We start from the raw sequence: 288,358 nt of genomic DNA on the forward strand, positions 1-288,358 counted from the left end.
CTTTTCTGTAAAAGAAAATTGGTGGGGGGACGACAAGTTACTGGGGGTTGCATGCAGAATGGTGGGCATGTGTCACTCACACCTGCTATACACTAGTATCTTTCTCCATATTTTATGGTGCATTGTAAGATGAAAGCCAAATTAAGAACTATATGCCAAATTAAGAAAAGGGCCATCGCATTTGACTCGGGCTAAGAGTAGTTCCCTTACAGTCAGGGTGGCCAGGTGCCCTAATTTACAGAGAGTAGTCTTCCATTTTGGAGATCTGGCAGAGGACCATCCTCTATCTAAATGTGTCCTCTATTGGGAAAGGTGTCCAATCCAGGTCTGGTTTGGGTGATGCTGTTTCTTTTTTGGGGTGATGTTTATATGACCATTCTACTTGAAGTCCTTCATAGGGATGGGCAAACTCCCCTGAGTCCAATTCACACTCTGATTGCTGGACTCTTGTTGGTTGCTTGACCCCATTGTGCATGTGGGGCAAACCACCAGATAGTCTATTGGTGTGTGGCGAGAGCCCTTTTTTTTTTTTGTCCATGAGCTGTAATTCACATTTGGGACTATTTAAAAAATTGCAATTTGCACAAATTCGCAACCATAAATAACACAATTTGCATAAAAACGCAGGCATAAAGAACCAATTTGAACTGTTTAGGGCTGCAATTTTGCACAAATTGCAAGTTTCATAAATATTCCCAACTGCAAATTTGCTCAAATCACTATTTGCTAAAACAGCAGCAGCAGCAGCAACAACAACAATGGGAAACCACAAGCTTGCCCGATGGCGTTCATTGAGTCAAGCCAGCTCAGGGATCCATGAGCTGACAACCAGATTCCCCTGAAATCCCTAGTCCCACCCCACCACTAAACTGGGAACTGTGTGTTTCCAAAAGCTTACATAGATACACATGCTTTGGGGCTCGGTTGCTCTTTCTCCCATATTTGAATTTTTCAAATCACTAGTTATTTTCATTCTGTTTATAAAATCAGTATTCTGGCTCATGTGGAGAGCCTCCATGGGCTCTACAGATAGTTGCCCTCCATGAGTGTGGCTGGAGCTGTCCTTCTCCCATGAGTGGGGCTGATGGAGAGGATGTAGCTGGAGCTCTCCTTCTCCTCATGCATATGTCCTATACAGTTTCAGAACACCTGAATAGGGCTCCCATTTCACCCATAGCTATTATTCTCTTTTTCTGCTACGCTTAGAGCTAATTTCCAGCCTTTCCATGAAATACGGTCATAGCCAAAACTATTTAAAGGGATATTTGCTTGAGTTAATGAAAGCTACCATGGTGTCAGAAAAGAAATTTGATTCCTGCCTCCAAGAACAATTGCTTCTTACTATAACCAGGTATGTCTTAAACCATACACTGCCATTATTTCACTTAGGGCAAATAGTAACCTTAGACAACATTTTACTTTTTTCATATCTTAATCGTGAATCTTTATCCTCTTGCATAAGTTTAAAGAAATGAACCTACACTCTTGGTTAATTTGGGGAGTAATCCTCTCAGAGTATTTGATGATGTAGAGTTCCTGAAGAACCCCTGTTCATAGAATCATAGAATTGTGGAGTCTGAAGGTACCACAAGGACCATCTAGTCTAACCCTCTGCAATGTGCAGGAAAACCAAAACCATCGATGAGAGGTGGCTCTCCCGCGTCTTCTTAAAAAGCTCCAGAGATGAAGAGCCCACAAGCTATGTAGTAAAATTGGGGTAATGGATTACTGCCAATTATACAGGTTCCTTGGTTTCTGCTTCAATGTTACTTCCTTAATTAGATTCTCCAATATTCTGTGCATTGCTCTCCTGATACCCTCTGCAACCTTGACAAGTCAGAATTGCACACTGTCTTTATTGATCATGATGTACTTACATTGGCTTCGCCTGGCAAGGAGGAACATAGAGGAGATATATATGATACATTTTGTTTAAGCAGCTCTATCTGTTTCCAACATTTTTGCAGGCTTCTGAACCAATATACAAAGCTGCTGCTCTAAGCGTAGGCATGCAGAGCAAGAATTGAACACAATTGATGTACTCTTACATACTGAGATTTGTGCGTGGCTGGGGGAGGGGGGCTGGTATTCTGACCACATTTCAGACACAAAGTTTTAAACTGGAATCAGCTCAGCAAAAACGATAATCATGACTGAGGCCTTGTGCTCACAGAAGAAATAAGATGAGGTTTCATGGTTGTAGACTCCTCCATATAGAAATCTCCAGAGAGATCTAACACATCGGGGGTGGGGGGAAATAGGCTAGGATCCTTCTGCTGAACAGCTAGTTTTCCAAATGGAAGGAAAATCTTTGTGTGGATCAAATCATATGAGCCCCCAGACTGAAATCTAAAGTGATACAGACCACTCATAAGTTTACTACCTCCATGTTATCAATAGCATGCACATAGGACATAAATAAATTAAACTGAAACATGAATGTGACCTTTATCAAAATTACTTTCTAATGTATGCTTCATTGCTTACAATATATACCTATGATTTATGAACACATAAACATTTCCAATATCTAGTTCTTAAGACCAGAAAGTTTGGCCTCTATGATGAACAGTTTAAATGACCTTGGAGCATTTTTCCCAATCCCTCCCATGTACACAATCCTCCAGTTTATAATGCTACATACACTTCTTCTTCTAACCATTCTGTGCCAACCCAGAAAGTATCAATGACAAGTTCAAAATACTTCTCTCTCTCTCTCTCTCTCTCTCTCTCTTCTAGACTTTGGTATTTTATTCTTCTAGCTGTTACCTTGGGAGGGGGGGTACCTCCAGCTCTGGCTTTATTGTGATAGTATCTGTAATAACATCTTACAAAAACAATGTTATAAACTAGACTTACTCTGCAGAGGTTTCCAAGCTGAATTGGCATTCAGGTAACAAAGCAAAATTGTCTCTTGAGTTGTTTCCAGTAGGGTCCTTTTGTGTTGTTGAGACATTACTCTTCCTCTATCAGCTGGAATGGAATGAAGGTTATGGTACTTAACATAGTACTGTATTATGGAAGTGAGGCAGGTGGCTACTAGAAGGAGGGCTTTCTCCGCTGTGGAATGAGCTCCCCAGAGAGGTCCGCCTGGCGCCTACACTGTACTCCTTTCGTCGCCAGCTGAAGACCTTTTTATTCTCTCAGTATTTTAACACTTAATTTTAACTTAAATTTAAATCTTACTATTTTAACTCTGTATTTTAATCTTATATCAATTCTGCTGCATGGTTTTATCTTGGTTGTGCTTTTTATATTGTATTTTGTATTTGTGCTTTTAACCTGTTGTTTGTTTTATTATGGTTTTAATTTTTGTGAACCGCCCAGAGACCTTTGGCTATTGGGCGGTATAAAAATGTAATAAATAAATAAATAAATAAATAATCCACTCATGCTCATTTCCATGGCAAACACTTTTGGCAAACAGGGTTCTGCGCAAGGTTCCATCTTGTCCCCCCATGCTCTTTAACACCTACATGAAACCACTGGTGTGGGATATAATCATTATGTAAACGACATACAGTTCTACCTCTTATAATCCTGAAATAGGGGGCAGTGGAAGGTTTGAATCAGTGTTCAGAGGACATTTTGCAGTAGATGAACGTGAACAAAATAAAACTTAATCCAGATAAGAAGGAAGTACTGTTGGCTGATAGTTCTGATGACCTTCGAGGAGGTCTGCAGTCTTTTTGGATTGGGTTGTATCCCCTGAAGCAATAGTTCATACCACACATAGTTAAACCATGGAATTTATTTCCATAAAATATAGTGATGGCCAGCAATTTGCATAGCTTTAAAAGGGGATAAGACAAATTCATGGAGGATAAGGCTATCAATGGTTTCTAGTAACCATGACTATACACTACTTTCAGCATCAGAGGTGGTATGCCTATGTACACTGGTTACAGGGGAACATGGACGGGAGAGGCTGATGCACACATGTTCTGCTTGTGGGTTTCCCGTGGGCAGCTGATGGGCCACTGAACAGAATGCTGGACTAGATGAACCTTGGTTTGGTCCAGCATGGCTCTTCTTATGTTCTGTAATAGATTTAAAATTTGGGGAGCACTTGATCCGTCTTTGTTTCTAGATGGACAGGTAGTAGACAGGAGTGCTTTTGCTAATTTAATCTGGTATACAAACTGCACCTTTTCCTACAGAAGTCAAAGCGGGCCCTGGCCACCTCCAAGTTGAATAACCATAATGCACTCTATATACTCTGGAAGATAGTCCAGAAACTTCCTCTTTTAATTTTTTTAATCATTTTATCATGAGTTTTAACAAAATAAAAATAACTTAATAAGGGGCATATGTAACTACATACTTCAAACGTGTCAGTTTCAAATATCACAACATTCTAAATGAAACTTCCTTTGGTACAGAATGCTGGGGCCAGGTGATTGTCCAGAGGCATCAAGAATGATCTTTTTCCCCCCTTCTCCAGCGTCACTGGATACCGATTTGTTTCTAAGCTCAAGAGTTTTTTGTGTGTGTGTTTAAGCCCTAAATGATTTGAGACTGAGGCATCCCAGAAATCACATCTTTCCATCTGAACCTGCTTGAGAACTTTGCTCTGCTTCTGAGGCCCAGTCCATCCACTGACAGAGGTATGCCCGACAGGGAGGAGAGAAAGGCCCTTTTCAAGCATGACTCTCAGATATGGAATGACCTCCCCAGAAAGATGTTCTCGTCCCTTTCTTTGCCTATGTTGGAGCACGTGCTTAGATGGTTCTATATCACTGGCCTTTTCTTTCATGGTTTCTATTTTTACTGATTGTTTTGCTGCTTGTTTATTTTATTTGAATTGATTTTTTGTGCGTGTGCATGTGCGTGTTTAAATATTCTAAGCCTCCATCAATGTGCACTTTCATAGAAAGGCAGGGTATATGTTTTAGAATAATAAATGCAGCTGTTGTACAGTGGCACCTGATCATGGCAACTTAGGCCTTATCTAGATCTAAGGTTTATCCTGGGAACATCCCGGGGTCATCCCTGTTCATGTTAATGACACACAGGATATCCCTGGAGCAGGCAGGGACCACCCTGGGACGATCCCGGGATAAATCTTAGGTCTAGCTAAGGCCTATCATGTATTTCTAGGCATAACCTCTATAATAAAGCATTTGTATATGAGCTGTTGCACTAGGGATTTTTTCTTTTAGTTCCATTCCATGACTTTACTCTTCTGCAAACTATTATTAATATCTTCATCAACCTTGTCACGGTGTTGTCAGGATGAATTAATGTTTGAAACAGCTCTTTGAAGATGTCAAGTGCTAAATGAATACCTAGTGATCTTATTGTTGTCAGCTTCATCTTCTTTTTTCATATTAGGTGTGTGTGTTTAAAATAAAAATAAATCTATTTAAACCAATTCTTAAAAACCATTTTAATGAATATTATTTTATTATTTGTTAGATACCTTTTAAGTTAATATGCTAAATCGTCAATCCTGTGTTTTAAAAAAAGGCTGTGAAGGCTGTTTTCATTTTCTCTAGATTAACAATATATCCCAACCCTTGCAAATTCTTATTTATTTATTTAGTACAGTTTTATCCATCTTTCCAATTAATTGTCTAAGGTGGTCTACATTTATGTATACAAGCGTACACACACACACACACACACACACAGACACATCCAATAAACACTCATCTTTAAAGCAATCTAAAACACCATACAGGAAAATTGCAATAAAATCTGCAGCAGTAAAACTGAAGCAATAAAAACCAGCAGGAAGCTCAAACAGGGAGGGCATTTGAAAGCTGTGTTGACACATCTTGAAAATATCAATCTTCAGTGAATGCAGATAGATCAATCGATAGATAGATGATACCAGAGTGTACAGAAAAATATATACCAAATGTTGGATCCTATAAATTGCCAACTGTCAGCTATTGGAATTCTTGACTGCTAGAGTTCCTCAGAGGACTAGGGGATGCTGTAGAATGGCATTTTGTACACAACATGGAAGCCGTGGGATGGGAACAAGGAGGTTGCAGGAACTGGGGAGCTACTTGTGCAAGTGGAAGTGCCATTGGATCCAAGCCAGGAATTACCCTGATTCAGCCAGAGGGTTCTTCACTCCGAAGCAGCTGTCTGCATCCATTGCTGATGTCGATGCACGTCTGAAGATGCAGACATGTTGAGATGGTTATGCTCATGTGATCCCAATGAATCTGGCTGGCTGCATCTTTTAATGCAAATAGGGGGTGTTTTATTTATTTATTTGATTTTTGCCCCACCTTTTGTTGGGAATATAGTAAGTTTGTCTGCAAGTTACAGGAAGGGGGCAATGTTGCAGTTAGTTAATGCATGGGCATAGCTAGCCTTAAGATCTCTATAGCATACAGTTTCCTGTTCCTCCCCTTCCTCCCCCCTCCCACGTCCTGCATCTCTGACCTTCCTCCATTGCTGGGAGCACATGGCTTGCTCTTATGTTTCTGGCTGTGTAAAGGAACACACAATGGACTGAACAAGCTTCTTTTTGAAACCCTATGCTATGCCTGCATTTATATGTGCAAGAATACATGTGAGTTAAGATGTGTTCTTTTCCCTTCACTAAGGTAAGGGTGTGGTCATGGGGGACTGGTAAACACTCATTTGGTTCTGCCTTTTGTTTTTCTCTGTTAAACTGCCTTGTTAACAGGAGGCAGCAATGCCAAGTAATCCCATCAGTTTCTACCAAAAAAAAAAAAAAAAGCACTCAAGGTGGCTAAAAAAACAATTTAAAATAGATTGAAACAATAAAACACATTAAAATACAACAGAATTCTTATCAATTACAGAATAGAAACAGCACCCAACCCATAAACCCAGTTATAGGCCAAAGCCATCTTGAAAAAAGTGCTCTTTGCCTGCCAACAGAAGAACAGCAGAAAGGGAATGAACGTAGCCTCCCTCACAATACATTATAGTGTACTTTAACAAAACAAAAAAAAGACACCGCCCCGAAAAAAATAGTAGTATTAAAAAGTTTGAGTAATATCAGTCATTTCAATGAAAGTCAACTGCTTGGTCATTTGAATAAATTTACACTGATGCTTCTCAGACAATGCTTGCCTGGCAGCCTGTCATGCTACGGGAAAGAGCTGAACAGAATCCTGATTAATAATGAATACGACCATTTAGTAGCCCTGAACAATATGTTGCCTGCAGAAATGGAAGCAGAACAGACCAGCTTGTTGAGATCAATTCTTTGCTGAGCTAAAGACAGTTTCTGTCACTCTTTTAAATTGCCATATCAGGGATGGGAAACCTACAGCTTTCCAGGTGTTGGACTACAACTCCCATCATCCTTGGCCACTGCCCATGCCATCTGGGTCTGACAACATCGGGGGCGGGGGGGGGACACAGGTTCTCCATCCCTGCCTTAAATGTTCACATTCAAAGCAAAAAACGCTACCACCACAGTGAAAGTTTATGGCTAAGAAACCATCTCCTTCATTGTGTTTTAAAGTTGCAAAACTCCCACTTCCTTTCGCAAGATTTGAAATACTGTACTACACGTTCCTAGTAGCACGTAGAATTTCAGCTTCGATATACATGGCTTTCAACTTGCTATCAATGTTTTGTGTTTTCCTAACACTTTTAACTTATGTTCTACTCTGTTGGTGATAGGGATGTACAGGTTGTTGTTGTTTTGTCTTTTAAAAGTTCTGTCCTGTCTGTGTTTTGCAGATTATCAGGTGTCCTTCAGTCTGTCATTCTCTCATTGGTGGAACTGGATTTTCTTAGGGGCTTACAAGGATTTTGTTCCACTTGCCCAAATGCATTGGCCCACGCGCACATTAGCGCAAGTCAGAATTTGCTCAAATCCTCACCAGAAAGTAAAAAACCTGTCTGCAAGACTCAGGCCAGATCTACACCTTATGGCAAATCATTGGAATAAAAAGCATGAAATAACACCATGAAAGCGGCATATGGTGTGTGGATTGTGCCCTTACTTTTATCAGTGCACTTCAATACTGCTACAAAGCAGTAGCGTAGACCCAGCCTCGGAAGAAGCCTGTTCACTGTGGAATCCCCAGGTTGGATTCATGGAAATCCAAACTCATTTGAACCAGTTGTGGATTTCTCTGACCACCCTAGCTGATGGCTCAAGTAAGTAAATATTGCAACAAGTGTCCAGTCTTTATCCAAGCCTTTATGGTTAAATTGTATCAGAGATTTTCTACTTTAAGGCAGAAACAGCTTTTGGAAATAAAGTTGATAATCTTGTTCCTATATTCATGTGAAATGCCAAACAGCATCAATAGGTGGGCAATTATCAGTCACCTCTGTATTACCTTGAACCCATTTCTTCCAGCTGCTGTATGAAAAACAAATCCATTCTTTCATTCTCAGGTTTGTCAACATCCAGCTGTGAAGAAAACTCAATGTATAGACCTGTAATTTTTTAGGCCAGTGAGTAGCATTTGGGCCTGTTGTTCCCACACTGTTCACAATAGAAACCTTAGAACAAAGGCCAATGACACAAAACAAGTTTGCCTACCTGTAGGAATCATTCTAAAACTGTAAAATAGTCAGAGACAGAGAAGAAAGGTGAAAGTACAGACTATATATGGCATTACTCAAAACTGCCTATCACTTTAGAAAAGGCAACTCAAGATAGCTTCACCATTTTGGCATCACATCAGAAGTAACTTCCTCCACGCCTGGCTTGCCTCAGTGGGGTGAAGACACTGATGGTGGTGGAAGAGGTGAAGGCCTGGGTGAGGCCTGAGTATCCATGCAGGCAGCATTGCTGAGAAGAGGGGTTTACGAGACGATATTAGCCTGCATGGCCCCTCCCCTTAGCCTCTTTGACTCGCTGCTCCCTCTCTGTTTGCAGTGCGGACTTTGCTGGTTGCCTTTTATGGGGGAAGCTGAGTAGAAATTTTTGATTCATTGCCTGATTGACCTGGGTAATGAGTCTTTTCACCAATTCTACACTGTAAGCAGGGATGGTTTCGTTTGGCTCATAGGTTGATATGGTTTAATTTGATTGTTAGGTTGCAGGTATGTGTGGGGACCTTTAGTGGGGGCAAGGTTAGTGAGCATTCTGAGGCATCTTTATGGAGATAAATATTGCCTGAGGCTTCCCAGTTAGGGCTATGAGACCTAGTAAGGAGATAAGGATTGCCTTTGAGGCTCACCCACTTGGAGTTTTGTGGTTTCAGGAAGGGATGACATGGGGAGGCTTCCCAACCCCAAATAGTGAGATCTGGGGGGCAGGGCGGGTAGGTCTCCCCATTTGGAGAGATGCCAGTCAACGGGGATAGCATGGGATGAAAATAGGTGTCAGAAATCATCCTCCTTCCTTTTCCAGGTTTGGACCCATGTATTGACCTTCCCTTGTGTTCAGAACTGTGGTGCTGTCGATGGGGAAACCACACTGATGAAGATCTCATCATAGTAATAGTGATTAGCTTTTGACTGTTCTGGAATTTCTTGGAGCCTATAGCTACCGACTATCAGCTACATGATTCCTGAACTGTGTAACCATTAAGTTTGCCAGAATGTGTGCTTGCCTGAGGGACCAGGAAATGCGACAGTTTTGAATGAAAATAGTTCCTGTCTATATGTGTGCAAGGAGAATGGACTGGTGATAAATGACAGTATGAAAAAGGTTTTTGAATCCAGCTAGGGATGTCGGAGAAATCTTCAATAGAACCAAATGAGCTTGGATTTTCAGGAATCTGACCCACAGATTCAGCAGTGGAACAGCTTTCCCCATTAGGAGTTGTCCACGGATGTGCAGGCCATTTTTCTAACCTTTGGGGGGATTTTGTGCAAATTTCATCATGGAAAATACACATTTTTTTAAAAAAAAACCCAGCTAAAAATACACATTTCCCTGGTAGGCTAAAGCATGAAAATGCACATTTGGGGAGAATGTACACACTTTCACTTGTGCAAATTTGTGCAAATGAAAAAAAGTCTGAATCCATAGGTGGATGGATAACAGAATGAAACGCACCAGATAATCTGCAAAATACAGACGGAATGGTTTTTAGACAATTCCTACATCACTAAATCCAGCTATTCTATCCTTCATGAAAACCCAAGAGCTAAAGTGTTAAAACATGTGAAGCTGAGTTTACTATTTCACTGTAGATTAAACAGGAGAGCATGGGAGGTAATTAAGTGCTAACGATTCTAAGGCGGTGCTTCTGTTGTACATTACTTACTTAATGGAGTTAGCATCTAAGCAGTCAGCTTGGAAGCAAAAAAAACCCCCTCCATTAAGGTGTGTGTGTCGAGGGGGGGAGGGTGATGAATTCTCAGATTTTTGTCTCATTGTTTTAGTCAAGCCTTTCTGAACCTGGTGCCCTCCAGTGAGTTAAACTACAAGTCTTATCATCCCCAACCAGCTACTGATTGGAGAAGATGGATGTTATAATTAAGAACACAAGAAGAGCCATGCTGGAGCATACCAAGGTTCCATTTATCTGTATGCCACCCTGAGGTCTTAATGATACAGGGCGGGATACAAATGTTTTAAATAAATAAATTTAGTCCAGCACTCTCTTCACACAGTGGCCAACCAGCTATCAACCTGGGAGCCACAAGCAGGACATGGTGCAACTGCACCCTCCCACCCAAGTTACCCAGCAATCTGTGTATAAAAGCATACTGCCTCTGATACTGGAGGTAGCATATAGCCATCGGGACTAGTAGCTATTGATAGCCTTCTCCTCCAGGAATTTATCGAACCCCCTTTTAAAGACATCCAAATTGGTGGCCATCACTACATCTTGTGGTAGTGAGTTCTATAGTTTAACTATGTGCTGTGTGAAGAAGTACATCCTTTAATCTTGGCTGAAGGGTACAAGGTTAGGAAGGCTGTTTGAGACATCTGTCTGCAGACCCAACAAAACATCATTACTGAATTTTTGATGGTGAAGAAGCTAAGCAACATCCTTTGTAATATTCTTGAGATCACACTGCATGTGAGAAAAGTCCAAATCTAGTCATTTCCTCCAAGCCCAGGGCTTATATCATGCATGCTGACTACTTAAATGGTTCCCAGACAAATACTAAATGCCATGATTAGCCAATCACAGAATTCCATTCTAATCCTGAATTTGTTCTTGCAGCATTATGTAGGTTGCTTTATTTAACGACAAATATATATATATATGTGTGTGTGTGTCTCTGAGGTTGGGTTAATACCAAATCTCATAGTGTCAGGTGGAAGTTGAAGGAGGTGCAAAGGCGATAATAACATGCTATAGTGAAAACTCCTCAAGGTGTTGCCACTCTGGAAAGGACAGAAGTAATTAAGAGATAATTGTCAATAGAATAGAACTGTCTGACAGGAAGGTGGTTTCCTGCTGCTACAAGAATGCCTAGACAAGCCAGGGCATTTAATGGAAAATAAATGCCCTGACAAGGCCAAGACTTTTGCTTTCAGAGAACTGAACCTATGCCAGTGTTCTATTATCCTGAATCATCGGTGGCAATTAGATCATTTTGTATGAAGGATACTTGAGTGTCTGTGCTCATCATAAAAGTGATTGCTGCATGTTCAGGACCTTAACAAAAGACCAGCTCGCTTGACTTTTTTGTCTGCTTCTGAAATACCCACCAACATTTTTTTTATGTATTAGGGGCCCCAATCTAAAGAAACCAAAGAGGTAATCTAGTCATGACTAATTTAAAGCACCTTGATTTCAGTGAGACTTCAACAGTACTTAATTTTCTCTGGATTGAGGCATTTGTTGGTAGCTTCAGTTTCTTCAATTTTGGGGCAATGGAACCATTAAATGGAGGGAAGCTAGCTGAGTTTGGGGTTTTATGTAGCTTGAAAACCTGGTAAACCGCAATACAATGCTCTTGGCTCTTAGCTTTTCTACTAGAAGGCAAACCATTGAACTTAAAAGTCCACAACCCTGTTGCCCCATGGCAGAACACAGTTGTCCTGTAGGTTCAAAGGGTTAAGCATCAGCCCTGTGCATGTGGCCATGTAACAAAGTGGAAGCCCTCTCCCAGTCCTTATGACAAGCAACCAAACTCCTAGTGTGGGTCGGCAACCCTGCTGTAAAGGAACGAAGCAGTGGGTGCTTCACTGGTTATGAAGCTCTGTCTGGGGTCTGTTTCTATCTGTCCGTGCTAAATCCCATGATCAGGCACTGAGCAACTGGTCTCAAGGGAAGTGATAGAGTTCAGACAAGAACACCAACTTGGGGCAGATTCAGGATAGAACTTAAAGCAATCAGTAGCATGACAGGGGAGTAAATGGGACCACTCCAGAGATCTCTGGCTTCTTGATTCAATTTAGGCTGGCTAGTTAAGCATTACTAAAGTGATGCTCCTGTGGGACAATCAGGTGAAGATTTTTTTAAAGACAAAAGAGACCACAAGGGGAATGCAAATGGTATATTAACCTGCTGATCTGTCTTGAGGTGCAGATGTTTCGGTATTTGACAATATTTACCATGAAGGATTTAGATTGGCCAGTAGTGTGTCTCATGCCTCTTATATACCACTTTCATAATACAATATCCTCCATGGTGTAGATTAGGCCTAAATTACCCTAGTGGCTTATATAACTGGGACAGTGACTTGAAGATCAGGAAGGAATTTGCATTTACCCAGAGATCTTGTACTTTGCATATTATAGAAAGGCAACTCTTCTTAACTCACTTAGGGTAAAGGACATCCAGGTCATGAACCTCAATTACAATAAAGGCGGGTAGCATAGTATATTATCATCAGGATCATTTTGCTGCCAGCTACCATGAGCTGCCAGAACAAAAGATATATTAGACAAGTCGTTAGCGTGTTCCCAACAAAGTACAAGGGTACGAAAGCCACCATGGTTGAGCTTCACAGTAACGTCATCCTATGTATATCTAGCAGGAAGTAAACAACCAATTGGAAAGGGAAATGTTGACTCCAAAGGGACAATTAATCTGACATTATTTATTTAAAATGATGCTATTTATGTTTTTATTGGCCAATTTTTTTTTTTGCCTTTAATGAAGACAGTTTTGGGATTTTTGTTTGAATTTGGATGGCTGTTATAAGGAAAAGTGGTGTGACATGAGATTGATAGTGTAGTTCACATGGCAATAATTACATTGAGTTTAGAAGCATTATTAACATCAGTACAGTGACAATTTATAATTTAATCTTTAATTCACCTGGGACTGTAATCCGCAATCTGTGGTACTTGCAATTCTTATCCATGGTGAGTCAGTGAGATCTGTAAGCTCTAGGAGTCATCTGAAGCTCATAGACTTTACTGAGCAGAAGTTAAATTGCATGTAACATCTGAAATGACTCCCAGAGATTCCAATGGGACATAATAGGTAGTTGCTAAATTGTTAGGCCTTCTTAGTTCCATAAATACTTATGATTGGAGAGTGCTATCATGGAAACATGATAGCACTCTTCAAATACTTAAAAGGTTGTCACACAGAGGAGGGCCAGGATCTCTTCTCAATCCTCCCAGAGTGCAGGACATGGAATAACGGGCTCAAGTTAAAGGAAGCCAGATTCCAGCTGGACATCAGGAAAAACTTCCTGACTGTTAGAGCAGTACGACAATGGAATCAGTTACCTAGGGAGGTTGTGGGCTCTCCCACACTAGAGGCATTCAAGAGGCAGCTGGACAACCATCTGTCAGGGATGCTTTAGGGTGGATTCCTGCATTAAGCAGGGGGTTGGACTCAATGGCCTTGTAGGCCCCTTCCAACTCTGCTATTCTATGATTCTATGATTCTATGCTCAAAATACAGAGTACTCAACAATGAAAAGTAATGGAACTAGGATAGGTAGCCAACTGGGAGCCAGGATGGTGTAGTAGTTACAGTGTTGGACTAGGAGTGCAACAATCTAAGTTCAAATTCCCGCTCAGCCATCAAACCTACTGGGTGACACTGGGTCAGTCACTATCACTTAGCCTAGTCTACATTACAGAGTTGTTTCAAGGATAAAATCGGGGGAGGAGGAGGAGAGAAGAGAACAAAATACTCCATGTTGAGCTCCTTGACATAACTGTAGGATATAAATGTAATAAATGAATTGGACCTGGGGGGAAAATCCTTCTCAGGCCCTCCCTAAAGATGGCAATCAGCCTGACCCCAACCAGGAGTATGATGAAACTCCATTAATGAAGTTCCCACAACTTCCCAACTCTAGTTGAGAAGTATTTGAACATTTTATTTGCTAAAATGGCCCATGCGCTCAACCACATGTTAACCAGTTTCAATTTTCCTCCATGTGCATGGCTCTCTTATTAAGGGGGATGACCCTGTTCTCAATACCAGAGACCGAAAGCTCTGCTTTTTATATGTACTGGAGTCTATATTCAGCCTTTGAATTATAGCTTTCTATGATCTGTGGCCAATTCAAGTATAGCAAGTATCTTTACAAGCATCAGGAATCCCTGTCCATCAATGCTAGCTTGTCTGACAGTTTCGTATCCCATTATTTATGTTTACTGCAATTGTTTGGCCATCTGAGGTTGTCATGCTCCATCACAAATGACAGTGGCCCATAACTCCTCTTGGGGAATTTTAGCATTCTTGAAGAGTTGATGTATCTGAAATTTTGAAGCTATAGTTCATCATTTTGTAGCCAAGGGACAATCAATCTAAGGCCCTTATGCAGCTTCTTCTCCATTATCAAGCTGTTTGATATTCCAGCCTTGAAATAGCACTAGTTGCCAATTTTCAACATGGCATTTAACTACTGAGACAAATTGATGACTGAAACAATTCAAGCTGAATCCAGACAAGACTGAAATAATGATGACCAGCAGGTCTTGAGATTTGAGGTCTGTGTAAGTTAAATCGGGACACCTGTCCCTGAAGGAGCTCTGCCTCCTCTACTCACTCAAGCTCACAGCTATGGAGGACAATGTCTTGGATGCATCCCTGTATGCCATGTGAGCTGATATTTACCAGTTCCTTTAGGAGGAAGGAGCATAGCTCAATAATAAAGCACATGCCTTGCATCCAGAAGGTCTCTGGTTCAATCCCTGGCATCTCCAGGTAGGGTTGAAGAAACCCTGCAACCCTCGAAAGCCACTGCCCATCAGTGCTGACAAAACTGGTCTAGATGAACAATACTAGTTTGATTTACTGTAAGGCAGTTCCTGTGTTTCTGCTTTACAAGAGTTGACTACTGGAGGTGACAGTCTGAGCTTGGAATGATAGTAGCAGCTTACCCTACTGAATGTGCATTCAAACAACATATTCACGATGTGAAATGAATGTGGCAAACTTACTTTACCATGGTTTTGCATGTCAACAAGCTGTGAATCCACCCAAGCATTGCTTGCTTAAATGTACTTCCATACTTGGATTTTACAGCTGAGGGGAAGGCCTCCAACTTCGTCTTCTCCATGACACGTAAGGTTTCCATGGAGCGGGAGATTTTGACATGGGGCGATTCATTCATTCATTCATACCCAGAACTACGTATTTCAATTTTTTGCTTCGAAATGCCAAGCAGTTCCCTGGCTTACCTGAGCATTTACATCAGAATCTCCCTGTTGTTAAAACCATTTTAATAAACAGACATGATTATTTCTCTCCTGGGCCAATAGCAGCTATGGGAAGTAGATTTTCATCAGGATAGGGGCAGGGAGTATAAAAAGAGTTGATGTCACCCACCCCAAGTGCCACAGTTGCAATGAAAATTGCTGTCCCCGTTAACAGTTTGAAAGAAACATGTGATGGCAAGCCTTCCTGGAGACTTCTTCTCTACAAGACTGTTCAGCTCTCTTTTTATATTTGTCAAGAACTGATTGTCTTTTGCAACCTGCTTGCTACTTTTATTTGCAAATTGGGACTTCTTCAAATCCCACTACTTGCATTTCACTTTAGCTTCCTTAACTAATACTAGCGTATTATTATCATTGTAAATGGGTCTAGTTTCTAAAATGTCCCTTTACTTCTTACAGGCATCACTAAGCACAGATTGCCTACGATTCACAGGAGCATCTTCAAAAGAATTGCAGACGAAGTTTACAAGATAGATGCAGTGGAGTTGCAAGAATGCTCAATCCCCTTCTCAGATATCGGAGATGCCTGCAAAATGGGAGTGAACCGGGGAATTTCCTGTGTCAATTTACTGGGAAATAATCTGGTGTTTATAGGAGCATGTCAATGCCACTGGGATTGCACAAAACCAGCAATAATAACATCAACTGAAACTTCACCCGCAGACCTCTCATGTCAATCTCACTTTAATATTCTGCATTTTCAACTTGATTGATGGGAGCTTAACTTTCAGAACAAACATTTTTAATATGAACATTTCACACCAAAGCTAAGTACTGGCACAGAGAAAGAACACACACACACACACACATACTTTTCCACCCAAATTTTATTCAAGAGGAGAAATCGCATCAATGCATATGTTAAATCCAAGGGAATGGGATTGATGAATATTTTGTCACTTCCTTCTAAAACAAAAGCAATATTATAAAATCTGTCACATTTTCTTTCCTGCATGTAGAAAATGCAACCAGGGAATGAACATCCACCCATTCTTTTAATAGATGTACGTTTAAAAGTTAAGATGATCAAAACTCCTATTTCATCTATACAACATGCCATTCATTGATATCAGGAAGCTTTATACAAATGAATGAAGAATATTATTTCTACTTTATTGATTGGTAAACCGAGTCAAATAATGACTGAAATTGCATCCAACACATAGGGCTTTTCTGAACTTTTAACCTACACGAGCTTTTAACTTAGAAGTAAAGCTTCCAAATCACACGAGGTACTGGTTCCCCTCTATTTGGCACTAGTTAGGCCTCATCATGAGTACTGTGTCCAGTTCTGGGCATCACATTTCAAGAAGGATGCAGACAACCTTGAGGGGGTTCAGAGGAGGGAAATGAGGATGATCAGGGGTCTGGAAACAAAGCCCTGTGAGGAGACACTGAAAGAACTGGGCATGTTTAGCCTTGAGGAGAGCTGAGGGAGACATGATAGCACTCTTCAAGTACTTGAAAGGTTGTCACACAGAGGAGGCCAGGATCTCTTCTTGATCATCCTAGAGTGCAGGACACAGAATAATGGGCTCAAGTTACAGGAAGCCAGATTCTGGCTGGACATCAGGAAAAACTTGAGCAGTGCGACAATGAAACCAATTACCTAGGGAGGTCATGGGCTCTCCCACGCTAGAGGAATTCAAGATGCAGCTGGACAGCTGTCTGTCAGATATGCTTTAAGGTGGATTCCTGGATTGAGTAAGGGGTTGGACTCGATGGCCTTACAGGCTCCTTCCTATTCTACAATTCTGTGATTCTATGAACCTAGACCTTTACTGAGGCTTCTGTTTCTGGATTCTTTGCAGGATTAGGATTGGCTCCAATACATATGCTTTTTCCTAGGTGGGTTCTTTCTTTATTATTATTATTATTATTATTATTATTATTATTATTATTATTATTATTATTATTTATATAGCACCATCAATGTACATGGTGCTGTACAGATTACACAGTAAATAGCAAGACCCTGCCGCATAGGCTTACAATCTAATAAAGTTGTAGTAAACAATAAGGAGGGAAAGAGAATGCAAACAGGCACAGGGAAGTGTAAACAGGCACCGGGTAGGGTGAGGCTAACAGTATAGAGTCAGAACAAACTCAACATTTAAAAGCTATAGGGAAAAGAAAAGTTTTTAGCTGAGTTTTAAAAGCTGTGATTGAGTTGGTAGTTCTCAAGTGTTCTGGAAGAGCGTTCCAGGCGTAAGGGGCAGCAGAAGAAAAAGGACGAAGCCGAGTAAGGGAAGTGGAGGTCCTTGGGCAGGCGAGAAGCATGGCATCAGAGGAGCGGAGAGCACAAGCGGGGCAATAGTGTGAGATGAGAGAGGAGAGATAGACAGGAGCTAGACCGTGAAAAGCTTTGAAGGTCAGCAGGAGAAACCACTAGGTGTCACTGTGGTGTAATAGAATTGCACAAATACATGAGGCTTCTCTAGTGCCATTGAGAAAAATACCAAACTTTTTTCATTAGGAAATACAAAACCTGCGATAATGGTTGCAAAACACAGGAAAAGCTGCAGAGGAGAAGGAGGTCATGTAAAGGACCCACAAACTACCATGAGTGAGGAATCATGAGCGCGCAGTAAAAGCCTCATGTAGAAAGGCTCATATTGGTTGCATTCTAGAATGATAGGTTAATGCTTCCTTAGCCCAAAAGACCACTTTGGGAATGTATCATGAGCCAGATGGTCATCACTAATTCAGCCAGTTTAATGTACTGCTAATTAACATAGTTGATACACAAGTTGCATGGATGTTGATGTAAGTATGTACCTGGTGGACATGTATAACTTCTGTGATTCTGCCAATGGCTCCCAGTGCATCACACTTTCAAGGAAGAAGAATTCTCCGACAACTCCTCATCACCATCAGAATTTTCAAGCCTGTTCTGATAAATGAGAGCCTGGTCTTGGTGTCTCCAAATATCCTAAAATCATGAGAATTTTCCTAAGTCATAAAAGGAGCTGAACAATAACAAAAGTATAGTTATTGGTTTCAATGGGATAGTTAAACACATTTAATTCTCTCCCAATGAAACCAATGCTTCTTTAAAAATGCTTAATGTTGGCTGGATTGTATCCACAATAAATGTGTAAGCGGTTTTCTGTTGTATTTAAAACACACACAAAATCCATTGCCATAATTGAAATATGTTGGCATAGCCTCAGTTAGATACTCTAAAAACTACCAGCAGAGTTTTGGATATAGTAGTTATTTCACCATGGATTATTTCTCCCCTGCCCCCACCCCCACCCCAATGCAATAGGGTTAGGCTATGCACAAAATTAAGTTTGGAAGGTTTTTAGTTGGATGGACCTGACCTGACCTCATGTTAGCCTGTAATATTGACAGTACTGTATTAGTGATTAATATTGTGTTATAGAATATAGCAACAACAATCACACATCCAGTCTGGGAACCATTTCTCTGTGATGCAGTCCAGTGCCTCTGTGGTCGAGGGTGGAGGGCAGTCATCTGTTCCTCTTCTACCCAGGCCTTAGCTAGACCTAAGGTTTATCCTGGGGTCGTCCCTGCCTGCTCCTGGGATCCCTTGTGTGTCATTTACATGAACAGGGATGACCCCAGGACGATCCTGGGATAAAACTTAGGTCTAGCTAAGGCCCCAGTTGTGGTTCTCCCTCCTAATAGGGCAGCAATTGGGTAAGAAAGTACCCAGTAACTTTAACTAGGTGGTTCCAAAATTCACACATATCATGGTTAGGCTGACCATATGAAAAGGAGGACAGGGCTCCTGTATCTTTAACAGTTGCATAGAAAAGGGAGTTTCAGCAGGTGTCATTTGTATATATGGAGAACCTGATGAAATTCCCTCTTCACCACCACAGTTAAAGCTGCAGAAGCTATACTAGAGTGACCAGATTTAAAAGAGGGCAGGGCACCTGCAGATTTAACTAGTGTGATGAAGAGAACATTTCACCAGGTTTTCCATATATGCAAATGACACCGGCTGAACTTCCCTTTTCAATACAACTGTTAAAGATACAGGAGCTCTGTCCTTTTAATATGGTCACCTTAATCATGGTGGCAGGGGACTCTGCCACAGGGAAGCAGTTCTAGGACTGTTGTGGCCGAAGGAGTCCATGTTTTTCTCCCTAGGGACAGAGTCATGGATGAAGGCATGGGAGGGGGCAAGCCACTAGAGTAAATAAATCAGGAAGTTGCAATAAATAAAGCAACTGAAAAGTACTTCTATATCAGTCATCCCAACCACACATAATTAAACATCCAAGTAGCATGTCAATGGTTAATACATTTCTGAAATCACTGAGAAAAACAATAGAAGAGAAAGCTCAAAATGGGAGAAATGCTGTAGAATTTCAGAAGGTTTTTTTTTAAAAAGAGACTATTTAGAGACAAAGGGGAGAAAAGAGAAACACTGAGACCAACAGAACCTATGCTAGTGCCAGAACACGCAGGTGACCTGCCACAATCAGATGCCCTGTTGGTGCTCTTGAAAGGTCAAATAAAATTGTATTGAAAGCCACATGGAGATCATTTAAAGTAGTGATTTAAAGTAGCGGGGAACCTTCTGAAGGTAGTGCCCTGACAATGTTTCGCTGTGGTTTTTAATCAGCCATAATTTGTTTAATGCTAGTATTTGGAATGACGCAGCTTGGAAGTCTTAATAGTAACATTTTCTGCTATTCATAGCTTACTTTTGTTGTTGTTGTTGTTGTTGTTGTTGTTAGGACTAATTTCTTGTCAGTGATGTTAATAAATGGAGAAACTTTTACAGATTCAGGCTCTTCCTGGATCTGTAAATATATAGACAATTAGAGCTTGCTTGCTATGGACTGGGGTGGGTGGGGACTTTTAAGATAGAGATGTTCTCTACGTACTCCCAGAAGCAAATCCCACCACTGTAGATAGATATCCATCTGGCAAGATGTGCTTAAAAGAGAAGGTTTTCCAAGGTTATCAGCTTGGAAGACTGCCACGTTCAGCTTGACCTACAGTTAGCTAAATTTATAGGTTCCACCTACTACAGCAGAGGTCTCTACCTGTTCCCCTCCAAATGTTTTGGACAACTCTCAGCAGGCCAATCACTATAGCCAATGGCCAGTGATTATGGCAATTGTGCTCCAAAATGTCTGGAAGGCACCAGGTTGCCTACCTCTAGTCTAGGCTTCCATATTACTCTGACGCTATGGCAAGCTACATCACTGCAGTGGTTCTCGTGCCCTCAGGGCAAAGTGAATATTATGCCTACATATTGATCTTTCAGGTCTATTATATGGCAATCATCCAAAAATGAATTGGTGAATCTTTTTCACCCGGAGTCGTAGATGCTCATTTCAGAAGGCCTTGAAGCAAGGCTGTGCAGTGCTTGAATTACATAGAGGCACTCAGTATCCTTTGATTAGCTACCAGCAGATAAAAGTAGCACAGTAATGTTAAAGGCTGAGATTAGAAGCTTGACTACCCTTAAAGGTACAATTGATTTTTTTTCAAAAAAGTAGGTCCTTCAGAGGGACATTCTAATCTGTTCTGCTGAGTATTCAAAATGTTCCTTGGCTTTCACAAAGCGATATTTCAGGGGCACCATTATTAGCTGGGAAATTTAATTTATTCTGTGAAACAAATGTATTTCTCTTTTTTTTGCCTCAGAATTGTTTGTACTCTGAATGCAGACACCGGTGCCCTAGAATTCAGCATCAGTCAAGGAGAGTGTTCTGCTTAGTGACATACTTCTTAGGCCAATATAAGAGCTTGGGTGTTAAAAAGCAGAATGGTATAAGCTAAGCAAGAGCCTTGAACAAAGTGCTAACAATGATTCTCTTAGTAGTTCTGCATCATTTAAGTTTGTCAGCAGCCGGCATAAAGATTTAAAAGCAGTTCCATAGATACTTTTATTCAGTTCTGTCTATCATGATTCAGTCTATTCAGTTTGCTTTCTCTATATTTAAACATTATTGGTGCTCCCATATTGGGTCATACAGCTTTTGAGACCTCGGAGTTGGAGCTAGAGAAGTTTTCTGTGTGTAGGTTGTGAGGGAGAAGGGACAGGGAGCTCACATTCCTGGCTCCGAGGTCAGAGTGCTGACTCCAGCCTTGGATCCAGGAATCCAAACTATCTTATGGCTCCATCAGACTCTGTCTAGGGGCCATAGGATTACTCCCCACCCCAGTCTGAATTCATCCAATTTTGGCAGATCTGAAATCCTCCCCCCTCCACTTTAAAAAATAAAATAAATTTGTACTGAAGTTAGTTAAAGCATACATTCCATATTAATAACACCTTTATTTAAAATAAAATTCCATTCACAAAAGGTGGAATATACCATTCAAATTGGTCATAATGCAATTGCGAAGAGTTCTTTATAAAATTGACTATTGGTTTCCCATGCATTTGAAGATTTGCAGAATGTCATCGATTTAACTAATAAAAGAATATCCACGATTTCTCCAGCCATTCTTGTTTTGAATAGGGGTGTGCAAAGTGGGACTTCTCTGCTTTGAAATTCAATTTGGAGCTCCATAGAGGTGTTTCTCTGCCTTGGTTCTGGAGTGAGTCCCTCTTTCTGCCTCATTGAATTACCCATCGAAGAACCATTCAGTATTTGGGTTACCGGTATTAACAGAAATGCTTACAGCTCCCCCATTTTTAAAGATAAAGAGATAAACTTGGTACAGTGATAGCTCTTAAGGAGGGCTTTAGCCCTGCCAAGATTGAATCAGATCAGTTCATGGTTTGATTTGTAGAAATTTTTAACATGGAAATTAACAAAAATGCTTACATCTGCATACTTTTTATAGATAAAAAGATGGAACTAAGCAAGGTGATAGCTCTTAATGAGGGCTTTAGCCACGCCAAGTTTAAATCAGATCCATTCATGCTGTGATTTTGTAGGAATTTCTTTTTAAAAAATTCCCACTCCAGCCTTCTCCAACTTGGTGCCCCCCAGATCTATTGGACGGAGCCCTCCCCCCCATACTGGAAGCCCAGCCACTGAAATAAAGAGCCTGTCTTTACCTGACTCAGGTGTAGAAGCTTTCTCACTCACCATGCATGGATTCAACCCATGTATTTTTCTGCTTATGTTACAGTATTTTCCTGCCAAATATATTCCCACATGGAACATAAGAACATAAGAAGTGCCCTGCTGGATCAGAGCAAGGATCAATTTAGTCCAGCACTCTGTTCACACAGTGGCCAAGCAGCTGTCCCCCAGGGACCAACAATGGAGAATGTAATTGAAGACATGTTGACTATTTGGTTCTGTTGGCAGTAATGGATTGGATGAGGGCGAACAAATTGAAGTTCAATCCAGATAAAACAGAGGTGCTCTTGGTCAGTCAAAAGACAGATCAGGGAATAGGGATTCAGCTTGTGCTAGATGGGGTTACACTCTCCCTGAAGACACAGGTCCACAGCTTGGGTGTACTTCTGGATTCAGCCCTAAGCCTGGAAGCCCAGGTTTCGGCGGTGGCCAGGAGTGCATTTGCACCGTTAAAGCTAGTGCACCAGCTGCGCCCATTCCTAAAGATGTAGGACCTGGCCACGGTGACACATGCCTTAGTTACAACCCGTTTGGATTACTGTAATGCGCTCTATGTGGGGCTGCCTTTAAAGAGTGTTAGGAAACTCCATCTGGTTCAAAGAGCTGCAGCCAGATTGTTGACTGGGGCTGGTTACAGGGAGCATACAACTCCCCTGTTAAAACAGCTCCACTGGCTTCCAGTCTGTTTCTGGGCTCAATAGGGTTATGACCTATAAAGCCCTATATGGCTCGGGTCCAGGTTATCTGAAAGACTGAATTCTCCCTTATGAGCCTGTCTGTGCTTTGAGATCTTCTGGAGAAGCCCTTCTTTCAGTCCCACCATCTTCACAGGCGGCTTGGTGGAAACACAGGAGAGGGCCTTCAGTGCTTTGGAACTCTCTTCCCGGGAAGCTAGACTGGCTTGCTCCTTCACGTGCTTTCGGAATCAGACAAAAACTTGTTTGTTCTAGCAGGTCTTTGGAGAATTATCTGGTCCTCCATCTATGTTAAGGACTTGTAAAATTGTTGTGTATTTTAAATGTGTAATGTTTCAATATTGTAATTTATTTATTAATTTTTGTACATTTCTTTTCCTAGGTTTAAAATATGTTTTAAATTTTGTAAGGCCGCCTTGAGGCCCAGTATTGGGCAAAAGGCGGGATACAAATAAATATAATAATAATAATACTCCATGTAGAAGTGTGGTACATTTGGCAAGGTCATGACAGAATGTATGAACATGGATATCACAACATCCCACTTCTTAGTATTCATATAACTTCACTTGAGATGGGAATGGAGAGCAGCCAACCAGTCAAGAAAAGTCCATTTTTATTCAACATAGTTACCGGAATAGTTAGAATTAACATAAGAACATAAGAAGAGCCATGCTGCATCAGACCAAGAAGCTATCTAGTCCAGTGGCCAACCAGCTGTCCACAGAAACCCACAAGCAGGACATAATTTGGGAGTTAGTTGGTCATCCCTTTTTGACTGCCTTCCCATTGACCAATTCTATTGAAAAATACTGTACTAGAAAGCTTTTGACATGCAAATTTCACAAATAACAATGGTTTCGCTATAATTCAAAGATGGGAGTTTATTTCTGTCCATAAAGCTTCTTTTTTAAAAAAAGAATTAGGCTAACTGCCATAACAATGTACTATACAGTTTTATTTTTTATTTTTAATATAAAAAACGTGAAGTATAATTAAACAAACATAACTAAAAACCAAACATAAATAATTGCAAATTGAAGCAAAATAAAATATGAATACACACAAAATCTCTGTACAACTTTATAAACACAGGTGCAGGCCAAAGTACAATGATATGTCAGTTACATATGGCCTGTAAACAAATCATGAAGGGATTAAGAGGCACCTACAGTTAAAAGTAAACCAGTCAAAGTTTAGTTATTGCTCAGAAAGAAAGTCTCAAGCTGTTAAGTTTAACAAAATAACAGTTAAAAGTCTCTGTACAGTTTCCATTAGATTTGATTTTTTGCAGTGAACTGTGTTTGCAGGGAACAAACTGGTTATATATATAAGATTCTTTATTGTTGGCCTTAATGTTGTTTGTGATATGCTCTCAAAATACTTCTTACTGTCTGCTTTCATCGCCTGTGTGCAAGCTTGTGCTCACTTTTGTTTTCCTCATTTGGTCGAGACTTCCATTCTCTGAAGGAAGCCTTCTTTTCTGTAACAGCTACCCTGAAACTGCTTGTTAACCAATGCTGGTGACGTTTTGGACTTGGTAATACCTCTCTAGACCTGTGGTATAGATTTTAGCTGAACTTCTGTTATTGTGGTTTTGAGTAACTTCCAAGCATTTTGAAGGGGTTTAATCCTCTTGACTCCCCATTTAAACTTCCCTTTCACCAATTTCCTCATTTTAGAGCAGTTTCCTCTGTTGAAGTGAAATGTGACTGTATTGAACTTCCTGGGCAGAAACTTAATATTAATTAAATATGATAGCACTGTGTTCACTGTTTGCAATTCCATTTGAAAGGAAAAGGTGTCGATGTTATCATCCTCACCATAATGTGGTAAGCTAGAGTCCAATACATTAGTTTCTTTTGAAGAAAGTACTGCTCTGAAATTATACATATGTTTATGTGAATGTTTATGTGGGTTAGCATACTGTATAAGTATTCAATATATTTCTTTACAGTAAGGGTGTAAGATTCATTTCCACCAAGTGGGTATAGGTGTCTGTAGGAAAACATAAATAGGAAAACATGAAGCACTGCATGTCCAAGGTATTCGATATCTAAGGGCTCATCTACACCAAGCAGGATATAGTGGTATGAAAGCGGTATGTGGCATGTGTCAGTGGGCCCCAACAGTGGTCAGTGCACTTCAATACCGCTATAAAGCAGTAGTGTGGCTCCTGTCTTTTATATACCGCTTTCATAGTGGAATATCCTGCTTGGTGTAGATGAGCCCTTAATTATCTCCAAACATGGTGAAAGCTCACATTTAACAACAAAAAATGCTTTATGTTCATGTTGCAGTTAAGCCACGGAGGAATATTAACCATTCAGTATTGATTTTTTGTTCATACATCCAGGAGATTTTTTAAAGTAAAAATAAAATAGAATAGATATAATTAGACTATGAGACTCCACATGGAAATCAACATTAGAATCATTATAGACTCCAGCTTCCCACTCTGTATATTTTTATTTTTGTATTGTATACAATAAGCCACAAAATTTACATTTAATTGGATATAGAGTTGAACACATCTTAATATTTATTAAAAACTGGTGACATGACTGGTGTGTATTTGACCCCAATACCAGATTAGTGAAATGCTTTTCCAAAGTGTAAGAGGGTTAATGTTTATTCACAGGAAACATATGGTGGAATAGAAGCATGAAAGAAAAGCAGAGAAAAGGTCTGCTTTGCTAAAGCTTATACAGAAAGTTCTACGTGTGGGGGGAAAAAGATCCCTGTTGATGTGAGCCATTCCCAATTCCACAATGGACCTTATCCCACCAACTGGCAAACCTTTGATTTATTTCCATAAGAAGCTGTAGCTAGGAAGTAAAATCAACTAATTACAGGCTGTTCTGCAGACTGTGTTGGAATAGATCTGTGGATGGTTGGCATCAGAGGTCTACATAACCTTTTTCTCAATGAACCATAGCACCATCTTTCTAGTGGCAACTGTTAAAATGACCTGGTGCCAGCAAGTGTTTTATTTTGGTACCAAACTAAACAAAATTTGGGACTGATTACATTACACTTCCCCTTTGTCCATATTACCCACCTTTTTTGAGTGACCTTCTCTTTCTCCTTTTACTTTATGGTGATTGATCTCTGCTGTAAGCTGGTTTGTGATGCTCTGTATGAAAGGGACACACACACACACACAGAGCATTTTATTCTATCCAAGCATAATTTGCCTTGAAATTACACTCCAGCTATTTAAAAACAACAACTTCCAATGTTTAATGTGAACAGCAAGTCATTTGCGATCATAAATGCTAACAAAAAAGGGCAAGAGAATCATTTGCCATCGCAAATAAAATTCATGATGTTCTTTCAAAACACAATTTGCTTTCTTATCCTCCTGTTTGCCTGAAATAGTGTTTCGATGGATGATGTCTTTGCATAATACACAGGCTGCAGAAATTGTTTCATTTCTAAATATGGACTCAATTTGTGTTGCTTCTGGTAGGCAACATCACTGGGGAAAACAGAGAAAGAGAGAGTGAGAGAGGCAGGCGGGCTTGAAAATTAGCCTTTTCTTAAAATACTGAGGGTGCTGACTGGATGTGGACTCTTGCTGGTGTACAGAGATTATTGCTTTCCTCCTTGTAAATCTCAGGATGCCCAATTAAAGTAAATTTCCAACATGCAAACAGCCATCCTGCTAGATTTGCCCGAGATAAGATGCCACATCGTCAACCAATGTAACTTTGCACCAGGCAGCATAGAACTGTGACAAAACCTCTAATTATCTGATTAGGCTGCAAGAAAGGGAGCTCCTTTGCCATATTGAATTTTGCATGCAGCAGATGTAGTGCCTGGAAGATTGGCTGGCTTGTATTCCTCCCTCACTCTCATAAATGGGAGAGGGAAAACAGACTGGCAAGATACTGGATTTTCAATTATTAATATTCCCATCCCCCAATAATATTGATGCTTTCCTTATGGTACTCTAATTTAAAAACAACAACAGCACCATGCCCAAGATTGTAGGGCAGGGATGAACAATTTAGCCAGCATGCCCAATGGTGAGTGACCATCAGAGTTGTAGCCCAAAACATCTGGATGGCCACATGTTATCCACCCCCTACTGGACCTTCTGGGGTCTTCTTCTTTGCTCTGGTATTTTAATATACCTTGAAGTCTTAGCTCTTTTTTTAAAAAAAAATAAAGATCAGTGAAAGGACAGTTAAGGAAATTTATCCATGAACAACAGCACGTGGAAAGTACCTGAAAATGAATAAGCCTCCACCTGGGAATAGGAGATCTCTTCCAAAGAAATGTCGATCAAGCTAGGTGGTAATTGTGCATCTTGGACTCAGGGCAGCTTTAAGTAACAAGAATAGAATGACAGATTATTTTGCCCCAAAGTATACTTTTAGATATAATCATCCTTCTTTCCTGAGGGGTCAGAGTAGGTCACAAAATTTTAAAATATCAAAGCAAATTTTAGATATATAACGGCCAAAGCTAAATCACAATATTAAAATTCCAAATTAGGTTTGCCCCAACTATTAAGAGCCATGAGAAATATATGTGGTGATTCAACCCTATCTCTTGCTCTTCCTCAAGCCAATCTCATATTGATCCTGCTCAGACAACATGCTAAACCATGATTGTTAAATGTTAAATGTTTTGAGCTAACCATTATGGCTTAACGTGTCATGTGAACAATGACTTAGCATGTTGTGTGAACCATTTCTAACCACGGTGGCTACATAATCATGGTTTAACCACACTCACTAACGACTTGCTGCAAAAGGGTTAGCAGCCTAGCCATGGCTTAGTGTGTCAGCTGAACAGGGTCATCCTAGGGCATATCTGTACCTATGGGTTTTCTGAGACTTGTGGGGGGAGGATCTCAGGCTTTCTGGCTTCCATGATCCTCCCCCAACAACTATATACGAGCGGCTTTCTGGCTTCTGCGAGGAAAGAGGGACGTCTGACATGGTGGGTTTTTTTTTTTTTTTGGTTTTGGAAGGAGGAGCTGGTCATGCAATTGCGAAGCCCCGATCCCTGAAAAAGTAAGTTTTTTTTTTTAAAAAAAAAACTTTAAATGAAAGCGTCGGCAGCCATCCTGAGGATGGCAAAATTGCTCCCCCCGCTGATGGGCAGGGGATCACCCTGTGCAGCTCCATGCCCATTTAAAGAGCCCCGCTACTCAGAGGGAGACCTGAGAGCACTGGCCACATCGGCCATGATCCTTGGGGTTGTCCCAGGACTGTGGGAAAACTGGGAAAACCCCAGTTTCAATTGACCCCGGGATCCCCTGTGTGTCATTTAGAAGCACAAGGATGACCTAGAGATGACCCGGGGATAAATGGATGGTGTAGTCATGCCCCTAGTTTGTATCCTTCTTTCCCCAGGGGTCCTGCCTCACCTGATCCATCTCAAACATAGTCTTCTTACTGAGATTAACCAGAATTTGAGCATTGATCCTTGGAGGTGGTTTGGATGGTAATAAACGCCTGCCATCACGAAGCAGTGATTGAGAGCGATGTGTCCTTACTGAGAGCCGTCATTGGGAGGCAGAGCAGAAATCACTGGCCAAGCATGTTGCTGGCAAATGGCCAAGAACACACTGATGATATCGTCAACCATGCCTTGTAATGGTGGCCATTCATCAGTAGCATACTGGTGTGCTGCTGCTGTGAATGTGCTGGATTCCTCTTCCTCCTGTCCTCCCCATCCCTTGGTTGCTGCTCATACCTAATAGCAAAGTGGAACTTACCTTGGAAATTATGGCCTCATCTACACAAAGCAGGATATTGCACTATGAAAGCAGTATATAAAAGTCAAGAGCCACACTGAGCAGGATGTAGCAGGATGAAAGCAATATATAGTATGTGTCAATGGGCCTCAGCAGTTGTCAGTGCACTTCAATACCACTACAAAGCAGTGGTGTGGCTCCTGCATTTTATATACCGCTTTCATACCACTTCCATAGTGGAATATCCTGCTTGGTGTAGATGAGGCCCTAATCTCTCCTATAAGCCTAGTGGTAGGAATCACTGTTTCAGGTGTAATTCCCTAGTAAGAGGAGGGAAGAATGCTGCCAGGTGCACAGTCCAGCTCTTAGGTCTGCTGCTGGTTTTACGCGGTACTTTTAAACTTTTTAAAGCTTTAGATTGTGTTTGGATCTGCTGTATTTTAATTGTGAACTGCCAAGAGAACCTTGCTATTGAGCAGTGTAAAAATGTAATGAAATAAATAAATAAAGTCTTTCTAGGGGCAGGTGGCCTAATTTGCATATTGTGTAAATAATAATATTATTGGAAAGTAATAGTAATATAAAAATAATCTGCAAATAATTTGCACATTATGCAAATGCTAGTTGTGCAAAACATTGTTTTGTCAAATTATGAATATATAAATTAGGCATGCTGACTTAGCACATACCATATCTATCTACCTACCTCAGCAGGAGGTGAGTAGGAGGTATTTATCAGAAATGAAATATACAAAAAAAAAAAAAAAAAACCAAAAAACCTGACAGCCTAATTTTCTTTCTTCACTTGCTTAGAGTTAGAAAAAAGGGCCAGTCAATAATGCCGCCAGTCCATCTGGTACTATTCATGCAAAAGGCAATAATGGAAAAGCACTCTGTTTCTTGCCACAAACTGTAATAAAGCCAAAAATTAGAGACTTTGTCAATGGCAATTTCAGTGAGAGCTTTCCCTGATCGGGTCACTATAGTACTATGTATTTATCTCCACTGCAACAACAGCACAGTCAAGGTTCAGTGCAAATTCCCTCACAGCGAGAGGTGCCCCATCATTAAGCATAAATCCAGCCCTGAAGGGACCATGTCTTCCAGAAGGGAGAAGCAATTTAGTGTCAATAATATATCAGTCTCCAATTAGTGGAGCAGCCATCAATTGTGTTGAATTATGTATCGTATTGATGCAAAATGTTGACCATGAGGGAACAGGATGACATTAACAATCTCATTTCACCAAGGGCCTCAGGCCCAGCTCCTTCGTCAACAGACAACACCGAATCTTCTAGTTCCAAACCATCTGCTTCCAGAGTTCTCCACTACATACTTGCTATCAGGGGTATATATTTTGGCAAATTGCATTACTAAAAGCAAACAACATTCCGTTCATACATAAAAGTTTGTCAGATAATTATCAGCTTAAAAACAAAGCAATTTGTATGCAACTTCTAAATCTTCACTAATGGGAGTTCCTTAGTGAAGGGGTACCCATCCAATGTATTTCCAGGCAATTATGTCAGTAGATAGAACGACTATCCTAGTTTTACAGGATTGTTACTATACTGCAAATAGTTGTCTAACGTAGTGGAAGGCAACAAACACAGCATTCATTGTTAAATACAGGATGCTAAACCTTGTACAGGAAGCATTCAGGATGCAGCTGGACAGCCATCTGTCAGGGATGCTTTAAGGTGGATTCCTGCACTGAGCAGGGGGTTGGACTTGATGGCCTTATAAGCTGCTTCCAACTCAACTATTCTATGATTCCATGAACCCATGCTGCTGCTGCTGCTTCTTCTTCTTCTTCTTCTTCTTCTTCTTCTTCTTCTTCTTCTTCTTCTTCTTCTTCTTATTAATTGCTTTTTATACTGTATTTTGTATTTGTGCTTTTAACCTGTTGGTTGTTTTACTATGGTTTTAATTTTTGTGAACTGCCCAGAGAGCTTTGGCTAAAAACAACTATTCTGGAGTCAGTTAAAAACTCAGCATATGCTGTTAAATGCCTGGGAGAAGTTTCATGTCATTAATACTAAAGCAGTAGTTTATAATGGTCTTCCCCAACCTGGTGCCCTCCAAATATTTTGAACTTCAGCTCCCATCAGCCCCAGATGACATGGCCACTGGTCGGAATTGGTCATCCCAAACATTTTCACACAAAAGGTCCCAGTTCAATCCCTCACTCCTCCAACGTAGCGCTGACGATGACCTCCTGCTTGAAACCCTGGACAGCTGCTGCCAACCAATCTGTAGACTGGCATTCCCCATCCTGCACACTCTAGATGTTTTGGACTGCAACTCCAGCATTCCCAGCCATTAACCATGCAGGATGGGGCCGATGGGAGCTGTAGTCCAAAACATCAGGATGGCACCAAGTTGAAGAAGGCCGATGTAGTCAATACTGAGCTAGACGGTCCAATGGTCTGACCCAGGGTAAGGCAGCTTCCTATGTTCCTGTAGGAGTAGAACCACTGGAGCATAGTGACCACCAGCTCAGACAGTCCAGGACACCATGATCAATGGTATTGGAAAACCACTGAGAGGTCCGGGAGAATTAGCTTTGTCATAGTCCCGTCCCCCCACCCGCAGCCATCCCTGTTATTCCCCTTCCAGCAATGACTATCCATCAATGTGACCAATGCAGTTTCAATGCCGAAATCAGGCTTGAAGAAAGAGTGAAATGGATCTAGATAATCAGTTCTCATTCAAGGGGGTCTGAAATTGTGTGGCAACCAGCTGCCCAAATTGTTTTTAGATATAGAAGTGGGCTTCTGAAAACATGCTGTAGGTTAGCTATTCAGCAGAAACCCACTTCTCCGTGCTTTGGATGTGCTTCATCTTGCTGATTGGACAAGTTGCCCTGTGCACTTTATTTTCCATACACCTTTCTATTGTGTACAAACTGTATGTGCTCCCATGCCCTTGTTTATATTATAAGGCATATGTGCTTAGGAAATGCAACACTGTGGCCATTCTGTGCAAAATCTACTGCTGGAATTGTTGAAATGAATGGAAGCCGTGCAAGAGTATAATTTGCGCAGGAGAATTTCTTGCTCAACAATGACCTTTATATCTTTTTATTTTTAATTTTTTTTAGCGAAATACTCTTTAGCTAAGCACACTAGCACTGTTTGTTTCTCTTGCAGTCCTTTACTCTATCCTCTTCCATCCCAAATAATTAATGTCCTCAAACCAGAATGTATTTTTTGTTATCTGACCATTACTTTTGATTTATAGAGCAGGGAGGCAGCTGGATTTTTATAAGCTCACCCTGCAGTATTGAAGATAACAAATGTAATATAATAATCTAACTTCTCTAAGATAGCACTCTGAAGGGAGAGAGTCCTATAGATTTCTCTATCTATAGACACACACTGCACATTGAGGAATTTTATCTTCTGATGCAGGCAGGACTACAAGAATAATTTTCAAAAATTCTACTATTCATTAATCATACTCAGATGGGGGAAAGGATTTATTTATTTATTTTGCCTAAATACAATATGTGGTCTCTGTATCCGTGGGTAGAATACTATTGTTTAGTGACTTGAAGGTAGTTTCATTCAATCATATGAAACTATGCAAACATGAGTTATAATGGCATAATTTCATAAAAAAAATACAGCCTTGGCAAGAATATTAGATTTCAAGAAATTAAATTAAAAGTAATTAAAAACAAATCCGAGTGTCGAAGTGCCAGCACAGGAAAAGAAGAAAGTGCCTAATTGAAACATGAAATAATGCTGCATCTGAAAGAGTAAGCCCATAAATCAGTCGTATTAAAAAAAAACTGACACTTTTACATCTATAAATGGGCGTTCCGAGATTTGAGCCCTATAAAGCAAATATTTAGAAATGTATAGCAAGAAAAGTAGGGAAAACAAAAATATAGCCAGGCTTGGTGAGAAAAGATAAGAGTAGCACAAAAAAAAAAAAAAAAAGCACAATATGGAAATGAATATGTTTAGGGAGAGAGATGGCTTGTGCTTTTTCAAATGCGAAGATGGGGGGAGGGGGGGTTCTGAATATTTCATGACTGAAATTGTGTGCACAGTCTCCCTCCCTCCACCACTCCCCATTACCCACAGACACATCAGGGCTGGCCCAAAGCATTTGCTCCCTGAAGTGAAACAGCAAATTACACATCCCCCTCCCCTCCCCTGCAGTGCAAAGTCAAGGTGCATAAAACTCAAGGCTGGCCAGGTTGTTCTTGCACCTGAGACCCAAATCCCACAAAATGCCTCTCCCTGGAAGTACAAATAAACAACGATAAATTAAATAACTAACCATTTTCTGTCCTTTCGTGGCACGTTCTATGAGCGGAAGGGAGAACAGGCCAAATGGTGGGCGCCCACTCCTTTTTGCACTTCCCTTCCTGTGGCCTTTTCCACTGCCACAAGGTGGAAATCTTTTCTCCATTGCACAGCGTCTAGTAAACCAGGCTTAAATGTCTCTTCGGGTCTCAGGTATCTACTTTAGGTAATGTGGTGTTGGTTGTTAGGTGTGAAATGATTAACACCATCCTCCCCAAATAGAGATTGCAATGTATCAAATAACATTTACATTTATTAAAGAAAAATTATCTAAAGGGGAAAGTGTTAAAATCTGGATATACGCACACCATAAGAGCAATAGGATAATAAAACAATCAGAAATAAATTATAACCTAACTAGCCTGTGTCCCTGTTTCATCCAGGTCCCTTATGCAAGCAATAGCTTGCTGTTATTGATCCAACTCTTTCAATCAGTTCTCCAGTTCCAGCAGCTCTGACTTTTTCTTCCCTCTAGGACTTTCCTCTGGGCTTCTTTCTTTGTTATTTTCTTTCTTTTCTTCTTTCCTTCCTCCCCCACCCTCTCCCTTTCTCTCTCTCTCCTTTCTCTTGCTCCTCTGCCTCTTTGCCTAGACTTTTATCTCTTAACATTATTTTCTCTCCCCAACTCCAACCAATCAGGAGATTAGTTTCTTATTTATTGCTGGAAAATAAGTTTCTATTTCCTGGATTTAAAACTCCTCCTCTCTCTCTTCCTCTGACCTTCTGCTGAATCTCATAATCTCCTGGCATCCTGAGCAAAATTTCCTGAGCTCTACTTTCTAACTAAACATTTGACCTTGTAAGCTTTTGGCTGACTAACACATATACAAAAAGATTTAACTCCTTGATATCATAAAACCAAATAGATACAAAAATGGAGGACAGCTCCGTTCCTTCGTTACACTCAAAAGTAGCTGTCTGAGGCACCAGCTTCATTCTCCAGAAAGGTAGAGTTAAGGTTGACACAATAAAGGTGCTTGGGCCTCAGTGTCTGACTGCATGAGGCAAACCATGGACACCATAGCTAGGTTAGAGTTTGATTCTTGTTTTTTCATGGATCTATGGATCGCAGTAAAGTAGTATGGTATGGCTAGGTTAGAGGAAAGGAGGTTAGAGGAAAGTATGGTATGGCTAGGTTAGAGGAAAGGAGGTTAGAGGAAAGTATGGTATGACTAGGTTAGAGGAAAGGAGCTAGGTTTGGGGGGAAATCTGGGAAAACTCATAGTGAGCAAACAGGAAGGATGGAACAGGATCCATGCCATATAACAGGCTGAACACTAAGGGCCTTGCTAGACCAGAAAGGCCATCGAGTCCAACCCCCTGTTCACTCCAGAAATTCATCTTAACGCATACCTGACAGATGGCTGTCCAGCTGCCTCTTGAATGCCTCTAGTTTGGGAGAGCCCACAACCTCCCTAGGTAATTGCTTTCATGGTCGTACTGCTGTAATAGTCAGGATGTTTTTCCTGATGTCCAGACGGAATCTGGCTTCCTGTAAATTGAGTCCATTATTCTGTGTCCTGCACTTTGGGTTGATCGAGAAGAGATCCTGGCCCTCCTCTGTGTGACAGCCTTTCAAGTATTTGAAGTGCTATCATGTCTCCCCTCAGTCCTCCCAAGGCTAAACATGCCCAGTTCTTTCAGTCTCTTCTCATAGTGCTTTGTTTCCAGACCCCCGATCATCCTCGTTTTTGTATCATGCCAGTTCAGAAGGCTAACGTCTCTGACAGTGTACATTTCCAAGCCAAGTGTTCTCGTATTCCCACAGAGACTGCAGCCAATCCTAGAGATCATTGTTCTGGGGAAAATAAGAGAGGAACTCAAGCCTCAGAAGTGGAACTATACTTTCTGTGTAAGCTTTTCTGCAACTTTTCTTTGCTGAATCTACTTCTGGTTTCATCGCAGAATTGAGATTGTGAGCATCATCACACAGGAGAAAATCGTGTTCGCTTGCCATCACTTCTCCATTTGTCCCTCATTGCTTCCTCTTTTCAAAGAGGAAGTAAACAACATGCATGTGGCCCATTCAGTGGGCCGTTTTGATCCCACTGCTTCTTCTGTACACAGCAGGGGATAACGGCAACTTCAATCTTTAAAAATAAGTTGGACTTCCTGGGGTATTTATTTGTGGTGCGAAGAAGGCTAGAATGGGCAGGAGGCATGCGAAAGGCAGACATTGTGAGAGGGGCCTGTGAAATCCTTGAGTGCCCAGTAATGAACTTGCAATAAAACACTTGTCTGATGGAGCTCTGTATCTCTACCCAAAGAGCTTTTCCTTTCCTGCCTTTCTTTCTGCTACACAACCTCTAGGGGCATGCCTACACCAGCCTTTTTCCCCAGGGTCAACCCCAGATTGTCCCCTAGATAGGTCACATTAGATGGTGACCTATCAAAGCACAGCATTTAAAAGTAAAAAAACCCAAACAAATTTGTTACAAAACATCAAATAAAAAATCAAATACAAGACTGTTCTATAAATATAAATTCATTTTATGCAAGTACTGAACAAAACTCAAAATTTACAGGCTCAACCCCTGCCCCCCCCCCCATAAAGATAATCTACACTACAAATGCTGGTCTTACTAACTACACTCCAAGGGCCCACTGCAGCCTGGCCAAATACAATTCAGAATGGGAGGGGAGTTCTGACCAGACACAGCTGGCTTATTCATCTCTCCTCTGGAGGAGGCTGGTTTCAGTAAGAAGGAAAGAGCTGGGAGCAGCAATGAAGAAACATCTTCTTGCCCAAGTGCTCCAACTGTGAGAGCTAGTTTTAGAGTGCTCCAAGGGTCACAGTAGTGCAGCTAAAGAGAGCTCAAGCAGAATATGTTATATATGGGCTTCTCGCTGGAAGATAAGTGTGAATGAAATTAGGTATCTCACCAAGGTAATAGGAAGAACACTCATGGTGGGATACTTTGGCAGGAGCAACTTCTGACCAGAGAAGACTTTGGGCAAGCATTTACTGATTCTGATCAGACAAGAGGATATTAAGAATAAATGCGTATAGGTAGAGAAAAATCTGAATGGTACTTTTCCTAGGTAGTAAATTAATGACCATTCATGGTTTTTTGCACAGCAGGTCAACTACTCTCTACACAGGTGCTCTCGTTCTTACGCTGCTGGAGTGGCCATTAGAAATGCTTGGGCAGAATGCATGGTCAGCTCCCTGATGCCAATTATGTCTTCTCTAAAGTGGATGAAAATGGTGACTTAAATTGATGCTGTTCTTAATAGCATCCATAAATGTCCTCTGTGACACAATACATAAACTAGTGGTAGATAAAATTAATGTGTTTATTTGCACACACGCGCACGCGCGCACACACACACGAAGTTTGGAGAACTGAAAAGGGATCTGAATAAGGAACTGGAGAGGGAAATGGAATAACTGGGCTCCCAGTCTTTCAGAACAGATACAATTAGTTCTGGCAGTAAATGTCTTGACAATCTATCCACTATCTTCAGCAGATCAATGAAACAACTCAACATTCAAGATTAAATTTATCAAATTGAGGAATGAAAAGGCATTTCTCTCATGGGAATGCAACATACTTATTAGGTTTCTTGCTGAACTGAGAACTACAAAAATATATATGAAGGGATAAAAAATGAAATCCACCTGATTGTGAAGCTTTCCTCGCTTATTGCAGAACAACTTCCATTAACAAAGATATTGTTGGATTGAATATGAAGAGTGGCCCAATTCAAAGCAATTAGCTGACATAGGCAACGCTATTTTAGGCCACATGGGAGCATGTGGATAAAAAGGTGATGAAAACAGAGTAGGAGCACTGCTTTTTTTCCAGATTTGTCAGGATGTGGCTTTCACAAGGTTTCCCCATTTCCCCCAAGAATTCCATCTATGACTTAGCACTAATAGCACCAAGTAAAACTACTGAGCATGCAATGCTGACATGCTACTATCTGTTAACAGATTTTTATAAGAAAAGAAAATAAGAAAACCCACAACATCTAGAAAAAACAACTGTCTTACATTCTCAGTAGAAGAGCTAGCAATGTAGAAATCCCTGATGAATAAATAAACTGGATCTCAGAACAAGAGAGCAATAAAAATAACGGGAATAAAAATGCCTACATAAATAGGTGAGTGGGTGGAACAGAGAGAGAGGGAAACACAAACAAACCAAAATTAAGTCTTCACCCTCATTCTACTAACTTGAAGAAGTTGCAGTTACGCAAACAGTGGAGTAAGCCTCTGCCACTGCCACGGCATTGCCAACATTCTGACACCGAGTCCAAAAGAGGATGCAGCATTGGGATGTCACTACCCAGTTACACACAACCTCCTCTGGACTTTGCAAAAAGGCTGCCAGGATTCTCTAATACTGGAGGGTACTCAATATAGCCATTATCATTAGTAGGGCTTGGGCCGTAGCTAGACCTACCTGTTAGTCACCAACAGAGGGGTGAAGATCTCGCAATGGTTTTAGCGCGAAATCCCCCCTCTGTTTACAAGCGGCGCGTGACGACCTCAGAGGGAGAGGCGTCGCGCCCGGCGTTTAAAATTTTTCTTAAAGAGTCAGCAGCGCACAAGCGCTGGTGTGCAAAAGGGTTTAAAAAAACAAAAACATTTTCCCCGCTCACCCCGCCCCCATGGGCACAGTACTCCTGAGGAGCTCTGCACCCCGTGTGTGGGTCCCAGCTCCTCGTGAGTAACCATGAGGAGCCGGGACAAACCGTGGTGTCCGGCCACATGTTCTGCGGTCTCGGGCTTAGCACGAGACCGTGGAAAAACCAGGCCTAAAGGGGAGGGCGAGATCCTGGGGGCAAGGGAGGGATTATCCCTCCCTGATCCCAGGATCCCCTGTGCGTCATGTGAACGCACAGGTTGATCCCGGGGATTTCCCTGGGATTTCACCCTGTCTAGCTGTGGCTTTGGTAGTCTTACCCCCCAACCAATTTGCCTAATCTCCCTTTAAAGTCATCCAACTTGATGGCCATCCAAGTCATCCAAGTTCATCATCTAGTGAATTCCATGGTTTACTATGGAACTATGTTACTTCGTTTTATTTGACCTGACTCTCCCACTGTTCAGCTTCATTGATAGAGAATATTCATCTCCTGACTTAGTCCTAGTGGCGTCTGGTAAATGCCATTATAAGGCAGCCAGGTCAAGGCAGCTTCATGGTTTCCTCAGTGTGTGTGTGTGTATGTGTGTGTTTAAAATAAGTACCTGTTGCAATAAATGAGACCAAATCTTTTATTCATTCTCTTAATAAATAATAAAACAGCAATGCAGTGAAGGATCTGGATTTGTAAACACAGAAATCATACTATATTTGATGCATAATACTTTGGTACAGTACAAATGACTTACGGCACAATCCTATGCAGGGTTTAAAAATTTAAATTTACACAGAAAAAAAATCCTACAACTCCCAGCATTTCCCAGCCACCTTGAGGTGAGAGGAATCTGCACTTACCCAAAGTGATACAGAACTTCTAAAGCTTATTTAGTACCAAAACATGGAATTAGTTTAAATGTGAGTCTAGCACAACCTTCCCCAGCAGGGTGCAGTCCAGACGTGTTGGACTACAATTTTAATTGTGCACTGCCTAGAGAGCTTTGGCTGATGGGCAGCATAAAAATGTAATAAATAAATAAATATTAAATACGATTCCCAGAATCCCCAGTCATCTGGCTGGGAGATTCTAGGAGTTGTAATCCAACACATCTGGAAGGCTCCAGGTTGGGGAAGGCTGTTCAAGCAGCTACGGCCTAATCTACCCCATGAAAGCGGTATATAAAAGGCAGGAGCCACACTACTGCTTTATAGTGGTATTGGAGTGCACTGACAACTGTTGGGACCCATTGACACATACCATATACCACTTTCATAGTGCTATATCCTGCTTGGTATGGCTCCTGCCTTTTATATACTGCTTTCATGCTGATTTTATAGTGCAGTATTCTGCTTGGTGTAGATTAGGCCTACATCTTTTCTTTCCCATTTTTACTCTCAAATAGGCGCAGATCTCTTGATCCAGACTGGACCTCTATCATGGGGGTGGCTGAGTAGGAGGGTTTTTAATATCTATACTGGACCTCCTGTGCCTACTCTAGAGTAAAAATGAAAAGAACTCATAGCTGCTAGACACATATTTAAAATAATGCCTGTTTTGGCCCTCAGGATGTGTTTGAACAGTGGTCTGAAGAGTAGTCAAATCACATGCATTGGCAACCTCAGCCTGTAACTGTGTCATGCTCATGTACTTAATTGGGTGACTGGAGGATCAGCAAGAGAAATATTTCTGGCCTACTTGCTTTGTCTCCATTCTTGCTTTGTCTCATTGCCCATGTTTTCAGTATAGTGCGAAAGCATCAAACAGGGACAGTGGGAAGCAGTCCTGTGGATGTGTAGATACTTGTCTCGACTGCTCATCTGTTCCTGTTCTCACCTGACAAGTTTGACAATCAATAAAGAAAACCAGCATCAAATTTTCGAATGAGGTGGTGGGTTTATTTTTGCGGGGTGGGGGTGTTTACGTTCAAAGACGAGAACGCCTTTGGATCCTCACAGACCAGCCTCCTGCACAGGAGTAGATTCCATTTCAGATGTCTTTAATCAAAATACAACACTGAGGCACTGGAACCAAAACATGAAAATAATAACCTGAAGCAGCTGTCTTAAGTGCTTTCATTCACAATTAGAGCAGCTTGTCCTCCTCACCAACTGATGCAATCTCAACTTTAAATTAAACATATTTTAAAAATTTAAAGGCAACTATAAACCTTTTATAAAACAGGCTTGAGATAAAGCAAAACAAAGAAACTGAGCATGTGTGCATGTGTACAGAGCAGCTCAAGATGGAACATTTCTATGCCTCTTTTTAAGAGAGGCAGAGTTTGCTTCAAAGCGAAGCCCACATTGGCACAGTCTCTGCATCTCTTGATTGGTTTTCTCGTTCTTTCTCCAATATTCATTAACCATACTCCTTTGCAATGAAGCTGTATCTGATCTGTTTTGAGGCAATTGACAAGACACTAGTGTGGGATGGAATGGTGAGGAGGTTTATTTTTATTTATTACATTTCTAGAACGTTCAACAGCCAGAACTTTCTGGCTGGTTCACAACAGGTTGCAGATTCCCACCTTCCCTTCATGCCTCAGGTTTTTTTTAAAAAAAGACTGCCATTCTCCAGATGTTTTGGATAACAACTCTCATAATACCTGAACATTAGTGATACTCATTGAGGCTGATGGGAGGTGTAGTCCAACACATTTGGAAGGAACCAAGCCTTCAGCGTGGTAGCCCCCTTCATATGGAATTCCCTGCCTCTGGAAGTCAGGCAGGCATCAACTTTGTATTCCTTTCAGCATCTCCTGAAAACATCATTATTCCAGGAAGCCTTTCCTTAATGACCAGCTACGGTTCACTGTACATTTTGTTTCTTTTAAAATCTATTTTAAAGTGTTTTATTCTGTTTTTATTTTATCTTGTACACCGCTCTGAAATTTTCAATGGGGAGCGGTATATAAATATTATAAATAAATAAACCAACCAACCAACCAAGGATCTGCCATACTGGAAAACGGACCATAGCACTGAATAGTTCAGCTATTCATTTGTGGGCAAAGCTCAAAAGAATCAATACATCATTTTCTGGAAGATGAAAACAAAAACACTTATTTCTCCAGATGAGATGAAGGGAGTATTTTGGCAGAGAAAATGTTGGTGTTTTATCAAGCAGACCCTGTTGCTGCAGAACCTTCATTTATTTTAATGCATCTTGCTCAAGCCCCAAAGAAACAAATAGAACTTGCACAGTAGCAATATTTTGGCAGACTTTGCCCAATCCACTTGACCTAAACCAGAATTAGCCATGAATGGAAACAGTGCCCCATGGTGTTTACACTTAGTCATCCAAGGCTTATTTTCCTGGTTTGAAACCAACCTTAAGCCAGAATTCTCTTATTGGTAGTATGGCTTAATGCAAGCATTATCTTCTTGCCAAAGCTGGCACATGACAGGATGGAAGAGGAGTGTGCAGCTATGGCCTCATAAACCATAGTTTTACACCTTGGTCAATCAACTGAACATGAGCGGTGAGTGCACAGCCTAGCAGTGGAACAGGGAAAAGGGTGTCTCTCTGATCCACAGCAGGTCAGAGAGAAGTCCTTTCCCTTCTCTCAGCACTGGGGCAAAGGAAGAATTTTACCTCTGATCTGTTGTTGATCAAGAGATCAGTCATTTTCCTTATCCCGTGCTGAGGGAAACTCCCTCTCAGCACTGAGCAGGGAAAAGGGCTTATCTCTGATCAGCTGCTGATCAGAGATAAAACCTTTTGCCTGGTGATAGTGGGTGAGCCCTGGAAGAGAAGCTTGTGGGCCTGATGGGGAATTCCTGTAATGCTGTATGCAGTCTGCTTTACCCTATTTCTTTGATTCTCACTTTTTTCCCCATATAAACATCTCTAAAAATGGGGTGCGTCTTAGAATCGCGGGTGTGTCTTAGGTTTTTTTTTCTGTTGGTGGTACTGAAATTAGTGTGCGTCTTACAATCAATGTCATCTTACAATCGAAGAAATACGGTAGGTATGTCTGTAATCACAGCAGCTATACATAGCTTGGTGCTGTACTGTGCCTAGATATGGAGCAATATGATTTGCATAGGTTATCATAAAATCTTTAAAACTTTCAGCTAATTACTGTCTGCAGTAGCTTTGATTGATTTGAAAATGTCCCATCTAGATATTTGATGGCCTTGCTCATCTAGTTTTAAACTTTTGTGCCAGCATTTCTGCCTGTAAAGACAGCATCATGTTTTGGTTTGTGATGATGCAGCAGTCCTAAAAACTTAACTTTTTAAAATGATGGCCTTTATTTCAATGGGATGCTTTATAATGAGCTTATGTACCTTATTCTTTCAGTTTCGGGCGGGTTCATACATGCATGTTTATCACTTGATGACTGCTGAAAGAACTTGAATGTCATCTCATTTCTTTCCAGACACATTCTCCTGTCGGTTCATATTCTGTTGCCAGTCATTGAGTGTGCAAGTAACTACAGAGAAATCAAGTGATGTGCGTGCACGTCTGAATCCGGGCTGTATTTGCAACCTATTGGTGAATATGAGAGACACCTCAATAGAATTCCCTTCTACTATCATTGAGTTTTGTTAATTATAGTGATATAAGTATTTGGTTTTAATGTATTTATAAATGTTTTATAAAAAAGTTTTCTTAATATATTAAAATGTAAACTGCTTTGAGATATTTTTAGATATTGTCAACATCATATAAATCTATTTAAAAAAGTAAATAATTGACAAGATAGATGCAATGAGGTAACAGATTTTGGATAAAAACACCAACACCTTATCCCATAGTAGTGACAAGACCACCTGTTTGCTATTTACTATTTATTTATCTAACTTGATGAAATGAGGATCTACCAGGGGCTAAGCAATAAGAAAATACAGCCAGACATTAACACCTGTTCAAGCCTTACTTTGAATTGTCTGTATTTTCTAATCCAAGAAGTAGTCAGTTATCCCCTCAGTGAATTATGTGCAATCTCTACCTTTCTGTTCATAAAAGCTGGGATTTAATAATGTGAGATCGATACTGATCCATTCACAGTATCTTTAGGGGGTGTTTTTCTTATGTGTGCATTCCCACCCCCCCTAAAGAAGATACTGCTGTGTGACATTTTCCATTTAGTTGCTACTTAGAAAAGCATAAAATAAAAACAACCATTACCACAAGACACATTTCTGCATAAATTTACAGATGTTGGAAATGCACCACAACTTGATCGGTTTACAGAGAGATCTGTCACCTGACTGTATGATTTGCATTTGTAAATCTAGCTTCTCTCATCAATATGACTCTGTTCCCTTGCCCCTGTGCAATACTGCTTTCATTCTTTCATTTTAAACTGTGCTCCCATCTTACTTCATATCTCACTTATATCTCAACAGCCTTTTTCTTAACGTTCGGCTATAACATTCACTTGGAATTAAATCCTGCTGAAATCATTGAAACTTTCTTCTGAGTAAATGTTTTTGTGCTTGCAGTGTTCGGATCTAATTGTTTTTAAAAAAGGAAGAAGGAAGCTTTGCATTCTAGATACATAGACTTCGTGATTAATTGTTACAAATGTAATACGACTAAATGAGGAGGACTTTGACGGATCCATTAGAGCTGAGAAACAAATAAGTGAATAAAAAGCCCTATTAAGAAAAACACATTTTCTCTTGTAATTCTGAATGGAAGAGAAACTAGTGAAATTAAGTTCTATTAAATCCACAAGTTCTATTAATTTAGCTGACAGATTTGGAGAGCAGGAGAGAAAATGTTCCTCTGATAATCATAACAAATTAAAATGAAGTCATACAACAATTCCCAAATCTTTTACACCAACTATTATTCCTATTTCTCTAAGTTAGCCCATGCCCAGATTTCAGAATTCTGTACTCAGATATACCAATGGAGCCTTCTTGAGTTTTCAGTTTCCTCCTTCAGTGGAATCCTCTCTCTATGGAGGTCTCTAAACAGGCTTTACATTTCAGCTGCTAGGAAAAATGTGCTTTTGCACAGCTCCAATTCATTCCAATTGGCCTTATGGAAGAGGTCTGGCCTAATCTTCACATGACGGTAACCATAGCTCAGTGTCCCATTGGCTTTGAGATGGGCACACATGCACATGTGTGTATACTTGCTTCCCACCTCACCTCAAAGATGGGGAAAACTGTTTGAAAATTTGTTATGTATAGAAATGCCTCCTTCACTGTAGTATATAAAACTGTGCTTGTTGGTATCAGACCTCTTTGTACTGATTGGTGTCCTCACACCAATATACCATGTTCTGGAACACAGGGAGCTGCCTTATACCGAGTCAGACCATTGGTCAATGTAGCCCAGTATTGTCGACACTGACTGGCAGCTGCTCTCCAGGGCTTCAGGAAGGATTTTGTCCAGCCTTACTGGGAGATGCCATGGATTGAACCTGGGACCTTCTACGTGCAAAGCAGGTGCTCCACCATCAAGCCATGGCCCCTCCCCATGGGACACTATAACGAGAACGTATGATGGATTATTTTTATTTATCTGAATGAAATCTTAACACTTCCTTGTTAGTGTTGTTTTTAATTTCAGTTCAGGCTGTCCAAGTGGAAAGAAGTTCAATCCAGTCACGAGATCCAAAATTAGCATTTTATTCAGAACATTGGGGTCAGGGGTGTATCATTTATATTCTGGTACATAATACAGAGGCAAAGCTGTTGTCAGATGTCTCTCTGGTTTAAAAGCTCTTTTTAACATACTGTGTAATTACTTGAGCCATCAGTATTAGGCTAACTCTTGAGTTTTTTCTCTCTCTCTCTCTTTCTCTCTCTCTGTCGCTCTCCATTTTGTTTGTTTTTGGTACAAATTATGTAAAACATTTGTGCTAAGAACTTTTCTCCCTCCCCAAACAAATAATAATAATAAAAAAATTAAAAAAACCCAAACCTTGAGTACTCTAACTACAGCTCAACAATTGAATCAATGTCACTTGTTTGCAATCTGTTTGTAAATACTTTATCCATAACGAAAGATATAAACATGCAAAAACCTGAATCCATAGTCCAAATAATACATACACATGTTTGGAAGTCTCTGTACTCCTCCATAGACTATGCCAATAAAACATTATGTACACATACCATTTTTTACAGTGAAGTGGGAAAAAAAGTACTGGAAAATGCTTTTAAAAAAATGTGTATATGGATTAAGACCAAAATGTGTCTAACATTCTATAATAAGAAAAGAAAATCAGTTCTGCTACAAACTGGTGATATGAAAACTCCCTTTATTTGCAACCAGCTGCATAAGTTTTAGAATTTTAGTGAAAAACCCTAGCATCTAAAACTAGAAGTATTGTACATTTTTTTCTTCTTTTCATGGCCTTCTTCCCGCCCCCACCCCCAAATAACAAAATTTCCCCTTGAGGTTTTTTTTTTCTTTTCAATTTCCTTATTTTAATAAAAGCAATGCAATGTAACAAAAGCATGTTGAAGCATATTGGTGATTGATCTTTCTCCCCACCCCAATGTGGTTTGTCTCATCTTTTCATAAATCAGTACCATTTAAAGCCTTAAACATAAAACTAATTCCAATCTGAAAAAGGTACAAAAAGGCACATAAAATCCCAGTGCTTCTGTACTGTAAAATTCAAGTGTAACTGAGCTCAATTGTTTGTTTTCCTTTTTCCAAACAGCATTGGATGACTGATATTCCCAGTGAAACCAAATAGGTTTGCAGCCTACGCCAAAGCCTTCAGCAAGCACTTGTGCTAGTAGACTACAAAGTTAAAGCCTAGCTTCTGTATGCTTGTTGGGAATACCAGTGGAAAGGTTTGTACTTGTCCAAATGCACCGTCGGCCACCTTGGCATTCAGTCATCACCGCCTCCGTACATATCAGCAAGTTTCTTGAAACGTGGGCCCCAGTCATTTAGGTAGTCATAGTCTTGCTCGCCACCACTACTTGAAGAGTTGAGAGAGCTCAAAGATCCAGCGGTGGAACCGCTCCCCTCGTAGTCAAAGACTAGGAGGGAGTCATAAGGAGGGGCTGTAGGGTCATTGTCTGCTGCTTTAAGTCCCTGTCACAAAAGAGAGAAGGGAATAACACGATGAAGAGGAAAGTGGAACAACTAGCCCCAAGACACTTTGACCACTGGAACAGCATCTGGGGAAACACAGCAAAGAACCTTGGAGTATCAAATCCCTGAACTTGATTCCCTCTCAAATTAGCAGACAAGCGAGCAAAGCTATATGAAATGTGTGAGCATTAGGAATAATCCTTGCCATATATATATATATATATATATATATATATATATATATATATATATACATACATATATACACTTTGCTTTTCATATTGTAAACATCCCACTAATATGCAGGCCTACATCAGTAATAAAAGTACAAACCTCACATCTCTCAATTGCAGGCGATGCAAACAGCCTGAATCGAGAGATCAAAATCCCATCACATATTGCAAGCTTGGCATACAAAGATCCTATGGTCACTTTCTAAGTGAAAGAGTCCATTGAACAGCAACCTGACTAGTACACTCAGGCCTAAGCTACACCTACAGCCCTTTCGCAAGGGAGGAAGGGTGGTTACGAGTTTTCCCACTTCTGGGATCAGCACTCACGGGGCATTTTCAGGAGTGCCGTTGTGGGAGGACATGTGCCTTGTCACGATGCTGCCGCATGTGGATTGGGAGAAGTGGGCAGGGATAGGCATATTACGCAGCTACGGGGATAATTTTTTTAATGACTTGTCAGATGCGCATGAACGCAAATGCACAGCTACACATGGTACGGATAGGGAGTCCATCGAATGTGCGATGCTGCACAGATGTGTGTTGGTGTTTTTTTAAAAAAGAAACTTGGTGATGAAACACCATGCACATGCCCCCACAGGTCATTGAACTCACGGCGAACAGCAACAACCTCGCAAAGGGGGGGGACACACCGGTCGCGGACTTTGGGATTGAGCAAAAGAGGAGGGAAAACTGAGATGAAATCAGTCAGCAAAATCCCGGAATAACTGAGTGGTGGAGCCAAGATCACAGCTGGATCAGCTGTGCGTCATGTGGCCCGGTAGGGACAACTTTGACATTATTCTGTAATAAACGGCTGGAGTAGACACAGCTTCAGACATTCAAAAGAAATTACCAAATGACATGCGCATTAGTCAAATTCTGATGGGCTGATGCTCGTATATGGATTCAGCACCAGCAGCAGATGTGTGATGATCTCATGGCAAAGTACGCTTGGTCAGCAGCAGGTTAGGAGTGACCAAAGTGTAGGAAGCGCTGCAGGCATTTGCTTGCCTTCCTGCCTATTATCATTTGTATTTATGCAAAACACATGCAAAAGAGATGGAAGACAATTTCCATCTGCACAAGTAGGGGCAGGCATGAACTTTGCATGGGAATAAATCAAGAAATTCTGAAAAAGCACTACATTTGTGTAAAAGAATATGAATGGCATCAACTCAAAGCATTTCCTAGTTCTAATACATTCGTTTAAGTTGTTTAACATGGAGCTAATTATTAACAGATGGTAAGAATTTTTTCATTGTGCTATTAAATGGTAGTTCTGGCATTTATTTCCAACCCCCCCCCCCCCAACAGTTAAAACAAGGTCAAACAAGCGAGAACTCCATTTGGAAGGCACACTCTTGAGAATAGGGAGACTTCATCTGGCCAAACCCCCTCCCACATCTGTTTTTGAAACAAAACCACAAATTTATGTTTCATATTTGGTTTGCTGAGTAGAAAAGAAAAGAATAAAGGAAAGGAAAGACATATCCCTGCCGCCCCAAGATATTGCCTGCAAAGAATTCTAGGAAACTTTATAGCAACCTTGTAAATATATGCTAGCCTAGATTGCAAGCTGCCGTTTCAATCCTGCTTTCATGGCTATCGGCAAGACTAGCTTGTGTACTAGGCTCTGGGATGGCAGTTTAAGGCTCCCGTAACAAATGTATATTTTCTAAGGCAGCAAAAGTGTTCTTGTAAGTCAACTATCTACATCAAGAATGGACTGGGCACTCGTCCTCTTTAAGTCTTTTCAAGCTGGGAGTTAGATTCTCTTAGTTCAGCATCCACTGTTGGCAGTAGATGATATAAAACTGCTGGTGCTACTGAGTTTATAGGATAAAACTGCAATGAAAAATTCAATGTTCCAGAGGCTGCACTTAATGTGCAAACTGTTTGCTAGAGAAGAGGCCCTGAAAGGCAGTTTTACAGAGACACGATGCACCGCTTAAAGTTGCCTCAAAAAATTGCATTTACAACAAAACTAAGTGTTTGTGCATTTCATATTCTAAACAGCTTAATTTGGGACCCAAATTTAACAATGGAGCACTGAAAAGGGACAGCTTAATTTTTCATAGATTTTATTGATAAAATATGAAACAACTTCTGAAAAAGGTATTAGCTGCAAAACAAGCTCTTTTACTTTGCTGTAATCAACACAACCTTCAACGTGCAGCATAAACGCATTACATTTTATGCTCAGATGCAAAAGCTGCATTTTGGAAAGTAATGACAATTTAGAGCACAATCCTGTACGTGTTTACTCAGAAGTAAGTCCCACTGAGTTCAATGGGGCTTAGTCAGGTAGTTGAGCAGGGGTTTGCATCATTAATTGGCTTGGTTTATCATGTCTAATCAGGTCTTGCCCTTTGGGTAGCAGATAGAAAGCTGCTTTATACCAGGTCAGATTTGTACAACTAGCTGAGGACTGTCTACTCTAGCCTTCACCAACTTGGTGCCGTCCAGATGTTTGGGATGACATTCTTAACCATTGGTCATGCTGGTTGAGGTTGTCCAAAACATCTGGAAGGCACCAAGCTGGGGGAGACTGGTCTACTCTGAATGGCTGCAGCTCTGGTTTCACACAGAGCAGTGTCTTTCACATCACCTGCTACCTGATCTTTTTTAGCTGGAGATGGCAGCAATTGAACCTGGGGCCTTCTGCTCTACCACTAAGGTATTCAGACCAAGAAGAGTGAAGGTAGTTAGGTAGGAATAGAGAACAGGTGGACTAGAGACAAAGAAGGAAAGGTCAATCCACCCTCTTCAGAACCTCTGTGATGTGCCCTGCCTAGCTCCATGTAAAAGCCACTCAGCTTCCCCCAACCTGGCTGGTCATTTTGTTTGTTGAAAGGTTTCACAACCTACCCTCAGTCCTCCTTAGTTTCTAGAATATCTGACATAAACACAATTTCAGATAGAAGCATAATTTAAATAACTGAAATGAGCAGAGCACTATCTATGACCACTCCACAGTTTTATGTTTTCATTTGTATTCATATTTCTTCTTCTGTTCAATATTATAATTTCCGAAGTGGTATATACAAAGAAGAGATCAAAGCCTAGCTTTTTAATTCCCATTAGACTAGGCATTTACACACACCATAAAATTTGGTCAATGGTAAAAATAACATAAAAAAGGAAGAGAAACACTGGTAATTCTACATAGCGCCTATATAGACATATTTCTTGGGCGTGTTTTAGTGCACAAAAGCTCTACTTAAAGCCCTACAGCAAGACAAGTATTTAAAGCGTTTACAGAACATTAATTTTGCTGCCCTCTCTCTAATCTTATTTGATGGAACTCTTGGTCTTATTAGAGGTATCGAATTTCTGCAATTCTTGGAATTCAAAGGGTTATGTGTGAGGAAAATCAAAATGAACCTTTATTATGAGTTAGGAATTAATACATAAATTTAGGCTAAACTATCACTTTGTTAAACTATTTATTATGTTGAACCCAGAGAATAATCCCTCTTGGAGATATTGTGGTTAAGACTGATAACATATTATGGATGTAATTAATACCAATGCACAAAAGTTAATTGATGCATTTCTCTTTTTCTGTTTGAATGATTTAATTAAATTTCCCTCTGCTTAAAAATCCATATTTATGTCTATCAACCCAGATAATTTTAATTGTATAAGCACCTAAAAAAACACTATTTGGCTGTAAAAGCTATTCATTATCTGCACCAATGGTGTCTAATAGTTGCTAAAACGAATCTTGTTTTTCCTCCTCCACCTCCCATTTTACCTCATTAATGAAGTCTCCAATGTCCCCAGGATGAGGAGCTGCTGATCTGACCGGATACTGAGGTTCTGCATGGATAGGCCTTTCATCAAGTCGTCTTATTCCAGCAGGTTTGATGGTATCTGGTTCTATAGTGTCTGGCTGCTGGAGTTGACTTAAGTCATAGTCCTGTAAGTAATACACAATCAAAATGTTTGAAGATGTTAACAATGACGAAGGAAAAGCTGCCACTCCTGTAAAAGAAGACACATATTGAGAACTATAAAAGCGATTCAGAATGTTTCCTGAATGATCTTGCATCTCATTTAGAGTGAAATAGAATGTTTATTGCTTCCATAGGGTCCCTGTCTCAGTTTACAATGTCATTCCAGTTGGCTGCTTCCTTCGTGGTACACCTCATCTATTTTCCACTGTGAAACAGATTCAGAAGTAGCATTCATCTGTGACTAAACAATTTGCCTACTAAAGTACTGATTTACAATATGCAAAAAGTTGCCAATATTGAGTCCTTTGTTTTCTAAACACAAATAAAATCCCAGACATTATCATTGTAGATATAAACAAGGACAAAGCTCCATACACTTTGGCAATATCATTAAAGGACAATAAACTCCAGTGTTTGCAAGGGTGAAAGATTTAAAACAACTTGAATCCTTGAATAGGTCCTGATCCTAAGCTCCCCAGGGGCTGAGCTCAGGCACTTCTGCAGCAAAATATCCTCAAAGCCAATGATTCCGGTGGGACTTAACCCATGGAGAGTCATGTGATGTACCCAGGTTGAGTGACTTTTGTACTCAGCTCAACATGGGATAAATTATTCGACACAAATATATGAATATTAATTGTGTGGTAAACGGAAACATCACCAAATGAACTGGCACTAATACAGATTTAGGCGACACCACAGGGCTGTTCTCCTGATTATGGGTTGAGAAGATAGCCTTATACTTTACTCTGTTCCTGAGACCACGTGCCTTTGTGGCAAGAATCACAATGCTGCTTCCCTACCTACTCAGATTATAACTGAACAACAGGTCCCAGTTATTCCTGGCCTGTACAACTTCTTGCTGTAGCTGGAGAATGGCAGGTTGGGAATATTTTTCTGAGAGAACATTGAAACACATCTATGTTATCTCTAGCATGTCAGGTGAAAGGCTAGTTTTACATACATCCTATGAGATGCACCCTCATTGTATGGAAGCCTCTGATGTCAGGGGCTTCTGAGTATCCAATGTTCTGCTCAGCTGTTGCCAGCAAAGCAGGAGGAGTGACGGAGGCAATTTTCGCCTCTCTGACCTGTTTTCCTACATTTTCCTCTAGGACGGCCTTTTAAAAAATAGCTAGACTCTAAGCCACTAGCCTGATTCGAGATCTCTCTCTCTCTCTCTCTCTCTCTCTCTCTCTCTCTCTCAATTCTCTCTCTCCTACCCACCGGCACCCACCCACCCACCCCACTCATAAAGGAAGCGGAATGAAACAGAAGGACCCCCCTCTCCCCTGGTACAGCAGTTGGCGTTGGATATCCTGAAGGGCCACACTTTTCAGAAACAAATGGTTGGGCCTGATTGGCTCTAGAACGAATCTGGGACGTATTTGGAAATCCTTCAAATCTTCCCGGGTGCTTTACCTGCTGCCTTAGAAATTCATGAGAATTTGGACAGTTTCGTAATCACAAAAAGAAAGCAGAGATTGAGCTGGGAGGAGAGACACCAGACTGGGAACCAGCACTGCACTGAGTAACTGACTTGGGGCCTTGCTAAACCTACCTGAAAGTCTGGTTGGGAGGAGGGACGAGCCCGCGCTGCAGCTAGCGCGGGCTGTCACCCCGGTCTACACATCGATGTGACAGGGTAAAGGAAAGCCCCGTCACGTTGGCCATTTTGTTTTCTTTCTTAAAGGGGCCATGTGTGCAGGAGCGCACCAACGATGAAGGTAGGTTCTTTTTTTCTTTTTTTTAAAAAAAGGTTTCCCCACTCCCCCCGATTTCCCCCCACCCGCAATGTCTGATGCCCGCCCGCAATGTCCGATTCCCTGCCCGCCCCCCACCCGCGATGTCCAATCCCCCCGCCCGCCCACAATGTCCAATGCCCGCCCGATGTCCCCTGGGCCGCGATTCCCCCTGATCTCCCCTGGCCTCCATTTCCCGCCCCCTCATGTCCCGTAGGCTGTGATTCCCGTCCCTCATGTCCCCACCGAAGCCCTGATGGCCGCAGAGCTCCTGTGGAGCGCTGCGGCCCATCTGCCGCGTTTCCAGGCTACTCGGGAGTAAATGTGGTAGCTAGGAAAAGCGGCGGACCTGGCTACACGCCTGTGATCTCAGGCTCAGCCCGAGACCGCAGGAAAAACCGGGCCAGAAGCGGTGCCGGTTACCCCAGGCCCAGGGAGGGTTCACCCCTGCCTGAGCCCGGGATACCCTGTGCGTCATCTGGATGCACAGGGGTGAGTCCGGGGCTCGCTCCTGGCTAAAGCCCCGTCTAGCAAGGCCTTTGGTCTTCTCCGGGGGAAGAGAGATATTCTGCTGGCTTGTCACTGCCCCCCATGCCTTTAATAAGAAATCATCCCTCAAGTAGAGGAGCTGTCAACACCAAACTGCGTGGCATTCCAAAGGTATTCTTTCTACAATATGACCACAAAGCAGGACCAACCCAAGACATCCTGCTAACTGAGGTAAAGGACAAGAGAGTGCCCCCTGCCTATTTCATGTACAGAAGACAAACAACCTTACTTCTACAATGGCAGCATCCTCCACTGTACTTGGGGGCAGGCCAGCTTAGAGGATGCAGGGAAAGCTACACGGTATGTACAGTTCTTGTTCACCAATATCTTGCAACTGTTCTCCACCCCCCAGCATCCACTGCCTGAGGCAATCAGTTCTCTGTGCCTAATGGTGGAGTTGGCCCTGTCACAAATCTTCAGAGAAAAGTGCCCATCTAGATGGGGTCTTGGTCTGCTCCAGCAAGGCTCTTAAAATGATGCTCAACATTATTATTATTATTATTATTATTATTATTATTATTATTATTAAAGATACTGTGTTGGATCCAGATCTAGTCGCACTTAGAGTATACACATTAAAGTCAATGGGAATTAAATTAGTCATGAATAATTTAAGACCCATTGATTTCAATGGGTTTATTCAAAGTCTGGACCCAAGCCATAGTTCTTGAAATCCTAAGTGCTATGTACAAATCAGGCTATGCTGAGGAACCAAATTAAAGGACATGTTCTAGATCTAATCCAGTTACCTTTCTTAGGTGAACTTTGCAACTAAGATTGTAGTGCCTGAATTTGCTTTCCTTTCCGCCCTCCTCCTCCCTCCCAATCCCTTTTTCTTTTTGTGTCATGTCTTTTAGATTGTAAGCCTGTGGGCAGGGACTGTCAAGAAATACTTTTGTAAGCCGCCGTGAAAGCCTTTTTGGCTGAATGGCGGCATAAAAATGCTTAAATAAATAAATAAATAAACATAGGGTAATGATTAAGAAAAACACTACCTTGGTGTTTTCTACATTAATAGGGCAATTCTACTCATGTTTAGTCATAAAAAAAATGACCTACAACTCATGCTGGCTGGGGAACACTGGGAATTGTAGGATTTCCTTTCTGACTAAATGTTTTATTTATTATTTAATTTATTTAAAACATTTCTTGGCTGCCTTTCAGGGCAAAAGCCCTCACAAGGTGGCTTACAACAATGAAATGCATAAAAACAGGTAAAATATTAAAAGCAATACAAATATAAACACAATAAAATAGCAATGAAAACAACAATAAATGCCAACAACAGCAATAGCAGCAACAACAGTAATCATATCACAACAAGGCCAGAGTAAAATAATGTTTTCAAGGCCTTCTAAAAAGTCAGCAAGGATGGTGTATGGTGGACCTCTGATGGGAGCTTGTTCCAAAATTGTGGGGCCACTACAAAGAACGCCCTCTCACCTGTGATCACCCACCTAACTGCTCTCAGGGGTGGGCAAATGAGAAAGTCCTCATTTTCTGACCTTAAAGTGTGGGCAGGCTGATATGGGTGAAGGTGGTCCTTCAAGTAACTTGGTCCCAAATCATTTAAGACTTTAAAGGCCAAAAACCAGTACTTTGAATTGGGTTTGGAAACACACTGGCAACCAGTGCAGCTGGCGCAGTATAGGCATTATGGGAGCAAATTGCCTCACCCCCTCAATAGTACAGGCATTCTGCACCAGCTGAAGTTTCTGAACCGTCTTCAAAGACAGGCCATAGCTAGACCTAAGGTTTATCCTGGGATCATCCAGGGTTCGCTCCTGCCTGAGCCCTGGATCCCCTGTGTGTCACCTAGATGAACAGGTTTGAACCCTGGACGATCCAGGGATAAACCTTAGGTCTAGCTATGGCCACAGCCTCACATACCAAGGGGGAGGGACTTTTCGGTGGTGGCCCCCCGACTGTGGAATGATCTCCCCGATGAGGCTCATCTGATGCCAACACAGTTATCTTCTCCCAGGCATTTAACAACGCTAAATTTGTTTTTTAACGGACCCCAGAACTGTTGTTTTTAAATGGATACTGTTGTTTTTCTATTTCTGTTTTTATGTTTCTGATGGTTTTTAAATTTTGAATACTTTTTAATGTTTACTGTTTTTAACTTTTGTATACCGCCCAGAGAGCTTTGGCTATGGGGCGGTATATAAATGTAATAAATAAATAAAAAAAATACCACACATTACAGTAGTCCAGCCTGGATGTAACTAGTGTGTGGATAACTGAGGCAAGGCCTGTTCTCTCCAGCTAGGGCCACAGCTGGGGTACTAACCTAAGCTGTTAGAAAGCACTCCTGGACACTGCAGCTACCTGGGCTTCCCTAGTTAGCTCAGGGTTCAGGAGGACTCCCAGACTGCAAACTTGGATCTTTTAAGGGGAGTGCAACCCCATCTAAGACCAGTTGAAATCTCCATCCAAGCCACAGTACCTCCATCTTGTCTGGATTAAATTCCAGCTTGTTCACTCTCATCCACCCCAAAACAGCCTCTAGACATGGGTTCAAGAATTCCACAGCCTCCCTGGGATGTGCAGATGGAAATGAGAAGTAGCTGAGTATCATCTGCATACTGTTGACATCTCAGCCTAAACCTCCTGATATGCCCTAAATGTACCTGATTAATTGACCTCAAGCAAAACTGCACATAAAAGTAGGATGATGTAAATATATTTCTTCCCCCCCCCCTCCATTAAACCCAGGGAAGCAAAAGAGGGTGTTTATCAATTGCCACATCCTTCTCAGTTGTCAAAAGAGAAAAGCCAGGGCAGACCTTATTATGGGGCATGGGTACTTGGATTATGTCACCATATTTAGTTTTCATACAGCATGCTGACCCCATTTCCCCCCCACAATAGATCACTGTAACAAATGGGTCAGTGTGGAGTCAATACTACTAGAAATGTTTTCCAGTGTTAACAATGTATTAATTAAGTTGGTGAAGTCAAATCTGTCATCCTAGGTTAATCAATATCTGGTATTGCTTGTTTGCTGTGATAAAAGTAATTGGAGTTACAGATGTAGCAAAGGAAGATCCGATGTACAGTAAGTTCATCAACTCTGATGTTATGTAAAAACTGGGAGTAATACCCATATAGGAAATGCAGTATACCTGAAGTGGACTAGAAGCTGGGATTTGAACCGATGACACTGCTCCAGAGTAAACGCTCTTATCCATTGGACTATATTGTATTATTTATTTACAACATTTATATACCACTCAGTTAACTAACACAGATTCCAGAGTGGTGAACATAAATATAAACAGTAAAAGAAAGAAGATTAAAAAAGGAAATTAAAATTATTCAATTTAAAAACAAAGGAGCCAGAAAAAAGCAGCTAGTCGGTTGGGGAAGGCTTCTCGAAAGAGAGATGTTTTCAGGAGGTGCCGGAAGCAGCCTAGTGTTGGTGCCTTCCTGACCGCCAGGGAAAGAGAGTTCCACAGAGAAGGGGGCCACTACACTAAAGGCTCTTCTCGAATAGGATAATATATTTCTAATCGTCTTGCATTCTTTTTATGGAGCATTTTCCCCAAGGGCTGAACATCATTCCTTTTCATGATCAGCATATAGAGACAACCCAGAAAAAGCCAATTTCAGTAGATATTGTTGCGACATTTATGGAGATTAAGTCCAGTTCTGAACTATGTCCAAACATTCACTAACTTCAATATGAGCCAGAATATAAATAGCAAGCCCAGACGAATTAAGAAAAGTTAGTTTATTCACATTAATAACGTCTTATGATTGATCTTAATTAATATAAAGCTTAAAATGAAAACAATCAGATAGTCCTGCCTATGTCATCTTACTGCTAGATGGTTTTTGAAAATCTGATAGAGTGGCCTCATATTGGATTAGGAACGGCACAGCCCAGGTTAAAACCCCACACAGCCATTAAGCTTACTGGGTTACCTTGGATCAGGTCACATGATTGCCACAGTCCACTGTGGCTTATTTAAACCACTGTGGATTGTGATGCATGCTGGCAACGCCAGTGAGGGTGGCCTGTTGCCATGATTAACAAACCACCCATAACCCATGGGATCTTTAGGGTTTGGACATCATGGTACACTGTGGCAATTGCCCGCCATGGCTTGAGTATTTGCAATGGATGCCACTGTGGGCTGCGGCATTCATGTGAACCATGCTACTGTCTCTCAGCCCAATTTACCTTACAGGGCTGTTGTAAGGATAAAATGGAGGTTGGAGAGAGAGAGGCCATGCATGCTATCTTGACCTCCTTGGAAGAATGGTGAACTAAAACAAAACAAACAAAGAAACAAACAGCTTAATGTGAGAGATGAACGCCCACTGTGATATGCCCCAGAAAAATGCCAGCTGCAGGGAGCACTGTCATTAGTACTAGTTTCCACTCCCAATTTAAGGTGTTGGCATTAACTTATGAAGCCCTAAACAGCTTGGGGGCAGGTTAATTGAAGGATTGCCTATTCCTATATATCTTCCCAATTCTTAAGTCCTTTACCAGAGGTCCTTCTCCAGGCCTGCCCCACTTCCTTGCTTAATTAGGTGAGTCAGCCACTAGGGAGAGGACGTGGTCTGTGGTGGAATGCCTTCCCCAAAGAGCCTCACCAGGCACCTGGAAAGGTCTTTTTGGTGTCACGTGAACAACTTTATTTTCCCAGACCTTTTAATTTTTAGTGCATTTTAGATCTTGACACTATCTTTCCCCTTGCTGGCTTTGTACTAGTTTTTTTCCCCACCCTTGTCCTGGTTTTAGGCTGATCTTGGGCTTGTTTATGTTGGTTTGTGATGTTGACAGTGTTAAACTGATTTTTATGTTATTATATTTTGTATTTTATGGTTTTGCAATGTTTTGTTGTCATAAAATAACAACATTTACCTAAATCAGGCATTTTAGATTTAGGTATTTTGATAGAGACTGCACTTTTAACTTTTTCACATATTTCTGTCTGACACGTAAGAAATGGGAAAGTTGAGCTGAATACATCCTTGCCTAAGGCCTGGGCTGCAGTTGAAGCTGCTGCCCAGACCACGATGGAGCCAGGTAAGTGGAAGGGGGGCTTATTCAGGCCCCATTTTGTACCCCCATCCCCACTTACCTGCCTCCGCCATCCACCGCTGAGGCAAGAAGGGGGGAAGGGGGGGCAAAATGGGGCCTGAATATCAATCTGGACCTCCGGATCTCGCTCCGGATCCAGAGCGGATCGAAGGAGGTCCAGATCGACCTGAAACGGTTCGGGCCCGATTTGGAAGGCCCGGATCGGGATCTGAATCGTTTCGGGGAGAGGGTGCACAGCCCTACTAAACATAGGATCTGGCTACAAACGTTTTTGAAAATCATGACATAGCTGCTCAAGATACCATGAAATTTCAATGGATTTTAAAGAACTGATCTACTTTTAAGCAGGAGAAAAAGAGTTTGGGATCATGTTAAGCTGTTAAAACACACAGTAATATGGGAGCTCTGAAGATATAACCTTATTCTGCCATAAAAGATACAGGTTTTGTTGGAGTGTGTGTGATTTTCTTCTTCTTTAATGCTATATAATATATGGTGTCTTTAGTACAACTTCATGCTTGGTCATTCCTGACATTTTTGGAAGAATGCACTAGTGAAAGTTCATATGGATAAAATGAATTTTCTCTAACATTCACTTATATGTGCAGCATTACATAATGAGAGGTTAAACCAGAGTAAATAGAAATATTTCCATTTAGTGCTCAGTAAACCCTTTCGCAAAAAGAGAAAAAAGGCATCTTTAAGGTTTTTGTTGTAATGCTTGGAAAACAACAAGATGAAATCACTATTATAAAACCACATGTTCTATAGCACTGTATTTAACTCTATCCAACAGGGCACTTACGTCCCCGCTGATTCTGTTGCATTCTGCTAATTTAATTCTTCTGGGGACAACTGCAAATGAGCGAAAACACTCATTTCTGGAATGGGGCAGGTCAGTGGAATTTGCCCAAGGAGCTCCACTAACCTGTCCTGATCCAGAAATAAGCATCTTTGTTCATTTCTTCCTCATTTTGGGGCATCAAATCTCCATTGCGGGACCTACCACTCGCGCAACAGAATCACTGGGAGTATAAGTGCCCCGTTGGATACTGCCCAATATATATACACATAAAATTTCCTGGAGTAAATAGGTTGTTGGTTTTTGTTAGCAACATGCAAATAAAGAGCTTTTAGTAATTTCAATTTGTAATTCGAACTATACCTTTGCTATGGTAATAGTTCGCTTTCTTTTAAGAACTATTGTTATTTGCAGGCTTGCTATTTCAGGGGCTTACAAACACATTTCAGAAATATTTTCTAAAAGAACTAATTAACTTATTATCCCTTTAATCACAAGGGGAAATCTGTAGAGATCAAAGGGTATGATTGGCTTTAAAAAGATATAGATTTTAATGCCATGTTTTTCTTACTCTGTGCAATATTCCAGTGCTTAGAGCTGGTACACTTACTGTACAAATCTAAACTGAATACTTGCTTTCAACACAGAACCTGAAACGTGACTTTGATAAGGTCATACACCAAACACCATGCATTTAGATGTCCACCAGCCTCTATTAACTGTTACAGAACTATTATTTGTTACAGATGCTCAATGGAAGAGAAGGACAGGGAAGGAAAAGCTGCCGTGACTCATTTTTGGATTCTTCATTCAATACATGCATTATGCTAAGTGCTGGTAAAAGCCTCAATTTGAAGGCAAAATGCATTATTCCTCCTAGTGACCGTCTTCCCATGTGGCTTTCATGGCTCTGTACCATCCTTGAAAACAAGCACCTTTGCCTGTGATTATGCTAGTGAAGGATATAAGGTGGAGTGAACTTATTATCCCCATTTAGTACTCCCAAGTGTTCTGCAGCCAACTTTAATTGTTATTTAATGATTATGCCTGCCTCCAAACAGATCAAACGATGTATGCAAGGAGGTTGGGAAAAGCTAGTGCAAGCAATCAATAGCCCTGTCCTTTTCCTTCCAGAGGAAAGCATTATGCTCTTTTGATGCACTGAATTGCAATTTCTAAGCACATGTAATTGTGGCAAAATAAGACATGTGATTTTCACACATGCCAGTGTGCATGTCTTGTAGAGTTTTTTCTCTAAATTTTATTATCTATTTATTTTCAGGATTTTGGCCCTACTTTTCCTGCAAAAAAACCCATTCCCAGAGCAGGTAAAAGAAATGGGTAAAGAAAGAAAGAAAAAGGTCATATGTAAGGCAGTCTTGAAATAACCTTTGCATTTTTGAAATTGTTAAGTTAATAAGGAGTTGGATTATTTTAAAACATGAAAGTAACACTTTTCTGGATTTCCTCCACTCTTTGCAGCTGTTTGTTCAGTATACATTATGCATTTCTCACCTGGTCTTCTTCTCCACCACCTTCTTCATCATACTTCAGAATATTGTCTCTTACATCATCTTCGGGGTCAATAAGCAACTGTTTGGCCTGACGTTCCTTATCACGACGTTTCATCCAAACCACAAACATGAGAACTAGAACTGGGATGAAGGAGAACAAAGGCAGAAAATATTAGCTCCTCCTTACATTATTGCTTGTTGTAAAAGATGCATGAAATCAGAACACTAAATACTAATTCTGGTTTGGCCATTACTTTCCCCTTTTTGAATCTTAAAGAACCAAGCAGCGAAATGAGAAGACAACTGCTGTAGACATTATTGTAATGTCTAAATGGTTAAATGCAAATGGGATGTACAAAACCTACAGAATTTTGAGTCTGAAGATAACATTCAAAAAGAGGTCATAAATTGAAACTCTACCATGGGATGATCAACCACTCAGAATTTCTTCACCACAAAAGTTACTGTAAAGTGCCCATAAACTAATTCGGAAGCTACAGCAGATGTAGAATGCAACCAGCTAGCTGTCCACTATTAATGGGCACATATTAACGTCCATCACACTTCAGTTATACTGGGCTTTCTATTTATTTTTATTCAATTAGTTAACTTATATCCTGCACCTTTAGCACATAAGCACTCTCGGGTGTCTCACTGTTTAAAAATAAAAATAATACAACAAAACATTAAATATATAATACAATAGAAAACAGATAATAATAATAGCAAATAAAAATCAGAAAGGCAGATAAAGCAATATAGAACTCCAAACTTGATTTGCTTCCAAACTCATAGGAACATTGGGTGCTGCCTTTTACTGAATCAGACCACTGGTCCATCTAGTTCAGTATTGTTGATACTGACTGGCAGCAGCTCTCCAGGGTTCCAGGCAGGATTCCTTCCTAGCCTTACCTGGAAATGCCAGGAACTGAACCTGGAATCATCTACCTGCAAAGCATGTATTAAAAATAGGAACATGAGAAGAGCTGTGCTGGATTAAACCAAGGTTCATCTAGTTCAGCATTCTACTCCGTGGCCAACTAGCTGCCCACAGGAAACCCACAAGCAGGGCATGAGTGCAAAAGCACCCTTCCACCCATGTTCCCCAGCAACTTACGTACATAGGCATACTGCCTCTGATGCTGGAGGTAGCATATAGCCATCCAGGACTATTTATTTATTTATTTATTTATTTATTTATTTATTTATTAAACTTATATACCACTCCCATAGCCAGGGCTCTCTGGGCGGTTTACAGAAATTCTAAAATTGAGGTAAAAACAAGTATACAAAATTTAAAACTCTAAAACACAGAACATACACACACGAAGCATTAAAAACCGATTAAAAACTAAACATGTGGGCAATTAGGATGTGCCGCCATATGCCTGGGCAAAGAGGAAAGTCTTAACCGGGCACCGGAAGGGTAGCAGCGTTGGCGCCAGGCGAGCCTCATCAGGGAGATCATTCCATTCCACAGTCTGGGGGCCACCACTGAAAAGGCCCAATAGACTAGTAACTATTGATAACTTTATCCTCCATGAATTTGTCCAATGCCCTTTTAAAGCCATCCAAAGTGGTGGCCATCATTACAACTTGTGGAAGTGAATTCCATAGTTTTACTGTGTGCTGTGTGAAAAAGTAGTTCCTTTTATCTGTCCTGAATCCCCCACTGAGCTATTGCTCTTGAATGAATGAACTCAATTCGTGGTGCTGTTTATATCACAAAGAAAACCCTGAACAGCTTGGGGCCAGATAAGTTAGGCAACACCTGTCCCACATGAACTCTCTTCTTAAGTTGTCCTCAAGAAGCTCTGCTTAGGATTTAACATTTATGGAAGATTCAGCGGGTGTGTTTTGAGAGCATGGCTTTCTCTCCTGCAATGCCAGTTATGGAGCTCACGTCCCAACAATGCTGGACTAGGTGGACCCTTGGTCTGATCCAGCATGGCCAGGCTGTGTCCCTTTCTGGATTGAAATGTTTAATTAAGATCTTCTTTTTTCACCAGGTTTTTCTATAAGTGCTGGTTGATGTTAATATTTGGAGGAGGAACGTTATGAGACTGTTGTTTTGGGATTTTAAAGCTAGGTATGCGTTCCTTTGCTGTTGGTTTATTGTTTCAACTCTTTTTTTAATTGTTGTCTACCATTTGTGATGAAAAACCTTATATAATACCACCCACCATGCTTGCTTGGAAATGCCAAACACCTAAATAGCAGTTCATAAGAGGGAAAGAAGGCAAAGAAAAGACTCCATCAACATATGCTGTTAAGAAGTGGGTCACAAGCTTTAGTGGGCCAGTGGAGACCATAGCATACTGTATTATCCCCAAACAATCTATTGTTGGTGGCCACCCATAGAGAAAGCTACAGCCTATCCTTTGGCAAGCATATCAGCTGCTAGGGAAGTCTTTTGGGAGCATATTTCAAGGACATACCACAAATCACTGTTAAAATGGCCAGATGACTTACTGAGTAATATGATGATGCAGAGGAGAATTGCAATGATGGCACCTGTGCCCAGCCCTGCACCTACAATCCTGTCTGATTCTGTACATTCTCCATTTAAATCACACTGGCAAACCTTCACTTTCAGAATAGATGTGCTGGACTTGGGAGGATTTCCAGAATCTGTTATTATTATTGGAACATCGTAGAGTCCGGCTTCAAGGAACTTAATCTTCAAAGCTAGTTGGGCACGGTCACCTGAAAAAGAAAACTTGGCTTACATGGGCATGAAGTGACTGGAAAAGTGTCTATTCTAGTACCACATTCAGAACAGCATCTCAAGTTACTTGAGGGTGCACTTTTGTCACAACATGAGAAAAGCCTCTTGGCTTTCCACTAAGTTATAGGCATGTAAAGAACCTAACGGATGTCAATTCCAATCCCTTGAGCCAGACTGTCTGATGTAACAAACAGACTATCTCATATTGTTCAGATTATTTATTTATTTATTGCATATCTATACCGCCCAATAGCTGGAGCTCTCTGAGCGGTTCACAAAAATTAAAAACGTTCAAAGTATAAAACAACAGTATAAAACCATAATATAAAATACAATATAAAAGCTCAATCAGATAAAAACAGCAGCAATGGAAAATTACAAATTTAAAACACCAGTTAAAATTTATTTATAGACTGTTAAATTGCTGGGAGAATAAAAAGGTCTTCACCTGGCGTCTAAAGGCATATAATGTAGGTGCCAAGTGAACCTCCTTAGGGAGCTCATTCCACAGATTACAAAAGCCCATGAGAAAGGAGCGAGCTTGAGGAAGGCCGAACCATGCTCAATTATTATATTTGATTCAATTCAACATTTCATAGTCACATTCACTTAAAAATATTAGATACAGCAGATGGGGAACTGCTGTATCTAATATTTTGTAGCTATTGAGAAAAATAGCTACAAAAAAGATGCAAATATTTGTTCTAAAAAGATATGCACATTACCACTGATACGAATAATAGTCCAGTTTCTCTTAACGCTGGGAGGAGTATTTGGCAATTCAAAGGCAAATGGTCCGGCATTTGGATCAATGTCATTATCTATCGCTGTGATGTTTGCTGCATTGGGCTGTAGTGTTTCACAGGTTATAGCTTCTTGGGGATCCACTCGGGGAGCATTATCATTGATGTCAAGCAGATATATCTGAAACGTGCCAGTCCCACTCATGGGAGGGATTCCTTAAAGGACAAAGAAAAGTAACATAAACCTGCTTCCTATTAAAAAGGGATTGCAGTAGTTAATGAATGTACACAAACACACTAATTACAAGTGAATATAGCTCTAGATAATATGAACTAAATACCAAATATTTATTTCTGACTGCAAAGGCTAACTAAAGCAATTTGCTATGCAAAATTAGGGCTAAGCTGAAACTGGGAACGGGTGGGTAGGGGGGGTCCTTGAAAAAGGCTTCACCAACTGCAAAGAAGTGGTCAATTTCCCCCCCAGAGTGAGGGCAAATGTGTGTATCCTTTCAGAGTGAGGGCAGAAAGCATCACCTTCACTCTGAACTGGCTTTGTGAAGTCATCAATGTAACCAAATCAGATTGCCCTTCAGAGCCTGGGCAGGGACTTCTGCCCCTTTTTTAAATTGACTTTTGCTCACTAAGCAAAATTTGATCGCCTACATGATCCCTGGGATTACTGCACAGAGTCAACTGACTTTCTTAAAAAGATGGAGAAGCAGCTGCCAATTGGGATAGCAAATAGCAGTGAACAGGCCCCAAACAGGTAAATATTTAGATGACTTAGAGATAACAGAACTTCCCAAATGCCTCCATTTTGCACTAAAAAATGTTCATCTGTCAAAATGTGATGCTGCCCTATTAAAATATATATCAATTCAGAAATGGAACAAGTAACAAAGTATGTTCATGAATAAATATTCATGAATACAATTATGCATATTAAACAATCTTGACCTCTTTCAGGAACACTTTTTGCTTCACTCTAAAGTAGCATTTTTTAACTAAGAGAGCAGGACAGTGTAAGTGCCAGATAGTTTCATTGCTTACGTGCCTAAGAAGATTATGCCTAAGAACTTAAACACTTTTTTCAGAACTTTGCAAAACTGGTTGCTGGATCTGATATGGCATTTAGTGTTTTGTTGGTGTTTTTTTAAATAGCCCTGGTCAAGAGCACTTGAAAAAACATTTCTTTTTCAGTCCTTAAGCTTAAACCAATGAAAGCAAATGGGTAAGCCAACAACTGGCTATGAACACAAGAGATAGGAAAACAGTTCAGATTGCTGTATCCCAGATGGGTGGGATATAGATTGTAATGGTGACATTCCATATAGGACAGGAAACTCAGGAGGTCTGCACCTCTTAAGCATGACAAAAATACGACGCTTTGGTGAAAAACATGGCAATGGAAAAAAGCAAATGGCAAACCTTTGAAATTAGATACATACCATTGTCTGAAGCAAGGAAAGTAGCATTATACATGTTATTTTTCACATGTGGTGACTCCCTGTCCAGAACACCAATTGTTGTTATCTGAGCAGTAGAAGGATCAATCTTCAACCAATTGGCAGGATCTGAGAGTTTTGAGTATCTGCAAAAAATTAACATAAAATAGTGTATTTATTTCCAATATGGTTTTATAAAAATGAAGTACAACATCAACATGCTGGCACAAAAAACTAAAATGCATACATCTCAAGATGGACAGAGTTTCAGAATTTTTCACAATATTCTGCTGATCTGAGTCTGCCGTTTTCTGTATTCTTAGGCACATGTACTGGGTGAATGCTGTAGAATATTTAGAAGCCCTGCCATATTATTATTATTATTATTTATTTATTTATTTATTTATTTATTTATTTAGCACCATCAGTGTACATGGTGCTGTACAGAGTAAAACAGTAAATAGCAAGACCCTGCCGCATAGGCTTACATTCTAATGTAGGCATTATGTAACTATTTTACATAAATGTTACATCACTGCCTTAAAAATAAGGCTCATGAATTATTAAGATCCATAATTTTCTGTAGTCATATATTTGGTTGCTATATGAATGCATACTTCACTGTGTTTCAATAGCAATACTACCGGTTTTAGTGAACCCTAAGACCATTAAATCCAGAGCCTAAAATTACCTAGCTGCACCATTGGTTTTAAGCACGTTAAGACCAAACTATCTAACCTTGACTTCTGTTAGCCCTTGCTTCTCTAATGCTCCTGCCTTACACTCCCTCCAGATCCAAGCTTCACCTCTTCTTGCCAGGATTGTGGCCATCAACTTCTTTGGGCTGGTTTTCAGTTTGGTTTAATCTAGATTGAACATATTTCTGTGGTGCAAGGTGTTGAGTACCATTATGGAGCGCCCCCAAGTACTGCTGAGTCCAGGGGAAACCGCTTGTTATCTCTGATCAAAGATTGGAGCTAACATAGGGACTCCTCTTCCCTGCCTCAAGGGCAGGGCTTGGGGAGGGGCCTGCGGAAGGTGCCCATCACTCCATGGGCTGGACTGGGAACCACCACAGGCTGGATTAGGCCTGCAGGCGAAAGGTTGGCCTCCCCGGGCTTAAAGCATTCTTTCTTATAATTATAGCAAGTGAACATGTTTTGCCTATTCCAATCCATGTTTAGGAGAATGCATGCGCTCATACATTCTTATCCCGTCGTTTATTTGCTGCACTATCAAAATGTTGCATTACAGTCTGATAAGAACACACAAGTGTGGGCATAGGAATCGCATCACCTATGCAAGGGAACAACTGCTGCCACTGTGCCACGTCTCTGCCCCAAGCAGCCACAGGGGCTGCTCTTGGCCCCCTAACTTAGCCAAAGAATAGAAGTGTCTCACAAGGGTTACTTCCTTGGTAGGGACATTCTCTCTAGCCCCTTGTACAGCTCTGTCTGTTCAGCTGCACAGACTAAGCAGCTGTTAGGGATGGCTGGAGATAATGAGGACATTCACGTATCTGTCCTAGAATTTCAACTCAGTTAGATATTAGGTATTTAAGCGTAATGTAAACAGAAGGCAGGCTAATTAGCAGGATGCCTCAACTGTTTAAAGTCAATCCATTTTGAGGCTTGCTATGCTACCAAGACCAAAGATAATGCAGGGGCTCCTTCAGTAAGCCAACAAAGAGGACACCATTCTAAGTATTGGAAGTATCAGGCCATGCTGTTCCCAATTGCCCCATTTTCTTCAATTCCATCCAGGGGTTGGGATGGATGGGAAGGCAGGCATGACTTGTCTTTTAACTTCCTGATTTCTGCCCTGCTGTGATGTTAGGGAACCAAAGGAGAGAACCATCAAAGGCTCTCATTTATAGACAAGCAGAAGAATGAGGCAGATATATGCCCTACCGTACCTTAGAGTAGTCTGTTGCATGAAACGATCTGGGTCTTGAGCAGTGAAAGTCGCTAAGAAATTACCAGCAGGCAGCCCTTCCTCCTGACGCACAGTCTTCGTGGCTGGGACAAAAGCTGGGCTCTCATTCACATCAATAACTGTAATGGATACAGTTGCAGTTGATTGAGGAGGATGCTGAATTCCTTTAGCCAAAGGCACTTGGTTTTCTGCAGCTACTGTCAGTATAAACACACTATTGGTCTCGAAATCAATAGGCTGGCAAAAGCAAAATGAGAAATACATGAGTAGTTGCATTAGTCATGGGCTACAGAATTTTTCAACATTTCAAGCACGCTACCCTTCTCGTATATCAGAGATGTTGGGATAACCCCATTTATTTCTAGCGTAAGAGGAAAAAACTTATTTACAGCTTCTTGAAGCAATCACCATCTTTAGGGAATTGTAACTGAAAGGAGAAGCTATTTGCACTGGGCATGACATTAACAACCTCTTCCACTGGGCCTTCTTTGGGGCTGCTACTTCCCTGCAAATGTGCTTACCCTTATCTGGGGTCATTCTGACTGACCCTGGGTAGTAAATTTTCCACTGTACCTAAGGGTGGACCAAATTGGGAGTATCTGTTCCACTTTTGTTTGTGGTTTATGTGTCACAATTCAGCCCCTGAAATGGTTTTGGGGGAGCGGGCTGGTTTCCTTCCCAGAAGCACTTTAGGAAACGAGAATGGTAGCCAAAACTCCTCTGCTGCTGTCTCTGAAGCCACTGGAAAAGCCACTGGCTTTAAAACCCCCCCCCCCCAAAAAAAAACACCAAAAAGACAAGACGCCCCCTGGTGGTAATTGTAAACCCTCTCCTCTCTCACCCCAAACCATATTGCTTCCTCTCCTGTTTTGTCCTCAAAATGTCCCCCCCCCCAAATGAAAACACGAGTCCTAACTGGGCCCGACTTGTTTTAGGGATTCTCACAGCATGCTGTCCTGTACTTAGATCAAACTCCAACTGCCCCTTAGAGTTTGGCCTGGTTCACACAGGATTGTTTTGGAAGGAGAAATAGTAATGTTTGGACTTAGGCCTTAGCTAGACCTAAGGATTATCCCAGGCAAATGGAGGGGTCGTCCCTGCTTGTTCCCGGGATCCCCTGTGTGTCATTTGGATGCACAGGGATGATCCTGGAACAATCCCAAGTTATAAGCCTGGTCTAGCCATGGCCTCTGTTTCAAGCCTGACATACAATATGGAGATGTGGAAGAGATCAATGGGGATTGGATACCTGCTTTTACCTTTCCTCCCCTCCCAGCTGAGCAGTACAGCTCCTACCTGGAAGTATAGGCTAACGTTGCCTGAACAATCTCTTGCTACTCAGGAATAGGCTTAATTGTCCATTTTCTTTACCGAATTCTGGAGTAGGGAAGGACAAGTTTTATGGAATTTCTTTTAGATCATGACTAGATAGTGGTTCCTTGAGTTGAAGAATTGCTGAAAATGCTCCCCTGCCCCCGCACTGCTTATTCTGCTAACTTCAGACACATTTTTTATAGAGAATGGTGAAGGATTGCTTACCAAATACAATACAACTCCTTCAGGAATCATTAAACTGGATTAGAGCTAATAAGGGCTTACTGCTTCTCTGGGGAGTTTCCACCACATTTAATTTATTTACCTAGTTTTACCTTTTTTGCCTTTATTCTGACAGTTTTAAAATAAAGAATTTAATTTGAAACAAACTGAGCTGCTTCAAGCAGATTATACTCTTGAGGCCTTAATTTGCTTTTCTTTATAGAGGTTTGGTTTAATTTCAGCATCTCTGTTTTGTTTTCCATTTCAGAGCATTCTAGTTTGCAACCGTGAGTAGGTCATTTGTGCATGAATTCAAAGCACATGATCATGTGCTTCCTTTTGGCAGAACTTCATACAATTGGTACCTTTGGAAATTTGCAGCCACAGAGCCTGGAAACATGTAGAATGACAGTGTCTCTCTCGTAGGGCATAATTCACATTCCACTGAAACAAGTGGGGTGATTTCCCTTTGATTTCGGTGGTTTGGAAGTTTATATTCACAGATTGTATTGAAAGTTGGTAAAAGGTACATAATACCCCAATTATCTGTAATTTACCAAACTAGAATGTTGGCATGAGCAACAAATTTCATGTTGCAATGTTCTTTCTGGTGAATGGCAATACAAAAGGATCAGGGAAGATGACCTCTCACCCCATCATCCCAGGACATGCAGGGTTTGCATCAGCAACAAAAACACTGCAAAGCAATTGTGGCGCTACATTTTGCCTACTGTTTTTTTTTAGCTTCCAAGATGTATTTGTAGAAATGCAAATGCAGTAATCATGGATATGGTGTACCAGTTTAACCACATGGCTCCAACTAAGGCTCCGCCTGCATGTGACAATGACAAACCTGTTTGTTTAAACCTGGGTCCCCAATCATACTTAAATTGGTGAGTCTGATTTTAAGAGCAAAAGGAGCATGCAAGCAGGAGGCAGGGGGAGGAGTTTGCCTTCTCCCTGCCTCCCTCACACTATCACACTTTTGATAGGGGAAGTGAGCCCAGCTAGGCAAAAATGAAACATGTGGGAGGGGTGGCTGAGTTTAGAGACCTCCCTCCCTCCATTTTGCTCTGAAAACCAACTATCCTTTTTATGTCATTGGGGCACACTTGGGTTTGAATAAGCAGGTCGACTGTCACATGTAGTTTGAACCTAAGTAGTATATCTGGGCATTAATGTCAAGCAAGTGCAGAATGCTGTCAAGTCAAAGAAACGTAAGTCTAGAAATACATCAATCCTGTATCTTTGTCTTAGGATCTGGCCATATCAACCTCATATAAATGAAACCTTTATAAGATCACCAAACCATAGTTAGTTGCTAGTACAGAGCAGGAGCAAAGAAAGTGCATCACACTATGCCCATGGTCTCTTAAGTGTGTTTGAGATAGCTCGGTTAGACCTCTTTCATGCAGGGAACAACACTAAAATACCTTACTGAATTAGAGATGCAAAACAGACAAAACAAGATTGTGGAGTGCTCTCCCCAGTGAGGTCCACCAGATGCCAACTTCATCATCTTTCCTGTACTCCCAGGCATTTAATGGCATATGATGGGGCTTTTTACTGTTAGAGTTTTAATGGGACCTGGTAGTTTTATTACTAATTGTTTTAAACTGTTTTAAACTATTTTAAAATTTTGATATTATGTTTTATCATTGCTCTGAGAGCTTTGGCTGTTGGGTGGTACAGAAATGCAATGAATGAGTGAATATCTTTATTTGGGCTTAGATTGTGCTAAGGTGTATAGATATTTTTTTTTTTAGTTCAATGAAATTCTGCCTGAAAATATTATTATCATAATCATAATAATTATATCCCGACTTTTTCCCCAATACTGAGATTTTACAAATTAAAACATGTACAGTTAAATACAAATAGAGATACACAAAAAATAAAAAATAAAGTTCAACATGGTACAATATTAAAATATTTTAAACATTTAAAAATAATTTAAATATGTTTTTTTTTTTAAAAAAAAAATCCAATACATCAACAACACATCAACAGAGGTCCAAACTACCCCCCAAAGGCCCACAGAAAAAGGAAAGTTTTAGCCTGCCTCTGAAAGCACTTCAGTCTAGCTTCCCTGGGAAGGGAGTTCCAGAGCCCTGGGGCAGGGACAGCTACCGAGAAGGCCCTCTCCCATGTTCTCACCAGGCGTGCCTGTGATGATGGTGGGACCAAAAGAAGGGCCTCCGCTGAAGATCTCAGGGACGAGCAGGCTTGTAAGAGAGAATACGGTCTTTCAGATAACCTGGACCCAAGCCATATAGGGCTTTGTAGGTCATAACCAGTTCTGCACCACCTTCTGGGTCCGCCCCTCTAGGAAGATTTGGAGCCACTGTAAAACAGTGCCTCCAAGTCCTATTCCAGCGAGGCAGCTCAGAACGATACCATGGTCGATGGTATTGAACGCTGCTGAGAGGTCCAGCAGAACCAACAGGGACACACACTCCCCCTGTCCAGTTCCTGGCGTAGGTCATCCACCAAGGTGACCAAAGCTGTTTCTGTCCCATAACCAGATCTGAAGCCAGATTGAAATGGATCTACATAATCCGTCTCATCCAGGAATCCCTGGAGTTGGGAGGCCACCACGTGCTCCAATACCTTGCCAGAAATGGGATATTAGCGACTGACTGTAATACATTGGGGTTCAAGGAGGCCTTTTTCAACACAGGTCATACTACTGCCTCCTTCAGGCAGGGTGGAACCCTGCCTTGGTGGAGGGAGGCATTAACCACTCCACTCACCCACTCGGCCAGTCCCTCTCTGACTGCTTTTATGAGCCAGGAAGGGCAAAGATCTAGCATACATGTGGTGGCTCTTACCTCTCCAAGGACCCGGTCCACATCCTCAGGCTGTACAAATTGAAAAATGTCCAATAACACTGGACAAGCAGGTTACATTCACTGGGTCTGTATTAGCTATAGCATCCAAGTCAGAGCAAGTCTGAGCAATTTTGTTTGCAAAGTGCTGGGCAAGTTGATCACAGTGGGCTGCTGACAGGTATGAATTCTCCTTTTGTGAGCCAGTATGTAAAAGGCCCCTGACCACTCGAAATAGCTCTGCTGGACGGCTCTTTGCAGATGCAATAGTGGCAGAGAAAAATAGTTATTTTTGCTGCCTGTATTGCCACAAAGTAGGCCTTCAAATAGGCTCTAGCCCATGTTTGATTGGATTCGCTCTGAGTTTTCCGCCAACTAGTTGCCACCTCACTCATTTCATCGCCGCCAGCTCCCTAGAAAACCAGGGAGCTGGTGTGGCTCCACTTCATGAGAGAGGACACTCAGGAGTGATCATGTCCACCGCCCTAGTCATTTCTCCATTTCAGAGATTGAACAGGGCTTCGACAGAATCGCCTGCCAAGGCAACAGGAAAATCCCCAAGAGCCGTCTGGAAACCATTTGGATCCATCAGTCTCCTGGAGCAGACCAACTTAATGGTCCTCCAGCCCTACAGAGGTTCTGAGTACTAGCAAGTCTAAACCCTAGTAACAAAACTCCAAAACAACCCTATTTCTGTAAACCGCCCAGAGAGCCCTGGCTATGGGAGCGGTATATAAGTGTAATAAAATAAATAAATAAATAAATAAATAAATATTACTACCCCAACTGAGGTAGATCCAGTAAGAGATTATTTTACTCTATATCTCCAGTTCTTTAGGGCCATTGATGGTAACCACTACATATTGGACTTTCTGTGTTAGGCGTGAGGACTGGAGCAGCTTAAAAAGTTTTGGGCTCCTGAAAATAGAAATAGATCATATGTTCCTTTGAACAGCCTAGCCAGGTTCTTAAAAATGCATAATCTAGAATGGCACTACGGGCACATGTAGGGAAGCTTCCAAAAGATGAATGTCACCCTTTCAAAAGAGGCAGGATATACATATATTTTAGTATCTACTCCTAATCTGCCTCACAGATTTAACAGCAGGAGCTGTTTAATATTCAGCGCTCTACCATTTATCTGCTTTTGCTTTATTTGGCGAATTGTATCACTTACCTTTACAACAGTTACCAACCCATCATTGCTGTTTGGATCAGTGAGAATGGTAAACCGGCCTGTGGGATCCCCACTAGTCATTCGGTACTTGGCGTTCCAGGCAGGAGTGTGGGGCTGATCCTTATCTGTCACAGTCAGATTAGCTACTATAACATCCACTCTATTTTCAGGGACTTCACCATAGAACTGAAATCATAAGGCACACATTATTACGCCTTGGGCATTGTAGTACCATATAATCATCAGCAACCCTGAGAATCCCTCAAGTCCAGCTTCGTTCACTCCGACCCACATGTTAATCAATTTGTATAAATAAATGTGGCCAGTTCTTCAGTACAGGGGAACAACCTTCTACCATGCAGTAATATGAGCTATCATATCAAGCCACAGAAACAAAAACTAAAAAGTGGTTTTGTACTTCAGCTAGATGCTATCATTTTGGCTCAGTTTAATGTGGTCTTTTAACAGGCAGATATGGCCTTAGTTAAACCACTGAAATCCATTGGGTGATCTAATAAATCGCAAACATATTAAATCCATTTGGGCGCATCAGCAAAAATCTGTCTTAAGTAAGGGCTATTCACATACTTGATCCCCTTTCTTTACCGCTGACTTACAATCATGGCAGTGAACTCTGGAGGGTTGTCATTGACATCTGTCACTGTGATGACGGCAGTTGCTGTGTTTGAAAGACCATATGTTGGATTTCCTTCCATGTCTGTTGCTTGAATTATTAATGTATACTGTTGTACTTTCTAAAAAAGAAAAAGAAACCACAAAACGACACCAACAGGAGTTACAGACAGAGCCACCACTTCAAGAGGACAGCAGGTGTTCAATAAATTGTGCTTTGCCATGCAATGAGCTTATCACGCTGCTCGTTCTCGTTAACATCGCTTGAACTGACGAGTGCCTGATTTGCAACCATGGATTGCATCTAACTACACTGCACTCCAAGAATGTTTGTTTTGGGAGGCTTATAATTGGAGAGGACTGCATCTAGCAGCAGTACCTTGAACAGCAAGCAGTCGTCACCTTCTAACCGTCAGGAATGCTTTTGAAAAACAAAAGCAAAATTTGGACTAACATTTAGTTTAACAAACCAAATTGGGGATGGGTATTTTAAAAGAAGGTTCATCGGAGCCAAGCATGGGAGGGCACATTCTTGGCCAATTGATTCAAACTGCCAAGGCTTTGTTGTGGGGAGCTTAACAGCAAAGGCAGTAGCGGCAACTTCTCAGTATCACTATGGAAACTGGTGCAGGCAGGCCTCACAGAAACTTAGTTACTGGAAGAGAAACCCAAACCCAAATTATTTCCGTAAACGTCCAACATTAGGAATGAGAGAGCTCTTCTTTGTCAATAGCACTGCAAGCTTCAGTTGCTTTTTGTTTTGTTAAAAAACAGCCTTTGGTAGTAAGAATGTGCATTCTTAAATCACTCTTGGAATTAAGCCAGGATGAGAGGCTCACCCTCCTCCTCAAGAAGAGGAATTGCTGGAATTCTCTGTTAAGGGATTATACTTTTTCCCTTAATCGTTTGAAAATTCATTTTCATACAGTGTTTACTTGAGACACCTTGATAATTTGTCTGGCTTTGCTGATAGGGTCTGTTGTCAGATGTAAATAAACATTATTTCCCTTACTATTACTGATTTGGAATTCAGCACTTTAACGCTTCTTAGATTGGAAGGGTGATATTATTGCCAGGAATTCACTTTATCTTCCAAGAAGGGAACTGGTAAAGAGGAAGCATTTTGTTTTTTCTCTGAAATGTCCCTGCCTTGAGTACTTATTAAAAGAAGCTGAAGAGATTTTTGTGAAAATGAATATATTTTGTAGAAAATGACTTTCCGTGAGAATCAGCTATTTGCCCTACTCCCTCTGCCACCAACCACCTCTTTAATTTTATTTTGTGTTCGAATGATGTTCTGATTTTTTCTCCATTTGTTAATGTGATATAAAATAATAAACTTGTTTTCTATACAGAGACAAGCGATTTAGGGGATGCTGAGTTATTTAAATAATTTCCTTTCACTTTAAAGTCTTAAGTTGATTATTCCTATTCTTTAAAACATCTGCTGTCTAGACATATTTTGAAGTATATTTACCTTCCAAGTAAGTAAAAAGAAAATCAGAATAAAACAGAACAGGTTATCATGTATACAAAAGTTCAGAAACTGGTAGGGAGCATGATCAGCCATAACAAGAAAGAGGGATAAAAACCTGATGTTTTGCTTTTAAGTTCCATTGGTTTTTTGGGGACTTAAAACATATGTAACTACACAGAGCTCTGGCTCAACATGATTCAGCACACATGTGTTCCACAAGCAGAAAGTAGATGTACTGGAGAAAGGTGCTTATTTATTTTTTATTTATTTATTTATTACATTTTTATACTGCCCAATAGCCAAAGCTCTCTGGGCGGTTCACAAAAATGAAAACCATAATAATGCTTATTGATTAAGGGCCAAAACAGATGTGACATTAACTGTGTGAATTTATTTAACATTAACATTTATCTTTCCCTCTTTAATAATATTAGGTTTGGGAGTGGTTGAACAGAATTGAGACCAGTGTGTAGAGAGCCTCAGCCTTTCTCCTCAGATAATGGTCCTGACAAAATACTGTTCCTCACAATTGCTATTCGCTGTAGGATAGAAGCTTCCAGTTGGTGCAAATGAAAGTTTCCCTCCAGGGATTAAAAGCTTCTTGTGGAGCGGGGGTAGTGATTTGCACTGGGACCATGGTATAGGCAGAAAGGGAGAGACCCTCTTCTCCATTTGCCACAGTCCTGATTCTGCTTGCCCCACTCAGCTGCTATTGTTAAAGAATATACAATATCTCTCTCTATCTCTCTATATCTATCTATCTCCCGGGTTACTTGCCTTTTATGACAAGCCATACCTTTTGTGGGAGCCATTTTGAAGTAGCGCCTAGGAGAGTTTCTCAGATTGCCAAATGTGTCCATGGGCCCAAAATGTTTGCCTGCCTCTGCTTTAGAAGATGCTTTCATTTTTTGTGTGAAGCGTATACTAACTTGTCCTTGAACTCATTGGGTTATATCCAGATTTAGTCATACTTACAGTAGACCTACTCAAATTAATGGAACTTAACCTGCTCAAGAGACTGACCACAAGGCCAAGGTAAAGTCCAGAGACATTAATGGGAAATGAAGATGACAGCAGTTGGAGGCCCTAACTTTTCTTTGAAACAATCCCAGCTGCTGGCAAGAAACTGGTTACCATTTTTTTTAATGGTAGGGATAGGTGTCCAGAAGGTGCACATGGCCATGAATACCATATTACCTACCCGTTCTAAAGAAGTAGTTCTAAAAAGTAAGAAGTTTAGCTTCAGAGTCTAATGTTTATTGCACAAAACGTAAAGATCCTTCACTGGTATTTTAACCTTGGTGTTGTGCCAAGGTATTAAAATCAAACCAGGATTCTATTTCAGGATAATATTGTTTCATTAATAAAATTAACAAATGAGCAAACAAACCGATTAAGTAAATTTGGTAATAAGATATTGCTTTCAGATTTAATAACCTGAAATGAGGTTAATAAAATGTAGAAGGAAATTAGCACCACCATTGCTCCAGGAGCTCTGAGCAAGGACATACAGAAGGCACCGCAAGAAGGCCCAGTGCTGGAAATGGCTATGGTACTACACCCAAGTGGCTTTACACTCCAGCAAACCAAGTAGGAATAATAACTTTACAAAGATGATCTGCATAAATGTCTACATGGGCATGAAACATTAGTAGTCACATATATGAGGCAAGTATCTAAAAATGTGCACTAGAAGACCCGCCTTACCTCTCGGTCAAGTCCAGCCGCAACTGTGATAATATCACCTGTTTCATTGTTGATTGTAAACATGTTTGGGGAAGGGGTGCTTGGGGCTTGTGACAAGATTCTGTATCTTAGCATTCCATTCAATGCATTTGGGTCATCAGCATCAATTGCAGTAACAGTCATCACATAGGTTCCTAACGAAAGAACAAAAAATCCTTGGGGTTAAATAAACAGTTTGCTCAGATTACACAAGGTCACTCAGAAGCTCCAAACTTAGCCTAAACATTTACTTCCTCTGTCAAAACACTTCACATTCCTTCTCTTATTCAAACCACATACTTTCCCCCAAGGCCCGTGATTAATAAGGGACCACAGAAGATAAAAAAAACAACAACACTTGTGTTTATAAAATATACAAATTCATGTGTTTCTGAAAACATTATCTTGGCAATCAGGCATTATTATTATTATTATTATTATTATTATTATTATTATTATTATTTCAGTTCCAGAACACTTGGAATGAAGATGTAAACTCTCACATTTATATAGCTGTCTCCCTGACCCAGCCCAAATGAATAGCATTGTGCATAAGAAAGTGTTAAATTTCCAATGTAGGGTGAATGTTGATTTTGTAGAAAGATAATGCTTGTCAGTTCAGTATACAAGTCCATGCACATAAAGGGCATTTCTGGTTACCCTTTAACTCCCTTTACAAAGCTGACTTTTAAAAGAATGATGACTCGTTGGCATGTAATAGTGGTATACTGTGTTCTGCATTAGGATGAAAGGCCATATCTGCAATGGGAAATTAAGAAAGGGAGCAATCTCCTACTATACACACAGACACATCTTGCATCATGCACAAAGACTGAGGAAGATTGGACAGGGAAACAAATACGTCTCCTTAACAGTCTCATCTGAGCATCCATAAGCTTGAAACAACAGCAGACATATGGAAAGACAAAGAGGGCCACCCAACTCCATTACAAGCAGCACAAATCATTGGATCGATATCTTTCTCATTTCAACAACCTCATTTTACGAAACCAAAAAGTAACTCTGCCATTTAGCATGTTTCACATCCAGATGAATAAAACGTACGGTATTTTTTTCTGTTCCATGTACCTTTCCCCAAATATCTGCTAATGAGGAATTCGATACTGAAGTTTGGAATGTGTTTGGGAGTATTCAATGATATCCATTCTCTCTGGATTTACACGTTTACAATAAATCACGCCTTTAAATTCCCTTGCTAATATAATTTCACTCTCCATTAAGTGAAATTAAGCGTTAAGCAGAGGTGGGTGACCTGCAACTTCTGGCCAAATTTCAACCCTCCTCGGCATGTGATCACTTCAGACCTCTGGCAGGAGCCATCTTGTCCCTTCCCTGCCAGACTGCAGTGGGGTGGGGAAGAGGCAGAGAGAGAAATGGGGGTAGCAACAAGAGAGAGAAAAGGGGGCGGCAGAAAGAGAACAGGGGTGGCCCACCTGCTTTTGGCTTTGGTTTCACTTTTGTTGCTGGCTTTGGCCCTGCCCACCACCACATAAACCCCCGACAGACTATCTGGGAGGGAATGCAGCTCCCAACAACAACAGCAACAACAACTTTGTATTTCTTTAAACGTTAATGAGCAAATTATATTTGGAGCATGTATATACCTCAAAGTAGCTTCTTTTAATTCAAGTTGACCTTTGAAAATAGGAGCACATGGTCTTAAACCCATATTGAAGCACTCAAATAATGGCTGTGAGCTTTTGTTCATTAAAAGGCAGAACTATGTAGCACAACTTTGGATCTCTCCAAACTGGGAGAGTGGGCATCAAAATGGCAAATGTGGCTCAGTGTAAACAAGTGTAAAGTGAAGTCCGCTGGGGCAAAAAATCCCAACTTCACATATACACTGATGGGATCTGAGCTACCAATGACTGACCAAGAAAAAGTTCTTTGGTTTGTGGTGGACAGCTCAATTAAAATGTCAACCCAGTGTAAAAAAGGCAAATTCAATGTTAGTCATAATTAGGAAAGCAGTTGAAAATAAAACTGCCAAGATCATACTCCCCTAATACAAATCTATGATGTGACCACACTTAAAATACTGTGTATAGTTCTGGTCACCACATCTAAAAAAAGAACATTGTAGAGTTGGAAAAAGTGCAGAAAAAGGCAACTAAAATGATAAAGGGGTTGGAGCAACTCCCCTATGAGGAAAGGTTACAACAACTGGAATCGTTCAGCCTGGAAAAAAGGAGGTTAAGGGGAGACATAATAGAGGTATACAAAATTATGCCTGGTGTGGAGGAAGTGCATAGGGAGACATTTTTCTCCCTCTCTCAAAATACTAGAACCCAGGGTCATCCCGCGAAGTTAACTACGCTTCCCTCAGCTGTAATATGGAGATAATACTATATTAAGAGTGTTGTTGAAAGTATTTCAATAAGATGATATATGTAAAGAGCTTTGAACATTTTAAAAGCAGTACATATAAATGCTAAGTGCTACTATCAGCCTTCCGTTCACAGAACATGCCATACCCCAACTCTTGGCCCCTTTGTGACTTAACAATCATGATGATGCCATCACAATCCTTTGGGCTTTGAAAGCAATTCTGCTTGGATGAACCTAGGGCCTCAGCTAGACCTACATGGTCTAGTGCGACGGAGGGGTGAAGATCTTGCGATATTTTCATCGAAAGATCTCCCCCTGTTTACACGTGGCGCACGATGACCTCGGAGGGAGAGGATGTTAAGGTCGCCATTTATTTATTGATGATAAATATGCCTGTTGGGGGCTGATCAGCTCCTGGTCCAGTAACGCTGTAAATAAAGAAGAAGAGCGCACGAACGATTGTGCACAAAAGGTGGTGTTTTTTTTTTAATTTTAAATGAATTAAAATTAATTGATCCTGATCCTGAGGAGCTCTGCACACCGTGCGCGGCTCCCGGCTCCTTGCGAGGAACCGGGACAAACCGTGACACCCACACACACGTTCTGCAGTCTGGGGATCATTCCTCTCTGCTCCCAGGATCCCCTGTGCATCATGTGGATGCACAGGGACGATACCGGGAATCGCCCCAGGATTTCGCCCTGTCTAGCCACGGCCTAGTAGGGCAGCAGCATTTGTGCCTGAAAAATGCTGCTACATCAGCATCCATGCAGGACAGTGAGGCATGACTGCTTGGGTTTGTCTCCATGACACACATTATATATGCAACAGTTGCTACCCATACTTGTTAAAGCATGCCTTCTTCTCTGACTGAGCTTCCTTTAAGGAGATTTGATTTCCCTTACTGGGGAGAATACAGTTAAAACGTTAATAGTATGGCTCAAAAAAGTGACTAGATGATATCAGTCTGGGAGAATTTTTAAAAATATGTTTTAATATACTGAAGTTAAAAATTAAATAAATTATTGTTGAAAATTTCCTGATACTTTACCTGGCTTTGATCCTTCAGGGACTGTCCCATTCCAAACCTGGTGTAAGAACTCAGGCCTATTGTCATTCATATCAATGACATTAATAACAATGTCAATGGGATTCTCCACCTGGTTTCCATTTACATCCACAGCATGTGCCCTCAGCTGCAAAAGTCATTAGGAATTGAGAAAACTTGCAAAACATGTCATCAAGCACAGTAATTAGTGTTGCTGACAGGACATATTAAATGGAACTCCATTAACTTGATTTATTTCAGCATCTTCTTTTGTTACCCTCTCTTGGGCACTTCAGCACACTTGAAGGCAGTTTTTTTTTTAAAAAAGCTGCATACTAAACTATCAAACCACAGTAATGAACCCCCACAATACTTAAAAGGTAGCAAAACAAGTCATTAATGCAGATAAACAAAAGTTGCACTTAGTCATAATCTTTTTAAAGTTTAGACAAAAGGTGACTAGGAGAATATGACAGAAGTTTATATATGGTGAGAAGAAAGTGGATGCAGGTACATGTTTTTCTTCTTTTGTCATAATACTAGAGGTCAGGTCATGCAATGAAACTGATTTGCAGGAGATTCAGAACAACACATAAAAGGAAATATTTCTTCACACAGTGCATAATTAATTTTTGGCATCTGCTGCCACAAGATGTTGGTGATGGCCACTAACTTAGATGGGATTGGACAAATTCATGGTGGATAGGTCTGTCACTGGCTATTACTCATGATAAGTATCTGGAACCTCTAGTCTCGTAGGCAGCATGCCACTGATTGACGGTTGTTGGGGAGCAACAACAGGAGGCTATTGACTTCATGCCTTGCTTGTGGTCTTTACAGTTGCACTTGGTTGGACACTGTGGGAAGCAGGATGTTAAACCAGATGGACCTTAGGGTGGACCCAACAATTCCCTTTTTATAGTCTTAATACCTTCTTAACACTAAGCAGACATGACATTTTATATTCAGAAATTCTGGCTCTGCTCCTGCTCCTCTTTGAATAAGGATGAATGGATGGATGGATGGATGGATGGATGGATAGTGGGCCTGTCCATCATCCATCATCTTACCGCAGGGATGGACAACTTATGGCCCTCCAGCTGATGTGAGTTGTAAGCTAAAACCTCTGGCGGGCCACACTTTGCACTATTGCAAGGCATGACATTCTCACAGGCTTATTTACTTTAATTTACAGCACTGTTAAAGGTGAGTCTTTTTCATTTATCAAATGACAATTGTGTCAATTTCATTTTCAGATAGCAATATTACATTAACAGTACATATCTGCTAAATGTACATTGTGATGGTATTTGTAAACAAACACTGAAAACTGAAAATACAAAATACCACATTCTTGTTTTGTGGGTTTTTTTGCCTTATCCATTAAATCAGAACTTAACTTGCTTAACTGTGCCAGCAGCTCCTGTTATTATGTATGAAAAGGAACAATATGTAGAAATGAAAATCCAGTACAAACACTTTAAATCTAAAATGGAGAAAACTACACCAGATGTGCTCTACAAAGTCAAAACAGATGTTAAGATCTTTGATTTTAAAAATCTGGCTCAAAGTATATTAAGAACTTACGTGAAAAGAAGCTATTTGCTCCCGATCTAATGGTTTTGTCACTGACAGTTGACCTGAGATGGGATTGATGATAAAAATGCCTGTTGGGGGCTGATCAGCTCCTGGTCCAGTAACACTGTATCGCAGGGAAAGGCTTTTGTCTCGATCTGACCTGATCTATGTATTAAGAAGATGATGGTTTAGTTAAACACACACCTCTGTAATGGAAAACCCAACACTTCTGTGATAGAATCCAAGACGCAACATATATTTATCAGCTAGGGCTGGTTCAAGTTAACTGGAGGTAGCTAACTTGCTTCCAGTTACAACATTTAGTAGGCCAATAATGCTTCAACAAAGGGTAGCCTCAGGCACATTTGGGATATCTGTAAACAGTTGTGCTTCCAGATAGACAGTGCAGTTGTGCATCTGGGTATTGGATAAGTGGCTGAATTCCACCTCACACAGCAATCCTATTTTTAAAATCTGTATAGTATCACAGTTGGCATAATATCTAACAGTAGGGTGATTGGATATTTTCCTCCATCCAACACAGAAGATAAACATTCCACACATTGGCTTCTGGAGTGTTAGTTACCTCATATATTAACTAGGTAATATGCAGATTTCGCTAGAGGCACAGTCAGCTGGGCTGCTCCCTACTGAAACCATCAGACTGCAAGTCTGCTCTGGCCTCCTTTCCCTAGTCAGTCATTACATTCTCTGAATGGTCAGCCCCATTTTTGCCCTGGCTGGCTTCCAACATTTCCTAGGGAAGTGAGCCCCAGCGGTGTGTGGTATTAGAACACTTTCAGTCATGTAAACACTAACCCATGCACCATAGCTCTTATTACCACCCCTAATAACTACTGTGGTGCTCAGACACGTAAGCACACCAGACAGTTGGTTTACCAACAGTGCTATAATTACTTATGTTTTCAAGCTTTTCTTCTGGCCTGTCTGAGATACTCTGAACTCAAGAAGCAAAGCATTTCAATGCAGAGCAACAAACAGTATGCACAAGCCTCAAATTTCTGTCTACCATTAAAATAGGTACAAAAGTCATTAAGCACTTTATTTTCCCAATTTGCCTCACTAACCCTATCTGCCAGTTCTTTATGACAAGTAATTACATTTGCCTCTAATCTCAGCATAGAAAAAAGGCAAAAACCAAAACACACTCACAAAAAAACACCCTAATGGATTTTCAGTTCTATTCTTCTTCAATTAAAAAAAGAAAAGAAAAAAAGAACTAATTTTGCCTCAGAAACAGAAAAGGCCTTTTCTTATCACATCTCTGGAATTTCTGAACAGGATGTACTTGACGGCTTTTTAAAAATAGCATCTTCACCCTTAACAGCTTTATTTCACACATTGCCAATAAACAGGGCACGCGTAGGGAAAATGTCATTTAAAATCATGTATGTGAAAAATCAGTTTCTTCTTTGCTTACATTCAGATGCAAGTAAATGATTCTGCATTTCTCTGAGAATAATACCTGAAGATATGGCAACCACAGAGGCGCTTGCAATCTCATCAACTGCTGCAGGGAAATACAGAACTCTCAAATTAAACCTCGGTTGACAAGCAAAGACGAAAGCGATTTTGCAATATTTAGTGCCCATAGTGTGTCATTTAATCCATGGTGGATGGTGCTGGAGGAGCGGATGCTACATGGCAACTAAGCTTCAGGAAATATTAAGGAAAGCACAAAACTTTCAGGGTGATGATGTCTGCAGTACACATTGCTTTGAAGAATGGATTTTCTTGCTGGCTCCTGAGGTCAATCAACAATGCAATGAAAGCATATGCACCACACATTGTATAGAAGGAAACTTGTCATATCCACAGCCAGAAACTAGTATAGAGCTGACAAGTGTCAGCCTGCCAACCAAAGCTAGGCAAAAGGGGACACAAACCCTTATAAACACTTCCTTTCCTCTTATGTCGGCATCACCAGCTGATAAAGGACCTTTCTATCCCAGGAAAATGGAGGGATCATCCCTGCCTGCTCCAGGGATGCCCTGTGTGTCATTTGGATGCACAGGGACAATCCCAGGGGAAAAGGCAGGTGGAGAAATGGCCTAATTTTCCGTAAAGAAACAGACATGGTGCCCCAGGTTTCCCTCTTCCACAAACAATCCTAATACTAGCAGAAGGCTGGCGATAACACTACAGCAGTGGCCTTGATCAGTGACGAAGAACTACTGGTTTTAGGAGGATTCTTGAGAAAATGGCTTATCTGGTGTAGTCTGTAAGGGCCTTACAATACTGTGCTCTAGGTTGGCCCTGCCTTCATGACTTAGCTGTTCTTGCTTGGCCACAGCAGAATCAGTTGGCCACTGGTAACAGGGATGGTATTTGAACCCTATCACATAAACCTAGCCATAGATTGTAAATTCACTTTAATTGTACTTATATTTTCAAGCTTTTCTCTCCAGTCATGAGGACTCTACATTTATTTTGATTTGCCCATGCCTTGCACAGGTCTCAGGCTCTTAGGCTACTCCCTCCTCAACCTTCAAGGTAAATACAAAATAAAGGTGTCAACAACCATTTTTAGTGATCAACAATAATGATATTATGTAAAGAATATATCGTGTTCTACTACAATTCAGATGATTTTTGATTATTTAAATCTGGGCAATCTAGTAGCTGATCAATATGAGAATCAACTTGCTATAGTTGGGTAAATCAGGACACCTTTCATTACCTCTGCTCCTTTGATATTCCCTCTCTTTTTCATATACTTCCTCTGCTTTTCCTACTAATAGGGAGTGCAAGGACAAGATTTTAATAGGGTTGTCTCCACCACTTTTTGGGGACTGTTCTCCTCCCACCCCCACAAATAATTTCCAAAGATAGCTTATAACAACTTTACTTCCATTTTCTGCCCTGTAAGCAAAACAAGGAATCTTGTCCCATAGTTTTGGTAAAATATATGGAAATAAAATTTTGATTTTAAGTTTTCACTGAATAGACTCATTCCCAAACACAAACTCATTTCTAAACAACATTCCTCTCTTCGTTGCCTTACCCTAACTAATTCCTGAGGAAAAGGTCCTCTGGAGTTTTCTGGCAAGTTGATTGGAGGGATGACCCAGTCTCGTTTCTGCCTTTGTAAATGGCCACTGTGCTTATTTTGCTGTCTTGGAAATACAATGTCTTCATTTTTCTTTTGCTCCTTTCCATTATGGGAAATGAAAGTAAGCAGAAATTAGTACTAGTGTTAGTAAATATACATACAATTAAAGGTTATGTAGGTGCTATAACATAGGTGTTAAAAAGACTCTGTGCATATTCCCAAACTGTTTACAATATTTACAAAAATGACATGGAATAAACCATTATATGCAACACATTTCTTTTCCTATAACATATTATCTACCTCTTTGTTTTCTAGCAAGATATCTGTAGAGAGAAGATGGAGTTTAAGCAATTTATTATACATCAGTGCTGTAAGCTACCTTATATTCTTTATATTCCAGCTGGAGACTAGTTAATACTGTGCAGAATTTAATAGCACGCCTTTAGATATTTCTCATTAGTTGGAGCTACAGTTCAGGTAATGTGCTACTGTACATTAAATTTAGATCTGGGTGTGCTAAAATATAATTTGAGTTCCAAGGGAAGTTTAATACATAGTAGTAAGGAATGTCTCAAATATTTATGACCCTATTAAATCCCATAGAATTAATGTTGTAATTATTTTAAACCTATGTCAGCCATGATGGATGCTATAGATGACCCACTTTGCACAGTGGGCATTAATCTCTGCAGGGTGTCAACAATTCTTCTCTGCATCTACAAGCATTCTGGCTTTTAGCTCTTGATGCCTGTGTGTGCGCGAAAACATGCTAGCTCACTTCTTCTCTGCATATGGAAGCAGTCTCACTTTTAGCTCTTGATACCTATGTGCATGAAAACATGCTAGCTTGCTTATGCATATGGAAAAAACAAAGGAAAATGCCTTTCTTTGAATCTTTAGAAACAATACCAAATTTACTCAATTAAATGTTATGCAGGCGACGTAAGGTATTTTAACATTATGGAAGCCAGATGTTTTCAACCATTATATATAAGTAACCCTGACTGCTCCACACAAAACAACCTAATTAGGCTAGCTACGAATACTAAAGTTGTGATACTAAGTTGGGAGGAAGCAAGCACAACTGAATCGAACTTACTTATGAGTAAGCATGCTTAGGATCTGCTTGTAAATTAGAAAAGGAACCACAGCAAGCGCTTGTGTATCTATAGGTACCCATACATAGGCCCAGCCCTCTGCTATTGCAGGAGAAGAGTCCCTTGCTGCGGTTCTTCTGGTGGGTTGTGAGATGTACTGAAGAATAATAAGCTGGACTTAGAGCAGGCCTGCACAACTGGTTTTCCATCAATTTACCAAGCTCCTGGTGGGCTGTCCTGCATGATTAGTAGTGGTGGTGGGTGGGGGGAATTGCATTCAGCTTGGGTGTAAAGGCCTTCTTTAGAAGTTTAGTGAGGCACACTTGAGTAATAATGCACCTCACTAAACTTCTAAGCAAAGTCCTGACACCTAAGCTGAATGCAACTCTCTCCCCCGGAGTAAATGTGTGCAGGCCCAATTCAGATTGGGACCACTGCACACTGGAAGGGGAGGATTAAACTCTCCTCCAGTCATTGGGCATGTCTACACCATGCTTTCCCCCCCGGGGTTGTCCCTGGATCATCCCTGTGCATCCAAATGTCGCACAGGGGATCCTGGGGGCAGGCAGGGACAACCACTCCATTTTCCCAGTATAACTTCTTCCCCATTTATCCTGATTTTCCCCACGGTCCTAGGACCATCCTGAGGACCGTAGCTGGTGTGCTGCGTGCTCCCAGGGCCTGAAACACCCATGGGAGTGTGCGACAGCAATTTCGCCATCCCAAGGATGGCGGGGGTGGGGGTGGGGTTGGGGCACATTTTTTTAAACTTACCCTTTTTGCCGCACGTGGGGCTTTTTTCTTCTGGGGAAAAAAAAAGCGGATGCAACATCCCTCCTTACTTCCAGGACGTCTCGCTGCTGCCAAGACGCTGGGGGAGGCTTGCAGAAGTGGGTAAGTCCGTGATCCTCCCCCCTCCCTCCTATTTATTTATTTATTGCATTTATATACCGCCCCATAGCCGAAGCTCTGTGGACGGTTTAGGTGTAGACAAGCCCCTTCACTTCCCTCCTTTTAAAGCCTGCATTGACACCAATGGAGGTGTTTGTCTTTTTTCTTTAACTTTGGGAAGTAAACGGTCAGGAAAAGGTTTAATCCTCACTTTCTTGTGCACGGTGATCCTAATCCGAACAGGGGCTGCACACGCTTATTATGGATTAAAAAGAAAGGCAGGGCTCAACTACACACTACATAATTAAAAGTAATGTGTAGCTTGGCCCACACTCATGTCAGTGAAAGCGGACAGCGTGCAACATTGAAGCGAGGACCCTGTTCAGCAAAGATTTTCTGTGTCAGGATTTGCCCATGCTCAGGAGCAGAGCACTAGTTATTTAAAGTTCAAATCACATGCTGCTTCACAATGGGACATGAGGCTGAGAAGTTCTGCTGAATCAAACACATCCGTTCTGAAGACAACATTTTACATCTAATGGCTGTCAGTTTTAATTCTGTTGTGGCCACATCTATCAAGATAAACATCTTTTATAAGTTGTGCAAGTGGCTGTTAGGAAAAGGATAAGTATATAAGCTGTACATATTGATTTTATACTGGTAGCAAGGCTGAGCAACATCTGTGTACATCAGCGTCCCCCAACTTGATATCTTGCAGATGTGTTGGACTGTAACTCCTATAATTCCTAGCCAATCCAGTATCCTCCAGATGTGTTGGTCATTCCCTGCCAGCATGACTAATGGTCATGCTGACGGGGAATGACCAATGCATCTGGAGGATACCAAATTGGGGAAGGTTGCTCTTCACCTTGGGTTACAGCAATTTCTACAGGAGGGACTCTCCTCCCTGCAGGCAGCCCTGGAATCATGAATAATTTACACACACGCACACCACATTGCAATTTGACTATTGAGGACAAAGGCAAAGCCAATATTCCCTGCTAAAACGCTTTCCTGTTTCAGCTGTAAATCGGCAGTTCCACTGTAATAAACTTGATTGATGGGTCCGAGAAGAGAATTGTTTATTTTGTGGTTATATTTAACTGCTTAAATAAACACTGTAACGCTTTCAGGCGTTTAAAGTACAGGAATGACCACTTCCAATTTAAATCTGGATAGAAATGTATTGGCTTGTTTAAAAAAATACCTTGTAAAAACACAAAGCCCAAATGTAAATAACATTAGCATTCTGATCAAACTACGTTTTCCAAGCATTCCGTGGGATAGCATGGTGAAAAAACAGATAAAGGAATGTTATTTTTAAACTTAACAATTATTTATCCATTTAGTTACCCATTAAACTAAAATGGTTTTGGATCAAATCTGAAACCTCTTCTCCAATATAACCTCAAAGGCATATTAGTCTGTTTTACCTTCGCTGAATCCTCTGGCTCCAGAGCTAGTTTCACCGCCACTTGCCATTGTTCCTCAGTTTCTTTGTCGTTAGCATATAGTAGGAATTCTGCAGGTTCTGGAGAAAGTTGAAAGCTTCTAGCTGCATACACCACACCATCTTCCCCCACTCTAAAATTGGCTGGCGCACTGCTTTCAAAATAGACTTTTCTGCTTCCTTCACAGCTTCTAAACCTTACTGTAAACACACAAAACACAACATCAAAGATCAAAAGGGATGTAAAAGCATGTTCTAGTGCAAGCTGGATTATTTGCTGCAATTAGGTCAATATCAATATTCTCCTCCATTAAAGGGTTCTTTCCAAGGACAAATTAAAAAACTTGCAACCTTTCACCATTATAAGACGTGCATATTGTCTTATAATGCATGTCCTTATATAAATAAATAAATGAGGAAGAAAATAAAAATTAAAGCACCCATTTCCCATTGAGACATTATCTATGAACCACACAGCCCAGTAGGATCTCATATGCAAGTCCTATTGAATTAATGGGAGTTGTAACCATTCCCCTCCCCCACAACCTGTCCATAAGCAATTCCAAAGTTCCCTCTTGTCTTTCTTACTCTGGAACAAGAAACCCTGCCAGGGGAAGTGTTGCCAAGAGGCCCTGCATAGCTAAGGCTCTTTGGGTGCCTTGGCCACACAACGGCCAAACAATCACCTGCTTTCAACCCAATTTGGAAATAGTGGAGATGATCAGGCAACTGCCTGGATGATCCCTGCCCACATTTGCAGCTTCAAGCTGGGAAAGACTAGCCGCTGGTCATGCTTGCCAGAGCATGTGGTGAGCAGTGGGGACTTATGCAAGGGCTGTATTTTTCTTTCATTTCAACAGGATTGACATAAAAACAGTTCCTGCTGAATTGTGTCCTTTACATAACTGATGCTGAATATTCCTCCCTAATTAATGAAAATTAAACTTAGCCCCTTGAGTGGGCATTTACTCCTACACAACTTCAGGATAGCCATCAATCTAGAACTTCAAGCATCTCAACACATACGTTTAACATTACATAGGAGTTGCCCTGCAAGCAACTACTGAACTCGTATAAATGGAAATGAAGTATAGAAAAAAATGGCAGCTGGAGCTTGTGACCTTAAAAACAACAATCCTTAAGAAAGCGCTATTGATTTTCATGTGATTAGCTTATCTATTTGAAGAAAGATTACCAAACACGCAAGTTTCAATATGAAAATTTAGAACTCACAAAAAAGCATCTCAGATTTATTATATATCATTAAACAAAAAAACCCTACGGTTTACAAAACAACATTAAGGCTCTACAGTTTTCAACAAAGCACCAAAAAGCAGGGAAATTGGGAGATAAGGCTCATAAGCCTTAACGCCACATCCTCCCTAAGGAGGCAGAAAGTGCCAGTGAAATTCTCATTCTCCCAAAGCAGATAAACCATGAGGACAGGATGGAGACTATGGCCTTAGCTAAACGGGGCTTTATCATGGGACGAACCCCGGGATTGTCCCTCTGCATCCACATGATGCCCAGGGGATCCGGGAGGGATCATCCCTCCCTTGCCCTGGGATAGAGTCCTACACTTTGGGCCAGGTTTTTCCACGGTCCTGGGCTGAGCCCAAAACCGCGGAATATGTGGCCTGTTGCTGTGGTTTGACCTGGCTCCGTGCGATTACTCTACTGGGGGTAGGGTGGGGGGAGCGGGAATTTATTTATTTTTTTAAAAAAAACCTTACCTTTTGCGCACGAGCAATGGTGCGCTCCGGTCGCTATAAAAAAATGACGGGCGCAACGCCTTTCCTCCTGAGGTTGTCGCGCCTCACGTGTAAACGGAGGAGGGATCTCGTGATAATCACATCACGGGATCTTCCCTCCTCCATCGCGTGATAAGAGGTAGGTCTAGCTAAGGCCTATGATATGCAGAGGTGGCTGTGGGGTTGTGGAAAACTGATGACGAACAACTTAGGGCCACCTACTTTTTGTTTTTGTTTAGAGCAGCCCTTCCCCAACTTGGTGCTCTCCAAAGGAGTTGGACTACAACTACCATCATTGCAAGTCAGTATGTCCCATGGTCAGGAATGATGGGACTTGTATTCTCAAACATAAGTGTACTCAGAAGTAAATTTAATTTGTCTTCAATGGGGCTTACTCCCAAGTAAGTTTGCTGAGGGTCTTATGTCCACTTAACCCATTGCAGGTCTTAAAAATGCCCCGTATGACAAGCTAGCTCATCATGGACAGCTCAGTGCACCTAAACGCTATGGCTTTACTTGTTGTGTGAACCCAAACATTTTCTGCATCGATAAAAGGAGATCAGGCTGTATCTTTTGTGCACACCAAATTTAGATGGGAAGCCAGCTTCTCTTGAGGTTGAACTGAATTATCTGCATGTTTCAATCCAAGAATGATTTGAAAAAGACTATCTGTTCCTTCCTGTTGAACAACAAAAAATACCAACAGAAAGCCATCATCTCTCTTTTACACCCCCCCCCCAATTACCCCTTTATAATGGTAGAATGCTTTATCTACTCTCCGACCTTAACTACAGGGACATTGCTGTGTCCCTGTAAATATATCATGTGAAAGCATCTGCTTGCATAAAAGAGGAGTTTCAAGAAAAAGCAAAATCTATAAACAACAGGTAGCAAGAACCATGATTCAACTATTTTAAAGAAGTATATATATATATTGAACTTTAGACATACACAGAACCATAATGTCAGGTAGCGCCACCCCTCATAATCTGTAAAAGAAGCATCTTCTTATAGGCTTGAGGGTAGCTAGGTATCTCATACTATAAGGTACCATTTGAACAACCTCTGACTGGACGATTCCAATGTGAAATATGGGACTTCATATGAAATGGAGGTGAATGGGGATTGTTTTCATTTTTGTCGATCTCTCAATATAGTTGAATAACTAAAAAGGGAAGCTGGTGCCTTCCTCATTGATATTCTTCCTTCAGGCAAATTGAATGCTATGAAATTCAATGAAAATGGCTCTCTTTTGACAGCCCCTTGCTGAAAATGTATAAAATTGTCAGTGCCCTGGCAGAAGTATTCTCCTCTGCAAAGAGTACATATTAACAAATTATACTGATATATATAACTAGCCATAATTAAATTACATTTTGTACTGTAGGTAGTTTTTACTCTCCTGCCAGGCTATTAGCTTTATAAATATGATTCTGATCAGTTAGTGTAATATGTTTTAGCATTCAACAAGGAAGAATAATTATCACTTTTCAATTAGTGTTAGTGGTCAGACTTTGTAGAAACATTAAGGAAACATTTTTCTTCTATAGAAACAGACATTATTAATGCTAATATTTCCTAAACTAATTGAAAGGGATGGGAAGTTCTGAAACGTTATTTATAGCACTGTAACGTCTATCATTTATCTTAACATTTACTCTTCAAAAAGATGGAAAACACTGGTGCACTTAAGATCATGAAAGTATAAAAATCACCAATGTGATGTTACTAATCTTTATAAATAGCATACAAATAAATCACATGTTAATGAAGTCAGAATATCATTTAAGGTTTTTAAAAAATTAAAACTATGCTTTATCATTACTTCACTTTAATTCCAACACCTGACAACACCTTCCCTCTAAATGTAATATTACAATGCATTGTCGTTCATTCAGAAGTGCAAAGTAACTTCATTTATATAGCACATTTCAGGTGTCCAAAGAATTGCACTTCCATTCTATTGGTAATAATTACAACCATCCTGTAAAGCAGTCCATTATTGGACATAGGGCTTGCAACTGCGTGAGAGAATAGTGGCCTGAATTGGTGGTCAAGGTGAAATCTGAACTAGGAACTTTGTTTGCCACGGCCCCATCTATTAAGCTTTCAACATGGACACCAGGATTTAGAGAACACTCAAAACGTGGGGCACAAAGACCAAAAATAAAGTAAAAAACCCTTACTATGCAGAATTGAAGTACTTCAAATGGAGACCTGCAACAAAACATTGCAGTATATTCTCAGCATTTACCAAGATTTCTCCTGTTCAGCGCCGTTTGGGACTTGCAGAGGACACTTACTTCTTTCCCACTGTACTATATAGTCCCGCCCCCCACTTACATTTGGTTTAGCACTAGCCATCACAGTGTTCAGTAAAATCGAAAACACTTAAAAAGAAGGTCTTTATCAGCCCTCCAAGCACAAGGAGGGAGGGAGCTTGCTGAACCTTTTATGGCAAGAGGCTCTACTCCATAAGCTCCTTGGAGGAAGGGTTTCATACAAACATAATACATATACAAAATTAAGCCTCAGCTATGTTAAGCGCTGACATGTTGAATCATGGTTGCGATAGGCCTTTCATACAAATGTTTCACCATAAGCACATTTGAATGTAGGTATCAGCTCAAATAAAAAATAGCACACACCTAAAAGCTGAGTTAATTGCTTTTCAGAAAATATGCAACATAAATCAATGTAGGCTGATTTGTTTTTATCTTGTGTGACGCAGATCCTGTGGGTTGTATCTGCCTCCACTGATCCCTTACCCTTGGGCCCAAGCCCCCTCACATTCTCTAATCACAATGGAAGTAAGTTAACAATGGAAGAAGTGCAAACTAATATATACTGTACAACTACACCACACGTTCCAGTGTCTTTGTAGCATTATACATGGTCATCTTATTAATTCTGATATGCAACAAATGAAACCGTATGTACTGAGGTGTAAAGTACAAAAACATAGTACTAAGCATGCAATCTCATTTAGAGTACACTAGAGAACTAAACCATTTACACTCGTATCTAACAATATGAATAATTCATAATAGTTGTAAAATTCGTTTCTAATCTCATGTACCTTACCAGTAATCTTCAATTAACCAGCTTCATTTATCAGGCAATTAAAGTATATGTTCAGCAACTCTATTATCGTGTTGTATCTCTAGCTCATATATTCCTTTTTGTCCCTCTCTCTTTTTGTTTTGGTAAAAGTCAGACAATTTTCCCCCTTTGACCAGCAGCCCCAAATCGACGTTAAGAAGGTTTGCCTTGGTAGGGATGAATTATGTTTGGAGGGGGGAATGGGAACATATGCATTTCTCTGTATTGTGGCCAAGGAATATTGAATAAGGACAACGTGAAACCTGGTGTTCTGCTGGCGGCACATACTATTGGTCTATGTGTATAGGTTTGTGCTGGTTCACTGAAAACTCCAGCCTACGAAGATACCAAATAGCACTGTCAAGAAACCTATTACGAAATATCAAATTAGGTAGATAGTTGGGAACATGATGGACGTAGAGCTGGGAAGAATAATTCACCCATGTGCTACTCTAAAGACATCTCTCACCATGGAGACAGCTAGGCTAGTGCAATCCTAAATGCCAAACATTTGGTAGTAATCTTTTATAATGGGATTATACTGCAGGCTAGATTTGTTCTGGCTGTCAAGTACAGGATGTTGCTGGAGCAGCAAAGGGGCAAGTATTATTGCAGCTACACATATTGGTATGGTAGTACTGTGATGGCAGAAAGAATGGCGATATGAACAGAGTAAATGCAGAGAAACATAATTTTTAAACTAATTGAATTGGAAACAAGTAAGAGAATGGGAGGGGGGAATTAATTGTAGTTACTAATTCCATGCTGACAGCCAAGGAAAGAATGAGAACATTAACAGTTGAGGAAGAAAAGGAAAGGATCGAATGTGGAGATGTTGAAGCAGGATTTGTTAATGCCCTGGATGTTACAGGAGAAAGAAAAGAAAATGTGCAAGGCACACATGATGTTAAACATATAGGGCCAGTTCAGAGGACATTGCAAACCATGGCTTTCACCATGGTGGTTAAGCCAGAAAGCCAGACTGTGTTCAGAAGATACCTTAAACCATGGCTTTAACCACAGTGAATAAGGCTTTTTGTTTTATTCACCGTGGTTAAAGATATGGTTTAAGGTGTCTTCTGAACACAGCCCAGCTTTGGCTTAACCACCGTGGTTAAAGCGATGGTTTAAGGTGTCTTTTGAACAGGGCCATTGATGGGTGCTGCCTGCTTCTTTTAAAGCTGTAAACAGCAGCTGTTAGGGGGCAAGGGACAATCAGGACTGGCAACAGAAAATGTAGAAGGGGAAGTAACCACACTGCAATTCTGATAAAAACCCCCAAAACAAAACAGAATGCCTCCCAAAACTCTATTTGGTCCAAGAAAGGAGCTGCCATTGGTGCCAATGGGAATTTCCCTCCAGTGCCAAACAGCAGGTTCTTTGGAAGGGGAGGAATTTTCATCATGAATGCAATGTCAGATGAAAAGGTTATACGCTCCCCTCACCATGTGCTGTAGTCCCAATCCTGATGCGGGTGGGGGCCAGTTACGGCTATTTGCAATTTTAGAAAAAGATACATGCAATGCCAAACTATGTATTTAATGTCCTCTGTAGTTTGGCCTTAAGATGAATGATGACCCTTTGTTTGTGTGCTTGGAAAAGAGGAGATAGTAACTCTGACAGTGACAGAGAAGTAGGGATTTTGAATGGATGGGAAGGACTCATTAATAAATTGATGTAATCAGAAACAGAGGATTGCACAGAATATGAAATAGCAAGTCTGGAAAAAAACCATTTACCAATTTACAGCATAAAATTAGCAGTTTTAACCATAAAGCTGAATGACAACACCCACCGAGTTAGTGTAAAGAAGGGAGGCCCAAATGTCACATGATCTTGACAGAGAGTGATAGAAAGAGGCAGAGTGACCAAATGGGAAACGGGACAGGGAAAATGGAAAGATCATGTTCCTTTTATTTCTAATAGCACTCTTTGTAGAAAATATATACATAAGACTACATATAGTTTCATTTCCCTCTCTATTTTAATAGTCCTTTGGACCTTATTGCACTAACTATTTAGGTTGCAATTCTACATTGACTTACTTAGGAGTAAGTCTCATTGAACTGAATGAAACTTACTTCTGAGTAGACTTGCGCAGGATTGCACAATAATGTTAGGCTGAAATCCTATAGTCACTTACCTGGAAGTAAGCCCCACTTAATTCCAAGAAACGTATTACTGAGTAGGCATGCATAGGATTGTGTTGCTAATGTAATTATTTCAAATGTCTATGGTTCTGCAAACAATCTGAAATGTTTAAGCAATAATCTGTTCATCTGAGTATACAGCTTTTAATAACCTTTTGCAAAATGGGACTCTCAGAAATATCTGTTAGGCAAATCAAAACCTGTAACACATATACAGTTATTTAGTTTAGAATTATCATATATTCTGATACACTCCGGAAACCTTGTGGTCCCAATTTTTGAAATTCATGAGAATTTCTTATGACAAAACTTTCATATTATCTTAAAGCAATTTCACAAAAGACAATATTACAGTATGTGTCAGTTTCCCAAGTAGGTACAATATAATAAATATTTCAAGAATTGGCATAGTAATTCAATATATGATTTGAGTTTATATTCAAAGTTAAATTGCTAGGGGTGCTAGATATTACTACAGGAGGAGGAAGAAGGTGAAGAATATAGTTTTATTTTTCAAAAGTGCATTTTCAGCTATTCGTTTTCTTTTTGTAACAAGAAGAAAATGTGAGATCGTAGTGTTAAATCATGCCTTGCAGCCAATTTTATTCAAACAACATTTTATAGTCTGTGCTATTCCCCCCCCCCCGCCCTCCCTGAGCTAATTAAATCAACATCAATGGACTATTTTAAAAGCTACCTGTGTAAGGGAAAGTACAATCACAAAAATGTTCCATCCTCTTACTCACAGTGAAAAGTCATTCACACATCTTTACTAAAACATGCTACCTAGTTCCACTTCCCATAATCCTCTTTGCTTATTGAACAAAGTCATCATAGGCATGCTAGAAAAGAAAATAGGGATAAAGTTCTTTATGTTTGATAGAAATGCCTATGCAGCTTTTCAAAACAGGAAACGTGGCCGTCAGCAAAACACAGATTTGGTATCTCAAACACAACCCAAATTACATCTGATTCACTGATCCTTTTCAATTCTTGCCCCTACTACTCACTGACACAAAATCTTCCTGAGCGCTGACATTTCTTTTGTCTTCATTTTAGCAGGAAAAAAAAATGTAACAGAAAGGAGTAAGCATCTTAGGGGAAACAATATGCTTGTATTTAGATGAGAGCTTTTGTTTTCTAATGCAGGCACAGTGTAGAGATTGCAGTCTCTCTTGTGCTGTTCACATTATTTAATAAACAAATGGCAAGTACCCTCCTGCAGAACTCCACTGGAACGTTTTCTAAAGCAGCAAAATTGAAAGAAGAGGGAACACGAATGCAATTTCAGTACAAAAGATCAGCTTTCTGGACAAGAACAAAGCAGTATTAAATTCAAAAGCTATCTATCTTTTTATCTTAGTAAAGTTATCCCCCAACCTTGCCATCCAAAGATGCCCAAGTCTGCTATATTGATAAACCAATTGATATACCAACTATTGATTGAAACAATCTAAAGACAGACAAACAGAAATTAAAATACTAGGGAAATCAGCTAGGCAAACTAATAAATGCTTGCAGCAATTAATACATACAGTATTTAACCAGTCGTCAAAAATAGCACAGAGGGTGTCAGATGGATCTCCTGGGGCAGAGAATTCCACAACCCTGGTGTAGCCAGAGAGGGCTCTCTCTTACATTTCTACCAACCATGCTCCTGACAATTCGGCACTAGTTAGGCCTCATCTTGAGTATTGCGTCCAGTTCTGAGCACAAGAAGGATGCAGACAAGCTGGAGGGGGCTCAGAGGAGGGCAATGAGAATGATCAGGGGGTCTGGAAACAAACTCCTGTGAGGAGAGACTGAAAGAACTGGGCACATTTACCTTGAGAAGAGAAGACTGAGGGGAGACATGATAGCACTCTTCAAGTATTAAAAAGTTGTCATACAGAGAAGGGCCAGGCTCTCTTCTTGATCATCCCAGAGTGCAGGGCGTGGAATAATGGGCTCAAGTTACAGGAAGTCAGTTTCCGGCTGCACATCAGGAAAAACTTCCTGACTGTTCGAGCAGTATGACAATGGAACCAATTACCTAGGGAGGGCATGAGCTTTCCCACACTAGAGGCATTCAAGATGCATCTGGACAGCCATCTGTCAGGTATGCTTTAACATGGATTCCTGGATTGAGCAGGGGGTTAGACTCGATGGCCTTATAGCCCCCTTCCAACTCTACTATTCTATGACTCTATGATAAAAGCAAGAGAACCTCTTTAGCTGAACTTAAAAGGAAAGGCAGGCTCATACAGGAGGCACATATTGTCATTGATAAATTCTGCTTAAGGGTACTAACCAGTACTTTGAACTTGGGGGTGGGAAACATTCCTTCCATGAACCTCCTTAAGTTAACTTTAGAATCCAAGCATTGCTTTCTAACTTTGAAGCTGTTTTTGTCTTTTAATATAATATATATTATTTGAGTCTTCCAAAAGCTCACATTTATGTAGTCAAAACTATATCACCATGTGCAAGAGGGTGGGGTCATGTAGAATACTAAACATGCTGCAGAAAAATAAGCTTTAAGGGAGCAGGGCGACAAATAACAACAACCCCAAATAATGCAATGGTATGCAATGCTGCGCAGCTGGGACAGAAAAAACAACAACTGGCAACCCGGTGGGAGGGGGGAAGACAACACAGAAGCTGGAATAGGAGGACCCATACCTATGTTGTGGTTTTTAAGTGGAATTGCCCATTCCATGCAAAAACTGTCCATTCCATGATGTGAGACCACTTAGCATAATGATACTTTTTGTTCAGTAAACAGACAAAATTTCCATCCATTTCATGAAAAGTAGACATTTATCCACTTAATGCAAAACTTCAAAATTACAGCAAGTAGGTAGAGGTTCCTGTCCATTTCATGAAAAGTAGACCGTATCTCTCCACTTAATGCAAGTCTTCAAAATTGCAGCAAGTGGATGGCGTATTTTGTTGTACAGCCTTGCATGTATTTCTACCATTCATCAATCTGCAGAGATCAAAGCATAATTTGACTTCATTAGGGTGACCATATGGAAAGGAGGTCAGGGCTCCTGTATCTTTAACAGGTGTATTGAAAAGGAAATTTCAGCAGGTGTCATTTGTATATATGGGGAATCTGGGGAAATTTCCTCTTCATCACACCAGTTAAAGCTGTAGGTGCCCTGCCCTCTTTTAAAATTGTCACTCTAGTATAGCTCCTGCAGCTTTAACTGTTGTGATGAAGAGAGAATTTCACCAGGTTCTCCATATATACAAATGACACCTGCTGAAATACCCTTTTCTATGCAACTGTTAAAGATACAAGAGCTGTGTCCTCCTTTTCATATGGTCACCCTAACTTCATTAAAAAAAACCACTTCTCTCTGTGCTGAAGTATTGTCCATATAAAATAGTACATACTGCTGTGTTATAAGAAAACTCCCAAATGGAAGTGTTAATAGTAACACACATGCCATTACTATTGGCAGAAGGACTCAGATTGCTTCGTACAAGACCCCATAATGAAGAAATCTGCCACCAGGTTCATCACTACTGAATCATCTTTTTTCAGGTACACAGGTACCAATCTGCATTGCACTCCTCTCAGCTCACAAATGAACTACAGGAAACTGTCTCAAGGACTACCATGCCTCTTCTTGTAATGGTTACAGTGTAAGCCACCAGAATGGTTCTTCCAATGCAGCCAAGACCCTGTTAATTATTAAATCCTCATTAAATGTAAATTGAAAACTCCAATTTAAATATTTTGAACAAGGAGGTTTGCAAATGTCCTCCCTCCTCAGGAGCCCTGGCCTATCTCTTCTGCACAGATAGATCTATAACAAGGGCACAACTGGAAGAATTATAGTTTGAAATCCAAAGGATAATGTTGGCTTTAAGATTTCTCATGTTCATCTTGCTAACAATGCAAATTGTTGCAAATCCTCACTTTGATTGGATGTAATATTTCATCCTTTCACCTGCCTACAAAAATTCTGTTTTGCTTCATAAATCCAATTGATAGATTATGTACAGGGACACTATATAAGGGACTAAAATAGAAGGAAACCTTCTACCACTCTTGAGAAAAGAAATCTGCTTCTATGGCCAATGGGAATTTGTGTCTGCTGAAAAATTTCTTAATATTCAAAGTAATGAATAAAATGTAAATCTTGTTGAGTGATGTGTTAAATCTTATTGAATGTTGGTGGACTGGTGCCCAAGGAGGTAGGAATCACCTCAGGATTTGGGGACACAACAAGTTGAAACAAATTCAGAGTCAAAAACATCCTGTCATTGATATTCACCTTCCGACTAGGTATTTGTCCTCCCAGTGTATCCATAATGATAAACTTGCTCTTTTGACATGGATTTCTGGTCAACTAAAAGAGCCCTCTCCAACAAATTAATTCAAAGAACACCTGGAATTATCCTGTATTCACTAATGCACAAGATTTTCCTGTTTCCACTTCTTCCACACAGGGAATCCAGATTGATGATCAACACAGTGAATGTCAGAAAGATTAATCAAGATCCAAATAGCTTCTAGTCTTCAAGGATCCATGAAATCAAGTATCAGGATCATACCACAGGCACACTTCCATTGCTGTCCATTTATGTTACCACAAAGAATCAATACTTATATCAGAATACTGTATAGGATAGGGGTTTAATTTGGTCACCTGTGTAGTTCCCCCATGTGAGCATTCATAGGGGATCCCTGCATATATGACTTACAGTAGCATCCGGGGTGTTCACAGATCTCAAGGCCTAGCGACAAACTTGCAGCTAGAGACGTATAGAAAAGGTTCAGCCACAGTTTAGCTCAGGAACATTTTGAGAGGCTGAACCCTCACTCCCGCATTGCTTTTCTAATATTGTGACAGGCACAGCCTTCTTGCAGCTGCTTTTTAATCTTTTAATCTTATATTACACACAGTTAGCTATTCCAACCATCATGCATATCAGTGCAACACACCACAATAAATGGACTTGCGAGGGGCATGTCTACACCATAGGGTGTAGAGGGAGGGAGGGGGAGGATCATGGGCTTACCGGCTTCCACGATCCTCCCCCAGCGTCTCGACAGCTGCGCAATGTCCCGGAAGGACGTTGCGGCCACCATTATTTTCCCTGAAGACTGAGGAGCGCAACCGCGCTCCTCCGCAAAAGGTAACAAAGAAACCCAAACCTGCTTCCCACCCCCGATGGGCACAGACTGCTCCCTTGCAGCTCTGTGCCCATTTTAAGCGTCCTGCAAGAAGTGATGACCAGGGAGCAGCAGCCATATGGCACCACGTGATGGTCTCGGGACCATGGAAAAAATCAGGTTTTCCATAGTTCCCTATATCCCAGGGAAAGTCCCCGGTCATCCTGGGTTGCCCCAGGGATCCCCTGTGCGTCATTTTGACACACAGGGACATTCCTGGGACTACCCCGGGATATCGAACTGGTATAGACAGGCCCTAGGAGATCCAATAACCTCCCTTTCCCCTCATTCTCCTTTAGTCTGTTATCCCTCTAAGTTGAAGCCTTAGAGCAGCCTTCCCCAACCTGGTGTCTTTCAGATGTGTTGGCCTACACCACTCCCAGCACCAGGTTGGGGGAGGCTGCCTTAAAGTATGCAGGCTTGGAGAATAAGAAATAGCCAGCCCTGTACCAGGTGAACCCTGGCTGTCCCTCCAGAGGATATTTGACTCCAACTGCCATCAGCTCTAGCCAGCCTGGCCTGTGATCAAGGATGATGGGAGTAGTAGTTCATCAACAGCTATAGGGCCATTAGTTTCCTACCTCTGCTGGAGCTGTTGCTAGGATCAAATGCCTGTATGCCCACATTAACTGATGTCATCCACCTTCCTACAAAATTCTTTCACAAGCAACAATGTGATGTGATCTTGACCTAGGTACCAACAAACAGATTTATGAATTCTTTCCTATTTGTGCCAATTGAAATAGGCACCATACTCAATCCGCCATGCCCAGGCTACTTTAGGGGCAGAAAACAACTCATGCCCATTCACCTGGGGAGGGGTCCCAACCTAGAGGCCTGTGCTTGTGTGCTCTTCCTACATCAAACTTCCTTGGCTGGGGGGTTATGGGAGTTGTAGTCCAATGCATCTGAAGAGCACCAGGTTGGGGAAACTGCTTTAGGACTTATTTGGAAAAAGAGTACAGTTTAGTCATTTGCTTTATCCTCCCACCAATAATCTATTCAGAGGAAGGCAAAATATCCACCATCTAGAAATTAGGATACACGTAAAATCAAATGTACAAAAAAAATTCTGTTTTTGTCAGTAAGGCTTTTAATTTCAGATGTGGATAAGAAATCTCTCGTAACTGTAGCAATATGAGAAAACTGTGTGAATCGCCTAGATATATTTAGAGCAGTATGCTGGGAGGGATATAAATAAAAATAATAAATTCTGAGGAGTATTTTATCAGTTCATTGCCTGGTGTATAAAACTAGCTGAAGTGTCAGCTTTGTGTTATCTAGACAACCTTTAGGGAATTTTTCATTATGTGCTCACCCATTTATCTACCCTTGGAATCAAATATTGTCCAGTAAATTCAGGCGCATAAGTGCAGTAGACTTTACACTGGAAAACCCTTTCAAAAGTTCAGGTTCTGACATGTTAATGTATGACACATGAAAATAAGGACAAAGGACAAGCAACTTAGTGCAGTTCTTAGGACTGTAGCTAGATTATAGTGTCACTTGACTGAAGAGGGTAAGTTATTCTTTACATTGAATTGCTGACAGCTACTTATAACAAAAGGTAAAAAGGGTTTCCTATAATAAATGTATAACATACTTAACATATTTCACATATTTGCAAAACACTTTTTAAAAAAATAGCCAGCATACTAACTTATAAATAGCATTGACCTCTACAGATGTTAGATGAACTCATTGAGTTGTTGTTTTTATGAAAAAAAGTAGCTAAAATATATTACCTGAACATATATGCCACTAAACTGAAGCTGTAGCTAGACCTAAGGTTTATCCCAGGATTGTCTTGGGGTCAAACTTGTTCATCTAAGCGCCACACAGGGCATCCAGCGCTCAGGCAGGGACGAACCCGGGATGATCCTGGGATAAACCTTAGGTCTAGCTACGGCCTGAGACAGTAATTTTATTATGGAGATATTGCTCATATGAACCATGATATTGCTCATATGATATTGCTCATATGTCACTCCAAACAGATATCCCTGGATTACTTTCCCCTATTACAAATTTTACAGGTTAGTAGCAGCCAACTTATATTCTAATTCAATCATTAAAAAACCTGCTGGTTTAAAAGACCAGAAGATGAAGCTTTCTCACCATGGCCCAAACTCTATAAAGCCAGGAAATTGGGAGCTAAGCCTTTTCTGATGGGCTCCGTGATCAATCAATCATGCTGTGCAATGTCACAAATTGTGCTTGCTCACAACTTTCCCATTTTGGAGAATTTCTCTGGGGCTTCATTCCAGTGGCACATGGGACCAAAAGCAAAAGGGGGTAGGGCAATTTCCCCCCAAATACCAGTATATGTTGTCTTTAGACAATAATTCCTTATCCATTTTTCTGGGAGAACACCCCACTCAACTCAACAGGGCTTCTTTCTACGCAGACAGGTATAGGATTGTGCTGTAAAAGCTCTTACTGCCAATAACCAAGCTTTAGAAGTGGCATTTCAGCCTTTTAGAATGGAGGAAATACTGCACAAAATCACTAAACAATAGGTTGGAGGGGGGGAGTGTGGGGTTCTGGGGAACCCCAGAGGGCCAGATTGGGATCTAAGGTTCTGCACACCTTAATGTTGCCTTTATCTCTATTAAAAATAAAATAAGATGGATATTCCATCTGCTACTGGTGATTTTCAGGCCCAAACTATACATGACATTCATCACACAGTTTGCACTTAAGTGCAAGCATTTAATTTACAAATTCCCAGTGTGAGGTACCTAATCTGGATCAAGACCATGGCAATGGGCACTAGTGGTTCTGATCTGGATCAAACAACCCATGCCTGCAGGTAGCACTAGAAAATAATCACCCATTGAAGTGAATGGGAGCATCCCCCCAGTGCAAATTGCATGGTCCCAATCCAGACACACATACATCTATTTCTTTCAATTCGGGTATGCTTGTATTCTGATCCACACACACACATACCAACATTTGTCTAAGTTTAAGAAGAGGCCTTCCCAAATTAAAACAAAGGTGTTACAGCAATCAAAGCGTTGAACAGAACCAGTACCTTGTTGAAATGCAGATGTGTACAACAGTTAAAGAACAGAAATGCATATGGTAATGCAAAAGGGAAGATAGATGTCTGGATGTGAAGTGCAGATAAACGCGAAAAGATGCAAACATTATAACATCCAGCTAAAGAGTCTCTTATGTTACAATGTCAGCACGAATTTAGACATATTTTAAGACACAGTGCCAAAACAATGCCGTGCAAATTTATGCAATATATTCCAGGTAGCACCCTACTTCGAAAACAGTCATCTGCAGTCCTGGCTGGATCACTTCAATTCAACCATCAAAATTTAGTACAGTGCTGAAGAACAAAAAGGAAATGAGCAGACAGTTTGATATATAGCTATACTTGTTTCCTGTGATAAATCAAGCACACTTTTTGCCTGGACTTTCCAGTAGCCCTACCTAAATGAAAAATACGAAATACTGCACTTGATATTCAACCTGTGCTAGATTGAGATAGCGGGTGAAAATGGCAAGAGGCTTGATTGATTATAGTAGTACTAAAATTCTTTTAGAAAAGGCTTAAGGGCTAGAGTAGAATATTACCTTTGAGGAATCTATTGCAGAGAGAACAAATTACATGAATTTGGAGATCACTGAATATAATACATATGCCTCAATGAGAACCCTGAATATGATGTGGCTCATAATAGATTTCATTAATCCAGAGTTAACTTTACACTGACTACAGTTGAACACTCTCAGTCACAAGCCGTGACATATGCTCCATGCCTCACAATATACATATACATATACATATAAAGTTTCTCTGCACATACCTTGCACATACTAGTCTAAATGCTGCATCTTGAAAACTAGGCTAAGGGGAACCTCACATTCTATCTCTGTAGCTTTGGAAATTATTCATGCTAGATTTTTCTTATCCAATGCATGAAGTGTTGTCCAAATTCTAACAAGATGCATTTTCTATGTATACAAACGCAGAACACTTTTGGCTAGGTAGAATAAACTCAGTCACTAAAACAATACACAGAATTGCAGTTTAGAACAAAACTGCAAAGCGTGAAATGACAACCTGCTATCAGCCACTGAGAATCTGAAATTCAGCACTGGCAGCTGAAACAACTGAACTCTCCCACCACCATTTCAGCAAATTGATGATACCATCTGCATGGCAGTCAGAATACAAGCCTTGCCAATCTATTTACTAAAAACCAAGGCTATGTTTAAATGATGAGGTGCAGCTTCACTTCATTTCATTCTTTCAAAGTTCCACTGCATTGTGATTTTGTGTTTTCAGACCTACACCTAGCAGATAGCAAATATATAAAAATTAACACTTATATTTCAGTTGAAAAATAAGGCCCCTCTCTTAGTGTTCAATAACCTTGACTTGGTGGTGTGAGGACAATCCCAAAGAGGGTGAACTAATTAAAGGCAAGTGAGATACATTCAGTTCACATGAACTATATTATCAAGATGTTTCTGCTTTTTATTTATTTTTTCTTAGATTTAAATTAGGCAAGAACAATGCTTGATGGGATAAATCTGAATTTACATGCAAGATCAATGTATAACTGTTAATCTCATTATTGGAAGGTTAATAGAATGAATGATATATGCTACCAAGGTTTCAATCAGTGAGGCACAATCTGAATATTTTGAAAGATGGGGAAAAAAGGAAGACTGTGACAACTTAAGTATAGTTTTTGGTAGAAATCCATGGAGGCTGTAGTAAAATGCCTAAGAAGCATTGGCATTGTGAGCCAAATGAGTTTAGCAAACCTGATATTTGCGCTTTGCCAAACATGGAAGCCTTCCACAAGCCATTTTAATGTGAATAATTACAAAAAGGGAAAAATATGTTTGCGTAAATCCAACCCAAGATAAGTGAACAACGCTTTTAAAGAAACATTTGTAGTATGTGACTAGGGTATTTCTGATGGAGAAGACAGATGTAACAGTTTTAGGATGGTAGAGGCAGTCTTGTGTGCCTCTCCCCAGTAACAATTTAGCACCCATGAGATCATCAATCCAGCTCCCCTGTCCTAACAATTCCTTGAACAGTTTTTCATAATTAATGTATTTTTGTATCGGATGAATATACACATGTAAATATTATGGGCTTCTTTAGGGGTGGGGTCAACATACCCCATGTAGAGCGCTTACTGCAAAGCGCTCTACATGGGGCTGCCTTTGAAGATGGTTCGGAAGCTGCAGCTTGTGCAAAATGCAGCGGCCAGATTGATAACCGGGACCAGAAGGTTTGAGCATATAAGACTGACTCTGGCCCGCTTGCATTGGCTGCCTGTAAATATCCGAGCCCAATTTAAGGAGATGGTTTTAACCTATAAAGCCTTACATGGCTTGGGATCACAATACCTGATGGAATGCCTCTCCCAACATGAACCTACCTGTACACTGCACTCAACATCTAAGGTCCTACTCCGAGGGAAGCTTGGAGGATGGCAACAAGGGAGAGAGCCTTTTCAGTGGTGGCCCCCCAATTATGGAATGATCTCCCCGATGAGGCTCGCCTGGAGCCAACATTGTTATCCTTTTGGCGCTAGGTCAAGACTTGTCTCTAACCCCAAGCATTTAACAGTATATGCTGACTTTTTTAACTGGCATCAGAATAGTTGTTTCAAATGGATATTGTCTGTTTTGTTTGTTTCTATTTATGCTTTTTATTGTTTTTAATTTTGTATATTTTTTAATGTTCACTGTTTTTAACCTTTGTAAACTGCCCAGAGAGCTTCAGCTATTGGGTGGTATATAAATGTAACAACAACAACAACAACAACAACAAATGAAGTAAAGGGGTTGGGGAGCTGGAGGTCTGATCTTTCTGCTCTATAGGATTTGTAATGCAGCTGTGCTGCAGGCTGTTAGCCAGCCTCACACTGTGGGAGAAAAAGCCATTGTAACTATTCTTTAAACAATACACCGGTCTTCATCCAGTACCTGCACCCATTTGCCCTAACAATTCCTTGAACAGTTTTTCATAATTAATGTATGTATTTTTGTATCGGATGAATATACACATGTAAATATTATGGGCTTCCTTAGGGGTGGGGTCAACATACTCCAAATTAGATAACTGCAAAGCGCTCTACATGGGGCTGCCTTTGAATTTGTCTGTTTAAATGCCTTTAAATTAAAGAAGATTTAATCACATATTCACGTGCTTTTCCAGAAGGAAAGGGTATAGAATGGGGAAAGGTAATAATACCTGGATACAAGAATGCATCACATACAATCTCATAAGCACATGGCATATGGTATGGAAGGCACAAGAAAACAACAACTACAGCCTAAAAAAAAAATACCCCATAGGCATGAATTGCCTTTGGGAAGTAAAATCAAAGGGCAGCAACAGATTAAGACATGATTTACATAAAGTACAGAGTTCATCTAAAATTACTCATGTGTGAAGTTTGGGTGTTGAAAATAAAATGACTAGTATGCCAACCCAGAAATACTCACTCTTACCCACCCCCCAAAAAACATGGTGGGTTGGCTGACTAAGGGCCTTGCTAGACCTACCTGTTAATCCAGTGGGGAGTAGGGGCGAGGCTGCGCTGCAGCAAGCGCGGGCCGTCACCCCAGTGAGACGTGACGGGGTAAGGGAAAGCCCCATTGCATCGGCCATTTTTTTAACACTTAAAGGGGCCATGTGCGCAGGAGTGCACCAACGATAAGGGAAATCTTTTTTTTTTAAAAAAAGGGCTCCCTGCTCCCCCTTGCCCTGATTCCCCCCACAATGTCTGATGCCCCTCCTGCCCGCTCGCTCATCCTCCCCCTGCTCACCGCCCCGCTCACCATGTTCGCTCGCCCGCCCCCCGCTTGCCTCACCGCTCGCCATATCCACCCCCCCACTCGCTCGCCCATCCGGCCGCTTGCCATGTTCACCCGCCCGCCTGCCCCCCTCGCCATGTCCGATGCCCCCTCCACCCCCCTGGCTCCGCTCTTACCCCCATCTCTCCTGCTGGGTCCGCTCTTCCCGCCTGGCCCCCATCTCTCCCCCCCGCGATTCCCCCCGGCGCTCCTATGGAGCGCTGTGCCCAATGCGCAACTTTTCCTGGCTATTCATGAGTAAGCTGGCTCAGCCCAGGGCTGCAGAAAAACCGGGCCACAAGCAGATACGGTTATCTCGGGTCAAGGCAGGGTTTAGCCCGGGCTGACCCCAGGATCCCCTGTGCATCATCTGCACGCACAGGGGTGAGCCCGGGTATCAGCCTGGGCTAAACCCTCATCTAGCAATGGCCTAAGGTCTCATCTATACCAAGCAGGATATAACACTAGGAAAGCAGTATGAAAGTGGTATATAAAAGGCAGGAGCCACACCAAGCAGGATATAGCAGTATGAAAGAGTTATATGGTATGTGTCAATGGGCCCCAACAGTTGTCAGTGCACTTCAGTACCTCTATAAAGCAGTAGTGTGGCTCCTGCCTTTTATATACTGCTTTCATACTGCTTTGATGCAATATCCTACTTGGTGTAGATGAAGCCTAATATTCATTCCTAGGCATTTTGATTAAAAAAAAATACATATCTGAGATTTCCTTAAGATGCATTTACCACTACTTAATTGAGGGATGTAACAGGAAGATTCTTGAGCATGTAAGTATCTAAGCACATACTTTAATCATTATTAAACAAGCAAATAAAACATGCACAATGTGGCATGCATAAAAATGATTGAAGTATGAGGAAAAAACACAAAAAACACCCTAAGGATTTCACCTGTTTGACACACTGCTATCAGTAGTTGCACGTCCACCTTCTCTCTGTCAAGCCCCCACTGCACCTGTTATCACTGTTGGGCAGTGCCTGCTGCAGAAGACAGGTGGAATTGGACATACCAATTGGCAGGTAGCAGAATGAAGGACAGCCAACACCATGCAGGGGTGAAAGCAGGGCGAAACTTTAATAAGATCATGCAACTTCTGAAACGTTTGTCTAATGGACAGGGACCCAAGTGTGATAGTATTAATACATCTGCTAGTAGGAGGCTGCATGAATATTAGCATCAGGCAGAAGCAGTGGGTCTTAAGCCACCCAATCACCCACTACCAAGTCATTCAGATGAACAAAGCATTTGAGCTCCCTGTCCAATATAAAAGCACCAGTCACAAAAAGCAAATGAACATTAAACTGCCATAATCTCCCAACGACTGACGTGGAGAAGGCAAAACAAACAGACAAATGCCACTTCTCTAACAATTGGGAACCTCAGGAAAATGTATCATAAGGATGGGATTCTCCACACTTTATTATCCACCTCAAGAGCCCTCCTTCTTCCAAACCCAGAAGACAGGTAGGGATGGATGAACTCACCCATGTCTGGCTCCACTGAATACCTTCCAAGCTGCTGCCCACCCCCACTTACGGCACCATTAGAATGGAGCAGAAAAATATGTGATTTCCCCAGTCTTGGGGAAATTAGATGTTTCTCCCCACCCCCCACCCTACCCCGGCACCAATAGGGGCCTTATAAGGCCCTATTTATGCAAGGTAGGCTTGTGGTAAGAAGGCCTTTAAGGCACGGATTGGGGTGGGAATGGAGGACTGCAAAGCATGCTTTCTGGGGCATCTGGAAAGTGCACAATTGCTTTGCCAAAGGCTTTGTGAAGGCTCACACAGACTTCCAAGCACTTGACAAAGGCTTGCGCAGCCCGGCTCCTTGAAGTGGTGCCCTGCGAGCAGGGCTTGGTGAGGTCGCGTGGTGGGCCCCGCCTGAGTTCTCCAACCCCTACTTCTAATAAAAATGATTAAACATAATTCCTCGCTAGTGATTTAAACTATTCAAATTGAGTCCTTCAGAGAAGCGACTTAAATCAAATCAACCCTGCAGCCGCTGTGTGAATGCAATGGTGGACTAGATGGACCCTTGTTCTGACCCAGTATGGTTCTTCTTATGTTCTTAATGCCACAAATTGAGGAAAACCTTTTTAAAATAAATCTTCCACCCCAAATGTTATGCTTATACTTCCTAAATTCTTGAATATACAATCAAAATACACATTTATTGTTGACCATGCAAGTATTGGCAAGAGCAAATCAAGTGGAAAGTATAGATGACATAAAAATAGTTCTCCCTGCGGGGCCCAACTGTACCCAATCTCACCCAGAGCAGCAAGATAAGCGGAACAGCGCATTTTTTATTCCTTGTTTTCCATGTTTAAATAGGGGGTGGGGGGAGCTAAGCGCAGTAACGTTTCTATTTGGGCAGTAGAAGGAAAAACTCAACATAGAGAATTACATCTTCATTGAGCCCACTGCATTTTTAGTTTACTATTGATATAATATCAAGCCATATATAACGGGAAATATTTGTCATACCCCTCACATCCCTATAATAGATCCTGCATTTCCCATATTCCCCACCCCACTGCTGGCTGAGGAATTGCAATTTAGCTCATCTGTAACAGAAAACACAACAATGTGCACATTTACACACCCTCCCCTTTCTAAATATGCAAAAGGAAAGTCAAAAGTAATATTTTAAAATCAGAGTGATCTTAAATGGAGTGAAGTTATTAAACACTGATTCCAAAGCAACAATAGTGATTTTCTCAATATTGTCAATTTAAATATTTTTGATTCACAGTTATTACTTATTTTCAAAATGAAACAGCACAGCAGAACTAATGACAAGGATAAATTTTCAATACTGGCCTTAAGGTATTATTTCATCTTTTTCTCAAATCTCTTCAAGAAAGCTATTTTTAACCAACGCTATTTTTACCAAATTATCATGTGTAAAGAGGAAAAAATCAAATGACTGATATCTTTGAACGCTGAGAAGGTGACATATAAATACAGAAGTCTATTTAACAGGAAAGGAGGAGGGAATACACAACCATTCAAAATGAAAATATTTCTTTAATCTCAACTGGAAATAGTACCTTTTAAGTCATAAACAGTTAAAGCCTATTACATTCATGCCACAACATTTCTCTGCAGAAGACTAAGTTGTGTCTGTGTCAATGAAAGAAAATGAAAACTAATGATAGTCTCAAGGTCTAGGCATAACACATCCGGGAAGTTACTAGAAGCACAGGGCACAAATGAAACAAGTGATTTATTGTGCAATTGAACAGCTAATGCAGGGCAGCCACGTTATTAGTGTGAAATTATGCAAAGACTGATAGAAATGCTTAATCTAAACAGAATCAACTAACTATAGCCTGTTAATAATATATGCAAAACGAGCAGATTGTAATCCATGGACAACAAGCATTTCTAGTCAACCTATCAAACCCCTAGAAACCTCTAAAGCAAGGTCTTTGCTAAATTCCAAAACACCTATTCTTTTATTACAAAATGGTGATTTCTGCTTCAGACTCTTGACTGTGAAAAAATGGGTCTATTAGGCCGCAATCCTATTGACTGGGCCCTTGATGCTCGTAAGCCTCCAAACTCAGAGACTTATGAATATTCAGTGCAGAGCAGAAGGCATGGTGAAGGCAATCCTCGTTTCCCGCTCTGCATTTCAGTGAGATGGGCTTTCTCCCCTGTCTAGCTGGAGCGTCTAAGAGGGGCAAGAAAGGAGGCTGGCGAGGCCTCAGGATACTCCATGCCCAGCAAAATGCCCCCTTTACTTCCTCTCCTAGGTTCTCTCCACACCAATTATTGTGGGGGAGCGTGGATTCTTGGGTTCGAAGTTGGAGTACTGCCTCCGTCCTTGGATCCAGGAATCCTAGGGGGGCATAGGATTGCTCCCCCACAAATGCATCATTGCAACAGATTTTTTAATAGCTAGAGCTATAAGAGAGTGCTGTCACAATACCAATTAAATACTGGTTCTGCATAGAATGTCTGTACTTTGCACCTGAGCTACAGTCCCTCCCTGATCACTTTTGGACAGTTCCTAAATATATAATTTTCAGTAAACAAAGTTGTGAACTGCAATTCTGACAGCAGAGTCACTGAAGCTATGGATGCGCTTTCGTAGAATGAAGTCACTAGTCTTGATCAAGGATCTCCAGGTGTGCTATAGCAAACATCCAGGATTCTTGTGCCCATTTCCTTACACTGGAAAGGGGACAGTTGCAGATGGGGCGGGAGCCCAGCATGTGACCACTGGAGCTTCTTTTCCTGGAAGGAGTTGCTGTATTATGGTGAATGTATCTGCAATGAGGTGGCAAAAGCATGGTAATGTCAGACAATCTGCAACACGATATTCCTGGGCCAAATTAAATTGTTTGTGTAGAGCAAGTGAACTGGTCTCAGTAAAATCTTGTCAGATGGAACTACTATAGAACTATAGCTTCTCAGAGAATAGGGATGTCCTACCCACTTAACTGGGTCCTGTAATCTAGCAGAGCCCCCTGCATCCGTCCTCCTGGACCCAGTTGGGTGCTTCTAGCATGGGTGCAGACTTTGCTCGAGCACCCGCAAGGGTTGTAGAATGTCCTCGTCACCCACCCTCATGCTGAAATGTCACATTTCCGCCCTGCATCAATGGCGGCTGTACCCTTGCGTAAATGGGGCCTTTACGGCTACCACTGACACAACCGCGGGGGCAGGGAGAGTGCGCAATTTACGGCTGCTCTGGAAATTGCACAATTCCCCCGTTGTATCCATGGTGGCCACAACTGATGTTGGGGGGATGTGTGCAATTTCAGCATGAAGGCAGGTGGCTGCAAAGTTATTCCCAAGACAAGCCAAGCCAAGCTTTAGAAGAGGCTTAGGGGCAGGCGGCAGTGAGGCGGTCACAGTTCACCCACCCCTATGAGGCCCACCTGGTGCCTACATTCTGCCTTTTTGGCATCAGGAGAAACCCTTTTTGTTTTCCCAGACATTTTAGTTTTTTTAGTTTTGGTTTTAAATCTGGTATTGTATTTTAAATTTTGCACTGTGGCTAGTTTCTAGTTGGTTTTTTTTTTTAATACTGTAGTTTTAAACTTTTAAATTTTTATATTGTATTTTATTGTTGTGAACCGCGCAGAGTGCTTCGACTATTGAGCGGTACAGAAATGTAATAAATAAATAAATGTTGGTAGAAGACACAAATGTCTCTCCTAAACATTTCTACCATTGGTTAATTTTAACAATCCTTTTGGTCATATATTCAGTCTACGCCTACAACATAGTCCGTGAAATGTCACGTACCAGAGTTTCTACTATCACAATTGTTCTTACAGCTGCTGCTAGCTGTAGAGCCTAACTGGCAAAAGCATTTTAAGGCCTTATGGAAAATATGCAGTCAAGCCTTATAAAATGCAGAAGGTAGCCAGAGATATTCATAGTCATGCTCCCACCCACAAATATGATGGATTATCTTATCCATTGTCGAGAGCCCTAAAGCTTCATTAGCACATTCTAATAAAAAAAAGCTTTTCAAAGGCACACATTTCTTTCATCTACATGCAAAACTGAAAGTCAGCAGGAGTCCTGATACTTCAAGAAAGCAGAGTGACATTTTCAGATATTAATGATTGGTACCATGGTGTAGATAAATTAAATGAACGCAAATAGATTTCAGAGAAATACTTCACCATGGAGCGAAGTATGATTTTAATACGTGTAAAATATTGTATTTTTCAGGCTGTAGGTACTGGCAATTCTGATCACAGAATTGCACTATATTGCTTCTTTCTTAATGTTTAAACATCAGCTTTTTGTATTAGTTCTGCATCACTAAAAAACTGTCCACTATATTTAGATTTATGCGTATCTACACCCTGGATAAGCAGTTGGGAGAAAAGTTCTTAGGAAAGCGGGATTAACAGGAATGCCTCCTTCCACTGGCAGATGGAATCAAGACCTAGCCGACGCCCCCTGCTGGAGGAAGGAGTGGCAATTTTCATGTATTACACAGGCACGTTGCAGCCCCCCAGTGTCACAACGCACACTGTTCTGGAGGGTCCCTCAACTCTGCAGAGCAGATTTTCGGGGGCAAAGAGGGCTGCAGGGGGAGAGGGGAAATCGCCTTCTCCGCTTCCACCTGCAGTATCATCCTATTTCCAGAGTTCTACTCTGTCCAAACCAGGATCCAACCCACAGTGCCTGCAACCTCACAGAAGCTGCAATCCTCTGTTTCAGAACATGCCATCTGAGGATGTACGATACACATGATTTTACACGTAAGGAAAATTAAATCAATTACAGGTAATAGTCCCAAAGTAACACAGAGGTTATTCTATCAGGTTCAAGTATTCAGAGTAGTCACACACTGGCCCCATTCAGAAGACATCTTAAACCACAGCTTTAACCACAGTGGTTAAGCCAGAAAGCCGGGCTGTGTTCAGAAGACGCCTTAACCATGGTGAATAGGGCAAAAAGGCTTGTTCACCATGATTAAAGCCATGGTTTAAAGTGTCTTCTATACCCACTAATCTGGACACAGTGGGGAGGGGCCAAGTCAGGGTGTTGTGAGGCATGTCATGGGCAGCGCTGGATCAATCAGAGTAACCTTGTTTTCCCCAATGCACCCCTCGATCAGGCCCCTTAACCAGCCTGAACCTGCCATAATAAATTTCCCTCTCATTGGTTTCAACGGGAAAGAAATGTTTTTTAAAACAGACTGATTAAAAAATGGCATACACTCACACCCCATCATCCACCCCTGGCTTTAGCGTGATATCAGGGCTTGGAAAGCAGTTTAGGATTTCTCTCTGCATCATCCTAAGTATTTGCACTGTGAGAAAATTATGTGCAAATTTGATAATGAAATAAAGCTCTACTAAAAAAAGTTTACACTTTTTTAAAAAAAAAATTCTGAGAAGTCTAACGTTTTTCAAGAAAATACATATGTTACAAAATTCAAAATGGAGCACTGTGCAGCAGTATAAACAAAAATCATTGGAAGTAGAAGACCTGGTAACAATTATACTATGAATAAGCAGCTTCTTTTTCTGCATCATTTTTGTTTATAAGCCAGATAGTTTGGGAAAAGTCAGCAAAGCTTCTATTAAAAAAAATTCTGGACAAATGTTGATTACTGGTTGCCTGCATAAGCAGACATCAACAATCTGAAGGGAAAGCCTTGAAAGATTGAAATTAGAAAGCCTTTCAGATGCTGTTGTCTAGGAGACACCAAATCTACTGTATTGGTGACAAAAGAAAGAAAAGGCCGAGTGCAATTGCGAAGGCTTTCAGCCCGCTTTCTTTCATGTTCAGTTTGCTGAGAAGGGGGGTGGTTCTGTGACAAATGCTACTTAGATGAATAGCTGATTACAGCAGAATTTAGTATTCATTTTACAAGTTAGTTAAAGAGGATTCATGGTGCTATCATACCCAGGGAGAACATCATAGACATGGATCTATGAACAAAAAATGTATCTGGCTTATTTGGAGACTGTGGCCTTAGCTAGACCTAAGGATTATCCCAGGCAAATGGAGGGGTCGTCCCTGCCTGCTCCAGGGATCCCCTGTGTGTCATTTGGATGCACAGGGATAATCCCGGGACGATCCCGGGGTATACGTCTGGTCTAGCCATGACCTTAGATACCAACCACATCGACTAGCACCATAAAAATGCAAAACGAAATGCCATCAGCATTATTAAGGAGCTTTTGCAAATGACTGGAGAAGGAAGCATTAAAACCCATTTCCTGCATCATCTGTATTGACCAGCTAGAGAGGTGTTTGTACAATTTAAAGTTACTGCAACACACACAATTGTTTGTTTTTACAAGAGGACATATATTTGCAAACATCAGAGAGTAACTCAGGAAGCAAAGCCAAGACAAATGAAGATTATACCATTAATTAAGTGTAAACTCTTAAGTGTAAACCACAGGAATATATTAAATTAAGTGACCAAGTTTGAACCTTGAGTGGGATGCCTTTTGCAATTAGAACTACTCAGCTAAAACTACATTTTTTAACTGGGTACCGCCATGATCGATCTATTCAATGAATGAGTACATGTTACTTTCAAATGTTTTAACCTGACTGTGTGAGGGGGAGTGTTATACAAATAGTTTTTGTGCATACATTAAATGCCAGGAAATACTAAAACAATAAACCAGCACTCAATTTGACTGGTTATTTAGACCTTTTGAAAGACTTAACATAAGCATCTAAATTCAGGGCTTCTTTAAATGAGTGATTTATAGCATTCTTGTTACTGGTAACTCACGGATATTCGTGGGTCATTTTGATGATGCGGTGAGCCTTCTGTGCGTCTCCTGCTCTTTTCCCCCCTTTTTTCCATAAAAAAACCAAACCCTCAGAAATCCCGATTCTTCTAAAATATGTCGGTATTTCACCAGATTTCCTGCCATGTGCAGTCAAAGTTGCGCTATAAAATGTCCACTAGAGGGCACTATCCCATTAAATTGTATGGGCTGCAAGGTTTTAGGCCACCTGTGTAATTCAGCTTATTTTTAAAATGGAAGTGAACCAGGAAGCAGAGCGAAAGGAAGGAGATGCAATTTCCCCCTGACTGAAAGAGCTCTCAGAGAATCTTGCCTGTCACTTTTTTTAAAATGGACAAATTATGTGAAAGCAGAGTAAGTCCTCAAAGGACTTTGAAGAGAGATTTCAGATGTTTGGATCTGCCTACAGAGACTGTTACAATTCCTAGGCTTTAGCATAGGGATTATACCTGTATGTTTTCCATTGACCTTACTTTTATTTGCACTTTTCAATAGTGCATGATTGGAACATAATAAGTTATTTTATACTGGCCTGGTCCGCACAATCACAGGGCGGTTAACAAGTCTAGCAATCATGGGTGGTCATAATCCTACAACAGGCCATGGGGTTCATGGTGGTTTGTTAATCATCTCAACAATGGATGACATGTGAAAGCCATGCCTGGGGAGAGTAATTATGCAAATCAGCTCACACGTCTGGAACACGCAGGATGGTTAACAAATCACCCTCACCGGGCTTAGACAACACAGGAAGCCATGGCAATGAGGGCTTAGATTGGCAACCTGATGCCTACAGGTGCCGCAACCCACCTTGGCTAATTAACCATGGTGGGCTGTGATTATCATGTGTGAACCAGGTTATTAGGTCAGGTCATTGTTCCATCTAGTCCAGGATTGTCAACAATGACTGGCAGTGGCTGTCCTGGGTTTCAGGAAGGGAGGGGCCATGGTTCAGTGACAGAGCACATGCTTTGCATGCAGAAGATCCCAGACACAATCCCTAACATCTACAGGCAGGGCTGAAAAGATTCCCACCTGAAACCCTTACCATTCAATGCCAACAAAATTGGCCTAATGGACCAATGGTTTGACTCATTAGAAGGATTTTTTTGTATCTTCCTGTCCCCCCCCCCCTTACCTAGAGATACCAGTAATTGAACCTGGGTCCTTCTACATGCAAAGCATATGCTCTACCACTGAGCTACACCCTGTCCCTATAATTCAGCACAGCTGGATATAGATCCCTGAAAAGGAATTTGATGAACTATATCACCTTTTTAGTCGTTTTTTCAGACTGACGGTATCTTCAGCAGCTCACACATTCATGCAATTTGTGTTTCTCACCAGTCATTGGAAATTAAGCTCATAAATGAAGCATTGTCCCTCACAAGGCCAGTTCAAATGTTACCCCAACCAATGGCAGAGTCCCAGCAATATATGTCCCTGGGAGTAGCTGATACTGGCAAAAAAATAAAAATAAATCCTTGTCATTGTAATACACACATAATTAATATCTGCAAACCTTGCCTTGCTACCACAAAATGTGCCACCATATCAAAGTGCTTTGAGGTTGATTCAGCATGGACAAGGTAAGGTCTGAACAGGCTCATAAACAGCCTTATAATACTATGAAAGGCAAACCAACTTTAATTAAGTGATTACTGTTCTTGCTATCTTAGCATTTTCTAGATCCTAAATTTGCCCAAAGGAGGTTGTGATTTAAATAATGAGGCTGTTAAAACGTATTCTTTTGTCTCTGATTATACTCAGATGTTACTAAAATGTGGGTATTCATCCAATACTTGTTGAATTGCTCCCACAGCTACTCAAGCTATGCTAGACACTAATTTCACTATAGTTTGTGAGAAAGTGGGGATACCTAAATATTCATCATTTCTATTTTTCGCAGTTTGAAATCTATAACGTCATCACTGTATAGCATATATCAAAATGTTCAATTTCCGAAGGGTTTTATTTGTAAAATTATCTTCTGCATGTGGGAAAGCTGCATGGAATGCCTAATTTTGAAGTTATTACTAGGCCACCTATGAAGCTCCAGTAAAACCAAAACAAAACAATTTAAGGAAAACAAAAAACAAAACAAAACATTGCATAATTATAACAACTGGAATCAGGAAAGTATTTTTCTCTTTTCTTTCTCTTTGCACAGAAGAGAATGAAACACTATGAGCAAATTAACATTTAGATTACAAGACTCTGCATGCTTTCTGTAACAGCAGTGATCAGTTAGCCAATTTGCCAAATTTTCCAAAAAGTAGTGAGTAAAGTAAATATTTGCAAACTAATGTCTTAGGACTTCTATTGCACTGAGCAAAATCAGTGTTCTAATTCATTTACAGTAGAATCTGCCAGTTTTTGTTAAACATTTCATGGGAATCCGTGCCCTTACTCAATTTGGGTCACTGTATTTTGTATCTTCTGTGAAGAAAGATTCACAGTGAGAACTTACTCTGTTAATCATCCCTGAGAATGCTTCAGTGTTGCAGTCTTTTGCCCTGCATGTACTTATCCACAAACTAATAATAATGGTATTTTGTTAAAAAATAAGCTGGCCTTCCAAACACTGTCTGAATCAAGACATACCTATATAAGATAGAAAGATATAAAACAATGATAAGGAAAATTAAAGTGAAAAAGAAGACAATATACATATGAAGAAAAGGCTTTTTGAAGTGTTTATGTAGCTTAACGTAACATATTGAAGCTATATGTTATACCCACAGCCCATTCCTATGGCACCTATTCAAAAAGAAGGGTAAACAAAGGTCCACATCATTTTTATCATCGAGTGGAAAATATATAGGTTTTGCAGGAATCCGACACGTTATGTGCATAATGTGTATATGTATTGTGTGTATATGATGTATTGCAGTGGTTCCCAAACTTTTTCAGGTCACCGCCCCCTTAGTCCCACAAACTCATGCCCAGCACCCCCCTACCCTACACTATAAAAATCATTATTCAGAATAGTGGTTTTCAACGACCCACCAAGGAAGATAATAACAATAAAATTCAAAACAGTAACAATTAATTGAATACTTTATTCAAAATCCAATTGGTGTGCCCTGCGAGCGAGTGAGTGGCGGTGGCTCCAGCAGGAAAGAAGCCCTGAGCCCTCCTAGGCAGGAGAAGAGTGGGCAGAGCAGCTGAATTCGCTGCTGTTTCCTGCTCTGCTGCCTCCTGTGGGCGCTTCCCCCACCCCCTACTTCTGGTGGGGCCGCTGTGGGCTTGAGATAGGAGGAGAGAGCGGCTGCATGAGTGAGAAAGTCCTTCCTGAGCAGGAGCGGTGTGGGGAGAGCAGCTGAATTTGCCGCTCTTTCCTGCTCGGTCCCTGGGTTTTAGGACCTTCTGGAGAGACTACCTTGAGCACCCCCCTTCCGTCCCTTTGCCTGTTAGCTCCCCCTGCCATCCCTTTGCCTCTTAACGCCCCCCTATGCAATCCCACCGCCCCCAAGGGGGCAATACCGCCCACTTTGGGAACCACTGGTGTATTATATGTCGTTTGTATGAGGGAGGATGTCTGAAGGTTTCTTAGTAGATAATGAAATTCACATTTTTGACCTTGTATTCTGCAGCTGAAGACCAAACAAAGACTCAGGCCTCAGCTAGACCTAAGAATTATCCTGGGATAATTTACATCCCTGTTCATGTAAATGACACACAGGGGATCCAGGGATCAGGCAGGGACAACCCTGGAACAATCCCGGGACAAACCTTAGGTCTAGCTAAGGCCTCAGTGGTTATGTAGGAAACACCCGCTAGCAGAGAAAGAAGTTTGCATGCATCCCCACTATTTCACCACTGCACTGAGGACTCAATGGGCATTCATGTACAAAGCGATCCCCATACTCCTCTAACGCAGGAAAGGGTTGTGCTCAATGGAAACGAGGGTTCTGTGCTGACAGTTGTGTCAGCTGTGCCACCACAAGACTGAGGAAGTACTCTGTGGTAAAATAATACTCACTGTCATTGTTCTATTCATTTGTAAAGTTCACAGAATTCTCTTATCCTTGTTTTATTTGTTTCGGCATGACTTGTCACACACTGCAGTTACTGGAGGTTAGAAAAGAAGGGAGAAGGAAATACCTTTGGCAGCCTAAGACAGGGGAAGGTAAGAGCGGCCTCTCCTCAGAAATAAAGCAGCGCTGCTGAAGGTTTAGTGACTCATTTCCTTTTGGGAGGGAGGGGGGATGAGCAAGTGGCCACCCTATATCTCCAATTACCCCATGACTTCAGAAGTAAGCATAGGGCCTTTTCTGTGGTAGTGTTCTGCCTGCAGAACATCTTCCCCTGAGATGCCATCCAGCACCTGCTGTGCTGAGCTTTAGGAGACACGACAAACCTGCTTTATTTGCCTGATCCTTTGATGAATAATGGTGTTTCATTTCTGTTATGAAAATCATACCAATATTTCACTGCAATTTTATGCTGTGTTTTCTACTGGTTTAAGTGATAATTTTATTTATTTATTTATATTTATTAACATTGATATACTGCCCCATTTGACAAAAAAGCCATTTACATCTTATAATTAATTATGGTTTTTATTTTGGGATTGGAAGCCACCTTGTACATTTCTTGAGATTAAAAGAAGGGGGTATAAATATCTTAACTAATTAAGCTGCAATCCTATACACACTTACTCAGGAATAAGTCCCATGGCGACATAGTAGTCTCTATCCCTGTATTCATAGTGGTTCCACCAAGGCAGTAAGTGGACCTCGTAATAATAGGCAAGAGTTCTACAGAAGAAGGGTGTCTATGGCTTCCCCATGAGATACTGTAACAATGGTGAAGAAAACCTTCTGAAGAAGCCAGTGAAATCTGTCAGTATCTAAGGGATCTGTATCTCCATGGAGAATGGTCTTGAGGGAGGTGATACTATGGTTCCGGCAAAAATATGCTCCCTTGATTCACCCTCCGATACCAAGCTCAGACACTGGATATTGTCTGGAGAATTATGGTCCCATGGCAGTTGTAGGCCAGATCTACACCAAGCAGGATATATCAGTATGAAAGCAGTATATTTTGTGAACCGCCCAGAGAGCTTCGGCTATTGGGCAGTACAGAAATGTAATAAATAAATAAAATAAATAAATAAATATAAGAGGCAGGAGCCATATCAAGCAGGATACAGCACTATGAAAGTGGTATGAAAGCGGTATACGGCATGTGTCAATGGGCCCAAACAATTGTCAGTGCACTTCAATACCGCTTTAAAGCAGTAGTGTGACTCCTGCCTCTTATATACTGCTTTCATACTGATATAAAACTGAATCTTATGGGGGCGGGAGATGTAAACTTCGAGGCAACAATGGATGAAGGCCAATGCACCACAGGACAGAGAACAGCTCCAATAGTGCCCCAAAATAGTGTCCGCAACAATGTAGGAACAAAGCCACACTATAAAACACATGGTCTTCGATGTCTATATACTAATGCCCAGAGCATGGGAAACAAACAGAATGAACTTGAACTCTTATTACATGAAGGCAAATACGACTTGATAGGTATAACTGAAACTTGGTGGGATGACTCCCATGACTGGAATATAGCAATTGAAGGATATAACTTGTTCAAAAAGAACAGAAGAAATAGAAAGGGAGGTGGAGTTGCACTATATGTTAAAAATACCTATCCCTGCACAGAAATACAGGCGGATCAGACTGGGAGCCCCATCGAGAGTGTCTGGATTAAAATAAATGGGGCAAGGAATAAAAAGAACATGATAATCGGAGTCTACTACCGACCACCCAATCAAGGAGAAGACGAGGACGAAACTTTTGAGGAACAAATTGCCAGTGTTTCAAGGAAGTGTGATGTAGTAGTGATGGGGGACTTCAATTACCCTGATATCTGTTGGGAGACAAATACTGCCAAAAGTGTCCCTTCCAAGAAATTCCTGACATGTATGGGTGATAACTTCCTCCTAGAGAAAGTGGAGGAAGGAACTAGAGGATTGGCAATCCTTGACTTGATATTGACCAATAGGGATGACTTAGTGGATAAAGTGGCAGTTACAGGAACTCTGGGGGGAAAGTGACCATGTCATACTTGAATTCTTGATTATGAAGGAGACAAAAGTTGAGTGTAGCCATACACGTACTCTGGATTTTAGGAAAGCTGATTTTAATAAACTCAGAACTATGATAAGTAAGGTCCCGTGGCAAGTGAGCCTAATGAGAAAAGGAGTGCAGGATGGGTGGGAGTATTTAAAAAAGGAAATTTTAAAGGCACAGTTACAAAGAATTCCAACAAAGAGAAAAGATAGAAGACAACAGAGGAAACCAATGTGGCTCCACAAAAAGCTTAGAGATGACCTGAAAACAAAAAAGGATACATATAGGAAGTGGAAGGAAGGCCAGGCTACAAAAGAAGAGTACAGACAGGTGGTGCAGAAGTGCCGAAATGGTGTCAGGAAGGCTAAAGCTGAGAATGAGCTGAGATTAGCGAGGGATGCTAAAAGCAATAAAAAGGCTTTCTTCAGATACGTGAGTAGTAAAAGACAGAGGAAAGAAATGGTGGTTCAACTGCTTAATGAGGATGGCAAATTGATAACAGATGACAAAGAAAAGGCTGAAGTGCTCAATTCCTACTTTGCCTCAGTCTTCTCCCAAAAGCGGGTCTATGACCCCCCTAGAGAAAGTGAAGCAGAAGTTGAGGGGGCAGGATTGCAATTTGAGATTGAAAAACAAATGGTCAAAGAACACCTAATTTCCTTGAATGAGTTCAAATCTCCAGGGCCCGATGAACTGCATCCTAGAGTAATGAAGGAGCTAGCAGAAGAACTCTCAGAACCTTTGTCTATTATCTTTGCAAAATCATGGAAGGCGGGTGAGGTGCCAGACGACTGGAGGAGGGCTAACATTGTCCCTATCTTCAAAAAGGGCAAAAAGGAGGAACCTGGGAACTACAGACCAGTCAGTCTGACATCCATCCATGGGAAAATTCTGGAGCATATTATAAAGAAGTCAATCTGTAAACACCTTGAAATCAATGCAGTGATCACAAGAAGCCAACATGGATTTGTCAGGAACAAGTCCTGTCAGACTAATTTGATCTCATTTTTTGATTGGGTAACCTCTCTTGTGGACTGTGGGAACGCTGTGGATGTCATATATCTTGACTTCAGCAAAGCTTTTGACAAAGTGCCCCATGATATTCTGATCAACAAACTAGCTAAAAGTGGGCTAGATGGAACAACTATTAGGTGGATTCACAGTTAGCTACAGAATCGGACTCAAAGAGTACTTATCAATGGAACCTTCTCAAACTGGGGAGAGGCAACGAGTGGGGCACCGCAGGGATCAGTCCTGGGCCCAGTGCTCTTCAACATTTTTGTTAATGATTTGGACGAGGAGGTGCAGGGAACGCTTATCAGATTTGCCGATGACACAAAATTGGGTGGGATAGCTAATACCCTGGAAGACAGAAACAAACTTCAAAGTGATCTTGATAGGCTGGAGTGCTGGGCTGAAAACAACAGAATGAAATTTAATAGGAATAAATGCCAAGTTCTACATTTAGGAAATAGAAACCAAAGGCACAGTTACAAGATGGGGGATAATTGGCTCAGCAATACTACAAATGAGAAGGATCTTGGAATTGTTGTAGATCGCAAGCTGAATATGAGCCAACAGTGCGATATGGCTGCAAGAAAGGCAAATGCTATTTTGGGCTGCATTAATAGAAGTATAGCTTCCAAATCACGTGAGGTACTGGTTCCTCTCTATTCGGCCCTGGTTAGGCCTCAGCTAGAGTATTGCGTCCAGTTCTGGGCTCCACAATTCAAGAAGGACGCAGACAAGCTGGAGCGTGTTCAGAGGAAGGCAACCAGGATGATCAGGGGTCTGGAAACAAAGCCCTATGAAGAGAGACTGAAAGAACTGGGCATGTTTAGCCTGGAGAAGAGAAGATTGAGGGGAGACATGATAGCACTCTTCAAATACTTAAAAGGTTGTCACTCAGAGGAGGGCCAGGATCTCTTCTCGATCCTCCCAGAGTGCAGGACACGGAATAACGGGCTCAAGTTAAAGGAAGCCAGATTCCAGCTGGACATCAGGAAAAACTTCCTGACTGTTAGAGCAGTACGACAATGGAATCAGTTGCCTGGTGAGGTTGTGGCCTCTCCCACACTAGAGGCCTTCAAGAGGCAGCTGGACAAGCATCTGTCAAGGATGCTTTAGGGTGGATTCCTGCATTGATCAGGGGGTTGGACTCGATGGTCTTGTAGGCCCCTTCCTACTCTGCTATTCTATGATTCTGTATCCTGCTTGGTGTAGATCCAGCCAAGTTTCTCTAGCGTCAGTGTTGACAATCATATAAGAATTTGAGATGCTCTCTCTACTGAAGGCGGCTACTTTAGAAGTGGGTAAGTTTGGGTTCAATGTCAGACTCTATTCTCTGAGGCACCATTTTGTGTTTGTTTTTTGGTACCAGGTATTACTGTATTTCTTCGATTCTAAGACGCACTTTCCCCCCCATATAAACATCTCTAAAAATGGGGTGCGTCTTAGAATCGCGGGTGCAATTATTATTCTTAGAATCAAAGCTTTTTTTCCCTGTTGGTGGTACTGAAATTAGTGTGCATCTTACAATCAATGGCGCCTTACAATCGAAGAAATACGGTAGTTTGGACTTGACCGTTGGTACTGAAGGGCTGGTTTCGATTTGCTGGTCTGAGGGGACAGCCAAAGCTGTCAATATGTCAGGGGCTAGTACTCAGGGATGATTGCCCTGAAGTACTTTCCATTGAGTGTATTGGAAGAAGCTGAGAGATAGCTGGAGCTGGGTTCTTGCAAATGGATGCCAAAGCAATATGCACACACCAGTTCAGTGCAGCTGTGTCTGCTGCCTTGAGAGTTTGCAGTCACAACAGTGCGTGGAAGTGTGCCATTTTGTTATTCCTGGGCTACTTCTTTAAGGCTCGGCAGTGGGTATAGGAGTCCACCCTGTGTTCGTCTCCAAGGTAGAGAAGGCAGCTAGATTGTCAGTTGGCCAATGGTATCTTCCTGCCACAAAAGGTACAATTTCTGAAGAAGGCCTCGAAGGCCATGTGCCCCGAAGGGGCAGCAAAGAAAAAAGATTTAAAAAAGAACTCTGTTCAGAATCCCAAGAGGGGACATAAGCATCCAGTTGGGTCCACGAGGGCAGTGGACCCCCTTGCATCCGACCCTCACAGACCCAAACAGACATGCCCGATGCAAGGGCGGAACTGTGCCCGAGTGCTCTTGAGCCCCCACAAGCACTTGGGTGCGGGCCTGCCCTGGCTTCCAGTTCATGCCCTTTGCCTCTTACCCCCGTTGCATTAATGTCGGCCACCATTAACACAGCAGGGGAATTGCGCAGTTTCTGGAGGCTCTGGAATGCGCACAATTCCCCCCTGATCCAATGGGGGGCATAAAGGCCATCTTAATGCAAGGGTACCTTGTGTTAAGAGGGCCTTTAAGGCCCACATTGAAACACAGGGGCGGGTGGAAGCTTTCTGGAGCCTCCAGAAACTGCACATTTTCTCCGACCACCCTAATGGCAGCCACCATTACCATGTCCAGGGGAACTGCACACTTTTTGAAGGCTCTAGAAAGCACACTTTCCAGCCACCCCCCGTTCCAGTCAGGGAAAGTGTGCATTTTCATCTGCTATGTTAATGACAGCGGGCTAATGTGGGCTGGCGCCGAGTGTTCAGCAGGGGCTTGTGAGGCCTGGTTTGCGAGTGCAGGCTAGAAAGGCGGCAGTGTGAGCACTCGCCGATTTCAACCGTCCCTACAGGCAGGAGCCTCTCCTGGCGTGTATTCTAAATTCTGTTTAGCTCTAGAATGTTCCGTATAACTGTTCTGCGCAGGCACAAACCCCATATGTGTGAGTCACTGAGACCACAAAGAAGAATATATTTCTTTCCCCCAAAAGGTGTGATATTAAATAATGATGGCATGCCTATTTCTACTTTAATATTCCTCCTATGGTCTGTTTCTTTTTTTTAGTGTAGCTGTAAACACAATGGCTATAAAGCCTTAAACTAAATATATCATAACTATACTGATCAGTGATTTCTTCTAACAAGTTTTCTATCTGTAATGAAGTACAAACAGCAACGTAATCAATGGCTGTTTCTACACCTGCCTTTTCCCCCTGGATTGTCCCTGTGAATCCAAATGACACACAGGGGATCCCGGGTGCAGGCAGGGATGATTCCTCAATTTTCCTGGGATAACCCTTAGATGTAGAAAGGGCCAATGAATACATAATAACGATCTAGATAAAATCCTATGATTAATCTAACCAAGTCTTTACATTTTATTTTCAATCCCTCGTTTGAATGAAATATGCTTTTATTTTACCCAACCTCCAAATATCTTCTATCTTTTAATAGTAAAATGCATTATATCTCACCTGTCTAAAGGTCTGTCCCAAATCTATATAATAGTTTTAATATGTAATGACATATTTTCAATCTCCAATTGCAAAATAGCAAGTTATTTCAATGCAGGAGTTTATTTATAAATCATAGCCAAAATAGTTCAAATAAACCTATAGAACTTTTATTAAAACAAATCCTCAGTGTTTTCAAAAAAGAAAAGAAAAGAAACAACCAAACCTCCACTGTTAACATTGCCGAAGGAATTGGCTTCATCTTCATTTTCTGGGCATGCAAGCAAAACATTTCTTCCACAAATGCATTTTCTAAATATAGCAGTAGAAAAAAAATCATCATCTCTTCATCAGTTAAAATTTAGTGTTTCAGATATTTTGGTGACTATAATAAGAAAATGAATGTCCCTCCCTTTTTGTTCTAGGGCTTCATGTTTTCATTTGTTTCTGTTTACATTCACTTTATTTCTGAGTAAGAGGAAAAGAAGCACTGTTTGAAGATTTCATTCATGCTGGGTCAGAGCTACACCACAGACTTAAAATGGTTTAATTCTAATCTCCTTATTGCAGGAAATCCTAGGAACCACAGCTCTGTAAGAAGAACCCTGGATTCTAACAGAGAATTCCCAGCACCCTCATGCTCGTGGGCTTTCCATAGGCATCTGGTTAGCCACTGTGGGAAACAGAATGCTGAATTAGATAGGCCTGTGGTCTGATCCAGCTGGGCAGAGCGCTTCATTTGTTCTCACTACAATTCCCAAGATCCTTTGAAGGAAGCCGAGTGGTATAAAGCCAATGTACACTTGTTGTTGAGATATATTGCATGTCTACTTTTAGTTTGATCCAAATGCTAGGTGACCCAAAGCAGTGATACGTGAATGGGAGAAGAAACTGCGTTTACAGCTGATGCATGAATATTGACGGCCAAAAACAGGAAATAGGCACATCTACAGATCACAGCCACAGAATCGGTGAGATACTTTTTATAAAACCAATGTGGCCAAGATAATATCAGTCAGTCATGCTAGATTTCTATCTGCACTAAGGCACATATTTTTCTAGGCTCTAAGTACTTGTTTTGCCTGATGAGTATGTAGGAACAGAACACCTTCTGTAGTACTAAAAGGTTATCAAGTTAAGAAACACAGTCATGCAACTTTTCTCATTCTAGGTATTCAGTAAAGGCAGTAACAACAATCTAATTTTCGAAATCTAGAATATGATGTGCACAAATTGCAACTTTTTGTTCTTAAATCAACTATTTCAAACATGAATTAGTCACATCCTAATGAAGTGTGTTTGATTATAAGAAAAAATAGGTGAACAGATATTGAAATGCAAATGTTTGATCCTAAAATTTTATATAGAAGAAATGTAACTTTGGTTTAAAATTATCCAATGTTAAGGAACAAATGGGAAACCAGGAAGAGGCTTAGAATAAAAGTCAAATCTTAAAACCACAGGGTGGGGAAGAAGATTACTATCCAAAGCATGACTTTCTCCACGTAAGAACCTTTCATCATCCAGATGAGTTCCACAACATTTTCCAAACGCCTACAAACACATGCAATTGGAATAGTACCATCTCACAAGTTTTAAATGAAAATTATTTTAAAAATCAGACTTACAAATACCGTTTTTAACTTGCAATTAAAAAAAAAAGAATTTGGAATTTATCTCTTTCTAGTGAGTTATTTAATTTCCAATCAGATTGGAGTTGTGAAGTCATTACGACAAACTCAGTTTTTACTTCTGTAAACAGATACCTTTCATGAAATGCTTGTTGTTGTTTGGGTAAAACCACTGGTGGAAGTAGGCAGCTTACACTTCCAATGGTCAGGATCTAAATAAGTATCATATTAGTTCTGTGCACTCAAGGAGGCCTTGGGTTTGTGTTTCTCAAATACTAGCCCTAATTGTCACAAGATAATTACTTTGGAACTGAAGGAGGCTTTCAAAAATATTTTGTGATATGGTACTGGCCCTCTGCTGTCAGTGACGTGAAGTGAGAAATTTTCCAATTCTAAAGGTGTTTTATTTTATAAAATGAATTAGTAATGTAATAAATGGATACAATAACAATCAAATGGTATAGTTTCAAAGTTGTAAATAAGCTTTCTTCAGGTAACTATCCTTATGAAGCATCTCTCTCATTCTTTGACCTGGCTTACACCCCATGAATAATCTGTGGCTAACCCATGCATGGGAGAAAACGAGTTGTTCTCTGTGATGTACAAACCTAGAATTCTGGGTTGTTTGTTTATTTATTTATTACATTTTTATACCGCCCAATAGCTGAAGCTCTCCCAGAATTTTAACCCAAGCCAGAATTTTCACCCAACAACAAACTCTGGGTTCAAACTCTGTGTTGACTGTCCCTCAACAGCCCAGAATTCTGAGTCCGCACATCATGAGGACTAACTCAGGTAGACAGTGCATCCCTGGTTTCTTTAGCACACTAGAAGAGGGCAAGAGCTCAGAAGCCGGCATGTTCACTCACTCACATGCACTTCCAGACAACCCAAAGTTGTGTGCAAACCACCTCTTCCTCTTCTCCCTCATACACACACAGTTTATATATTTGTAAACTGGGAGAAGACAGAGTGGTAAATGGAAAATAAGTTACTACTCAAAGTGCACATATTTTTAAAAATGCAAAATAAGATCTCAATTGATTCATGGCACTGATTCATGGACTGTCTGTTGCTAAAAGAAAAGAAAAAAGGGCATTCCCAAATATGACTGAAGTGCTTCTTCAGATTCCAGACCACAGGAACAGATGCTCATATTGCAATCAGTTGACACAAATCAGCCAACAACTACTGAAAGCAATGCAAACACTTTTCATTCAGCTTGTACCAAGACAGAAGTCATTCTATAAATGATACTATCTACTATCATCCTGTTGCAGAGTTAATCTTCTCCTGTGATTATGCATAACTGAGATAGATTTACCCTGAATACAGAAAGTAAGATGGAATGGAAGTTTTGTTATCGTTCTGACAATGTGAGTGAACTAGTAGTGATTAAGGGACAGCACATACGTACAGTTCCTTTAGAAAATGAAGTTGAGAAGTGCTGCAGGTAGGTAATCCATTTTAAATATATTAATTTATTGATCTCGTATTTTGCTTCTTGTGATACATAGCTATATTTTAAAAGCAGAAGTGTTAAAAAATAAAATCTTTTCCCCATTGGAGATCTGGAGGCTGCTATAATGAAGTGACTGCTTTCTATGAGTTCCATTTTATTTGTAGACTGTTGCCCTTCCTGGAACATGGGGATGTGGTAACTGTCATCCATGCTGTTGTAACTTTGAGGACCAATTATTGCAATATACTGTATATAAAATTGCCTTTTAAAATGGTTCAGAAACTTCACGTGGTATAGAATATGACAGGCTGGCTGTTAATGAGGGCAGGGATAGGGAAGCACACAAAATGAGTTCAGCCAGCTAGTTAGTGGGTTTCCAGGCCCAATTCAAAGTGTCTCATACCAATGAGGTCCTCCTAGATAGTCCTTAATAAGGAATACTTTAAGGAACTTCTTTTTTCTACCATAGCCATTCTTTTGCAGTTCTGCTTGTATGTTTAGGATCATTGTCTTGTTACATGATCTTGGTTCAGCTTCAGCTCACAGACGGATGGCCTAACATTCTCCTCTAGAATCTTCTGATACACTGCAGAATTTATGGTTGTGTCAATGATGGCAAGCTGTCCAGATCCTGAGGCACTAAAGCAGGCCCAACCATCACATTCCCACCACCATGCTTGACGACTGGAATGAGGTTCTTTTATTTGAAATCAATGTTTGTTTTTTGCCCAACACGTTTTTCATTGAGGCCAAAAAGTTCTAACTTTGACTTTTCTGTCCACAGAACTGTTCCAGGAGCCTTGGGGATCATCTATGTGATCTTTACTGAACTACAGAGGGGTAGCAATGTTAGTTTTAGAGAGTATTTTAGAGAGAGTGGCCTGCACATCCTTGCATGTTATTCTGGGATTCTTTTTGACTTCTTGGATGTTGACTTCCTGGATGATGTGCTGGTATGTTCTTGGAGGCCTTAGCTAGACCTACCGGTCTAGCGAGATGGAGGGGTGAAGATCTCATGATTTTTTTATTCCGAGATCTCCCCCTCTGTTCACACGCGGCGCATGACAACCTCAGAGGTAGAGGCATTGTGCCCGCCATTTTGTTTTGTTTTTTCTTAAAGGAGAAGATGTGCACGAGCTGATGACATGCAGCTCTACTTCTCCTTTTCATCTTCATCAGGTGAGGCTGTGGATGTGCTGAACCGGTGCCTGGCTGCGACAATCAACTGGATGAGGGCTAATAAACTGAAACTCAATCCAGACAAAACTGAGATGCTGCTGGTGGCTGGTTCTTCTGACCGGATGGGGGGCGTTCAACCGGTTCTGGATGGGGTTGCAGTCCTCCTGAAGGAGCAGGTTTGTAGCTTGGGGGTTTTCCTAGAACCATCTCTGTCACTTGAAGCTCTGGTGGCCTCGGTGGCACAGAATGCTTTCTACCAACTCCAGTTGGTGGCCCAGCTACGCCTCTATCTGGACAGGGATAACCTAGCTTTAGTTGTCCCTACTCTGGGAATCTCCAAATTAGATTACTGCAATGCCCTCTACATGGGGCAGCCTTTGAAGACGATTCGGAAGCTGCAGCTTTTGCAGAATGCGGCGGCCAGATTGATAACTGGAACAAGGAGGTTTGAACATATAACACTGATTCTGGCCCACTTGCACTGGCTGCCTATACATTTCCGAGCCAAATTCAAGATGCTGGTTTTAACCTATAAAGCCTTACATGGCATGGGACTGCAATACCTGATGGAACGCCTCTCCCGACACGAACCTACCCTTACACTGTGCTCAACATCTAAGGTCCTCCTCCGAGTGCCTACTCCAAGGGAAGCTCAGAGGATGGCAACAAGGGAGAGGGCCTTTTCAGTGGTGGCCCCCCGACTGTGGAATGATCTCCCTGATGAGGCTCACCTGGCACCAACACTGTTATCTTTTAGGCACCAGGTCAAGACTTTTCTCTTCTTCCAGGCATTTAACGCCATTTAACAACGCTAAGTTTGTTTTTTAACAGACCCCAGAACTGTTGTTTTTAAATGGATATTGATGTTTTTATACTGTTGTTTTTATGCTTTTAAATTTTGTATACTTTTTAAATGTTTACTGTTTTTAACTTTTGTAAACCACCCTGAGAGCTTCGGCTATGGGGCGGTATATAAATGTAACAAATAAATAAATAAATAAATGGTAAGCTTTTTTTAATTTTATTTTAAACACCCTATTTTCTCTGTTCCCTCCCCCCTGATGGGCACAGTGCTCCTGAGGAGCTCTGCACCCTCTGCACAGGTCCTGGCTCCTCACGAGGAACCGGGACAAACTGTGACGCCTAGCCACACACTCCATGGTCTCAGGCTCAGCCCGAGACCATGGAAAAAATAGGCTCAAAGGGTAGGGTGAGATCCCGAGGCAAGGGAGGGATCATCCCTCCCTGATCCTGGGATCCCCTGTATGTCATGTGGATGCATAGGGACGATCCCGGGGATTGCCCAGGGATTTTGTCCCGTTTAGCTAAGGCCGGAGAGATTTTGGTAGGACTACCGCTCCTGGGTAGATCTGTCACATTCTCCATTTGTAGACTATGATATTGCACCTTCTCCATTTGTAAACAATCTGTCTGACAGTGAATTGGTGGAGCCCCAAAGCCTTAGAAATGGGTTCTGTAACCCTTCCAAGCCTGATGAGCAGCAATAACTGCTTTTCTGAAGTCCTCATAGATGTCTTTTATTGTGGAAAGGGGTGTTCCACATAACCATATAGTGAAGACCAAACTTGCAAAGCTTCTGATCTTTAGAATGGGGCCTCCCAAATTCATCCCTGAAGATCTACCTAATTACTTAAACACTTGATTCTAATTATTCCCTTTAATTGAGCTGATGCAACCAAGGATTCACTTAATTTTGCACATACTCTGATTCTTAGGAACTCATTGTTTGCCTAATTTATACATTGCTTTATTTCACAACATACAGAACTGGTTAATACAAACCCCATTGTATATTTAGGAAAGGACTGGGTTTGATTCATGAAGACTATCATAGTAAACCTAGGGAATTTCCGTAATTAGGGTTCACAAACTTTTTCTCGCCACTGGTGTCCCTGGGTTTTCATTTTGTATTCTATGCTGAAACATGGGCTTCACAATATTCTACCTTTTTCAATCAGTCTTTAAATATAAACTACTGCTTAGCTGCCTTGCATGCTGTTATACATTGCAACTGGCCAGCAAAGCATCCATTTTCCTTTGAAGCACATCTGCAGGAGGAGTACTAACAGTTTCATTCAAACAGGAGCTCTCCACTTCACTCCTTAGACAGCCTCGTGGCACTCAGCAGTACTACTGAGGCCACTGAAGAGCTTTTAAAGTTCAAATTCTATTATACAAATCTCAATTAGAAGATGGTTTACAGATCCCGGTTCAATTCTTCTTGATGGAAACTTGAGAAGGAAGGGGACATATGGGAGAAGGAGGTTAGGTTTGTCACTGGTAGATACATAAGAAATTGCTTTTTCTTTCAATTCTTTATTCTTTTTCTTTGAAGCTTCAAAAATGGCCACAAATTTAGAGAGGACATTAGGCGATATGGACCTGATTAAGAGCAAAGCATTTTTTCTCTTAAAGAAGATTAGCCAGGCTAATGGGGAGAACAATCCTATGGACCCAATACAATATCTGGGGTGCCATAGAAAGCTGCAAGTCACCTCCTCCTTGCCTGTAGACAGAGCTATGAGCACAGAGAAGAAGATATGGTCGTAGATCTTTTCTCCCCCTTTCCCGTTGTTGTAAAAAGCTTGTCTTGCAAGGATTCAACCATCTGGCTCTTGCTCGCAGGGCACAAGATAAACAGAGGCTCAAAACTTGGAGTCCTCTGCCTATTGGAAGTGCAACCCTTAGGACTATGTCCCAAATACACTATTGGTATTTTGTAGGTATTCAGGAATCTGTCTTATACAAAGCTATTTGTCTATCTAGCCCAGTATTGTCTACTCTGGTTGGCAGCAGCAATTCAGGGTTTCAGGTACAGGTCGTTGCCATTGCCTGTTATTTTATCTTTTTTCTTTTTTTACTGAAAATGAAAGAGACTGAATCTGGAACCTTCAGCATGAAAGTATGTGTTCTACTATTGAGTGATGCCCCCCTCCTCTGCAAAGTAACCTTACTTAATCAGATTGCTGATGATGTTGAGTGAAATGCGAGGGTCAGGAAAAAATACTGGAAAATGGGGTAGGGGCATGTCTATACCTAAGGGTGTAGAAGGGAGGAGGGGGGAGGACCACGGACCTACCTGCATCTGTGATCCTCCCCCAGCATCTAGATGGCAACACAACGTCCCAGAAGGGAGGAGGGACATCGCAGACACTTTTTTTTTTTTTTTTTTTACAGAAGAGGAGCCACACGTGGCCCTGATCCACACACACAAAAGGTAAAAACAACAACCCATACCCTACGCTCACCCCATCCTGGGCACGGAACTACCTTGTGTGGTTCCATGCCAGGGCCCGGGAGCGTATGACACACCAGCCATGGTCCTTGGGATAGTCCGAAGACCGTGGTGAAAATCAGGATAACTTGGCAACCAGTTATGCCAGGGAAATGCAGGGGTTGTCCCTGCCTGCCCTGGGATCCCCTGTGCATCATTTGGATGCACAGGGATGACCCCGGGGGAAAGGCATGATGTAGACATGCCCAGGATGGAGGCAATGTTTTTCCCACAGTCTGAATTAAAATGTCAAACAACTTGGATTTTTACTGTAGTTCTTCAGGCTTCTCCTTTCTAGTATTGTTAAATAATCATTAAATAATAGTTTCTAGTTAAAATAGATTTAGCATTAAAATAGCACTAGCACAGCCTTAAGAATTAAATTAGAAACACAACAAATTAAGAAGCAGGCTGAAGTGCAAACAAGATGAGAAGAGATACTTGTCTCAACTTGCGCAAACCTTTGTTTTTCAACCCATTCATTAAAAATTGCAATCAAATTATAACCTTTCCAGGCATTTACGTGTGGCCCTTGAAGAAGTGAATACTGCTTGCTCCGACATCAACTGCAACATTCCAGGTTCTACAGTTTTAGAACAGTAGTTCTGGCTCAGCTGTCATAACCTATTTGACTGGGGCCGGTTCTACACTACTGCTTTAAAGCACTTTAAAGCGGTTTATAACAGTTTTGACAACTGTATATGGAGTGTGTCCTGGGCCCCAACAGTTGTCAAAACTGTTATAAAGCACCTTAAAGCAGTAGTGTATATCCTGCCTGGCACTAAGGTAGTAAGATGTCACTTACTCAGGATTAAATAAAGGGTCCATTTTCTAAAGGTTATGTTCTTCTGTTTCTTCCATGTAAGCAAGAGGAGCATCTGCTGCTGTTGAGTAGTGACTGAGGAGGAGAGAATCCCACCCTCTTACCAGTGAACAATGACTGATTTGAGAGCTGTTGGCCATTCACTAGCCTCATGGCTGCATGGTTTTGTCTAATCTAGCCCTGTCTCTGCTGACAACTGCCAGGTGGGATATGAATGTTTTGTGTACAAATGCCACCACCCCAACTTGTCAATCATTGCTACCCTGGTTAGCAATTCATTTTTAACAGAATCCATATTTTGCTCTGAACAAGAGCTTAATTGTTTAGAGTGCTGGACTTCGATTAGAAGACTACCTTCAAATCCCTAATCAGCAGTAAAGCTTACTATTGGATGATCTTGGCCAAGTCACAGACTCTCAGCCTAACATAATTCACAGGACTACTGTGAGGATAATAAATGGGGGAGACAGCTTGTAGATCTTTGGAAGAAAATGGCTTTTAGCAAACAGGGTTATTGATAAAATAAATAAATAGCCATCATAATCAACAACATCAGCAGTACAAAGGGCACCAACATTAGCTCTGTAAACTGATTCATTTCCATGGGAACTAAGAAAAAGATTGTAGGGCTTTTCTACATGAGGCATTTATCATGCACTCGTCATTCCCTATTCACAGTTTACAGGTTTTTAGACAATGATATGATACTGCAGTTTCACTTCTGTGTCTGACCTGCACTTTCTGTTAAGTTTTTTAGAGCAGGGAAAATGCGGCATTTAATTGTGAAAGTGATAGGAAGTGCAATTTCCTCTTGCGTATTTACATTATTCCGCTATACCACAGTGCCACCCTGAGGTCATGTAGCAGAAAAGCAGGAAAGGAAACACTCTTTGTGGCGTGCTCAGATCTCAATTCAGCGATGAAATCAACAGCAGATACAGCCAATTAGCAGCCTCATACAGAAAAGCTCATAGACACTAATTGGAAACCATGCAAGTCATTCCACTGACAGAACTGCTTCCTTCATCAGAGCTGGGAAGAGGCAATTTCCCCTCCTGCTGCAGCCCCTGCATGGCCTCAAAATCCCCACTGTGTGTGCGTGTGGGGGGTGTTGAGGAACCCTCCAGAGCAGATTTTCGATGAGTCTGCAAAGATCTACAGGCGGGAAAGAAAGGAGAAGAAAGTGCTGCACACTACTTGGATTCTGCCCTCTGAAGGTCAAAAGAGAAATTACTTTAAATCTCGGTCTAGCAGCTACATCTCCCCCACCCACCCCTATTTGTACTCTAGAATAGGTACACTTCCTGTGCATATTTACTTAGAGTTAATTTCCCCCTATGTTCAGTGGAGATTCCTTCCAGGGAAGTGTGCACAGAACTGCAGCCATAAAGTTCCAATGCAAAATGTACTTATTTTACATACAATTCTTCAAGCCCAAACACCCACTGCTCATATCTGATGACTGCTCACACTCATCAGTCATACTGTGGTTGCCTATGTGCTCATTGAATTAGAATTTCTGTGTCCTCCAGGCTTGCCGAATTCCTGATACCTTCTTTTGTGCTAAGAGACTAAATATGTTAATTTACATCTAATTAATGGAACGTGAGTCATAATGAGTTCTTTTCTTTTAAACATGCTCTGAATATTGAGTGATCAAAATAACCAATAGGGTGAGGTTTTAGTCCTCCTTCATCCTAACTTTTTACAACACAATGCTCTTATTCAGGCTTCCTGCTTTGCATACAGTCAGAGGGTTGGAGGTTATCCACATTGTGGAATTCTTAAGAGGGTGTGTACAAAGGGATTTAGCAGCATGCCACCAGCTTTAATATTTCAGTAAAGCAGCCATGTTGAAACAGGCAGGCTCTCCGGCTCTCCCTCAGAATGTGTCAATTCCCTCTCCACCTTTGAAATGGTATCCTTTTACCAGTCACCGAATTTGATAACATTCTTTATGAGGCATCAATTTCCATGCAAAAAGAGACAAAGGGCAGGATGAAAGACATGTCAGAAGCAAGGCACATAAAGGGACTATGTAATTGTGTAAGGAAAAGCAGGATAATGCAGTTCTATCATTCATCCATGCGGTGAACTAAGATGTTATGATGTACATACAAGTTTGCCTATTTTCCTGATGGAGGCTCTGTATCCTTAACAGTTGCATTAGAGGCACAAATTTGACATATGCATCATTCTCCCATCCATATCCTAGAAAAAGCTGCAACTACTAAACCTTTGTAATATAGTTAATGACACAGGTTTGTATCCAACTGTGTCCCTCCATGCATGGATGGCTCTTTGCTTGGGTAGAGGCTTCCATGAGCAGCAGGGAGGCAATTTTCATAACTTTTTTCATTTTCGTCACCACCACCCAGAATATTCCAAAGGATCCCCAAACCCTCTGGAGCAGATTTGAAGGTAGGTGTATGTGCTAGAGAGAGAAGGAGGAATTAGCGAACACTTACTTCTACCACCCTTCCATTCACAGAAGCCTCTGCTAGGTTTCAGAGTGGAGAGACAAAACTAGATATTGCCAACAGAGTTTCCACCAAGGAAATACGTGCCATCCCTAATAAGAACTTGTCTCAGCCTACAAATGGAAATTTCAGTAACAAAACAGTTATCAAGTTAAAGTTTAAAAATAAATTGATTTTACTCTGACTACAGAATGCATTTTAATGACAACCCCTCCTCCCCATTTTCAATACTAAAATATAGTCATATCAAAATACAGCTCGCTACAGTATTTTAAATTGGGGTATATTTGTTTTCAGCAAATTTATCAAGGTATATTTCTAATTAGACATTGAAGGTGAGAAGTCTCTGATAAAAATTCTGTTTAGCTGAGAAAACTCCCATGTGAAGACTATATCCTACAGGGAGCTTCAAAAAGACTTTGCATGGGCAAAGCAAGGTTTCAGTATTGTTTGGATTTTCCCAATTATCTCTATAGGGAGGAACTCACATATAAAATGTATCTGTCAAAATAGCCCAATGCAAACATAACATCTGGTTTCTTAATCCTGGCTCTTAGGGCTGAGGGTTGTCTAACCGTCAAACAACTCTGTGCTGCCTGGGTTTGGACAATACGGCAAGCCATAGCAAGCCAAGCATGTCAGCTGAACCAGAACTTGTTCAGGTTTGCAAATCCTGCTTAAGAGAGAGTCTAGTTAACTATGCCCAAGGATGGTACAGAAATAACACTTAGGCTGCAATCTTATGCCCACTTTCCTGTAGGTAAGCCCCTTTGAACACAATGGGAATTATTTCTGAGTAAACATTGGGGGAAGGGTGATCAGAATTTCTTCCATAGACAGGAGCAATTAAGGGGAAAGCCTGTGATCCTGCATCCCCCTTTATCTCTTAGCTTAGGACATTAATAATAGATCAGACACCCAACACCATTAAATATATGTATATGAGGGGAGGATATAAATCTATTAAATAAATGATTGTAAATATGAACATTCCCAATATAGCTACATAGGGCAAAAGTAAATCAAGTGGTGCATGTCGTTTCCCCTTTGTGTTCTTATCTAGAGTTTCCTTGCTAAAAGTCAAACCTGACCATTTTTCTGGAAGTGGGTAAAAACTGTCCTACTCAGATACATGGACTGGGTTTCAGGCACACTGAGGATTGCTGATGATGTAATTTTTTTTTTTTTAGTTATTATAAAATCATATTACAAAATAGTTAAAAACTATTTGAAATAGATAAAACTATTTCATGGTTTTATCTATATCCTGCTTTGAGCTTTTGGGAAAGCAGTATTAAAACAGTGGAGTAAATAAATAGTATTACCTGGTAATTATAAAAATGCAGTCATATGGCCATGTTCCAATAGCTTTTTTGCAAAAGACTTAAATAAGTAAAGATTCTTTTATAAGTTTACTTCCTAAAGAGTTTGCACAATACTAGAATACAACCAGATTTTTAAAAACTGGACTATGATCTAATCCTTCATAAGTATTTCCATTCACCACTGAAGCTACAGTGCAAGGGCAAAATAGGATTTGCTGATCATATGACTGAACAGCAACCAGTTGACTGATGATTTTTTTCTCAATCTATCAAAAATTTTACATTATATAGCAATCCTGAAGTCAAAACGTTTCTAACTATTCTTACTCTCTAGCAGGGTGGACAACTATGGTCTACCAGCTGTTGGTGACTCCATCAGCTCCAGCCAGTATGGCCAATGGTCATGGTTGATATGAGATGCAAATTGCTCACTCCTGCTCTACAGGAACAAAGGTGAAATCACATACACATACACATATTGGCAAGTGTTCCTTGTTCATTTCTTTGATCATTTATTTATTTACTTGCTAACATGAGAATGCTTTCATTGCTTGTAATAATCTTTTTGAAACAGCTGTCAAATGCAACTCATTTTCAAGACTGGACTGATTTGCGTTCTTTATCCTTTTAACTCCAGAGGACTCCTACATAACCTGATTTGTCTGACCTGAAATGATGGAGATGACACATATATTATTCAATTACAGATAATCCCTAAAACTTCTACTAGAAGTTCCAACTCTTGAGAAGTATGTTCATTGTTCAACAGTGCAATATCAATTACATCAACACACACACACACACACACACACACACACAAACACACACTTTCTTCAAATGACGAGTGCAAGTATGATACACCTTGCAAGGTCAGGACCCCCTTTCCTAACTAAGGCCATAGCTAGATCTAAGGTTTATCCCAGGATTGTCCTGGGGTCAAACCTGTTCATCTAAGTGCCACACAGGGCATCCAGCACTCAGGCAGGGACGAACCTGGGATGATCCTGGGATAAACCTTAGGTCTAGCTATGGCCTAAGATACTAGCAAGTGAACCAATTTTCAGGAACAATTCATTATTTAGACATGAGATTTTATTTCCACTGTGGTTTTAAAGGCAACAGAAGAACTTTGACTTCATTTGGGACACATTACTTTCAAGAACTGAAATTATTTATGCATCATTTACCCCATCATTTACTTCCCAAGACTTCTCAACCCATTGTAAAACATCATTTTTGATGCTTGCTATCATTCCTTGGAATTTTAATTGGTGTAAAGCTCCTTTGATTTAGACAACCTCAGATGCTTCAAAATATACCAAATCACAAAATTTCACTGGCTTGGCATTTGAATCATGAGTCATAGCTCACTGTCCTACTACATGCCTTCTTTGATTTTTATGAGAATGAATTAATTAGTGCAGAGTATATAAAAATGAGAACCGTCCACATTTCCCCCTACTTCCTTCTCACTGGCCATTTTCATGTGCTACAAATACAGAGAATTCTGGTTTAGGTTTTACAAGCAGTGTGCTGTTGTATGCAGCCTGATCACTCCTGCTTGGATCCCCCTGAGAGGGAGTAATTAAACTAAACAGAAACCAACAGGAAAGCAAAAGTGTTAGTTTCCAAACTCCTTACTTATCACTCCCAAACAAGCAAGGAACCGGAAACAAAGAACAAACTGCCTTCAGACTCTAGCTTGTTAGGGGAAACTTAAACCAGGAGCAATAGTTCAGATGTAATGCTAAGGTTGTGCTTCCGTGTGACATTCTGGTTAGTTTAGCAATTTCTACTGGTGGGAGGAGCCATGTACTAGCATGAACTATAACCCAGAATCCTCTGCAATTCTGGCTTATCATTGGATGAAAACACGACCACTGCCTGTTTTCTAATGTGGATTTCAAAAAAATTGATACAGGTCAAAAGTTGCATCCTAACCACTGATTAGTCAGTGTGATGCAGTGGTTAGACTAGGGCAGCCAGAGACAAAAGAAGAAAGAATCCCTACAACTTTAATAGATGTGTAGAAGAGGGAATTTTAACCCATGTCGTTGCTCTAGGCTACAGTGCTGGGCTTCAATGTGGAAGACCCAGATTAAAATCCTTACTCAGCACTGAAGCAATCTGGATAACCTTTGGTCAATTATTAAAATCTTGCAGACTAACCTATATCGGAGGATCACTGTGAGGCTAAATACTGATCTGAGATCACCAGAGGACATTAAGCATCCAATCAGCCAACCAACTCAAACTGTTTAATAAGGTATGTTAATAATGTGAATGGAGATTTTCTGATAACCACACACACCAACACAAATGTGTGTTTTGTAATCTCTGGCATGCAAAAGATTCAGAAGTGAGTGGAGTGTTCTGTTCCTGACACACACAGTATGATCTAAAAATGAAAGTCAAATGAGCCATCTTTCTCTGAGAAGTGTTGACCTTTGTGGCCATCAAGTGATAACAGCTTGAAATTCCTTGTCCATGTAGATAGGCATAGCTGTCTCAGTCTAGCATCCTTGAGATAACAACACCTAGAACAACCTATAAATCCTTGACTGTACATAGTAGGTGTGAATATTTGATAGCATCCAAGTAACAAATTTTACCAATGGAATGTCTTCCATCACTAGAAGAGGGAAGGAACAATTCCTAACCCCCCTGCAGCCCTACCGTGCACCCTCAAAATCTGCTCCAGAGGGCTGGGGAACCTCCCAGAGCAGATTTTGAGGGCTGGGAGGCTATAGGAGAGAGAAGAGGAGGAGGAAAACCTTCTGTGCAAGTGGAAGTTGCTCATGCAATATTGGATTTCACCCATTATCTTTAGTAAGAGATGTAGGACACAGTACAGTGATTACTTACACATATGCAATTCAGAGTTATGCATTTAAGTCTAATTTATAAGACTTATATTAAGAATGTTTACTATTCCTTGGGCTGTACTTGCGGATAATACTGGAAATTTAAGGTTCCAGCGAACCAGAAAGCATATTTCTTGTATCCTGTAAATTTCTATTGACTGGTGTAATGTAAGACCTAAGCAAGCTGGTGTTTGTATGAAAGAAGGCATTTGTGTGAATAGGTTTATAAGAAGCAGTGAAAAGAAGGGAAAATCGTAATGAACAACAACAACAAAAAACCCTTGAAAACTCTTAAGTGCAAAATTTAACCCCTTTGGAGGACGGATTAGATTAATATTACCAATTAGCAGCTTCTGGAACAATCTGTAGTCCAACAAAGAAAACCCCTCCCATTTTAAGCTGTTAATGAAGGAATGGTTTTCTCAGCATCCCTCTTAGAATTACTGACTGCATGATGTATTTTAAAAGAGTTGCTGATCTATACTTGAAATAATTTTCTCAATAGCGTGTTAGGTACAATCATCTGAAACCTCCCCCCGCCCCCAAAAAAGAGAGAATTAAAGCATTCTTGCTTTGCTAGCCTTTCTCTAACACAGACTGTCCCTCTGCCTAGCCCCTTAGCAAAACAATGAGAGGCTAAAGCTAGACTCCAATACTGGTAAGTTAGAACTAAAAGCTTAGGTGGATATAGCAAAAGTATTTGGATCACTGGGACCCTTTCTCATCAGCAAAAGAATGCATTATAAAATAACTCACCCACCCACCTACCCCAAAAATAAACTGTATATGTAAACCTCTTTAGCATATGCCTTCATTAACTTTTTCCTCTCATTGTAATCAGTTAGTGGAATTTTTAGCCACAGGAGGAAGGCAAACTGAGTATCCAGCTAAACAACTCCAGCTGTCAAGATAGTAAACAGATGAAATGCAATCCTGCACACTTGGGACATTACCAGTTCGAAGGTATCCTGATAGGCTGGTACTCAGTTTTTAATCAAACAGCTGCTGCCAGACTATTCAGAGCCTATTATAAAAGTCAACCTCAACAGCAAACCAAACACAAGGGATTATCAAAATCAAGTTTGTTCTAAACATTTTACATCTAAGGGCTTCTTGCTATTCTCAAATCACAACTGTGCCTTGGGTGTAGCAACACACAACCACGTTCTCCATCAACAATACAATGACATATCTGTGCCAGACAATACATTAGGATAAGGCAGACTCACTTGCCCAGTTTCCCCTCCAGGATTTGCAGTTGACATTTTGTGCATTCACGAATGCAATCAAAACTGGCAAGGCTCCTATTCGCCTTAATGCTTCTTCAAACAGTTCTAATAAACACACATTATTTGTAATCGTTTCAGTGTAACATCTCACAAATTAACACTCTTCTTTCCACACCTGAACTGGTGTGTTTTTTCATATAGTAAATGCTAGCTGCTCATGGAATCAAATAAAATATTTCCTTCACAACTCATGCAGTCAAAGTGAGGGAGGTTAAAGTCCTATTGACATCAAAGAGACTTAGAGAAAACTTGGACTTACAAGAAATGCATGGCTGCCCCTGAAAACAGCAGCCCAGTAAGGACATGTGAGCTTTGGGAGTTATATACTGCTTTATCTGCTAAAAAGCCTCCAATTTAGAACAATAAAACTTTCTCAATTATAAAAGCAAGAACAGTAAAAACAATTTAAACATAAAACTACAAATTTTTAAGGCCAAATTAAAAAGACAGAATCATAGAATAGTAGAGCTATAATGCCATCGAGTCCAATCCCGTCCTTACCTCCTTTCTAAAGGCCGCGAGTGGAGGGGCCAATCGTAGTTATTGAATGAGCTCATTCCATAGTTTTTGGGAGGCCCTTTCACATGTGCCCAACAAATGGGCCTCTGAAGCTAATGGTGCCCTCAAATGTGTCTTTCCTGCAGATCTTAATCCTTGGGCAGGTTCAAAACAAGAAAGAAAGTCCTTTAGATAGCCAGGTCCTTATCCCTTAGATAAGTTGCTTAGGGCTCTAAAAATCAAATCCAACACCTGGAGCTGGTCCCAGAAAGCAATTGGCAACCAGTGCAGGTCCTTCAGGAAAGATGCAATATGATCCTGATACTGTGCACTGGTCAGCAACCTAGCTGACCCATTTGCACCAGCTGATACTCTTCAGGTAGCTCCATGTAGAGTGCATTGCAATTATCTAAATGTGATGTAATGGCTGGACATGAGGATGGGAGATACATTGTACACAGTTCACCAGAAACGTATCTAGCACTGTGTCTATTGAAATATAGAACAGAACAAAGGCCACAGCTAGACCTAAGGTTTATCCTGGGAACATCCAGGGTTCGCCCCTGCCTGAGCACTGGATCCCCTGTGTGTCACCTAGATGAATAGGTTTGACCCCTGGACGATCCAGGGATAAACCTTAGGTCTAGCTATGGCCAAAGTGTGTTTCATAATACCCACTTATCTCAATAACGTGGCTTATGCAAGAACAGTTTCTGGTATACTGTGGCCAGTGAGATGCTATTAGCAAAAGGTCTGTATAGCTTATCTTTATTGCAATCTCCACCAAAGCACAAGGAAAATCTATTCCACAGATTGACTTGAGTTGCTTTGCATTGCACTGCACTACGCTGAAATACTTTGAGCATTTAGGAAAAGTGCTATATAAAAATATTTCTATTCATTTATGTATTGTTCTAACCATAGTAAGTGCAGTATTTCTAGCCATAACTGAAGACATGTGAGTAGGTGCTGGCATATACATTCTATATCGTATGTGAAGAACCCATGGGAATCCATGGTTTAATTTGTTTTTAGCTGTGTATATTTACTGTTTTTATACTGTATGCTTTTATCTGTATGCCACTCTGAGATCTTATTGACATAGGGCGGGATATAAATGTTTTAAATAAATAAATAAATAAATAAATAAATACAGTCTTTGAAGACCTTTTGAGGGGCCTAGCGCAGGCACCCTAGACACCCCCTTCCCTCCCCTTTGCTGAAAACTGTGAATTGGTGCCGACAGTGCCAATATTGATTATGTCACGTCGAATGGATCCTAGCTACCACGCCTGAAATTCCCTCCACCGCTGCTGTTCACCTACACACACGGTTGCAGAAACCAGCAACTGTCCTGGCAGCTGTTCTCAGGGCCTTCCTAGACCTGCCGGCTTATGCCGGCAGGGAGGCGAGGCCGAGGCGCGCTACCGTTAGCGCGCCTCCCCCAGGCTTCCACACACACGACGCGCAGGGAAGTCATGTCACTGCGGCGTCCGCCATTTTTTTTTTTGTTGTTTAAAGGGGCCGGGTGTGGCCCGAAGACTCCGGAGACAGTGAGTGTTTTTTTTTTAAGTTTTTGTACCGGGGGGGGGGGGGGCGAAGGATGGCAGGGTGGGTGGCACGGGGGGAGAGATCGCACTGCGCGCCGCCCGAGCAAGCAGCCGAGCGGCGCTTGCCCGGGCAATGCCTGGCATTTGCCAGGCATTGCCCGGGCAAGCGCCGCTCGGTTGCTTGCTCGGGCGGCGCGCTCTCACCCCCTCCCCCCGTGCCACCCACCCTGCCACCCTTCGCCCCCCCGCCGATGGGCACAGCGCTCCTATGAGCGCTGTGCCAGGTCCGCGGCTTTTCGCGGCTCCTCGCGTGTAAGCGAGGAGCCGCGAAAAGCTGCAGAACTCTCCACACTTTCCCCAGCCCCGGCCTGAGGCCGGAGCTGGGGAAAAAGCGCGCCATAAGCGCATTGGCTTATGGCGCGTTGAAGGAGGCCTCAGCGCGGCCTGCCTCCGGATTCCCCTGTGCGTCATCTGGACGCACAGCAGGGAAGCCGGGTCAGAAGGCGCGCTAAGGCCTCGTCTAGGAAGGCCCTCAGAGACCTCTATGGTCATGCCATTCAGCTGGTGTGATGACAGATGTTCAACAGGAGCAAAATTCAAACAAGCAGGAAAATAAGTGGACTGGCTGTCACCAAAGGATGAGGAGGTGGAGAAGGTGGAAGGGAGGTATATGAAGGGAAAGGGAAAGGAAAAATAATTTAAAGTTCTCTTATTTATAGGCGAAACCAAGGGGGAAAGTGACTTTTACTCAGCGCTAGATTCATGGTTTCCATTTTTGTATTGCTGCCATCTCTGGGCGGTTCACAAAAGTTAAACCCACAAGGTATAATGAATCCACCCCCACCACATTGTTGTGTGCAGGTAATCAGCAGCAGCCGGGTGGGGTAGGGGGGAATTCATTGTATCTTGTGGTTTTAACTTTTGCGAACTGCCTAAAGATCTTTGACTATTGGGCTGTATAGAAATGAAGTAAATAAATATCACTGCAATGCAGATGTGTTGAAAAGTGTGGTTTGAAAGAAAGAAAGATGCTGCTTTTCAGTACCTATTTAGTGTGTGTGTGCATGAGGTAGGATTATGCTGTTGATTCAGAGATTGGTTTGTGCTTTCATGTGGGAAGTGAACAAAACAAAACAAAAATGCTGGAGGTGGGGGAGAACATTTGGCTCTGGTTCCAGCCCACTAGCATGTGGCTGCCAGGTTACCCAACACCAAATGCGACCCTAGACCCAAAACAGTGCCCACCGATCCCTGGTTCATGAGAGAATGCATAGAGGGAAATGGCAATAGAAACAAGATGAAATGCATCCCATTTAGATCAGCAGGAGAAGATTTGGATAAAAGCAGCAAGTTCAGCAAACTGTAGTGAAAGGTTATATACCATTCAAAAGAGAAAGTCTTTTGTCTGCTTTAGTAAAACCATTACTCTTCCAACATAAGATAGTTCTGTTATCAGCTGATGCCACCAAATAAGGCAGAGCTCAGGGAAAGTCCCTAGAAAATTACTTATTGTCTGAATGTGCCAAGAGAAGATATAATCGAGGATTTGAAACGTATCTCTAGGACTTTCTCCCTCTCCATTGGTTGATCACAACTCAATGGCCAACTTTTGTTTTTAATCTAGGTGTCTGCTTTTTATTGAGATGATGAGAAGACACCAAGCCTGGAGGCTAAAATGATTACATGGCTAACTCTTCGAAAAACAAAAACTACATAAGAAAGGGTATAAATGAATGGCAGCTTCTTACTTAAACCTGCAATCTTGTTCAGAAAATGAATAACCCCCGAGATATACTGACAATGTCCTTTGAAGTTATACCCACAAATATTTAACTAACTGAACAATTATAGTTTTAGAAGAAAACATAAGTAAACTTAAAACCCCAAACAGGTTTTTAAAGAGAAAGTTGAATGTTAAATGGAGAAGTTAGCATAATTCCATTTGAATCTTTTCTGCATCTGTAATCATGACGTATGTGTTTTTGTATCTTTATGACAAAGGCAGGAATCCAGAAATACACTCACCCATGATCTACGGACAATGAAAATGGCCTTGCGAAGGGGCAGGGAGACAGACCTGTGAAATGAAGTGTCTGGCTCCTCCTAGATTTGACAACATCACTGGATGACATTTGAGCTACTTTGGCACATTTGATGGTAATATCGTTATCATGAGTACTGATGTAATCTGTGATCCAGGTCCTGAAAATTTTTCATAAAAGGATACTATTGGCGGTAGCAGAAGGGCTTGTGGGCAAGGAGGCCTCTCAGCTTTATGTGTTTCTGAGGGCATAATTGAGATCTACACTATGGCTTTATAGCAGTATTAAAGTTCAATGATAACTGTTGGAGCACATTACACATTCCATATATCACTTTCATAGTGTTATTTCCTGCTTTTTATTCCGCATTATCCAAAATACCACAACGAATATCAATGATGGGATCATAATTATTTGACGCAAGGTATAGATCTGGCCTGAGAGTGTGATGAGGTTCACCTTAAAACAAATACTTCCGCATGTCCATTGGATATTTGCCAAATTAATTCTTTTTAACCCACACCATTCTGAATTGGTTTAGGGGAAGCTCAATCCTTTTTTTTAAAGCTTCAGTCAAGCAACCACTGAATCAACCTTATTAAGGCAACAAACCTTTTATTTATTTATTTATTTATTTTATTTTTATACCGCCCAATAGCCAGAGCTTATTTATTTATTTACAAATCTTAGTTATTTATTTATTTACTTTTTTATTAAAACATTTGTATCTTGCCCTATTATCACTGGGATCTCAGGGTGGCGTACAGATAAAATCAGGACAATATAAACACAAATAATTTACACAGCTAAAAATGTATTAAATAGTTAACAAATTAATCCATTTGTCAATGTTCCCTTTTATCATAGCAGAAAGGCTACACCTACACATTGTAAACTCATAGAAATAAAAGTTTATTTCTCACTATTTTAGCTGGTCCAACATCATATCTGAAGCAAATATATAAGCAGTTTGCTATGAGGAAGTACTCAGACATCTCAAGTTATGGTCAGGTTTCACCTTCCCATGCTTTACTGAGCATGAAATCCATGTAAAAAAACCAGTAGTGGTATGTAAAGGCTACAAATAAATGAAGCATGTCCCCATTTTTTTCTAGTTTTTCCAACTGTCTATAGTTTTTAGAACTGACTGGTGAGTCTTATCTATCACTCAATTTTATTTCTAGTCTTTTTTTCCAGCGGTAAAACATACGGAATACAAAACTGGAATATTATGCTTTTAATTATAACTTTTGGTATTCTGATATTGAGGCTCATTGAAGTAGGGAATGGTTACAGATGGCTGAATCATATGGCATCCTCTGTTATTACTGTTGGATACAGAAATAGATACTCTACTGATGTTGGGTTTAATAGTTCTAGGAACATCAACTGTTTATAACGGAGGTAGAAGCTAAAGTCACACCTACATTTGTCCTCAATGCTGGTATTTGAGGAAGGGGAAAAAGTTAAACCTCCACTTGTTATCACTGCTAGGATTTGAGGAAAAGGCCAGAGAAACAAACCCCCCCATCCCCCATATGTCATCGATACAAAAGCCTTATAAGAGCATTAGCTGCTACTACTAAGGAAGAGGCCAAAATTAGTTCCCTCTTTTCTCCTGGATTATTAATCAATGATCTTATGCTTATTATAACTATTTTATATTGATTAGTTGCAACTGCTTCGTGCAACATTAATTTCTTTGCCTCCAATGGCAAGCCAATAGAGAAACAAGCCACTATCAAACAAGTTGTGGCTTAAATAAGCCATAGTGGCTTGTTGTGAGCTGCGGTGCATGCCGAGCACCATTTACATAATCACTGCTTATCATGTCCAAATCTGGACTATATGGCTTGTTGGAGGGTTAAACAATCTTCAAATATCCCTACAAAACCCACTGGTTATTTGAAGGTTGTTTAAGTCTCCAACAAGCCATGCTACACAGGTTTGGATGACATGATAAGCTGCAGCTGGGTGTTAAGCATACAAACCATGCCTGGCATGGGCTACTACATGCCATGTCTCACAACAAGCCACCATAGCCACTGTGATTTCTTTAAGCCATGGTATCTTGTTCTGACTATAAAACTGGGTCAGAAAGGTGTGAAGGGACATTATTTTCCATGAAACAGACACTGAGCACTTTTGCATGTAGACAAACATGCTGAATGTTATGTAATTCCATGTGTATGCATGCATAAATACACCCACAGGAGCCTAGATGTGTATTATTTAACAGTGGGATATATTTCGTGCTACACGATCTTACTTCCCTCAGTATGTTTTAAAATTTGTCATATGTATTCATTATTTTTTATACCACAGCCAAAGATACAAGTTTTCAATTCGAGAATAAGTGGAAGAATAAGTTAATAATTTACCACTACTTGCACAGTGCTGTTCAAAAATGATTTTTTTAAATTTATTTTTTTGCAAATAGCAATTATTTATTTTATAAGTTAGTATATCCTAAATTCTTCTCGGTACTAGAATTGTTTAGTGTTCTTATTATTTAACCTCAGCTACAAGGATGTCTTCAGTAATAGGTTTAGCAAATACATATGGTCAATATGCATTATACTCCTGTATATTTCAAAAGAACTGTCAATCACAGGTAATTGCTCTAATCTGAGGTACTGTAACCTTCCTGAGGCACAGCGTTTCTTGTTTATTTGTTTCCTCTGTGACCACAAATACATCCTGTCAAAACAAACTAGAACCACTTTCTACCTTCATTTGAAACTGGTAAGTGATACTTGTCTGAAGAATTCCACACAGTGAATTAATTAAGTAACTAAGGGCATAATCCTATTATGCATGTTGACAGAAAAAAAGGCCTACAACTCCCAGCATGCCCCAGCGAGCTGTTGACTGGGTCATGCTTGAGTTGAAGGACTTTTTCCCCCTGTCTAAATATGCATAGGATAGTGCGCTAATTTGTCAGTTAGGATAGTTGTCACAGGATGATCACTGGGAATACCTCAAACAACCACATACGAGTTTAATCTTAACAACAAAGGCAAAGAAACGATAAGATTTTGGAATCAGGAATAGATCCCGAGGTGGGGGGTGCATTTTTGTGTTAAGAATGATTATGTTGTAGTATGATAATTTATAGGTAATAACTATTCAACATATATGTAATCAACGTTTATTCAATATGTATGTAGCAGATGTTTGATGTTTCTTTTATTTTTTATTATTGTAATGTTGTATGTTTAATTAATGTAGAAAATAAAAAATATTAACAAAAAAACAAATAAAAAAACCAAAAACAACAACAACAACAAAGGCAGCTTCTGAAGGTCAATATATTTCAATTTCCTTTCCTTTCCACCTAAATTGCATTTAAGAAAATTTATTTTAAAATGAAACTTTATTATTTATTAATCTTCCCTCTTTAAGCATTTTAAGGTTTTGTTCTAGAGATTAAACCTCAAATTCACATTCTGAAATTCACTAAATTTGAAATTTGTGCTAATTTTCATTTCAGTTCTAGAAGTTTACAATGTTCTAAATAAAAAAAACAACCTTGCTTTTTGGTTTTTTGCTATTGATTTATTAAAATTTACCACCACCCCACAAATGATGAAGCCTCGTGTGGCGCAGAGTGGTAAGCGGCAGTTACTGCAGCTGAAACTCTCCCCATGGTCTGAGTTTGATCCCAGCAGAAGCTGGTTGTCAGGCAGCCGGCTCAGGTCGACTCAGCCTTCCATCCTTCCGAGGTTGGTAAAATGAGTACCCAGCTAGCTGGGGGAAAGGTAACTGCGACTGGGGAAGGCAATGGCAAACCACCCCGCTACAAAGTCTGCCAAGAAAACGTCAGCAAAAGCAGGTGTCCCTCTAGGAGTCAGTAATGACTTAAGTGCTTTGCACGAGAGGTTCCTTTCCTTTCCTTTCCTTTCCTTTCCTTTCCTTTCCACAAATGATAATATTTTAGGGGGAAAAACAATTCTAGAGTAGTTAGCATATCCAGACATTAGGAATCATTATTTGTTAAAGAATTAAAAAACACCCCTCATTTTCCTTTTAAGACATTCCAGAATGTTTGCCAAAGGTATTACTGTGCAAACAGGAGGCACAGAAGAGAAAATATTTCCCATTCATTTCCCTTCTTGCTGTGCCACATGCTGGTTTGCAAGATAGTGGCATGGTTAACAAGCCATGGGGCTTGTTAAACCTGCCATGCATGCCGATCGTGTGCCGTCTGGATTTTCCTAATTACCCTAGCTGGCATGGCTTGCCATGTCATCCAAACTTGGGCAGTATTGCTTGTTTGAAGGGGTAGCAACCCTCAAATAATCCAAAGGATGTTGTTGGGTTATTTGAGGGTTGCTACCCCTACAAACAAGTCATGCCAAGTTGTGCCAATGAAAGAAATTAAGGAAATCTTGCTAGCACACATGGCAGGGGAGATAAACCATTGTGGGGCATTTCCCTCACTGTGATCCTGTGAACCAGCCCCAGGCCCTTCCAACTTCAAGAGTGGATTTTAAAGTGGTTCAGGATGTTGCAGAGAGAAGGGAAAATTTAGGAAGGCCCACAAAATGGTCTTAAACTCCAAGCCTGTGTGTTCCCTTTAAGTATCTATTTTATTTTATTTATTTTACAAACCTTTATTGTGTTTTTTTGTTTCAAAAAGAACTCAAAGCCGCTTACAACAAAAGATATGCATACAACAAACCTGAATTCATCAGAAAATACAACACCAGAAAATAAATCCCAAATCTAATAAAAGAGAGAGAGAGAAAAAAAATCAGCCGAAGGCCTCCCTAGTCAATTAGGTTTGGGCCAAACTGCTAAAACCAAGAAAATGTTGGGGCTTCGCAAATCTCAAGCATGGGGTATCCCACAGAATGGGTGAGGTTAGGAGACACTTAGGTGTTTTTTGACCATCATGTGGGATAGGATAAGGAATTTTCTTCCAGACTTTATTGGATGGAAAACTCCTGTAGCGTGAATTGTGACTACGGGCCTTGCTAGACCTGCCGGATAAGCCAGCAGGGAGGAGGAGCGACGGTGCGCAAGAGCTAGCGTGCGCCGTCTTCCAGACACACGACGCGATGGGGCAACAGGAAGCCCCGTAGCGTCGGCCATTTTTTATAAAGGCACCATGTGTGCTGGGGAGCCGCCGGAGAAGGTAGGTGTTTTTTTAAAAAACAATAAAGCCCCCCCACCCCTGATTCCCCCCCAATGCCCAATGACCCCCTCCCCCCTCGCTTGCCCGTCCTCCCTCCATCCCGATGCCTTGTCCCCGGCTTCCCCCCCCCGCGCCATCCCCGATGCCTTGTCCCCGACTTCCCCCCCGCGCCAGCCCCGATGCCTTGTCCCCAGCTCTCCTTCTCTCGCCCCTGTCCCCGATGTCTGCCCTTTCCCCCCTCTCTCCTGCCGGGTCCGGCCTTTCCCCCCCCCTCTCTCCCCCCCTCTCTCCCCACAGCGTATGAGCGCTGTGCCCAGTCCGTGGCTTTTCCCGGCTACTCGTGAGTAAGTGAGCAGCCGCAAAAAGCCACGGACCCTGATAGATGTTCCACAGCCCCGGCCTCAGGCTGGGGCTGCGGAAAAGCCGGGCCATAAGCGAATTCGCTTATCCCGGCTTAAGGCAGGTTTCAGCGCGGCCTGATCCCGGATTCCCCCGTGCGTCATCTGGATGCACAGGAGGGAAACCGGGCCTCACACCGCGCTAACGCTTGGTTTAGCAAGGCCCTACTTGTCACTTAGGTGTATGATATCAATGTACCTCCTGTACTGCAACAAAATCTGATGTTAGTGTACTTTGCTCTCTTGTGTCTCTTTCTATAGCCCATTATACAGTTGAAAAGAAGGAGAGTTACAGAAGGGGCAAAGGGCACATTCGCAGATTCATTCGACCATTTCATGTCTCATCACTGAATCAAGTGTTCAGAGTTTAACATGTAAACTGCCTCCACTAAAAAGGACAGCACGCTATACTGAAAGATATGACCTCAGCTTTACATGATTTCATTACACAGACAAGTTAGCACAAGAGGTTTCAGTCATCAAACGACTCCATATGTGAACTTACCTTTAGAGAAGTTGGACAGTATTCAGGAATTGGATTGTATTCAAGAACTACAGCTTTAGCAGATGAGACCCAAAGTACATGTTACTTTAAAGATGTAGCTAGCAGCCATGATTTTTTTTTTTTTTTACTGTAGAGTAAGTTCAGAGGCCCCAATCTGGATTGAGACTCTTTCTTGCAGATAGGGACACTTTAACCATCTCTACCATTGCAGTCCCAGTCCAGATCGCAAACACCACGGCCTGTGCAATTTATACTGCTGAACACAGATCCATAGTATTGGCCTGTGGGCCAAATCTGGCCCTCCAGATTCCCCAGATGGCCACGCTCACTTTCCCTGTCCCAGCCACGTTTCCCTGGCTGCTGACTGTTTAGTGGGTTCTTGGATTGTCAGCTAGTGTAGTGTAGTGAGTAAAGTGTTGGACTGGGAGTCGGGAGATCCGGGTTCTAGTCCCCACTCAGCCATGGAAACTCACTGGGTGTCTTTGAGCCAGTCACACGCTCTCAGCCCAACCCACCTCACAGGGTTGTTGTTGTGAGGATAAAATGGAGAGGAGGAGGATTATGTACACCACCTTGGGTTCCTGGAGGGAAAAGGTGGGATATAAATGCAATAATAAATAAATAGTCTGCAGTAGTTATTCAGTCCAAGAAGGCTGAAATGCCTCTCCTAAGACTTAGTTACTGGCAGTAAGAGCTTCAAGCTAAAATAGGCTGCCATTTTTGCTATTTTACTCTACCTCTTTTGCCTTTGTCCCCCTTTGCCTCTGGCCCCACCCACTACTGGAATGTGGTTCCTTTCCCTGCGCCCCACCCCCCAGTGCTTCTCTGAAATTGAGTTCAGACCTTGGGCTGAAAGAGGTTCAACACCTATGTACTAAATCAAATAGATCCCAATTTCTCTCTCTCTCAGGCTCAGGATGCAAATCGAGATCAGGACTGCAGTTGAGGAAAAGGGTTAAAGCTCACTATTCCCCATGCTAGGGTCCCAATTTGATCAGGACCCCACACATAGTTCAGAATAAAAAAAGAAAAAAAAGGCATAGCTTTTAAAGTAATGTTTAACGTAATGCTTTGGCCCTGAGTTCACACTTTCATTCTTAATGAGGCTCATTCCAACCTAGGCCTTTTCTACACCTGCCTTTTTTCCAGGAATTGTCCCGGGAGCAAATGACACACAGGGGATCCCGGGAGCAGGCAGGGACGATCCCTCCATTTTACTGGGATAATCCTGAGGTGTAAAAAGGGCCCTAGTCGTAAGTAGCAGTGGCTGGAAGTGATATTTAGAGCAAGGGTGAGGAACATGTGGCCTTTGAAATGTTGCCTGACTGCAGATCCCTTCACCTCTAGCCAGCATAGCCAATTCTGAAGGATTATGGAAGTTGCAGTCCAACAACATCTGAAGGGTCACACATTCCCCACCCCGGAATCAGAAGGCATAATCCTCTTTTCAACAGTGTTTTTTTTATAAAGAGAGCATAATACTCTTTTCAACAGTGTTTTTATTCCACTAATAAATAAATAAACAAATAAACAAACCAATATCCTGTAAACTGAAAATTGAAAAGACTGGCATTTGAAAGCCAGATGAAGCTGTTTATATGACATTTCACTTCCAGTTCCAAAAGAGAAGGAATAGTGCAGGATACAAGGCATTTTTAAGTATGAACTTGTACATGATGGAATTAATTCCAAGTTCAGTTTTCACTTTTGTGCTGACTATAGACTACAGAGTCTAGTCAGTAATGAGCTCTTACAATTTTCTGCAGTGTCTACGATTTTTAAGAAGTTAAACCAAAATAGTGCTTCTAATGAAAGCTAAGCAATATAACCTAATGGATATTGATGGATTGTATTATTATGTAGCTGATCAACCTTACTCATTTGCTCCCCTGTTTGCTGCAACCTGCAAGACAGATCAAATTATTTAGACCCACAGTGAAATAATTTACTGTAAGCCAATTTACCAGTTGATTTATAAACTGAAAAAGGTACCATATTTCTGTTAAGAATAATCTTTATAACATGAAGCTGGATATAAAAGAAACAAATACTGAAGCCAGCCAAGCAACAGAAATCCCAAAGACAGCCTATTTTGCTATTTCCATACTAAACTTTCCCACAACCAGACAATAGCGCTATTACTTATCATCCATTTCCAAAGCATGTCAAGCATCTTACTAAAGTTGACATGCAAATGCTCAGCACTCGGTCCCAGCTATAATAAAATCAGTGATTTGTTTATGTTTTAGGCAGTGAAAATGGACAGAATATTTTCTGTGTGGACAAAATCTATTTTCTCATGAATAGTTATTTTCGTTTAACAGGCCCTTAAACTTCTTTCACTGAAAGAAAAATAAGACTAAAGGAAGTAAAGGGCTGTGTCTAACTGTGTCATTCTGCTTGTGGACTGACAGAAACTTCAAAACAGCTCCCCACTAGGCACTGCCCCACCAGACAGTTCAGAAGGATACCATGGTTGCTGAGAGGTCCAAGATAATGAGGCCACCCGAGTATTGGTGGGGTCATGATGATTTGATCATATAATGCCTATACTGTACCAGCTACACTGATGTTGGGCTACTGGAAACCATGTTCCATGTGCTACTGGAAACCAAGTATGCACAACAGGAGAATCGAACTAAAGATCCGGTTGCGTAACAGGTTGTAGGTTTACAAAGTGGTCCATTAGCACTTGCGTAATGGGAAAAGGCAGCAGAGCTCGGCTAGCACAGCAATTTCCTCCACCAAGAGTATATTGGATTTAGGCTAAAGGAAGATACTCCTCAAATGTGAGCATGTGGAGAATGTTGCCAGATCAGGCCCAGACAGCCTCTATCCACCACAAAGACAATGGCCTAGTTCTCTCTTAAGTGGTGGCTCACATGACTGAATGCTTTTCCATACAAAATAATTCCCTGCACACAGAAAATTAGCATGTCAGGAGGAAGAGTGAATTACAATCATTTCCAGAACATCTAGGTGGGAGGGGGGAGGGGTTGGTTCTTTGCAGGAGCATTCAGTCATGTGGATCCCCATCAGCAGTCTGCTGTGGTGCAGTCCAGACACAGAACTCAGTGAGAACTAGGGAAATAATACAGCCTTACATAGCCTCATCCAATGCAGCTTGGGGGGGGGGGACTTCCTCTCCCCACTCAGTTCCCTCCCCAGTAGGAAGATCCCCTGCTGTTTAATGAGCTTATTTCTGTTTGGATATAGAGCAGAACGTTCTTAGTTGTGGTTTCATGACTGTGCTACTACCTTGCCAATGAGTCCCATGAGGAGGCAGATGAACACCATTCCATATTTGCAGATACTTAGATTGTAGCTTGTTTTGAAATACGTTTTGTTATTCTTTTCTATTTCTATTCTACGATATAATCACATTTTTGGTGTTGGTTTTGATTTATTGTAAGCTGTCTTGGATAGAAAGGTGGGATATAAATACAACAAAATAATAAACCTTGAGAAATAAAACTTAAAACATCGACTATTACCTTAACTCAAAGCTGATTTTTTATTGTTCTCAAGCACTTTACAATACAATCCTCTTCTTATGATCGCATGAAGGGCATACAGATGCACTGAATTTAAATGAAAAATCATTCTCAATATAAATGTCATAGAGCAGTTGATTCATCTGCTCGTTTTCAGTTCCAGAAGCATATAGTTTCAGATTTTAAACTCACATATTTAAGCCAGAACACTGTCAATGAAACAAAAGTTGGAGGGGAAAAATTGAAAGAGAGAGAGAGAGAGAGAGAGAAAGAGAGAGAGAAATGCCACATTTAATTAATGTGTGCTTCCATCACTGGAAACATTATTTAAAGAATCAGTTTAGAAAATTAAAATTATTGGCAGTAGCAACAGTGTATTAGAAAGAAGACCCCTCTAGCCACAGATGTCAGCTTTGGCTTCTAAAATAGGAATATGCTGTGGGCACTGTGAAAGCATATAGTTAACAGGTTAATTACAAGTAAAGGACAATTTTTTAAAACAAACAAACAAACCCCCAAACTTTTCTCACCAGATTAGCAAGTACAGCAAACCTCTAGGGTTGCCCTGAGCATTCAAGTTATGCTTCAGCACATCCATACTCAGTAACTAACCAAGCTGTTTCACGAAGGACATCGTTTTAGAGGAAATGAAAATATACGTGGGTTAAACATTGCCACATATCAAAATAGGAAGGAATACACATGACCTCGCTGTTGTGAACAAGTTTCAGGATGAAATATGAATAAGAATTCTGAAAGTCTATTACTGTGGATAAATGTTGCATACAATGCTAAAACACATGACTATTCAATCTTACGTTCAAAATGCTAGAGATGCAATAACCAAATCAGGAAATTGCTAGAAAACAGAGTCAGGCATTACTGAACAAACTGAAAGGTGGCACTGCTAATGTGCATGTTAAAGGATACCACTCCTGTGTCAGCCAATTTAAGGAGGACCACAGAAGAATTTGAAGTTTTTAGTTTAGCAGTGACTGTCCCTAAACCAGTAAGATAGTTTACATAACAGATTTTATGCACTCAGCAAGACTTTTGTGTACCCCTGCTCAGCATCACAAGGTTGCTTTTCGAATCTGACTGCATGCTGTACCTTGGGATGTTCATGCAAATCTCTTCCTGGCATGCACTACTCTGTGTGATATTAGAGTCTGTACTTTGGACAGAACCAAACTCCTGAATGTTCCTCAGGGGGGTGCTTACTGAAATTGCTTCTAGATCACACAGGAAAGAAAATGGAAAGCTCTACATTTAATTTTCCTCAATACATTTTGGGCCATGCCTCCATTCACACATTCCTCACACACAGCTTTCACAGTAAAAGTCTTCAATTGCCACATACTTACAAAGCCTTAATATTTAGCTTTGTTAGATGCATTAATGAAATTAAGAAAGAATTGTTTTTACTTGGCATAAGATGTAAGTTTTGGGTTCACCCCAAATGACTTGCTTCTACATATTTAATGGAGCGCTTCCACCCCTTTGATCTCTCAACATTGATCAGGAGTTAGAAGGTGTTTTCAGTTCATCTTATCAATGGTGAGAGGGTGGTCGCGCTCCGTTAAGTATAAAAGATTTTCTGTCTAGACGAACCTGAAATCAGCCCAGCTTGGAGTGGGGGTGAGAGGAGGAAGGGACATTTTAAGGGGCTAATCAATGGGCACAAGGTATGTTAAGAATCCCTTCCAACCACCAATTTGACCCTACATAAAACTGTCCAATGTATCTTTCTCTCTTAAGTACCTAACATTACCACAACATTCAGTGTAAACAAATTTTGGAATTCATTTCAAGTTATATGGCAATCTATGGGCCTTGCTAGACCAGGCGTTAGTGCGGTGTGAGGCCCGGTTTCTCTCCTGTGCATCCAGATGACACACAGGGGAATCCGGGGTCAGGCCGTGCTGAAACCTGCCTTAAGCTGGGATAAGCGAATTCGCTTATGGCCCGGCTTTTCCGCAGCCCCAGCCTCAGGCCGGGGCTGCGGAACATCTAGCAGGGTCCGTGGCTTTTTGCAGCTGCTCGCTTACTCGCGAGTAGCCGGGAAAAGCCACGGACTGGGCACAGCGCTCATACGAGCACTGTGCCCTTCGGGCCGGGGGGATCCCGGGGGGGAGAGAGGGGCGGGGGGAAGGCCAGACCCGGCAGGAGAGGGAGGAAGGCCGGACCCAGCAGGAGAGAGGGGGGGAGGCCAGGCATTGGGGACAGGGGCAAGAGAAGGAGAGCGGGCATCGGGGGCGAGGGAAGGAGAGCTGGGGACAGGGCATTGGGGATGGGGGCGAGGGAAGGAGAGCTGGGGACAAGGCATCAGGGATGGGGGCGAGGGAGGGACAGCGGGCATTGGGGGCGAGGGAAGGAGAGCCGGGGACAGGGCATCAGGGATGGTGCGGGGGAGAAGGCTGGGCATTGGGGATGGTGGGGGGGATAGGGCTGGGCATTGGGGATGGCACGGGGGGAGAAGGCCGGGCATCGGGGATGGCGTGGGGGGAGAAAGCCCGGCATCGGGGATGGTGGTGGTGTGGAGAAGGCCGGGCATCGGCCATCGGGAATGGGGGGAGGACGGGCGAGCGAGGGGGGAGGGGGTCATCGGGCATTGGGGGGAATCAGGGGCAGGGGGAGCAGGGGGGCTTTGTTTTTTAAAAAAGCACTTACCTTCTCCGGCGGCTCCCCGGCGCACATGGTCCCTTTTAAAAAAAATGGCAGACGCTACGGGGCTTCCCGTTGCCCTGTCACGCGTGTGTCTAGAAGCTGGCAACGCGCACGCTAACTCTAGCGCGCCGTCGCCCCTCCTCCCTGCCGGCTTATCTGGCAGGTCTAGCAAGGCCCAAAATTAAGCAGAAAATTAAAATACTTGAGATTATATTACAGGAGAGAAATGAACAATAACCCCAATATTCTTTGTAGTACTAATAAATGCCATGCTAAACTCAGTCTACTTTGCTTCCCTAATTTCAGCTCATTGCTTCAAGATTATGAGCAGCAAATGACCCAATGTTAATACTATTTCAACTATAATCCATTTGTATTGAAAATCCAGTTCAAGTTTATTTTCATCGATCATAAGTTATTCAAAATACTCAGAGTTAACATCTTCACACTTTAACCCTATTGTTTTCAAAATGCTTATAACAGGTTTGAACTTTAGCAGTGATTTGCTTTCCTAAGAAATGATGAGGGCACACCAGGTATATTTAGATATATTTAGGCTAGGACCTTAAAGGCCCTCCATGCTGTAATTAAGCTTTTAAAAGCCTCCATTTACACCAATGGAATGGTGCAAATGCCTCTTTGCAGCTGGGAGGGAGGACAGGCAAACTCTTATCTCCAATCACTGATGGAAGATAAGGGCAGCAAGAAGCTGGCAGGTCAGACAGGGGGCTCCTGTGAGCTGTATCTGGCCCATAGGCCAGAGGTTCCCTATCTCTGATTTAAAGGAAATTGGTAGATGGAGAGAGGGAGCACATGAGCATAAGACTTGGTTTTACAGTTAAACCACGGTTTGTCCTGTATGTCTTTTCCAGCCTATTGTGTCAAAGACTTGGATGCAAAAACGTTGTTAGGAATGTACAGGTTTCCACTTGTCCCCATCTTCTTTCTTTCCTGATCACAGCACTGGAGGCCTTTCCCAAAGAACCCCTTCCCCACCAGTTTCCAAGACCAGTTTATTGCACAGTGTGGGAGGCTACCCTCAGAAGGGGAAATGCTAAAGCATGCATTAAAGTTTCTCACACAGCTCTGTGGACTCTGGGCTATGTCTAGGTCAAAGGCCTGATTTTTATGCATTAATTAATCCAAAATATTTGAGAAATGGAAAATAAAACATTCAGCTAGTTAAACCTACAATTTAGAACTGCAATCCAGACTGATGCATTAAATTAGGAGTTAGCTCCCTTGTATTACAACTGCAAAAGCTACTCTCAAGCTCATCTCACAAACTTTACATCAAAATATGCCCAGAATAAAGGGTTACATTAAATCCTACAAGTCAATGCTCTGCCCTCAGGTATGCATTTTAATTTCAAAACAGATATTTCAAGAAGGATTTGTAATATGTTGTCCACTATAACTTAAGCATGAAAATTTAGGCCCTTATGACTGGCTTATATATGGAAAGGCATGTACATTCTGAGAAAAACAAACAGTCATAAAATGAAAGTTCAATTTCCTAGAGTGATTCAAGTTCATGGAAGGGATTTCCAAAATGTGAGCAGAAGAAAATAAAAAGTGTAGCACAATCCTTATATAATAGGAAAAATCTTCAAACATAATGTTTGTTGTACTTTATAATACAGAAGCAGACACCTTCCTATCCCCTGCAGTGATCCTGAACAGGGAATTGGAGCAGAGACTTCATTACATTGCATCGATCATATAAAACAAAGGGATCTGAATGTATTGATCTAGCCCAACAAAACCCTGAACTGTTTGCCAGACCACACAACACTCTTTTCTGTCCTTAATCAAAGAGCAGTACATTTTTGCCAAAACATAACTAACATGACCGTTAGATGGATTACACCATTAAGAACAGGGTTGGCCTGAGCTCAAGTTCTTAGTTGAATGCCTACATTCTACCTCACAAAAAATCTCTTTTCTAGGAGTCCACAAATATGGGGTTGTATCCAATGCTAGTCCTACATAGTCCTACATACATTTATTTAGGTAGGTAATCTCATGTGAGAGGGTCTTCTCTGTAGTGGCCCCATGCCTTTGGAACAAGTTCCACTGGAGATCTGCCATGCTCCGTCATTGCAGGCTTTTAAGAAGGCCTTGAAAGAATATTATTTTACCGAAGCCTTCTCTTCATATGGCTATTGTTGCTGCTGTGGCTGCTATTGTTGGTGGTTTTATTGTTGGCTTTTATTGCTATTTTATTGTATTCATGTTTTTATTACTTTTAATATTTTAACTGTTTTATGTATTTTATTGCTGTAAGCCACCTTGGCTTCTGTTCTAAAAGGCGGCCGAGAAATGATTTTAATAATAATAATAATAATAATAATAATAATAATAATAATAATAGCAGCAGCAGCAGCAGCAGCACACTCTTCCCACCCAGTTCCCAGAATAGGTTATCCACCAAGACAACCCAAGCAGTCCTATATCCCAGCAGAAAACCCAACTGAAATGGGTCCAGATCACAAACTTAAGTCCCATTCATTTCTAAGTAGATCTTATGCTGGACCAACCCCATGGCTACAAAGGGAATGTCTATATCAGCCATTAAATCCTGGCTGGTCTGGGTCCATATGATGCACAGGGAATCCCTGGGGCAAGCGGGGACTGACACAGGCTCACAACCACCACTCCTCCCTTGCAAAATGAGGCCCTAGTACAACTTGAACCTAGCACATTTTTTCCTGGAGAAAAGATATATTGTTTTAAAAGTTCCAAATAAATATTAATAAATATTAATTGCATAGGATTTTCCTCACAAAATTATTGTGATTGAATGAAAAGCAATTATTTTGCAAATTCAGTATATAAGCTCCATGGTGTCAGGGCAGGGTACATAGCTCTTCTAACACATTTCATTTTCACAATGACAGCCAATAGGAGGGTGCTAACCCAATATACTAGTAATGGTTTCCCAGTTTTGCCCAAGATTTACAGTCATACCAGTCACAATTGTTTCTGAAGTTACTTTTCATGACTGAACCATAGGGAAACCCTGGCTTTAGCAAAAGGAATAATCATAGCTGTCCAGGACTTAGCCAGTTCATAATTGGAGTATGTATGTCTCAATCATTACTTATATTCTGCCCTTGTCTAAAGACTCAGAAAAACACCTATACAATTTATACAAAATTGAGCATCATTTACCACAGTGAACTGAAGAAGATTAGTACAAACTGAATGGCATTAGTTGTTTTAACACAGTATCATTTAATTTAATGCATTCATTATGTTTTTAGCTACAGAAAAAAATAGTTTTATGTTCTATTGTAATGTTCTATATTGTAAGATACTTTATTTTAGGAATCCATTCAATGGGAAGCTGTGGTAATTTTTTTGTCTTGTGATGTTAAAAGATGACAAGTCAACAAAAGATTCCATTGTAAATCTAAATGATAAAACTGAACATATAATTATATACACAATGTGAAAACCAACAGGGTTTTATGTGAAAATTTTGCAAACACATACTTTGGCACTTCTACATTTTTGTTAAGAATATTATACGGTAGTGATTCTTTAAAAATATGCCTTTTAAATAAACTATTTTTAAGCCACTAATAATAATTCATTGTATACTTTTTAGAACATCTCTTCTTCACTCTGCTGTTATGGCCCCATCTGCACTAAAATGATATAGCTACTCTGTCTCATTTCCCAAGTCTAAAGCAGAAAATTTAAATCATATTTTCAGTCACCAAGAAAAAGAACAAGTTATCCATTTTGAAATTCATTGGTTTTCTGAAGAAGCATGCATACTACTAGCTGGTTGCTGGATACTAAGTTCCATGAAAACATTGGCTGCGTTCAGACCACATGATAGTCAATAGCAGGGTAATAATCAATTCGACAGTTGTTTATCTAGGGAATACTCCCCATACAACATGATAATAATCAGCGGTGGTATGGATTAGGATCAACACTGAGTTGACTATTAATCCATGCTTAGTTGACTCACTCACCCGCTGCCCTCTCTCCTTCTCTCAGTCCTCCCACTAGTATCCCATCAGCTATTGCTGCTGAAAATTTATCCCATTGGCTGGACTAGAGTAGTCGCCACCATTTTTACCACTCTTGCCTTGCAACTCTGTGGCTGATGAAATAACCAATGGTGGATAAGGAAATAACCAACGGCACTCTTCACATGACACAATAATCAACAGTGGGTTAAATAGCCAGCTCTGCAAAGTGTTGGTTGTGTGGGTTATTGCAGCCAAATAACCAACTGTTGGTTAAAAAAACTCCCACCACACAACACAATAACCCACAGTGGGTTAAATAACTAATTGTCAATTATTTAAACCAGTTTTGGTTATCGTGTTGTCCAAACCCAGTCATTAACTAAGCAGTAGTAAAATATGCATGTACTGAAATCTGACTTTAAAGTAAGAATGCATATATTAGGTGAATCACATTGCACAATATGTTGCACAACATTGCGCAAAAGCGTAGCATTTGCAGAACCAAGTATTGTGAATCCTAGAATTTGTGGAACATCATGCAATAGGAAAAAAAGGTTGTTGCAGTTACACAACAGGCCTTCTGCTCATGTGGGATGGAACCTGGATTCAACCCTTTGGTTTACAACCCAACAGAGCCCTTTATACAACCTACAAGCATAATCCAAAAGTTTTGGTTATGTAGCCCACATGGTCTGCATAATTATATCTACTTAATACAAGAAAGAGATTTCTATTTGGCAATCTCTCAAAGCATGCTAGTATACCAAACAAGTTCACATAGTTGAAGGCTAAAGGTTGCAATCCTAGGCACACTTACTTAGAAGTCCCTCTGAAAAAAGTGGAAATTACTTCCAAGTAAACATGCACAGAAACAAGCTGTAAGTGCACAGGATTTTTCCATTTAATTTGCACCTCTTTATTTCTTGCCTATGCCTCAAATTCTCTGCAATGGATAATTCTGACGATTCGCGTATGGCTCTCTAAACAAATCTCAGACACTTGATTGATGACAGTGTAACGTCCATTACTTGTCTCAGTGTGAATGTGGTTACCTAACAAAAGTATCACTTGAGCAAACAGTCCTGTCAAATACTTACCCATGTCACTATATGGCCACACCACATCGTAGAATGTTAGTGTGGCTGAAAAACGTAACTGTTCCACAATTTACATAATATTTTTAAATTTAAAACTTCACACAAAACTCAGTTTGAGTGACACCCAAAGCACACAACTTTCCTAGACTGATCTTATGCAATGTAAACAATGATATTATAGTGGCCCTGTTCAGAAGACACCTTACACCACGCCTTTAACCATGATGAATAAGGCAAAAAGCCTTATTCACCATGGTTAAAGCTGTGGTTTGAAGTGTCTTCTGAACAGAGCCAGTGACAATTTTATGTTAACTTAATCAAAATGAATGGCATATATATGTGCAGTTGTGTAAAAACTCAAAAAGACACCATTACTTCAACTTTCCTGCAGTAAATCAGATGGACACATCTGGATTTAGGCATCATTACGTTAACCAAAAGGAACGCACAAAATCACATCTGAGTCCATACAAAGCATACACAGTGGCCACTGAGACTAATGCAAGATTTCTAGCCGTGAACGTTTTATTGTGCAAGAGTCAAAATGGAAGTCTTTTTATTGTTCTAAAACTGAGCAGTTTTAGAAAAATAAACTATACTAATTCTTAGCTTTGCATATGTGGCATATGAATACATATGTGACACGTCTTAAATATATAGTAGACTATTGCAGAGTTGGTTCTCTGCAATGAGAAGGTTGTCATACAAGCTATACTTTGATGACTCAAAGAACTAAGCCTGATCACATGCTGTAGAAGTGATAAGAGCCTGGGGTTTTTTTTTTTTTCACTTTGAGTAAAATTCCTTCCCCAAATATGGCGATCTGTTAGATGTTGAGCATGCCAGAAAGCCCACCATCCAAGCACCTAAGATAAAACTGTCTACAGCACTTCAGTATCAAGATAGGAATTTCTGTAACACTGGGCTACATAACCTTTACGTGCTGATTTACTAGTATGCATGCAACTCCAAATTTATCATAAAAAATAAAAAGATCACAACATTTCTTTAGCAATTTTCTCTATATCTTACATTTAATATACATTCATTATTTTATTTTATTTCATTTATTTCAGGTATTTATACCCTGCACTCCAGTAACACTCCCAGAGTGACTTGAAAAATTTAAAAACACCATATAAAAATACAATTTAAAAAACAAGACATTACTATTACTCTTCATGATATTACTATAAACAATAATATCATGAGGAACAGCATAAATATAATAAACCTAGCCAAGATCAAATTCAATTAAAAGGCCGGAGGAAAATGAGTCCTGTGTCTGATGCCAAGATAGCATCATTGTAGCCACCAGACGAGCCTCTTTGGGGAGAGTATTTGGGCACTGCTAAGAAGGCCTTTTCCTTGGTACTCACTTTGGATGGTGGGGAACTTAAAGAGGGGCCTCTAATACTAGATAAAGCTGCCCAACCTGGTTTCAATTTACTTGTTTTTTTTAACCTAGTACAGCATCTAAAATTATCTTCAGCTTGGTTTATATGAAGACTGACTCATCTCTAAAAAGGGCCAGTGTGTTTTGTTCAGACTCGAAAGACAACTGAGTAATAGCTGGATTCTATATTTCTGATTCTGAGCAATCCTAGGGACAAGCTGCAGGTCCTGCCATCACCTGACTGGGAGAGCCTAATTTCAATGTCTGCAGAGCCTTCCTCCCAACCGTTCATCTTGGGGCTCTGAACATTCAGATACTCTGACTTCACCATCAAGCTTTTTCTCTCCTATTCCCCCACTCCTAACCTGTTTATTGTAACATTTTGCCTGAAAAAGAGATTGAAAGCTTGAACAAATTTTGTGATCTTTTGGTAAGCCTAAAAAAGTTTTGGTAAACCTTTGTTGTTGGGATTCTTTGTTTGTTTTGCATCTCTGATATAGATTTTTAACATTTCATACTGAAAGTCTAATTTAATTTAAAGTTTTGTGTTTTGAAGGGAAACAGAATCAATTTTGTAGGTGTTGGACATCTTAAAATTCAACAAAATGAAGATAAACAAAGGAAAGAAATTTGGTCAGCTTGTGATTCTCTTGCCACAGTCACTGTATTTTTATCGCTAGCTAAGAGGATAATAAAAACTCTATACCTCAGGCAACTGACAGTATAGTCAAAAATCTTTAAAATGCTTCAACCCCCAGAGAAAATCCATAACAATTAAAGTGCAAAATTCAGATCTCACATTGGCGTAAATCTGGATAAACTCCAATAATATCAATAGAAATACACAGTTCCGAGTCAGGCCCACAAAGCTTTCCCCCCTTGAATGTGACTGTAATACAAAGTATGCTTAACTTCTATTGTCACATGCATCTAGTTTAATAACCAGAAAATGGGCTTTTGACAACAATAGTACTTCAAAATGACAGTGTAATTAAATTTTAAGTCAAAGCTATCCAATGATGGCCTGTACATTCACGTAAAACCATCAAATAATATGCTTTCAAGCATGTCGGTTCTTTCAAGAGAATTAACCATTAAAATAATTTGACTAAGGAAGTTGTGGTGAAGAGGGGGAGAAAAACATGATGCCCCAGGAAGTTTTTCAACTAGTTCACACTAATCCATATAACACAATACATTTTTATGGTCTCTTAAAACAAAAAGAAATTAAAAACTGCATTGTGATATTGAATGTTCATATATTTCAAATGAAATTGTGATGTTTCACATATATAGTCTATCAAGTGCACTGCTGTGATCCACTAACCAGTTTGGCAGGGCTTTCGGGCCAAATAACTCCACTGCCCCAAGTATTTCATTTTAGATTATTTGGAGTAATAAATGGAGAAATAAAGCCTTTAGATTTTTATTAAGATTAAAATGAATAGTAAATCTATAGTAACAAAAAGCCACTCTCTTCAAATGGGTATAACGTGGTATAAATGAAATTTATATGTACTTGCATCCATGTCTTAGTAGACATCTTTTTAAATCAAGGCAATTACTTGCAAAGAATTTTAAGAGAAACACTAGGCAATTGCAGAAGTGTTCACTTTTAGGGCCAAAATAGACATGACTTTAAATTCATACTTAGCAGCTATGCCTTTTTTAATTTTTTACTTTAGAATAGTTGCAGATGGCTTCATCCAGAACTTAAAAGCCCTATCAAAGCTCCACACTAAGATCCTGATCAGGAACGTTCTGCACCTAACTGGGGGATTATACATCAACGTAAAGAAAACCAACAGGATTCAATTCCATGTAAGGAACTGCTGTTTTGAATAATATGATGGTTATGTATAGCACCTAACCGCTACTTAGTATGTTCACTAGTAATTCATAATAAGATGAAAACAGTTACATAAATTCCATATTTATAAACTAGTTTTGCAGAATATTCCAAATTGTCATATTATTTTTGAAAGCTATTTTACTAAACCGAGTGGTTTGGATCTAATACTGAACAAGCAGGGACTTCTCCAACCTCTCCTCTCCCATGTAGCCCCTCCCACACCCCAAATCTGTTCCACTGGGTGCCTCAATCTTCCGGATCAGATCTAAGAGGAATGCAAGGGCTCCAGGGTGGGAGGGAAAATCTGTTCTGCTAATCATGTCCTTTCTGCTGGTGGATCAACAACACTAGATCCAACCCAATATATGGAATATATCTGCTTGCTATGAATGAAACACAGAAATACTTTATTAAGTCAGGATTTTAATAAACCAAACCCAATAAATTCTTCTTGCATTTGGGATTCAATTACTGTTATGAAAACACTAGGCAGGTCTGTAAAAATATAATTACAAGAAGATACTGCTGAACAGAAAATGTTATATACAGAGAAAAGCTTTTGTTTCAAGAATCAATTTGATTTGCAGCTTCATTTTTAAAAAAAGTCTTTTTCATTTATGTTAATGTCTTGATCTATGCAGCCATATTTATATTAGGGAGAAACAATGGATGGAATCAAATTAGTTTTTAAGATAAATTTGAAATTCATTGGAACTAATCGTCTTGATCGGCTCCATAATTTTTAAATTAGCTACAAAGTAATTTCTATGATATTCACAGCTTATAAAACAACAAAATTAATACCTTTTATTTATTCTGAGGCTCTCTACTGACAATTAAAAATGCACCCAAATATAAATGTGTATACGGAAATTTGTTTAGCAGCGGAGTATTAGCAAATATACTTCATTGTATGTGTTCTTGCAGAATAGATATAAATAGGAGCCAAAAGCTTAATTTTAAAGATTTTTCTGTTACTGGAGATTTCTACCAACTTCTGTGGCTTTCTAGACTGAGGCAATATGGACTGCTACAAGATAAGTGTTTTTATTCTTATCCTGGAAAAAGTGCAGAGGAAGTTTAAAATGAACACTGTGTGTTTCTCTAACAGGTAGCTCTTGTAAATTATTTATTTATTTATTTATTTATTTATTTATTCTATTTGCAACATTTGTAAATAGATATAAAACAGATTCTGGATATATCTAAAACATATCTAAAACAGATTCTGGAGCAGTGAACATAATAATAAAAGAGTTAAAGGATAAAAACATTAAAACACCATATTGAAATTATACTTTTTAAAAACAGAATGCCAATAAAAACCATGGCTGTCAGTTAAGAAATGCTTCCCGGAATAGAGCTGTTTTCAGGAGGCGCTAGAAGCATCACAGTACTGGTGCCTGCTTGACCTCCAGGGGCAGGAAGTTCCAAAGAAAGGGGGCCATCACACTAAAAACTCTTCTCCTGGTGGACTCCAATCTGGCTATAGGTCCATGCAGAACCACCACCAGGAGCATGCCCTCTGATGACCTCAGTGACTGGGCAGGTTAGTAAGGGAGAAGGCGCTCTCTCAGGTATCCTGGTCCCAAGTTCTTTAGGGATTTGTACACTAATACCAAAATCTTAAATTAGTACCTAATAGGCAGCCAGTGAGGTTCCCTTAGCAAAGGAGTTGCATGATGAAAAGGGGTAGTTCTCAACAATAGCTGAGCTGCTACATTCTGCACTAGGTCCAGCTTCTGAGCAGCCTTAAAGGCCGCCTCACATAGAGTGCATGACAGTAATTCAGTGGCTGGCATGTGGTAGTGGCAGACAGTGAGCTTTATCACATCAGCGTTATACTGTACAATCACTGCGAATTGCGTGCAAAGGACTCCCAAGTTTTCCATCTTATAATCTGCTTTTATTGTGAAGTACTCCCATGCATCCTGCTTTAATTGTGCTTCAAAGGCAAAAGCCTCGCCGTATTTTGCTACTAGTTTTCGAGCATATCATTTGTTGTTTTCCGAGCGGCCACTGGGGCGCAGGAGCAGGATTTGAAGAAAAATTAAACAAATGCTTACATCTGCATAAGCTTTAAAGATAAAGAGATCAAAATTGGCACAGTAATAGATATTAAGGAGAGCTTCAAGCATACCAAATTTGAATCTGATTGGGTCATCCGTTGATTTTTAATGATTTTTTAACATTTCCCCCCTTAAACCCATTTCCTGGTATGCAAAGGATCTAGCCGCCCGGTAGCAACAACAACAACAAAGGCGACAGCTTAGCGCTGTAGGGGATCATTCGAGGGAAACAGGTATGTGGGATGAAGCTCAGTGTAATACCCATAGAAGTCTTTCACATATGCACAAACACAAAGCCTAAATGAGGGACAGGCAGGGGAGAAAGACTAGACTTTATGCTATTTTAACCTTTTCTGGATGCTTTCTCTGAAGATTCTATTTTTGATACAGCAGTAGAGCTGATTTTGAAATACAACATTTTTCTCCGATAAATTAGCAATTCCAGTTCCTGGAGATTTAGGACCTTGTCATTTTTTAAAAAAAACACACACACACACTAGCATTAATATAAGGACCTTATCAAGTGGGTTATCTGGGAAGTATTATAATCAACTTATCTTGCAATGAGTTCTGTGCTGAAGAGTTCAGAAAGTAATAAGTGTGGAGAAGGCATCCAGAAACTCATATTACTAAGAGATATTTCAACAGGAAGGTTCATACATTATTCTTGTGATCGATAATTTCTAAACTCACTCATTCCTCAATCCCAAACCTGTATTTTAAGGGGGGAATTGTGTTATGTATTGAACTGAAAGAGGCTTCTCATGCTATTTAAGAAATATAAACAATGACATTAATTTATATACAAGATACAATAAGAAATAAACATCATGTGAACTAGTACCATTCAGAAGAGGCTGTCCTTCGTGTACTCCCCTGGATATGACTGCACTGTAAACGTCTTCAGGAAATCCAGTCTTGCATAATGTATTGCCTTCTTCACAAGTTGCCTTTATAGGTGCCTGAAATGCAAGATAAAATTTATGTAATACTTTCAACCCCATTCACTGAGAAACATTCCACTTGGCATAAACTCTGATTTTACTACTATCTTGTACAAACAACCTCTTTGTTTCTAAATGGCTGCAATTAGAATTCTGGGGGCAAAGGGTTAATCTTTTTGATAACTGGAATGGAAAGGAACAAATCCCACTTGTCTAGTAAGAGCTAAATAATACACAATCTTGATTCTTTAAACAACTGAATGTTTCAACTAAAACAGTCATTCCAGCCGAAGTAGAATTATAGAGCAAAACAAACACATTCCCTCAAACAGAAATAAACCTTACCCAAAAAAACCCTGATTACAAAGTTTGTTAGATTAGAGATATGATACATTTGAGATTTAGCAACCAATTCAAAACCTGTTCTCTACGCCTGCCAATAGATTTCAGGGACTGCCTATTCAACTCTGTATTTACCTGATGGATAGATAGAGAAATATGCATCTCTGATTTATACTGTATATTCAAAAATAAGTGTTTCTTACACAATCATATTTGTTATAAAAACGTTATTAAGGAACAGCTATTCAGTTCACAAAACGTAATTTTAATCCCCCCTTTTTTAAAGCCTTCCCCTTTTCAAGTAGCATATTAACTAGCGGGTGTAAATAGTGACTAAAAACATTTTAAACAGTAACAAACTTTTGAGCCATCTTACAGCACAACTTAAACAAGGGGTGGCAGACTTCAGGTTTACAGGATCTGCTTTGGGGTTGTTTTTTATAGAACCCTGAGATTCACCAACCAGAGCCAGGTGTAAAAAGGTGTACACTGGGTTTATGTGTTTTAACCCGGCCATTTATCAATTTTTTTTAAAAAAAATGAGCCCAGGAATTGAACAGAACTTAAGAGTCCTTCCACACAAAAGTCAAATTCTGGTTATCCTACCCATAAGTATTGGGGGGGGGGGCAGAGGGAGAGGTCATTTTGCTACTTTGTTAGATCTGTCTGTTAGTGGAGTTAGAAACTTTGCTGAACTGCTATAAATCAGCCAGAAATCTACCACTAGATCTCCCCACCCCTGACTCAAAACAATTCATGTCTAAGCAAGTGTCAGGATCAGGCCTGTTCAGAATCTGAGGGGGGAGGAGGAGGAGGACAACGACGACAACTAGACGATGACTAGAAATTTACCAACCAAGACAGGAAGTGGGGAGGAGATCCTTCCAAGACTCTCCAGGAGCTTATCAGAGAGAATGCCAACTACTCAGAGCTCATCCTTCCCTGGGTTCTGGGAACTCAGCCTCTGTCAGAGGGAGAGGGAACTTCAGAGTTGACAGATCCCAAAGTCTGCCACAGGGTCAAGCAGGCATAGTTGCGAGCCGGTGAGAGGTGGTTTACTAGGCTAGCCACTTGCCAAAGACTTCTCGAAAAAAGACCCTCCCCGAGCTAAAGTGGCTCTTGGCCTGCATGGGAAACTCTCCCTTTTAGTTGAAAGGGCAACTGCCTAGTTTAGTTAGTCTAATTAAGCTTAGAGGAAAGCTCCTAGCATTCTCACTTCCTTCAGGTGTGAAGAAATGCTTATTTGCTGAAAAAAGCTTTATGTATTACACAGCAAACCTCTTAATTGTCTTCCATCTCAGTGGGAGGGCTTGGAATCATGACAGCAAGTTACTATAAATTCTTAAACCAAGAGGTGGGCAACACATAGCCCATAGGGCACATGCACCCCCACTGCCATTTTTGTACCCCCTCCCAGCCTCACTGTTGAATTTGCTGATGCTACCACACCATAGCAAAATCAGCTGCAATTTTGGAGGCAGGGTGTGTGGCTCCTGGAAGTTGCCCTTTTAACCTCCATCTTAACCAGTATAGCAAGACTATGAGATTGGTTCCAACAAATTTGGAGGTTTCCTTTAATTTGAGATAGTTGAGCTACTTAAATGATCTACTCAAAATCAAGCTTATTTTTAAAGCATATAGCATAGCACAGTTTAGCAACACATTTTTTTCTTGTACAAGAAGAATAAATAAAAGATCTATATGATCAGGGTTGAAAATGGGCTGACTTTTAGATTTTGCTTCTTACATAGAATCATAGAATAGCAGAGTTGGAAGGGGCCTACAATGCCATCGAGTCCAACTCCCTGCTCAATGCAGGAATCCACCCTAAAGCATCCCTGACAGATGGTAGTCCAGCTGCCTCTTGAACACCTCTAGTGTGGGAGAGCCCACAACCTCCCTAGGTAACTGATTCCATTGTTGCACTGCTCTAACAGTCAGGAAGTTTTTCCTGATGTCTAGCTGGAATCTGGCTTCCTTTAACTTGAGCCCATTATTCCGTGTCCTGCACTCTGGGAGGATCGAGAAGAGATCCTGGCCCTCCTCTGTGTGACAACCTTTTAAGTATTTGAAGAGTGCTATCATGTCTCCCCTCCATCTTCTCTTCTCCAGGCTAAACATGCCCAGTTCTTTCAGTCTCTCTTCATAGGGCTTTGTTTCCAGACCCCTGATCATCCTGGTTGCCCTCCTCTGAACACGCTCCAGCTTGTCTGCATCCTTCTTGAATTGTGGAGCCCAGAACTGGACGCAATACTCTAGATGAGGCCTAACCAGGGCCAAATAGAGAGGAACCAGTACCTCACGTGATTTGGAAGCTATACTTCTATTAATGCAGCCCAAAATAGCATTTGCTTTTCTTGCAGCCATATCGCACTGTTGGCTCATGTCAGTTTAGAGAAAGCATATATATTCATATAGTCCAAATTCATACAGACACTGATTCTTCTAATGAGGAATCTCTATCAGCTGCATTTGTAAGATAGAGAATTTTCTTTCATTAAGGTAAACACTTTTAATAAGATGGTATCTACTCTTATATTGGTGTCATACTAACATTAGACTGCACACAAAATTTGAGTGCAAACAAACTCCAAACAAAATGTAAATGGGAAATTATTTCTTAATTATAAGGAAATTGTTCTATAAAATCTTAAGTACTGGGTTGTCAACAAATATGCAACTCTCAAAATTGGAATAGGAGGGAGTTCTTCACCCCCAAATACTGTCAGATTCCATAATTTAATAAACAAACTCAATACAACTAACTGGGGTGGGGGGTGGGTGGGCAGCTGAGTAGATAACAGGATTTTAACAAGCCTGCACTGATGTGCATGGGAATCAGTCGGCCTTTTCCAGCACGCTATATCTGCTAAACAACTCTTATAAACTGGAACAATGCCCAATGAAACAAAGACTTGGGGCCATGAATGGAGAGGCTTCTTTATGCTTTCATTTGCAACCTCTCAATTTTTCCGAGAAACAAAAGAGAGCACTCTGTTCCCAAAATCAGTCTATTGTAAAGATTCTTTAGCCGTAAACACATGAGAGGAATCCGAGATTCTAACTTTGACAATGTTTTCGACTCTCGTGTTTTGCATTTGAAATTAAATAAAACTGTTTTTGAGCCACAACACAATCTGGGTCATTTCAAGTTCAGTCTAAGAATATTAAGCACCATTGCCACACCTCTTTCTCCCCCCTACCCGCCCCATTTCACTTCACAAAAAACAAGGTAAAGTTAAACATGTAAATCTGCGTAATAAAAAGAAAGCTGAAGTTTATTTCAACAGTGGTCCTTTCTGCCTAGGGTAGATGAGATCAAGAAGAGGCAGCAACAGCAGAAACTAGTGCAATCTGCAGGCTTCTCTCATGACTATAAAGTGATGAAGATGGTTGAGATAATAAAAAAAACATTTTCCCCTCAGAGCCGCTGAAGAAAATTGTTGATAAAAATGCTCTTTCCAGCCTATACTAATCTTTCATATAAATTATGCAGTCTACGATTAGTCCACCATTTCAAAACTGTTTTATATAGGCCTGGCAACATGATAAAAACAAGAGTAAGGTGGTGTTTTTCAATCACTGAGCTTTGGACCACTGCCAATCCTGAGAGTGCTTCCTGCCAGTCTGCTGCAAGAGAATTGGCGCATCCTTCTGCTGCTGGGTGTGATACTTTGTTTTCTTCTTTCTCCAGAAGCAAAGCAAACCAAGTTTTGTCCTCCAATCAGCAAGAGAATTACAGCCAATGCACACACTGCAGCCACCATAGAGAGGACATTTTAAATCATTCCACGTGACAGATGTCAACATATGATGAGCCATCGCGAGTGCAATGGCAAACCATGTGGATTGGACCAAAAACCCCTCTCTTTGGACATTTGGACACCCGATCTGGATGATGAACTGTTACACACAAACAACTAATGATGGTCACCTTATGAAGCACCCTCTGCATAGCAACTGTAACATGTAAACTGGCCCCAATATCTAAAAGCAACAAAACCCTACAGCTCTACAGACTGGCAATCTCTGCTAATAACTAGCAGGAAGCATTGATATAAGGGGCAAAAAACCTGTCAGAATTCTGCTTGACAGGCCAGGCTGATCTCTACCTTACTATCCATGAGAGGACTAAAATGGTGGTGTTACTAATGTCACCATTAGCATCTAATGAAGTAGTTAAAAATGGAGTCCACCTAAATAGCATATGAATGAGCTCTGAAGTACAAATCACAACACAATCCTACATCACACTGAGGAAAATGCAAGGAAAACTTCAATGCTGCTCCACAAGTTCTAGACTGTGGAAAATATCTTAGCATACCCAAAATACCACCATTATGTAGCACAGAAGATATTATTCATCTAGAACTGAGATCTATTCTCTCTTTTCATAAAAAGTATTTCTTGGAAAAATAGTTATCATTAGATATGAAGGTTTGCTCAGCCAGATGGGCATTTAGAATATTTATGATGGGAAAACGCCAACGTGCACAAAGCCAATTTGACTAGTTTTTCAAACAGATTCCTCTATCAAACCATAACATTTACTGCCTGGTGAACCATGCAGAACATGTCCTTGCCACAGAGGACTTAATGGTATCAGAGACATAACATAGACGAGATAAAGTAATTCCAACTAAAAATTCCCATGGCTTTTAATTGATGCATACAAAATATTTCAGCAAAAGGAATTGTCTGTGCAATATGCTAGCAGAAAATCCCATGAACCAGAGCTACTATTTCACAAGTATACCACCTGTGAAAATCTTTCAAAGGCACATAAGAGAATGCAAAACATTACATTTGGCCCTGCTAAAAATGTGTAACTAAACAATGATTACATAACAGTAGACACAGGTTACCCCAAATAGAGTTAGGCACAAGTATCTATAAATAGAGTCAGGCATAGTCAATAAGCAAGTATCTATAAATTACACCATTAGTTCTAAAATATTTAGGCAGGAATACACAGCAAGATAATTGTGGTTTTGTTCAAGACCTACATGTTGATTCAACTTACACATCAGCCACCTTCACACATTACTCATTGTGCAGGGGGCATTGCATGGGTATTGGTGTCCTAATCACATTATTTTCCTTCAAATGATCACATTAATGCATAAATAGCTGCAGTTGGGGCCAGGCAGCATTAGTGACACTGGGGAAGAGACTGGGCATTCCTGATAGCATGCAGCTGTGTGTAGAGTTGTGGCAAAAGTCCACTGGGTCCACAAAGGCAGTGGATGCCCAGTGTCTGGCCCTCACGGGCATAGGTGAATGCACCCGGTGCTAGGATGGACTGGCTTCCAGATCACGCCCTTTTCCCCCAATGCATTAATGGCAGCCTTTAAGGCAAATGTTAATAGAACCGTTAAGGCCTCCATCAGCCCGGGGTGATAGGGGAGAAACATGTGATTTCCCCAAGGTTGGAAAAATTGCATGTTTTCCCCCTCCAAGCTGATGGCAGCCATACAGAGGGAAGAAATACTCAATTTCCACAGCCTTGGGGAAATCGTGCGTTTCTCCCTCCCTTCCCAAGGGGGGGGCCTTAAAGGCCTGATTAGTGCAAGGGTTAATAGGGCCTTTAAGGCCCTTATTGGTGGTGGAGGGAGAGAAACACACGATTTCCCCAAAGGTGAGAAAATTGTGTATTTCCCCCACTGCGTCAATGGCAGCTGGCATTAACACAGTGGGGGAAATTGCACACTTTCTGGAGGCTCTGGAAAGTGTCCTTTCTCCTACCCCTGCACCGATGGGGACCTTAAAGGCCCCATTAACGCAAGGCTACCCTTGTGTTAATGGGGCATTTAAGTCCCCACATCGGCACGGGGGGGGGGGGGACAACAGCACGATTTTCAGAACCTCTGGAAAGTGTGCAATTTCCCTCGCTTGCATTAGCGGCATCCAGCATTAAGGCAGCAGAGGAAAGGGCTGAAGCTAGAATGGGTGGCTGCCAAGTTCTCGCCAACCTCGCAAGCTTTGGCAGGGGCTCACAGGGCCTGGCTCGTGGGGGTGGGGCGAAGCAACGCATAAGGTGAGCGCTCCTGGGCTCGCCAACCCCTAGCTGTGTAGCACATGAAGGAAGCTATGATGTACAGATGATTGAAATGTGTTTTTAACTGTGTTAGCTTGGTGGGGTTTTTTTTGTAATAGATTCTCCACATGTTTCAAATGGTATGGGTCCTACTTACTCTGAAATGGATAATTTTAACAAAATAATCAAACTATAATTCTCTAATCCTTTTCATTTTAGCAGAACTACTTCTGCATCTGTGAAAGATGTATTTAAAAAACACACACAAGCTGATACAGTTAAAATCAAATTTTATTAACATGTACAAGCTCAGGGGCAAGGCACAAGCTTAAGTTCTCTCTTCTCCACCCTGCTCACTGCCTCTTTTCCTTACACACATGATTTATACATTACCTTCTGATCTAAAAAAAACATAGTTTATTGTTACATATGAACCACTAAACTATGGTTTGAGTGAACCCTTCAAATTATTATTGCAAATCCTACCTTGATCCTAGCTTGTAGTCGTGGTTTGGAGGGTCACTTAAACCACAGTTTGCTAGTTCAGATAAAATGGTAAAATATAGTTTGATTAAGTCAGAATGTTAAGTATTAAGCAATGCATATGAGGAAAGAAGGAGTGGAGTAAAGTGAGGAGGAATCATTTGAGCCAATGGTTCATTCCACATCCTTCAAATCATGGTATGAAGGATCATCTGAATAAATCCTAAGGGCAGAACTATTCACAAAGCCATCACAGGGAGTAATACACCCCAAACCTCAATTCCTACGTGCAAAGGCTGAAAAGCATCATATAATATAATATCGAAGTCCAAAAAATTAAAACTAAGGTATAAAATAAAAATAAAACCCAAAATAAAATCTAGCTTAGCTGCAGTGCAAAATCGTAAAACACAGTAACAGATTTAAAACAGATTTATTTATTGTTTATTTATTAACAGATTTATTTATTGTTTTACTCTGTACAGCACCATGTACATTGATGGTGCTATACAAATAATAATAATAATAATAATAATAATAATAATAATAATAATGAAACTGAAAGTAAGGTTTTCATCTGGCACTAAAATGACCACAACACAGGTGCCAGATGAGGCTCTCTGGGGAGCTCATTCCACAATCGGGGTGCTATTCACTGGCTGATGAATATTTTTAGTGGAGCTAAGAAAAAATAAAACCTAAGTAAATGAACCCTAAATCCTAGGCCTAATCAATACCAAGCAGGATATAGCACTATGAAAGAGGTATGAAAGCAATATATGGTATGTGTCAATGGGCCCCAACAGTTTAATATAGCGCTTTCATAGTGGAATATCCTGCTTGGTGTAGATCTGGCCATACTCAGCCATAATGCAGTTTTGATTAGTTCAGGAGAAATTTTTAACTTTCATTCAAAATAATGAAACAAACACATTTTTTATCCACTGCTTGCACAGCATTGTTTGAAAACATTACTGCAATATATAGGCCTACAACTCTAAATGTCTTATATTTTTTCATTTAAAAAACCACATTCATACGAACGTAATAAGAGCCACATTGAATCACACCAAGGGTCCAATTAGTCCAGCAATCTTTTCACACAGTGGCCAGAAAGCTGTTGACAACCCACAAGCAGGACACGAGTGCAACAGCATCCTTCCACCCATGTTCCCCAGAAACTGGTGCACACAGGCTTAGTGCCTCTGATACTATCTTGTAATGTCAGAAGAATACTTAATTACATTTTCAGTATTAGATAATTGCTGTTCCATCTCTGTAAAATCAATCCAAGCTAGGTAGGAGGCAGAGTCAAATTCCAGTCAAGAAACATTTCTCAGTGGTCACTGAGCTGGATGGAGATAACATGTTCCTCAATTAAAATATTTATTCTTTCTATACTGGCATGTTATCTCACTAAAACAGATTGTTTCAAAATATGTCAGCGCTTAGACAAACAGAGCAGTTTCCTTGTGAGAGATTATCTCATCTAAGTGACAATATTTTTTAAAGTTTGACATAGAAACATTAAAAAGTAATAATTAGCTGTTAGCTTATAATCAGCAACTCATCTGGTTGACTGTGACCATATGCAGACACACACACCTCCAAGACACAGAAGCCAAGCAACTTCCCCAGCAGACTAAAATTCCAGGGTGTGCTGTAGTTTAGTGTGGCCAGGTGTCCTATTTTATAGAGGACAGTACTCTATTTTGAAGAACTGGCAGAGCGCAGTCCTCTATCTGACGATGTCCTCTATCAGAAGATGCCCTCTATTTGAAGAGGTGTCCAGTTGTAAGTCTGCTTTAAAGTCAAAGGATGATAAGGAGGGAGAGCAAGGGCCTTAAAGTTGCCCATCAACAGTTAGCACGTGGACAGCAGACCAAGCAGGCACACTAGGTTACCAAGGGAGCAATCCTATGGACCAGACATTGTCTGAAGGACTACAGGATACTGGGGATTCCCCCCTCTGAGGTTGGAGAAAACACTCTGCCCTCAAAAAGGGGTGTTGGAGATCCAACCACTCTCCCCCACCCCTCAGTTGGCACGGAAAGAACCATATCGGCTGCCCTCCAAGGTTGGAAAACCAACCTCAGAGAAAAGGGGGCATCCCAGTGGGCAGGGGAGAAGAGGAGACTGGAAAAAATAGGATTTGAATTAACCTGAGCCTTTGCTAGCCTCCTAAAAAGCCCATCTAGCAAAATAGGTGGGGAGCCGGAGCTCTCTGGGCGGTTCACAAAAATTAAAAACATTCAAAGTATAAAACAACAGTATAAAACCATAGTACAAAATACAATATAAAAGCTCAACCAGATAAAAACAGCAGCAATGCAAAATTACAAATTTAAAACACCAACTTAAAATTTATTTATAGACTGTTAAAATACTGGGAGAATAAAAAGGTCTTCACCTGGCGTCTAAAAGCATATAATGTAGGTGCCAAGTGAACCTCCTTAGGGAGCTCATTCCACAGCAGGGGTGCCACAGCGGAGAAGGCCCTCCTCCTGGTAGCCACCTGCCTCACTTCCTTTGGCAGGAGCTCGCAGAGAAGGACTCTTCACTCCCCTCTGACCTAGCAGAGAGAAACAGAGCAACCAGACTAGGGAAAGCTAATCTAGTTCTACCTCCACCCTGTGTTTATTGTTGCTGTTGTTAATATTGTGAAGATGATGATGTATTACTACCCACCCTTGCACAATCTTTTGTGACATTTTGGTTGATCCTAATAAAGGTATTGCCCACCTTGGATTCTAATCCAGTTGATGCCTCTGTGGTCTCAGCCAGAAAGAAAAAGGAACAGAGCATATAGACGGGGAAAACCAAACTCATCCTAGATGCCTTCCCTATGAGCCTTCTAGCTGTAAGGCCAAAGGCACAGAAGGGAGTCCTACAGCTGTTCCTCTGGGATAGCATCATATACGCTGCCTTATACTGAGGCTAGATCTACACTACTGCTTTACAGCGGTATTGAAGTGCACTGATAACTGCTGAGGCACAGGACACATTCCATATACCACTTTCAGTGTTATTTCCTGCTTTTTATTCTACATTTGTAATTATTTGACACAAGGTGTAGATCTGGCCTCAGTTCAGATCATTGGTCCGTGGAGCCCAGTGTAGTTGACACTGACTGGCAGTGGCTCTCCAGGGTTTCAGGTAGGATTCTTTCCTAGCCTACCTGGAGATGCTGACCTTCTGCATGCAAAGCATGAGCTCTATCACACTGACCTATAAAGCCCAATTCCCTCTGGTTTAGGTCAGAAGGAGTAAGGGATGTGAACGCTGTACTGTTGGAGAGTAAGCAAGTAGGTGCAATCCTCAAACAGGGTAGAGGAGGGGGATGGGAAAACTCTCCATGAGATATTACTTGCAATGCTGATTTATTGAGGGATAATTCACATACACAATCATGGCTATCTGGCTATCTTTTACCCTCGAATCTGATTGTAGCTCGAAAGGGAGATAAACAAATTGTTCATGCTTTTGTTGTTTTATTCGACATTATGTACATTACAGCTTCATTTGTCTCTCCAGTGTATGAGGCTCTGCTGCAAGTATAGCTAATTTTTCTCTTAATCATTACATCTTCCGGGGATGTTCAGGGTCAGCAACAAACAGAAAATTAAAAACATATATAGGGAAAATATGTTTCAAAGTATTCTTCCAAAAGAATTGTAAAGCGGAGGGGGGGGGGGGAGACGACGACACGACAAGTTATCCTACATTACATTATAAAATAATAAACCCATGAAACATCTGATGTTACTTGTTATAAAACACTTTTAACATCTTAAATTGTCCCAGTTTGTTTAACCACAGGACACCTTGAAAAACCTTTTGCTCCCTTAGCTTTCTGTAAATTATCCTGTTGGGAAGATCATAGCTTGAACTTCAGCTACTAACTGATAATCAAATGTTTTAATATAAGTTTCTCCAACCAACTAGGCAAGAGGAGAATATGAAAACAACCCTGAGTAAATAGTGCTGGAACCAATCATAATCAATTTAACAAGTTAGGTAGTTGACTAACCAGTTTTGAAGTTCAATGCTCTTTGTTGTAAGCTTTGTTTGCTTCTTAGAGGGTAAACCTGTGGGCAGGACCTGTTATTGCTAATTTCCATTCAGTTACAAATTGCAGGCACTTTATAAAGAAAGGAAGCACAAGGTGGAGGGCCCTTAAAACAGCTCTCTCCTCATTTCTGCAGGCTTGACAAATGAATTTAGGGAAGGGCAACAGAATTATCAAGCACTGTCTCTTGTGGTCTGTGAGTAGATCGGGCAAAATAATGTTAAGCATGTTTGCTGTCCAAAGCAAAAACATAATCACTCAGTTGGAATAGACCTTGAGCACCTTACTTAATCAAACTGCTTCCAATGGACATATTCATTGGTCTCAGTGAACCAAGATCATTATCCAGCTTACCCTCATGATTCAGACTGTTAGAGCCAATTAAAACAGAATGCACATAGGAAAATGTGCCATGGAATCACATTTCTCTCCACATGTAAGTCAGGGGGAAAACTTCTACCCAGACTAGTATTCTATTGGGGGGGGGGGGGACACAGAGGCACAATCAAACATTAGGTTCTTTGCATGCATTCTGAGGGGTACCTTAAAATGAAGGTTTTAATTAGGTTTTAAAGGAAGTACAACTCTACTTAGTGAGGCATACTATATTTCCCACCAAGATGCTTTAACAAGCAATCCTTGCTTGAATGGGATGGTAAGCTCTTCTTCTAAATTATTATTAGCATTAGCACCTGTCTTTGTCATCATATTTCCATTATATCGACCAATTATTAATGAGGTCCAGATTCAGAAGCAGATGAGAACAGTTGTTGGCATATTCTTATCAAGTTCTACATTTAGGAAATAGAAACCAAATGCACAGTTACAAAATGGGGGTATACTTGGCTCAGCAATACTACAAACGAGAAGGAACTTGGAATTGTTGTAGATTGCAAGCTGAATATGAGTCAACAGTGCGATATGGCTGCAAGAAAGGCAAATGCTGTTTTGGGCTGCATTAATAGAAGTATAGCTTCCAAATCACGTGAGGTACTGGTTCCTCTCTATTCGGCCCTGGTTAGGCCTCATCTAGAGTAATGCGTCCAGTTTTGGGCTCCACAATTCAAGGACGCAGACAAGCTGGAGCAACCAGGATGATCAGGGGTCTGGAAACAAAGCCCTATGAAGAGAGACTGAAAGAACTGGGCATGTTTAGCCTGGAGAAGAGAAGATGGAGGGGAGACATGATAGCACTCTTCAAATACTTAAAAAGTTGTCACAGAGAGGAAGGCCAGGATCTCTTCTCGATCCTCCCAGAGTGCAGGACACAGAATAACAGGCTCAAGTTAAAGGAAGTCAGATTCCAGCTGGACATCAGGAAAAACTTCCTGACTGTTAGAACAGTACAACAATGGAATCAGTTACCTAGGGAGGTTGTGGGTTCTCCCACACTAGAGGCATTCAAGCGGCAGCTGGACAACCATCTGTCAGGGATGCTTTAGGGTGGATTCCTGCATTGAGCAGGGGGTTGGACTCGATGGCCTTGTAGGCCCCTTCCTACTCTGCTATTCTATGATTCTATGATATCTAATTATATATTATAAAAGTGGGGAAAAGTCATTTGTCCATACTTTTTGTGTCATATTTTCCAAAGATATTAAAGAAATATCATTGATAATAAATAGTCTAGCTTGAACATCACTACTCATACTTACTTTTATAATAATAAGTGCGTAACGAAGTTATGGCACTGCCATTATTCTAAAATTAAGAAAGAAACTAAATCTCTACTGAACTTTAGGTATGTAGGGCATGTTTGCCTTGAAACTCTCATCCTGGTTGAATCTAATATGCGCTACTGCAATTTAAAATAATGAGTTTTCGAAACTATATTAAATGTAGCTCTTGTTTTTCCTGATGCCTCAAAGCTCTTGTCAGTGTAGGCGTCCATCAGTGTAAATGTGCTGTGGATAGGGCAGACAGTCTTAAAGAGTGAAGTTTGTCAAAACATATCCCTTAAAGATACAGAGAAGATCAAACCAGAAAAAAGAAATGCTTACAGTTAAACTGATTGGTCATCTTTACAAGAATGAAGTGGTGCGTGCTTCTTCTTCGTTTATTTCATTTGACAACAGCACTTACAGAACGCAGGTTTGCAAATGCAATTGAGCATACTTAAGAATTATAGTTATAAAAAGACCCTTGGAACTAGCTGTATTCATGAGTAAGAATTTCCAAGACAGGAAGAGCTATCCTAACTCACAGATCTAGATTATTGGAGAGGGTTGGGATTAGTTGGTGGCACCTCTCCAATAGTCTAGGGGGGGTGTCCAATGTGGAGTTCTCTGCGAGCATAGATGTGCCACCAGAGAAGTTTGCAGGCACTTACCAATGGAAGACCCTGAAATGGGATGTTATGGAGGCGAGGCAGATCTGTCAAATCCCAAACTCCTTTGTCCCCTGCAGAGGCCCCAGAAGTATGTCCCTCATCTATGCCAGCCTGAAACTGCAGAAATTTCCCTTTCTGTTGTAACCAATGGGAGGGGAAATAATAAAAATCCACACTACTGGAGGAAAAAAATTGTACTGCCCCCTCTACCTGGGGCAGGGCTTTGGATGACGCAGTCAATCTGCTGCTCAGCTTCTCCCCAACCCCACTTTGGATTTCACTGTTAAACCTAAAATACTACAATACAAGATTTGTTTCTTTATTAGTATTAGAAATAAGGACAACATCAATGGTAACTCATTCCTGAGAGGTTACACAGACAAGAAGGTACTCAGTACTAGTGCACCCTCAGAGCTTTTCAAGCTTTTCATGAAGCCATATATTTCAGAAAATTGCTCTGTTCGCATATTTTCAACGTATCTGACAAACAAATGACATTACTCAAAATGTTGAAAAACACATGAATATTAATTTCCAAAAAGGATAGTTAACTGGTTATTTTGGGTATCTTGAAAACTTGTCCTCAGTTTGGAGCTGTAGCTCAGTGATGGAGATGGAGCACATACCTTGCATGCAGAAGGTCCCAGGTTCAATCCTGGCAATTTCCAGGTATGGCTAGAAAGAATCCTGACTGAAAAATTGTGGAGCTGCTGCAAGTCAGTTTGGACAATACTGGGCTAGATGGTCTGACTCAATATAAGGCAACTTCTTATGTTCCTAGAGGATCACAAGACCCATGCTGAAACAGAACAAGGGTCCATCTAGTCCAGCACTCTGTTCACACAGTGGCCAACCAGGGACCCACAAGCAGGACATGGTGCAACAGCACCCTCCCACCCATGTTCCCCAGCAACTGGTGTATATAGGCATACTGCTTCTGATACTGGCCATCAGGACTAGTAACCATCGATAGCCTTCTCCTCCAGGAATTTATGCAACCCCCTTTTAAAGCCATCCAAATTGGTGGCCATCACCACATCTTGTGGTAATGAATTCCATAGTTTAACTGTGCTGTGTAAAGAAGTACTTCCTTTTACCTGTCCTAAACCTCTCACGAAACAGCTTCATGGGATGACCCTGGGTTCTAGTATTATGGGAGAGGGAGAGAAATGTCTCCCTAACCACATTCTCCACACCATGCATAATTTTGTACACCTATATCAGGTCTCCCCTTTGCCTCCTTTTTTCCAACCTAAACAATCTCAGCTGTTGTAACCTTCCCTCATAGGAGAGATGCTCCAACCCCTCAATCATTTTAGTTGCCCTTTTCTGAACTTTTTCCAGCTCTGAAAATTATAAGGCAACTTCTTATGTTCCTATTGTTGGTCCTGATAAAGATATTGCCTGCCTGTGGGTTTTGGAATTTCACTATTTCCTGTCTTTCATTTTCTAAACTGTAGCAGGTCAGAAGATATAGTTCTATTCCATACTAGGGTAATAGACCAATAATTTGGTTCAAACATAAACTATATTGCAAGCTCCATTCACTGTACATATTTTTAATTATTTTTAAGAGAACAGATTTCACAAGAGCCATAATTTCATACAGCATTTTCACCTTTTTTTTTGTATTAACTATTCTCAATCTTCTACTATGATAGGCTGAAAAGTCTAGAATACCTAGAATATTACATTTTGTTAGAGTATCATTAACAATGAATGGTTGAAAGAGAAAATGGGTTGTGTGTTGAATACAGGACTCCAAAATGGTCCTTTATTATATTGTCCCTAATTCCAGAGAAGTAGTTGCTAGAGCATTGTTGGCAGTTGATGGCACACATCACATTGGAGGCTATAATATGTTGGAGGAATGAAGGGTTCATTCATCTGCCCATCCTCTAATGTGATATATGGTATCGTCTGTTAACACAAAACAAACAGGAAAGACTATATAAAAAAACCCATAGAATTATATTAAAAATGGCATTTCAATTTTACAGTCCATCCTGCTGAGGTCTAAAAGTCACATTATCAAAAAAATATAAAGGAAAATTCCAACCTGAATTTTTCAGCAACTTTGCTGCTATTTATTCAGTGCTTAATTGAGACCAGGATTTTCTGTTTCATTATAGCTATTAAATCAGTATAGCAAAGCTAGGAAGATAGCAGTATTGGACATTACTACTGGTTGTAACGGCCACTGTACTGACCTTGTGTACATAAGCTTTGCATAGAAATATTGCAAATTGTACCTCTTGCATTTCAGGGCCATTTGGCCCCAGAGTTTACATTTGCTTGGATCCAGACATTAACTGGACTTACATCCCATTGAAATCAATAGAACCTGTCATGACTATTTTCCCTCATAGATTTCAATGGGAACTAACTTAATCTGGATCCAAATCAACATTTTGCTTCTTCATCCTTATCTGTGAAATGAGGATAAACTTTTGTGAACCAGGCTCTGGTTCACAAAAGTTTATATAATAATAAATGTGTTAGTCTTTAAAGTGCCACAAGACTCCTGATAATTTAGCTAGCCCATGGATGTTATTTTTTATTTGTATTTGCAAAAAGGAAAGATGGGGAAGTACAGAAATTCTGATCTATTTTAAACTTTAAGGAACTTAAAACAGAAACTACATATATGGGCAATTCACTTTCTTAAATGAGGGATAGTCAGAAAAATCACAAGATTTTTTTTTTAAAAAAGCAAAAGCAAAGCCTGAATCACTCTAAGTGGTCATCTTTACTTAATAAAAATAGCTTTACTCAATTTCCTCATATGGTCTACATAATAGGTTTCTATAGTAATGAAAATTTATGCTTTCTAATATGGATGTTTTCTATGAAGCTGCCCTTTTTTATCAAAATATCGAAACACTGTCATCTGCCCATATTACTACAAGTTTTCTTTTCTAAGGATAAGTGGGTCCAAACCCACCAGTTGAAGACCACAGATGTTTATATTGCCCTGTTCACTGGAATAAGATAAAAGCAATAGAAATGAATGGAGAGAAACGTCTTACACCAGTGCAAACCTCACTGAAAATATTGGGTGGGAGATGCCATGCTGTATCTGAATTAATGTATGCATGTGTTTGCTGTATTAAATAGAAGCCAACTAAGTTAGGGTTAATTAGAGAGTAAGTGAGAGGTGGGAGTGGCTTGTGTATGTGTGAGGAGACCTAGTATATAAAAGGCAGGAGCAGACAGCCCATTAGATAGGATTTTTGAGATAAGGCCTATATCTATTTAGTGGTAGTTAGAAGAGATAGAGTAGGCAGGGTATGATTGAGAACTGAATGATTGATTATATGATATAACATCTCTTGTATTAAATAAATGTTACTTTGGTTTAAATGATAAAATCCTATGTCTTGTTAATCTTTCTGTTCATATTTTGTGGGTAGTTCTGCTGGTTGGGTAAAGGAAACAAATTAGGCATATTGGGTGCCTCTTTTACCCGGTGAATATAGAGTTGAAGCTTATGGGACAGTGAGGACAGCAGATCCTGAAGGCAGATCACATCACAAGCAGTGGCAACATCATAACAGACAATGATGCCTACACATAATAGAGAGAGACTTTCCTCTTGAGAAAAGAGAATCCATAGAACGGGATTATGGGTTGTATCTGGAAGGGACTCTGATCCAATGGCTGAGGGGACACTCCTACCAGAGTATTAGTTCAAGCCAGTAAGAAATAGAAACTGTAGTGATCCCCTTAGTAGCAACTTAGCCCCAAAGTTTTAAAACCCAGAAGTTAGGCCCAAATTCCTCAGACTACCACTCTATTGCCAGCTTAAAACTGAATTGGAATTACTGACTTGAACTTCCGTTTGGCACCATTTGGCACCACAGCAATTTTCCATTAATGGTTAATGGAAAAGGGATAAGACTTCCTAAATAATGTCAATAGATTGGAAATATCTAAATATAAATATGCCTTAAACATATATATGCAACTATGGAATTTACTATACTGAAAATGTCTTATAAAATGTTAATGTATTCAAAGGCACATCATCTTGACTTTGAACCAGATAAAAAAGGTACACAATGTGCATTTTGTCAAAGAATGTTATCACTCCTGGTAAGTTTCTGAAATGACTTAAAATATATTTGAAATGTATCAGCCAGTTCAATACAAAAATAAAATGTTTCCTTAAAAAAGAATGTTTTCTTCTCCTACCCATTCATCCAAACAATTCTCTATTTCTGCAGGAAATGTTGATGACAGCATCATTAAAAGAAAACAACAACAACAACAAAGATAGTAGCTTATTGATTTGTCAGATTTGAATTATGTCACTGACATTACTACCAAAAAAACCTCTAGAATCCTGAAATCTCCACTGTTTTCCAATATATTTATTTAACATATACACATGTTTTAATTACTCAAAATAGGAATCTGCTGTTTTTTAAAACATGTGAAATAGAGTATTTGGAAAGAAACCAAGAAATATTAAGAAATAGGAACTCCACAAATCTGGAATATAGCAGAGGACTGCAAGACAAAACATTAAAAATATAATGGGTGGATATTATACATGTAAAACACCAACATAATGGACGGAGACAGCAGAAGCACAAGGAGACCCAAGCATCCGATATCAACCTACCAAAGTTGTCTTAGGGCTAACCTTCTATGCAGTTCCATGCCTCTTTACTCTCTATTTATTGCAAACAACATGTGACCTGATGTCATCACATTGTGCACCTTCCCACCCCTAGCTTCACATCACTGGCTGTCAGGGAGATGGAGCACATGAGAACAACACCAAGCACAATCTTTGTATTACATTACAAGGAAGAAGGAGGGAAAAAGAGATACAGAGCAGCAGCAGCTCTGTGTTTCTTATCATGTCTACTTTGGCCCTTTGTGTGCCCCCACAGGTCGCTTCTACAACTTAGAAAGTACGTCATCTCCTTACACATAAATTCAGACAATGAGGTGAAGGCAGCAAAGAGGAAGCATTAAAAAGCAACGAACTTATGGCTTCCATTCCTATCACTGTAGGGTTGACTCTAACCACTTATACACAAATATGTATCTGCTTTGTTAATAGTCTTGTTTTAATATGCCTAAAATCCATTTCTCAGGGTCATCTGATCCATTTTCAATACTACAATTGCCTTTTTAGACTTTTAGGCTAGTCATACACAGAAATACCTTAAAAGCAATTAAACATAGTAATTTGATTGATTCTTCCCCACCAAAAAACCTATCTCCCTCAATGTTATTCTGAGCCCCTACACATTGGGGTTGTTGTCCTCCCTTTTTATTTTTTAAAATATCTTATTTTTTCCGAGCTTTACCTCTTCTGATTTTAAAAGCACTGATAGATACTGATCAGTGCTTTATCAAACATTTTCTCTTTTAAACTTTTTCTTTCTTCTTAGTGTCAGGCTTTTGTAAAATAACCATATATCTTATTTTTTAAAAATAAAGCACTCAGGAGGCAATGTTTAATCTTAAATGGTGTTGAATAGCAGTTTAAGTATGTTCCTAAATGCTATATTTTTTCGAACATACATTAAACACGTCTGCTTTGCTGTGTAATGATGAGCAAAGATGTAATAAAAAACTCATGGAAAAAATGGCAAATACTGGGGAAAACGATTAAACCAGTTAAAGAAATCAAGCTAATGTATACTTATACATGATTGTAGATATTTTCATATATGAATCTCCCGTGCAGGCAATCTACCTGATGCAAAAGTTCTAAGTAATTTCTGGCTTATAAGAATGTCTTAGCAAAAAAGGATATAAGGTTGAAGATAAGGAAAAAACCAAACACCTACAAAAATAAATAAATCAAAGACCGCTTTCCAGACACAGTGTTATAAAACTGATTTCATACCTACGTTTCAGTGTTGTTACACCCTATTAAAAAACAGTCCTAACCTGATTTAACAGATACCCAAACAAGGGGGAAATTGGATTCTCCAACCATGACATGCCACTGACACAAAGTGATACACGAAAGCTATAAAGCTAGTTCCTGTCCATAATTCATAGATTCTGTTTTAACGGTTGTTGGTTTTTTTTAAAAAAAATAGTCCTGGAAGAAAAAAGCACAAAATAAAGCTTATTACAGACCTCAAGTTTTAAGATTTACTAAGGGATATTTTGAAATCAAAAACAGAAGTAGAGACATCACAAAAAGTGCAGGAAGAAGAAAGGAAGTGTCATGGGGGATTTTTATTTTTTTAAAAAAAGATATGGATCTACGTTTAACGAAAAAGTAAAAAGCAATCTAAACTCAAGCTATATATAGACCTTGAAAACAATATCCTTAGCCAAAAGTTAAAACAATCCTTCCAAGGTGGGAGACAGGGTTTTAAGGAAAGACACTGGAGGCGCAGCACAGACGTTTTCCCATCAGGACAAACTAACCTCCTATTAAGCCAAAGAGAAAATCCCCCAGCTGTTTAGGATCAATGTTTCAGCACCATCAAAACCAGGGGAAAGGGTAGTGGCTGTGGGGGAGGCAACAAAAAATGCAGTGATTTGAAATAGGGGCAAGGGAGGGAGCCTCTGCAACCTGCCAAGTTTGTGTTTACTACATTTCAATAGCAGGGATCCAGTTCACAGCCAGAGAGTAATCTGAGCTCTGCACCATGGACAGTGACTGCTGCTGCAGCTACTGCAGCTGCCTCCCTATACCCAATCACCCAGCCCTACAGTATTTAAACCTCAACTGCCAAAAGCCAGCCCCACTGCCAGCCAGAAATATCCCGTTCCCCAGAATATGGCACACAAAGAGTCTCGTACCTCTTCTAGAAGATATATTCCAACCACAAATGCCGTTAAGAGGCAGTGATCTGCACCATCTGTCCCTGAGATTTACTCCTCCCTGCCCTTAGCACTGGAAAGAAAACTAGCTCTCACACTGACCAAAGCACCAGCATCCATCCTGTTCACATCATTCTCCTGCCCTTTAAGAATTCACTTCAGGGAAATACATACACACACACGTTTCACATGCACATGCTCCAGTATTAAATATAGATAATCTATTACTCCAGAGAATTTTTCACAAACTAGTACATTTATTCCACCCCCCATTCCTACTGCAACTGGATACTCTTGGTAAGTCCCAAAAATTCAGACTGATTACCTCAGAGAAATTTCGCCAGCAAATGACAACTGATCTCTGCTTCATAAGGTACAGCCCTACCACTAAAATCATTCTGTATCTACTCTGTTCCATATCCCAGAGATACTATTCCATTATATATCCCATATTCACTTAGCAAGTCATGATGATCCTCTACTTTCAGAGACACAAAAACACTATAAAAACAACAACCCCCAAACAAGTAATAGCCCAACAACTGACCAGACCAAATGAACTCTTACTTCAGACACCCAGGCCCATGCTAATTTACCTCATCTCAACACATACTGAAATTCAGCCCACTCCCCAGAAACACACAGGCCTACCAGTGGAGTCATCCAACCCACACACAACAACATATATCAGCTTTCCCCAACCTGATGCCATCCAGATGTGTTGGACTACAATCCCCATCATACTGAGAGTTGTAGTCCATCACATCTGGAGGGCACCAGGATGAGGAAGGCTGGCATCCCCAATTGTTTTTAAACCGCCATAGGGAGATCCAGGTCACTGCAGTGCCCGTCTGATGCAAACACACCAGCAATATTCTCCCTAGGAAGGTCCCTACTTCACAACAGTATAAATAAAGCTTACAAAACTCCCACATCAGTAAATAGACTCTCGTCTGGGTGGAAGGACAACCATCACACAGTGCCACCAATCTTCCATCTTTGACACACTCAGTAGGGAGAGAGTCACTGCCAGTAGTACAAACCCACTCAACTTCAGCAGGATCTCCAACCCAAAAGATTCTCCCATTCCCTGCATGTAATGGACAGGACATGGGTCTAAAGTCCTGGGGCATTTGGCTAGGCCTCCATGCTGTGGCTGTTTCCTAGTGCCCCCTGTTGGCCAAGGGAGGTGGCAAGGCTTTTAAAAGCAGGAGAATAAGCTTGCCTGGGCCAGATCTACACCAAGCAGGATATGATACTTCGAAACCGGTTTGAAAACTGTATATGGAGTGTGTCCTGGGCCCTAACAGTTGTCATACTGTTATAAACCATTTTGAAGTAGTAGTGTAGATCCTGCCCTGGTGGAAATTCCCGTTAGCTGCTGCAGCAGCAGAAAACAGCAGGAGGCAAGTGGGGGAGGAGGTGAGTGAGGCTGCCGGGCGGAGGCGGAGGCTGATTAAATTCTTCCCGGGAAGGGATTAGCCGGTACAGCAGAGGGGCGAGGCAGCGGTTCAGCAAGCTCCTCTTCACCGGGCCCAAGGCCATGGTAGGAGGCATTCCAGACACATTTGACCCCACTAACCGAGGAATCCCTGAGCACCCTATAGTGGATGATCAGGCAGGACCCTTCCTCCAGGATCCTTTTATATACCTTTGGGCACACTGGATGGTTTAAGAGCAGCAAAAGGGGAGTTCAAACCCACGATTATTGCCACACCCTCAGCCAGGATGCACACCCTTGCTGCTTAATCCAAAATAGTTACCAGCCCCGTGATTCCACGGTGACAATCCCTAACACGGATTAGAATTCCCCATGACTCTTAATAATCAGGGCCCCGGAAATGTGTGAAATATCAACTTCTTAAACCTTCTCGAGGGTGCACAGGAGAAGGCAGTAAAAGAGTAAGAAACGACAAAAGTAGCTAACTCCATGCGGTGATACTCTGGAGTTCACACTCTATGACTGTGTGACCAGAGACCCCACTGGGATTCTGCCCTAATGAAGGCAAAGTATAAAGAGTGAAGGGGGACGCCAGGCAAAGGGAGAAAGGCTGGGATGGGTGGGGTGGCCTTGCCGTGCCTATGGATGAGATAGAAAATAAATCGCACCCGATACCCAGATCCAAGAAGCAGGGATCTCAAAACAAAGGCGATCCCAACTTTCTCCATCCAGGGTATTTTCTATCCTCGAAAACGTCTATTCCTTTACAACAAAGTCCGCGTGTATCTGCGTGTGTACCAGTTGTCTGCCAGCAAGGAGGAGGAGGAGGAGAGGAGCACTAGCTCCCGCCATCACCCTCCCAAGGGAAGATTGTGGGTGGCATCGGCTCCTTTCCCACGCTCCCCTCCAAGGAAGAGATGGCGCCAAGACCCTGTCCCATTTCTGCTCAGCCTCAAGTAACAGGGATGCTTGTTTCCCACAGAACCCCCCCTCCATTCGGATGCACTTACGTTGCTTATATTTTATTGTTTTACAACCATCTCCCATTTTACAAGTCTCATCCTTCCTATCCTTGCCCGCTCCCTCGGGGCGAACTTTGCTTTCTCCCCCCACCCCACTTGAAACTCTCCCGTACACACAATCGCTTCCCCGGCAAGTGCCAGGGGTCTCTCGGTCCTGAGTTCCCACCCTACCCCTTTTGCTGCCCGACCTTTCCCCCCTCAGAGAGGCATCTTTCCCGTATTAACCCCGAAGCGGCCACCTGCACCTCTCCGCCCTAGGAAAAGAGGGTCTCTAAGTCCCGTTGTCCACCAGCCAAGGAATCAGCAGCTCCAACCTGAGCTCTCCAACTCTAGACCGAGGGCGACTTCTGGTCTCCCACGCTCAGCAATCCCAATTCCCCCCACCCCAACACCCCCCCCCCATTGGATGCACCCCGTCTTTCCCCCCATTTTCCTGGGTGTTGTGGGGGCGAGGGGACGCTTTCCCTCAATCCCTCTTCTCCCAGGGCTGCTACCGCTCCAATTCCATCTTAGCAACCTGCTCCTCCTTCGGCAGCTTCTCCATCAGTCCCTATTAAACCAGGCCCAGCTTAGCCTGCGGGGCAGCTGGAGGAGCCGGCTTCTCCCCCAACCCCGCTCGCTCGCCCGCATCCTCCGCCAAGCCCCGCCACCGCCCTTCGCGGATCGCCAGGAACAAAGAGCCCCGAGCCCAGCTGCTCCTCTGCCTTTTACCTGCTGCAGGGCCGCCAGCACCATCAACAGCAGCGGCGGCAGGATCCGCGGCGACGCTCCCGCTATCCGGCACATGGAGGCGAAGCGGGGGGAGGGAGAGAGAAGCACAAACGGGAGCGAGCGAAAAGTCCACGGATCGCGGGGGGGCCCTCGGAGCGTCTCGGGCCAAGGGTGGAAAGACGGGAGGGGCCGGTGGAGGATCCCCGGGGTTTGCCTCGGAGGAAGTGGCGGCTGTGCTCCAGGTTAGGCTGCAGCTTGGCTTCTTTTGCTTCTCTCCCTCCCCCCCCCACGTCGCGTCCTGGGTGCCGGGGATGGGCGATACACGCACACAGAGACACAAAAGGCAGTGGGCGAAGGAGTACAAAACAGGCGCTGCTGGGGCGGGCTGGCGGCGTTAGCGGTTCCCCTGGGCTTCTCCTTGGAACATGTCCCTTCTTCTTTCTTCTCGGACGGTGGCGGCTGCTAGCTTGTCCTCCCCGGCGACTTGAGGCAGCCCCCTTCTCTCAATGCGTCGCCAAGTGCGCCCTGGCACTGCCGCTCCGACGCCAGCTCTGCCGCTGCTGCATGCTCGCCCCGAGTCCCTTCGCCTCCTTCACTTTCTTGCCTCGCCTCCCTCGGCCACAGTAAGCAGCGGCGGCGGCGGCGGTAGCAGCAGCAGCAGCAGCAACCCCCTCTGCTTGCACACAATGATAACAATACCACAGCAGCCTCTGCTTCGCTCGCGCTGCGTGCCGCTCTCTCTGTGTGTGTACGCGCGCGCGCGCGTATGTGTGTGTGTATGCGCCTTCCCTTGTGCTTGGCGGCTGCTGGCAGCTTCACCTCTTCCTCCTCCTCCTCCTCCTCCTCCTCGGCTCTCCCTCCTCCTCGGCTCTCCCTGCCCGCCGCGCGGCCAATGGGAAGCAACCGGCTTCAGCTCAGCCCTTGCCCTGGTTAGGCAACCGCCCACAGCTACCCCAGAGCAAAAGGTTGAGCTTTTCGGCGGCGGCGGCGGCCAGCAAGTGGTGCGCAGACGAAGCCGTGGAATGACTGTGGGCACTTTCCCCCGCGGGAAGAGCCAGGGGCACAGGGTGTGTCTGGGCTCCTGACACGAACACCCGCACGCAGACGGGAGAATTTTGGGGCGAGTGGGGGAGGTAGGGAGATGGATTGGGAGAGACTTGAGGCCGATGCTAATAAACAAGTGTGAGAAAGCTCGGCGGGTTTTATTATTTAACGGGGTGAGAATCTCCGGCTAATGTGAGAAATGCCTATGCAAAAGAAAGAAAGCAATGCCCGGCGACGCTAGGGAACGCTGTTCGAGCCCTCATTGTCTGACGGCGCTTTGCAATGAGCCACCTGCTGGGAAAAGAAGCGGAGCTGTTTAGACGGCGGCAGCTTTGGCTTTTGTTTTTGCTCCGCTCCCGCCACCGCCGAAGAGCCTGGAATTTGACCAGGCAGCCAATTAGGAAGTTTCAGTCCCTGCGGTTATTGGGTTAGCGGGCCTTTTGTTTCCGTCCCCGACCCTTCCCACTCCTCGTTTGCTACTTGCTTCATTTCTCAGCAAATGGCTTTTCCCCCCTTTTGTTTTTTTTAAATATATATATATATATAAGAAGGCTTTGCTTGGCGCTGGGCAGAGCCCCAGTCTGTGTATCCAAAAAATGTCAGGCTGCATAACGGAAATTAGGAAGGTTGCTGAGTGCACAGTAACAGCAAGTATCAGTGCTGGGTCATTTGCAGAGCTGGCAAGGATTTTCCCTCACCCCACAGGTCACTGAGCAAACTTGTTTTGTGTCCATGCATCAAAGCCTCCAGCCTGAGTGAGAAATAGCAAAAGGGGGTTGGCTGGGGAGTGGGGAAGGGAGGGGTTGTAGGCGCTGTGCTGGCCCCAAGACAAGAACGACTGGGCTCCGGATGGCTCACATTCTTGATTTTTAAGCAGTTGATTTGGAAGTGAGCACGCAGGGAAGGGAGGAAAACGGTGCATTTGCTCTGCTTGGATCTAAACTGCCATGCAGGTGTTTTCAGAGCAAAGCTGGCCTTGCCGCTATATAGTAAGTGATAAAGAGCAGCACTGGACTTTTCGTGAGGAAGGGTGGGATATAAAATGAATAAATTAAAAATAAGGGCAGAAAATCCCGTTTCTTCTTTATTAGTTGGCACATAGTCTACATTTTAGAACATAAATTAATTATATTTGAACTTGCATCAACTCTGGATTGTGGCCATACACTAAAAAGCACTGACTCCAGAATATAGTACTAATTTCTTCAGTAAGGCTGTCCCAGAAGTAGCTCATGGGACTTCAGTGCCACTCAAAAAAATTTGCAACATAAATTATTCAGTTTTAAAAAAATATAAAATACATTTATTCTTGATCTTACTCTGATTAAGAGTGATGTAAAATAAGTCCATCATGCTCGCTAACTATCCATATGAAAAGGATGTATGGATTATGTTGATTACATGCAACTCAAATTTGGCAATTATTTATGGTCGTTAGGACAGGATAGTTAGCAGCCTTCCCCAACTGATGCCCTCCAAATGTGTTGGACTATACCCACCATTATTTCCCAGCCTGAGAAGGATGGGAGCTGTAGTCCAACACATCTGGAGCGTGTATCAGGGAAACGGGGCTCAAATCAATTGATAATCTCCCTTGTACAAGTCACAAAAGCAATAAAGAGTCTTGTGGCAACTTAAAGACAAATGCATTTATTCTGGCATAACCTTCGTGGATACTGTTCACTTCATCAGACACATTTATATATACACGCTGTGGAAGGGATGAGAAATGTAAAATAATAGACACAGAGAGATAATACGCAAATAACACGCAAGTAGGCACAGGGCCCCATGGCAATGTGTTTGTTTAACCTATTTTGAAAATATATTTTATCATATGCATTTTATTCATTTGCATTTTATTGTTAACATTACAGCCCTCTGAAAAAAAGCCTCAGAATAAGAAATAGGCCGAAATGCATTAAGCTTGTGAATAAACTATTTTGCATCCTCTTTTTTTCATATATATATGAATGAATGACATTTTAAGTTAAAGACATTTTTTCTGGCATAACCTTCGTGGATACTGTTCATAAAGGTTATTCTGTTCTGGATTGTTCTGTTCTGGATCATCTCTGTGGGTTAAGCAATGGAGGCACTGATTTGATTCCCGTCCTTCTTTAAGCAACATTTTCAGAACGTGCTGCTGGGAAGACTTTTGTTCAAACCTCATGGCCTTTGGCTTGTAGAGTTCCTCGGGTTTCTATTCTGTCCCTCATGTTTTTTAACATCTACATGAATCCACTGGGAGAGGTTATTCAGAGTTTTGGGCTACAGTGTCATCAATATGTTGGATGATACTCTTCCCTATGCCTCCCTTCCTAATCACCCCAGTGAATACCTGAAAATGTTATGAACCAGTGTTTGACACCATTAATGGGCTGGATTCAGGCAAGTCTTATTAGTAGGAAGTTTGTCAGTTCAGATGTTCAAACATTGAAGAGGCATGTTGCACTGCCTGAAAGAATCAGGTTCGCAGTTTGGGAGAGCTCTTGGACATGGCTCTAGACTTGGATTTTTTTTGGTGGAGAGGGGGCGATCCACAGTAATGCTTTTAAAGCACTTTGAAAACGTTTTGAAAACTCTATATGCAGTGTGTCCTGGGCCCCAACAGTTGTCAAAACTGTTATAAAGCGCTTTAAAGCAGTAGATCAGTTGACTGGTGTTCCAGCTGCCTCCCCTTCAATCTGGCTATGGTGATCCATTAGTTACCTCACGACTTATTGTACATGGGGCTACCTTTGAAGGCAGGTTAGAATCTTTTTTTTAGCTCTTCCAGATATGGCTTCTGTGAGTTTTGTTGTTTACTATTACTTGACCCTGTAGTTTTATTGCTTTTAGTATATGCCACTCTGATCTCTTTGGAGTGGAAGAGTGTGGATGATTCTTTTAATATGAGAATATAATGACCCTGTTCAGATGACACACTAAACCACGGTGGTTAAGCATTTTGAGCTAAACATTATGGCTTAACATGTTGTGTGAACCATTCTTAACCATGGTGGCTACTTAACCATGGTTTAAACATCCTCACTAATCATTTGCTGCAAAAGGGGTAGTGGCCTAACCATGGCTTAGCATGTTGTCTGAACAGGCCCAATGTGTTCTTGTGCCATGTTGGATACATTGCAATGACTGTAGTTTATTGAAGGTGATGAATATCAAGAAAATTACAGCAGAGCTTTTTGTTAATCGTATGTTTTTAACTTCATAGCTTCCTTCTATGATGACAATAGACATTTTACATAAGAAGCTACCTTATAGACAGACCATTGGTCAACCTAGCTCACCCTGACTGGCAGGGCCTCTCCATGGTTTCAGGCAGGGGATGTTCTGCATGAAAATCATGTTGTTTATTACTGAGTTATACAACTAATGTTCATTTCTGAATTTGCAAGTCCAAAAGGTCAGAAAAGAAAGTGACAAAAACAACAGATTTTGTTTAGATTTTAAAAATGTAGTTACAAGGGGCTCTTGGCAGTTCTAGTTTTAGGAAATGAGAAAAGTTCACCACTGCAGATTATTAATGATAATAATCATTTCTGCAGGGATGGAAGGGAACCAGCTTCATTGCTTGCAGAATACAGCTCTCCTTGGATTCTCTCCAAATTCTGAAAACTCGCTGATGCCTCGATCGTGTATCATCATCGACTGGGACTTGGACAGCATTATAGCCTTGTTCTTCTAGATATGGATTGGACAGGGTGTGACTCATGACCCTGCTAGTGAAGCTTTTAGTCACCTTGACTAGTGATTTCCTTTTAGGAAGACCACCTGAGTTCAGATGTTAGCAGGAGAGTCAATCATAAGGAAATGTATCATCATCCCTGTTATCTAAATAAGGCTTAAGTAGGGCTTAATTAAGTGTCTGAAATGGCCTTTTGTGCTGGTGTGAATTTCACTGTACATTAATTTTAACTAGGAAGATTGCAGACTAATAAATCTGAACACTAAAAATTCATACCATCCAGGGTACAATAGCCAAAAGAGCCATAGGGGTGCTAATGTGAGACAACTTCCTAACACTGGCATCTGTCAACAAAGGAGCCTGAGGCTATACATTCAGCAGCGCAAGTCACACAAAAGCAGGAACTGTCCTGATATGAGCCACCCAGAGAGCTTCGGCTATTGGGCGGTATAAAAATGAAATTAAATAAATAAATAAATTAATATGTCCAGGAAGCCAATAGGAAACTCAGTCTGAGAGCAAGAGTTTTGCTGAAGGTCACCTGGGGAGCCTGAGTCAACTACTCTCTAGATAGCTGGCTAGCCCCCAAATCTGATGCATAAATGAGCACATTATATCCAGACCTAAGGAGGCATTAATGGAATAGGAAGGTCTAAGGGTAAATGGTGATCAACAAAAATGAGATGTGACATTATAAAAGGGGCTAGCAAATATGTAATGTCCAGCTGTTACCAAGTAAGGAACGAACACTTTTGCCATTGGAATTTCTTTACTTCTCATAGTTTTTGGAGGGCAACCTCTAGTGATTTCATGGCTGAACTAAGATTTGAGTATCTCCAAGGCTGAAGGCCAACAGTTATTTATTAGATGACATTGGCTAATGTTGCCAGGTATTCTTTATGTAAAGAGCTAATTCTCTCTGTCCCAAAGAACAAATGCCCCTTATTTCTCAGCAGTTCATCTCTCTGTGGTGATCTATAAATCAGACTCCACATCTTCAATAAGTATTTTATTTATGAAATTTTGACAGGACATGACAGATAGCTGAGTCACAGGCATGCAGCACAATCCCATGCATGTCTACTCAGAAGTAAGTTCCATTGAGATCAATGGAGCTTACTGCCAAGTAAATTTGCATAGGATCACAGCTATAGGAGTAAGACATTTGAGTGGACATCTATAGGATTGCACTGTTGATTTCTGAATGGAAGGAAGCTAGAAGTCAGGTCTGGTTGGAAGTCACAACATTTGATCCTGAATTTATTTATTTTTCTTACCTCACCCTTAGTTGTACGGAGTGAAATGTTTAATGTTTGCAGATATTTACATGAATTAACATATACAAATGAGCAATGATAATTCCATCTTGAAAAGTGGCTTGGTATATGGGCCTGCATGGTGCCCTTTACCACTAAATACTCCTGTACCAGTTATAGCAGACTGACATTTGAAATGGTAGCTAGGAAAACTGTTCTAGATACTGAGATGAGATGATTAAAAATTGCTGACACGAAGATAAACAATTAGCATTTTCAGAAACATTTCGTTTGGTCTTGACATTTACAAAAGCAAAATATTTTGTAGTGTTTCCCCGAAACAAAATGTGGTGAAGTGTATTGAAAAAAAAATTCATTTCAAATAATAATAATAATAATAATAATAATAATAATAATAATAATAATAATAATTCTGTTCCTGAAATGCTTCAACATGTTTATGTTTTCCTTTGAGATTTTATTTCTGTGGAAAGTGGTTAATACACACACACACACACACACACACACACACACACTAGATGTACAATTATTTTCAATACTCCTCTGATTTCTTTATATAGACTGGATCAGGAAATCTATCTATCTATCTATACCACCAATACTTTACTTTTTTCTAAATTATTTGATTAGAAAGCAATGCAACTGAGACAGTGCTTGTAATTCATTCCATGTAGATTTGATGAACTGTTGTCTTGCAGTGAGCTTATTCTATACTTTTCATTTTTTAATCTGTAAGTATTTTGCAGAGTGTAAAATATATAATAGTCCATATAAATATTAAATCTCTATCACAATTATTCTTCATAGAGTAAAATCGTAGACCTTGATATTCTTGTATCCAATCTTTCATTAAAAGCCAGCAAATGAAATAGGGTTTATAGCATACCTGGAAAATGACCAGACCTTCGCTTTGGCTGTCACTCTACATGGTGCAGTTTCAACTGCTGCTGGCAACCAAATTATTAACTGAAATAGCAACCCTATGAAATAAAAAAATGCTTTCACAGCAGCTTTTAGCTGACACACAGGGTCATATTCTGCTTTTAGCTATACAACTGTAACTAACTGAAGAGTCTGGCTTGTGGTGTAAGCCTATTGCCATGATGAGATGTTTCTAATTTGTGCTTTTGTAAGTAACCCTCTAAGAGCTGCTCTGAATGTCTTTGATAGAACAGTTTGGTGAAAATATTTAGAAATAAATGGGATTCTTTGTTCTCACAAAATGACATTTCATGCTACAGGAAGGTGTTAGATGAGTCGCTCCAATGACTTACAACACAATTGTGTATATGCCTATTCAGACATAAAACCCACTGATTTCAAAGGTGCTTACTCCCAAATAATTGGGTATAGGATTGCAGACCTAAAATCCCTGCTGCCTCCCCCTCACCCATCCCTTCCTTCCTCTCCACCCACCTCACATACTCCCTCCATTCATTTCCATCTGCTCTGCTAAATGCTTAGCTTTGAGATGGTTTTTCCTCAGAGCCAGGCATTGTGGAGGTTAGAGAGGTGTCCTAGGAGATCACCTGTGCTGTCGTAATCAACCAAGACAATGATCCTCTGGAGCAGCCGCCTGTCCTCTGTTATCTCTGGCAAAAAAGAGGACAGGCAGCTGCTCCGGAGGATAGGTAGCTGCTCCTGAGGCCAGAACACCTCTCCAGTTTCCACAATCCCTGGCTCTGAGGATCCCATCAGAGCCCAGCATCTGGGCCTGGCCAGCTCTCTGAAGAGCTGTGCTGGCACTTTCTACTGCCTAGGGGGACCATATTTTGGAAACCAAAAAGGAGGACAACATGGTCGGCCCACAAGGGGGCGTGTCTAGCACCAGGGGGGTGTGCCCACCCGAACATAGCCTTGGTCACATGTCTGATTTTACAGCACACATTTAAGACAAATCTGTTCTACAAAACAATTTTAAAACCTCAATTATTAAAAAATTTCTAAAAAAATCAATGGATTAATGGTTCTGTTTCAAATTTGATAGGGCTAAAGCTCTACCTAAAACCTATCATGCTGCAAAGTTGCATCTCTTTATCTTTAAAATTACGATTTTAAAAATAATAATTTTATAACCTCAATTATGAAAGAATTCCTAAAAAATCAATGGATGAACTGATCTGTTTCAAATTTGGTATGACTAAAGCCCTTCCTAAGAGCTACCATCATGCCAAGTTTCATGTCTTTATCTTTAAAAATGACGGCGTTATAAGCATTTTTGTTAATTCCCATTAGAGCTGCTCTTTGGCTGGGGAAGATTGGAAAAATCCAGATTTCCCCTCCCCCTCCCGGATTTGTCACCAAAAACCCGGACAAATCCAGGTAAATCCGGTCATATGGTCACCCTACTACTGCCGATGCGGCTCTCAAGGATGGGTGGCAGTGGTGGTGAGTGGAGGGCCTTAGGGGTTGTGATATGTGTATGTGTATATATCTTTAAGAGGCCTGCAGCTGTTAGTTTCCCTTTCAGTTCAGGAGGCCTGGGCGGGGCATCTATTTTATTCTTAATAAGAATACATTATTCTTATTTATTCTTATTTATTGTGGGCTTTTGGAGCCAGGCAGTCTGGTATGTGGCTCCTCAAGAGTTAATCTTCCCCCAAGCGTTTTAACAATAAAGGAAACTCCTGGAAGAAGCTTCAGAGTCAATACTTGGCAGTCAAGGCCTAGAGTGAGCTACAAGTTGAGCAGGTAAGCTCACCCCCATATTGTCCATGGGGCCAGCAGAGTTGAGCCCTATGGATGTCAGCAGCTGCCTGGCTTTGCTGACTCCTGTCACTAGATCTACTGGACCCAATTCAAACCAGGACCACAGTGATCTGGGAGGAGGGTTAAACCTTTTCCCCACCACCTTCCCCCCCCCCCATGCGTAAAAAAAGTGTTTATGGTTTTTAAAGTGTCCGTTGGAGTGTGCAAGCACTTAAACCTATGCAATGCATTCTTACTAGAACATTTACTTTGTCCCTGTCGGGGAATAGTTTTAACATTGCAGTGGGATTTGCAGTTTGTAGCTAAGATTTAATTAGAAATAGTCTGGAAGGGTTTGAGCCTATTCCAGACTCTGGAATGTCAGAATCTGTGTGAGCTTATCTCTGTCAGTGTACTCAGAGTTACTCTACTCCCTATCTACTTGCTAGCTTTGGCCTTGAAAAGGAGTCTCACTGATTTGTCAGTTTGCCAGAATGTGTGATTGCCTGAGGGAACGGAAAACCGAACAGTACCCCAGAGCCAGAAGGCAAAATCTATCCCACAGGAACTTAACTCAGGCTACAAATTTAGACATCATGGCTTCCAGAACTAGGGTGGCATTACTACTACCAGCACCATCATTTTTTATTATTTTAATGTATATTTAGAACCAGCTGTGGTCAAGTAAATCAAACACATAAGTGGACTAATATCTGTCAGAGGGCTAAAAAAATCTCCAGAAAGACCAATAACGCAATGACAGTGGGGAATACATCACAGAAAATTTGCAGGTTTTTTTTTAATTATATGAAGGGAAGTAGTGTTCTAGACAATGGAAGCAAATTGGATTTGGGAGAAAGATCTGGGGCTGGAAATACTACTACACGATCACTTTCCATCAGCTTCCACTGTAGAGCAAACCCTCTTCAGCCATAATTTTCCTTCCAGATTAGTCACTGTAGCTTTGGATATTCTGTCACTGACTGGACATCCAGTCCTAAGAAGACCTGTGAGTTGCATAATACTGAGGTTGTTTTGGAAAGCACATTATTTGCTAACATAGCCCTTTAGGAGCTGTTGGATAAAGTAATATCTGATAGCAACATAATTCTTTTTTTCTCCTTTTTAATCTTTTTTTCTTCCTTTTTAAATTGTGAATATTGGCAAAATATACATTGTGAAAAGGGGGAAATACATATATTACATATATAGGATTATCAACAATTTCCATGTGTACCGTTCATTAAAAGTAAAAAAGAATTATACAAAGGTTTCAAGAAAAGCAGACCAGATATTATTATTATTATTATTATTATTATTATTATTATTATTTATTTATATAGCACCATCAATGTACATGGTGCTGTACAGAGTAAAACAGTAAATAGCAAGACCCTGCCGCGTAGGCTTACAATCTAATAAATCTGTGTATTTATCCACTTGCAAGTTGTGTCTATATAACACCCGTTCAAAAGTTGATAATGTTATGAGGTTCTCGATCCATTGCATTATGGGAGGTGTGAATTTGTCCTTCCAATGTGATAGTATAAGTCCTTTGGCTCTGCAAATCCATCTGCGCTGACCATGTGTTAACTTCCAAGAAGCTGGTAGGTAATTTAGGAGGACAAGCACATTGTTCCATATTATGGATTGTTTCAATACAAAGTTCATCCTTATTATTACCTCCTCCCAAAAAGGGGCAACTATGGGACATCGCCAAAACAAATGAGTTAAAGAAGCATTAGATGCATTACATCTCCGCAGGTTAGACAATCCCTTATTAAAAAGGCATTGTGGAGTCCAGTAGACCCGAAACAGATTTTTTTGCTGAATAAGACCTAACCTGAGATCCATAGAAGCTTTAGATACAGTTGTTAGGGTAACCAGCCATTGGTTAGGCAAGATAAGGCACTCCAATTCTCTATTTCATTCCAATCTTAAACTATGGGTATCATATTTATTTACTGCTACTAAATACTTGCATATATGTAAGTATATGTGTCAGTTCAGCTGTATAAGTGTTTCTAACAGTGCTGGAGGCTCCGAAGCTGTAAAAGTAGCTGGACCAAACCTAGATTCCAGCAGGTGTTGCAGTTGCAAGTATTGCCATTGGGCTGTAGCAGGTAAATTATATTTAACACATGCCTAAAAATGGCAAAAACTCATCATCTGAGCCTATTAATTGATCCAGAATCTTATTCGTCCATATCCTCCACAAAAATGCTTTCTTTCCAATTCTTAAATCCGGGTTTCCCCATATAGTCAATTTTGCATGAGAGAATTGAGCAGGGGGTTGGACTTGATGGCCTTGTAGGCACCTTCCAACTCTGCTATTCTATGATTTTATGAATGGATCGAACTAATTGATGTGATATTATACGCCAGGTCTCTCTAGCAGCCAAAATTGTAAGAGGGGGGTTGCTATCCATTTGGGAAGAGGTTCTAACCATAAGGTTTCAAGAACTGACCATGATGGCAGTTCTGACGAAGCAGAGGAAAACCAAAACTTAGTACAAGCCAATAGGTAAGCCTGATGATACAAATCTAGGTCTGGAAAACCAAACCCACCTTCTTTAATTGGAAGCAACATAATTCTTAAGGCATCACACTTTGTGTTATCATAGGTAGATAAATGAAGTATTCAGAGAAAAAGCATATGATGGTCTTAGCTTATTACTTGGAAAACTTCTGCACTGTATAGTTTTCTTTCAACATGGTCATTCTCTAAGATGCAAAGGTATATTTGACATTGCTTGATAAAAAGACCCTTGTCTGGCAGAATTCAAAAAAGAAAATGTGATCTCTTCCAAAAGGTCACACACTATGATGTTTTTGACAAATGTAACGTGCATGGCTTTTGATATGTATTTGCCCTGAAAAGATTCTCTTACACTTTCTTTTATAACTCATAATGCTAGGTTTATAATAAGATGCACTGTACCATTTTTGATAAGCTTCTAGTGAGAACTTTATTGCAATAAGAAAAGAAAAAGATATCCAACAACAGTTGCTTACTCAAACTGGAATATTAGATCCTACAGACTGCTCTCCCCCACTCCTTGCTTTCATATGGGCTATTCTAGAATTTGAACCTTGACCTCTCCTTTTCAAAGTAAGAATCCAAGAATCATGTCTTCAGACCCACAAACCATACTTACTTGAAAGCTTGGACTCATCTTCTCCAGAGCTATAAACAGAAGTCTGTGAATTCCTGAGCCTTTGATGAACAATGACTAATATGTATCTTGTTCAGATTCCAGGAAGTGATCCTATCTAAAGTGTTATGACATATTTTATTCCTTTTTATGAGATACTCACAGCCAGGGGGTTATTGTAGTTTTCTGCACTTGTGTCTATACACCCTAGATAGAGCACAAACTATGATGTTCTGTGTTTGGCACAAGAGATGTTTGTTTTCTAATTGGACAGGATATTGAAGTTCAAAAATGACGGTGGCATTGCCTCTGTCCCCAAACAACCCACCAATGTTCTGAATTTTGGGTGAAGAGATAAACTAGTAAAGCACACCCGTTAACTGCTCTCCAGTGAGGATATTAAGGAACTCAAATGGATATCCACTTTACCAGTGACGCTAGTAGTTACAGTCAGAGAGAGGCTCTCCAGTTATTTAATCACCACTCCCAAATAGTACTACTGGAATAAACACATTTTAAGTAAAACTCCAAAGGCAAGGTTAATTTCCACGCTTACTTTTAGTGGAGAAATTTACTTGTGGAAAACGTTAATATTTTTTGCCAGATACTGGAAAGGAGCTCTCTAGAACTACACTGGCTTCTCCCTGCCTTTGAGAATTGATTCAAAGGGCTTATCTTGACCAATGAAGCCTTTCATTTCTGGGTCTCATTTTATTATGAGTGCAACTGACCAAAAAGTTGCCATCTAAGCACCGTAGATATGCATGTTTACTTGGAAGTAAGTCCAACCGTATTAATAAAATGGTGGATATGGCTGGTCCCAAAACACTCATTTCCCAGAAGGAAAACTGGTGAGACTAAAGGAAAATATTTTCTCCCAGAACCTATATTGAAGGCATATGTGGGGGCTGAGCTCTGAAACACAAAACCACTGTTTTGAACAGAAATATAGATGGTACTGGAGGGCAGCACTTTACACTGCAGCATGCATGTAGCCCTCCCAGTTACAAACAAAATCAATTTTAAAAAAATCTTAAACTGAAATAAAAAACAAGACGAACAGGGAGCTTAGTGGATGCCAAGAAAGGTGCCAATGGGCACATTGGTGGCCAGAGCCACCACAGTTGAGCCTGCAGGAGTAAACTATAGCTCATATGTCCAATGACTGATATTTTGCTTTGTATAGGAGGCTATTTCCACAACTGATATCCAGAAGTGTAGAGCTCTGACATAGAATAATGAGATTAATTTTAAAAACAGGCTTAGCTTTAGACATTATGTCCAAAGGCAATGACATGATTATTGTTATTGTCTTGGATGAAAATTAAAAGTTTGGGCTGATGGAAAACCAACCTGCTAGAGACACTCCAGTGACTTTGGAGATTAAGCCATGGCAGAATTATGTTCAAAATGGATGGGTGAAGCAATATGGGGTATGTTTTAAGAAGGTTTTCTAGAGATTGGATAAATGGCTGGTATTGATTTTATTGAGATTCCTGCTGTTAAAACATTGCACAGTGAGCCCAGACTTTCCTAGAGCCTGGCTGCTTGGGAATCTGAGTTGACTTTACCTGTCAAGCAAGTTGAAGGACACTGAGCAGTTAAAACTATTTTAATCTTATGTTCTACCTCAAGTTAAAGATGAAGCTAAGGTATTATGCCTGCTGAGAAATTTCTGTGCAAGAGAGTTCGTTCCTACTTTTTAATCTATTTCTTTGTATGCATTATAATAGGATTTTCATCACATGATCCCACTGCTTGGCAGGACTATACACTGTTTGGAACACATGCCACAAGCAACCAAAATGACAGATGCCAACAACATTTTTTGTTTTTGTTTCTGAGCTTCCTGATTTTTTTACAATAAAAATGTCAACTTTAAATAGTGTTAAGACTTAAATTTTTAGTACTTTTTGTTCCTAGAAAATATTATTCGAGGAAAAAGTATAATTAGATGGGCTGACCGAAAAAGACACATGGTTCTAGAAATGGAGTCCTCAGCACTGTATTAGAGGTACAAATTCATTCCTATGAAGTCCTCATCAGAATTTATCTGTATTCTTACATATTTCATAACCATGAGCGCTTAAATAATATGTAAGAAAAGATATATCACATAGATAATTCCAAAAGTTTGACAAAAACTGCATTTTCGTTGGTCCTTGATTGGGAATAAAATAAATTTCAAATGCTCATAAACTAATATGGGTGAAGAGGAAAACACACCATTTAATGACTGCGGATGCTGTTTTTTCTGAAATTCTTTTCTTCTTCTCTTATGGCAAGCATTCTTAATGCTATTTTAATGGCAACATTGTGTGTCAGATGCTTCTTCTTCGTCGCAGTTTGCTGACAAAAAATTATATCAGATATTAATATAAGAAAACCACAGGAAAAGTTCTTTCATCTTCTTCCAAGGCACACACTTTAAATGTCAATTTAACACAACAACATTCATTCTCTCTAACTACTGTTTATACCATTCATGGCCTTGCCATTTCATCTCTGATTACTTGCAATCTTTTTCTCATTCCTGATTACGGGCACTTCTACCATGTCTCTGTCTACCTTTTGTTAGCAAAACACAATAGATACTGTACTAGCATAAAGATTAAAGGTCCTTGGTTGCTGTGTTATTGCAGACTCTGATGTGTACCCAGGCTAGCTTATGCACTGATTTCATCAGAGGCATTGAGCTGTGGGTGAAGATAGGGCTGACGAGACAGACAGAGTAGGAGAACGGTGGGACAAAATGTCTGACAGTTCAATCCTAGGCATATTTATTTATGTATTTATTAAAATATTTGTATCCTGCCTTATATCACTGAGATCTCAGGGTGGTGTACATATAAAATTAATTCAAACTCTATAAAATAATAAATAATTTACATAGCTATAAATGTATTAAACCATTAACAAACTAATACCAGTAAAAAATAAATAAAAGCAATATTAACAAAACTATGTGCAGCTTTAGGGAAATTTAGCATTCAAATGCTCTGATTAAAAAGCCATGTTTTAACTTGGTGCTGAAATGAAGCCAGCATCTATGCCAGTCGGGCCTCTAGGGGGAGGGCATTCACAGCCAGGGGTGCCACAACAGAGAAGGCCTTCTCCCATGTCCCAACATAACATATGTCTTGTGTTGGTGGAACGCAGAGGAGGGCTCCTCCAACAGATCTCAAATCCCAGGCAGGCATATATAGGGAGAGACGTTCCCTCAGGTATCAAGGTCCCAAACCATTTAGGGCTTTAAATGTCATCACGAGCACTTTGAATTCTGACTGGAAGCATACAGACAGCAGTGCAATTCCTTTAAGACAGGTGTTAGATGGTCTTTATGTGATATTCCAGTCAACAGTCTAGTTGCTGCATTTTGCACTAGCTGCAACTTCCGAATTGTCCAAGGGCAGCCCCATGGAGAGTGCATTGCAGTAGTCTAATCGGGAAGTTACCAGTGCGTGCACTACTGTGGCCAGGTTGTCCCTGACCAGGAAAGGCCGTAGCTGGCAAATCAGCCGAAGCTGGTGCCAAGTACCCTGGGCCACGGAGTCTACCTGGACCTCCAGTGACAAGGATGCATCTAGGAGTATTCCCAAGCTACACACCTGCTCTTTCAGAGAGAGTGCTTCTTACGTAGAAGAAACCCAAGACTTTTTGAATAAAAAGATGATAGGGAGGAGGAGGACACAAAATCTGTGGCAGCATCTAAACCGAGACGCTTTCCAACATAATTCCATTTAAACCCACATTTTCATCAAATCGGATTTACTCTTCCCGTGGTACATGCAGCCAATTAAATTGGCATATACAAAATAAAGAACTGCTTTTGCATGGCAGATGGAAAATGGCATTAAGTTTGGGCGTATGTGGGTGGAGTCTCGCAGAGGTTTAAAAACAGTGGGTTTCTCCTGCCCTTTCCTCATTTCCTCTGGAGGAAGTGCAGCAGAAGTCAGTGGGAGTTACTGCTAAGTAGGCATGTTCAGTGGGCTGTTCTCGGGGCAGAAGGGGAGATTTCATAGTCATCCCAAAGTAACATGCTGAAGGCTCACTTGGAGCTTTATCACACCACCGTTATACTGTCCAATCACTGCCAATTGTGTGCAATGGACTCCGAAGTTTTCCATCTTATAATCTGCTTTTATTGTGAAGTACTCCCATGCATCCTGCTTTAATTGTGCTTCAAAGGCAAAAGCCTCGCCGTATTTTGCTACTAGTTTTCGAGCATATCATTTGTTGTTTTCCGAGCGGCCACTGGGGCCAGGAGCAGGATTTGAAGAAAAATTAAACAAATGCTTTAAATCTTTAGCTTTAAAGATAAAGACATCAAAATTGGCACAGTAATAGATATTACAGAGAGCTTTAAGCATACCAAATTTGAATCAGATTGGGTCATCCATTGATTTTTAATGATTTTTTTACATTTCCTCCCTTAAACCCATTTCCTGGTATGCAAAGGATCTAGCCGCCCGGTAACAACAACGGCGACAGCTTATTGCTGTAGGGGATAAAATCGAGGGAAACAGGTATGTGGGATGAATCTCTGTGAGAGACACAAAGCACCTTTTGAGGGTCATCAGACAAGTGTTTTATCACATGCTCATAACTGGCCACTCACAGTTTTTCGCGGGTTCTTTGACAACACCGACTGCTTTCCGCTTCTGGCATAAAATAAGACAGAAAAAAGCCAATTTTTTGTCTACAGCGAAACTTGCTGCCATTTCCTGCTGTATGCAGGAGAAGCAGCGCCATAAAAACGCCAAGTTTGTTGCTTGCTTCCTCTTTCTTCCCCATGTGAAGAAGTAAGAAGTTGTTTGTCACTATTGTAAGACAGAAGCAGGAGGCAAAGCCATGGTAGGGAAATGTGATTCTAACACTCACACACACACACACACATCTAATGACGCTCATGATCTCCTCTCAAGGAAATTTCCTCCCGCCAATTCACACCACTGCATAGTGCAGCATCCTGACTCGCACCCTTTCTCTGCCTCCGAGACTGGGACTGCACCAAGCACAAGCATCGCCACCACCAAGGAGCCAGTGGTGCCGTGCCGGCACTGAAGAGCACAGGGGCCCTACTGCCACAGCCAGGCTGGCAGAACTAGGGCTCCTTCCTGCACCCCTTCACCACCACTTTTGCTCACTGCCTCTCCATCTTCCAAGCCACTGGGTTATTAAAGTTAGGTGAAGACTTCCCCCCTCCTCCCTCCAGTAAGTGCAGCGCAAGGAAATAGGAACTGCATCTGAATGGACAGGTTTGCTCGTGCACCCTTCTGGAAAAGCAAGGTTTAATACTATTGCCTTCCCACCCCTTCTCTCTGCTCCTTGCTCTTAAGTGCAGTGGCCGTCACTGGGAATTACTATTTTCAGTGCCGAAGCGGAGATTTCAAAAGGACAAAACTCATCCCAAAGCAACACGGTGACTTTAATGCTCAATTGGGGGACAACAAAGCCCGATCACCTTTTCAAGTCCGCTCCTCTGCACCGTCAGAGATTCAAAACAACAGCCTTCCCCACCCCTCCCTCCAGCAGAATTAAACCCCCAATTAAACTCCCTACCTGGTCAGGCAGGAAGAAACAAGCAAGGGCAGCCGCTTATAGCGGCAAGCGGCTGCTGTCTCTTTCTCTCCCCCTCTTAATACCTTTCCCTTTCTTGTGGTGTTTTTGGGATTGTACACCCAAGGATAGGGACCTTCTTATTGTTAATCTTTGCAAGCCATTCCGGGAGTCTTTTTTCAACTGAAGAGAGGAGTAGAATTGCTCTCATTTAATACATTTGCAAGAATTGTGATGGAGTTAGTTGACTACATATGAACTAGGGCTGCACTGAATATTCGATATTTTCACAAAGAATAAGTGTGTGTGTGCGGGGGGGGGGATAAATGTAGCAGTGGAAGTCATTGAGGGGAGGGGTGTGCATACTTTTTTCTCTCGACAGCCCTGAGCAGCGTGCTCAGCAGGAGCAGCCAGCCCATGTGGGCTGTTTTCAGGGTAGAAGTGGAGATTTCAAAGGAACAAACAGTCATCCCAAAACACAGGCTCATTTGGGGGAAAACAAAGCATCTTTTTGCAAAGTTCTGCCCCTCTGGATAGGCGCAGATTCAACATGATAGCTTCCACCTCACCCCCCAAAGCACAGGCTCATTGGGGGGGGGGGGGAACAAAACATTAACATTATGTGAAAGTGCTGCGTTCAATGAGGTTGCTCAGATTCCCAAACCACACTGAAGCCGGAGCAATGGAAAAAACCATCACAAAGCAATGCCACAAAAATGCAGATTTCACAGCATGAAAATGCACACTTGCTGTGGGGAAGAGTGGATGTCATGTGCCATGATCATTTGTGAGGCGCAGTAGAACCCGAGTAAATCCCCCATGTAGATGGGGCCTGTGTTGAAGTAGCCCAAGAGAGAAGCCATCGGAACTGTTTGTGTTGTGTGTTTTGTCATTCTTCCTTATGTGTAGAATACCTCATCTGGTCCTTATACTTTGCACGTTGCATTTGTTCTTTTGAGTTCCCTGTACTTCCCCCTCCTAATATATTCATCTCAGGGATCCTTTTTTTCTTTTCTTCTTGCAATAGCTTCAAAAGGATAGATTTGACTCTTCATGTTCCAGTGAAACCTCAGTACATTTAAACTCAAATGTCCCCGTATTTGGATAAAATCTAATGACTCGGAAAGCTTTTATGGTTTCATAGCCATTTGCTCTGAAGTAACATTTAGGAAAGCTGATATATCACAATTTATATCTGGTCATTTAGAGTTTTTCTAGAAGACAAGCACTACTGTGAGGGATAAGTTAATTCCCATTGGGATCCTCTTGGACGTAGCCAGATTTTGTGGGCCTGATTTTGGAATCCTGCAAGAATGGGTGAGCAGAAGTTCTTCAGTCTCACTTTACACTACGAGCTGTTTCTCATAACTAATGTTGACATGCTAAAATAAAGTAAACTTGCCATGAATTGACCATAGAATCTTGCAGATTACTTACACACACACACACACACACACACACACACACACACACACAGCCATAGACACAGCTACAATCTTCCGGTGGGGATCTGGGCAAGGATTTCCCCCTCTCATATCTCAAACATGCCACGGAAAATTCTGTGGCAGCTCTTCTTCTGAGCTCGCTGTTATGCTAGACCCACAAGGTTCTCCATCACCATCTTGCCCACTGCCAAGTAAGTCAGCTAGTCAGCCCCTCTAGCTCAACATGCTTTTAAGGAATGACAGGAGATAAAAACTCCTCTGTTATTCCTCTCTCCCTCCCTGCCTCTCACTGGAAGAGCCTTGGATAGATGGAAGGCTCCAGTCCCAAAGCCCTATGTCTATTGCGTGTCAATCTGTAGGCTTGTGCTCTTAGTGTGGCTAACTGGACTTGACAACGTACCATATTGTACTTTATCGCATCTTCATTTAAACTCATTTTTCAGTTTACCGGGGACGTGGTAATCTATAATCCTGTGTATTCCTTGAGATTGGCACTTCTCCACATCTTGACGATGATTGAAGTGAACTGGCTGGGAGAGGGCCTTCTGTGGGCACACCCAGGAAATGGAACTCTTTACCTAGGGCCTTTTCTCTCTTGGCATTCACCACCAGTTGAAGACACTTTTTTGCTCCCGCAGACATTTGCTTTGTTGGGCTGATGAAATATTAGTGCAGCAGTCCCTATTTTTAAAGTTGCTTTTATCTGCTTGCAGGTCGTCTTTTATTGATTGTATTGCTTTGTTCAACTTTTTAAAATCAGTTTGATTTTCCAATTTTGTTCATGTTATAAGCTGTCCTGAGCTCTACAAGAGTAGGGGAAGAATGGTGTATAAATACATCTATTAAATAAAATCTCAACCCATCTTTCAAAAGGCAAGTTCTCCATGCAAAAATCCCTTAAAAAGATAACTCCTGGTTACTTTCCCGTGTAACAATGTGGATTGTCCCAAGGGACTGTTTCACTGTACAACACAATGTAAGCTCTTAAGGGGACAGACAGGTTTGTGGTGAGTGAGCCAAAATCATTTTGATTTCTGTAAGGCACTGCTGAACTCACCCTTACTTCTGAGGAAACATGTATATGATTGTACCCTAAGTGAATTAAGCAAGTATTGGCCTGCAGCATTGTGAGATTTAGACAGCCATGTTGGGAGAACATGCCAGGTTTTAGTAAAACAAAAGGAAAAGTGTGAGATGAAAAGGGATTTTCAAGAACAAAGAGAGCCACTTCATAAATAATACTTTAAATTTCATAAACAATGATTCATAATATTTCATTGCTGATAAGCACCTATTACAATAGCTGTTTTAAAAAGCCGATTAAGTCTTGTGACAGTGAGAAGCAGCACTTTTTACTGCCTCAAATCTCCTTTCTTTTAATTTAAAGGGAGTTATGAACAATTGTCCATTGCAAGGTAACAGTACAGTGCAGGTCTCCAGGTGGCATAGAATCCCACTTCTGTCTCTAGTGGATAGAGTTATCCTCTTGGCTTTATACAGCAGCATAATCATATTTATGTTTACTTTGAAGTGCAACATTTGCAGCTTGTATGTAGACATGGTTATATTTTTACTGCAAATCCTACATCTGTGGGGTAATTTCAATATTAGTTAATTCTATAGAATCCACATGCATTGTTTCCTTTGCTTCCCTTGTTTGCCACTCTGTGTGAACAATGCTGAGAAAAAACACAGACGCTTGCAGGGTATATGGGAATGTGATATTGAATCTCTTTGAAAAGAACACTCTATGCAACAGTCTCTGCATTGGAGAATAAACATTGTTAGAATGAATTTGACCAAGACCTACGTATGCTTATCTTGTTAATGCTGGCAACCCTGAAAGATTCGGAACTATTTATTTATTTATTACATTTATATACCGCCCCATAGCCGAAGCTCTCTGGGTGTTTCTAGATCTGCCTGTGGAACGTAATACAGATTTAATGTCAACTTACCATCACAGAAGTGCTTCAAACCCTTCTTGCAGAGCATGTATATCACAGTAAACCATCAGTAAAGTGCACCGGAGAACATAGCCTGGCTTTAGGGAGAGTTCATTAATTGCAGGTTTTTTGATGACTCAACCTGTGACTTGCACAATTGAAACAACCACCAACAATCAGACACCTTAGACAGCTTTCATATGTCTTCTCCAACCTGGTGCCTTCCAGATGTGTTGGACTACCATTCCCATCATCCTCAACCAGCATTGCCCTGGAAAGCAATGCTAGTAAGTGAACACTTCAGCTTGGAGTTACGGGTGATAACAAATCATAAGAACAAAAGAAGAGCCATGCTGGATCAGACCAAGGGTCCATCTAGTCCAGCACTCTGTTCACACAGTGGCCAACCTACTGTCGTCTAGGGATCCACAAACAGGACATGGTACAACAGCACCCTCCCACCCATGTTCCCTAGCAACTAGTGCATGCGGACCTACTGCCTCTGATGCTGGAGGTTGCACTTAGCCATTAGTATCCATTGGTATCCTTTTTCTCCAGGGATTTATCCAACCCCCTTTTAAAGCCATCCAAATTGCTGGCCATCAACACATCTTGTGGTAGCGAATTCCACAGTTTAACTATGTGCTGTGTGAAGAAGTACTTCCTTTTATCTATCCTGAATCTCCCACTAATCAGTTTCATGGGATGACCCCGGATTCTAGTATTATGGGAGAGGGAGAAAACCCACTGATGCAAATGCTCTGTGAATCAGTCTTAAAAAGACCTATGTTATGCTGCAGAATTTAATTGAGGAATTAATGCATAATTACTAGCAGGTAGCAAATGACTTTGTTTATATATAGCAGCTGGAGAATATTACCGTATTTCTTCAATTCTAAGATGCCATCGATTCTAAGGTGCACCCCATTTTTAGAGACGTTAATTTGGGGGGAAAAGGGCATCTTAAAATCGAAGAAATACGGTAGTATTTTCTATTCTTTGTATTTCAGGGTTTTTACCTCTCTTGTTTGTTTTTGCTTTTTTAATATATATGTTTTCTTTAAGCTCTCAGATGTATTTGGTCAGGGCCTCATCCTTTTCCATTCTGCAATGTAACCTGTTAACAACAACTATTTCTCAACAGCGGTTACAAACCTGTCCTTAATCCTGTCAAGGAGTTAGGGAATCCTATTTTTAGGCTCTTTTTAGAGAAAATGGCCATGCAAGCAACCCCAAATCAGCTTCTTCATCACATTATGGGTGCTGATATCCTAGACCTGTCTTCCCCAATGGCCATGGTGGCTGAGAAGTATGGGAGTTGCAGTACAACACATCTGAAGGCTACCAAATTGGGAAAGCCTGTCCTAGACAGATAATAATAAAAGTTAAGATGAAAACAGCATATTAGGCATATGCTTTCTTTACTTGTTTGTTAATGACTAGCAGGGCTCAAAACCTACATGAGTTCTTCATGATCTCATTTCACAAAATCCAGCACGTAGGCTCACCAGCCTTGTTCGACTGAAAGAATGGAGGGAGGGAGAAACTCCTGGACTTTTTATCAAAATCTAAACCCTTCAGGATTGGGCAAAGGGTTCACATCTAACCCTGATGATGTGAACCAATCAATACCTTAGAAATCAGACAGAGCAGACAGCGACTGCCAGAGGCGGCACTTGTAAAAAGCCAATTAAAGACTGAGCAAAGCATGAATGATGTCATGAACCACCAGGGCCAGGCAACTGCACCTCTGCCTGGCAACAAGGCTCTTTGGTACATAAAGCGACACTCTATGAGGACAGGCAAGCAGATTATATGCAGTTCCTGGAAAGGCCTTGTCACAGAAAGTGGTGGAAAAGCTCATCGTTGCATGAGCCAGCCTGGATGACACAAAGGAAATGCAACGTACAGGAAGACTGGTTCGAATTTTCTGCTTTGGAAGTGGTGTTGGCTCTGTAAAATGGACTTTAGGGCATTGTGAAATAGCATTCGACATGTCAAGCAAACGCCACAAAAGCTTATGCTTTAATAAATGTGTTGGTTTTTAAGGTGCCACAAGATCCTTTGTGGTTTTTTTAACCATTCTTAGACAATGTTGGCATTTTCTATTCTTTTTTAGGTTTTTTTTTACTGATTCTCTATGCAATTAATTAGCACTGCAAACAGACTGGCATACATGTGCTACATCCTGGACCAATTAGGAAGCCATAATGGCGGGGCTACTTCCAGTGTGTGTGAAGATGGAGCCCAAATAGCAACAGGCCATGCCACTTTAGGGAGGTTTGCCTTGCATTTTCAGACCCATGATAAGGGGAATATCTACTTCCTTACTGCAGAGATGGGAAACGTGTGCCCCTCCAGATGTTCCTGGATTGCAAATCCCATTCTCTCTCACCATTAGCTATGCTGGCTAGGGTTAATAGGAGTTTTAATAACATCTGGAAGGCCCCATGTTCCCCACCTCTGGCTTAGGGCATCATCAGATGAGTGTTTTATTGCACGCTTGCTACTACCCACTTACGGATGTTCGCACATCCTTTAGACGACATCCACCTGTACGCCTCCCACTCCTGCTCATTTTTCCGCTGCAAAATAGACTCCTTTTAATCCAACTTTTTAAAAAACAGAATATGCTGCGATCTCCTGCTGTGTGCAGAAAAAGCAGCGCGATAAAATCGGCCCCTGAATGGGCTGCGTGGTCTTTGTTTACTTCTTCTTTGGGAAGAAAGAGAAAGCAATGAAGGACAAAAGGGGAGGTGGGGGGCAGTGAAGCGACAGTAAGGAAAAACGATTTCCCCTTGTATGATGACACTCTTAGAGTTTTATCAAAACATTATTTCCAACTCCATGTATATTACAAGCAGCCTCTTAATTGTGTTCATCTTATTATGTGCTATTTCACCTTCTGCCAAAGCATACCTCATTATTTCCTCTGGATAAGATTATAATGAAATTTAGAGTACACAATTCTAAAACTTCCTCTAGGTCAGAAGTGTGGGTAAAGGAGGGAGGAAATTGCCTACAAGGTGACAATGAACCTGAAGCTCAGCTTTAAAGACACTTTTGCCCACTTTATTGGAGTTTCCCTCTCATTTATCTTCCACTGAGAGTGCAAAGCATTAGGCAACAGAGTACAAGCAAGGGCACTTTTAAAGTCTTCTGGAAGAGAACAAAGTATTGGTAATTTCAAGAGCACTTTGGAGCATGTTCTCTGATCTACGTTTAAAATCCTCTTACATACCCCTTTCTAATTTTAAAACAATTAATTATGTAGGCAATTGCTACAGTTTGATTAAAATACATCCATCCTTCTTGTGTATTCTATTCTTCTCTTTATTTTCATGTGCATTTTCGTGATCACATTACAGATCTAGTAGTAACTGTGACGACCATTTGCCAAGCACAGCTTTTGTAGAACTCTCACTGTGTCTACATGGCAAGAGTGGCTGGCTGATTTTGTTTCTAGACTTCACACAGCAGTTAGCATGTAAATGCTTTTTTTAATGAAATATGTATTAGTAGTAATGCATTGTTATTAAGATAGGAAGTAATACACAGAGCTGCATTTCTTTGTGATCTTTGGTCAATGAACTCAAACCCTTTAAGTCAGGAAATATCAGAGGGAAAGTTTAGTGTTAATATATATGATAACTGACCAAATGTTAATGTATTAAATTCAGTGTTATGACAACAGTTATCTGCTAGTGCAACATGACTTTCTCCCTTCTTCCTCCCCTCCTGAAAACCTGGTTCAGGGTATTTCCCAGACTTCCAGGGTAGATTGTGAGGATGCAGGGGGAGAAAGGCTGCAAGGGGGGCAGACCGGCCCCCTCTGTCCTGTTATGGCTGAATCAGCCTCGGTGATTGGGCAAATGGTAATCCAAAAGACAAGAAAGCAGTCAAATGATAAAGCACAATGGTTTCAGTGCAGTATGGGATCAAGCTAAGACAGGAATGGTGAAGATACAGGAAAAGGTTAAGCAGTCAGATACTAGGGGTGTGCACGGACCCCCCCGCTCCGCTTCTCTTCCAGATCCGTGATTTGCGGATCGGGCCGCTCCGCCCCGCCCCCGCTCCGCCTAGGTCCGCTCCGCTCCGCTGCGGAGCTCCGGATCCAGATCGGAGCTCCGTTCCCCCCCCATAGGCTTGCATTAAGCTAAAAAAGAATACATCTTTTTTTCTGTTAAAGTTAGAAACCTCAAGTTTGGCACCATGACACCTCATGGATGTATACACACGCATGCCAAGACTCAAGGCAATCCCATCATCCCCTGATTTTTGGGGAATTTATGAAAATCGGGCACCCCATTTACACCCCTTTCGATAGCTCCGTCAATTTGCACGTTAACAACCTCAAACTCGGCACCATGATAGCTTATCCAGGGATATACACGCACGCCAAGACTCAAGGCAGTCCCATCATCCCCTGATTTTTGGGGAATGTATGAAAATCGGGCACCCCATTCACACCCATTTCGATAGCTCCGTCAATTTGCATGTTAAAAACCTCAAACTCGCCACCATGATAGCTTATCCAGGGATACACACGCACGCCCAGACTCAAGGCAGTCCCATCATCCCCTGATTTTTGGGGAATTTATGAAAATGGGGCACCCCATTCACACCCCTTTCCATAGCTCTGTCAATTTGCACGTTAAAAACCTCAAACTCACCACCATGATAGCTTATCCAGGGATACACATGCACGCCAAGTCTCAAGGCAGTCCCATCATCCCCTGATTTTTGGGGAATTTATGAAAATCGGGCACCCCATTCACACCCCTTTCCATAGCTCTGTCAATTTGCACTTTAGAAACCTCAAACTCGCCACCATGATAGCTTATCCAGGGATACACATGCACGCCAAGGTACAAGCCGACCGCGACGGCAGCAGAGCCCGGTAAGGGACCAAGGGGGAGGGGGGCCTTACCTGCGTCCGTCCGCGGTCCGTCGGTTTCTTCAATTGAGCCCGCGGTTCAACCAGGAACCTGGCTGAACCGCGGGCTCAATTGCAGAAGCCGACGGACCGCGGACGGACGCAGGTAAGGGAGAGGAAGGCGGGGGGGGGTTACCAGGCCCTGCCACCGTCGCCGCATGGGCGACAGCGATAGCAGCAGGGCCCGGTAAACCCCACTTACCTTTCCGGCGGAGCTCTGGATCGTGGCGAAGGATCCGCCTTCACCTCGATCCTCTTCGCCACGCTCCACCGGCCCCCCAATCCTCTTTGCCTCCGCCTTAAGGGCAGGCGAAGCCCCCCGCTCCGCTTCTAATTCGCCGGTCCGATTAGAAGCGGAGCACATCCCTATCAGATACAATACATAGTCCAGAAGCAGAGTCAACCAGGGGGCTGTCTGTACATCTTCTAAGCCCTGCAGTGGCTGCACGGCAGCACTGGGTCAGTTATACAACACAGCCCCCAGCTCATACCCACTGCAGGGCTTTTCAAAGAAACTGCATGATAAAGTACTCAGGAACTTACCTCCAACTTTTTCCCTCAAAGTGAGGTCAGAGAGAGAGAGAGAGCACGCACACATTTCACCCCATTCCAGCAAACTGTCAGGGAACCAGCAGATCTCTATTTTTATGAACTGGAGATGCACAGCTGTGCATCAGTAAAGTCAAGGATAAAAGCTCCCTCCACAAATGCACAGATCCTCCCTTCAGATCCTACTCTGGATAACCTAGGATTTTTGCTTCTTCTCAGAACAGTGGGCATAATGGGTAGTGGGGGGAAGAGCTATTATTCCTGCACCACTTCCACCCAGAAGTATGTTTTTTCTGGCCCTGAAAATCCAGGTTTTAGGGACAGCCAGTTCTGCCATATAACACTTATGGAGCAAAGCCGATTTCATAATTCTGCAGAGAATAAGAATAATGCACTTTCCTCCTGTTCTCATCAAGATGAAGCCCAGGAGCCCACAAGTCAGTAGCACAAAGGTTCAATCACAAGTCAAAGTCAGGAATACAAAACAGTGGAGATGGTAGAATGATGTTGGTCTAGCACTGGCTAGGCTGAAACCAAAAGTTTATATAGCCAAAGCTTCCTGAGCCCCACCCAGTGCTCAGCTGCAATGTGTTACAGGCCCTCTGACAACTCCTACCCCAGAGCAAGGCTTTGCTTCTGAGGAGTCCTTTACTTTCCACTTCTCAAAGGAGCTCTATTGGCCTGCTCTTAAGGTGACAATACTCTAGGTGGCTAGGCATTTGTCCAGCCTCTACCTTAGAGGCAGAACTCCCCTCCTTCTGTGGGAACAAACTAAGGGTGATCTCTCCTGAGGGGTCAGGCTTCCCCCAGGTCTCCTGACATGGGGGGCTTCTTGGCATTGTCTGTCTCTGGGAACTCTAGCTCCTCCTCAGAGAAGAATTCTTCCAGCAGGGACATAACACCTTTCTGGTTCCATGGATAGAAGCAGTTACACCAGCAAAATGACACCACTAGATTTAACATATCCTCATTCCCCAATAAGTATGCTCCTGTTCAGGGTTCCAGCCAGTCATGCACTCCTCTGGGATACTATAAGCTGTAAGGTCTTGAGCAGGCCAATTTTACTCCCCTCTCCTGGTTTTCCAGTTTTCTTTTCCAACTGGCACCCAGCATTCTGTGGCTCTTGGAGGACACTGAGCCTACTCAGACTTCATTGGACTGCCTTGGGGTTTTGTTTTTAATTTAAGAAACACATTTTGTACTTCTTCGTATGTTGTAGCTTATTATTATTATTATTATTATTATTATTATTATTATTATTAATTTATTTATTTATATAGCACCATCAATGTACATGGTGCTGTACAGAGTAAAACAGTAAATAGCAAGACTCTGCCGCATAGGCTTACAATCTAATAAAATCATAGTAAAACAATAAGGAGGGGAAGAGAATGCAAACATGACTCTTTGGCTGGTTTTGGATGATATGCTGCAGCTGGTCATTGGTTATTTAACCCATGATAAGCTGTGGCACCTGTGGGTGCCAATTTGCATGTGTAACCCCACTCAGGTTGTCATGTCATGTGATCCCGTGGGTTATGTGGATGTGGGTTATGTGAGGGTTAAACAAGGTGGGTTATGCTAGGAGTAAAACACCATGGTTTGTTCAAAGGTTGTTTAACCCTTGCATAACCCATGCTTGCTGGGTTCACATGACACAACAACCCCCAAGCGAGAGTTGCATATTCAAAATGGTGGCCACATGTGCTGCAGCCTCACTATAGGTAAAATAATCCTTGCTGGGCTGTTGTGTCGCATGAACAACTCCTTTGTTGCCTTTGCTGCAACAAACTAATATGGCTACCCTTCTGGAAAATATGTGCCGATCCATTAGCTTTATATCAAGTAATTCTTCTGTAAAGTTGGAGGAAGTACCAAAAGGTCAACTAAAATTCTCTGAATTCGAAGAGAGGCTAAGAAACTGACACAGTTTAAGGGGACATGATGGTGCTTTATAACTTAGTGAGCAAGAAAAAAAGGTTCTTTTTCAAAAAGCTTGAACTCAGGAACAAGAGGGATCGATCATCATCACTATTCCTTACTTGTACATTTTTCAGTGTATTTGACTGACCACAGTTTAGAGATATTAGTCTGATCTAGTAACACATTTTTCTAATCTCCTGAAAAACTAGGAAAAGTGAAAGTTTCCAGCATTCTTCGCATGTTTCCTGTATTCTGCACATGTTATCAGTAAAGCCCCATGGTTAATTCTTCCTGACCATCTCTAACATACCCCAGGTTTATCCAACTTGAAATCAAGCACTCAGCCATTATGGCTTGACTGTGAATATTATATATATATATATATATATATATATATATATATATATATATATTGCCACAAAGGCGTATATCCATATATATATATATATATATATATTTTGTTGTTGTTTATTCGTTCAGTCGTTTCCGACTCTTCGTGACTTCATGGACCAGCCCACGCCAGAGCTTTCTGTCAGCTGTCGCCACCCCTAGCTCCCCCAAGGTCAAGTCTGTCACCTCCAGAATATCATCCATCCATCTTGCCCTTGGTCGGCCCCTCTTCCTTTTGCCTTCCACTTTCCCTAGCATCAGCCTCTTCTCCAGGGTATCCTGTCTTCTCATTATGTGGCCAAAGTACTTCAGTTTTGCCTTTAATACCATTCCCTCAAGTGAGCAGTCTGGCTTTATTTCCTGGAGTATGGACTGGTTTGATCTTCTTGCAGTCCAAGGCACTCTCAGAATTTTCCTCCAACACCACAGTTCAAAAGCGTCTATCTTCCTTCGCTCAGCTTTCCTTATGGTCCAGCTCTCGCAGCCATAGGTTACTACAGGGAATACCATTGCTTTAACTATGCGGACCTTTGTTGTCAGTGTGGTGTCTCTGCTCTTAACTATTTTATCAAGATTTGTCATTGCTCTCCTCCCAAGAAGTAAACGTCTTCTGATTTCCTGGCTGCAGTCAGCGTCTGCAGTAATCTTTGCGCCCAGAAATACAAAGTCTGTCACTGCCTCCACGTTTTCTCCCTCTATTTGCCAGTTATCAATCAAGCTAGTTGCCATAATCTTGGTTTTTTTGAGGTTTAACTGCAACCCGGCTTTTGCACTTTCTTCTTTCACCTTTGTCATAAGGATCCTCAGCTCCTCCTCGCTTTCAGCCATCAAAGTGGTGTCATCTGCATATCTGAGATTGTTAATGTTTCTTCCTGCAATTTTAACTCCAGCCTTGGATTCGTCAAGCCCAGCACGTCGCATGATGTGTTCTGCATACAAGTTGAATAGATAAGGTGAGAGTATGCAACCCTGCCGTACTCCTTTCCCAATCTTAAACCAGTCCGTTGTTCCGTGGTCTGTTCTTACCGTTGCTACTTGTTCGTTATACAGATTCCTCAGGAGGCAGACCAGATGACTTGGTATCCCCATACCACCAAGAACTTGCCACAGTTTGTTATGATCCACACAGTCAAAGGCTTTAGAATAGTCGATAAAACAGAAATAGATGTTTTTCTGGAACTCCCTGGCTTTCTCCATTATCCAGCGGATATTGGCAATTTGGTCTCTAGTTCCTCTGCCTTTTCTAAACCCAGCTTGTACATCTGGCAATTCTCGCTCCATGAATTGCTGGAGTCTACCTTGCAGGATCTTGAGCATTACCTTGCTGGCATGTGAAATAAGTGCCACTGTCCGATAGTTTGAACATTCTTTAGTGTTTCCCTTTTTTGGTATGGGGATATAAGTTGATTTTTTCCAGTCCGATGGCCATTCTTGTGTTCTCCAAATTTGCTGGCATATGGCATGCATCACCTTGACAGCATCATCTTGCAATATTTTAAACAGTTCAGCTGGGATACCATCGTCTCCTGCTGCCTTGTTATTGGCAATGCTTCTTAAGGCCCATTCAACCTCACTCTTCAGGATGTCTGGCTCTAACTCACTGACCTCACCATCTGAGCTATATATATATATATATATTGATTTTGCATGAAGGCTCTAACGCATAGTAATACTAAGCATCATAATAAAATCTTATACAAATCATATGAAAATCATTTTTCCATGATTTTCATATGATTTGTATAAGCTTTTATTATGCAATGTGTACAGACCTTAGAGCCTTCATGCAGTATCAATATTGTAAAAAAAAAAACTTACATATGGGCATAGGCCTTTGTGGCAATGTGCCTAATTAACCTCAGTATATAGATAGATAGAGATATATGCTATGTTATGTGTTGTCCCACAAATGTAATTTAATGCATTTTTAATATTACAGCCCCCTGAGGAAGGCCTTTGAAAGAACACAGGCCAAAATGCATTGGGCTTTGAAATAAAGTATTTTTTGCTTCCTGAGAACCTGTTTCTCCTTTTTTTTTTCTGCCTTGACTCAGAATATCACCATACATCACTGTCACGTAACTGCAGCAGTTCACTAGGATCCAATACTGGAATGCAATCTGGGAAAGCCTGCAAAGCGTCATCGCATACTGTGCATGAACAATAAGCAACAGTATTGGTCAAACAACAAGAAGAAAGAATTCAGCATTAGTAATACTGAAGAAGGCAATGCTTTGGAAATGGAAGACCAGCTGTGCAATCCTACACAAGTTTATCCCATTTAATTCCTAAGTAAATAAATATACACCTTCTTGGGAGTGAGACACACATTTACTTGCTGGTTATGCAAACTGGGTGAATTCCTAAGTGTACCAGATTTTAGGTGTTGCTCTGTTCCTTACTTCCAAATGGAAGCTAATCATAGTGCCTCTCAGGTATGGGTGTGCTGCTTTGTTTAAAGGTGTTGCTATGCATGCAAATAAGCTTATGGAGATGAGAGTCAAATCAATTAATTTTCTGTATCTTTCAAAAGCATATGCTTAGAGATAAAGCAGGTACAAGATACTATGGACTGAACCAATCTTTCCTGTGGGAGTGTAGCAAATGCTAAAAAGAATTGCCATACTAGGAGAGAAAATTGATCGGTCTCGTGTTACATGCAGTTTCATTTGGAGGGCAGACACTTCGTCCCTACCTGACATGATAGTATAGAGCCATGTTACAAAGGAGGGAGCACGTTCACATAATATTACCCCTCCTTTAACTGGCATAGTATTATCACTTGGACCAATAATAACATCATGGCTGCAGATGGACGATTTGTAAGAGAGCTGAAGGCACTTCGATAGAGTCATCATTGCCTACGGTTTATAGTATAGTGTAAAACATAGGAAATGGGATAACAAAGAGATGGGTGTACCAACTTTATATACCCATCTCTTTGTTATCCCAGTTCTGGTCAGAGAGGTTTTGCAGGTATCTGAAGCACTGCAGAAATCTTCAAGATCTAACAACAGGGACAATAGGTGGCTGGAGTGTTACTTCGTTACCTTCAGAAGTCAGGCTACCTTGAACCTCAGGGGGAAGGTGCATAGGTCAGTGGTACAGCCTGTGTTTTGCCTGCAAAATGTCCCAGTTTCAGTCCCCAGCATCTTCAGGCAGGGCTAGGCAAGGCTTCTGTCTGAAACACTGGAGAGCCACTGCCAACCAGTGTTGGCAATATTGAGCTAGATGGACCAATGGTCTGACTCAGTATAAGGAAGCTTCTTGGGTTCCTAAAAAAATAGGAGACCAGGCCATAGCTAGACAGGCCGAAATCCCGGGGCGATCCTCAGGATCGTCCCTGTGCATTCACATGATGCACAGGGGATTCTGGGATCAGAGAGGGATTTGCTCTACCCTTTGAGCCCAGATTTTCCATGGTCCCGGGCTGATCCCGAGACCACGGAATGTGTAGCTGGGCATTGCGGTTTGTCTCGGTTCTCCGCGGTTACTCACAATGAGCTAGGATCCGCACACAGGGCGCAGAGCTCCTCAGGAGCACTGCCCCCATCGGGGGTGGGGTGGGGTGAATGGGGAAATACATTTTTTTTAAAAAAAACAACAACTTACCTTTTGTCCACGAGCACTTGCGCGCATCTTCCCCTTTAAAAAACAAAAACAAAATGGCAGGCGCAACGCCTCTTCCTCTGAGGTTGTTGCACGCCACGTGTAAACAGAGGGGGGATCTCGCAATAAAAACTTCGTGAAATGTTCACCCCTCCGTCGCGCAATAACAGGTAGGTCTAGCTAAGGCCCAGGACTTATGACAATAAGCCCTTTTAAAAAACAAAATAATAATGAAATAGTTCATTACCTTCAGAGGAAAAAAACCTCTGCTTGTACTCAAAGTCCAGGGTGCCAGAATTTTTGAAAACCAAAGCTACCAAACCTATTTTAATCCTGGCATTTATACTAATTTCATAGCAGTGGACTTTTGAATGTGCGCACTTGTGCAAGGCCAACATAAATAAATAGGTTGTGTATGCATTTGGGATACTCTTTTCTTCTTGATTTTTAGGAACCCCGGGCAGAGGGCACTGAGAAGGGATGAGGGAGGATGGTAGCTACACTAGCAAGAGCAGAGGAGCGGCATGGGGTTTCACCACTCTTTACAGGTGGCTCTCTAGTCATTCCCTACAACTCACAATGAAGTTGCACCCCAGGTTCGGACGTCACCGTGAAAACAAGCCAACCTGAAAAACCAAACAACAAGCCGTGGCTTCTTAAGGAAAACAACCCACGATTCCTGGAAAACAACCCATGATTAAAAACACTCTGGATTCCAACTCTGAATCCACACTCTGGATTCCAGGCTCACAAGCTACCCTGAAATAACCCATGGTGACAACCCACTACAGCTTATTGTGCTGTGCAAACCGGGTCACTAGATACTAGGGTTGTGCATGGACCCCCCGATCCGCTTCTCTTCCAGATCCGCAACTTCTGGATCGGGTCCGCTCCGCTCTGATCCACCTACAGTCCGCTCCGATTCGTTGCGAAGCTCCGGATCCGGATCGGAGATCCGCTTCCCCCCATAGGCTTGCATTGAAATCCAAAAAAGCCTACAACTTTTTTTCTGCTAAAGTTAGAAACCTCAAATTCAGCACCATGACACCTCATGGACGTATACACAAGCATGCCAAGACTCAAGCCAATCCAAGCCTCCCCTGATTTTGGGGGAATTTTTGAAAATCGGACACCCCATTTTCAGACATGGACTGTTCTCCGACATTTTGACAGATAAAAACTTGGAAGCAGGCACATCCGCATTCATGGCAAGTTTCAAGCAGATTCCATCATCCCTTGATTGGGGGGGGCTTTAACCTCCAACGCAGCACCCCTAACCCCAATTCAAACACCCCTTTCTATATCTCCGTCAATTTTCATGTTAGAAACCTCAAATTCGGCACCATGACACCTCATGCACGTATACACATGCATGCCAAGACTCAAGCCAATCCAAGCCTCCCCTGATTTTTGGGGAATTTTTGAAAATCGGACACCCCAGTATCTCAGGGATTTAAAGCTGCAGACAGCTCAATGGGGCCATTTCAAAGGAAATCCCAACATGCCATGAATTGGGGAGTAGATAAATCTAAATATTAATCTTCTTCCACACTTGAAAAAATTATTTGGAACTTCAAAAAGTCTAAGTGAGCGCAGGAAGGACTTATCCCCTGAGTCAAAGCAAGACACACACAAACCATCCCTGCGAGGCGGGCAGGGGAGGAGGGAGGGAAGGCAGGCAGGCAGCAGACATTTCTGGGGGCACATGGAAGTGTGGCAAGGATGGCTTGTTTCTTTCTAAGCCAGCAGTAACGCATTGCAAACCAACCCTGCGAGGCGGGCACAAGGAGTGAGCAAAGGATGGCTTGTTTCTTTCCAAGCCAACAGTAACGCATTGCAAACCATCCCTGCGAGGCGGTCACAGAGGAGGAGGACAGGCGGGCAGAGAGCCAGGCGGAGATATGCCATAGATCTAGTATGGGGGAGTCAGTCCCGGCAGATGCCCCACCACAGCAGCACCCTGGGGGGAAGGCAGGCAGGCAGCAGACATTTCTGGGGGCACAAGGAAGTGAGCCAAGGATAGTTTCAAAGCCAGTAATGCAAACCATCCCTGTGAGGCGGGAGCAGCACAGAGAGATGCCTTTTCTTTTGCATCCCATAACTAGGAGGCTAGGAAGATAAGAGTAAAGCTTTGTGATCCTTGCTTCAGAGTTGATTGACTGCACTGTGATCACAGCCATTATTAAACAACAACAACAACAACAACAACAACAACAGTAACGTTAATAATAGCAGTACTAATTAATATTAATAGCAACAACAACAACAAGAACAACAAGAAGGAGTTGAACCACAATGAAAGCCTGCCTGACTTCACTGAAGAGGAAAAGCCAGGAGAGCTTGGGCTATGGGGTGTAAATATAAAATGGAATAAATAAATAATAAACAAAGGAGGGGTGGAATTAAAAGCAGCAGTGTTGCTGAATAAACAACAACAAGAATTTTTTTTAAAAAGGCTGTGTCTGCCTCTTACCAGTAAGAGGAAAGTGGACGTGCCCAGAGGGAGGGGGAATATGCCAATTTTTGACTGGCCCTAAGTAAGTACCAGTCTTAAGAAGCTACCTGTCACTTCAACTCATGACAGGCATTAGCTTCAGTCTCTCCACTGGGTTACTCTTTGGAGGGCTCTGATGACCCTCCAAGGGTGGGAGAGTATGTGCACTGGGCATGTCCACATGCCCTAGGGGACCTCATCTCCTTGCACCACATCTATTCAGTTGTTCACCAAGGTTAGGGTGGGTAGCAGTGCTGTGTTTCCTATCTGTTATTTATTTGCTTAGTGTATGATTTCAGGTTGTGTTTGTGCATTTGGTGGGGCTACTGTTTTAAAAAACACTGGGAAAAGTCCGTTCAGACTAAGAAGGAGAAGTTCCCAGAATCCCAAGTTACCCGTTTTGCCTATGCCCTCCTCCAACTTTGGGATCATCATGACCGGGAGTTGACTCTGCCCCTCAGCCCTTCGAAAAAGGTACATTTTCCCGCTGTTTTACCCGATTTTTCCAAAAATTCTAGCAAGCGAACCGCAGCACGCAGAGAGCTGAGAGTAGGCTCAAAATGACCCCCAGCCACGACTCTCTAAGCACAAGAAGTTTCAGAAAGACAGCTTAAAAAATACTTCAGCAAATGGCTAACTAAAGGGCCAGGACAGAACCAGGAGCCTTTGCATGTTAGTTTGGTTGTTAGTTTGGTCTAAGACAGCATCTTATTTCAGATTGTTTCCCTCTGCTATTCTTCAATTAATTTCAGAAAATAATCAACATAGCTAAAGTGTGTTATCACATGGGGGGAAAATCGCATTTCCTTACCATTGCTTCTCCGCCTGCACATTTGCCCCTCATTATTCCTCTTTCAAAAGAAGTAAACAACATGCACGGCGTGGCCCATTCAGTGGGCTGGTTTTATCATGCTGCTTCTCCCAAATGAGTATCCCAAATGCACACACAACAGAAGGAGATAGCAACAACCTCCATCTTTAAAAATAGGTTTGACTTCCTGGGGTGTTTTTCTGTCACACAAAGAAGGCTAGAAGCGGTGGGAAGTGCACAGGATGCAGATGACATTGGGCATGTCTGCACCAGCCCTATATCCCGGGATCATCCCGGGATCGTTCCTGTGCGTGCAAACGACACACAGGGGATCCTGGGAGCAGGCAGGAACGATCCCTCTATTTTCCTGGGATAACCCTTAGGTGTGAGAAGGATACACAAAAAACTGTGAGTGCCCAGCAACGAGCGTGCAATAAAACACTCATCTGATGATGCCCAAATCCTCATTTCATACACCCCCACAACTGTTCTTCTACATTTGTTTCAAAAAAAGTTCAACATTTTTTTAAAAAAGGAACATTAGATTCTTCTGTACCACTTCTCTTAGCCCAATCTCTCTGCTTCCCATTTTTCTCTTTTTCTATGCAACCTTCATCTCCAATGTTCAAGCTACGCACTCTCCATAAATAGTGCTTTCTCTTGCTTGTTCAGATTTTACTATATTGCCCCCTCCCCAAATACTCCATGTCTCCACCTTGTCCCTTGTTCTCAAACTCAAAACTCTCTGAATTAATCCCCTCTGCTTTAACAACAACAGCAGTGATACAGAAAGAAGCTGTATTTAAACTCTAACCTAGCAACTCAGCTCTCAGCTTCTCTTACTGATGGAGACCTTTGTTAATTGAAGGCTGCAATCCTAAACACAATTTCTAGGGAATATCTCCCACTGAGTGAGGGGGGTTTAGTAGAGGCTTGTTTCAAGACAGTATTAGGGAAGTGGGCTTATAGGATTTGGAGGTGGTTAGTATTCCCTGGGAAGTTGAGGGAAGTAGATGTATGTGGATAAAGTAGAATAATCTTAAGGTGTCTTTTAAAATCTTTTCCTACTGTATATGAATAAACTTTGTTCTTATTTTGTTTAACAACTACGTCTGCTCGGTCATATGTGTTACTTCAAGTGGACAATACACGCGCACACTCATACACAAAAGTTTATCATTCCCTCATTCTTTCAGAAGATAAAGAATAGGGTGGTGGCAGCAAAGGAGAGGTTTAATAATAGATGTCTCAGAGGTTGGTGATGCCACGGTCACATTACTGTTTCTTTTAAAGCTGACAGAAACACACACTCCCTAAGGCATGAATTTAGAACAGCGGCAGGGAACCTCTTTCAGCCCAAGGGCCAATTTCAATTTTAAAGAAGCTCTTGAGGCCACATTTCAGTGGTGGGCAGACCGAAGGCAAAGGGGTAAAAACCTTAGGAGAGGAATTTCAACCTTTTAGAATGGGAGGAAATGGCACTAACGCTGGGAAGCAATCAAATGATTGGTGATTGGGGAAAGGGGGTGGGGACAGTGGGAGGGGCATGGCCACCTGGAAAACCAGATTTGGCCCATGGTCCTGAGGCTTCTCACCTCTGATTTAGTATTTCTGATGTCCAGGATTTAAGCCCTACCCCAAGCTGCTTTCAATAACCATGATGGACAAGGAGCCAGAGAATACTATCGCTATCACCTGAAGTTGATTCTGGTTCACCCTTCATAATCATCAACTTAACTTTTAATTGAAGAATCTGTGTTCTTGTTGATGGATAGTCAGTAATACATACTGATCAGTAAAAGAACACCCTTACACTTTCGAGCCTGTCTGAGCTTGCCAAGTAGACTGTGAAATAAAAGGCAGTTAAATAAAGTCTCCGTTTGATTTGTAAACTGAGCAGATTTAATCTGGAAGTCGCTGAGGAGAAATAAATGTGGAACATGATGGATGTCATTTTTATAGTGTCATTTTTCTGACCAGAGTTACACTTTAACAGTTTCATTGACATAATATAGGCTCTAAGAGGCACCACGTGTCTTGGAACGTTAACTACCAAGAGCTATTCTAAACATACAACATAGTACAATAAAATAGAGAACAATTAATGTTATTTAAATCCTTGAAACCAGAAAACATGATCTCTGAGAAACGTTTTTAGTGGTTTGTCCAGTGCTGTTTCCCCAGGTATTTACAACACAGACTCTCATATTTCAAAATGTCCAGTTCCCTTTTAATAGCACTGTGGGGTCAGATACAAAAACGAGGCTGGATTGCCATGAGCTCTGAGCAGCACCAAGCATTTCCAGAGCATCACTCTGAATAACATTTGTCAAGAGAACCCAATAAACAAAAGAAGGAGAAGTCCCTACTTGTAAAGACCTGCAATTATGGTTGAAGAGCCATTTTCGACAATCGCTGCTTCTAATTGCAAACTCTAGTGATGAGGGACAATAGAACTGGAGCTAAAACAGGGCCACTGAGAAACAAGAGGGAGATATCAACGAGCTTGAAGGAACCTTGATGTTTACAGTACAAAATAGTATTTTTAAAAACAGTAAGGGTGCATTCCGCAGCTATTGGGATTACCTTCATGGCACTGCTTTGCTGCTGCTCTGGAGAAAACCCAACAGGTCCTGTGCTATGGGGTGGTGGTGGAAAATCCTCATGGCTGAGGGGAGTGTGGGCTTTCCTGGCACTGCTGGTGGCCACTGAGCTCTTGGAGCCCGCCCCCTGTCCTCTGTCTGGCCCTCCTGTGCTCGTCCTCTGTCCCTTCGACCTACCATGAGGCTTGATCCACCCCCAGAATGCCCCAGCTTTGAGGTGCCTCAAGGACACCACCAACACATGGTGCGAAGAAGGTGGTGACTTTATATTAAATGGAAAAGCTGCAGTGTGTTTCCATGCAGTTTCACTGGAACTCCCCATGGTGGGTCTGAGTGATCGGCTGTGACATATAAATGATGCAGTGCCACTCTGTTGCCATCATGGGGTATACAGGGTGTATAGACAGTCGCAGTTTAACACTGACTGAGCATGTTCAGCAGTCATGCTTTGTTGAGTGTCAACTTGGAAAGGAAACATGGAAAAGAATGTTCTACTTCAGTTCCTTACAGCTTGTCTATCCCAGAAGAAGGCATGGCTGACTGGCTGGCTGGGACCCTGATCAGGAGCACTCCTGTTCGAGATGAGAGCATGTTATTACACACCTCATTTGTGTACTCTACAACCTGGAAACCCAGATATGATGTGATTAATGAATAGTTTGTGATAAATTAGCTAGTGTCAGAGTGGTCTTTATCTGGTTCTCCTGCTGGCTTCCCTTAACATTCTATGCAAATCAGAACATAGTGGCTCACCACATCACATGCCATAGCTTTGCAGTGGGGCAAGCGTATGACAGAACTATGCACAGATTCACTCAATGATACATTACACTGCAGCTATGTGAGCAGCAGCATCCTATGCCTGTTTTTCTGCCCCAGAGCATCTTTGGGAAGGTGTAATTTGCACTGCACAAACAGTAGGGAGTGCTCCACCATTTCTCCCTTAAGACTCCTCTCTCCAGCACCTATTTCCCTGGCCAGACTTCCAGACTAATTTTTACAACACCAACACAGGGCTAGAAGAATCTTGTTGGGGTAAAAACATCTCAGACGTAGGAGCTTCATGGGTGAAACCCTGGAAGCATCTCTCCTCCCTTCCAGTTCACCTTCTACACCTCTGCAAATCACCCCCTTTCAAGGACACATTGGAAAAACAGCTGTTGGACTGTTTGGACTAATGGAACATGCACGGTTAGGATGTAACTGATAATTTGGCTCCAAACTGGCCCTGAATGTTGTCATTTTGCTTCTTGTGCTTCTGCTGTTGTCCTTCTGCCATGAAACACCACCTATTCTACAAATCAACTTGCACAGTCCCCAAACCACAATATGCATATCAGAGACCAGCAATCTGTCCTTCTCAGTGTTGGTTTATCCTCACCCTACCTGACATTGAACAGCTTGTTGAGTTAAGTTACTGGCCTACTTTTCCCATCTCTTCTGAGATGGTCATAAAACTTTTCAGAGCCACAAAGCTGAGATGCTTAACTGTAGTTTCATGGCTAATCATTATACCAAAAAAAAGAAGAAAGCTTTTTTTTTTAACTGCTTCATGAGTCTGTAAGCAAAAGCTCTATGTCTTAGGAAAACTACACCAGCTGTCCTGAACCTGGGGCTCCCTAGATCTGTTTGACTGCAACTTGCATAATTCCCAGGCTGCATGGCAATTGGAGTCCTGTGCCAATTTCCTGCTGAAACTCCCCTGCTGCTATTTGCCCTGACAAAAGAGCTATTTACACCTTGCAGCCCAAACAGCAGTTTGTGTGTGTTTGTTTATTTTTGGCAGGAGACTGGTGCAGGACCCCAGTCCAGATTGGGAACACATTCCAAATTGTAGTCCTGCAGCTGCATTTTCCTCAAAATAAAGAATGGCCGATATAAGCGCACTTTTTTGTTTGTTTATTGTACAATGTAGTTTTGCCCTGTGTAGTTCTTTAAAAAAAGATAGAAGAAAGTAACTGGTAAAAACAATAGCTAGAAGGTTGTTTGATAGCTCAACCAAATAAATGACAGGGAATGGGGAATTGGATTGATTTGTTATATACAATTGTAATCTGGGCTCTTTTGTGATTAGATAACCTGGTCTATTTTGCGTAGCTTTTTCAGCTAACCTTATTTTTTGTTGGTAGGGGGCTTAATTAAGAAAATGAGGAAGGGTTTGACAATCAGCACTTGCTGTTATGAAAGTCAGTCCTGCAGTCTTCTCCAAGCTGCCACCCTTCAGATATGTTGGACCACAAGTCCCATCATCCTGGATCAGTGTGATGGGAATTGTAGTCCCACAGATATGGAGGCTGCTGTAGTCAGTGACAACTGAGGCACTGAAGAAATATTGCATGTGTTGATTAGGTTACATATGCCAGGATATTTCTGTTATCGCTAATGCTTCCTTGTTAATTGCCACTGCAATTTTGCTTTTAGGTAATTATCATCCTCTATTCATTTTGCATGTTGCTTCTCCTGAACTCCCTCCTCTCCCTCCAAACCTTCCCCTCACCACTATATATGCCAGCCAATTTAGGATTATACTTCATGTATCTGATGAGCTGGACTGTTGTCCACAAAAACTCCTGCCATAATAATTTTGTCAGGCTTTAAGACGATTCTTTGTTGTTTTTGCTACAACGGACTAGAATTGACTACCCCTCTAGACACTGGAGAAACAAGGAAATGGTTTCCTTGAAAACATAAAGATATTGCTTTAGCAATGTGGTAAAGCAAAGGGTCAAATAAGCAAAGCAGGCTTTCATGACGAGAAGTTAGAACTTTTGTTCTGCAAGAAACAATGGACCAGAAGGCTGATGGGTGCGTAGTGTGAATAAAAGGCATAGAATATTGTCTTGGGTGGGGAATTATCTTGGATGACTTGGCGTCAAAGTAACCAGAGAAGAAATAGGTGCAGGAGTCAAGGCAGCAGAATATGATGCCCGCTTGGATGAAAGATTTTACTCTTAGGCAGAATAAAAGAGAGAAAATGTCTTCAATATGAGGAGAAAGCAGATAGGATTTTAATCTAGCATGAATATGAAGCATGACAGATGATGTGAATAATTCATTTTGAGAAGGACTCCTGACTATGGGCTCATCTACACCAAGCAGGATATTCCACTATGAAAGTGGTATGAATGCGGTATATAAAAGGCAGGAGCCACACTACTGCTTTATAGTGATATTGAAGTGCACTGCAGGATATACACTAATAATAATAATAATAATAATAATAATAATAATAAATTTATTTGTTACACCTCTCCCTCTGGATTGAGGTGGGGTACAACACAAATACAAATGCCATAAAATACATATAATTGATTAAAACATTTAAAACATTATTAAAAGCAGAATAATAATACTGCCTTATAGTGGTAAAGAAGTGCACTGACAACTGTTGGGGCCCATGACACAGCTACCCCAAGCAGGATATAACACTATGAAAGTGGTATGAAAGCAGTGTATGGCAGTACTGTATATGGTATATATCATGGGCCCCAACAGTTGTCAGTGCACTTCAATATCACTACAAAGCAGTAGTGTGGCTCCTGCATTTTATATACTGCTTTCATACCACTTTCATAGTGGAATATCTGCTTGGTGTAGATGAGCCCTATGGCGAATAAAATATTCAGGAATTTTTTAAGGGCAAATACTCATGCACCCAATTGGCCTGATACACTCTCAAATGCCAGGGGGTATTTCTATACAGAGATCCCCAGAGTACAATGATAAATAATAATAATAATAATAATAATAATAATAATAATAATAATAACAACAACAACAACAACAATAATAAATTACAGTAGCTGTAACAACTAGATGATGATGATGATGATGATGTGGTGATGATGCTAGTGATGATATCATAAGTATTATAATTTCAATCATAATTTCCAACAAGTTGTAGTCTACTGCATTCTTACCAATGGAAGGCTTTCTCCCAGATCTCTTCTGGAATAGGAAGATGCCAGTCTGAAAAAATAATGGCATTGCTTTCATGCTGACCTGAAAAGACAATGGAGGCATGATCAGAGGCACCTCCCCAGCACTTAGCACATTAGATTGCAGACTTGATCAGTTTGATCCCAGCCTGTACTTCTGCCAAGGGGATAAACATGAAAAAAACATTAATTTGCAAAATTTGCACCTCGAATCACTCAGCAGACATTCCCAGTGATACTGCCTGTTAGTTAGCTCAGGATAACATAATTCCTCCTACTGTCACCATTATAGTTAATTATTGAAATAAATTCAAAATGCAGGAGTAAATGAAATCCCCTTTATTTTTTAAGGGCTCTCCATATACTTAAATGCAATTTCAATTTTTCCAATGTTGAAATAAGTATTGTAGTTTTGTCTCATTCTTTATTTGATGCAGATGGCATTTTATAGTAAAACCACCCATGAAATGATAGTTTTGCCTGGGAAAGCTTTAGTACAACGTAATTAACACAATGTATTTTCTGAAGGATCTCTACTTTGTGCTAACACTTACTGCTTTCATGGAAGAGAAATGCCCGTTAGAAAAATGTAAATGGGAGGAGGTATATGACCAGGACTAGCAACTTAGTGCTGAACTATCCAGAGAAATGGCGTACACTTTAATTTTTGCAGGTGGCCATTTCAATTGGCTAGGAAAACCAATTATGTCTTTGAGATAATGCTGAGGAAAGGGGTGTCAAGTGAATACAAGCATTTTGTCAAGCACCTGTTAGGTTTAAATGTTTAGTTTTTTGATCCTCTGGAAAAAATCCTGTTGACATTTCCCAACTGAAGCAGCATGAATATTCCATACACTTGCATGAAACCATTTCTCCACACAGTGTAGAAAAAGAAGCCATTTCACACTAGTGAATGCTTCTCAGGGCATCTTCTCACATGATGGAGTTCCGCAATTACAGAAACTGACTAGAGAACATGACTGTGAAAAGCGGCAGCAGGGCAGGAGCAATGGGGCACCTTCCTTCTGATGTCTCTAATCACAACCACCCTAATTCAGACCAGGGGAGGTAGCCCTAGACTACCTGCCTAGGCAAACCATGCAATTGGCACCTCCATCCCAAACCCAGGGGCAGATCTAAGCTGTGTCATAAACCCTAGAGCGAAGTTGCTTTCCCTTGCCTACTGGCATCCTTGGGGCAATTCATCTCCCCTTCTGCCTCATTATCACTTTAAACCTGGGTGCAGAACCTCTGGCACATGGGCCAAATCTGGCATGCCTGGGGTCCCAATCCATCCCTCTAGTGTTCCCCAGATAACCATGCTCCTTTCCATGGACCTTTCCTTTGACTGCCAATAATTTGGTGGCTTCATGGCTTTTGTGCATTCCCCCTCCCCACCGCCATTCTGAAAGGTTGAAAGGCCTCTCCTAAGGCTCAGTTACTGGCAGTACAAGCTTTAAGCTAAAAAACCCGCTGGTATCTTTGGCTAAAAAAAAGCTGGTATCTTTGGTTCGGACATATAAGGCTGGCTCTGGCCCGCTTGTATTGGCTGCCTATACGTTTCTGAGCTCGATTCAAGGTGTTGGTTTTAACCTATAAAGCCTTACATGGCTTGGGACCACAATACCTGATGGAACGCCTTTCTCGACATGAACCTACCTGAACACTACGCTCAACATCCAACGTACTCCTCCGAGTGCCTACTCCAAGGGAAGCTTGGAGGCTGGCAACAAGGGAGAGGGCCTTTTCAGTGGTGGCCCCCTAATTATGGAATGATCTCCCTGACAAGACTTGCCTGGCGCCAACACTGCTATCTTTCCAGTGCCAGGTCAAGACTTTTCTCTTCTCCCAGGCAGTTAGCAACATATGCTGAGCTTTTAACTGACCCCAGAATAGTTTGTTTTAAATGGATATTGTTGTTTTTATGCTTTTGATGGTTTAAAAATTTTATATTTGTTTTTAATGTTAACTGTTTTTAACTATTGTAAACCACCCAGAGAGCTTTGGCTATGGGGTGGTATATTATTATTATTATTATTATTATTATTATTATTATTATTATTTTATATAGCACCATCAATGTACATGGTGCTGTACAGAGTAGAACAGTAAATAGCAAGACCCTGCCGCATAGGCTTACATTCTAATAAAATCATAATAAAACAATAAGGAGGGGAAGAGAATGCAAACAGGCACAGGGTAGGGTAAACAGGCACTGGGTAGGGTAAAACTAACAGTATAAAGTCAGAACAAAATCAAGTTTTAAAAGCTTTAGGAAAAAGAAAAGTTTTTAGCTGAGCTTTAAAAGCTGCCGTTGAACTTGTAGTTCTCAAATGTTCTGGAAGACCGTTCCAGGCGTAAGGGGCAGCAGAAGAAAATGGACGAAGCCGAGCAAGGGAAGTAGAGACCCTTGAGCAGGTGAGAAACATGGCATCAGAGGAGCGAAGAGCACGAGTGGGGCAATAGTGTGAGATGAGAGAGGAAAGATAGGAAGGAGCTAGACAGTGAAAAGCTTTGTAGGTCAACAGGAGAAGTTTATATTGGATTCTGAAGTGAATTGGAAGCCAGTGAAGAGATTTCAGAAGTGGAGTTACATGGTCAGAGCGGTGAGCCAAGAAGATGATCTTAGCAGCAGAGTGGTGAACAGAAACCAACGGACTGATGTGAGAAGAAGGAAGGCCAGTGAGAAGAAGGTTGCAGTAGTCCAACCGAGAAATAACCAATGCATGAATGTAATGTAATGTAATGTAATGTATATAAATGTAATGAATTTTGATCCCATCCCTCTTGTCTTCAGCTCTACCCACTACTGGAATGTGGCCCCTTGGAGCGTCTCTGATATGGAATTCGGGCCTTGGATGGAAAGAAGTTCAACACCAGGGATGTTGTAGGAATCCATTTGGGGGATGGAGCTCAGTGAGTTTTCACCAGCTTGCCCACCTCGAACTTCAACCCAACATGGGTCTGATTCAGCCCACACTGAGGCCAGCTGGTGGATTTTCTGTCTTTGCACAGCAACACAGCAGCAGGGGCAGGAGGATGAGAAGGGAATGGTATAGTGCTCCTCTCCCATCCTCCTGCCCATGCTGTTGCACCACCATGCAAGCATCACCCTTTCTACCTGCCCGGGTTGGGTCCATGGGGGATTCTACATGTCAGACTGAGGGCGCTTCCATGAGCCCCCAGTGCGCCCCCAAAGCGATCGTGTAGCTTGCCTGGAAGAAGAGATGAGGAAGAGGCGTCCTTGCCGCCTCCGCCGCCACCCACCTACCTCCTCGCTGGCCGGATCGGAGAGCTCAGCGAAAGAAGGCGGGGTGGAGAGTGGATGGGGCGATGGCTCCATGGTGGCAGTGGTATGGCAGCAGGGGCATGAGGACGAGAGGGGAGCACCATGACACTCCCCTTTCACCTGTCTGCTGCTGCTGACCTACCAACCCTCCTTGCCATGGTTGGCCCTGGCAGAGAGAGAGAGAGGGTCAGTAGCCTGGTGAAAAGAACTTTCTTTCTTTTTTTATGGAAGGAAAAAAGGAAAAGGAAAAAAAAGTTTCTGGATTTCAGCATGTCCTACCCCACACCAGCCCAGGCTTGGCTTGCAAAGGCAAGCTGGGCCATTGTGGGAATCCTCTGGGCCTTAAAAGGGCTGGCTTTTCCCATGACGGACATCCCAGTCAACATGGATTTGTCGTGGCTCTGGAAATTCCCCACTGATCCCAGGATGCGTTTTTCACCAATGGCACTGACAAGACGTTATTATTACTACTTGCATTTTCCAGGGCACCCCACCTCCCACTGAGCTTGATCATGACTTGGGGTAAAGATTTTAGTGGCAGCTGTCCTGCCAAGACTCTGAAACCACATGGGAAATCCAGCTTCCTTCTTGGTGCTCCTCTGACTGCCCATTGTTCCAGTGTATTATTTCCCCCCTTGACTGCTTACAGTCAAGATACACAGGCATTTCTCTTCCTGTTCCATTTCCAAAATCTTTGGGCTAGGAATCAGGTTTTCAAAGGAAGAGCAAGTGCCGGACAGCTCTCTGCTCTAGCCTCTCATCCTAATTCTTCAAAGTCCTATCTCTGCTGTACTTTCCACTCGTTGAATGCTTTATATTTTACTTGAGTTTAACTCAACAAGAACAACAACACATTTACTGGTTCACAGGTGGGGGTTCTTTTCCTGTCTTGCAGATACGTATTCCTTGCCAAATCTTCATTTCCTATTCTACCTTCTTCACTTTTGCTGTATTGGATGCCATTTACTTTATTCTATTTCTCATGTTCTCACTAAATAAAATCTGGATCTTAGATTCAAAAGAAAAACATTTCTGCACTGCTGTGATAACTCTTTGGCTGCCTATTACAACCAATGTGAAGCTCAAATCGACCAGCTTCTGCAATACACAAAACCTAACTTGATCATGACTACACACCACCATGACATCCAGCACTTCATCACGTGTGAAGTCCATACATATTTCTCATTTTCTAGCTGTATGCCAGGAAAGAGTGTACACTTGTTTTGAATCTTACACAAACTGTAGCTTCTCAATTGGTGAATGTGGGGAAATAGGCATTTTGTCTTTTCTGTACCTATGTATACCTTTGCTGGGGAACTATGATACCCTATGGGAAATCACAATGAGTGTAAAGTTGGGATGGGTGAGAATTTTGTTTCAGAATTTTGTTTTGATAAAAATTTACCTAAATTCACAAAATCCTCCATATTTAGGACAAAAAGTACTTGAGGTTGTAATGCAGGAGAAAGCAGAGCTGACAGATTCATCCATCCCTAGTGTAAGCTCACCATATAGGAAAGTAAAGTTTCACATATTTGGGTTGGAAATATATACAAACAAGTGTGGAGGACCCATGGATTCCCCCCCCCCGCCCCAAATGGCGTGCGGAAAAGAAATCCTCCCTCTCTATTCCTTCCCCCTGTGTTTGCATACTTATTTACTTCCATTCAGCTTACATCCTGCCTCCAACAGAACGAGACCTTCTGCCTGTGCGGAACTTATATAGTTGAGAGGGTGTAGCTGGAAGAAGTATGGAGTCATTTGCATGTGAGCTTTTGGTTTCACCCATTTTAGATGATGATGATGATGATGATGATGATGATGATGATGATGATTTAATCTCTCATTGGGATTTAGGGAGCCACACTTGGCTTGCCTGTGTTTCCTCATTTTTCCATCCTCAGGTGGAACTGCCACTTTACTTTTGTATGAAGTGATGAGCTCTTTGGCCACCCTAATAAATGGTCTATGCTTAGAGTCTTAGTAGGCATTTTGGTCCGATGGAATGAAAATCATTGAGCACTCTACAATTTATTGGACTGAAATTCATCATTAAAATGCTGGTGGGAAGCTTTCATGGCACACGTATCTCTTTTTTATGCTTAGATGTTTAGCGCAAGGGAGGGGGGGACATATAATTGACGTTCCATTACTGCAATGGTCTGCTGCTTTCTCAAAACAAAGAAGCGTGAAGTTGCAGCAGATGCTGTGTTAATTAGATTACAGATAGTTAGACGTTGCTGATAGGATCCAAGTTACAAAAAGTCTCTCCAGAGGCAAACCAATAAATGAGAAATATATGTCACCATTGGGAACATCACAGCCAAGAGGGATGCATGTTTGTACCATTGGAATGACACAAAACCCACTGAAGACAGATATTGCCAGTATTTGCTTCCTATCTATCTATCTATCTATCTATCTATCTATCTATCTATCTACCTATCTATCTCCACCTACACCCACACACCCTTTTTTAAATATTTTAGAGATTATTATTATTATTATTATTATTATTATTTATTTATATAGCACCATCAATGTACATGGTGCTGTACAGATAACACAGTAAATAGCAAGACCCTGCCGCATAGGCTTACAATCTAATAAGTTGTAGTAAACAATAAAGAGGGAAGGAGAATGCGAACAGGCACAGGGAAGTGTAAACAGGCACCGGGTAGGGTGAAGCTAAACAGTATAGAGTCAGAACAAACTCAATATTTGAAGGCTATAGGGAAAAGAAAAGTTTTTAGCTGAGTTTTAAAAGCAGTGATTGAGTTTGTAGTTCTCATGTGTTCTGGAAGAGCGTTCCAGGCGTAAGGGGCAGCAGAAGAAAAAGGACGAAGCCGAGTAAGGGAAGTGGAGGTCCTTGGGCAGGCGAGAAGCATGGCATCAGAGGAGCGGAGAGCCCGAGCGGGGCGATAGTGTGAGATGCGGGAGGAGAGATAGGCAGGAGCTAGACCGTGAAGAGCTTTGAAGGTCAGCAGGAGAAGTTTATATTGGATTCTGGAGTGAATTGGAAGCCAATGAAGAGATTTCAGAAGTGGAGTGACATGGTCAGAGCGGCGGGCCAGGAAGATGATCAGTTGAAAGGGTTCAATCCTCAATGGCAGCCTAAAAATAATTCTACATAAATTAAATAAATCAATAAAACCAAATAATTTAAATATCACTGTAACGTTGGAAAAGAGCCAGGGGGTGTTGAAACTCTTTCAGTTCAAGGACTGAATTGGATTTTGGAGGGACTCTTGGCAGCTGCATTCCAGTGAAGGGTGGGGGCCCAAATACTAAAAGGCAAAAGAGGCAGGGACAAAAATACTAAAAAAAATACCAGCATATTTTAGTTTAAAGCTCTTCCTGCCAGTCACTGAGCTTCAGGAGATGCATTACAGCCTTTTAGATGGAAGGAAAACTGCATAAAAGCTGGGAAACTGCCAAATGATTGGTAGTGGGAGGAACGGGAACCCCAGAGGGCTGGATTTGGCCCCCGGGTCTGTGGTTCTGCATCTCTACTTTAGTCTCTTTCTCCACTTAGGGCATGTCTACACCAGCCTTTTCCCCCGAAGTCATCTTCAGGTCACTCCTGTGCATCCATATGATGCACAGGGGATCCCGGGGGCAACCTGGGATGACCAGGGATTTTTCCTGGGATTTCTGGGAATGTGAATTTCCTGTTATTTCCATGGCCCCAGGACCATCCTGAGGAGCACAGATGTGTGGCTGCTTCTCCCAGGTCATCCCTTCTTCCCCGCAAGTAGCAGGGCTGGACATAGAGCTGTGTGGGGAGGCTCCATGCCTATGGGGGTGGGGTGGAGCAATTTCACCATCACTGGGATGGTGGTGGTGGGGGGAGGGTTGGGTGCATTTTTTTTAACCTTTTTTGCCGCATGACTGGCTCCTCTTTTTTAAAAAAAAAAATGATGGCCATAATGCCCCTCTTCCCTTCCGGAACATTGCGCAGCCGTCTAGACACTGGGGGAGGATTTTGGAAGCAGGTAAGTCTGCGATCCTCCCACTCCCTCCTGCTACACCCTTAGGTTTAGAGATGCCCTTAGTCCCTGCAAAATTTAACTGTGCGTGATCCAATAGCTGTTCTCTAAAGGAGACCTTTAACCTTATCTACCTGCTGACTTTGTTGTATGGGGCCTTGTTGACAACAGGAAGGAGATGTCATTTGGTCTCCAGCACTGCTGTCGAGTTGCAGAATGCTGAACTAATCATGCAGGAAAGACAGACAAGATAAGGGAAAGGCAGCAATACTGGTATTCTTTTCTCATCCACCCAACTGCCCAAACCCACACTTTTTTGGGGGGTGAGGGCTGTGTCAAACCTGTTTTAAACATGCACGTCCCATGAGATGAGAGACCCATTATTTTCTATTGAAAATCTGATCACTCAACCTGCATCACGTCTTTGAAATCAAGATTTTGAAAGCTGTGTAGGATATTATGCAGAGCATTTAGTAAGAGCATTTAAAGTCCTTTCCAATTTCTTTTTAAATCCTTCCATACAATTGCACCTTACTTTCTCAACCCAATTACACTGGATTATTTTAAAACAATCACATTTCCTGTGGACCAAATTCTTTTGATACTCTAAGCTGCATTCCTTCTCTACTCTCCTGAGGGAAGCTTAGAAGTACACACAGGTTCCCCCCACCCCACCCCACCCCACCCAGGCTCATCAATTTGGAAATAGTTTCAAGGATAGATATCGAAAAATTATGAATACCTGAAAAATCCTCAATTTGCATTCGTTCCTGTGTTGGAAGTTCAGTGGTGGATATCTATGGCTTTGATGACTGGCTTCCAGGATATAATTTAGAGGCATTTTGCTACAGAGTGATTATTCCATCACTGAACTTTACACAGGTAGGAAAGTATTCCAGTTACTGCTGCTCTTTTAGGAGTGCAAGTCTGTTTCCATTATACATAATGATACCTTGCCATTGAAAAGCCATTCTTGGGAGGCTTTTCAATGACACAACATCTGGGTTCATGGGCAATACCCTTTCACATGTCTGCATGTCTGTGTGGCATGGGGCACCACACAAAGGAAACAATTTAAACCCTGGCATGTTCAGGGTACTTTCGTCTTTATTGCATGGTCTCAGGTAATTTGTTCTTGCTTGGACTCACTTCCCATCTGTAACAGTAGAATAAAACGACCTACTTCATAGGGTTGTAAGGACAAATGCGATTAAGAAGACTGAGATGCATTCTGTCCACGGAGGATGAATTGAAATGGCAATAACAATAATTTCACCTGATAAAGCCTTTGTTCTTCATTTGTCTTTTCTATTTCTATGTTCCCTCACATTATCCCATCTGTCATCTTAAATAGCATCCATGGCATTCATTTGTGGCCCTGTATGTGGCAAGTTCAAATAAAGCTCACAGACAAACGCATATTTGTTTTACATTTGTTTTGTGGGAAATGGATTTTCAGGTTTGTAAATGGTTCAAAATGCTCTTTGGAATTGGAGTTTCAAATATTTAGTATGTGGAAGAAAATAGATTTAACATTTGTTGTGCAATCCAGCCAAAGTTAAACAGTTTTAACTTTCACTAATTTCAACGTGTGAGAGAGTTAAGGTCACATGGATGGCCTTTGGGGGCTGTATGCAGGCTATGAACTATGTGTTGCCCAGCCCTGCTTTAAACTCATTGATCTCAGCAGGACAAAGTAGTTTTTATGAGCTGCCCAGAGAGCTTCGGTTATTGAGCAGTATAGAACTGTAATAAACAAATAAATAATAGTTATGACTAAAGCTACATTCCTAAGCACATTACTTGTTGGGAGTAAGTCTCAATGAACTCAGTTGGGTTATTTCAAAGTAAAGATGCATGGGATTGGGCTGCACACCTTCTTCCATACCTCTCAGATGGATTATTGCCGCCATGATCACATGCATAATGTTTGCGTATTGATGAATTTTTTAAACCATCATTACTTTTAATTTAATTTTAGTTTTTGAAGACAAATTTAACAACAGTAAAGCGCAGTCAGATCCTTTCTCTTTTGGTCAGCAGCTTAGTTGTGTAAAACCACAAGGAAAGGAGGGAGGAGATATAGATAGATAGATAGATAGATAGATAGATAGATAGATAAAAGACAGACAGACAGATAGAATGTGATGATATACATAGATAGATTAGAAAGAAAGAAAGAAAGAAAGAAAGAAAGAAAGAAAGAAAGAAAGAAAAGAATTACAATGGAATCCACAAACAATGTATTTGGGGCAAACAGAAACCTAATTTTATTTACCTAAGAAAAACAAAAAACAAAAAGTTTTCCCCTCCTCCCAAAACTCAGAATCAACAACATTGTCTTCTAGGTCTACAAATGGAAATGACCCAAGGAAGTTTAAGGGGGAAAGTGGTGCACATCAAAGTGTTGGCAAGACACCAAACAAATTGAAGGGAAGCTTTGTGACGATGAAACTGGTAGGAAGAGATTAAGCACCAGAAAATTGCAACTAAGACTTCATTAGTGCTTAGCAAGATTCTGCTTGTGGAAGTAGAAGGGGCACGTAGCTGGGGACAGTCCCCCCAGACAGTTATTTTTACTGACACAACATTGCTCTTATGTAAAACCTCTGAGAGGAATTCATTTGAATACACATCAGACCACTGGAGCACAGAAGGAAGTCTTCAGCACTAACTAGCAGCAACTTGACAAACATTGACTTTTTTGCTTTTGTTCACACTGAACTCTGTATTTCAAAGTTAATTATAGAACATTGATCATATATTGGTTGGAGTGATATTTCTCCAAATGAACACTCAAAAAGTGAAAATCAACATAGTATCACTGTCACCAGGTATATATAGTATTTGTGCTAAACTAAGGAAAAGGTATTAAGGCACAACCTTATGGGTTGCGCTGCCATGGGTAGGCTTCCAAGTATCAGGTGCCCTGCAATTTTCATCTCTCTCCTCGTTTTGTTTCTTTTTCTTCTAGACAGACCTAAAGGAGGCATGCTGGCACAGAGGAGGCATGTTTAGAGGAGGCATGCTGGCACAGGTGGTACTGGAGAGGCCACAGGATTCTCCTCCCCTCCCCACTCCTTGGATGGCCCCCTTTCAACTCTCTACAATGTCCTCTGAAGATGCTTTTGGGACCTCAGAAGGCAGGTGCTGCCTGCTGTTCTTTGGGAACTGGGGGAAGGATCAGATTTTGGACACCTCCTCCCAAAGTCATAGCAGTGTCTATGGCTTTGGGAGGAGGAATCCTAAAAAATCCTATGGGCCATAGGATTGTTCTCTCAACCATCTATAGCCTTAGCTAGACCTAAGGTTTATCCTGGGATCGTTCTGGGGTTGTCTCTGCCTGCTCCCGGGATCCCCTGTGTGTCATTTACATGAACAGGGATGACCCAGGGATGATCCCAGGATAAACCTTAGGTCTAGCTAAGGCCTATAAGTCTTTTAGGGCAAAGTCCTACTGGATTGTTGTCCACGAAACAGATGTCTCTGATCTTGTAGGCTTCCACAAATCCTATGTTCTGCTGGGCTGTTGCTGGCAGGAGGAAGGCATGGGAGTGGCGGAGGCAATTTTCACTTCTCAGTCCTCATTTACTGTGTTTTCCAGTACATGAGCTTCCTCAACCTCTCTCCTCTCCACCCTGCCCACCTGCACACACTGTTGCTTGCCTCTCCATCTTTTTCCCTCTCCATCCCAGGCAAGGAGCCAATGTAGAGCTTTCCATGGTGGCTGAAGAAGGCGGAGGAGATCCACAATCTCCTGAGACTAGATCTTTGCCTCTGACCTTGGAGGAGATCTGTCATGTCCTATGGCACCCCAAAGGCTTTCTAGAGGCCATAGAATTGCTGTGTCCATCAACAGTACGAAATTTGTTAACCAACATATACATCACAGTTACTTTGCTAATATTGATAGGTTTGAATTTTGGGGTAGAATTATTATTAATTTAAAATGTAAATGATGTGAAATGGGCTCCATGTTCTTTAAAACCACTTTTGGGTGCAACAAAGTAAACAGCGATATATATTTTTCACAGCAATGGGGAAAATAATGCTATGTAAGTATCCCTGGTTTTCCTTCTTACTACAAAAATAACAGAGATACAGAGCTGTATTAATAAATACTCCTGGGGCCTTGAAATGAGCCTTTGGATACTGCATGATGGAAACATTGCTGGCTTTGCCCATCACACCCACATACTGTAAAAATGGATAACATAGTTTAGTAGAACAACTGCAATTCTAAGAATAGTTTGAAATTCACAGCTTGTGGTAGTGTAATTTTAGGTCAAGGTATTCTGTGAAATGTCTTTGAATCTCCCTGAGCCCTTTACATTAGGTAAAACGCAAGATCCTGTTTTTCTAAATGGCAACCAATGCACTTTTCCAAAGTGCTGTTCGTTTCTGCCAGTTCTGGAAAAAAGTGCTCCTTATACTGCTATTGGTATGCATTTTCCACGAATCCATCTTTTTCTGCACTAGTTCCCCCACCCCCCTTCAGCACCTTTAGAAGACTCTAGTTGAAAATAGTTGTGTCTTCCTATAGAAATGAAGCAATTAAAGTTTTCTGCATTTGGGGTCCAATTTACATGAAATTATTATTTCTTAAACGTAGATTATTATTTCTTAAATGTAGATTATTATTTCTGGTTATATTCAGATTTTCATGAAATCACTTTGATCTGTCAGCAAAAGATGAAGCAAGAAAAGCAGAATATACCCCACCTAAACCCCGCTTTCATGGGTCACATGGCAATTGGAACCACCATACTTCGAGGTTAGGTTGGCGGAGTCCAGCAAGTAGAACTGAATGTCACCAATCTTGTAGAAACTGCTACTGCATTATTGTGAATGGGGGGGGGGGGGGGGGGAGGAACAGCACTACTGCACTATTGTGAATGGGGGGAAAACAGCACTACTGCACTATTGTGAATGGGGAAAATAGGCTACCTATTGTGAATGGGCTAAGCCAGCTGCTGCATTATTGTGTACGGTTAAAACAGTTCTACTGCAAAGTAGTGCTAAGTGGGACAGGAAGCCTGTGTCCCAAGGTACCCTACTGCAAATGGGGGGAAAGAGGGAATGTAAGAAGAAAAGGGTCATCCCCACCCCTTGACCAGGTCAATGCCAGGTCGCACAAACAACCAGCACAACTGTGCAAGAGCTGGATTTAAAGAAAACAACACACTAAAATGGCTTTGTGAAAATCCACCTTTTCCTGCAGCTTGGTGACAGCATCATTTGTCACAAAAGACAGTGTTCTAGCTCTGCACTAAATTAGCCTTGTAGATTGGGACATGGTTAAACAGATTTGGAATTATAGGGTTTTACCCTCACCAGTAGGCACTATCCATAATTCCTTTCTGTTCCTCCAGCTCAAACCAATAGGTAGGCAAGAACTTCCATTTCCATTCAATTCCAGTAAAGGACAGCACTATTTTTCTTTTTCTTCCTGAGCAACTGGGCTAGCAGTTGGTTTTGTCTGGCAATCTACTAGTGACTGATGAGCAAGCCCAAACTATTCAGGAATTCCTTTCCTCTCTTCAGCAGTGGCGGAGAGCTCTAGATGGTGTTTCGCTTGAAACCAGCCTGTTTTCAATCCCATTACTTAATCTGTGATACAGATGAATTCCTCTCAGGACTCAAAACTTAAGAAAGCAAGGAAATATATGTGTCAAGTTGGACTCGTCATTATTGCTTCTTGGAATCATCATCATTATTAAAATAAAATATTTCACTCTAAATCCTACTGCCTGAAAATAAGTTATGATCTTTAATTTGATACAGCAGAATTGGCCAGTTACAGCTCAAAGCTATTCTGTCAGGAAAAGCACGGCTGAAAATTTGCAAATTGACATACTTTGACTTTTCACTTCCAATTATCTTCTTGGAAACATTTGTTGCATTCATCATGTATTCTGACATCAGGGCAAGGGATAGAAACAGCCCTGAGTCAGGCTTTGTTTTGCATATTCACTGGTAGAATGTTTTACATGCCTTTAAAGAAGCCACCACTCACGTCAATTTAACCGTCTGCTATTGTTGGCATCTGTTGGCCCCCATTGCCCCACAAAAATGGCCATGCAGCTTTTCTGGGAAACGCTTTTCTTTTCAAACCATATACATTATCAGACAAGGATGAAGTCAAGTTCCCTTCATTCCCCCATTGCCCTGTAATTGGTGATATTGTGTAGGAGGGAACTGATTAAAACTATATCAACTTTGGTAGTCAGCAACTGGAGTCTCGTTCCAAATTGAGAGGATATATATATATATATATATATATATATATATATATATATATATTATAATATCACCTCTTAAGTATTTGATTTTTTTTCTTTAAAAAGATGTATATATGCGGACTTAAGAATGAACATATGTGAAATTGACATGGACCTGAAATAGACTGGCTGTCTAGGAGGAAAGATTACCCTGTTTAGTTTTAAAAAATGAATATGGAGGACATGAAAAATGTTTATAAAATTATGAATGTTGTGAAAAGTGTGGCAGAATCTCAATCTCTCTCTCTCTCTCTCTCTCTCTCTCTCTCTCTCTCTCTCTCTCATAATACTGCAACCCCAGGTCACTTGGTAATATCGATTGGCAGGAAGGTTGGGACAAACAAAATTAACTTCTGGAAATCAGCCACAAAATGTGGTGGCAGCTCCCAGACTAATGGCTTTTTGAAATGATAGACAAATTCACAAAGGCTAGGTATCTATGGCTATTGTCCATGGCAGTTTAATGATCCCACCCCCTTTTCAGAGGCAAGGTATACCTGACTTTCAGATGCTGGACAAACAACAGCAGGGGGCAATTAACTCATGTTCTGCTGTTGGGCTTTACAGAGGTATCTGGCTGGCTGCTGTGGGAAACAAAATGGCAGACTAGTTGGCCATTTGGTCTGATCTAGCAGGTTTGCTCTGAATTTGTTTGTTTTCAGAGAATAATGATCCCATACGTAGGAGACTGTACTGGCTTTGCAGTGAACAAGAAAGTTCGTGCATAAAACAATTCTGGTCTATGTGTCATAGCCATCTATTTATCAGTGGAGGAAGAGAGAGAGAGAAACAGCTTCAAGGAATGTATGTGCCTAAGTTTTGTTGTGTTCTGGTTAGGAAGAGTTCTTTATTATCAATACTGAAATAAAGGGCCAGAGCTATCTAGATAAGAGCAAATGATGAACATGACTTTGAAGGAAGGATACCAAGACAGCAGCAGGCATGGATAGTAAATACTGATAAAGAAAAACAAGTATTGCTTCTGTATAGAGAGTTGTTGCTGAGCTTAACTGAGGCAATTCTTCTTTAAGGTACTCTCACATTTCTCTCAAGCAGTCCTGGATTGGCCTAATACAAGGGCTTGGAAGGCCTGTATTGGCTATATAAGAGTAGTACAACACAGAGAACAGGATTGGGTCCAAGGCTGGAGTGAATTAGTCACTTGTCTCAATCCCTTTTCCTCAACAGTATGCCGATATCTTGCACTGTATTTATTGCAGTTGGAATTAAGTTCTAAAAGTCAAGTCTAAGCTTTTGCTGTTACTACTACAACAACAACAACTAAAGTTTAAAGTAGAGCAATCTAAGATAATATTACCAATGGGGTGTTTTAAGGATACTGCTGATGACAATTGAGATAACTGAAAATGTGAAAGGATATGAAGGATATGAAGGATCTCTGTACAGCACCATGTACATTGATGGTGCTATATAAATAAATAAATAATAATAATAATAATAAAGATTTATGTGGGGAGAAAATTAGGCAAAGTGAGAAGGGTTCAGGAAAAAGAGGAAGGAGTTAATGAATGCACCACATATTACTTTGCTGCCTTTAAAATGATCCATGTGACTACAAAATTTATTAATGATTTTTTTTTTAATGCTCATGCCCACTGTGAGGGCTGGTAGTGTTAAGGAAAAATTGAAGTTCCCTGTCATGAACCCCTTTTGTGTGATGTGGAAAGTGCAAAAGCACCCAGTTCCCTCTTTGCCACACTTTCCAAGGTTATCCTGAACTCTATGCCTGGCCCCAGACTCCTAATCAGACAAAAATGTGCATTGCTCCTCGTCATCATCTCTAGCCCCCTCCTAACTGGGCAGCGAAGTCCGCTCCATGTGCCCTTGGAGGGGGGCTTATCAAGAACAAAAGTTACATGTATGGGAAGTAGTTGTCACAATATTAATATTGTTTAACTGTAGAATCGTTTCATTTATGGAAAATGTATAAGTTCATAATCAATAAGGTATGGGAGGAGGGAGGAGTTGTGAGCTCATCAGGAGGGACATGGAATGTTATAAAAGGATGTTGTTTGTGGATGATGGGTAGAGAATCTTGCTCAGTTCGCTGAGGTGAGTGTTTCTCTTCTATACGTGTAGTTTAAATAAAGGTATTTGCATCTGGACATGCCTGGTTCCTTTCCCCCTCCCTCTGGTTGGGGAAGAAATTCCCTAACAGTAGGATAGAGTGGACCTAAGTACAATTCCTATTCATGGTCCACACATTGGGATGCACAACCTACCCCTTCCAGAAACTTGCATTTCTGGTCATTTGGGGAGCTTGCCGCTGGAAGTGCTACATCACTGCCACTAGTGATAGGGGTTTGTGTGCGTGCAAGGGACTGGCACTGCTCACTGTCCATGGTAGGGCACTATTGGATCATCATCATCATCATCATCATCATCATCATCATCTATTTATTTATTTGTTACCTGCCTCTCCCTCTGGATCGAGGCGAGGTACAACACAAATAAAAACACCATCAAATACATACAACTAATTCAAACGTTTAAAACCAGTGCATCATTAAAAGTGCATCATCCTACCCTAAGTACCACAAACGGGGTTGTTGTGAGGATAAAATGGGATGATCCCCATGTATGTGATCCTGAGGTCTGAGTTATTAATAAATTGATGGAGATTGACCAGATCAGAGTTGCCATGGACGTATTGATCATCTCGAAAGGAAATTTAATTGGAACCATCTCCATTCTACACAGCATCCTAGTTCTGGATGTGGCAATCGCTGCTACCCCAGAATAACTAAAGAATCATATTTTTCAGTTGGTTGTCAAGTCATTCCTCTCAGTTTTATTGCATTGTTGTTTAATGGTGTGTGTGTGTTAATGTATTGCAGAGTTGCATTTTTTAATGAATACTGTCTTGAGATCCATTTTCTCCATCAAGGTACAGTTTATACATTCTTAAGATAAAGAATAAATAAAATATTTGGGGGGAAGAGCCCTTCCTGTCCCTTGATGAGTTTCAACTGAAGCATGAAAATAGAAAAGAGATAAATAATAATAATAATCAAGGATCCAAGTAAAAATCCAAAGATTGGACAAAACACAAATATTATTTGTAAGCTGGAAAGGTCTTATTAGTTTCAGCTGTATGCCGTTCCCCCAACTTCCTTGAATTACCTTGGTGTATTGTGATGTGAAGCGAAGGAGAGATCTAGCCTTAGGCACAAGATAAATAATGGCTTATTATCTGGTTCAGACTGCATCAGGAAATGTCTACTCTCACTGGTTTTGCTCCAGAGCTGGAGGAACAGACAGTACAAGCTCTAATATCCATCTGACCAGTGAAAAGCTAATATTCAAAGGCTTGTTTTTGTTTGTTCAAACAAACAAGCAAATATAATGAAAGGGGTGCTATCAGTGCTACAGACCTTCCAGCTCAAGCATTAAAAAAGGGAGGGGGGTTATCTGTGGCGAGAGAGTAGAGATAAATGCGTAGAGGAACCTGCGGTTAAGCATAATCATGATGAAACAATTATTTTAGGAGAATTCTCATGTTTTACAGAGGACAGTCCTTTATTTGAAAGGCTGGCAGAAAACTGCCCTCTGTTATGAAGGTGCTCTCTGTTTGAACGGCTGTCCAGTTCATGCCAGGTATGAAGACAAAGAACCTTCCGAAGGAAGAGATGGGCCTTGAAGTTGCCCATCCACAGCACCTGGACAGCAGACTGAGCAAAGCACACAGGACTCCTGGCCACAGTCTTCCCCACTATAGTCAAATGCACAGTACTATCATTTAAATTGCAATAACTACTTCTAAGTTTGCACTGATATATCTAAATTAGCACATGCAAGTTTTATGCAAATTAGTATCTTCTTTTGTCCTCTTTTTGGATGATGCGTGTCCTTGTTTTTTAGTGATACACAAATGGCCAACCTATATACAATGCATGTGCCTCCGTCCAACATGAGAAAACATGCATGCAAAAGTGGAGGTGCTGCATGTGAGTTCTGCATAACAGAGACATGATTATCTGTACTGTCTCGCCTAATTTTTGTCAGTCTGTATCACGTATTGTGTAAGTATGGAAGGAAGTGATAATGTAATCAAATGGTTCTCTTGGGCTGCTGCAGAAAGAGAGGAGAGGCACATGTCACATATCTATTAGGATCACTGGGGGTGAGGGTGGTAGGTAGTCAGGATCAGAGAGTCTTATAAAACTTCTGATCACCCCACAAGCTCTGAAATGATACACAGAAGCAAGGCCAAAAAAGGGGCATCACAAGAGGCCAGGAGCCTGTTGAGTATGACCACCACTTATGTCCTGGCCACTGGGGCCATAGCTAGACCTAAGGTTTATCCCTGGATCATCCAGGGGTCAAATCTGTTCATCTAGGTGACACACAGGGGATCCAGTGCTCAGGCAGGGGCGAACCCTGGATGATCCCAGGATAAACCTTATGTCTAGCTGTGGCCAAAGAGGAAATGCATCACCAAAAAGGATGAAAAAAGAAGGTGCAGATTTGCATAGCATTTGCATATGCTAATTCATATGTCTAGGTTCACATTTAGAAATAGTTAATATAATTTATTTATTTATTGATTGATTTATTATTACATAAATAAAGGAATGCAATACATCTCACCATAGTGGGGAAGACTGGGACCCAGTGGCTTATGTGCCTGCTCAGTTTGCTGTCCAGGTGGTCAATGTGGATTGCCACCTTCAAGGTCCCTAATTTTTCCATTTAAACCAGACTTGGACTGGACAGCCCTTCAAATAGAGGACTGTCCTTTCTAATGGCCACCCTATTAGTGGGCTACTTGAGACTAGGGAATTAGGTGGCAAAGGGGAAGTCCAAGAGGCAAACTTCTTGCTCAGCATTCCTTAAAAAAGACTCATGCTCAAGGTCCATGCAGCCAAAAGGCCTGAGAGATTTGGGAAATTCTGCCCAATAATATTAAGCTGCTTGCTAGATTCTAGGACCCATTCCATTTGTCATCAGCTATAGATGGTTATTGCTGTATTGGTTCTAAAGAGAAAGAGGACATGTTAGGTGAGGTGACCTTTTTTTCTGGGTACCACACTTAGGAAGGAGGTATCTAAGCTTGAAAATTAAGCTAACCCATCCATGAGGCCAAATCAAAATACAGATAATGCCCAACTGTGCACAGAAGAAAGCTGGTTGCAAATGTAAATATTCTTTGTTATTTTGGTGCAACACCATTGGAGAGTCACAGCCCTCCTTGCTCCAGTGGGTTAATACATGGACAGAACCAGGGACATCAGGTCTCACCCATCTATCCAACCCTTCCTGCCACACCATCTCTAAGCTCCACCTACCAAAACCTCCACACCTCTGCCCAGGCAAACCCATCCTATAAGCCAAGTGTGTTGAACCTCTTTTGGTCCAACAGCCAAATCCAAATTTAGAGAAGCTTTTGGGGACCATGTTCCAGTGGTGGGTAGGGCCAAAATCACCAAATAAATCAATAAATACCAGCATATTTTATCTTAAATCTCTTACTAAATCAGTACCTAAGAAATGGCATTTCAACCTTTTAGGATGTGAAAAAGAAACATACAAAAGTTGGGAAAACACCAAATGATTGGCAGCCATGGGCAGGACTGGCCATGATGGACCCTAGGCGTCAGAACATCTTGATCAGGCCCCAAGACTCTATCTGACTCTGCTAAGACTCTGCTCATCTGGAGGGCTCCCTGCCCCAAGGACCTATTAATGCACATGGGTAGGTCTTTTGTTTGATTTTGCACTTCAGATGACAATAACTGATAAGGTGGAATCTGCAACATATTCCTGGTTGCATTCAAACAATAGGACCTTTTGAGCTATTCTGAGATGCTGTCCTGGATGACCATAGAGCCAGCAGCTCCATCATTAGGAGACTATAAATTCATGACCTTTAATAAGACTTAATTATTACACCCAATTGTTAAGAGAGGCTGGCAATATGATCTTGGATCATTTGCTACTCTGTTTTATCATATGACCCAAGATGAGAGCACTGGAAATTTTCCTCTGCTGCTAATGTGTTCTAATTTTAGTTCCAGTAAGATTTTTCGGCAGCTTTTCATAATGTTTTGGTAAATGAAGCGTTTTCTCCTTGTAGACATACTGGGAGGCTATTAGCTACTCTGCATAAGGTGTTGCTTTACTGAGGAAAGAAAACTGGAAGTCTTCCAGCTGACTTTTACAAGTGACAGTAAAAATGCCTTTTTGTCTTACAAGGTCTCCTCCTGTACACACACACACACACACGTAAATATTTGGTGGTGGTGGTGAGACATTTAACACAGGAAAAGCTATTTTTAATTGCAACAGTAGTCCCTACAAATGTATCAATTCCATTCCCAAAATCTGTTGTATGTGGATTAGACTTTGTTCTGGAAAGCAGAATCCCAAAAAGGTGATCTGTGACCATTATGCAGGATGCTCCCACCATATGCACATTGCTGAACAATCAACACAATCAGTTCTGGAAACACTGGGATAGAGCTTGGGAGCAGGAACCTCCATCCCACATTTGTTTAGTGATTAACGGCTGATAATCTGTTGGGAGGTGGGTGGGCGGACTTGAGGATTGTTGAGTGTAGCAGTGGGCGTACAGCCTTCTGTTGCACAGGAATTGGGTCTGTAGTATTAAAACATGCACTATGGATCATCGATTGCCTTTCCTACACTAGAAAATGGGAGGCATGCTAATTTGAAGAGAATAACAATGTCAGCACTTGAACATACAAGAGGCAAAAAATTAAAATGGCAACAGCTTAACACCTCCTGTAGTAGTAGTACTTGAAGAGTGAATACCAAAGCAATTTCTCATGAGAAACTGACACATGAGAGTTTCTTACTTTGCATTTACCAGCCCAGTTCCTGATGGTCTTGGATTTAGAATATTTGGGTTGGGATTTATTTATTTCATTACAATACATTTAGTTCATTATATAAAAGAATGCTTAACTATGAAATTTGGTAAAATGTGTTATATTATGACACAAGATGTCAGCTTGTTTGGGAGGATTAGTTTTGGCAGAAGGCCAGGCAAGCTAGAAGAGCTTCTACATTGGCTTCATACAAGCCAACAGCTTCTACATTGGCTCCATGCCTGCCACTTAATGCCCTAAATAATAGTCAGCAGCCTCTGGACACTGGTGGTGTGGGAGCAGAGTATCAGAGCCATATCATGTGGATATTGAATGCTGATGGGCTAGCAGCAGTCAGCTGATACTAGGGTGACCATATGTAAAGGAGGACAGGGCTTCTGTATCTTTAACAGTTGTATTGAAAAGGAAATTTCAGCAGGTGTCATTTGTGAAATTTGGAGAACCTGGTGAAATTTCCTCTTCGTCACAACAGTTAAAACTGCAGGTGCCCTGCCCTCTTTTAAATCTGGTCACTCTAGTATAGCTCCTGCAGCTTTAACTGTTGTGATGAAGAGGGAATTTCACCAGGTTCTTCATATATACAAATGTCACCTGCTGAAATTCCCTTTTCTATGCAACTGTTAAAGATACAGGAGCCCTGTCCTCCTTTCCATATGGTCACCCTAGATAATCCCACACTCTGAGCTTACTCAGTGCAAAGTAGCAAGCAGCAGAAGCTGTCTGTTCATTTCTGTAGGGGTGGGGGGAAGGAGACCGCACAGCCAGCTGGATACCATTCACCATATATTTTGCTTGAATCTCCCGTACTGTCTGAGTTCTTGTGGCGAAGGCACTGCTGAGTTAAATCAGCACCATAACTGTTGGCAGGATTTATTTTATTTATTTTATTTTATTTTTTGTAATGCATACCCAGATATTATGATAAGTAAAATATAATTTCTCTACATAATAACACCCAGAGGGGCTGTAAGTCTATTTTTAATGAGAAAGTACATTCGACATCCATCTATGGGAAATATGCTGAAACCGTATATCCTCCGAATGTGTGGGTTTTCCCTCCAAACGTTTGGGTTTTTCTTACCATAGTATTTCCTCCCAGACCGTGATGTGTAAGTCTCAGTGTCCCAATACTGTGTCTCTCAGGAAGGCTTTAAATCAGAGGAAAAAACAAACACATTAACCACATCTGCTTGGAAATCTTTTTTAAGGAAGACTTACATAGCTTGTTTTATTTATTTTTTGTTATCTTCCAGATTTCCTCACTATTTTATCTGAAACCCAGGCCTGTAATGTTCGCAGAGTCTGTTATTTGTTCAGATAGCACTGTTTGGCCCATGTTTGTTCATTCTATTGGCATTTTAATGTACTCCTATGGTGAAACAAAATAACCAGAAACTGAATAATGACAATCAGCATGGAATGGTGGATGATGGATGAATAAATCCGGATGGTGTGAAAAGTTAATCTACCCCTTGGGTCCCATTAATGCATGGAGCCTTTCCTTGAGAATACATTCTATTCATTAAAAACAATGGCATCCCACCTTTTTGCCCAATATAGAGCATGGGTAGGCATGATGTTATATTACACTAAAGCCATGCAAAATGCCAGTCTAACTGCTCAGCTCAGTATCCACCATAGAGACACCCAGATGTCTCTAAGTTAGAAAGAGAAGAACCAGATAAAGAAGAGTGAATAGGAAACACACAAAATGAAAGATCATGCATGAAATTATTGCACAGTGTGGGTTGGATCCAGATTTATGATGGCGGAAATGGACTACCCTGCCCACTCCTTAACATGACAGCCCCATCAGCCCCCTGAAAATGATGCACAGAGAGTCAGGAGATCCTGCTGAATGGGGTGAGCTATGGTGTATGTGTGGGTGTGAAGGTTTGAGGCCTACCGAGGCAAGGTAGTAAACTCAGGCCTAGACACCTGGAGTTTCTGTTGGGAGGGGGTGTCCCTGAGAGGACTAGTTTCATTTCTCCAGTTCAGGTTCATGTCCTGGTTTAGTTTCATTTATCCAGTTAAACTCCGTTTCCTCAAAGTGGGAACCTTACTTTCTGTTTTGGAGGAAGAGGATATAAAAGAGTGAGAGAGCCAGCCAGGAGGCAGACCAGGGTAAGAGAAAGACCAGAGCTTATGGAAGGAGCAGAACGAAGCAGCTTGGGTTAAAGGAACTTGCGTTTTTGTAACTCTTATTTTCTTTTAATGCCTTTGTATTACTCAGCTCTATTTACTGAATGGGCTCATCTAAACCTAAGGGTGTAGTGGGAGGGGGAGGGGCACAGACTTACCTGCTTCCACAATCCTCTCCAAGCTTTTATATGCCCGTGCAATGTCCCAGAATGCAAGAGGAACGTTGCAAGCACCATTTTTTTTTAGATGAGAAGTGGATCCAGTTGCATGGTCCTGATCTGGCAAAAAAGCCAGTAACGCCCCCTGAGCTGATCCCGGGATAAATGGCTGGTGTAGACATGCCCAATATATTTAGTTGTAATTTGCTTGTTTTACTTTACTAGTAAACTGTTGTGTTAAGCCACAAGTGTCTGGAGTGTTACTCATTCCATGTCTACAGCATAAATCCCACATTATTGGGAAGGGGAAGGGAGGAAAAGGAAGGTGAGACTCTTAAGGAGGCAGAGATCCTATAAGAATTGCTGAGGGAGTCCAGGGGCATGTCTACACCAGCCATTTATCCCAGGGTCAGCTCGAGGTCATCCCTGTGCATCCAAATGATAGAGAAGAAACAATGATTTACTTCTGGCCTTAGGCCATAGCTAGACCTAAGGTTTATCCCTGGATCATCCAGGGGTCAAACCTGTTCATCTAGGTGCCACACAGGGGATCCAGTGCTCAGGCAGGGGCGAACCCTGGATGATCCCAGGATAAACATTAGGTCTAGCTGTGGCCTTAGTAAAAATGCCAAGTTAAAGCTAAACCTTATATTTCAAAGTGTGTTTGATAGAAATGGAGTAGTCAGATATTTTGGACTTCAACTCCCAGAAGACCCTGCCAGCTTATACTATGGTCAGGAATGCAGAGTTGAAGTCCAAGACATCTGGACATCTACCTCCTGACCACCCCAATCATAGAAGAGATTCAGGGCATGTCTACACCAGCCATTCATCCCAGGGTCAGCTCAAGGTCATCCCTGTGCATAAAAATGATGCACAGCTGATCCTGGGGTCAACCAGGGATGACTTCTCACTTCCCTGGGATAAAATAAATGGCAATTATCCCCATTTTTCCCGCAGTTCTGAGACAACACAGAGGACCAGGGTGGTGTGGTGCAGGCTCCTGAGTCTCCCTCCTCCCCATGAGTAGCGGAGCTTTGCAAATGGGCACGGAGCTGCGTGGGGCGGGGGCTCCATGCCCATTGGGTTGGGGTGGGGCAGCAGTTTTACTATCCCCAGGATGGCTACTGGTTTTCGGCACTGAGTTTTGGGGTGTCTTTTTGTTTTTTTACTTACATTTTGCGCAGGATCACAGTTGTGCAACTGGCTCCTGCTTTAAAAAAGAAACATGTTGCACCGGAACATCCCTCCTGACTTCCGGGATGTCACACTGGCATGTGCATGCGGGGAGACGATCCCAGAAGCGGGAAAGCCCAGGATTGTCCGTCCCCCCCCCCCGTTCCAGATAGGGTGTAGATGAGCTGCCTGTCATAGAAGGAACCCTGACAGTGGGAGTACCTTAGAACTGGGCAGGGGGCATTCTGTGAATGGAGCCCTACTTCTTGCAAAAAGTCCCTTCCTCACGTGGAGAGCATTTCCATCCTAAATATCAAGAAACTGGAAAATTTGCATAAATTCTGATCACAAACTGAATAAAACAAAATTCTCACCCATCCCTACTATCAATAAGCAAGTAGACAGGGTGATCTGCTGGACACTATATACTTTGACTTCCAACAAATTCGTGAAAGATTGCCTCACCAAGGTTTAGAAAATAGTTGCCTCACTTTAGGCACTTATTAGCGCTACTGATCTTCCTATGCGTATTCATCATGAATAGCTGCAACTTGGGAGTAAGTCACACCCACACTGATTGGATTGTATATATTCGACCAGATTCTGATTGATTTGTGCTCTGCAACAAACCTGCTGCAACACATTTGTTATTGTTTCTTGCACTGCTTGACCTTTTGACCTCAATTTGAAAAAAGAAAAGAAAAGAAAAAAGAAATGTTCTGCTTCTCTCTGAACATATTTAGGAGACCACTTCATGCATCTGACAAAGTGGGCCCCGCCAACCAACAAAAGCTTATGTCACAATAGCAGTCACTCTAGAACAGTGGTTCTCAACCTTCCTAATACCGCGACCCTTTAATACAGTTCCTCATGTTGTGGTGACCCCCAACCATAAAATTATTTTCGTTCTTCTCTACACAATCCATTGTCATGGGATGGTTTGCTAATGAAAATAATACATAACAATAGCTTTAATAATACAAAAGATGATACATGACATAGTTCAGTCAATACAGTTTCCTAAGACCATCGGAAATATGTGTTTTCCAATGGTCTTAGGCGACCCCTGTGAAAGGGTCATTCAACCCCCAAAAGGGTCCTGACCCACAGGTTGAGAACCGCTGCTCTAGAATTTGGCAACTAATTGACAACTCTTGAATTATTACTGGAATATATATCAATATTGTCTCCTTAAGAGCTGACACATTTGTAACTTTCTGGATGACTTTAAATCTGATGTGGTTGAAAGTAGATACCTGGCCATGAACCATCAGTGACTAGCTCTCTGCCTAAGACTGGCCCTATCATTTGGCAGATTGAAGCGGCCACCTCAAGTGTAGTGCTGGGAGAAGCAATGCGGTGCCATTGGACAGAGCTGTAAGTGCCATGTTGCCTTCCTGCTGTCTTCAAGTATAGTGGAATACGCTGCCCAATTGGAATAAGATTAAACTGTCTGTCTAATCAGCTTGTGAATACTGAAATGGGAGGGGAGGTGCCTTCTCGTCCTTGTCCTCAGGCAGCAAATGGTCATTACTGTTACACTGCCAAGGGGTGGGTGGGTGAAGCCACTTTCGTGCTGAGGTCATCTTGCATACATGTGGGATGGTGAAATAAAGATTCAAGTATGTAGCTTGTGGTGTATCTGGGTGTGGGTGTCGAGAAGGAAAGACATCAGCCAGGTGCCTTGCACAAAAACACAAGCTCAAAACTTCCCCTTTTCTTCTGCCTCCTTACAAAGCTTTGAGAGGCAGGAAAGGGTGATTTCGAGAAAGATGGTGAGACCATTGCTGTCCTTCATGGAAACCACACATTTGAGCATTGCGATGAGACAATGGCATAAATAACCCTGAGCAATGCGGCGAGAGAGCAGCGGTTGGTGGGAGCCCAGCGAGAGGCTCAGAAGGACGCCCCAAAGAAAAAGGTAAAGCCAATGTTCTCTCCAAGTTGTTTATTTCTGTCTGCTTCTGCGGTGTCTGCTTGCTATTTCTCTGAGTCACATCAAGATAACAATAAGCTATGGTACCATAATAGGAGAGGTTGTAAATGGACAGGAGGTGGAAGGAAAAGGAAGATTGTTCCTTTCCGCTCCTAGCCAAGTCCCCCATCGCCAAATAACATGAGCGCAAGTCTTCACATCTGTTTCCATTTATATCTTAAATAAAGGCACACTTGATTTTCCATAGATAGAAAAATAATAAAAAAGAGAAATGTAGAGTTAGTAGAGTATAAATTAAAACTCTTCAAATTACACACGATTGGTTGGTGGAGCTTATAGAAAGAGGCACTTAAAGAATATTCAGAGTGGATATAATGAACAAACTTTTTTTTTTTGCATACATGGTTATAATGTATACTCACACCAAAGGAGAATAAAATATGTCAGGTTCTAATCATGAGAGGAAGCCATAGCTGATAGGATAAAAGCAGGGCTGGTGCTGCTGCACACCCCTCAGCTTCTGATGATTGTCCAGCCTGCCTTTGACTTCATGAAATGACACCTCTCCCTTTCCACGCTTCCCCTGCTGTCTCTCCAGAAACATCCAGCAGCAAGAAGGTGAAGCGACAAGAAGGACTTGTTGATCTGATTAGGGAATCAGATTCATGATCCTCGAGTACTAATTCCAGCAAGCCCAAACGGCAGTGACATGTTCACTAACAGCACTAGGGAGGCCTCTTGTACATCATCCAAAACAGCAAACACATCCCCAAAAAAGAAGCCATGGAGTTGCATATTATAATGTACAGATGCACATTTAGAAGCAATTAGCATAATACATCTCACCATAGTGAGACAGACTGTGACCAGATGACCCCTGGTCAGCCTGCTGTCCAGGTGATGTTGATGGGCAACTTCCAAGACTGAACTATTCCATACGGCAGCTCTTAAAACCAGATGTGGACTGGGCAACTTGTCAAATAGAGGATGCCTTCAAGTAGAGGACGCATCCCAAGCAGCACTTGTACACTAGTTTACATGGCCAGTAGTATCTGGTCTATTTCCCAGTACCTGATGTATATGCCATATCTAAGAAAGTTTATACTCAGTACTTTCTGCTTTCTCTCGCAGCTGTCATATTTCATCCATCTGAAATAATATGATTATGTATGTCAGCAGAGCCTATTTCTTCTCATGTTGCTCAAACAGCTCATTTTCTTATAACTTTCTGTTTGATATTGGCTCTGCGGAGATGCAATATAGAAATGACATTTCATGGACAGTGAATCTTTCAGTTTGAAAAATATCTCAAAAATTGTGAAATCAGTGTTTCTTGTGGTTCCCTCTACCCAAGTTGCCTCCTCCTCCATCTCCTCCTTCCCTTTCCTGTGTATTGTTCATGTGAACAATAATTTGCATCTAATAAAATAATTGCAGGTCTAGTTTTGCTGTGTGTGAGTGGATGGACCCCCAGGTGTTCACATAAAAGTCCATTAGTATGTATGTCATCATCATCTCTTGGGACAAAATGCCCCATTATCATGAAAATAGAAATAACCCCAATTTTGAGGCAGGTTAAGTGCTCCATGGCATAGCTTCCAGACTGCTAAATATTCATAATTCCAATTTTCTATGTATCATATAACTCACATTAGCGATACAACAATCTTAGGTCACATTGATGATCCATATATGTCTGTGAAAGGGTGGCAAGTAAGTTTTAAAAATCAGTTTAAATTTGCTTTTGAGTTACGTGTAGAAACATTAAACACATGAACTAGTATCTTCCATTGGACAACTTTTGAACCATATGCAATATTTCTTAAGGTCGCTTGCTTTGAGAACAAAAGGATAGACGAGGCTGGAAGGTTTATTTAAGGCTCCATCCCAGCAGCCTTATATTGTGCTGCTGTAGAGAATTCTATGCAATGGACTGAAGTGACGTGGATGTTATAGTCTGCTTCCCCTGTGAAGGACTCTGATGACGTTGACTATGTCCTGCTGTGATTGCGGTTCTTCTGCCCCTCATAGTGAAATATTTTGGTTCACGGAAAGTCTGGTTCTTCTGGTCATGCAAAAGCACATCACTCAAACTTTAACATGCATTTTCAAACATTTCATTGTGCTGTTTTGTGGGTGTGGTTTCAAAGGGGGGTATTGCTGTTGAAAGAGAGGGGTATGCCAATTGAAAACCTCTCCTTCTCCAGCTTCCGAAATCCTCCATTCTCTCCTTGCGGGGGAAACAGGACTGGCTAATCCCCACTTTAACTAGCAAAAAGTAGCAGCAACAACATATATACAGGACTGTGAGGGAGGAAAGGAAGGTGAGGGGGGAGAGACTCTTTAGATCTGTGTGTGTTTTTAATGGAGCCTTTGCTTCAAAGCATGTGGAAAATGCACCCTCCTTGCCAGCAGCATCCTCATTTTTGAAGATAAATAGATCCAAATTGGCACAGTAGAAGGTCTTAAGGAGTGCTTTCAGTATACCAAATTTTAATCAGATTGTTTTCTCCGTTGATTATATATGTTTTTTAAAATTTCCCTCCCTTAAACCCTAACAGTTTATAGTTTTCCACTGCAAAGGTCCCTAGGTCTGTAAGAGAGCTATTCAAAGCAATACAAGGCTGGTCAATTTCACCAGTTTCAAGCAAAGTCCTTTGGCTGCTTCTGAATCCCTGTGTGTGTCCTTTTCCATCCTACTCTGCCCCATTCCCCTACCCACTCCTTGCTCTCCATGGGTAGGGTGACCATATGAAAAGGAGGACAGGGCTCCTGTTTCTTTAACAGTTGTATTGAAAAGGGAATTTCAGCAGGTGTTATTTGTATATATGGAGAACCTGGTGAAATTTCCTCTTCATCACCACAGTTAAAGCTGCAGGTGCCCTGCCCGCTTTTAAATCCAGTCACTCTAGTATAGCTCCTGCAGCTTTAACTGTTGTGATGAAGAGGGAATTTCTCCAGGTTCTCCATATATACAAATGACACCTGCTGAAATTCCCTTTTCAATGCAACAGTTAAAGATACAGGAACCTTGTCCTCCTTTTCATATGGTCACCCTATCCATGGGATGGGGCTCCTCCCAACATCACAAACACAGGCTGTGTGTCTCTTCCCTTATTGATTCGTCTCCCGAAAAACATGTGTTGCTCTTGTTCATATTTGAATGGGAGTTGGTGGGGGAAGGACACAGAGTACTTCCATTCCTTTGAGCATGTGAAGCTGAGTGGGGGATGGCAGGAGACACAAACAGGGGGAAGCAGAGGAGGAAACATTCTCCATGGGGGTGGAATCCTGCATCTCCCCACCTTTTTCATTTCTTTTTTTTTAACAATGGGAGGGTCCAGTTTTTATTGGGAGCCCCCACATGGGAAAGGATGGCTTAATCCTCTCACTAACTGTGATTTTGCTCTCAATTTCTCTCTCATTGGAGGTCCTGGCGCTGCATTTGAAGTCTCCTCCTCTGTACACTGGGAGTTGAGATGGCCACTTCCTACCTCGCTTCGCTCCCCCACCCCAGCCACCCACCCCATTTTTTTCCTTTTTAAAGTTGCAAAAATTAAGACTGCAATCCAAGGGGCCCTAATTTGGAAATGCATTCCATTGAACTCAATGGGATTTATTTACTGAGTAAGCATACAAAAGAGTTGACTGCAGTCTTATGTAACATTCTACTTTGGTGTTCAGTAACAAGAGAACCAAATCCCAAACCCTGTTGTCAGAGGGGGAGTTGTCCCCACTTCAAACTACCAATAAACAGTAGGAGGAGGTACAAAGAAGATCTGGGGGGTGGGGATAACAACATGTGTGAGTGAACCTCAACGGATCTCCGCAACGTGCTACAGCAGAAGTGTAAGTTTACAAGTTTTCACATGCTATATAAGCACTATAAAACCGAAATGGGATAATTCCAGGGTAAACCAGAACAAAAGTATATGTGGGATGACTCTCTTAATCACCTTTAACACAGCTGAGATGGCATATGCTCAAGATTATGTAAACCACCCAGAGAGCTTCAGCTATGGGGCGGTATACAAATGCAATAAATAAAAAGATCAAATGTATTTTTTTATTATCAATGGCTCCCAGTTTTGTTTCTTTGTATTGTTGTCTTTGCTGCTGCTTTTTATGGATGTTATTCTTATGCTTTGCATATTTTATAAGCCTCTTTGAGTGATTCCTTTTTTTGAAGGAGATAAGTGATAAATACTAAATAAATAATTACTGGGTATGGTGGTCAATCCCACTTTACTCTGGTTATGTAGCCCTATTCAGGCATTCTACACATATGAGGGAGGGTGAATGGGCTAAGCCCCACCCCTCCATCATTGCCTTTGTCGCCATCTACTTGTGGAGGGCAACTTTGTGAAGAAGAGAGCCTCCTGCATCTGTGGATTCTCTCCATGCCATCTGGAATGCTTGAAAACAAGCATTCAAAATTGTGTGGAGTCCCTCTAAGGATACACGAGGCTCTCCTGCTCAGAAAGTTTACTCCATGAGTAGAGAGTGACAAAAGTGATGATGGAGGCAAGGCTAGCACAGTCCCCCTACTCACGTATTTAGTAGGGGTGTGCTCTCTGCCCTGGAATTATCTGGTAACCGCGAACATCCGCAGAGCATTCAATCTTCCAGAGTGGAGATTGGCTGCTTCTAAACCCATTAATTAATATCAGAGTGGAGACGTGCCCAATTGAAGCTTCTAAAGTGACTGTAACTATTCAAACGTGTGTGTGTGTGTGTGTGTGTCTAATTGAAAACTTCCCAATAAGGAACATGGGGTGATTGGGGTGGGGTAGCTTTGATAATTGATATTGACATCTGTGGCTAACCAATTAGGAATTGCCACAGCACTGCCTGTGACTGTGTTCTGTTCTCCTCCAATCACAGTGTTCAGGGGATGGAATCCAAATCATTTTTCTCACCGTGTCCTTGGCTTCTGCGCTCGTTATGGTTCTTGGTGTGGCAGTGTTCATTTCAGTCAGAGAGAGAGAGAGAGAGAGAGAGAGAGAGAGAGAGAGGAAAGTGTGATTGCATGTTGAGATACTGTTGTTGTTGTTATTATTATTATTATTATATTTATTGAGGAGAGAGAGAATGGAAAGTCTGCGGTTGTTATTATTGAATTTATTGAGGAGAGAGCAAGAGTGTGGAAAGTGAGTGTTCGTTAGGTGAGATATTATTGAATTTAGGCTCGCAGCAGACCGGGGCTTCCAGAGAGGCAAAGTGAGGACTGCCGTCCCAGCTCATGTGCCCCTGGAGCGCCTGCATGTTGCTCCATTTTTTTTAATATCACTTTTTCTTTAACTGCAAAGCTTCGCTGTTCCTACACATACACACAGTGGGTGACAGAGGCCTTAGCTAGACCTAAGGTTTATCCCGGGATTGTCCTGGGGTCGTCCCTGCCTGCTCCCAGGATCCCCTGTGTGTCATTTACATGAACAGGGATGACCCCAGGACGATCTCGGGATAAACCTTAGGTCTAGCTAAGGCCAGTGACAGCCTGTTTTAGGGGGTAGGATGAGAGAGATAGTAGAAGAGAAATCTGCTTCTAGAAGTGCCCAGGAGGAAATGCCTCCCTTTTGATATTATAGGACTGAGGGCTCCTCCTCTCTTGCAAACCTCCGCGCTCACTCACGGGCCTTGGAGAGCTTGTGGCTCCAAAGTGCCATCATCAAGATATGGCCCCTCTCCCTCACTAATACAGATCAAGGCATGAGGTGCCTGAGAGGACATTTGAGTTTGGAATTACTGTATTTAGGGATCTGCTCCACAGTTGGCATGCCCAAAGCTCTCTTTAAAAGCAGTGATGGTGCCAATTTTCATGTGTTTATCTTTAAAACTGAGGGAGCTGTGAGTATTTCTGTTAATTGCCATTGAAGATAATGTAGCAGTTACCCGAAAATGGATTGGTTCTTCGATGGGTAATTTGACGGGGCAGAGAGAGGGAGCCACTCTGGAAATCAAGGCAAAGAAACACTTCTATGGAGTTCTGCATTGAATTTCAAGGCGGAGAATATCTCCTCTACACACCCCTGATATTTAGTACACTCAGATGTAGAACACCTGAACTTGTTGCCCCTATCAGTGATGGTCCTCGTAAAATAGGAAGCATTTCTTAAAGAGGTACTTCCTGTTTGTCTCTGCATTTACATCCTATCAGAAGGGCAGAGTGCCCATATACCCCATTTAAGATCACCTCAGCACTATTCAGACTAAAAGGAGAGACCAATCCCCAGATCCCACAACTCCAAAGCCAGGATTGTGCCAACCTATCATATCCCTAATATGATTGATCTCAATTGTCAAAATTTTAAGCCATTCCCTATTTCCTGATAGGAGGAATGTTAAATTTTGTTCATTAGTGTATGTTGTAATGGGATATAGAAGAAGGAGACAGCCAGTTTTTGGAACAGTTCATCCAGATCAGCTTGAGGGACTTCTAATGCTGGTAAGATTTAGGATATTGCAGCAACAAGAGCCTATATTTGTGACTTTGGAATTTTGAATTTTTTTGCTTTTCCCGCCAAAGTTGTATAGCAGTCAGCAGACTTTAGCTGGTTATCTACTAGGGATGTGCTCCGCTCCGATTAGGAGCGTAGAAGCAGTAGCGGATTGGCCTGCTCCGACTTACCCAGAGGCGGAGTAGGAGCGGACCGCGGACCCCCTAGAAGCAAGGCGAAGAGAAGCGGCCATTTTTCGGAGCTCCGAGTTCAGGCGGAGCGCTCCGGTCGCCATCTTGAAAACATTTTGCCATAGGATTGCATTGCGGCAAATAATCGCGCATAACTACGTTGTTTTTGAAGCTATCATTCTGAAAATTCTTGTGCACAGAGAGTCGTGGATGGGGGTCATTTTGAGACCACTCTCACCTCTCTGCATCGTACGGGTCACGGGCTATATTTTTGTGAAAATCGGGTCAACCGCGCGGCTCAAACTGCGTTTTCGGCTTTTCGCCCATAGGATTGCATTGAGGGAAAGAATCGGGGATAACTGGGGGGGGTTTAAGCTATCATTCTGAAAATTCTTGTGCACAGAGAGTCGTGGATGGGGGTCATTTTGAGACCACTCTCAACTTTCTGCATCGTACGGGTCGCGGGCTATATTTTTGTGAAAATCGGGTCAACCGCGCGGCTCAAACTGCTTTTCGGCTTTTCGCCCATAGGATTGCATTGAGGGAAAGAATCGGGGATAACTGGGGGGGGGGGTTAAGCTATCATTCTGAAAATTCTTGTGCACAGAGAGTCGTGGATGGGGGTCATTTTGAGACCACTCTCAACTTTCTGCATCGTACGGGTCGCGGGCTATATTTTTGTGAAAATCGGGTCAACCGCGCGGCTCAAACTGCGTTTTCGGCTTTTCGCCCATAGGATTGCATTGAGGGAAAGAATCGGGGATAACTGGGGGGGGGGGGTTTAAGCTATCATTCTGAAAATTCTTGTGCACAGAGAGTCGTGGATGGGGGTCATTTTGAGACCACTCTCAACTTTCTGCATCGTACGGGTCGCGGGCTATATTTTTGTGAAAATCGGGTCAACCGCGCGGCTCAAACTGCGTTTTCGGCTTTTCGCCCATAGGATTGCATTGAGGGAAAGAATCGGGGATAACTGGGGGGGGGGTTTAAGCTATCATTCTGAAAATTCTTGTGCACAGAGAGTCGTGGATGGGGGTCATTTTGAGACCACTCTCAACTTTCTGCATCGTACGGGTCGCGGGCTAGAATTTTTTAAAAAATCGGCGGGAAAAATACCTTTTTCAAAGGGCTGTGGGGCAGAGTCAGCTCCCGGTCATGATGATCCCAAAGTTGGAGGAGGGCATAGGCAAAACAGGTAACTTGGGATTCTGGGAAACTTCTCTTTCTTCATCTGAACGGGCTTTTCCCCGTGTTTTTTAACACACCTCGCAGGGATGTTGTGTGTGGGGTGCCCGATTTTCAAAAATTTGCCAAAAATCAGGGGATGATGGGATTGCTTTGAAACTTGGCGTGCGTGTGTATATCCCCATGAGGTGTCATGGTGCCAAACATGAGGTTTCTAACTTGAACAGAAAAAAAGTTGTATACTTTTTTAGCTTTCAATGCAAGCCTATGGGGGGGGAAACGGAGCTCCGGATCCGGAGCTCCGGGCGGAGCGGAGCGGAAGTGGGCGGAGCGGAAGTGGGCGGAGCGGGGGCGGGGCGGAGCAGCCCGATCCGAAAAATGGCGGATCTGCAAGTGAAGCGGAGCGGGGGTCCGTGCACACCCCTATTATCTACATGCTTTAAGTTATTGGGCAGAATGAAGAAACATTTGAATTTCAAGAAGACCTTGGCATTTAGGCAGCTGATGGTCCTTTTGGGGAAAGAACTGACAAAAGTGTGCATATGGAGGAAGAACTTTAGTCATTCAGTGAAATGGGATATTATTAGATGGCTGCAGCTTTGTTTTCTTTGTCAATGTGTTACTCTTTAAAATATATAAACTTACAGGAATTTCTAATGTAGTGCCTTTCAGTCCAACATCACATGTGTGCATTTTAGTTATTGGATCTTTTGGTGAGGTTTATTGTTTGTTAGCCTTTAGGTATTGCACATTTTGATCTTTTCTGTAATTTTCTTTGTAATAGAATGTATGTAAGACTTCTGTATGCATATTCTAGTTCAGTAGTTTGATTAAAGTAGTTGTGAGCCCTTCCACATTTGTTGGTTGTTAGGATTTAGGAAAATGCATATGACAATGATTATGCAGCCTATACTTGTAACTCAGGAATCATGTTACAAGTACCACTCTGTGGTGCTACTTCCAAGTATCAGAGGCAGTAAGCCTTTGTACATCAGTTGCTGGGGAACATGGGTGGGAGGGTGCTGTTGCACCGTGTCCTGCTTGTGAGTCCCTCATTGACAGCTAGTTGGCCACTGTGGGAACAGAGTGCTGGACTGGAAGCACCCTTGGTCTGATCCAGCATGGCTCTTCTCATGTTCTTATGTTTTTATGGTGGATCCCTTTCCTGGAAGACCTGGGGGACAGCAGCAATAAAGCAGTGGCAATGCTGAGAGGCCAGGTTTGGCCACCTTTTAAGTTTCTACATCCTCACAAAGCGACACATTATCAGGAGCCTTTTGGAAGAAAGCTTCAAGTTGCAGCTAGAACCAATCACCTGGTGATGCTTAGAATGCCAGTCTAGATAAATGAATAAAAGCTGGGGAGGCCTCAGCAGATGCTCAATGCTGCCAGGTGCTCATACCAATCCTGATGCAGGGAATGCACATTACCTGGTATTACCATGCTTCCTGCGAAGTTGATTTCTCAAGTGTTACTGAGTCCAGATCTACACCAAGCATAATATACCACTTTGAAAGCAGTTTGAAAATGGTATATGGAATGTGTCCTGGGCCCCAACAATTGTCAATAAACTGTTATAAAGCAGTGGTGTAGAGCCTGCCCAGCTCTCCTGGAATTTTGCCTGTGCTGAATTTCTGCTGAGGTTTGAGCTTGATCCTGCCTACGGCTGACAACAGAGAGAGGGATCCCTAAAGCAGAAGTTTCCCAACCCCCTCCAAACAAAGCACATTATTTGTGATTCTTAAGTTTGCATTTATTTTTCTTCTTTACTTTTCAAAAATGCTTTTATTTTCACAGCAGATAAGTGAGTGACGCTGAGCTTTTTATAAGGTGCAGGGAACAAATTCATGCTGGATGTGCAGCTTCAGGGAGTTTTGGAACCAAAGTCTTTAATTCCTTTCATTGAATGTTTTCAGAGCTCTCTCTCTCTCTGTGAATAGTGTATGAGTTCAATCTTATAATGATAATTGAACTTGTTTCAATACAGCAGTTATAGTTCATGGAGACTGGTGAAAACTATGGCATATTTTAGTTAGAACTCCATTTTGAATTTTTTGTTGTTGTTGTTGCTGTTGCTTTAAAGATGGTGTTACATTAAAGGTACAATCCTATGCATGTTTAAACAGAAAAAAGTCATACGACTACAGCATTCCCCAGCCAGCATGGAGAATGCTGTGAGTTGTAGGACTTCTCTCTCTCGCTCTCTGAACGTGCATAGGATTGTGCCCTAAATTGCAAGTCCCTTTAAAGCACAATCCTATTCATGTTTAGACAGAAAAAAGTCCTACAATTCTCAGCATCCCTCCAGCCAGTCATGCAGCATGGAGAATGCTGGGAATTATAGGACTTTTTCTTCTGTGCAAGCATGAATAGGATTGTACATTTAGGCCTTAGCTAGACCAGCCTTTATCCTGGGGCGAACCCTGGGATTGTCCCTGTGTGTCCTGGGCCCTATCCCTCCCTATCCCTGGTTTGGGCCTGCTTTTTTCTGTGGTCCCGGGCTGAGCATGGGACTACGGAAGGTGTGGCCCATTGCCACGGCTTGAGCTGGCTCCGTGAGATTACTCAGGGAGCGGTGAAATGACATTTTTTAAAAAAACAACACCCACCTACCTCTGCACACGAGCATTCGTGCGCTCTTCTTTGTTTACTTTTTTTTAAAATGGCAGGCGCGACGCCTCTCTTCCAGAGGTTGTCGCACCTTACTTGTAAACGAGGGTGACATCTTGCAGGGACCGCGAGGTCTCCCCTTCTCTGCCCCGGACTTTCAGGTAGGTCTAGCTAAGGCCTTAGAATGACTGTGGTCTCCTCTCCTCTACTTCACCACTATCATGAATTTGAATATTCTTCAGTCCCTTCACTAAGGGACAGAATGTGTCATTCTTCGGTTCTTAAAATAATAGTTTGGGTGTAGCACAATTACCTAAACAGCCCACCAGAGGTGCCTACAACTTTCTTGCTTTCCCACTTTCCGCAGTGAGTTGTGGGCCGTTCACAGCTTTCCTACGTAATGTTCTCCCAATGAGGAAATGGCACATTATCAAGGCCATTATAGAGGCACGTGAAAGTGTAGTAGCACTCTTCTGGTCCATTTCCTAATGTGCTACTATGCAATTATGGCTTTTAAGTGAATGTGTTAAAGAAGTTGTTGCAGAGTACTTGGAGACCATTCTTCACTACAAAAGAGTTCTATTCCATGAGTTTGATCTTTATTGGAATTCCAGTGACATTCCAGATTTTTTTTTTTTTAAAAAAAACTTAAATAGGCTTTAATTCAAGGTGAATGTACTCATAGGCAAAGCCACTCTTATTCCTTTGTTTTAGAAAACCAATGCACTATTTCTTTCCTGTAGCGCATGACCTTCTTCTGGGTGATTCACTTTGCATAGCTGCTGAGGATAATGCAGCGCAACAACCTAAAGAGTTCCCACAATCCACCCATTGTTGCAATCAACAGGTGGTCCTGAGCAAAACAAAATCGTTTTGAAAAAAAAGAAGAAGAAGGTATTGTTATTTTGCTGGTGCGGCATCCTGAAATAAAAGATGCCTACTGTGTATTAGGATGTGGTGATGCTGTGGGGGGGTGAAGAGATAGCACTTTATAATAACGGAAACCTGACCATCTTAATGACTATAGTAGCTCTTTCTGCAGTGGCATATGTGATCATTTGTCCACCAGGTAGAGGAATAGCTTGCTTCCTTATCTGTATTAGCACTCTCAGCTTGGTGACCCAAATCTTAAGAAGACTAAGAGCTTTAGCTGTTCTTATTAAGTACCTCAGTGGGACAGCTGAGCGATCAATGATTAGGAGATACATTGTGGAGTGATTGGATGACAGACCAACCTTGGATGATGAAGTTGCTCAGATGTACAACTACAAGAAATAGTTGTAAAGGCATAAAACTGTAAACACACACACACACATACACAAACACACACAAATGCCATAAATAAATAAATAGGAACAAAGGAAGTTGCTGGTGTTGATCTAATTCAATGGCATGATCACAGTTTCATTACTTTGGTAGCAGCTAAGTATACTGGGTACTGTACACTCATACATATTCCTATGGCAATAAAAGTTGGTCCAATAAAAGGAACTGGCTAATTATTTTACTTATTTACTGGAAAATGTTATATCTTACTAAGCATCCCAGAACGACTCACATGACAGCTAACAATCAATGCATTAAAACCATTATGTTGGCCCCAGTAGGAGCTGTGAATCCTGCTGGTGCATGCGTAACCTTTGCCTGTGTGATCCTAGGGGGCTTAGTTGGAATAAAAACTTGCCAAGATTGAAAGAAAACAGTATTTCTTTAGTTGGAACTGCAATTACACAGAATAATTCAGCGCCTGCCCACATAGAGCTAAATGCATAAATAAACTGTTTGAACAAGAACAATGCAACCATTAGTCCCTTTGAATCCAAAGCGAAAATTAGATAATATTTGCTTGCAAACTTTATAGTCAGCAAGTGCAATTGTTCCTCTAATCCACCAATGTGCTGGACACTTCACAGTTGCTTCCCTGTAAACAGATTTAGTCACAAAGCAACTAACCACAGCACTGCAGCTTGAAGGGCATAGCTTTGCATTAACAATGCAAATATAACTAATACCAGATATACAAAAATTAGTTTCCCATCCTCTCTCAAATCTTCCATGCACATGGAGTGGGAAGGATCCAACTGTGACTGCCCGCTAGTGCTAATTATATTGTGCTAATTACATTGTAAACCCGCTGTTTGCGCAATGTCAATAACACTTTATTTTATTTATTTATTTAAAACATTTCTTGGCCGCCTTTCAGAGGGCGGCTTACAACAATAAAATACATAAAATATTAAAGCAATAAAATATGAAAATATCAAAGCAATAAAAACATGATCACAATAAAACAATAAAACCAACAATAAAACCAGGCGGCACAACAATAGCAGCTAGTATAACAATATCCATCATGGGAAGGCCATGGTAAAATAACATGTTTTTAAGGCCTTCTTAAAAGACTGAAGGATGATGCATGGTGGACCTCCGATGAGAGTTTGTTTCAAAGGTTTGGGGCCACTGCCTAGAAGGCCCCCTCCCGTGTGCTCACCCACCTAATTGCTCTCACAGGTGGGCAAATGAGAAGGGCCTCTCTTTCTGATCTTAAAGTGTGGGCAGGCTGATATGGGTGAAGGCAGTCCTTCAAGTAACTAGGTCCCAAACCGTTTAGAGCTTTAAAGGTCAAAACCAGCACTTTCTAGCTCAATGGGTTTCCTGGGAAACCTGTCATGCTAGCAAGTGCTTCAACCTTTGCGCAAGCATTGATTTCTACTAGTGCAACATAAATAGTGCCAGACACCATTGGATCCTTCCCAGTGTATTAATTAAATTTATCTTATAGAAGATGATAAGAGCCCATTGGACATTGTTTACTTGGACGTCCAAAAGGCTTTTTTGATAAAGTCCCTCAGCAAAGACTCCTGAACAAACTTAGCAGTCATGGAATAAGAGGAGAGGTCCTCTTATGGATTAGTAACTGGTTAAAAAACAGAAAGCAGAGAGTAGCCCAAGAGGAGAATTCAGACCTTTCGACAGCCCACTATGACCAATTGTGCAGACAAAATTACTTGGATCTGCTCTGACTTGGGGCGTTACTAGACGAGGCTGTAGCGCGCGTTACCTTCCGCAGTCGTGTCGAGGCTTCCAGATGACGTTCACCAGGATCCGTCGTTATTCTGCGGTGAAGCCTCTTTCTCCCGACTTTAAAAAAGTGAGTTCAAGTGCGCCTTTTCCTGCCGGGCCACGGTAATTCGGAGTACGTGTGGGAGGATGTGAGGTCACTGCGGTCCGCACTGGTCAGGAAAAGGCGTGCTAAGGGGAGTGGCCAGCGGCTTCGGTCAAGCCGCCTCCGCCATTTGCGCCCAGCCCGCCAGCTGGGGCAGCGCAGCGGAGCGGCTTTTTTTTATTATTTCCACAGTGACAGTTAGCGCAGGAACGGAGGAACGGAAAAGTGGCTGGTGCGCTGCTGGGGCATGTGCGCCTGTTTTTTCTACTGCAACCTCTGCGTGGGTCAGTTTTCGGAAAGCCGGGCATCCCACAGTGCACCTTCATGGGGAGTTGGTGACTCCGCGCGGTGGGCGTACCAGGCTGGCAGAGGGCAGAGCTGTTTGTAGGCTGCTGCCATGGCTACGGCCAGATGTGGGTTGGCTCCTTGGGATGGGGCAAAGGGCACAGAGGCGGTCATCGGCGCTGACACCTCAGAGGCATGATGGGAGATGTAGGCACAGAGTGCCCATGCAGACGATTGACCTCGGGTCATATTACACCCGCCACGACCCCCATCAGGAAGTGACCGTATCAATGTTGACCCTCAACAGCACCAGCAGCACTTCAGCTGGCACTGGCACTGCCGCCGCCAGCTCCGGCTCCGGCGGCTCCGGCTCCGGCTCTGGTGCCGTCGGGGCCGGCGGCGGCATCGCTGACGGCTGCGCAAGTTTGCGGTCTTTCGGACTTGCGCAAACCGTGCGCCGAGCGAAAAAAAAAGCCGCGGCAATCAGGCCGGTGTGGCTGCGCAACCGTGCTCGCGGTGGCAGCAGCACAACCGGCGCAAACTTCCTCCACAAATCGAAGGCAGGTGTGGATGATGAGGCGTCACGGCTGAACGGGAAAAGCCGCTTTCACCGCTCCTCAACGACGGAACACCCGGTAGGTCTAGCAAAGCCCTTGGATGCTATAGCTAATACAGATCCAGTGGATGTAACTCTGTCACCTGCTTGTCCAGTATAATTGGATACCTTTCAATTTGTACAGCCTGATAATATGGAGAGTTGAGAGCCACCATGTATGTATTAGATTCTTGCCCTTCCTGGCTATAAAAGCAGTCAGAGGGGTACTGGCTGGCTGGATACTATTATGTGGATGACAATATCATAGAAGATCTATGTTGTACGTCCACTTCTCTGTAAAACCTCAACGAAGAGGGCATTAGAGGTTGGAATTTTGCCCCCACAGTTGAAAGGGGCAAAAAAGAAAATACAGAACACTATACACAAATAACAATTCAGATTAATTCTAAAATATAACATTAAATATTACCAAAAGGATGTGGCTGTATGTCATCTTGCACTACATTTGAAATGTGCTCTGCTTTTCAACCTCCACTGAATTTCTACAATGCTAGTCATGCCTTCCCTCCTTTACAGTTTCATCTGGGCAGGCAAGCAAGCAAGCAGAGGCGAAAAGAGCATCCCTTTTCCAGGTTAATTCTGCAGCAGCTCTAGTTCCCAACACCTTCAGCAGAAAGAGTATTTCTTCTGCTAATCCAACCCTCTAGAGGAATTTTAGTAACCAATCTGGATGAATCAAATCATTGCTGCTGTGTATGATTAATTTTAGGCCAATTTAATTTCTTAGTCATGGGTTTCAATCGCCTAGACATGCATGAATAGAATTGCCCTTGAGCACACAATAATGATTAACTGCTGGTTTTAGCTGAAAATCTAATGGATGGTCAAATCTTTTGTGTGAGTGTGTGCATCCACATATTTTGTGCACATGTCTGCTCTATGTTTAGGAAGAAATTTGATTCTCAAATGCATTGAGGTTCATTATAGCCCAAGTTATAAGTATAACCCAGTACTATTCTCCATTTCAATAGAGCATATGTAGGAAACCCATGCAACCAAGGCCCACTGAAATATCTGAAGGTGGCATAGCAGCAAAGTAAAACTTTCTATGCTGGCTTCTGTCTAAATTGCAATTCCTTTAGGTTTTTAATTTTTATTTAATGGTAGTAATGATGAAGCCTCTTGCAGTGATTGGTTTAGCCGATTGCCTTTCATAGAGTGGACTGAGCAGTCAGAAGGTCCTCTGGCTTCCATGGGCTGAACTGTTCTGTTATTCTCTGGCAGCTATTGGCCAAGGTATTTCCATATTAACAGCCTCTGCCTGGCATTGTTCAAGCTGTTGAGATCCTAGAGAAAGGCAGGGCAAGCAGAATTGCCTAGGCCAAGTATGTGGAACCTCCTGCCCATGGAGGTTCTGCATCCAGCATGCAGAAAGGCAACATGGACTGGTATGGGGCAATGACATTAGTGGGTGTGGCCATGCCCACTGGTGGCATCCAGCCCATGGAGGTCCCAGTAGGGTGCAATTCGGCTTATACCAAAAATAGTTTGGCACCCCTGCCTAGCCAAAGTGGAAAAGATTGAACATGGTCCTGAGATAACAGTAAGCAGAGGATTGCCAAAGCTGGGTGGGTGTGGAGTATCTAGAAAAGGGGGGGATGAAACTATGAAGTGGCCTGGAAGAATGAAGGGAAATAAAGCCCTGAGGGAAAAACCTGGAGAAGGAATATTGGGAGAGTTAATGAGGAGAGAGCTGCAGAAATAAGGAAACATGAATGTTGCACAGTGATTTCATTTAAACAGTGAAGTCTTGGGCTGCCAGCCTCTAGTATGTTTATGAATTATTTTTTATATTGGAAGGTCCAAACTAATAGATTTCCTTATTTCACACAGAAAAGTAAAATTTTAAATGGCCTCAGAGTAGGGTTTTTAAAAATTAATCTAGGACAGGAGTTTTTGATGAAACTGTTGTCATTCCATCATGCCATCTGCCCTCCCCCCCACTCACCACCACCACCACCACCCCGCTGATGTTCTGGCTACCAGCTTGCTTCCACTTCTCATCTTTCAAGTAAGACAGCCAATTATGGCTGAGATTGAGAAGATTTTTTGGTTTTTTTTGTTGTTGTTTTTTAATTAGGGTGAAAAATTCAGCTCATTTCCTATAGGTGATTTAGGTGGCCATTTTTCCACCACCACTCCCAGTCAATACAGTACCAACAAGGACTGATTTTGAACTAATGATGTAGATACTGAACCCTCTAGAGCTCATTACAAATCCCCTGGAACATCCAATTGCTGTTCTTAGGTGCTAAACATTTACAACGTGCTTTTAAAATCTCTCTCTCTCTCTCTCTCTCTCTCTCTCTCTCTCTCTCTCTATATATATATATATATATATAACTGGTCCCAGACAGATATAGTTGATTGACAAGATTTCAAGAAATACTTCTTGTCTAACAAGTGGTATCAGAACAAATGCAGGAGAAGCCATACGATCTTCTTTAACAACATTTTCTCTTTACAAAAATCCCATAGAGACGCAGCAGACATCTGTGGTATTAATATTATGCGACTTAACTGATGCTAAGAAGCATCTGGGAAAACTCTGACTGACTGGCGTTTACAGTTGCTAATGAGGAAATCTGAGATAGAGGGATGGAGCAGGATGTTTCTGTTTGTTTTTTAGTATGATACTATCCCGTCTGAAGCAAGCAAACAGATAAACAAGGTATACGTGAAGTGATTTGGGCTATACAAGGCAGGTGGTAGAAAATGGTTTAGATTCATGAAGCCGCTAATGATGCAAGTACCCTGCTGAGGTCATCTTGGAATCCTGATATGTGTCCTTCTTTCATCACTAAAGTCGGAGTGTTTCACCTGTTCCCTAGCAACAAACAACCCAGAAGCTAATTGGTACTACTGTTGGTCACAAAATGTTGTATCCCACTTTCTACCCCAAAACAGGCCTCTCAAGGCAACTAACAGCAACATTTAAATTATAATGGCAACAGCCTGTGAAATACTGTGAAACATTTGCAATACAAAATAGTAAAACAAGCACCAAACTAAGTAAAATCAGTGGCAAGACCTACGGTGGTTCGTGAGTTATGGTTGAACTGAACACACAAAAGCTCAGAAATCATTTTTTGCAACCCTAATGCCAGCCTCTTTTCAAACCACAATGGACCTTGGACAAAGAGATCAGCCCATGTGTGGCAAGTGATGAAGGGCAGGAAACCATTGGGATCCACACACGATTGTTGAGCCACAGGGCTCTGGGAGCCAGCAGCTGTTGCGAAGCCATCCCAGGGCTTTCCCTTGAAGCTCTGAATTAAAAAAAGTCAGGGGCTTACACCAATTTTTTCTGTGGAGCAAGGCAATGGTGGTGCATCTTCGTCTGTTGCCTTGCTCTGGAATTGCAGCAGAGGCATGTCCCAACCAATGGCAGCCCCTGATTGGTCACCATCAGCTGGACAGGGAGGAGGGAGTGGGCCAGTGAGCCGAATGCCCACTGGAATGTCTCCACACTTCTCCAGAGTGGGCAGAGGGGTGCCCACTCCAGAGAAATGTATAACAGTTTTTTAAAAAAAGGCTAAACAAAATGTGGCGAATGGGGACTTGATCCAGGCGGTCCCATGCTGATAAGCTGAGGACTCCTGAGGCACACTGTGGCTGGGCTGGGGCGCCCAGTGCTTCCTCAGGCACGATTCCTCCTCTCCGCCCAGCCTGCTGCCCAGGGTAGCTGCATCTTTTATTATTGCATTTATATCCTGGCTTTTTTCCTCTTAAAGAACCCAAGGCAGCGTACATAAGCCTCCTCCTCTCCATTTTATGTAGGTTGAGCTGAGAGTCTGTGACGGGTCCAAAGTCACCCAGTGGGTTTCCATGATCAAATGGGGACTAGAACCCGGATTTCCCGACTCTCAGTCCAACACTTTAGCCACTACACCACATTGGTGCAGCTGGACCTTTGCCAGACACCGCTCTGGGAAGGGCAGGCTGGGAGCCCACGAGGTGTGAGGCATGGACACGAGACCTTCTAGGGCAGGTGGTTGAGAAAACAAGCAATTGTGCAGCAGTGTGCTGGCACGGTAGAGGCTCCTTCAGCTGCAAACCGCACTCTCGCTCCCTAGTGTGGGGACAACTCACAGGAGTGCAAGTGTGGGGTTTTGGGGGCTCGCGGCACCCAGATCATGCTTTTTCACTTTTTTCTCATTTTTTTTTTACTATATTCTACCATAGCCTATGCACTAGAAGAACTCCCAATGGACCTATATCTCAAAGAGCAATGCTAACTTCCACCCATGAGGCCCTACGTGGGGGGGGGGGTGTTAGTCCATTTTCTCTATAATATCCCATAATAAGCTTTGTTATGAATCAAACTTATCCAATCTACTAGCAAATTACCATTGTTATCTATGTGCAATATTTGGGATAGGGTTAGGGTTAGGGTTAGGCAAGAGTGAGCTTAGCTATGTCCCAAAACTGACTTTTTGTCCCTATGGGAAAAATGCCCCAAATGATGTTTCTAGTCATAACTATGGCAGATACAATATCCTCTTTCACAATAACCATGGCATGTATCATAACTATGGCAGATACCATACCCTCTTCCACAATAACAGCAGATATCATATCCTCTTCCAAAATCAGTCCTCTTCCAAAACTCTAGGAAACAGAATATTCTCAATCGAGACCAGGCTGACTGCACTTATACTATAGCAGGTTATGGCAACACAGCATCCACCAAGACCACCAAAAGTACCATGTTTTGTGGTATCAGTTTCAGTTACTGTGTCCTGTTGTTGTAGACCAGGTGTTTTCAGTCATCCCTGTCCCTCATGGCTGATTAAGGCTAGCTGGCATGGCTTGGCTGAGTGGTCCACAATGCGGTTAATGCCTCATTATTAGGGCTGTGCTCCGCTCCATTTGAATCGCGAATCCAGAGCGGAGCGACCCGATCCACCTCCGTCAAAGTCGGATCTGAATTGGGTTGGGGGAGCTGCGGATCGAGGCAAAGTGGTTCACCTCCATCTGGAGCTCTGAACACAGGTAAGTGGGGGGGGGGAGGGGGGCTCACCTGGCACCAATGTGGCCGCCTCAGTCCGTGCAGCAATGGTGGCAGCATCAGGTAAGGGAGCAGGGGGGAGGGTTTTTTTTTCCTGTGTCCATTGCGGTCCGGCACCAGCTTCAACTGAGGCCCAGGCTTCAAAGCGGAAGCAGGCCGCGGCCTGCTTCCGCTTTGAGGCCTGGGCCTCAGTTGAAGCTGATGCTGGACCGTGATGGAGGCAGGTAAGTGGGGCAGGGTTTGGGGGGCTTATTCATCCCTCATTTTGTCCCCCCTTCCCCACTTACCTGCCGCTGCCACCTGCCGCAGAGGCAAGTAAGTGGGGGGGCAAAATCTCAATCCACCCCTCTGGTTCTTGCTCCTTGGAGTGGAGCAGGGGAGGGTTGGATCAACCCAAAGTGGTTCGGGCCCAATCCGAAAGTTCTGAATCAGGCCACAAAGCAGTTCTGGGGGTCCGTGCACAGCCCTACTTATTATGCTTGTGTGAAGGCGTGATGCCTGAAGTTGTGAAGGATGGCTAGTGCAACCACTCCTGAAGAGGCCTACCTACCCTGGACCAAAGGATTTGTGAGAACTATCACCCAGTTGTGAACATGCCATTTGGGGGTAAGGTAGCTGACAGGATTGTAGCAGGGCAACTGCAGGCATTCTTGGATTAAACCAATTATCTATACCCTTTCCAGTCTGGGTTCAGGCCTGCTTTTGTGACTGAATTGGTCTTGGTCACCCTATCAAGAGAGGGATCTAGGGAATGCAACTTTGCTCCATTTACCTGATCTTTCTGCAACTTTCGATACCATTGGCCATGGTATTCTTTTAGACCGGCTTTATGGGATCGGTATTGAGGGTACTGTACTTCAGTGGTTCCATTTCTCTCCCTGGCAATTGTACTATGGGGTGTCGCAGGACACTATTCAACATCTATTCACAACTCATGTGGCTTCAGTGGCCAGGAGTGCCTTTTAAGCTTTGGCTATAATGCTAACAAAGGCCATTCCTGGACCGTGATAGCTTAGCCGCAATGGTACAGGCATTGGTCTGGAGGCTGTGGGTGGCCCAGAATGCCACAGAGAAGGGGCTAACCAGAAGGGGCTACTTCCAACAGCAAGTAACACCCTTTTTAAAAGAACTGCACTGGCTGCCAGCGAGCTACCAGGCCACGTTCAAGGTGTTGTTTTAACATATAAAGCCCTGAACAACTTGGGACCAGGATACGTTTGAGACCATGTCATTCTTTATGTCCCTGCCCAATTTCTGTGTTCATTCTGAGGGTGCTACATACTCTGGAGGTTCACCTGAGGAGCACTTGTCGTAAAGGATTTAGTGTTGTGCTATCTATCTTCTGGAACACTTTACCCATTGATATTAGACAGGCCATTACAGTTCTGATGTTCAGGCATCTTCTTAAAACTTATCTCTCTGTTGAGGCGTTCCCTGAAATGTGATCCAGCCAGCTATAGTTTGTGTGGTTTTATTACTCATTGATGGTATTGTTTTTATTGTTTATATTCATGGTTGTTTTTAGGCCATTGTATTTTATGTTCGCTGCTTTGAAATTTTTGTGGAAAGCGCTATATAAATCTGAATAATAAATACAAAAATACTCTTGTCCATCTAAAGTAGAATATCACTTTACTTGGTGTTTTTGTGTGGAAAACAAATACAATATCTTCTCAAATTGCTTTTTAAATTATATTTCTTTTCTGTAGGGGCAAGGCTAGAAATTTATGCACAGAAATAACGGAGACAGATTTCTCGATCTATTCTGGGACAATCTTACCGACTTTGTTAGTAAACTCATTTTAAATATATGTATTACTTTGCAGATCTTCACAGGTGATAATATTACTGCCTTTTAAAAAGAAATAAGCAAAGGAAATTCCAAACAGCAAATTAATAAAGAAACAGTGCTGGGTAAAGTTGTTTTAATTATAACCTGTGATGATAAACCATGGGGGTAAAACAGCAAGGAATGGAAGAGTATCCACAAACGTACAGTCATGCAAATAACTTTCTTTGACTGGCATGCTCATATAAAGCACAGTCTGAATGCATCCATTTTGAAAGGGTCGTGGATAGGGCAGGCCAAATTCCAATAGCTTTAGTCATACTGAATAGCACAATATGCAGAATTTCACTGAAGTGATTTGGTATTGCTGGTGCAGAAAAGATTTACAGGTCATAAATAATACTGTCAGGCTTTGGCAAGGATTCCAAAAGACTACCATTTGATCTGCCAAAATATTGCAAGTCAGGACCAGAAGTCTGTGTGGTTCTTGCAAGCATTTGAATAGAAAAGGAGAGCAAGAAATGTCTTGCCATCCTTATCAATAGTGACATTTTAGGGTGCCCTTTATTCCCTTTATCCAGAATATTTCAGTATTCTGATGACATAGGATTCTATTTCTGGCCAGCTCACTGGTTCTACACACAGCCTAATTCTCACTAATTTTATACAAAAGATCTGGCTGTCTCATCTTATGGTAGTAGATTCCATTGTTTAAGTATGCACTATATGAAGAAGTACTTCCTTTTGCCTGTTCTGAATCTCCCCCAAGTCAGCTTCATTGGATGATCCTGGGTTATATGTTATGCCAGATGGAGGAAAAAGTCTTCCTGTCTACTTTCTCCACACCGGGCATAATTTTATACACATATCATGTTTCCCCTTATTCACCATTTCATGAAGCTAAAAAGCCCCAAATATTGTAACCTTTCTTCATAGGAGAGTTGCTTCAGCCCCTTGATCATAATGGTTGCCCTCTTCTGTACTTTTCCCAATTCTACAGTATCCTTTTTGAGGTGACCGGAACTGTGCATTGTATTCCAAGTGTGGTCGCACCATGGATTTGTTTAAGGGCATTTTGAGAAACTTTCTTGGGCACCACCACAAAATGGCTGCTATGGGAGGCATGGCAAAGGACAAATACCCTGTCCAAAAGATTGAGGACAAGGCAGAGGTGGGGTCTGAGCCCCAACAATTCCTTTGAACCCAGTTTCAGCACCAACAGAAACATATTTCACAGCAACTTGATGGGGATGCATTCTTTTTGGGGAAAGCTCACAAATTCCTGGACTTGCTTTCATATTTGAAAAATGCATATTTTGTTTGAAAAATGCACACTTCAAAATGCACATTTTCCAAAAAGAAAAGAAAAAAAAGCATTTTCACACAGTAGTCAAGGGGGAGTACACACTTTTGAAAAATACACACAGAAATGTGCACTTTTCCTGTCTGAACAAAAAGGAAAGCAATGTCACAAGCTAAAATGGGAGTGAGATGACTGAGGTCTGAAGTGGAGTTCGGAGAACCTCCTGCTTCTCCCATCCCTAAAGAAAATGTGTTAGTTGTTGTTTTTAAAGTGGGAGAGGTAAGGCATCTTGGCAGACACCAAGAAAAGTTTCGGGGGGTGGGGGCATTGGTGCCCATGGAATCCAAGTGGCCTACCCCTGTCCTAGATCCACCCTCTTATGTGAACGGTGTGGCAAGTGTTGGCCCGAGCGTAGTGGAGCACCATTTCGCAAAAAAAAACCAACAACCCAAAAAAGTCTTGAGCCAACACTGGATCATTCTGTTAAGAGCACCAGAACCTTTCTTAAAATATATCCTAGACTTTAATTTGCCTTCTTCATAGCCACAGCACATCTTGGTAACTTTATTTTCAAATGGGCTGTTCCATTATTTCCATTTCAGCAAGTCTTGATATGCAAAGCATGGCCTCTCCGCACTTTGCCATTCCATATGTTAAAATACTCTGGATTTCCAAATGTCACATAACAACAGCAAATAGTTGGCCACAATGAGGCCCCAGTGACTGTTCTGTTTTGAAAGTAAATGAATTGACAAGCCTGCTCTTTATGTTGCATCAACCGTTTCCCTATTATATTTACAAAATGCAAAAAAATACAAAGCTAGTCAATCTGCTTCCTTATTACAGCCTATTAGGCAATTAGGAGGGCACACTTTCAGAACAGCGTGCAGGGAATTAGGCACACAACTCTGATTAGCGTTAATAGGAATTGGGCATTTAATTCCCTGTGTACAGCTAGAAATGGATCTCGACTACTTAATAAGTGCCACTGCAACATTACATGTGATAAAGGCAGATCAATAAAAAAGTATTTTAAAAAGTTAGTATGCAATTCCTCTAACCACAGTATTGGCGTTAGTGACGATTGTCTAGTAATAGATTTAGTCCATCTCTGCTGAAACAGCAGCAGTGGCACCTAGGAAACTGAGAACAATATTCTATATTTTAATAAAGCTTGTTTGCAACAAATGTCAATAAGCCCATCAAATAGAAAAGGATCAGTATCGCTTTCTGGAGGATTCCAGTGTTTATGTATATGTGAGTTGCATTTGGAACACTTAAGCCATTGTCCCCTGGAACTGAGCTTGGCAGACTTTCTCTCGTTCATCCCCCCCCCTCACCCGTCCATCCATTAGATTGTTGAGGAGAATGGAATGCTTCTTATTCAAGCTACAACACACACACACCAATTTTGCTCATATTAGTCATTATAAAAAGAAATCATTAGAAGTATATTATTTGAACATTTAGAATACGGCCATGTTTTTCCTGACAGAGGCTTTGGGCTGTTAGGAGCTATATGACAAACAGAAATGTATAGGTGAAGGTTTCTTCATCATGACATACCTGTGATGGAAGACCTTTGCCTGTTGACCATGCTCCTGTGAAAAGCACAGAACCTCTTTTAGGAGAAGCACACTGGGGAATGTTGAACAACACATTACTTAAAAGACATAGTAGCTCTTTCTTTCTTTCTTTCTTTCTTTCTTTCTTTCTTTCTTTCTTTCTTTCTTTCTTTCTTTCTCACAAAAGCAAACACAACAGACATGATCCAGATTTAATCCCTAGTGTTTTTTTGGAATTTGAAGCTCTGTAGACTATTAATAAACTTGAACAGAACTGAAACTGGCATCCCTCTTTCCCCAAGTCTACAGCGGTCATCTCACCATCCTCTCTGCTTCCATGCTCCCTCCATCCCTTGAAAAGTGTGGTGTCCTTGAAAAGCATCCAGAAACTTCAACTGGTACAAAATGCTGCTGCCAGATTGATTGGCACAATGCACTTTTAAATGTATCATACTTATTTATTCTGTATATTCTTTCCGGTATGCTCCGGTCAACACCTGAGGCCCTGCTTCATATTTCTTGCCTCCCAGTGGTAACAGTGGTCTTTTCATTTGTGGCACTCACTCTGTGCAGTGTGCTTCTAGATGGGATCCATCATGACCCAACATTGTATTCTTTCATGCTCCTGATTACAACATGGCTATTTTCGAAGGCCTTAATTGGATATGTGTTTAATGCTGTTCCTTCATAGCCGGGGTGCACAACCTGTGGCCCCATCCTGAGAGGTCCAATCCATGGACCCCTCGTGGCCCCCATGACATCACCAGATGAAATTATCAATTTCCTGTTGCTGAGGACACTCTAGGAATCAATACTCAGAGAGCCTGCCTCCGGGTTTTGAGGGAAAGTGTGTGTGTGTGTGTGTGTGTGTGTGTGTGTGTGTGTGTGTGTGTGTTCATATGCATATGCATATGGGATAAGAGTGTATTTGTGTGTATGTTGCAAAGTGTGTTTGTGTGTCTGCTCACAAGCACACTCTCGCATGCCTGTGTGGCATCTGGCCCCCCAACCACAAAAAGCTTGTGCACGCTTGCCTTATGTTGTCCTTATATACTTATTTTATTTGTCTTTGGAGATGCTTTTGGCACATGTTGATTATCTTCTTTATAATATGTTTGTTTTGTATTTTATGTATTTTCATCACATTTTGCCTTTGTGGATCTATCTGTCAAAGTCCTTTGTGGATCTATCTGTCAAAGACACCAAACACATTATTACCTCAGGACTAATGGGTACCTGAACAACTACTGCTAGTAGGGCAGTGGTGTTTTTGAAAGAGGGCAGGGAACATCCTTCCTTTGTCATAAACAAAGCAATGGCTGACAACAACCTCTCTGTGGATGAGGCAATCTGTACCTAATGAAGGGTCTGATTCATTTATTTCAGCGCAAAGCACACTTGTATAGAGTTACGTAAAAGCCATGCAATCTTATGCCTACTTATCAGGAAGCTGCACTGAACACACCAGCAAGATCTACACCAAACAGGATATTGTCTGGGGAATTATGGTTACATGGCAGTTGTAGGCCAGATCTACACCAAGCAGGATATATCAGTATGAAAGCAATATGTAAAAGGCAGGAGCCACACCAAGTAGGATATAGCGGTATGGAAGTAGTATATATGTATGTGTCAATGAGGCAGGATCTACACTACTGCTTTAAAATGGTTTTTTAATGGTACTGACAACTGTTGGGGCCCAGGACAAACTCCATATACAGTTTTCAAACCATTTTCAAAGTGTTATATCCTGCTTGGTGTAGATCTGGCCTGAGCCCCAACAGTTGTCAGTGCACTTCAATACCACTATAAAGCAGTAGTGTGGCTCCTGCCTTTTATATACTGCTTTCATACCGCTTTGATAGTGCAATATCCTGCTTGGTGTAAATTAGGCCACTGAGAATTACCTCCAAGTAAACTTACATAGGTTTGTACTGTTAGATGTTGTGACCCATTCTGAGGCATCAAGTTAGAGTGGCAGAATCCTCAAAATATCAATTATAATAATAAAACAGACACAAACATTCCACCTAAATTAGCGTAGAACAGTATTGGTTTCATGTCTCTGTTAAAATCAAGGTTACTTCTTCTTTTTAAATTGAAAATGAGGAGATGTGTTCTACAATAAAGAAGCAATGCAATACAGGGCCATTTCTGAACAGCCTGCTTTTGAAAGGGGGGAGGGAATTAGATGACAGATTTATGGTAACAATTAAATGTTAATGTTCCTGTTATTTAGTTTTGAATAATCCTCTTACACTTTTGTTTGCAACACAGGACTGTAAGTGCCATGTCAATCAGGACATTGTGAGGTCACTTTAAGAGGATGACATTTCTAACTTTCCTGAAGCAATTTTGGAAATGAAAGTAAAAGCACAGACTGGAAGTCTATTCAGCGGGAACTATAATTAATAACAAAGGGTCTGATCTGTACAAAAAGCTAAGGGCCTTTCTTAGGCTACAAGGTCTATGTTCATAAAGAAGTTCAAAACTATATAAATGAGGTTATGCTTTATTACTGGGAAGGAAGGCGCAAAGCAGGGAGCTCAGAGAGAAGCTACTATTTCAAGGCAGAAAATGGCTATTGCCCCCCTCCACTCCCCCTTCTGTATGCCAGAATCATGCTGCCTCTGAGGGATAAACAACTCAGAATCTGGAATAATAAATAACAAAAGGGACAAGCTTTGATCTTACAGGCAAACTCTAATGCATGATGGTTGCTAACACAAACTCACTTAAACTGGAATTGCCAGTTTGGTTATGTCTAAATGCTTCTGATAGGTCAAATAATGGTTTATGATGTGTGTGTGGGGGGGGGAGGGGGCGGTTGTTGCAGAGAGGGCTATTTTTGCAACTACATTGACTAACTCTTGAACAACACCGCACTGGGGATTTACCATAAACCTCAGACTTCACAGTTTTTCACTGTTCCTTTCAAATGTGTCTCATATTTCTGTCCTGAACCTCTAGAGGAAGATAACTTTGTGTATTAAGAACACGATGCATTACATTTCACATAACTCACACAGTTAGCCTACGTTTGTGAAATAAATCAAATCATAAGTCCCATTATCCAGTGTGATGTGATCATTCTCTGAAAGCTGCAATTTTCAATTGTAATACATACCTGTAGAAGGGCAAAGTTAAAGCTGCTTTGGGGGCCATAATTCTAGTTTTCCTGACTTCTGTGGATTTAAGTCAGAACATTAGGGCTCCATTAACATTGCTTCAGTGTTATATTTGCATTTGACACTCAAACCCATGGGAGAACAAAATCCTAGAAATGTAATGCTAGATGGGATCGATTCGCTGAGGTCTACCGAGAAGTATGCCAAACAAACACCCAAAGGTGCAAAATGTCATGGTAAATGCCCATTACGTTAAACTTTAGCAAAGAGAATAAAGCCTAATTAGACAATGATCATTTCTTCAGGTGTAATGTCAAAGCTATATGAATGTGCCTGGAGTCATTGCAGTGACATTACGGGGGTGTCTTTATGACGACGCTCATGCCTACAAAACTCTGCAGCGTTGCAGTTGCGGAATGGGGACTACAGATCCCGAAGGCAGGAGGAACTGCAGGCTATCCAGCCAGAAAAAGCTGCATGGGCAGAGGCCATTCAGCTTGTTAAGCCTACCCCCTGCTCTCTGTCCTGCCTTCCTGCACTGCCCGCGACCTACCCTGGGCTCCGGTCCATCCCCACGAATGCCCACAGCCTTAACCTGAACTGAGGTCACCACTAACAGATGGCGGAAAGAAGGTGGTGACCTCTGAGCAAAGGAAAAGCCAGCACTTTTGAAAAGCGCAGTTTTAGGGGAAATTCCTGTGGTGTCTGCGAGTTGGTGGTTGCATCATATAAACAACGAAGCACCACTGCGCAGCCACCATGGGATATGCAGGGTGAATAATAATAATAATAATAATAATAATAATAATAATAATAATAAT

General features: G+C 41.5%; 1 protein-coding gene across 1 annotated transcript; it reads right to left on the reverse strand.

The window, feature by feature from the left end:
- Positions 1-45,215: 45,215 nt before the first annotated feature.
- CDH2 (cadherin 2) lies at positions 45,216-192,630 on the reverse strand. Its single transcript, XM_063130668.1, has 16 exons — positions 192,351-192,630; positions 169,013-169,130; positions 87,425-87,642; positions 83,953-84,099; positions 80,937-81,092; positions 79,353-79,497; positions 75,934-76,106; positions 72,734-72,871; positions 72,117-72,302; positions 66,556-66,812; positions 64,644-64,786; positions 63,175-63,408; positions 62,194-62,427; positions 59,723-59,862; positions 49,854-50,018; positions 45,216-45,863 (listed from the first exon to the last, which is right to left on the reverse strand). The coding sequence occupies exons 1-16, from the start codon at positions 192,423-192,425 to the stop codon at positions 45,657-45,659; spliced, it is 2,736 nt and encodes a 911-aa protein (XP_062986738.1). The 5' UTR covers positions 192,426-192,630; the 3' UTR covers positions 45,216-45,656.
- Positions 192,631-288,358: the final 95,728 nt, after the last annotated feature.

Source organism: Elgaria multicarinata, chromosome 7 (genome assembly GCF_023053635.1).
Source record: "Elgaria multicarinata webbii isolate HBS135686 ecotype San Diego chromosome 7, rElgMul1.1.pri, whole genome shotgun sequence".
In the NCBI taxonomy this organism is placed as follows: Eukaryota; Metazoa; Chordata; class Lepidosauria; order Squamata; family Anguidae; genus Elgaria; species Elgaria multicarinata.

Bases quoted from the DNA above. Each gene is read 5' to 3' on its own strand.
- CDH2 (XM_063130668.1), bottom strand. From the start codon at position 192,425: ATGTGCCGGATAGCGGGAGCGTCGCCGCGGATCCTGCCGCCGCTGCTG. The intron at 72,872-75,933 runs GTAAGGCGGGTC...TTTCTTTTTTAG, and splicing joins CGGCTGGACTTGACCGAGAG to AAAGTACAACAGTATACATT. The intron at 66,813-72,116 runs GTAAGTGATACA...TGCTTTTGCCAG, and splicing joins GGTTGGTAACTGTTGTAAAG to CCTATTGATTTCGAGACCAA.